The sequence below is a fragment of the Lepidochelys kempii genome, chromosome 4 (genome assembly GCF_965140285.1).
Source record: "Lepidochelys kempii isolate rLepKem1 chromosome 4, rLepKem1.hap1, whole genome shotgun sequence".
Classification (NCBI taxonomy): domain Eukaryota; kingdom Metazoa; phylum Chordata; order Testudines; family Cheloniidae; genus Lepidochelys; species Lepidochelys kempii.
Genome location: NC_136383.1, coordinates 114,422,499 through 114,710,856, shown reverse-complemented (window position 1 = coordinate 114,710,856; position 288,358 = coordinate 114,422,499). Strand labels below are relative to the sequence as shown.

The following is a 288,358-nucleotide window of genomic DNA, read 5'->3' as shown; positions in this document are numbered from 1 at the left end:
CAGCTGAAAAGCAACTCCAAAATCAACTGCGCAAAGCGGTAAGTAGTTTGACTCATAGGTGATTTCATAGTTTATCAAGCAGTCCAGTGCTCAAAAACACATGGTTTCACAACTCTCACTCGCAGGCTCTGGTAGAATGTCATCAATTCCTGCAGCAGCTTTCCTGTATTAACACTTTCCAACTGAAAGATTTGGTTTATCCTCCAGGCTTCCTGAAGGACTGGAGGTAGAAAAATCAGGGAAATTTTGTTCACTGGATCATTGTACATATGATAAAGGACTTTGGCATTGCAGTTTCTTTCTTTGTCTTTGGCTATCTGAAAGCGTAGCTTCAGTTCACCAAACTGATCAAGAATTCTGTTCACACAGAGACTAATGGAAAGCCGGAAAAGCTGCAGTATCTTCAATGGTGCTTTGCTGACATTAATAGTAGCGTAGAGCTCATGGTATGATTTCTGGCTCAGCGTGCTGTGAGAAAACTAATTGTGTTTGTGAAATCATATCATCAATATTTGAGGAAGCAGTGTAATTGCTTTCGATGAACAAAGTTGCAAAGAATGACACACACACTTGGTAAACACAATATTTGCATGAAGATCGCAGAGCCTGGATACCACAGAGGTTTTTGTCGCATGTTGTGTTGCAGCCATCAATAGCTAGACCGATAGAATTACTAATCTGCATATTGTTCTCTTTAAGAAATGTCACTGTGTGATGCATTCAGCATCTCTGCCCAGTAAAGTGATCATGCCACCAAATGCTGACGGAAGTTGCTTCTCTGTCTTACTGTAGTCCCTCAGAACCACACACAACTATTTGTTAGTTGTTGTATCAGTTATTTTGTCAATCAAAAGCAAATGTGATGCATCTTTTATGTCTGTCATACGTTTGTGTGACATCATAGCGCCATGAACATTTTTACCAGTTCTGTGCATTTTGTTCAGTGCAAACTTATGTCCTTCTTAGACAGCTCAGCTACTGTAGGTTCAAGATGGTCTACGGTGAGAATACTTGAGTGACAAGCAATGTAAGCAGCTAGTTTAAGCTTGACAGTTTTCAATGAATTATCAGCATGTACTGACTTGAATCCAGAGTCAAACAGGGTTCATTAATTCAAAAATGGAGCAATATTCCTTATGTGCAAAACAAGATATTTATGATGTGATTGTAATTCACATTTGCAGTATTTACACATGGCTTTCAATTTATTCCCTTGTACATTCTTTATCCATTTTTTAAAGAGATTATCTCATTTCCAATCTTTGTTGTATTTCTTGCCGTACTTCGCTCACTTGCCACGATGCATGACTGACTAGGTGGATAATAATGACAACATTGACTTAGGCCACTACAAATGAAAGAATTTTAATATTTTAATGTAGTTGGTAACTACTTATGCACTTTACTTTCTGCATTTCTCTAAGTGTAGACAATGGAAAAAAATCAGTTCTACTACTTTTAATTCATTTCACGTTCAGTGTCTTAGTTCTCCAGGGGGTGTAGGTGCACAAGAATCTTTGTCTAAGGACTATTTTCAGTCGGATATGTAGCCTTTTTTGAAAAAAAGGGTTTGGAAACTTTTTAGTAGTCTGTGGTTTTATAATTTGGTATTTAAAAAAATAAATCATAGGTATTGGAAGTAGAGGTGCTGGGGGTGTGGCAGCATGGACCTATAATGAACAAATTTTGGCAGCCAAATCTTGCAAACTGTTCAAAGTGGCTTGGGTTTCTGTGTACTGAAGGTTTATACAAATAGTTATGATAAATACAAAGGATTAAGTTGGAAGAAGGTTTCTAGTGTGTTGCTGTAAGGATTTGAGAGCGTAAACATCACCTCAATGAAATTCACAGATGATACTCAAGTTCGTGAGACTCTGGCCTTGTCTATACTGGGGGGGGCGCGAGCTAAGTCGATCTAAGTTATGCGACTTCAGCTACGAAAATAGCTACCTAGAGCTACTTACCATGGTGTCTTCACTGCGGTAGGCTGACTACTGATGCTCCCCCGTTGACTCCGCCTACGCTTCTTGCTCTGGTGGAGTACCGGAGTTGACAGGAGAGCGCTCAGTGGTCCATTTATTGCGTCTTCACTCGACGTGATAAATTGACCCCTGCTGGATCGATCGCTCCAGAGGTAAGTGTAGACATGTCCTCTGCCACCCTCAGAAATATTAAAGAGTAAGAACAACAGGAGCTAAGATTACTTACCAGCTGGAAGAGAAGGCCATATAGCAGAGCAAACACACAGCTGTAAAATGGCTGCTTGAGGGCAGCAGTTACTTGTTTTTGCACATATAAAGGACCAGCAGCTCCTCAAAAGGTGTTCTGGGAACAAGGTTTTAGAAAAGTGCAACCCTTGGGAGATTTGGTAAGATTAAAGCATTCACAGAGGAATTACTATTTCTCTGTAACAGTTTTATGGACCTACCTGGTAACCTGACACAAAACCCATTGTTGGCAAAAGGAAAGACTCTCACAGACAAGCGGGACAAAATGGCAGAATAAATGGGCACACTGGGATACTGCATTCACTACAAAATTAGGGAGTTGAAAAAAAATTGGGAAAGTTTTAAGTGTAATTTAAACAATATTTGTGGTATGGCAGCACATGCTTGTTTCTTCACATTAGGGAAAAATTACAGGTGGTCATTCTGCAGCGCTAATCTTGCATCCTGCAACATCCAGCTGGGCTGGCTGTCAGAATAATTATCCCTGCCCTGAACGTGCTGGGGGCAGTAGCCCCCTCCCCAGCATGGCCAGTGGGTAATGGAGGCTGGGGGAGGCGAAATGTCTCCAAACCTCTGCTAATACTCTCCACTGGAGCCCCCAGGCTGGGCCGCAACAGGGCTCAGAGCTCCTCTGGGCAGCCTTGGTTAAGGGCTCAGCCCCAGTGGGCTGGCTGGGGTTGAGGGCTGCTCTGGGCCCCAGTGGGCTGGCTGGAGTTTGGGGCTGTGCTGGTGGGCTGGCTGGTTAGAGTGCGTGTGTGGGGGGGGAGCGCGGAAGAGGCGGAATGGGGGCAGGGCCTCAGGCAAGAAGGGGGGGGTGAGGCCCTGGGTGGAAGAGGTGGAACAGGAGGCTAGCCTCCCTGAATGGAGGGGAGGTGCACGTGCTGCCCATGCTCCCCAGCTTGAGCAGCCCCAAAGCATTGTCCCGACCTGCACCCCAGACATTCTTAGCAGGGCAGGGGCTGGGGCAAGGGGTGCATTCTGCCCACCTAGGAACATGATGGGTGGGGGCGAGGGAGACCCTGACCTCTATCCCCGCCAGGTTCTGTGCAGATTAGGAAGCTCCCACAGCTGCTCCATGGATTGGGGAAGGGCAGTACAACAGCTGCAGAGCAGATGGCAGCAGAACAGAGTAGGGCAGTGGGAGTGAGAGACTAAAGGGCAGTGCAGCAGCAACATCTTCCATACATGCTGCACACAGTCACTTGGGATGGGGAGGGGGAGGGACGACATCACATGAGACAAGAGGATGGGGTGTCTCAGCAGGGGGCGGGGTGGATCAGGAGGCTCCCTCCTGACTCCCTAGCAATGCGGCCAATGGCAGCAGGGCAGCAAAATAGCCCAAAATACCTCAACCCGCAACTGCTAAAAAACCCCCCGCAACTGTCAGTTAGAAATAGCCCGATTAGGCTAGAAAACCACGACCTAATGCTCAAGCTCTGTCAGTAAACAGACCAACACGAAGCTCCCAACTGAACATTGTTTTCTGTTAAAAAAAAGAATTATTCAAAATTCAATGAATATCTTCTGCTGCTGTGTGTGTGGGCAAACAATGACAATTCACCAAATCTTCAACCACTGAATCATCAAAAATATACCAAATGCATGAAAGAAGATTAGCCACACCATCAACATCTGTTGCTTCATTGAGCTGCAAGGCAATATACACCTCAATTGCAAGTGAGAGACACCAGGTGTTTTTCCACATTATCGCTCAATGTCATGTATTCTGCTAGATACTATGTTGTTCTCAGGCAGAATAATTTCTAATGGCTTTCCTTGCTGCTCTCCTAGTTATGTTTGCCATAAACTTTGTTGCTGGAAGAATCAGTTTTTCAGCCATTGTGTGCAATTTTCCAGCCTGGGCAATTTTGTAACTAACTGTTTTCCAGTCTTCAAGTCACCCAATTTTTGTTTAAAAAAATTCTACACAGCATGTTTTGTAGCTAAATGGTGGTGGAATTTGCCTGGTTTTCTGAACACATTAGAAAGTACATTGTAACATAAACCACACAGTGGCAACTGTATGACACAGGGAAATCCAAATTTAATGTGAAGTTCATCGTACTTCCTGTTGTTCTTTGTGCTTTGTCGTCTTCTGTATATTTATGTTTCACCTCAGTGACAATTATTGATGATGATTCCCTATCACGAATTACACTTTTGTCGTCACTTTGATCCTCATGGATTTCACATTCTGTTTCAATAGTAGATAAATGTGTGTTCTTAATGCTTCCACTTTTTAACCTCTTATCCTTTTTTGTCAGATCACCTTTATTTTTATTTTAACTAATATTATTTTGTGGTGTAGTACTGAATGCTCAAATACTGGTTCTCCTGCCCTCGCCAGCATGGGAATGCCCCACCAGCATGACCTCTCATGCATGGTGCATGTAAGCTCACTCTGTGTGAAGGAGGCAATTTGAGAACAAAATGACATCCTTCATGCAGCAAAAATGCTGGAATGCCATCCCATCACGTTCTGGCCCCACTCCAGTATTCTGGCTCAAAGGATGGACCCCTGCATAACCCACAGTGGACCCCAAGGGTTGTAACCCCACTTTGGGAACCACAGCTCTAGGGCAGTGATTCCCAAACTTTTGTCTGCTGCGGCACACCTTGAGACCTTTAATTATTTTGGGGCAAACCACAATATTTTCTCCAAATGAACTCTCCCTCTTATTGCCTCAGTTTCAGCTGTTTCCACCCTTTCCATTCACTGTCTCTGTGTCACATTATTAACTTTATTGTGCAGACTGTGACAAGTATTTTCAACTCACACATTCACAAGAACAAGACGCCAAATAAAAAAATTAATTGTTTTATATGATGAACAGCAAATAATACAAAAGTTGTACCAATCAAAAAACTTCAACTAACAATATTATTATGTATCAAGACTTGTGGGATTAACTTTTCATCTTTGAGGCACTTCCACTTTTATATGGCTTTGGAAGTGAGCAACATCAAATACCGAACTCCAGGTCAGAGATCCAAACCTAGCACTGTCTGACATGGAATGGAACTCTGGAATGCTGCCCTAACTCGCTGAACAGAGTGGTGCTGCATGCTGTGATTCACAGACTGTGATGAATGACCACAAATTATATTAGAAGATGAAAAATAAATAACAAAAAAACTTTTAATGAGATATCTGAGCTTCTCTTGATGTGCAAAGTAATTTAATCCTGGGAGGAAGTGTTGACAGTGCCACTCTGAGCTCTTACTCCAACGCATATGCTCTCTTAGTTTGTTCTTGATGTAAGTAAGGCTTGGAAAATGTAACCTGCACAGCTATATTGTTGAAAAGGGCAACAGAATGGAGATAGCATGGTCAGAGATTACAGGACATTCGTCTCCCATCTTCAACCAGAAAGAGTCCAACGATGCAGTCCATCCTTAATTCAACAAGCTGACCTAGAGCCATTATTGTAACATTCTTAGTGTTTTGCAATGCAGAGAAACTCCAAGGATCTTGAACCCAGTCAAAATCTTCTATATTAATTGAAGAAAAATATGAACTAAAATTTTCTTCCAGACTTTCCAAACACTCAGACATGACGTTGACCAAAATACAGGATCTGCTGCAGTTGCCAAGGGGAACATCTCTGTTGTTCCTTTTGCTACTTTTTCACAACTGAGGGCTAATTTAGACCTAAACTTGTGCAGTTTATCTGTGTTGCAGAGAAGATGCTCATTTCTACCTTGCATTTTCTAGTTGAGTTCACTGAGGTGACAGAATATATTAGCCAGATAGGCAAGCTTTGTGCACCAAGCTACATCAACGATCGAGTCCATGTACATTGATTTCTCTGAAGTTAGGAACATTTTGATCTCCTCTCTCAGCTCATACAAGCATGAGAGAACTTTTCCATGGAAAAGCCAGCGTACTTCAGTGTGCAAAACTAAACTCTGGTGCTCTGCTCCCATTGCCTTACACAGCAAGGAGAAAAGGTGTGATTTTAAGGTCAACAATTTTGTAAAGTTTAAATTCTATGTGTATGAAAGTCAAAGTTAGAGAAGTAAAGGCTGAACACACAAAAAATTCATTTCTGAAAATTTTATGGAAGGAAGCTAATGTAAGAAAAATAGAAACATGGTTGATCAGAGATACTGAAGTTCTAAGAAGCTGCAAGATTTTCTCTAAAGACTTAAGAAACTAAGTCTGAGATCTAAGATTGGTACATGCCCCACATTAGACTTTTTCCTATTTATTACTGAAGACAAAGATAAATGCATACTGTGGCGAAGTTGAGCCACCTGATTTCAGGCTCAGTTGTTGGGAGAGGTGGGATCAGTTGTTGGGAGAGGTGGGAGCCAGCTGATCCACCACAAGCTGAACCTTAAAGGGCCCAGTCAGCCTGTGACACATGCATTAAGTAAAAGTTAATTTTTGCTCTCACAGAAGGGGTGGAGGGGCTTGATTGATAGTTGAAATCTCTGAAAGAAATAAAGGAGTCCAGCTGCCCAGGAAGCATAATTCAAATAGAATAACCAACAGGGTTTCTGCTGCCATGTTTCTGTTGTTCAATGCGCAAGTAATTAAATTGTATTTGTACACATTTCCTCTTTGCCTTCTCTTTTAAGTTCCTTTCTGGCTGCTCACAAAGAGTCGCTATTGTGCTTTGTTCCTCTCTCTGTTCTCTATACCACAAACCACATGTGCAAAAGTACTGGCTGGCACATACTGCAGAAAGCTACTATTTCATGGGGAAGTGTAACTTGTTTGTGTGCAGTAGGATTTCTGTTGTAACACTGCACCCTTGAAGCCCACAGTGGAAAATTGTCAAATCATCCCAGCATCTGAGAATGAGTGCTGGAGAATAGAGTTGAGAGAGATGATAGTATGTGGATTTTTGCTTGTGGATTTGTGCTTGATCTTTTCTCCCTCTGCATCTTAATCTCCAGGTTGTCTTATCCACTCACATGGTTTTGGGTATTATCTCTATGCCGATGACTCACAAATCCACACCTGCTGGTCTTTGTCCAGTTCGCATTTCAGACCTTCACTGATATGCCTTGGTGGATGACTCACCAGCAGTACAAGCTGAACTCTTTATTTTTCCTCCTTAATCCTCTCCACTGCTGCCTTTTCTCCATGACTGTTCACAGCACTACCATCCTGTCACTCAGGATCACAGTCAGTCAGCCCTCACACCCCATCTAGGCGCTGACTAAATCTTCTTGCATCTTCTCTCCCTGGGGTCAAAATCAGTCTTTCACTCTGTCCCGATGGGTAAAACACTTGCCCTCATGCTTGTCTCCCTCCTCAATTGCTGAAACTTCCTTCTCTGCAGCCAACTGATGTCCTAAAAGAGTTGCATTTTGGATGAATGGGACAGAAATGAGATGGGTATATTTCTCACCACATCACTCTTCTATTGAGTCCGTCCACTGATGCCCCCTTGTCCATGATATGTTTTAAACCCTATGAATGTAACTTCTGGCTTATCTGCCCTGCTATGACCTGGCGTCCGTCCAGACTCTGCATTTAATAATAATTTATAAATAATTAGTATGAATAGTGATAAACATTTTAGATACTTTTTAGAACCAATTTTTCAGTTTTATTCCTTTACATAAACCCACACGCTACACTCATCATGCTATTTATGTGACTATGCTCTTTACACTTTTTTATAGTTTCCATTGCCAATTTGAAAAGTATTTTTGATGATTAGGGCAACACCCATCTTGCTTCACTAATGATGCCAGCCTTGCTGCCCAGTTCATTTTCTTCTTCCATCTTTTTCCATTTTGTCCTTATATATGTAGCATGGCTTTCCCATCTGAGTATGCCAGAACCTCTCCATCTGCTCACTCAAGCCCCTTTTAAAGACTGAGTATTTCTAGGAAGCCCATGGGAACTAATTCACACTGAATGACCTTCCCAGCTCTGCATTTCATAAAAAGATACAAATGTAGCTTGACTTGCTCCTTTGATTCTCCCTGTGTCTGTCATTCAGACTGTAAGATCTTTTCGAAAAGGGTTAATCCTTTTTTAAAAAAATTTTGTATAGAGCCAAACTCATTGTTGATGTTTAACAACTAACAGTGAAAAACCTCATCATATTTTACTATAGATTTTAAGGTTGATACAGTCTTTAGGGTTTTTAAGGGGCTGTGGCCATCCTGGTACACCCTCTGCTGGCCAAGGTTTGGTATGGTCCCTCTGCCCATGTTGGGATTACCTTCTCTGCTAGTTCCTTAATAATTAACTCACAGACACCTTGTAGCATGTTAAACAACTCAGTTGCCGGTATTTTTATTTATTTTATCAATCCCATTCTCCTTCACTAGGCTGTGTAGACCTTTGATTGTCTTTTCTTGGGGTGCAGTCCTCAATTTCCCCTCATCTAGACAACCCAAATTAATGTCCTCCCATTCTGTGATAATCATAGTCTTTTAGAGTTCATATAAATGCCCTTCCTGGCCCACCTTCTCCTGAAAGGTTTTTATGAAGTTCCCATTGTTCTTTGCCTGGCCTCCTCTTGGGGCTTACTGCTATTTAGAGTTCAAGTCTCTATCCTTCCTGGGCCTACCTTCTCCTTGGAGGTTTATGCTACTTCTTACAGCTGATAACTATTTTTGTTATTGCCCTTCCCAGACTTACCTTCTTCCTGTAAGGTTTTCATGCAGCTTTCTACAGCTGGACATAATTCAAGACTTCTGCCCTCCCCATCCTATCTTCTCCTGGAAGGTTTTTCATTCAGCTTCTCAGGACAGAGCCTTTCTTTAGGTTCTCTTCCCAGCCCACTGTAAGCTGTCTTGCTGTAACCTTCTCTTTCCTCTCTGCAAGTCCTTGCTTATTCTCAAAGCCAGGTGGTGTTGCACCCCTCATCAGGCCCCAACTGGGCACAACTGCCTAGTCATCAGGAGGCTGGTCCCTCTTCATTTAAAAGGGCCAGTCACCCTTTGACAGGGTTGTATCAAACATGTTAGCAGCTACCTTCTTAGTACAAGCGGAAAAACTGTGAGGCTGTACTTTGCAAACTATTTGCAGACATCAGGAATAATCTTTAGAATAAGTGTCTTCACCCTCACTCAATTTGCACTCATAATGCTGTTTTGGTCATGCCCTTGTTCCCTCAGGCTTTCTTCTGAATGTTCCATAAAAAGACCCATTATTCAAATGCCTCTAAATTCAGTGAAATCCTTCCATGTTTCCTGACTACTGTTCTCACTCTACTCATATCCAGAAGCTTATATTATCTGGCCTTAGGAGAGAGATAGGGTATGTCTACACTACGGAATAAGGTCGAATTTATAGAAGTCGGTTTTTTAGAAATCGGTTTTATATATTCGAGTGTGTGTGTCCCCACAGAAAATGCTCTAAGTGCATTAAGTGCATTAACTCGGCGGAGCGCTTCCACAGTACCGAGGCTAGAGTCGACTTCCGGAGCGTTGCACTGTGGGTAGTTATCCCACAGTTCCCGCAGTCTCCGCTGCCCATTGGAATTCTGGGTTGAGATCCCAATGCCTGATGGGGCTAAAACATTGTCGCGGGTGGTTCTGGGTACATATCGTCAGGCCCCCGTTCCCTCCCTCCCTCTGTGAAAGCAAGGGCAGACAATCGTTTCGCGCCTTTTTTCCTGAGTTACCTGTGCAGACGCCATACCACGGCAAGCATGGAGCCCACTCAGGTAACCGTCACCCTATGACTCCTGGGTGCTGGCAGACACGGTATGGCTTTGCTACACAGTAGCAGCAACCCATTGCCTTCTGGCAGCAGACAGTGCAATATGACTGGTAGTCGTCCTCGTCGTGTCCGAGGTGCTCCTGGCCACGTCGGCTGGGAGCGCCTGGGCAGACATGGGCGCAGGGACTAAATTTGGAGTGACTTGACCAGGTCATTCTCTTTAGTCCTGCAGTCAGTCCTATTGAACCGTCTTATGGTGAGCAGGCAGGCGATACGGACTACTAGCAGTCGTACTGTACCATCTTCTGCCAGGCAGGCAAGAGATGAGGATTGCTAGTAGTCGTATTGTACCATCTTCTGCCAGGCAGGCAAGAGATGAGGATGGCTAGCAGTCGTACTGTACCATCTTCTGCCGAGCAGCCATGAGATGTGGATGGCATGCAGTCCTTCTGCACCGTCTGCTGCCAGCCAAAGATGTAAAAGATAGATGGAGTGGGTCAAAACAAGAAATAGACCAGATTTGTTTTGTACTCATTTGCCTCCTCCCCTGTCTAGGGGACTCATTCCTCTAGGTCACACTGCAGTCACTCACAGAGAAGGTGCAGCGAGGTAAATCTAGCCATGTATCAATCAGAGGCCAGGCTAACCTCCTTGTTTCAATAAGAACGATAACTTAGGTGCACCATTTCTTATTGGAACCCTCCGTGAAGTCCTGCCTGAAATACTCCTTGATGTAAAGACACCCCCTTTGTTGATTTTAGCTCCCTGAAGCCAACCCTGTAAGCCGTGTCGTCAGTCGCCCCTCCCTCCGTTAGAGCAACGGCAGACAATCGTTCCGCACCTTTTTTCTGTGCGGACGCCATACCAAGGCAAGCATGGAGGCCGCTCAGCTCACTTTAGCAATTAGGAGCACATTAAACACCACACGCATTATCCAGCAGTATATGCAGCACCGGAACCTGGCAAAGCGATACCGGGCGAGGAGGCGACATCAGCGCGGTCACGTGAGTGATCAGGACATGGACACAGATTTCTCTGAAAGCATGGGCCCTGCCAATGCATGCATCATGGTGCTAATGGGGCAGGTTCATGCTGTGGAACGCCGATTCTGGGCTCGGGAAACAAGCACAGACTGGTGGGACCGCATAGTGTTGCAGGTCTGGGATGATTCCCAGTGGCTGCGAAACTTTCGCATGCGTAAGGGCACTTTCATGGAACTTTGTGACTTGCTTTCCCCTGCCCTGAGGCGCATGAATACCAAGATGAGAGCAGCCCTCACAGTTGAGAAGCGAGTGGCGATAGCCCTGTGGAAGCTTGCAACGCCAGACAGCTACCGGTCAGTTGGGAATCAATTTGGAGTGGGCAAATCTACTGTGGGGGCTGCTGTGATGCAAGTAGCCCACACAATCAAAGATCTGCTGATATCAAGAGTAGTGACCCTGGGAAATGTGCAGGTCATAGTGGATGGCTTTGCTGCAATGGGATTCCCTAACTGTGGTGGGGCCATAGACGGAACCCATATCCCTATCTTGGCACCGGAGCAACAAGCCGCTGAGTACATAAACCGCAAGGGGTACTTTTCGATAGTGCTGCAAGCTCTGGTGGATCACAAGGGACGTTTCACCAACATCAACGTGGGATGGCCGGGAAAGGTGCATGATGCTCGCATCTTCAGGAACTCTGGTCTGTTTCAAAAGCTGCAGGAAGGGATTTACTTCCCAGACCAGAAAATAACTGTTGGGGATGTTGAAATGCCTATATGTATCCTTGGGGACCCAGCCTACGGTTAATGGCATGGCTCATGAAGCCGTACACAGGCAGCCTGGACAGTAGTCAGGAGCTGTTCAACTACAGGCTGAGCAAGTGCAGAATGGTGGTAGAAGGTGCATTTGGACGTTTAAAGGCGCGCTGGCGCAGTTTACTGACTCGCTTAGACCTCAGCGAAACCAATATTCCCACTGTTATTACTGCTTGCTGTGTGCTCCACAATATCTGTGAGAGTAAGGGGGAGACGTTTATGGCAGGGTGGGAGGTTGAGGCAAATCGCCTGGCTGCTGGTTACGCGCAGCCAGACACCAGGGCGGTTAGAAGAGCACAGGAGGGCACGGTAGGCATCAGAGAAGCTTTGAAAACCAGTTTCATGACTGGCCAGGCTACGGTGTGAAAGTTCTGTTTGTTTCTCCTTGATGAAACCCCCCGCCCCTTGGTTCACTCTACTTCCCTGTAAGCTAACCACCCGCCCCTCCTCCCTTCAATCACCACTTGCAGAGGCAATAAAGTCATTGTTGCTTCACATTCATGCATTCTTTATTCATTCATCACACAAATAGGGGGATGACTATCAAGGTAGCCCAGGAGGGGTGGTGGAGGAGGGAAGGAAAATGCCACACAACACTTTAAGCACAGCACTTTAAAAGTTTACAACTTTAAAATTTATTGAATGACAGCCTTCTTTTTTTTGGGCAATCCTCTGTGGTGGAGTGGCTGGTTGGCCGGAAGCCCCCCCACCACGTTCTTGGGCGTCTGGGTGTGGAGGCTATGGAACTTGGGGAGGAGGGCAGTTGGTTACAGAGGGGCTGCAGTGGCAGTCTGTGCTCCAGCTGCCTTTGCTGCAGCTCAACCATACACGGGAGCATACTGGTTTGGTCCTGCAGCAGCCTCAGCATTGAATCCTGCCTCCTCTCATCACGCTGCTGCCACATTTGAGCTTCAGCCCTGTCTTCAGCCCGCCACTTACTCTCTTCAGCCCGCCACCTCTCCTCCCGGTCATTTTGTGCTTTCCTGCACTCTGACATTATTTGCCTCCACACATTCGACTGTGCTCTGTCAGTGTGGGAGGACAGCATGAGCTCGGAGAACATTTCATCGCGAGTGCGTTTTTTTATCTTTCTAAGCTTCAGTAGCCTCTGGGAAGGAGAAGATCCTGTGATCATTGAAACACATGCAGCTGGTGGAGAAAAAAAAAGGGACAGCAGTATTTAAAAAGACACATTTTATAAAACAGTGGCTACACTCTTTCAGGGTAAACCTTGCTGTTAACATTACATACATAGCGCATGTGCTTTCGTTCCAAGGTCGCATTTTGCCTCCCCCCACCGCGTGACTACCCCCTCAACCTTCCCCCCTCCCTGTGGCTAACAGCGGGGAACATTTCTGTTTAGCCACAGGCAAACAGCCCAGCAGGAATGGGCTCCTCTGAGTGTCCCCTGAAGAAAAGCACTCTATTTCAACCAGGTGACCATGAATTATATCTCACTCTCCTGAGGATAACACAGAGAGATAAAGAACGGATGTTGTTTGAATGCCAGCAAACATACACTGCAATGCTTTGTTCTACAATGATTCCTGAGTACGTGTTACTGGCCTGGAGTGGTAAAGTGTCCTACCATGAAGGACGCAATAAGGCTGCCCTCCCCAGAAACCTTTTGCAAAGGCTTTAGGACTACATCTAGGAGAACCGCGAATGCCAGGGCAAAGTAATCCTTTCACATGCTTGCTTTTAAACCATGTATAGTATTTTAAAAGGTACACTCACCAGAGGTCCCTTCTCCGCCTGCTGGGTCCAGGAGGCAGCCTTGGGTGGGTTCGGGGGGTACTGGCTCCAGGTCCAGGGTGAGAAACAGTTCCTGGCTGTCGGGAAAACCAGTTTCTCCGCTTGCTTGCTGTGAGCTATCATCTTCTTCGTCCCCAAAACCTGCTTCCGTATTGCCTCCATCTCCATTGAAGGAGTCAAACAACACGGCTGGGGTAGTGGTGGCTGAACCCCCTAAAATGGCATGCAGCTCATCATAGAAGCGGCATGTTTGGGGCTCTGACCCAGAGCGGCTGTTCGCCTCTCTGGTTTTCTGGTAGGCTTACCTCAGCTCCTTCAGTTTCACGCGGCACTGCTTCGGGTCCCTGTTATGGCCTCTGTCCTTCATGCCCTGGGAGATTTTGACAAAGGTTTTGGCATTTCGAAAACTGGAATGGAGTTCTGATAGCACGGATTCCTCTCCCCAAACAGCGATCAGATCCCGTACCTCCCGTTCGGTCCATGCTGGAGCTCTTTTGCGATTCTGGGACTCCATCATGGTCACCTGTGCTGATGAGCTCTGCATGGTCACCTGCAGCTTGCCAAGCTGGTCAAACAGGAAATGAGATTCAAAAGTTCGCGGTTCTTTTCCTGTCTACCTGGCCAGTGCATCTGAGTTGAGAGTGCTGTCCAGAGCGGTCACAATGGAGCACTCTGGGATAGCTCCCAGAGGCCAATACCATCAAATTGTGTCCACAGTACCCCAAATTCGAGCCGGCAACGTCGATTTAAGCACTAATACACTTGTCAGGGGTGGAGTAAGGAAATCGATTTTAAGAGCCCTTTAAGTCGAAATAAAGGGCTTCATTGTGTGGACGGGTGCAGGTTTACATCGATTTAACGTTGCTAAATTCGACCTAAAGTCCTAGTGTAGACCAGGGCATAGTGGTCTCATCTGCAATTAAAGTTACAAAGTGGTTTAACTCAACTTGTAAAATCTTTCTTTTCAACTGCATGTAAATCAATTGAAATACAGTGAGATATATATGTATATACATGGCATATCTTCAAAAAGAAAAGGAGTACTTGTGGCACCTTAGAGACTAACAAATTTATTAAAGCATAAGCTTTCGTGAGCTACAGCTCACTTCATCGGATGCATACAGTGGAAAATATAGTGGGGAGATTTTATATACACAGAGAACATGAAACATTGGGTGTTACCATACACACTGTAACAAGAGTGATCAGGAAAGGTGAGCTATTACCAGCAGGAGAGCTGGGGGGAGGGGGGGGACCTTTTGTAGTGATAATCAGGGTGGGCCATTTCCAGCAGTTGACAAGAACAGTAGGAGGGGAAATAAACAAGGGGAAACAGTTTTACTTTGTGTAATGACACATCAACTCCCAGTCTTTATTCAAGCCTAATGTAATGGTGTCCAGTTTGCAAATTAATTCCAATTCAGCAGTCTCTCGTTGGAGTCTGTTTTTGAAGTTTTTTTGTTGAAGAATTGCCACTTTTAAGTCTATAATTGAGTGACCAGAGAGATTGAAGTGCTCTCCTACTGGTTTTTGAATGTTGTGATTCCTGATGTCAGATTTGTGTCCATTTATTCTTTTGCGTAGAGACTGTCTGGTTTGGCCAATGTACATGGCAGAGGGGCATTGCTGGCACATGATGGCATATATCACATTGGTAGATGTGCAGGTTAATGAGCCTCTGATAGTGTGGCTGATGTGATTAGGCCCTATGATGGTGTCCCCTGAATAGATATGTGGACACAGTTGGCAACGGGCTTTGTTGCAAGGATAGGTTCCTGGGTTAGTGTTTTTGTTTGTGGTGTGCGGTTGCTGGTGAGTATTTGCTTCAGGTTGGGGGGCTGTCTGTAAGCAAGGACTGGCCTGTCTCCCAAGGTCTGTGAGAGTGATGGGTCATCCTTCAGGATAGTTAGTAGATCCTTGATGATGCATTGGAGAGGTTTTAGTTGGGGGCTGAAGGTGATGGCTAGTGGCGTTCTGTTATTTTCTTTGTTGGGCCTGTCCTGTAGTAGGTAACTTCTGAGTACTCTTCTGGCTCTGTCAATCTGTTTCTTCACTTCAGCAGGTGGGTACTGAAGTTGTAAGAACGCTTGATAGAGATCTTGTAGGTGTTTGTCTCTGTCTGAGGGGTTGGAGCAAATGCGGTTGTATTGTAGAGCTTGGCTGTAGACAATGGATCGTGTGGTGTGGTCTGGATGAAAGCTGAAGCCACGTAGGTAAGTACAGCGGTCAGTAGGTTTCCGGTATAGGGTCGTGTTTATGTGACCATCGCTTATTAGCACCGTAGTGTCCAGGAAGTGGATCTCTTGTGTGGACTGGTCCAGGCTGAGGTTGATGGTGGGATGGAAATTGTTGAAATCATGGTGGAATTCCTCAAGGGCTTCTTTTCCATGGGTCAAGATGATGAAGATGTCATCAATGTAGCGCAAGTAGAGTAGGGGCATTAGGGAACGAGAGCTGAGGAAGCGTTGTTCTAAGTCAGCCATAAAAATGTTGGCATACTGTGGGGCCATGCGGGTACCCATAGCAGTGCCGCTGATTTGAAGGTATACATTGTCCCCAAATGTGAAATAGGTATGGGTGAGGACAAAGTCACAAAGTTCAGCCACCAGGTTTTCTGTGACATTATCGGGGATACTATTCCTGATGGCTTGTAGTCCATCTTTGTGTGGAATGTTGGTGTAGAGGGCTCCTACATCCATAGTGGCCAGGATGGTGTTTTCAGGAAGATCACCGATGGATTGTAGTTTCCTCAGGAAGTCAGTGATGTCTTGAAGATAGCTGGGAGGGCTGGTAGCCTAGGGCCTGAGGAGGGAGTCTTCGTAGCCAGACAATCCTGCTGTCAGTGTGCCAATGCCTGAGATGATGGGGCATCCATGATTTCCAGGTTTATGGATCTTGGGTAGCAGATAGAATACCCCTGGTCGGGATTCTAGGGGTGTGTTTGTGCGGATTTGTTCTTGTGCTTTTTCAGTGAGTTTCTTGAGCAGATGCTGTAGTTTCTTTTGGTAACCCGCAGTGGGATCAGAGGGTAACGGCTTGTAGAAAGTGGTGTCGGAGAGCTGCCTAGCAGCCTCTTGTTCATATTCTAACCTATTCATAATGACAACACCACCTCCTTTGCCAGCCTTTTTGATTATGATTTGATTTTGATTATGATGATGACAATTGGAGTACACTATCCAATCGTACTCTGCAATCTAGGAAAGCATTAACATTGCCACCATCTGTTTTCACCCTGATTGCAACATTTTGCCAGTCATGTATTACTAAAATGCTGACAATCTAATACAAGGCATGCACTGAATGTTTGATCCTGTTCTTATCATGCTCACAATAGACTGAGATGCAGTTCTTAGTTTACCATCACAAATTGAAATGAAAGAGTCTGATTTCGCAACATCACTTTCATGTTCCAGTGGATCTCAAGAACTGTTTTCATTGGACCAGTTCCTCACCAGTGTACATACTAATGTAACACTTGGTTTGATGAAAATTAAACAAATTGTACAAAATTATATCCACCTGCTTTGTTTGTCACAAATATGAATTTTAGTAATAGGTGTGTATACAGCCATCCCATGTGGATATGGAGAGGAATTCAAATGCAGTATGTGGAAGCCACTGTATATTAAATATTAGTCATTTTTATGAATCAGAGTGCATATCAATCCATCAATGTGTAGTGCTCTGATTTCTAATATATCAGTATAATATTACTTATTCCTTGACTAGATCTGTGATTGTTTTCTTCACTGGTTACTGTCATAGAAAGCACGACTGTTTCTCAATCTCATTTGTCTCATTTTCAGGACAATACACACTGATGGATATCTAGTTATTAATTAAGTGCTGACAGTAAGATCAGTGGCATGCAAGACAACAAAATGAAGATTGCCTTCATTGAAGAGTGCACAGTTTAAATCAGAACTTTTTTGAGAACTTTGACATATTTCACATTTACCGTTTTCTCCAGTCTTTTAACCTTTTTTAGCCATGTCCTGACTTCATATTTCTACATGTAAGAATAATGCAAAGAACATATGACATTGGGAAATGTATCTTGGTACTGACCAATAAGAAAGATCTAACAATCTGAAAAATTAAATATCTGTGTGTGTTCGTGTGTCCGTGTTTAATGCATTGATCAAGTTTGTGTTTGTATCCCACTAGTGGCTGGACACTTAGAGTTGAACCAGAACTGCAGCCAAGCCACTGCTGATGAAAAAGCCACTACACGGGGTTGTTTTCATACATAAGTGACATTGTGAACACTCTCCCAAAGGTTTAAAGGCTTTTCCCCATGAACCTGGTCAAAACAAAGTTGGTTTCATGTTAGCACTGATTGGTGGATACCAACTGGTCAGTCCATTCAGGAATTTGGACACATCAGATCACCAAAAATGGAGACTTCCTCTTCAACAGGGAGGTGATAAACCAAGTTAAACACAAGTGCTCTGGGTTTTTAAGGTGTAATAAATAATCCAATGTAGATGTGATTAAAGCAAACCCTAGTGACTACTTTTGTTAGCTATATATTTAAAAGTGGTGTCTTTTCTCGAGTGTATGAGGACATTCTGTATCTCAGAAGAGCAGTACAAGATATTCGTGGCGAGAGTCCAAAAACCCAGACAGGCAGACACAAGGATTTTGGGTCAAATTGCAATATCTTCCCTTCCTTCTGCAAGAGGCCATCTTGTAATGCTGGATGGCAAAACAGAAACTGACTAGTCTGCATCAGCAACTCTGTGTACCAGAACTGTCTGGCCCATGGAGCTACCATTAATCACCTAAACTTGTCCTGTCTAATCTTTCTGAGCATGAAAGGAATTAATGAGATAGGAAGAAAGGTATAAAGGAGCCCTGTGCTCCAATTCAGATGGTCTCTGCTCTAGAGCCAATTTAGTTAGTGTTGGTTTTGATGGTGAACAGATCTATTGAGGGGAATGGGCAGATGATCCCATTTGTTGACTCTGAAATCCACTGCACACTGCCTCAGGAACCATTTCTGGGTTGGCTATCTGCTTGTATATTGTCTTCCATGAGATGCAGAGGTACTGGAGAGATGTGGTGCTCTATGCACCCCGTCATCACGGCGGTTGTCCCTCTGTGTAGGGTGTGGAAGTGAGCCCCTCCTTGCTTGCTTATATAGTATATCACTGTGGGGTTGTCAATTAGTACCTGCACTACTTTTCTCTCTACTGGTGGCAAGATGAATTTTAGCTCTGGACAGTGGGTGTTCCCTCCAGTGGTGATGGCTCTCCCGTCTTTGTCTGTGCCTGCCGACCCACTGCAGTTCCAGTCTTACTGCCACGGCTTCGTGGCACAGCCCTCTGGCCATGTCACAATCTGGGTTTCCCCCTTCTGGGGGACTCCTTCTGCAACAGTCTAGCCTCTCCTCTTAGTGGCTTGGCAGTCCATAGCCTGGCCTCCTCTTCAGTGGCGAGTGTGAGTGGGGGAATCTAGGCCTGCCCACTATGCTGGGTCCCAGCCTAGGGACCATGTAAACAACAGCTTCCCACTGCCCCTTTCTTTTTCCACTAGTATGTCTCAATCCCCTGGGCCACTTCCCTGCAGCCCCAGCACCTATGGCTCCTGTCCCTGGCTCCTTCACCCTCTTCCCAAGGCCTCAGGCCTGCAAGTCCTAGCAGCTCTGTTCATGGTGCTAGTTCTGCAGCCCTTTAGGAAGCCAGTCCCCTCCCCTGGGGTTTTTGCAGGAGACTCCCTTGCTCTGACCTGCAGCTTCCTTTTATATGGGCCGTCTGGGCCCTGATTGGCTGGTCCAGCCACGGCCCTAATTGGCTGCAGCCACTGCCCTAATTGGCTATTTCCTGGCAGCCCTCCACGCTGGATTTTAACCCTAACAGGGCCAGTGTGGGGCAGATGCCCTGTCACAGGGCGCCATGTAGGGTTGCCACCTTTTCCACAGACCAAAACGGGACATATTTTTGAATTAGCCTAGGTTAAACACCCATACTACTAGATCTCAGTACAAATCAATAAGATATAATTACAATATGATTATACATATTTTACTTATGTAGATATAGTTTATTTTGTAATTAAAAATACTATAGTTTCTTAAAACATAGTAATAAGATAAAAAAATTAACTTACCCAGTACTTCTTCCCTGTGTATTTTCTATTTGATTTTGTACCTTTCAGGAGTTCTTTGTTTTTCAGTACAAAGTCATAAAATTCCCCACAAGACACAATGAAGTTGAACTTGATGCAAATTTCAGACTTGACCAGGTGTGAAGACATCCGATTTTTTTCATCATTCCAAAGTTTTTGCATAATACTGAACACTCACCCCACAAATTCACTGCTGACTGGAATTGCAAAAGCACATTCTACAATTTTCAAAAGGTTTGGTGCATCACATTTGTCAAAAAATTTCACCTGTTTCTGGTCCACTGAGAGTTCATCACTGGGATCAACCTTTAGAAGTGCTTCTTTCAAGATGCAGTATTCTCTGAAAAGTTGTTCACCACCTATGTGTACATCAAAAATTCTTGGAATCTCACATAGATTCTCAAACATGAATGTGGATTTAGCCTTCAAGCTGAGAATGGCAATTTTCTATAGATATGACTCTGGTCCAAAATTAAACCGCTTCTCCAAATACTCTGCTTCTTTGGTAGAAGTATTTCATTTGAATGCCTTTTGATTGCTTGGTGGCAGATTCTTCAGTGCTTGGTTAACTTTGAAGTCAAAAAACTTTTCTGAAATGTGAGACTTTAGATTGTGTGGCACTTCGTTTAGTACACTGAAGATCTCGATGGACTGTGTGTTGTCACGCTCCATTTTCAGGATTGCAGGTTGAAATACATTCATTTAGCTCTGCTCACACACACACACACACACACACACACACACACAAAGTAACACTCATGGACACTGAGATTTGTGTTGAGATTTAACCCATCTTCTTGAGATTTCACAAAATCCCAGCTAAGTGCTGGACAGCCTTCTTCCCCCTGTTGAATAAAGTACAACTTCACTGAAGGCCAGTTCTTCAGAAGCCTGTCTACAGCTGTGGGGAAGCCACAGGGGCTGTTGGGTTCTGAAAAGGTGCAGCCCAGGTTGGGCCTGCAAACAACGCCCCCCTACTGCTTGTGGCGGGGAAGGCCAGGGGCCACAGTGATGCTGCTACAGCAGCTGGGAGTGTCCCTGCCAGAATTGGGTTTCTTCCCGCAGCCCTCCCCACTCCCCCTACTCAAGGGAAAGGGGGCTGCATATTACATGGTACTGCTGTGGTGGCTGGGAAAGGCCCTGGCTCTCTGCCCAGGCAGTCCTTCTGGAGCCAGACCTGTGGGATCAGGTTCTACCTACCACAGCCACCAGGTGGGGAGCCCAGAGGTCATGTGGTGTATCTCTGATGGTAGGGAGAGATCCTGGGTCCCTGGGTGTCCCTGAGTCTGTTGCTTTGGTCCCCTCCCCTCTCACTATTCACTGGGGAGGGTGACGGGGTCATGTGGTGCCCCTAGGGTGGCTGGGGGAGCCTTGGTCCCTGGGCAGCCCTGATAGAACTGGATCTGCTGCTTCGGCCCCCACCCCACCATGCGCACTGGAGGAGGGGCTGCAGGAGTGTCCTGCTTCTTGTGTCCTGCCATATCCCCCATCACTTCTGGCTTCTGGGATGGGGGGAGGAGAGGTGGAAGGGCTCGTGGGGGTATGGCCAAGGATATGGCCTGCAGGTGCCCACTCCAGGAGCTGCTCAGAGGGAGCCAGACAGAATGCCCAGTCCCTTCCCCCCAACTTGGGGGAAGGCGGCAGGAGTAGGGGTTCCCTTCCTCAGGCACAGGAGGGATCCAGCCCTGCCCTAATGGAGGCACTGAGAGTGGTGGCCTCAGAGGTGGGCGTGGGCTCATTTGGGCAGCTTTCCCAGGGAATTGTGGGGGAGCGCAGTCCTGTAGGAGAGGATGTGCTCAATCTCTGCAGGAATGGAGATGAGGTGAGGACAAATGGCCTGCAGCAGGTGCAGGAGGAGAGTTACAAGTTGAGGGGAGCAGCTGGGTAGGAGTTTGATGTGGACAGTTCATTTTGCAGATGCTGTTGAGTTGGAAAAGTGCCTTCTTCCTGGCTGGGATCCAGAACGCCTCATAGAGGAGGTTCAGGGAATGGATTCAGGGTCTGAGTCTGAGAATAGTGAGGGTCCAAGCTTCATAGAGGTGGATGAAGATGACGAGGAGCGGGTGAGTGGCCCTGAGCTGCACCTCACTCCTATAACCTGCTAAGGGTCCAGCAGGCATCCTCAGGATGCGATGGATTCATCAGAAGGCCGTAGATACTGAAGCAGGGGGATGCAAATCTCAGTGCTCAGGGGCAAGTGTGGCAGGAGGAGGGAGCCCTCTACACCAACATTCCTCACAAAGATGGACTACAAGCCGTAAGGAATAGTATCCCCGATAATGTCACAGAAAACCTGGTGGCTGAACTTTGTGACTTTGTCCTCACCCATAACTATTTCACATTTGGGGACAATGTATACCTTCAAACCAGTGGCACTGCTATGGGTACCCGCATGGCCCCACAGTACGCCAACATTTTTATGGCTGACTTAGAACAACGCTTCCTCAGCTCTCGTCCCCTAATGCCCCTACTCTACTTGCGCTACATTGATGACATCTTCATCATCTTGACCCATGGAAAAGAAGCCCTTGAGGAATTCCACCATGATTTCAACAATTTCCATCCCACCATCAACCTCAGCCTGGACCAGTCCACACAAGAGATTCACTTTCTGGATACTACGGTGCTCATAAGCGATTGTCACATAAACACCACCATATACCAGAAACCTACTGACCGCTATACTTACCTGCATGCCTCCAGCTTTCATCCAGACCACACCACACGATCCAATGTCTACAGCCAAGCTCTACGATACAACCGCATTCGCTCCAACCCCTCAGACTGAGACAAACACCTACAAGATCTCTATCAAGCATTCTTACAACTACAGTACTCACCTGCTGAAGTGAAGAAACAGATTGACAGAGCCAGAAGAGTACCCAGAAGTTACCTACTACAGGACAGGCCCAACAAAAAAAATAACAGAACGCCACTAGCCATCACCTTCAGCCCCCAACTAAAACCTCTCCAATGCATCATCAAGGATCTACAACCTATCCTGAAGGATGACCCATCACTCTCACAGATCTTGGGAGACAGGCCAGTCCTTGCTTACAGACAGCCCCCCAACCTGAAGCAAATACTCACCAGCAACTGCACACCAAAAACACTAACCCAGAAACCTATCTGTCATAAATATAAAGGGAAGGGTAAACAGCTTTAAAATCCCTCCTGGCCAGAGGAAAAACCCTTTCACCTGTAAAGGGTTAAGAAGCTAGGATAACCTCGCTGGCACCTGACCACAATGACCAATGAGGAGACAAGATACTTTCAAAGCTGGCGCCGGGGAGAAACAAAGGGTCTGTGTCTGTCTGTGTGATGCTTTGGCCGGGGACAGAACAGGAATGGAGTCTTAGAACTTAGTAAGTAATCTAGCTAGATATGCGTTATATTATGATTTCTTTAAATGGCTGAGAAAATAAGCTGTACTGAATGGGATGGATATTCCTGTCTTTGTGTCTTTTTGTAACTTAAGGTTTTGGCTAGAGGGATTCTCTATGTTTTGAATCTAATTACCCTGTAAGGTATTTACAATCCTGATTTTACAGAGGTGATTCTTTTTACTTTTTCTTCTATTAAAATTCTTCTTTTAAGAAACTGAATGCTTTTTCATTATTCTTAAGATCCAAGGGTTTGGGTCTGTGGTCACCTATGCAAATTGGTGAGGATTTTTATCTAACCTTCCCCAGGAAAGGGGGTGCAAGATTTTGGTGAGGATTTTGGGGCTCTTTCCTAATAAAAAAAATGGTTAGACGTTTGGTGGTGGCAGCGAAAGTCCAAGGGCAAAAGGTAAAATAGTTTGTACCTTGGGGAAGTTTTAACCTAAGCTGGTAAAAGTAAGCTTAGGAGGTTTTCATGCAGGTCCCCACATCTGTACCCTAGAGTTCAGAGTGGGGAAGGAACCTTGACAATATACTTGCAACAAAGGCCGTTACCAGCTGTGTCCACATATCTATTCAGGGGACACCATCATAGGGCCTAATCACATCAGCCACTCTCTGAGAGGCTTGTTCACCTGCACATTTACCAATGTGATATATGCCATCATGTGCCAGCAATGCCCCTCTGCCATGTACATTGGCCAAACTGGATAGTCTCTACATAAAAGACTAAATGGACACAAATCAGATGTCAAGAATTATAACATTCAAAAACCAGTTGGAGAATACTTCAATCTCTCTCGTCACTCGATTACAGACCTAAAAGTGGCAATTCAACAAAAAGAACTTCAAAATCAGACTCCAATGAGAGACTGCTGAATTGGAATTAATTTGCAAACTGGACACCACTAACTTAGGCTTCAATAAAAACTGGGAGTGGATGTGTCATTACACAAAGTAGAACTATTTCCCCATGTTTATTCCCCCCTCCCCACCCCTATTGTTCCTCACACATTCTTGTCAACTGCTGGAAATGGCCCACCTTGATTATCAGTACAAAAGATTCCCTCAACCCCCGATCTCCTGCTGGTAATAGCTCACCTTACCTGATCACTCTTGTTACAGTGTGTATGGTAACACCCTTTGTTTCATGTTCTCTGTGTATATAAAATCTCCCCACTGTATTTTCCACTACATGCATCCGATGAAGTGAGCTGTAGCTCACGAAAGCTTATACTCAAATAAATTTGTTTGTCTCTTAGGTGTCACAAGTACTCCTTTTCTTTTTGCCAATGGAGTCTCTCAGCCTTCCTCATCCCAGCCAGCAGTTGTTCTGTCCAGCTGCTGAAGCTTCCTCAACCAGCTAGGAACACCATATATTTTCCTTTGGCTTCAGCCAGCATCTGAGCTGTCCAGGCCCTGCAACTCCTTTTATATGAGCCTTCTAGGCTCTGATTGGTTGCTTACCCTGCAGCCTTTCTAGGCAGTTTGGAGGACCCAGCTCTACTTCCCTTTTTTCTGGGGCAGGGTGTAGTAGGACAGTTGGGCCTTCCAGAGGGCCTCAAAAGGCCTGGTACACCCCATCACAATCCCGCTTTTCTTCTTGGATACTACAAAGTATCTGGAGTGGAGCCCTTGCCCTATGTAAGAGGGAACTGCTTCCATAGCACCCAGTTGCAGGAGAGATTCTCCTTCTTGACCTAAGAGATCTTCGTGAAATGGGTCCCTGAAAAGAGAGGGGTGATGGAGAGGGATGGAACTGAAGTGAATGGCGTAGTCTGATGTGATGACTTCTAGCACCCATCTATCTTTAGCAATTATTCCCATGAGTGTTTGAGGAAAGACAGTCCCCAGGTGGTGGGAAGTCGAAAGATGAAACATCATAAGATTCAAGTGGCAGAGTGACTTGTAGCTCTCATCTGACATATTAAAATGGCCAGTTAGTGGAGGTTGATGGCTGGGTAGTCACAGATGTAGAAGCTGATTGTCTATTCCTTTGGAATCTAGGTCTTTTCTTATGTGGTTCTTCAGCCCTGTGATATGTTGGGAACTGGACTGGGTGGGACCTGTGGGCTGTTTATGATCTGCTGTAACTTCTTTTAGATGCAGGAGTACAGATTCCAAAAGATTGAAAAGTCACTCTGGAATCCTTTCAGAAGTGGAGGGATGCATCCATGATGGTGTTGAAGAGCTTATGGCCCTCGAACAGAAGATCCTCCACTGCATTCTGGACTATCTATGAATTCCAGAGGACTGTTACTAGGACTTGTGGTCCATCACTATGGCTGCTGCCATAAATCAGGAGGCCAGGTCTGCTGTGCCCCAGATGCCTATAATGAGGTCTTAGCAACTAGTTGGTCTTTAGGGATGAGTTTCTGGAGCAGGGGTGGCCAACCTATGGCTCCGGAGCCACATGTGGCTCTTCAGAAGTTAATATGTGGCTCCTTGCATAGGCACTGACTCTGGGGCTGGAGCTACAGGCGCCAGCTTTCCAAAGTGCCAGCGGGTGCTCATAGCTTAACACCTGGCTCTGCCACAGGCCCTGACCCCGCTCCACCCCTTCCCGTCCCCTCCCATGAGCCTGCCATGCCCTTGCTCCTCCCCCTCCCCCCGAGCCTCCTGCACACCACGAGGTGCTGGGAGAGGGGGAGCTGATGGGGGGCTGCTGATGTATTACTGTGGCTCTTTGGCAATGTACATTGGCAAATTCTGGCTCCTTCTCAGGCTCAGGTTAGCCACCCCTGTCCTGGAGCATTGATCTCTTTGTTCCGGAGGCAAATATTCAATAAAATGAGTCCACTTGTTGTAGTCTGTGAAGGCTGCTGGAATCAGAATTGCTGAATCAGAGCTGCTTAACCCACAGACTCTCCATGTAGGCTTGTATGCTGGCAGCGAGTGTCCAGACAAGAGAACTACTGCAGCAGAGCCTTTTGAAGCATTTAGGATTACAGAGAATGTAGTGACACAACTCCTCACTGGTCTGGATTGCAGCCCAGAATCTGACAACCTGTACAGGGAAGTTTCAGCACATGAAGACATGGAGGATACAAGCCTCCAAAAGCTACATCAAAGAGAAAAGAGACTTTCCATAAACTTTGAAAAATGTATTATATGTCAAGAAAATATAAAGAATGCAAAACTGTCAAAAGCCACCAGTGCTGGCCAGAATTTGGTGATGCTGGCAGCAGAAGGCAGGAGAGATGAATTGTACTGGCAGCTACTGGATGAGTTTTCTAGTTTTGATGATGTGCAGCCAATATGCTATCACAGGGGTTGCTTTCAGAAATACATAACAAAGTCTAATTTGGCACATGTCAGAGTTGTATTGAACTCACGAAAGAAAACAGATGCTGAATCTCAGAGAGCATCATGTTCACCTGCTTCTATAGCCACCTTCACTGATTGGTCCTGTTGCATTGTTTGCTTGAGAAAAACACACAAAGGCAAGAAACTTAATAAATTAGAAACATTTGAGAGAGCAACCAATCTAAGGGAGAAGTCACTTCACAGAGGAGATGATGACATGTTGTGCATATTATCTGTAAAAGACTTAATTTCTAAGAATGCAGTTTGTCACTCAAAGTACCCTTTTTCCTACTTGAATAAAACAAATCTTAAAACAAAGCCATCTAGTTATACTACAACAATACAGACACCTTATGATATTGCATTTTATTAGCTGATTGAGGAGTTAGATTGTGATCTTATGTACAACACGAAGGATTTTATCCTGTCCAAGCTGCTACAAAGCCATACTTCCCTCAGATATAGATACTGCAAGCTATTCCATGAGCAAATTGCAGGCAAGATTAGAAAAACACTGTCAAGGTTCCTCCCCCACTCTGAACGCTAGGGTACAGATGTGGGGACCTGCATGAAAACCTCCTAAGCTTATCTTTACCAGCTTAGGTCAAAACTTCCCCAAGGTACAAAATATTCCACCCTTTGCCCTTGGATTGGCCGCTACCACCACCAAACAAATACTGGTTACTGGGGAAGAGCTGTTTGGAAACGTCTTTCCCCCCAAATACTTCCCAAAACCTTGCACCCCACTTCCTAGACAAGGTTTGGTAAAAAGCCTCACCAATTTGCCTAGGTGACTACAGACCCAGATCCTTGGATCTTAAGAACAATGAACAATCCTCCCAACACTTGCACCCCCCCTTTCCTGGGAAATGTTGGATAAAAAGCCTCACCAACTTGCATAGGTGACCACAGACCCAAACCCTTAGATCTGAGAACAATGAAAAAGCATTCAGTTTTCTTACAAGAAGACTTTTAATAGAAATAGGAGTAAATAGAAATAAAGAAATCCCCTCTGTAAAATCAGGATAGTAGATACCTTACAGGGTAATTAGATTCAAAACATAGAGAATCCCTCTAGGCAAAAACTTAAGTTACAAAAAAGATACACAGACAGAAATAGTTATTCTATTCAGCACAATTCTTTTCTCAGCCATTTAAAGAAATCATAATCTAACACGTACCTAGCTAGATTACTTACCAAACGTTCTAAGACTCCATTCCTGTGAGACTCCATTCCCGGCAAAGGCAGCATAAAGACGGACCCACAGACCCTTTGTTTCTCTCCCTCCTCCCAGCTTTTGAAAGTATCTTGTCTCCTCATTGGTCATTTTGGTCAGGTGTCAGCGAGGTTACCTTTAGCTTCTTAACCCTTTACAGGTGAGAGGAGTTTTCCTCTGGCCAGGAGGGATTTTAAAGGGGGTTACCCTTCCCTTTATATTTATGACAAACACTATGGTTTTGCAATTTCATTTCATGCACAGCGTGAACAAGGCAAGACTACCATTATTCTATGCAACATAACAACATTAGCTGATGCGATCCAAGCTGCTAGTAATCTGAAGCAGGATTTTAAGTCATCCACGTGTTTTGTGGATGTTCTTCAGGTGACTGTGTGTGGTGAACAGCTTTCAAATAAACAAATGGTCTTTTATAAAGCTGCGTCAATCCTTCAGTCTGAAATAGCCAAAAAAGAAAGCCTCAGAATATGACCCAAAGCCAGGTGATCGTAGAGGTCAGCTACTTTTGTGCCCCAGTTGGTGCTGGAGTTTGTCCTTTGCTTGAAAGAGGCATATAATTCAAGCAGCAATGAGTTACCATCCTTCAGAAGACATTCACAGAAGGTGCCTCTCAGTTGCAGAGTGTATAGTATTTAAAAATTCCAGATTTTTCACACCAGTGCACATGAATCTTTTTTCTGGGGCACGGTGCTGCACAGCTATACCATGGATTTGGGGCTTACAGTTTAATTGGCATACTGCACCTTCACTGATTCTGCATCAATTATGATGAGCTGATGCGGTTCAGCACTACTGCTGCAAACAGTGAAGTAGAAAAAAGACTCCAGGGAGGTGTGTTCATTGCAAATGGAATTATACTCCTTTGTGCTGGCAGAAATCTCATCCATGAAGGAGATGATAATGTAGATGTGATGTTGCACTCCATATTTTTATAAAAATATGTTTATAAGCATGGATATGATGTAACTGGAATATGCTTTATGCAAAAGGTCTCTTGTAAGGTATCATTATAAATTTATAATCTACTGAGTGTGGTCATCCTATTTGTATGAATGTATCATTCCTGTATCTAAAACTAGGACTATGAAATATAACTCTGAAGTCCTATTGTAAAAATGCAAAATGTGGGCCATTAATGGTGATTTGAAATCTTGATGGCTCCCATTTTCCAGGACAAATGGTTGTAAATGGCTCTGTTTACTCATAAGACTTCCTGTATACCTGTGTGCCAGTGAGTGGGTAATGAAGTCTCACAGGACATATGATCATGTCACCTGAACTGGAATCCATCTTTAACCTGGTGCTTTTCCATTTAGAAGGAAGGGTGGGAACCCAGAGAGAGACGAAGGATTCCCGCCTTGTGCCAAAGCTATTAAAGGAGGTGGAACAGAACAAATGGGCTCCCAGTCATGTGGAATCCCCTGCTTTTCACCTAAGATGCCTTCTGGAACTAACAAGGTCTGTACCGGGGAAAGGATTGGGCCCAGATTAGGAAGGAGTCTAGTCTGTAAAAGAAGCTTATTGGAAAATCTCTGAGGATGAGATTTAACTGTATTCAGTTTCTTAAATGTATTAGGCTTAGCCTTGCGTGTTTTTGCTTTATTTTACTTGGTGGCTTACTTTGTTCTGTCTGCTATTACTTGGAACCACTTAAATCCTACTTTTTATTCTTAAAAAAATCACTTTTGTTTATTATTGAACCCAGAGTTAGTGATTAATATCTGGGGGAGCAAACAGCTGTGCATATCTCTCTATCAGTGTAATAGAGAGTGGACAATTTATGAGTTTACCCTGTATAAGCTTTATACAGAGTAAAATGGATTTATTTGGGGTTTGGATCCCATTGGGAGCTGGGTGTCTGGGTGCTGGAGACAGGAGTACCTGCTGAGTAGTTTTCAGTTAAAGCCTGCAGCTTTGGGGACATGGTTCAAACCCTGGGTCTGAGTTGCAGCAGGCTTGTGTGTCTGGCTCAACAAGACAGGGTTCTGGAAGCCCCAAGCTGACAGGAAAAAACGGGCTCAGAGATAGTTTCAGCACATCAGGTGACAGTCCCAAGGGGGTCTCTGTGACTGAACCCATCACAGTAGACATCAACAGAGACAACTGATGGAAAGAAAACCTTCCTGACTAGAGTGGTATTTCAAGAACAGTCTGCAGATAGTCCAGCATCACAGGAAATATCACTGAAGCATCTGAGAGAAAAGTCTCTTACTCATCTCTTATGCAGCGTGCAGCATTTGAAAAACCTAAAACACATCCAGAACCAACTTAATATGAAAACATATTTGAGAAAATAAACACTTGGCACCTACAAATGAACATTGTCTGAGATTTCTCCTGGGGTTGTTTGGGACTACTACCTACCAATATCACATGATGTTGGTATTGTTCACATGCAGATGACTCCATTTTGGACTGGTTTCAATCAGAAGCTTGTGACAAAGAAGAGCACCTACACAGCAGTTGCATATGCACCTACTGCGAATGCCAAACCAGCTGAAATGGCCACAGTCTATACACAGTGTTGAAATGTAAGGAAATGTCAGCAACTCTAGGGCAGAAGCATGCTGTTCAGACCATGGATCAGCAGCTCTATGCTGTTTCTAAGCAAGTGAAATGGACTCTCCCAAATGAACTTAGTAGCAATGTGATTCTCTGGGGTGGTTTCCTCACACTGTGCTGTTTTGTTTCATATATTGGGAAATTTTGGGGAGACGCAGGATTGCTAGACCTTCTTGTTGATTTTGATGGTCATGCAGCTTGTTCTCCAGATCAAATGCTTGTTGGTATGCAATTCACCCATGCTCTGTGAGGCTTCATTTGAGGTTCAGAGTGCTCTGTTATTTATTTGTTAAATGGCCTAAGCAGGGAGGAGGTGCTCTTTTAGTTCCAGCATTTGTCTGGAAAATGTTGACTGACATGCAAAAAGTGTTTGAGTCTGAAGCCATCAAGTTCTTACAACATGTCATTAAAGAGCTTGATGATGCTGTAACTCAGTATATGCCACCACTACTGGAGAAATTTCAGACATCGGGGAATGTATACTAAGGGTATGTCTACACTTGTAGAGCTTTTGCACTGTAAGTTTCATCAGTGATAGGGAACTTGTGACTGTAAAGCACTGGCTTGTGTACTCACCCAATTCCTCAGGCAACAGAGAGTGTTTACACTACCAGCACTTCCATCGCTGATGAGAGCAGCGCTGTAGGGCAGCTATCCCACAGTGCAGCTCTCTGGATAGGTCTTGTGGGAAGGGGGGAGTGAGCGGAGGGCATTCTGGGTCCCTGCTCAGTGCCCCGTGCTGCCCTGCTTCATGTCCCAGCAGCCCTATTACTTCCTTGTTTCTTTCGTGGCATTTTTTTTAAAAAAAACCCTGCTGTCTGCCTGCTTTCCCTGCCATATCTACAAGCAAAGGGAAAGGGAGTTTCAAACTTCCCAGGGCTTACAGTGGGAGGGGCGTCAGAGCAGCCAAGATGCTAGCCAGAGTAGTCACTTTTGGAACTTGGGATAGCCTTCAGAGGCCAAAAGGAGTTTACACTGGTAGAACATGTCTTCACTTTCACAACAGCGCAAAAAGAACAGACATAAGAGCTATATGCCTCTCGTGAAGGTGGTTTTCTTTTTGTGGTGAAACTTCTGAGTTTCACTGAAAAAAGTCATTAACAAGTGTAGACGTGCCTGCGGTTTCAGTGCAAAAAAGGGACTTTTTGCTCTTTAAATGGTAAGTGTAGACACTCCCTAAGTGTGACACTGATAGGCCAGCTCAGGTCAGAGTCTCAGAACAATTCACTTGGGTGTGAATCTCAAAGACGTGTTAAGTGTACCAATTCACTTGTATGTTAGAATAGTTCAAAGGAATGTAGTGGTATTGATTTGCTTATCTGTTTCCTGTGGTTGTTATCCTTGTACTTAGTTAGCCTTAGAGCAGAAGTATGTATTAGTGCTAAGATGAGGATATGTTTGATGTGTAAACTGCATGAAAACTAATTAATTAAGGACTGTTTCTGGCTATCACATTGTTCATGAAACTAATGAAAGATTGGCTGTAACTAAAGGCATTATGTATAATTGCCCATCAAACAGGATTGGAGCTTTGGAACTATAAATGAAGAAGCATGTTAACTTCAAATCATGGATCATTGTATTCAGCAATGGAAAATCCACAAACTTTTTGTCTGTGTTTAGTCAACAAGGGAGAGTTCCAGCTGTGATGGGAGTACTTGGCAGATTGCTTTCCAGGGAAACCAGCTATAAAAATTAACTCTGGGAGTGATTCTGTATCTCTGGGCTGTTTGGATACCTTCAGGAGGTCTTCCAGATGTAAGACAGAGATTCTCCAAAACTATCTGTGGTAACCCTGAGAGACTTACAGAAAACCAGCAGATTACTACACCTCTACTAATCATTTGGATTTACAAATTATGATTCACTTGTAATGTATTTTACCTGCTTTAACCTCTCAATAACTCTCATTTCTTTTTTTTCACTAATAAATCTTTAGCTAGTTTACTAGATAAATTGGCTTCAGTGTTGTCTTTGGTGTGAGAGCAAGAGCATCCATGATCTGGGGTAAGTGACTTGCCCTTTGGGGTCAGGAATGACCTAATGCATCGTGATTTTTGGTTTTACTTTCATCGCTTAGTCCAGCTTTTCTGGATGGCAAGATGTGCTGGAAAACAAAAGGGGACTGTCTGTGGCTCCATGGTAAGACTAATGTAGTAATCCAGGAGTGCATGCTTGTTGTTGGTTTGAAGTCTAGTTATAGAATATAGCACCAGAAGAGGGTGTCCACCCTGTTTTCTGACAGTCTGACCTGAGATAGGCTCTTTCAGTTGTGAACTGTCCCAGACACTGTGTCACTCAGTCTCCTGCATTCAAGTTCTGGGATCATTTGCTCCAGGTTATGCTGCTACTACTTCTAAATGTCCATGCAGAATGAGAGGGTGATTGGAAACTTCACCTACATTCACAGCATGCCGTGGTTCTATGCTTCTTTATTGCAAACAGGCCCTGTTATGCCAGGTGGATGCCAATCAATCTACATTCTATGTTAAATTTCCCTGAAGAAGTACACAGTGCCTTTGAATCTGAGGAATTTGTTGTACATCAGACTCCTGGTTCTTTCAGGAAAATCTGGAGTGACATGGGAACAAGAAAACTGTCATCAAGGACTCAAAGGGCAGCAGCGGGATTGTAGGACTGACAAGAAAGAAGCATGCCCTTGTCAGATGGAGTGTCACAAGACATGTCCTGTGTGAATATGCAAAAGCTATGAAAAAAAGAAGTGGCCTAACAAGTTCAGTAGTGAAGACAAAGTCCACAAATAAGTCTTTGCTTCTTCACTGAAAAGTGATGAAGAGCATGTTACTGTTCTTACCAACCATGGCATTAACAATATGACAAGCCCATTTGACTCTGAATCATATCCAGAGCTGCTTATCATCTTATTTACCGGAATACATGTAACATCATCAGACATACAAGAGCCTCTGCTGAAGGTAGCAGATGTTGGTGAAGAACAAACGGAGAGATTTTTAAGAGGTGCACTTCATTCTAATGAGACATGTCGCTTCTTTAGTCCATTCAAGAAATCTGGCACCAACGCATTTACTGACATGGCCAAGGAGACCAGATTTAAGTTTGGCAAGGAAGGGGCAATAACAGCAGCTATCAGTCCAGAAATTTTTTTCTGTCCTTAGCAAGATGCAGAGATGATATTTCAATGGCAACTGTTTTTAGTCACCTAATAGGACCTGTGCCTGTGTCCCCCCTCTTCTGTGCTGGTGGAACAATGAGAAGAATAGACAACACTGAAGTAGAGCATCAGATGGAAGATCAAGCTGAAGAATCTACGAGCTAAGAGCATGCAACAAAGAAACCACAGTGTACATCAGAGATGCCTTGGCTGTCATGGAAATGATGTCTATAGACAAATTCCACACATTCTTTGAATTGACTGCTGAGTACTTGAGGCAGGTCCTCAAAGAATTTGACCGAGCTAATTCTGTAAGTGATGTCTTTGACAGATATGACAACACTGTAAAACTGCATAAAGACAACACCAGACAGGATATAAGGTTGTGTGCAAGAAATACCCGTTGATTGGTGGTGTCCCTGTGCATCCATGAAAAAAGTTTCTAAATATGGCATCCAACAAGCAGTCACTTGTAAAATTCCTCTGTGGATATATGGTTCAAAATGCATCTCAGTGTGTAGGAGCACACCCAACACAAACACCCCTCATTGGAGGCTTTTCCAATGGTGAAGTAGGAAAGTCCATCACCAGCATGGGAAGCATGTATAAGAAGCTTGGGGAGGCTAAGCCTCCCCAAAATAATTTGTCCAGATTATCAGCAAAAACAAGGCTGACCATGCAGGGAACAAAAGCCAGATGCAGGTCACCTCCCTTTGGAGGATCATCATTTGCATTGTTTTTGGCTGCAGGGAGGTGCCTCTCTTCCTATTCCTGCCTTTGGTAATTGTAACTTTAATAAAACCTGTAAAATGGATGAGAGCTTGTACTTGTGAATGTATGTGTGGTCACTACCCTTGGTCTTTGTGTGTTCTTAAAGACTCTAAATCTGAAGCAAGTAGCAGAGGTGACTTTCACTCCGTTAAGCTTGAAACTGTAGCCACCAGAGCTGAACCCACGGTGATGAAATACAACATTATAAAATTCACTTTAAATAAATAAATGGCTACACCATGAGGAAGAGGACTTGTTAGTGGATGGTATTGCCTCTTTGTCAGTCCTCGCTTCTTGCCCCTTAATAGGTTCCTGATGAGGTGGAGAGGGAGGGAGAGTCCTGAGAAATAGATGGCTACCTCTCCTGATAGTCTCTCCTGTGTGAGGGTGCCCTGTTGCACTGGTCCCCATATGTGGCCCAGGGGTTCCAAAAGGGCAGTTGAGGTGGGGCATAGGAGAAGAGCATTGTGGTTTGAGCATTGGCCTGCTAAACCCAGGGTTGTGAGTTCAATCCCTGAGGGGGCCATTTAGGGATCTGGGGCAAAAACTGGGGATTGGCCCTGCTTTGAGCAGGGGGTTGGACTAGATGACCTCCTGAGGTCCCTTCCAATCCTGATATTCTATGATTCTATGATACATAGAATATGAATCTGCTGAAGGAGTCACGTGTTTGGTTCCTGAAGACCCCCTTTCTGAGTAGATCTCATGGCTGAGGATATGAGGGGATAGGAAGTAGACCTCTGAATGGAGCTGTTCAAGTCTGAAGAGATGTTACCCCTATCTTGAAGAGGGAGTTATCTTTCCAGTACTGGTGAGTGCAATGGCCAGTGAAGAGATTCAGGCTCCTTGGAGACTGGAGGTCCCTTGATAACAGGAACCTGGTGCCATCTGTTCTGATGTGGGATGCTGGAGAACTGATTCAGATATTATAGTCAGTGGCGCCAAGGATAGCAAGCCAGACTCACCAGAATGTCCCCTATCTAAGTTCCCTCTAAGCTGCACAGTGTCATGGCCTATCAAGGGCTGTGCAAGCGCTCAGGGCTGCAGCAGGGAGAGGTGCCTCTTCCCAGCCCCAGCCCTGGATCTGCTGCGGCTGGGGAGAGATGCTCTCCCCCTGCCCTGGAACTGCTGCGGCTGGTGAGAGGCGCCTCTCCCCTGGCCCCAGCCCCAGAGCTGCCACAGCAGGGAGAGGCGCCTCTTCCTCCAACCCAGGTGATGCTGCAGGAGAGAGGGCTGCGGGGAACCCGCTCTCCCCGTGTTGGACCCGGGGCAGCCTGAACCTCAAACTCCTCATCCCTGGCCCCACCCAGAGCCCACACCCCCAGCTGGAGCCCTCATCCCCCTGCACCCCAACCCTCTGCTCCAGCCCAGAGCCCACTCCTGCACCCTGAACCCCTCATTCCCAGACCCACCCCAGAGCCCTCATCCCCAGCTGGAGCCCTGACCCTCTGCTGCACCCCAACCCTTTGCCCCAGCCCTGAGCCCCCCTATACTCCGAACCCCTCATCACCACCTCCACCACACATTACCTCATTATTGGTGCACACAGCAAAATTCATTCTGCATATGCGTGGGAAAAATTAGAGGGAACATTGTCCCCTATGCTTGTGTTCTGCTGGTGGAGTGGGTACCAGGGGATCTGATGCTGGCACTGTCCTCTTTGAGATGGTAGTGACTGGCTGGTTTTAAACAGGGTGCTGCCATTGGTGCTGGATGGGGATGCATGTCAAGAGATTTTGTAGTGCAGGAAGCATAATACGTTTTCTTGGTCAGCACAGGAAACTCAGTACTGGTGGGTCTAAAAGTCTCAACTGTACCCACTCCAAAAAGTGAGGTCTCCTTGGTGGGAGACATCTGAGGTGATTTTCCCCTTCAGTACCTCCTGCGACACTATATGATTGAAACATGACCATTTATATATTAATATTGCCACTGTTAGACAACTGCAATAAATCTTATGCAAAGTATGAAATGTAAGGTGTGAATGGAAACGTTATGATGTGTGAATATGATTATCATATTTGTATGCATGTATCATCTTTGTATCTAAAGTGATGAATATTCACTATGTACCAGTATTTCAAATGTGTTTGCTCCTGGGGTAACACCCACAAGGCAATTTACATCCACTCTGCCCAGCACATTGTGAATGGACCATTCAAGTTGATGGCCCATCAAAGAACACTTAACTGCAACAATAGGCCATAGAAGAAATTTAGCCAAAATATGGGTAATGGCCGCTCCTATGAGTCATCAAAGCATGCGAGGACATGTGACTTACTCATGTGACCCTGGACTCCATCTTGTGCATGTAATTTTCCACAAACTAGGACTGAGAGTAGTCCCTCCACACGGGAAAAGGTATAAAAGACCCTGGAAGCATCTCCATTTTGCTTCTTTCCTGCTCTGATCTCTGGACTAGGGACTTACACTGAAGGGGGCATTCAAACCAACGGAGTGAGGACCTTCCAATCTTTTGGAAGTTACCAGAGACTTTACAAGCCAGCAGTTTATTCCATAACTGCTACAAACCTGATCCAAGAACTTTGAAATGATTGTATGTATATGTGATAGGGTGTATCAACACTGCATTGGCCCCTCAAGGGTTAAGTGTGCACTGCAGGCTGGGGAAGCCATGCCCCTCCATCTCTGCTGGGCATGCTCAGCCTGGAGATAGGGTATAAAGGGAAGCAGACCAGCTCAGGTGGGTGGACCACCGAAGAGGGTGGAAGCGTATTGCGAGCCCCCTCCACAGAGCTGCGGAGCCCCCAGTTCACAGAGGCCAAGCATGCCAAACCCCAGGTGGACACCAGATGGCCAGCAGAGACCTGGGAAGGGACTGAGTCACTGCAGATCTCACCAGCAGACAAACCCAGAGGCCCAGAAGACCCATGGACTACTGTACTGGGAGACCGAGTAGGAAGTGGCCCAGGGGAAATAGGTACTGGTCCAGTTGTAGGACCGGGAGACCCATCAGCCTGTTTTGGTGGGATCCCTGCTGACCCAGTGGTGGGACACCACTGCTAGGGCCCTGGGTAGGTCCCCCTATCCCCTGCTGCCAATCCCCAAACCAGGGTGGCAGCTCCCCCACATAGGCCTAGAAGCTTGTGGTTGTCTACAGTGTACCAGAGTCAGAATGCTAGATTACTCAGACTGTTTGTTTGCTCCTCCACCCTGCCTGAGGCCCTGAGCCTCCCACCATCCGCCCGACTGTTTGTTTGTTGCTCTACCCTGTTTGAGGTCCTGAGACCCCGGGTGATGGCCCAATCTATCCTGACTACCAGGTCACTCTGCCCTGAGAAGAAGGGTAGCCCAAGGACTCTGACCAATAGGTCACATTCTCTCATTTGTGGGTTAGGCCATCACAGACTTGAGCAGGTGGGGCATAAGCTCCCTGCTGACTGTATGTGACCAGACACCCCTTGATGGGGTGTATCTACCTCACATCAGAATATGATTTCTTTGGCCATTTTAACTCTCTCTTTTCCTCTTATAAATAAATCTTTAGATATTATATTCTAAAGGATTGGCAACAGCGTGATTATTGGTTAATACCTGAGTAATATATTGAGCTTGCTATGTGGCTGATCTCTTGGGATTAGAAGGACATTTTCTTTGATTAAACTGGTTTTAAATAACCACTCACCATAAAGTCTAGTGTCTGGGTGGTGAAACAAGGGCTGGGATGCCTAAGGAGACTGCAGTTTGGACTTCTTGTTAACCAGTATGATGAGACAGAAGTTTATTTTTGTTTCTGGCTTGGTATATCTAATAAGAGAATAACCACCAGTTTGGAGCGAGAAACCCTATTTCGCAGGAGTTTGTCCTGAATCTGGTATCCTCAGCTGTGACCCAGAGGCACGGTGACACCTCCCTAACTGGAGGCCTAGGTCTCTTCTTTTTTGAGGTCTTAAGCTAGTCTCTGGAGCTGCCCTGTGGTTTTTACCTGTTGGAGCTAGAGCCACAGTGGAAGTTGAAGATGACTGGCTGACTGACCCTATTGTACAGGACAGGTAGTCAAGCCCTGAGTCAAAGAAAGGACTCATCAAACAAACCATCAGGAGAAACTTACCCTTATCTTCCCTCATTTTCCTCTGCTTCTGAATCTCATGCAGATCTTGTATTTTGACAGGATATGTGTCCCCTCCAGACAGTGGAGACATCTGGAATGACCATCACTGAAACAGATTCTGTGAAGGTATGCCAGGGTTTAAAACTTGGGGGTTTGGGCATACTGTACAAAAAACCTAAAAACCGTAGGGGGTGGTAGTGAGCCCTGACTGCGGAAGGATCGGAGGGTATGGGGAGCGCCCCCAAAATACACAGAATTATGTGCAAAGGTGAGTAAATCAAGAAAGCCTAAAATTAAAAATATGATACAGGACAAGGAAGTAGCTTAGCTAAAACTTGGGAAAGCACTAACTAAGCAAACACCCCAGGTTCTATCTCAGGCTTCAAGTGCTTGAGAAGAAATTGGACTGACAGTGGCTTCACCCTGAATTATTTGCCCTCAAGTTGGACATGAGTGTATTCAGAGCCCAGGTGCAGACCATGTGCACACTGCTACCAAGAATCTCCAATCAGAGGAGCAAGGAGTGTTCACACACCTGGAACATCTATAGGAACAATTACTCAAAGAAGAATATAAATATCATAATAATTTCAGAGGCAGTGATATATTATCATGTTCATTGCACATTTTATTCCATATTAGTAGGAAGACGGCCATTGTGCAAGAGAAACTAAGAGCACTATGACCTTGCATCACTCTATCTCATTAGTGGTCTCTGGTCAGGGAGCAAATTTAAGAGGGAGCTTGTTTTACACACTTTCCAATTACGACTTGTGGAAGAAAACAATGAGCACTTTTCACAGGGTATTTGCACATAAATATGCTACCACATTTACATTATTGTGTGCTCAGCACACCTATATGATTCCTGAGCAGTGATGACTTGCACAAGGGCTGATGGGTTTGGAGAAAAGAAAAAAATGACAACCAAACAAATGCCGGAAGTAACAGATAGTAGGTCATGATTGTCATTTTGGTTGTTTCCTTGGTGGACTCTACAGCCAAAATATGGCAGAGGCTTTTGGCTAGCACTGCATAAGTACTTTTCTGGTTTTTGCTAGAACAGTCCATCTAGCAAGACCCCAAACCAAGGACTGTAAGTTTTATATAGACACCATTACTAGAGCAGATTAGTGAACTGTGATTATTATGTAGCCAGACATACTCAGATTTGTGTGGAATAGGATTTCTATTTTCATTGTTATTCCTGTGATGTTCCTCATAGTAATAATTGACAACAGGTTACTATAATGATTGGCTGTATTTGGGGAAATTACAGGTGCCATAGATGAGTAATTTATTACCTCTTGTGGAGGCATGGTGACTTCTGTACTGTTGTCTGTCTACTTCAACATCAAACTAGTGGGGGGTGTTTGATTTGTGTATAGGAAATAGTGACTTCTCCTTACTGACATCACATAATCCCTTGAAAATACTGCTGTGCATATGATGAAATATGCCACTCTACACAATCAAATGCTTTTTTCTACAGCTATCAAGACTATAATACAAATCTATTTTTATTAGAGATTGTTTAATAGAATCAAATCTCCCAACCTGATCTTTGTTCATTACAGTAGATAATATACTTTTTAATCCTCTGGTCAAACTCACAGTTTTGATTCTGCATTATTAAAAAGTTTGCTGTCACAGGTTCGCTATCACAGAATGTCTCCTCTTGGCCGGTCACAACACTGCAAATGTTCTGGATCTCAATTCCCCCTCTTGTTACCAGTCCATCCTGCCTCCCAACCCAGTAGAACAGACACCACAGCTTATAGTTCTGCTGGATGACTTTTCCTCAGGCTGTCACTTTATTGTCCAATGGTAAAACAAAGCAAGTTCAGCTACATCAGTTAGTCCATTACCTGCTTTTCACCCCAAAGTTCCCTTCTTCATTCAAGGCTTATGCTATAATTAAAGCTACATTTGTGTCACGGAGGTCACGGAAGTCACCGAAGCTGTGACTTCCAGAGACCTCTATGACATTTTCTGCTTCATCCCCTGGGTCTGCGGGATTGGAGCTGGCAGCCAGTGGGGCCCCAGCAGTATTCCAGTGACAGGCGACAGCCTCCTCAGGGTCCCCCTGCAGGTTTTCAGCAACACTTCACAGCCTCCTCAGGGTCCCCTTGAAGGTTTCTAGCGACAGGCAACAGCCTCCTCAGGGGGGTGCTCCTCAGGGTTCCAGCGACTGGGGACAGCCTTGCGGGGGGAGGGGGGAGGAAGAGGATGACCCTACAGCTCCCAGTCACCATGGAGGCAAAGGAACCATGGAGCCGCAGCAGCAAAAGTCACAGACAGGTCATGGCTTCCATGAATTTTGTTTTATTGCCTGTGACCTGTCCGTGACATTTACTAAAAATAACCATGACAAAATCTTAGCCTTAGCTATAATCAATTGGCTAAGACTCTCTTGGTCTACAGGCTGCTTCTCTCATTTATAGTTGGGTCTTCTCCCAATTATATCAAGTTGCTTCCATTCACATTTCATCCTTAGATCCAGGGGCCCGTTCAGGAGTCTACAGTCTTCCTGCCGTCTTCTTCTCCAGCCCATCCTGTACTCCTGTTTGTGCCTCTCTGCTCCCAGAGCAAGGGCCTGCAGAGAGATTTCCCTTCTCCATTCCCCCCACCTAGTAGCTTCTTTTCTTTCCTTTCATTAGCATCAGGTGTCCATCATCAAGCCCAGCTGGGAGGCCCTACTCTGTCAAAGGGGTTCATTTCCTTTAAAGTAGTTAATCTCCCTGTGACAATTGCTACTGATAAAGAACATAATTGTGAATATTTCTTTAGATTTGGTGTACTTATCACTTTACACTCATTTTAAGAAAAGAGGTAATTTAAAAAAAATAACATTTAATAAATGAGTTCCTTTCTTGGAGCTCCTACATAACTTCTTGGTTGGGCCATCTGATCTAGGGGTCTTTCCTCCATTCATTATTTAATAACTTTTCTATTTCATGTTCTATACCTTTCTAATAGAATTTCCTTAAAAAACCTCATTTATTTGTAACTTTAGGTAATTTGGGTGATTGACTAATCAGTTTGTGGGTCACTTTAATCTATTTTCACTAGTAAAAGGTTCTTCATAATATGCTTGGAATTTTTCTTCTATGCCTATATATTTCATAATTAATTGACTGTCATGGATATCTTTAAGCTTTTAATATATGTTGTAGATTTAGATCTCTTTAAATAAATTTAGCCAACATTTTTCCCAGTTTATTTCCCCACTCAAAATATTTTCCTTAATTTTTAAAAAAATAACATTTTCTGTTTCTCCATGTGTACAAAATATCTAAATCGGTTTGTTTTGATCTTTTCTTTTTCTCATGCTAAGCTGAATAGGAAACTACATATTCCCAAAGGACTAGTTTCATTGTCTTCCAAAGCAGTGAGTGGGGGATTGAATTGCTGTATTTCATTTCTAAATATACATTTACTGTTTCCTTTTTAATAGTTACATTCTTTTATGATGGCAAAGCACATTATCAAATATCCATTGGCTAGTTTGAAGATCTGAATTTCTGTCTATATCTCCCAATGGTGTGCCATGATATTTTTTTTTGTAAGTCATGCAAAAACTTTTAAGATGACAGATTAAAAAGATGTTTTTCTAATATACACATAGCAGTTAATAAACTTAATGCATTCATTTTGGCAAATACTAATAGTCAAATATAGTGATAGCTGAGAATATACAAATATGTGATTACCTAATCTTTCTACTGAAATTGAAAATCCATTCATCTATCTTTTTTGAGAAACTCCTTGGTGACCAAGTCATAAAAATCTGATAAGCTAAGCAGATACCTAATCAGTTTCTTTTTGATATTCAGTAAAAAGTCAAGTTGGACAGGTGTTCACCTCCCTGGGTGTTTCATGTGAATATCTTAATGTGCATTAAAGTTGATAAAGACCTTGCCACTGTGGCTGAAGAGTACAGAATAGTCAGAATTAACGCAGCCAACTTGTTGACCTTAGAGAAGCAAGTATGTAAATCCAGCATATAAATAGTTTCATTTATGTTCAAATTAACCTTTCCCTTGCAGCTGTTCTGAGTTGTACAGAGCTCACACAGTTTGGGACACAAACAGCTAATGTAAAAAAATATTCAGATAAGATCCTATCAGAGATTCAAGAACATCAACCTGAAAATATGTCTGGAGCTCCTTGAATCTTTTTAGATTCAGCATATGGACAAATTCAAATTTCTCTCCACTCCCAAATCGTACTGATAGCTATTCACTGATATTGTCAATAACCTCAAAGAAGAGACACATATATGTTGCTTGGCCTTCCCTTGCTCTTTTTCCCAAGATTCATATGTACCTAGCTCTGACACCTCTTCCCAAAACTCATCAAAAGTTTGTCGCTTTTGGTGAATTTTCTCTAATGTCTTACAAATCTGCTGAATACAAAATCCAGTGTCATACATCGTGCTCTGAAGAATGTCAAACACCACTTCTGTCACTTCAAGGATTTTGTTGCAGAGGCAAAGGAGAAACAAAAACTGAAAATCATCAAGGATGGTCAGAAAACTCTTGGCTGAGGAAAAAGACAGCATTCCAGTCTGCTGGGTTTTGTGCAACACTTTTGAAAAGTTTGATCAGAGCTTTTCTGTTCTGCTTAACAATTCAAAACAGAGGACAAGATTTAAAATATGAGCACAGCAATGAACAAAAATTGCACAAGGGAACTTTTCACAAACACATTTCTGAAGCCTACTTACATCACCTGCCATTATTGCTGTACCATCATATGTCTGAGCTACTAATTTATCACCGGATTTAAACTTCTGTCATACCATTTCAGCATGCTGGCAAAGGTCAGCTGTAGTTAAATTGTTACTAACTTCAGTAAAACCAACAAAGCATTCTATAGCATCGCCATTCTTGGTCACTTAATGCAGTACAGTCGAAAGCTAAGATTTATTGGCAATAGCTGAAGTTTTATCAAGTAAAATAGCAACAAATGGTACTTTCTCAATTTATTTGGCAATGGCATTAAGTTGGGCATTACTTACTGCTTCGACGAGGTCATTCTGAATTCTGTTCGATGTTGCAGAAAAAGCATTAGAAATTTACAGATGCTGCTTGAATAAAGCATTGAACTCACTAATTCTAAGGTTTCTCCATAATTGCCCTGATTCAGGGAGTTATGCCCAGCTCTTGTTCTCCAAGATGACATACAACAAGAATTAATCTTTGCAAAGTAGCCCAATTCTGACAAACTTTTTCATTGTGTTGTCTCACAGCAATTATGCCTTGCTCATCTAACTGAAGATCAGTGGGAACTTGTCCAAATGTTCATAACTGTATACAGACTGCTAGGTTTTGCCAGCTAGTTTCAGGATGTCTGCGGACATTGTATAGTTTGTTTAGGTCATTGTATCTTGCCTTATTCTACATCTTCTTTTCATTGAATAAAAAGTAGACAGGGCCAACAGTATAGCTTGTTTGTTTCTGCACACCCACAGTTCCATTCACATTTGTACACCACAGTGCTTCACTGAAATACCATTTCAATTCTTTTTCTGCTTTTCAGTAGGTACTCTCTAATTCCAATTTTGGTTTTGGCCTTTTATTTCTTATTTTTTATTGTTGAATAATCTCTTGCACTAAATGATTTAGTGACCAAATTTGCACTAAATTTTCCATCCTGATGAAGAGGTCCTGCCGTTAGCTCTGTTCTAGCACAGATGATTCAGTTCTTCATTTGTATGCCTTAGCTACTTTTTCCAATGCACAGCCAGTCAGGAAATCAGCTGCCTGCAGAGTCATGTTGCCTAGGCAATGTGATACAACTTGAAGCATTGCATGCCTTGCCAGCAAAACAAGAAGACATCTTATGTGAACAGATTCATTACATGCAGGGCTTTCTTATTCTTGCAGAATAAAATATTTTTTTGTGAATTTTCAGGCATGCAATGCATGTGTTTCATGCACAGAAAGTATGCCACGATACGTCTGTAGGTATTGAATTGTGATCTGAAATCATGGTACTTCCTATCTGTAGCTGAATTACATTTTGAAAAACACCCACAGATGGGTGGAGAGAATTAAATACTTTTCATCAGTATTTGACATGTGGTAGTGAAATGTGTATCTCTTATAATAGATGCAAATGTTTCCAGAGATCTTTCCATTCCAAATCTTTTGCTTTATTTGAATGGGATTCTGTTCATTGCATTGTCTAAATGATAGCTAAATCTCCAGCACATATAATATGGCTCCTACCTATATTTACTATATTTGTGAAGCCTTCATCATGGGAACTGGGGACATGTATTAATGCAGAATGTGATGGGGTAGCTGCCTGTCACTAGCAGAAAAGGGGTTAAAAGCAGCCAATTAGAAAGGGGCTGAGAGGAGTAGCCAATTATGGCCTGGCAGGCTCATATAAGAAGGGCTGCAGGGCAGAGCAGAGTTCAGTAGCTGCCTGGAGCATGAGGAGGGAAGATCAGCCTCCTAGAAGGAGGAAGGAGTGCCAACACCCTGGACAGAGGAGTGCTGCCAGCAGGGACCAGGGAAGCTAGAGAGAGCTCCTGGCTAGCTGCTAAAACAGGCAGGCTGAAGCCCTGAGGTAAGGTCAAAGAAGGTGCCAGGGGCAACGGGGAAGTGGCCTAGGGAAAGGTACAGAGATGTTGGAGGAGACCCAGCACGTGCCTGCCATCTACAGGGTCCCAGGGCTGGGACCCAGAGTAGTGGTTGGGCCCAGGTCCCCCCTCTGGGAAGTACTACTGAGGAAGTAGCCAGACAATTGGCTGTGACTGCCACTGAAGGAATTGGCTGGACAGTTGACTGCAGTTCCCCTGGAAGGGGGAGAACTGAGTGTGACACAGCCGGACTGCTGTGTCCTGAAGAGGACACCACAGTCCTTGGGGTGACACAGGTCCAGGAGCTGAGGTGATGGTGGGTGAGGGATATTCATCCTTTGTAATTTGACCTAGTTTCCACTTTTTGTAGGACTCCTTTTTGATTTTTAGATCATTGAAGATCTCCTGGTTAAGCCAGGGTGGGGAGGAGCCGATGGTTGTGGTATATGTAGGTACCAATGACATAGGGAAGGATAGGAGAGAGGTCTTGGTGGCCAAATTTAGGCTGCTAGGTAAGAGATTGAAGTCCAGGACCTCCATGGTAGCATTCTCTGAAATGCTTCCAGTTCCACACACAGGGCCAGTTAGACAGGCAGAACTGCAGGGTCTCAACGCATGGATGAGATGATAGGGTAGGGAGGAGGGGTTTGGATTTATTAGGAACTGAGGAAACTTTTGGGAAAGGGGGAGCCTATACAGGAAGGATGGGCTCCATCTAAACCAAAATGGAACCAGATTGCTGGCACTTAACATTAAAAAGGTCATAGAGCAGTTTTTAAACTAAGGGCTGGGGGAAAGCCGACAGGTGCAGAGGAGCACGTGTTTCGGACAGACATATCCCTTAGGGGTGGATCTATTAATGGAGATTCTCTATGTCCTAGGAGGAGGAGGATAGAAGATGATAAAATACAGGTAGGATCTGATGAGAAACAGACAAATAAAAAAAGTCCCATTCAATTACATTATGTAATGGCAGAAAGCTAAAAAGAGACAAGTCTTTAAAGTGCGTATATACCAATGCTGGAAGTCTAAATAATAAGATGGGTGAACTAGAGTGCCTTGTATTAAATGAGGATATAGATATAATAGGCATCACAGAAACTTGGTGGACTCAGGATAATTAGTGGGACACAGTAATACCAGGGTACAAAATATATGCAAGGACAGAACAGGTCATGCTGGTGGGAAAGTGGCACTATATGTGAAAGGAAGCATAGAATCAAATGAAGTAAAAATCTTAAATGAACCAAACTGTACCATAGAATCTCTATGGATAGTAATTCCATACTTGAATAATAAGAATACAGCAATAGGGATGTATTACTGACCACCTGACCAGAATGGTTATAGTGACTGTGAAATGCTCAGTGTGGAAGTGGGGAAAAAGGGATAAAGGGAATTTGGATGCAGGCCTCTTAGTTTTCTCTGAAATGAGCAGGAGTCAGGCTAACTCTAACCGTCCTAACGCGAGACTGGGCGAGTGGGAAGTGAGTGGGAAAGAACTGTAAGAGATGTTGTTTGACCTTGTGTAAGATAAGAATGGAATGTAGACTATAGCAGAAATTGCTGAGAAAAATAAGATATCAGGAAGGAATATGTATAAACAAAGTGCAGCTGTCGATCATTACTGTATGTAACAAAAGGTATAAATGCTGGCCCTAATTGTTTACCTTTAGAGAGACCTGCCTAGACAGGGTGAATCCCTGTCAGTGTGCACTCTCTCCTCCTTGCAATTGCTTGAGAATAAAGACTGTCTCTGACTTGCTGCAATCAACCTAAGAGTGAAGATTGCGTTTCTTCCACAGATTAGAATGGCTATTAAAATTTAAAAAATCAATAATAATGGGGGATTTCAACTAGTCACCCCAGGAAGGGAAGAAGAGATACAGTTTTTTGACACCTTAAATGACTGCTTCTTGGAGTAGTTAATCCTAGAACCCACAAGGGGAGAGGCAATTCTTGATTTAGTCCTAAGTGGAGCACAGGATCTGGTCCAAGAGGTGAACATAGCTGGAGCGCTTGGTAACAGTGACCATAATATAATTAAATTTAACATCTCTGTGGCTGGGAAAACACAACAGCAGTCCAACACTGTAGCATTTAATATCAGAAAGGGGGACTACACAAAAATGAGGAAGTTTGTTAAACAGAAATCAAAGTACAGCGCAAAAAGTGAAATTCCTGCAAGTTGCATGGAAACTTTTTAAAGACACCATACTAGAGGCTCAACTTAAATGTATACCCAAAATTAAAAAAACATAATAATAGAACCAAAAAAGTGCCACTGTGGCTAAGCAACAAAGTAAAAAGCAGTGAGAGGCAAAAAGACATCCTTTAAAAAGTGGAAGTTAAATCCTAGTGAGGAAAATAGAAAGGAGCATAAACTCTGGCAAATGAAGTGTAAAACTATAATTAGGAGGGCCAAAAAAAGAATTTGAAGAACCGTTAGCCAAAGATTCAAAAAGTAATAGCAATTTTTTAAAAAGTATAACAGAAGCAGGAAGCCTGCTAAACAACTAGTGGGGCCACTGGATGATCAAGATCGTAAAGGAGCACTCAAGGATGATAAGGCCATTGCGGAGAAACTAAATGAATTCTTTGCATCGGTCTTCAGGGCTGAGGATGTGAGGGAGAGCCCCAAACCTGAGCTATTCTCTTTAGGTGACAAATCTGAGCAACTGTCCCAGATTGAGGTGTTATTAGAGGAGGTTTTGGAACAAATTGATAAATGTCAGACACATAAATGAACATAATTTGTTGGGGAAGAGTCAACATGGTTTCTGTAAAGGGAAATCATGCCTCACCAATCTACTAGAATTCTATGATGGGTCAACAAACATCTGGACAAGGGGGATCCTTTGTATCCTAAGTATAGTGTACAGGCGAATCTCATCTTACGCTGGGGTTACGTTCCGCAGTCAGCGCGTAAAGCGAAAATCGCGTATAGTCAAAATTACATTGAGTGTAATGGTGGGAGGAATCACCCGCACTACAGGTACAGTATTTCAATTGTTATTTTTCTCTGTTTGTTTTTTTTCCAACTGTGCAAAGCTGAATTCACGCATGCTAAATCCGCATAAGATGAGACTCGCCTGTATCCCAAACTGCTTGAGGCTTTGGGTGTGGCCACTCCCAGCCGGCCATGACTGACAGGTTTGATTCTGTTTCCAAAGAACTGCAAGCAGAAGTAAGAGCCATTGCAATAACTCTAGTGGGAAAGTCCACAGAAGAAAGGATATTTCCACATAAGTTAAGACAAATTTTCCTATAGCTATACTGTGAATTTATAGAGTGAATCCATTCATTCAAAGTGCCCCCAAGGTCCACTTCCTCCAAGTTTTATTCCTGAGGAATTGCTAACAGGAAAGTGCTTTTACATCATGAGATGAAAAAAAGTAAAGTGAAGAAGTAACTGTTCAGTGTAAATCCCAGTCTATGTTCACTAAACCTGACATTCTAGCTTTTAAAGGCATTTTTACTCCTGATTAGCAAATTAGCTGTTATAATAGGTGTCAAGGTTCCCTCCCCACTCTGAACTCTAGGGTACAGATGTGGGGACCCACATGCAACCCCCTAAGCTTGTTTCTACCAGCTTAGGTTAAAAACTTCCCCAAGGCACAAATCCTTTGTCCCTGGACGGTATGCTGCCACCACCAAGTGATATAGACAAAGAATCAGGAAAAGAACCACTTGGAATTCCTATTCCCCCAAGCCCTACACCCCCTTCCTGGGAAGGCTTGAGAATAATATACCAACCAAATAGGTAAACCAGATTCTTAAAAAACAGAACTTTATTATAAAGAAAAAAAAAGTAAAAGAAGCACCTCTGTAAAATCAGGACGGAATATAACTTTACAGGGTAATCAGATTCAAAACCCAGAAGATTCCCCTCTAGGCAAACCTTTAAAGTTAAAAAAAACAGGGATAAACCTCCCTCTTAGCACAGGGAAAATTCACAAGTTGAAAGCAAAAGTTTATGTAGCGTGCCCTGCCTTATTTACTTACTCTTTTTGCGATATTGAGACTCACTTTAGGATGGTTTATAGGAGAAGGAGTTTTCTGACCTGGTGCTTCTCTACTTCCCAAGAGAACATGCATAAACAAAGCCTTCCCCGCCCCCTCGCAGATTTGAAAGTATCTTCTTTCCCCATTGGTCAGGTGCCAACCAGGTTATTTGAGCTTCTTAACCCCTTACAGGTAAGGATGAATTCTAGGCTACCCTTAGCTGAATGGTTATGACAATAGGTTTGTCACACTGTTACTGGCCCTTTAAGGGGAATCAGAGCCAAGTCTGCTCATGACTGCACTCTGAAGGTCCACCTGAGGTTAACTGACTGCCTGGGTGGACACTTAATGGTTAATTGGTAAAATAGAATCATAGAATCATAGAATATCAGGGTTGGAAGGGATCTCAGAAAGTCATCTAGTCCAACCCCCTGCTCAAAGCAGGACCAATCCCCAATTAAATCATCCCAGCCAGGGCTTTGTCAAGCCTGACCTTAAAAACTTCTAAGGAAGGAGATTCTACCACCTCCCTAGGTAACGCATTCCAGTGTTTCACCACCCTCCTAGTGAAAAAGTTTTTCCTAATATCCAACCTAAACCTCCCCCACTGCAACTTGAGACCATTACTCCTCGTTCTGTCATCTGCTACCATTGAGAACAGTCTAGAGCCATCCTCTTTGGAACCCCCTTTCAGGTAGTTGAAAGCAGCTATCAAATCCCCCCTCATTCTTCTCTTCTGCAGACTAAACAATCCCAGTTCCCTCAGCCTCTCCTCATAAGTCATGTGTTCTAGACCCCTAATCATTTTTGTTGCCCTTCGCTGGACTCTCTCCAATTTATCCACATCCTTCTTGTAGTGTGGGGCCCAAAACTGGACACAGTACTCCAGATGAGACCTCACCAATGTTGAATAGAGGGGGACGATCACGTCCCTCGATCTGCTCGCTATGTCCCTACTTATACATCCCAAAATGCCATTGGCCTTCTTGGCAACAAGGGCACACTTCTGACTCATATCCAGCTTCTCGTCCACTGTCACCCCTAGGTCCTTTTCCGCAGAACTGCTGCCTAGCCATTCGGTCCCTGGTCTGTAGCTGTGCATTGGGTTCTTCCATCCTAAGTGCAGGACCCCGCACTTATCCTTATTGAACCTCATCAGATTTCTTTTGGCCCAATCCTCCCATTTGTCTAGGTCCCTCTGTATCCTATCCCTGCCCTCCATAGAATCATAGAATATCAGGGTTGGAAGGGACCCCTGAAGGTCATCTAGTCCAACCCCCTGCTCGAAGCAGGACCAATTCCCAGTTAAATCATCCCAGCCAGGGCTTTGTCAATCCTGACCTTAAAAACCTCTAAGGAAGGAGATTCTACCACCTCCCTAGGTAATGCATTCCAGTGTTTCACCACCCTCTTAGTGAAAAAGTTTTTCCTAATATCCAATCTAAACCTCCCCCACTGCAACTTGAGACCATTACTCCTCGTTCTGTCATCTGCTACCATTGAGAACAGTCTAGAGCCATCCTCTTTGGAACCCCCTTTCAGGTAGTTGAAAGCAGCTATCAAATCCCCCCTCATTCTTCTCTTCTGCAGGCTAAACAATCCCAGTTCCCTCAGCCTCTCCTCATAAGTCATGTGTTCTAGACCCCTAATCATTTTTGTTGCCCTTCGCTGGACTCTCTCCAATTTATCCACATCCTTCTTGTAGTGTGGGGCCCAAAACTGGACACAGTACTCCAGATGAGGCCTCACCAATGTCGAATAGAGGGGAACGATCACGTCCCTCGATCTGCTCGCTATGCCCCTACTTATACATCCCAAAATGCCTTTGGCCTTCTTGGCAACAAGGGCACACTGCTGACTCATATCCAGCTTCTCGTCCACTGTCACCCCTAGGTCCTTTTCCGCAGAACTGCTGCCTAGCCATTCGGTCCCTAGTCTGTAGCGGTGCATTGGATTCTTCCGTCCTAAGTGCAGGACCCTGCACTTATCCTTATTGAACCTCATCAGATTTCTTTTGGCCCAATCCTCCAATTTGTCTAGGTCCTTCTGTATCCTATCCCTCCCCTCCAGCGTATCTACCACTCCTCCCAGTTTAGTATCATCCGCAAATTTGCTGAGAGTGCAATCCACACCATCCTCCAGATCATTTATGAAGATATTGAACAAAACCGGCCCCAGGACCGACCCTTGGGGCACTCCACTTGATACTGGCTGCCAACTAGACATGGAGCCATTGATCACTACCGGTTGAGCCCGACAATCTAGCCAGCTTTCTACCCACCATATAGTATCTACCACTCCTCCCAGTTTAGTATCATCCACAAATTTGCTGAGAGTGCAATCCACACCATCCTCTAGATCATTTATGAAGATATTGAACAAAACTGGCCCCAGGACCAACCCCTGGGGCACTCCACTTGACACCGGCTGCCAACTAGCACCTGGCCCTAAAGAAAAGTTAGCTGGGGCTAGTTAAAGGAGGCACTCCCATGGAGACAAGAAGCTTCTGAGGAGAGGAGCTCCCAGCAGGCCTAATCAGGAATGGTCACCAGAGCAGGGAACCTGGATGGGGTAATTCTAGAGCAGGGAGCCTAGATGGTGCACTCCTGGAGACAGGGAACTCATCACAGCAGGGAGCCTACATGGTGCTCTTAGAGATAGGAGGTTCCCTCAGGCATAGCTACAGAAGGCAGGCATTCAGGAAGGGTTGGTTTCAACAAAGGGATCTCCCAAACTGTGGCAGGGAGCCCAGCCTGCCAGGAAACTACTCTCAGGTAGAAGGGGCTGACAGATGAAGGAGCAGTCCCAGTGAAAAAGTTCTCCCAGGGAAGGGATGGGAGCAACCCAGGAGACCAAACTTGGTGCGTGATGTCCCAGGGAGCTACTAGAAACTTATTCAGTAAAGAGCAATGCGCTGTCAGGAGAGGAATTGAAGCTAGCAGGATGCCCCACAGAGGCCCAAGCTCCAGACAAGGAATTCAGCCTGAGTGCACTCTGTGGCTGAAGGGCCAAAATGTCAGACTGACTAACCCCAAGGCAGAAGTTTTCCTAGTGGAATAGCTTACTGAAGGTACACTTATGTTTTGTATTGTCCTTTTCTATCAAACAGAGGAGACCCTCTGAAGAGGGTGCTCTTTAATACCTGAAAGCCTGCTCAGACTTGTTTATACCCTGGGTGAGGGTATTAAGGTGTGAGAGATTTGACTACAAGGTTCCTGCACTTTTTCTGAGAGGTTGACTAGGTCTTCAGTCCCTTGGTTCTTCTACACAAAGGAGCATCTTAACTCATATCTCCTCTCCAAAAAGTGTAATCAGTTGTAATCCCATCCAAGGGGGGGAAAAATACATTAAATGTACCATATGTGACCTGTGGTGCTCAATGAAGGAGTAGGGATATTGAACCAATTACCAGTCTGCAATTCTGCCAGTGATTTAAGAGGGCATATGATCTGTAAGTATCATTCATATTCCATTACTGTACTGTATTAGTTTGTTCATCATACCAAATATGTAAGCACTTTGGAATTGTCACTTGAAATTAAATTTAACATGCTCAGGTTTTTTCCCCCACACCACACCACACCGATTCAGATATATATTCTATTCTTCAGTGTGTACACTGTACTTAGATGGCAACTCCATCTAAAACAATGTGTAACAAGATGTGTTAGGTTTGCTTTTATATTCCTTGTATCATATCAGTTTAAGTTCACTGTGGAAGAACTGTCACTGAAAATTAAGACCAACAAATATTCTGCCTCTATTCCAATTCCATATTCAACTTTATGTTGTAGTGTAATATTGTAATTCTACGAGACCATAATACCAGAACAGGGAGTGCAACCAATATTTTACATTAGTTTGTGTTCGGTTCCTTTCACTGTGTTCAGGTTCAGTTCTGGTTCAAGCCACCACAAAACCCAACAAAAAACAGTTCAGTTACCAGTTAGGACTGATTCAAATCAAATTTCAACCTTGGAAGTAAATTCAAAAAAGATAATTGAAAATTAACATTGAAACTATTTTGATTTTTAACCATTTATTTTTTAACGTTAACCTTGTAAGTTTTCCTAGTGTTGCCAATAAACACATTTTTAATGAACAATTTGCTTGCGTGAATTAAAACATCTTATAATCTTTAGACCTCTATGTGAAAGGATAAATTTGAGACCTGACAATGCTTTTTCAACACTCATTTGTGTTGCTGGAGCTGCCAGTACAACTTTTGCCAGTTAGAACAGGTCAGGCATGAAATTTTTATGAGGTTCCCAGTAGTTTAATATGTTTTTGTTTTTAGTGAGACGTGGCCCAATCCTTTTTTGGACTTTCTTTCATCCAGATAGCTCTTTCTTTTTGAGCATGTCATTAGCTTTAAGAAGTTGTTCTAAATCATCCTCTGATCTTTCAATTTCAGATGTGTCTGACATTGATTCAATCACATCATTATTTTTGACTTCTGACTGAAGCATTTCCATTTTCATCCACATTTTGGTTAAATGAAATTTTGCCTTGACTTTATGCTTCTGACAGTAGGAGTTGATATTTAGAATCAACGTATATACAGGAGAGAATGGTGGTATTTTCAAACAGATTTTTTGTCTTGCTTTTTCACTGAAGACAGAAGGATTCAGTAAAAAGAGATTTTTTATGTTTCCAGTGGGCATTTTAACCAAGCACCACAAACTCATCCGTGGCCAGAATATTTGTTTCACTTTAGCAGGCTTCAGTGCAATTGTGATGCCTTCTTATGACACTCCATTCTGTTTTGTTAGGTGAAGCTTATGGTTTGAGGTGGCCATGTCCTGGCAGAAATCCCTGAGCTCCAAGAACAACGAGGAGTCCGTGTGGCACCTTAGAGACGAACAAATTTATTTGGGCATAAGCTTTCGTGGGCTTGAACCCACTTCATCAGATGCATGGAGTGGAAAATACAGGAGCAGGTATAAATACATGAAAAGATGGGAGTTGCCTTACCAAGTGTGAGGTCAGTCTAACGAGACAATTTATTTAACAGCAGGATCCAAGGGAGGAAAAATAACTTTTGAAGTGGTAATGAGAGTGGCCCATTTCAGACAGTTGACAAGAAGGTGTGAGTAACAGTAGGGGGAAATTAGTATTGGGGAAATTAGGTTTAGGTTTTGCTCAAGCATGTCATAAGTTGAATGCCATCTGGTAAGACGATCTAAGATAAGGTATTTTAATTTTCTAATCACTACCAATATTGTTTGGTTTCTCAATTTTTTACAGACATATCAGCTTCATGTCAGAGATTATACATTCCTTCAAAGAGTCTTCACCTGCAAGCTGCAGTACCTGGGCACAACAGTGAACTCCCTTTAATGTTATACCCATGGCCCCAGCAGATATACTAAATCCAGCTTCTTCAACAATATGCATCAGATCATTTTGATCTTGGTCCACAGTCTTCTTGATCATCTTTCCCAGAGAGTAAATTGTGTTTCCCCTTCATTCTGAATTTTTTGTTCTGCTTCTTCAGTTTTCTGGTTCTCAGCTGTTAACTTCTCTCCTTTCACTATGTTTGCTGCATTATGTGTTGTGATACAATATATATGCCTTGGATTGCTTGTGTGGGTACCAACAACTTCAAGAGCAATTGATTTTAAATATTCAGAAGTGTTTCTTTGCTAGAGTCCAAAGAGCAATTTGTCCTGCAATAATATACTGAATATTAACCCCTAAAAGAAATCAGGGAGGCACAATCCACTTTCAATTAAATTAGTCTTAGTTTCTTTTTTGATCCCTTCCTGAATGGTGGCTGCTACAGCAGCAACTTTGCCTCATATGTTTTTAGCATCCAGTGTAAGTTTCATCCCCAGGCCTTTCAGAACCAGATCAACAGTTTTGTGAAATTCTGAATCCTCCATTAGTTTAAAATTACCTTCCATTTACAGTGACTAATTCTAGGCAAGCATCCAGTAAGGTAGCTTCATCAATTGTTAATGTAATTCGTTATGAACATGGAATCCAAAGTAACTTGTTGTAGGGTGGTCATGGCTGTCCCTCCCCATCCATCTAGGAGGACGGCTGTGCCTCTAGAGGGGCACAGTTCAGGGGGAATAGCACCAGGGTCTCTGACACTCAGCGGGGTAGCACAGTTAGTAGCCTTGGAGCCCAGGCCCGCAGGCTGGGCGGGGCCCCAAAGGGTTAGGGCACTCTGGCCTGTAGTCAGGACAGAGCAACAAATTCTATAAGCCCAGGCCCTCAAGCAGGGTGAGGCAGTAAATAGGAGGTCCTGGCTGTGGCAGACCACTGACAAATGCAGACTTCTTGGCCTAGGGCAGGGAGCCTGCTCCCCTTGAGGGGGGGAATTGACTGGGTGTAGGGGTACCCAGGACCACCCAACTCCACCGGGTCCCAGCCCAGGGCCCTAATTATGGCAGACTGGTCCGCCACTGAGTCAGCGGGGAATCTGTCTGCAACATGCTGGCCGGCTGTCAGTCAGCAATGCAGCCAAACTATATTCGGCTTCCCATGGCTACACTCTCGTTCGGCTACCTCCTACACTCTCGTTCAGGGGGTATCTGGATCCTGGGCTGTACTTTGTCTCGCCAGGGTAAACAGCTAATGGCAGCCCCAACAGCTCTTTGGTGTGTCCAGGGACTGGCAGCTCCGGCAGTCCTCCTGGGTGTCTGGCACTGTAGCAGCCGCCATCAGGTAGGAGCTCCAGCAGCAGGTGGGAGATGTCCTTCTCCTCCAGTGGCTCTTCTCCAGCTGAGCTGGAGGGCCCGCCTTTTATATTTCTGGTTCCTGTCCTGCCCTCTGCTTCCAGTGGGGTGGGCATGGGTGTCCTGGCTCTGCCCATCAGGGGGCAGTCCCAGCTGTCCACCCATCTGTCCCGGCTGTCCACCATGTCCCCTCGCTACACTTGTGTTGTAACAGTCTCCTTGCTTGTGGGTTCATCAGGAGTGCATGCATGGTGTGGTTGTTTATTATTATTATTCTGTAATTTTTTTTCTGAAGAAAGTGCAGCATATTTCTCAGGGTGGTGTATTTGAATGTGCCTTTCCAAGTTGGTGACATAATTTCCTGACATGATTAAATGTCACTCTAATTCTGCAACTTGACAGATATTCTTTTTATACTGTCATATTTGAAGAACTTTGTTATGGAATTGTGTTGGTTTCTCCCCAGGATTAATTCTTAATCGCTGTAATAAATTACAACAGAAATATATATTTTTATAAATAAACCAAGGTAATAGTGCAGCTCTGTTGCATATTTTCAGAATCTAATTAAGTATAAAGAAAAGGAGTACTTGTGGCACCTTAGAGACTAACCAATTTATTTGAGCATGAGCTTTCATGAGCTACAGCTCACTTCATCGGATGCATACCGTGGAAACTGCAGCAGACTTTATATACACACAGAGAATATGAAACAATACCTCCTCCCACCCCACTGTCCTGCTGGTAATAGCTTATCTAAAGTGATCATCAGGTTGGGCCATTTCCAGCACAAATCCAGGTTTTCTCACCCTCCACCCCCCCACACAAATTCACTCTCCTGCTGGTGATAGCCCATCCAAAGTGACAACTCTTTACACAATGTGCATGATAATCAAGTTGGGCCATTTCCTGCACAAATCCAGGTTCTCTCACCCCCCTCCCAAAAAACCACACACACAAACTCACTATCCTGCTGGTAATAGCTCATCCAAAGTGACCACTCTCCCTACAATGTGCATGATAATCAAGGTGGGCCATTTCCAGCACAAATCCAGGTTATAGTCTCTATATTCATAGAATATCAGGGTTGGAAGGGACCTCAGGAGGTCATCTAGTCCAACCCCCTGCTCAAAGCAGGACCAATCCTCAATTTTTGCTGCAGATCCCTAAATGCCCCCCTCAAGGATTGAACTCACAACCCTGGGTTAAGTAGGCCAATGGTCAAACCACTGAGCTATCCCTCCCCCCATTTCTCACACCCCCCCACCCCCATACACACACAAACTCACTCTCCTGCTGGTAATAGCTCATCCAAACTGACCACTCTCCAAGTTTAAATCCGAACTTGGAGAGTGGTCAGTTTGGATGAGCTATTACCAGCAGGAGAGTGAGTGTGTGTGTGTGTGTATGGGGGTGGGGGTGTGTGAAAAAACCTGGATTTGTGCTGGAAATGGCCCACCTTGATTATCATGCACATTGTAGGGAGAGTGGTCACTTTGGATGAGCTATTACCAGCAGGATAGTGAGTTTGTGTGTGTGGTTTTTTGGGAGGGGGGTGAGAGAACCTGGATTTGTGCAGGAAATGGCCCAACTTGATTATCATGCACATTGTGTAAAGAGTTGTCACTTTGGATGGGCTATCACCAGCAGGAGAGTGAATTTGTGTGGGGGGGTGGAGGGTGAGAAAACCTGGATTTGTGCTGGAAATGGCCCAACCTGATGATCACTTTAGATAAGCTATTACCAGCAGGACAGTGGGGTGGGAGGAGATATTGTTTCATATTCTCTGTGTGTATATAAAGTCTGCTGCAGTTTCCACGGTATGCATCCGATGAAGTGAGCTGTAGCTCACAAAAGCTCATGCTCAAATAAATTGGTTAGTCTCTAAGGTGCCACAAGTACTCCTTTTCTTTTTGCGAATACAGACTAACACGGCTGTTACTCTGAAACCTGTAATTAAGTATAGTTGTGTTTTAGCAAAGTAGTGGCAAAAAATATGAGAAGCAGTTCAGAGAGGGGTGATCTTGAGTCATGACCGATCCATGTGAATTCATTTAACTTGCAAACTTTTGCAGAGGTTGTTCTGACTCTGGACTCTGCCTTTCCAAAATGCAAGCTGCTTCTCAGATTCCTTGCCAGTGCCACTCCTTTGCTGATACTCTAGCAGTGTATGACTGTGGAGGAGCTTCAAGTGGGGCAGTTGGAGGGAGGAGCCACTTTTATTATTTTGTTATCTTGTTTTAGAATGAAAATAAAATCATAGTCGTTTTTTAAAATATTGAGCTTAAAAATGCTGAAACTTTAATTTATCTGGTATCCCAATTTTTTTGTTAAGTCCAGGTTCAGTAGGTAGCACAAAATTATGGTTCAGGTAAAAAATATGGGTTTGAAATGGTTCTCTGGTTCCAGATTATTATTTAAAATAAAAACAACAGGTTAGCTAGCCCCAGATGCTTGTGCTCGCTTCTTTTAGAGAAATGTGGAATGAAATGTGACTAGGAGATGGTTTGGATACAAAGCATGGCTGCTCACTGCCCTGCTATTAGATTGTTTAATTCATATAATACATATTAGGGGCTGATTCTCAGTGATTTTTCCCCTTTAGCAACTAAATTGTGCTAAAATATATGAAGAATTGACTATATAATTCATGTTCCTTTACAAAGAATGGTTAGTTACCCCACAGTAACTATGGTTCTTTGAGATGTAGTCACTGTGGATCCTTCTGAAAGTACCTCATGCATGCGAGACTGCCTGCAACCATACCCCAGTTCCTTGCAGTTAAAAGCCTGTGTAGATGAGGACTCTGAAAAAGCAGGAATGGAGGATGAGTTGTGGAATCCACACTGACGACAACAGCTCAAAGATCAACAGTAGGGTAAGTAACCATTCTTTCTTGCTGAAGTATGTGTCAGTGTGTGGATCCCACTGTAGGTGACTGGCAAGCAGTGCCCTTCTCAGGAGGGGATAGTAAGCAGTCTTGGCTTCATCAGTTAATCAGAGATTGAAGCACTGCTGTTCTGAAAATGGCATCTGCTCTGACAGCTATGACGAGTGTATAATGCTTAACAAGGTCAGTGGGCTGATCCCCATGACTGCCTTACAAATCTCAGAGACTGGCACATTTCTGAAGCAGGCTTAAGACCTTTCCTGTGCCCTGGTAGAGTTTGCCTTGATACTCAGGTGAAGAGGCTCGCCAACCAGCTGATAACATGTGTAAATACACTGAGGTATCATGGTGAGATTCTCTGGGAAGAGATAGCTTGGCCCTTCAATGCACCAGAAATATCCATGAAGAGGAAGGGAAAGAGTCTGAAAGTCTTGGTCCTATTGAAGTAATAGAGCAGGGCCCTAGAAATGTCCAGGGTATGAAGCTTCATTTTTCCCAATGAGTGCAGCTTTGGGAAGAGGACTGGTAAGGTAATATACTGGTTCAGGTGGAATTCTGAGACCATTTTAGGGATAAATTTTGGGTGTGGTTTCATCACCACCTCGTGGAAGAATGTGTGGGCCTGCAACTCACTGGCTTTCCATGAGAAATACTATTTTAATGGTGAGGTAGTATAATGAGCACTCTGATAATGGTTTGAAGGGTGTCTTCATGAGCTGTAGAAGGTCAAAGTTGAGATCTCACATGGCAGTCAGGTCTCCTACTGGTGGGCAGGTACAAAGAAGGTTCTTGTGTAATTTCAACATCATAGAACGTGAAAAGACTGGATGTGACTGTATCAGAGCATGGCATGCTGATATTGCTGCCAGGTGGACTTTAAGAGAACTAAATACTAAAAGTCCTGCTTGCTTCAGAAGCAGTCTGTAGTCCAGAATCTTTGGTATTGGGAAATCTTTTGGGTTCACTTTATATTGGGTTATAAGCCCATATGGAAAATCTTTTCCACTTGAAGGAATAAGTCTTTCTGGTGGAAGGTTTCTGGCTTTGTGAAAATAATCTTCTGAACCTGCAGGAAGCAGTCTCAGTTGATCCAGCTCATCCAGCCAACATTTAGGTTGTCAGGTGTAATGACTGTGAGTTTGGGTGCAGTATCTGGGTCTGTGATATCTCCAGACAATCAGAAAGGTGTATGGGAGGCTGTCTGGACATTTGCAGGATGTCAGATAAGCAAAACTGCCTCAGCCAATAATGGGCTATCTTGATCACTGTAGCTCTGTCCGATATGATCTTGGATATTATCCTGGAGATCAGGAGAATAGGTGGGAAGGCATATAGGAGCTTGATACCACTGAAAACAGAAACATAGAAGGGAGCCAGGGCTCACAGCTCTTTTGGAGCAGAAGTCCTTGGCAGTTGATGTCCACCATGGCAAAGAGATCTATGGTGGGTGTCCCTGAGTGGTGAAATATTGGGTCTGGAATGGATTTCCACAGTGACCAGTTGTAGCTAGTTACCACATTCCTGCTCAAAGTCACTTAGGTCATTGCTGTCTCCCAGAAAGCAGAGAGCCAGCTGGGTTAAGCTGTGCTGATGGCACCATCCCCAGAACCTGATTGCTTCCAGACAAATCATAGGACACCTCCTTGTTTGTTTATATAGTGTGTTGCTGCTGTTTTGTCCATCAGGATCACCATTGTAGAGTTCTGAAGGAAAGGTAAGTATCCATCCAGGCTAGCCTGATGGTTCTCAATTCCAAGATGTTTGTGAAACACTTGAGATCATCCCAAGACCATGAGCCTTGCATATAAGATGTTTCAGGTGCTTGCCCTAGCCTGTCCTTGACACATCTGTGAGCAGCATCCTCACTGGGGAGGGAACTGTCTCTTGTTCAGAGGGTTATGCAACCACCGAAGCTCCTGCAGGACTTGGAGCGGGACTGCAACTTGTTTGTTTATATGATGCCTGGATGGGGAGTAGATGGTCCTCAGCCATTACTGCAGAGGGCCACAGGCAAAGTCTGGCCAGCAGCATCGCATATGTATATGCAGGCAGGTAGCCTAGGAGCCCCAGACACATACAGATTGTTGTTGCCTGTCTTATCTGTATGTCACGTACTACCAACTGAGGGGACTAGAATCTGTCCTGTGGCAGAAAAGCCTTTGGCAAATTGGAGTCAAGTAGAGTTCACTAAGGGTCCCAAGTGAGAAAATAGGGAAAGGATATGATCTAAAGTTGTTTTGGTCTCATTGAGACCTGCCTGTGGTCAGCCGGTTGCCTACATATGGGAAGATGAGGATTCCTTGTTTCCTCACATGTACCACTACTACAGCCAGGAATGTGGAGAATACTCTTAGTGCCATGGAGAGTCAGATGGGCAGAACTCTGAATTGATAATGGTCAGGTCCCATTATAAACCTGAGGTACTTCCTGTGAGCCTGGTGGATGGCTATGTGGAAGTATGCATCCTGGAAGTCAAGAGATGCAAACCAGTCTGGATCTTGAAGAGCTGTAATGTTGGAGGCAAGCTTTATCTTCCTGAACTTGAGGTGGTGTATGAATTTGAGTCTTCTCAAGTCTTGAATAGGATGGAGACCCTTCAAAAGAAGGAATTATGGGGAGTAGAATTCTCTTCCTGTTTTCTCAAAGAACCTCCTCTTTCGCTCCTAGATCAAATAATGAGGCCTTTTCTGTTTGCAAAAAGTTCACGTGAGCAGGGTCCCTGAAAAGGGATGGGGAAGGGGGTGTTTAAAGAGTAAAGAGCAGAATTGGATGGAATAGCCATGAGTGGTGATCTGTAATACTCATATGTCTGATGTCACAGGAGTCCATGCCCAAAGGAATGGGGTGAGGCAGCTTCTGAATATCAAGCTCTGCGGACTGGTTTGAGTGAGGCTCTTGACCATCTTGTCAAATCTGCTGATGTGTCAATACAACAGATTGTGGGGCAAAGCTGAGGAAGGTTGCCACCCTTTATTGTACGTTGGGTATTTCTTATTCTGGTATTCAGTCCGTCTACGGTGAGACAGTGTCCGCTGTCTCTGCTGAAGTGATGGTTTGAGTGGTGCACTTCTCAGTAGGATGGAGGAGTGTGGCTCCCCAGGGAACATAAAGTCATTTTTTTCAAGTGCCATTTTGTCTAGAGTTTAAGTCACCTGCCTTCTGGATGGAGCATTGGAGGATGTGAGCTTTACTATAAAAAAGATATTTGAGCTCAGTTCTTCTGGATCCAGTTCCACTTTCATGATTACTCCAGAAGGTGGAGCTTCAGCCTTTTATCTTTGGCTTGTGGGTCCTCGCGATGAAGAAGAGGCAGACTGAGCCTGTGTGAGATATGGGATTCTTCCAAGCAGAACACACATCTTCTGTGCCATCTTTTAAAGAAATCAGTCTATCACAGGAAGGACAAGGTTTCAAGCCTGCAGGTTCAGAGTCCATCATTTCTAAGTCTTTCTGCAGGTGTGTCTTTACGGGGACAAAAGATCTGCTATAGTTGATCCAAAAAGCACTAGAACAGAATAAGGTGACTAAATTAAAAGAATAAGGTTGTTCTGATGATTTTCGAAGGTGTTTAACCTGAGCTAAGATCTAGTGGATTGGACAGCAGCTAAATTCTGACTTGCTGCCACAGGTAGTAAGAGTGAACTGAGGGAGGGTTGTGGCTGCTCTGTCCTTTATGCGCTCATATGGGACCATGAGAAGGCAAAGGGCACACGTGAGGCCCCGATGGACACTGTTAATAAAAAAAATTCCAGTCTTGCAAGCATGAGAGACTTGCACATCAACAGTGGGATCCACACTGACACATACTCAAAGAAGAACAGTATGTTGCACTTTTATAGAATCTTCCATTAACAGAGCACTATATGCCAAGCCAAACTATGAGGAGAGGCTGAGGGAGCTGGGATTGTTTAGCCTGCAGAAGAGAAGAATGAGGGGGGATTTGATAGCTGCTTTCAACTACCTGAAAGGGGGTTCCAAAGAGGATGGCTCTAGACTGTTCTCAATGGTAGCAGATGACAGAACGAGGAGTAATGGTCTCAAGTTGCAGTGGGGGAGGTTTAGATTGGATATTAGGAAAAACTTTTTCACTAAGAGGGTGGTGAAACACTGGAATGCGTTACCTAGGGAGGTGGTAGAATCTCCTTCCTTAGAGGTTTTTAAGATCAGGCTTGACAAAGCCCTGGCTGGGATGATTTAACTGGGAATTGGTCCTGCTTCGAGCAGGGGGTTGGACTAGATGACCTTCTGGGGTCCCTTCCAACCCTGATATTCTATGATTCTATGATTCTATGTTCAGGGCAGGGGCTGTCTATTACTATGTGTATATGCAGTACAATCTCATTTGGGGCATATAGATTCTGCTGTAATACAAAGAAATCATTCTTCCTTCTCATCACCAATGGTGTACCATCTCTATCAATTTAGTAGATGCTGCAGCAGAAGTATTTTCCCAGTTCCTGATGCCTTCTTCAGTGATAATGAAATCCTGTCCCCAACACAGGGGACCCATTGTGAACTGGATGGTGGTGGTCCATACCTGATGTGCCTGCTAAGAGAAGCAGCCTTTCAGCATCCTTTGAAGCCCTAGTGGACAGGGATGGGATGGGGGGAGGAACAGCAAAAAGTAGGAGTGGTACTTCCCTTCCAGGTGGTAGGGTATTAAGGATAAGACAGTGCAGACACTATCAGCCCAGTTCCAGAACGTTTGTCTGAATGCGGGCTAAGGTTCATGTAACAAATGTACTGAACTCTGGGCTTTTGAATTGGCTTTAGTTTCTTTATGAACCATTCACACACCTCCAGTAGCAACAGCTCAGTTCATATCTATAGCAGTTAGACCAATCTAGCATATTTTTCAGTTTAAGTAGTTCATCAATATCTCAGATTAGTATGAATGTAGTCTTATTGTACAGCTGAAGCAGAACTAATTTTGCTTTTTATTAACTCAGGTTTTCCTCTTCCTGTTTTTGCCACAACTCAGAGGAAATGGTTCTGATGTGTGTGTGTCTTGTACAGAAGCTTTGTTCTGCATCAGCAAGCCTAACTAAATTGCATCCATCCAGATATACAGTGGCCAAATCCAGCAATCTAGTTGAATCCCCTTTAACATACTGCTGCAAACCATGTGACAAAACAGCAAAACATGACACTTCAAGTGACATTCTGGGTTTTTCAAAATTTCCATTAAAAAGTCTTGTGCTAAATTTTAAGGGCAAAATTATGTAGTAACAGATGATACAAATGAATGGTTAGGAGTTCCTGTTTTTGTTAACAAATGTGATAGCTGATGTGGCAGAATCCATTTTCTGAGTTAAAAACATTTGGATACTATGGTGCTGGGGGCTACAAAGACAGCATAGACAGAAAATCATTTAGTGAACCTAAAACCAAATATAGCACACAACTTGCTAATGTAAAAGATAACTGTCCGCAGGTGAAATTTACCTGCTTTAGTTTTAGGTTACATTTCAGGCCTGAGGGGCAGATTCTCAACTGTATAAATTGTCATAACTCTAATGACTTTAAGGGACCTCTGACACTTTCAGGAGTAGCTCCTCAGCTGGTCTAAACGCTGTCCAGATTTGTGAACCTGGGCTGAGTTCATTGAAACTTCTGCCTCCATGGCAGGAAATTAAGATTTCAGCTGTGCATACATTGGATAGTTTTACATTTACTTGCAGCCTTTGAGTTCTTTTGTTCAAAAGTAGTGAAACTCAGGGGTGTGGAAACTGTGTAATGTGCAATTGTTTCACTCCTTATGCAGATGAGTCTTCCTGCCTTTGGTAAGGCCTAGAATTATCAGATTCACTTTATTCCCTTGGCATAATAAAAATCTGTGACTCTTTTCTAGGCACATTGCTTAAGGCACTGTGAATAAATCAGTATTTAACAGTTTACCCACTTCCAGGCAGTGACATAGTAACCTCTCTAATCAAAAATGCCCAAATCTACACTAGTTGAAAGCTACTGGCCAGTGAATATAACAGCCTTGTGACTGTATAAAGAATGGAGTAAATCTAATGCTTCCAGTTTGTAGGAGATATTTGCTCATTTCAGAGATTATAGAGATGAAACAATTAAACAAGCTTTGTGCTGCTGGGTATTGTTTCAAATTTGTCTCTTAAAGCTGTCTTTACTGGCTTGCCTTTGCATCAGCAATATATCCAGTATAGTGATGAGATTAAATGAGAGTTATTTGAGCTGCAGCTGCATCTGTCTCACAAGCAGCTTCCATAAATAACTCAGCTTACTGATTAAGATAATTACCTAGGTCAGTTTTAAATGATTGCTTCTCTGGTTGCTAGACCCACAGCAGATATCCCTATGAGATAAGGGAGCAGGGAGATACCGGACACAGTGTTGGTATATAATTCACAAATACTCTTTATTGCTTACAAAATAAACCACTCACTCCACATTCATAACTCAAGCATACTACACCAGAGTCTGAAGATCAGAATTGATGTCCTGATGGCCAGTTGACGTTCAGTCTGATCAGAAGATGCGGGGAGCCAGCATTACCACATCTTAATCCAAACAGGGCTCTGGATCCACAAACGACTCCAAATAGCAAGTGTATCGAACATCATTTATAATCCACTCCGTCACGTCATCAGTTGTCTGGGCAATTTCAAAGAGACAGTTCTGAGCAAACTGCAAAATCCCAAGATGTTTAGAAACAGTCACAGGCCCAAGATGTTCCTCTTTCCCCAGTTCTTGTTTACAACTGCGGCAGATATATTGCAACAGGTACATTGTCATGGCAATGCCCCCAATGTTATTTCCTTATCTGGTATTTCTCCATCTTTCTCATAACAAAGTTATTTTTCACAAACAGCTCTTGACCACTTAAAACCTCAAATTCTTGCTTCGGTTGTCAGCACGCAACTCACGTCAAGCACACTTCATCCACGCTAGGTCTATAACGTATTACATGGATATATGGCTTATATATTTGGGGAATGATCCAAAACCCATTGAGAATCAATGGAAAGACTATGAGCTTCAGTGGGTTTTGAATCAAGTGCTTGGAGCTCTCAATGAAGATTTCATTTGAGGGAAGCTTTCATATATAAGAAGAATTTAGTCACAAATCCAACAGTTTGTTTGATCACCTGACAATTATATTCAAACCCTCTGTGACTTTGTAGATACTGGGCTGAATTTAGTCCTTATGATTTTTCTAATTCAGTATAAGGAAATATCTCAATTATAAATCAAATAAACTGTAATACAAGCTCAATACACCTGGTAGGTTAGCTGTGATCCACCTGATAAGACAAAATGTAGAAATGTATACCATGCAAGTCAGTTATTCTCACCAATTCCCATTGAGCATGAGGCTTACCCCTTCAAGGCTGATTTAAAAAAAATACTTCGAAATTTAGTTGGAGACTACTTGTAAACAGTTTAACAGGCAGTGTTTTTTAACAAATAAGAGTGATATGTACTGAGGGCCAAATTTTTAAAAGTATTTAGGTGCCTAAAGATTCAGATAGGTGCCTAGTGGAATTTTCAAAAGCACAGTTTTCAGATGGGAGTTAGGTGCCTAGATGTTTTTGAAAATCCCACTGGGTGCCTATCTGAATCTCTAAATACCTAAACACCTCTAAAAATCTAGTCCAGAGAGCTTAGTAGACAAAAATGGCAATAGCTTAGACAAACCTGATTGTAGAGTAGATACTGTTCCAGAGCTCTGGCACATAAGTCTTCTTTTTTCAGGGAAGTCTCTCGCTGATTTCAAATGATAAAGACAAGGTTTGTACCTCTGTCTCTGAAGAAGACCAAAATGTGCAAAGCTGCAGGCCTAAAGTTAAGCTACTAAATCCATATTTGTGAACTAAATGAAGATGGCCTGATTTTCAGAGGTAGTTAGCACTGGAAACTGTCATTAGAGTCAATACGTGATTTTAACTGAGGCCAAACTTTTAGCAATAGTGAGACAGAATAGAATGTAGGATTGAAGTGAAGACTGCTTCGAAGGTATTTGCTTTAAAAATGAATCTCTTTTTTGAACTGAGTTTTTAGTTTAATTGAACAGTTAATAAGTTGGAAAATAACCAAGAAAAGATAATACAGGAAAAAAAAATCAAACAATGAGAGAATTGGAGGGTTGTTTCCTTATTAAAATGGGGACAGTACTAAGAAGCCAATAAAGTTTACAAATAGCTGAAGGGAGGGAAAGTAATTATTTAGGCTGGTCCATGAAATTAAGCAGTAGAAGGAAAAGTGAAATGAACCAATTCTAATTGGGAACACTAATGAAAGGGAAGGGGAATTCTCATGGTGAACACTATTCAACAGTGGAATAGTTTCATATGACAGAGTGGAAGCCTCATTGCTAATGTCATTAGGGAATGGGAAATATAGGGAACAATCCTGCACTTGTAGTAGAAGGATTGTTCATTTGACCCAGATGGCCCCTGATCCTGCAAAAAGTGATGCATATGCTTAATTTTATGCACTCTGAGCAGTCCCATTGATTTCAGTGAGAGTACTCAGTGTATAAAGTTAAGCACATACATAAGTATTTGCAAGATCAGGGTCTAGGACTTTCTCTACTCTAATTTCTTTGATTGTTCTTGAATTCTGATTATTGATGCTATCAGATGGATAATTATAGGCTGAAGATGGAAGACTGTTTTTTCCTTGAAAGAAATACCAACTTGCAACTGACAGGAAATGTGTTCTCATCTTGGAATCACATGATTTGACTAGAGATTTCCTTGTTGCTAGCCTCATTATTTTTAAAAATAATTTATTGCAACTAAAAAATCTCTAAATGTGCCTACTGAGACATCAGATTGTCTTCAAAAAGCCAAATAAGATCAATAGGCATAATTCAAAAGATTAACTGAATCCATTATCAGCTAGAAGCCAATTAATTGGTATTTCAGTTAAAACCAAAAATCTTTTCTATAATTGTATGCATTTTCCAGTGATAATTATAAGACTAATAATGCCTAGAAAAACTAAATCACTCACTCTAAAATACATTTTAGACATTCTAAGAGGCAAGCAGTTTTTATCTAGCCACAAAAGAAGCTGTTAATTTAAAATTAAGGTGGCTCAAGCATATTTCCATTCAACATAATCAGTAAGGCCTAGGATCCTCATTTCCACTGAATGCATCCGATGAAGTGAGCTGTAGCTCATGAAAGCTTATGGTCAAATAAATTTGTTAGTCTCTAAGGTGCCACAAGTCCTCCTTTTCTTTTTGCGAATACAGACTAACATGGCTGCTACTCTGAAACTTCCATTGAAGTCACCGAAGATTGGAGCCTAAATACTCTTGTGGATCTGGGTGTAAGGCTCTGATTCTACAACCACTTGAACACATGATTAACTTTGAAGTCAATGGGTTACTCATATGCACAAAGTTAAGCAAATGCGTGTTTGCAAGACTGGGGCCTAAAAGTCTAGGAAGTCATTATTTAAGGTAATGTTAAGAAACTCACCTATCCACATACTGCCAACTTTGCTATTGCACAACACACACACAATCACAACTTTTTCTCTTCCAGTACAAACCTATGTCACTCAGTCCATGCTCCCAGTTTTTCAAAATCAACATAAACTACTTTAATTATCACCATATAATTTTTCGAAGTATATACATTCTGACAATGTATGATTTCTCAGCTTCTGAAGTATCTTCATATGCTTTAAACAGCCATAGAGTTTACTACACTTTTTTTGCATCATTTCACACATTCTCAAGAAACAAACTTCTACTTTTGCTTATAAAAACCCCAAACATATTTGTGGCCTCTTCAAAACACCATTTACATATCTGTATTTATTTTAAACTGACATTTCTCAAAGTCAGAGTTACATGCTTCAAGAGCTGAGTACTTCAGGTCTGAGTTAAGGTTGTGCATTTAATTTTTATGTACTTTTAAAAAAATCACTTCAGAGCTGTGCAGAACATATGCTGGAAAATGGTGATTTTATTAACAAAGCTCTCTTATACTGACTTTCCTTGCATAAAAGTAGAGCTGGGTAAAAAAAATAAATCAGACATATAGTTTATTCCCTGAAAAATGCAATTTTGGTTGACCCAAAACTATTTGTGAATTTGATATAAATTTACCAAATAGTTTTGGCAAAATAAATAAATAAAATTAAAAATACAACCAGGACTTAGGCACAATTTACAAAATGAGAAGGAGGAGCCTGCCTTATACTTTTAACCTACTGGTTAGGGAACTCAGATGAGATGCAGGAGACCCAGACTCAGTTCTGTCTGACGTCGAGCAGGGATTTTAATGGGGGTCTCACATTGCAGGAGAGCGTTGTAGCCACCACAGTATGGGATATTCTGGTGTGCATGTTGAGGGAAGGGAGGAAGAGATCTCAATCTTTTCGCCTGAAGCTGTTTCACCCTGTATACATAAATAGTCATTGACACAGGGATTTGAACTTAGATCACGTACATTGCTAGAGACTACCCTAACCCCTGGGCTAGGTCAGCCTAATCTGGGTCCTTTTTTCTTTTTGTCACTTTCTCTTGTTGAAGCTGTTCCACTTTGTACAAAAATACTTGAATAGTCATTAGGCCAGAGAGTGAGCCTGACCATGATGCAATAGCCTAGTGATTAATGCACTCAGTAGGGAAGGGAGAGCTCCAAGTTCATGTCTTTAAGTCCAATGCTTATTTAGTTATGTATACACACTAGAATTGCTTCAGCAGGAGATATTGAGAGAGAACCACAGCATGCTATCCCAGTGCCCAGCTAGCTCTGTTTAGAGACATAGTTTCAAACTTATGCATGACCTGGCTAATTTTTAAAAGAACGCTGCAGTGAAAAGATTGACTAAAGAAAAATTATATTGATCAGTTAAATAAAAAATAACTGCAGTGTACAGTAACAGTCGCAACTGCAAAGTGCATGGTTTTCACTGACTTAGTTATATAACTGTGTGTGGGTGCTGGCACTGTATCAAATAACATTGCCAGAAAAGAAAGTGTTCTTCTACTGCTGAATTATAGATAAGTTACAAATGAACAGCTCTGATTTGCTTTCTTTGCTTGTTTCTGTTTCTTTGCTTAATAACTTCTGAAAATATCTAACACTCCTAGAATAAGTTTCATGGGACTGCCTTGGGCTGGAACTGTATTTGCACAAATGCACAAGGTACAGATGTGTCCCATAGGCTCACATGTCAAGAGAGAGGAATATGACACAGAGTTTTATACAGAAACCAATGCCTTATACTTTGACTACTGGGGGGCATGGATCAGTGTTCATGTCATGCCCCCATCAGTACCCAGCCTGGACCGGGGAAGCTAATGATCCAATCAGTGGACCTCATTCAGTGATGAATCCTGGTCAAATGCCTCCTGAGGCACATTGCACATATACTAAGAAGACGACTAACTATTCATAATATATCTTAACCCTATTTTCATCCTTTCCCATGTATGGTTTGCAGGCTCCAAGGGAGCACTACAGAAGTAATATATTGGAAGTTTAGTATAGCAATGGATACTGTGTGTCTCAAAGACTCACTTGAAATATTGAGTCATTTGGCTTGTATAAGCACACTGTCAGGGGAACAAGAAATTATTAAATGACCACATAGCAGTGGGCAAAGTATCAAGTAGGGGGAAGGCTAGGGTTAAATTTCATTTTAGTTAAAGGTGACCTGCAAAGTAGGAAAAAATATTTTGTGCACTTTTTTGCCATCACTATAATTAATAAAGGTATGAAAGACTTCTTGAAAGACATCTTTTAACCTTAAAAAATTCAAGTAATCATGGAGCCTTCTCCATATAAGAACCTGAATCAAAGTCTTCTTTTTTGATAAAGATCATTAAATACATTGTTAAAGGCAACATGCAAATATAAGAAAACAAATCAGATTTGTGACCCTTTTTTCTTTAGTATGAATACAGAAGGCTTGAAGGGAAGGTTTTGTATTATTTTCTCAAAACAATAGAAATTCACATTAGGGAAATCTATGTATTATGACATCCCAAATACCAAGGAAGATAAAAGTGATCAAGGGGAAAATTATTTTTATACAGTCTCTTAAAGCTCTGAAGTGTTAGTCTTTTTGTTATTTAATTAATATGTTTGATAAACAGTTGGGAGAAAACATTTGTTAAAGATTCCACACCAATACTCCATTGCTGTGGAACCCTGCCTCTTGAAGGCACTGAACGCACACAGTGGATAGATGGAATGAGCAAAAGCTCCATCAAGCTTTGCCTCATTCCTTACACACCTTTACATTCAATGTGGAATGCGGAAGGGAACCAAAGCCATGCATCATTCCATATATACCTTCACAAATCATATCCAGCAGATTGCTTTGTCATTTCTTACCATCATAAAGGCCTGGATCTTGTCAACATTTATTGAAATGAATGGTCCTATTGGAGTTCCTCAGATGAATAAAGTTACTGACATGTGCAGCATCAATCCCTTTGATTAATAGTAGAGTAGTAGTAGTAGCAGCACTTCATGTTTATTTAGGTGCCCTTTCAGTAACAGGGTGAGGGGGGTAAGTTATATACAACCCATATCACACTCTCCTTTCCTGACCTCAGCTTAGCTCTTTGGTGAAGCACAGGCCAATAATTCTGTTTTCTCAGAAAGCATTACACAGAGTTCCACCCCAAGCTATGGTATTCAAAACCCTAAATGCAGGTATTAGTAATGGCTTCAAAGAGAGAACATCTCATAACTGCTTAGTTTACAAACATCTAATATGAAAAATAAAAATTGTAAACTTTATTTAAATACCTTTGAATAACTTTAAACAAAAGCTATTAAATAGTTCCTTATGTAGACCTCTACCACTTCGCTGCTGTTACATACGTTTCAATGTAACATTTCAACATAACATTTATACTTCTGTAATTTAGCACACACATTCTATCCCTTTAACTTTCAGAGATTATTTCTCAGTCTCTAGAGGTTGGCCTTAAAATGTAGAGTGTGCCACTTACATTTCTTCAGATCTTGAGAAGAACTGGAGCGCCACTTCTTTCTCTTCCAACCACTTCCAGTCTTGTCAGAAAAAAAAAATGTCTAGGCTTCCTTCCAGCTCGCAGCATCCCAGTTCTTGGGTTAATAGCTGATTGGTCTATGGTGAGATAGGATAGCTGTAGCCCATATCCACAGTGGTAAATGTACTGAGCTCAACATATAAAAATATCTATTCCTTAGATCTCTGTGGGGCGCTATTCTTCCCCAGTGATTCCAGATGAATCAAATAATCTACAAACTCTCACCTCACTGAGCTCTGCTTCTATACTGTACTCAAATTTAAAGCATCTAGCTAAAAGCTAAACGTAAATTCTGTAAACTCTGAACCTGAGGGGTGACAAATACTTTCTTCTCAGCTTCCCCTCTAGATCCATAAAATAGACCACAGTGGACCATATGGACCAAAGTCTACTCTAAGGGGTTCCCTAATAAGTAAAGGCTGATTTAACACCCACCTGTATCCAATATAGTACAGGTATTGGGACAAACCTTGACAGCAGACACATCTCTTCGACCTGCATCCATCAGCCACTGAGTCCAATAGGGCTATGTCTACAGTAAAGACCTTATGGTGGCACAGCTGTACCCAGTGCAGCTGCGCTACTGTAAGTTTTCTTGAGTAGCCACTCTATGCCAACAGGAGAGAGCTCTCCCATCAGCATAATTAAATGCCCCAGTGAGCAGCGGTAGTTCTGTCAGCAGGAGAAGCACTCCCACTGACATAACCCAGTGCACACTACCACTTATGCTGGCAAAACTTGTGTCACTTAGGGGTGTATTTTTTCACATCCCTGAGTGACATAAGTTTTGCCGACGTAAGTGATAGTGTACACATGGCCTAAAAATTTAACTCTTATGTTTATAAGCTCCCTCTTGCTCTGATTGGAAGATACAAGACTGCTTGTTTTAACAAAAGCTTATAGAACAATTAGTAAGAATGCCTAGTAAGTGCTATGACACCCTGGCACCTCAATATTCACTGTCATGTAATTAGGATATGTTTTGTACAAAGTATGCCTTGTGAGGTATCATTCTAAAAGTCTTGATCTACCAGACATTAATATGTCATTGGATAGTATGTGCTATCGTCATATGCGAAGTTATGAAATTTGGCTATGTATGTGTTACTGAAACACGTTGTGAGGTTGAAAACACCCACAACCAGCCTTTCAGGTACAACAGTAAAAAGGCCAAACAATGTTAATGGCTTATTGAGGAAATGTACACAAGCACAAAGATTACCCCAGGAACTGTGTACAACAGAAATTTCTCAGAGATAGCACTACACAATAGGAACTGTTTGACCCAGGTCACAGTAAAAGAGCTTCCCAGCAAGTGGGAAGAAGATATTAAAAGGGGACAATGACATCATGATGGAACCTCAGTCTCCCTACAAAACACACCTGGAAACACCTGAGGGGCAAGGAATGAACTGTGGGAAGTGATGGTCCCAGGCTAGAGAAATTTTTAGCCTGTGTATAAAAACTTGGGAAAGCCAAGGCAACTTGTGCCTTAAGAATCTCCCAGCCTGTTTATCACTCAGGGTGAGAATTTCCTAATTTATATCCTACTTACTAGTGTGTTTGTGGTTTTGTTTATTTGCTAGGTAATCTGCTTTTGTCTGTTTGCTATCACTTTTAATCCCTTAAAATCTATCTTTTGTAGTTTTTTGTTTTGTTTTGTCTAAACCAGTGTGTGTGGAAATCCTAACTTGGGGCAGAAAGCTGTGTATATCGCTCTCTCCCCATTGAGGGAGGGGACAAATTTTATGAGCTTATGCTGTACAGTCCCATATACACCACGGGACGGCATAATTTTGGGTTTACGCTCCAGAGTGGGGTGCGTGCCTTAGCAACTGGGAGGTGCCTTAGCTGAACTTTCCCGTGCAGAACTGATCTCAGCATCTGTGTGTGAAGCTGCAGCTGGGTGTATCCCTGTGTGTATGCTGGTGAAAGAGCAAGATTGGCAATTTATCAAAGCACCACAGTGTGAAAAGGAACCCAGGCTGGTGGGTCAGGCAGGCTCAGTGGAACCTCAGTTCCAGGTGGCACAGCAAGGGCAGGGGACCCATCACAAGTGCCACACCCTACTTTTGCATGTTTGAGCCCTTCTAGCTGCGTTGCACTCTTCTACTCTTTGCTAGTGTGCATAAACACAAAAGCGTCAAATAAAAATTTATATATCTTTCCTACTCCTACTCCCCCTGTCTTTGGACTTAAAAATCACAGGCTGCAGTATAAAGCATGTGAATTATATTAGCTGTTTTAGACAGAGACCATGGGTGAAATCCTGGCTCCACTGAAGTAAATGGCAAAACTCCCATTTCCTCCAGTGGTGAGGGTGGGACAGGATGACTGCTTATTTTTTTGGTAGTGTTCCAAGCACAACTAAGATGCTATCTATAAAATAAATGAATAAGATAATGAGAGGGAAAGGGGAAGGGTTTAAAAGAAAAGATAAGCAGTCAAGTTTTTGCCATATTTAGTTTTAGGAACAACAGGACAGCCACTGGAAGATGTCTAAAAAACAGGAAGATAAATCCACCATCATTCAACCCAAAACAAATCAACTCAAATTTCATTTTTTAAACACCATAACAGATGTTAGGGATATAGATGCTAAATTGTTCTATAAAATACACAATAATAAACTATTTGTTTCATCATCAGGAGTTTCACATATTTGTTAAATTAAAAAAGGGAAAATATCTGTCATAACTGAACAGTCTTCAACACTGATAGCAAAAGGGCCATATCAAGCTGTTCTTTTACTCCTATCAGATGAAATAATTTGCACAGAATGATTTAAGCCTCTCTCTCTCTATCTTCTAATAGAAATGCCTCAATCTCAGATCTATGTATTGAGGAGCTTTTACTGTTTTTCCTTCTTATTGTTTAGTATTCATATTACAATAGTACGTAGAGACCCCAGTCAGGAATCAGCTTCCACTGTATTAGGTAGAACAAACACAGCCTCTACTCTAGAGAGCTTACAGTCTAGGATTATGACAAGATGAAGCAGGTATATAAACAGGCAGGGCCAATTAGAGGAGGGGCCAGGAAGGCATTTGGCCTGGGCCTCAAGCTCAAAGGGGGCCTCAAATTTAGACACTTGTTAATTTTCTGGCATTTGATAAGTTTTGCAACTTGTTTTTATGCGCATCCTTATTGGACGAAAATGTGACAAACTCTCTCAGCTTAGAGCTGCAAATTTAAGCAAATAAGAGATGTGATTTGCTAAAAGACATAATCTTTTTGTTAACTGATATAGATTTGTCATATTAAAGAGTTAAAATGTTCATGAATATTAATAAAAATAAAAATTAATAAAAATCGGTTCTGATGGCACAAGATTAGACCATGATGAACGTGTCCTCTCAGATCAGTTGATTATATAAACAAACCACTACTAGTAGGTGGTGCTGGATTAAGTGCGTGTTGAAAGGTAGAGAATTGTTACATTTTAGCGTCTGTATAGTTTTACGTCTAGTTGACTAAGGAATCATTTATGTGTGAGAATTCCTCATTATTATCTTCATATGGTAGCTAAAAGAGATGACTGATTGGTTGGTTGAGTCCTACCTTGGTAGCTTCGCCATCATCATAGGCTTTTGTAGTCTATAGGCCCAGATTCAAGGTGAAAATTTGTGAGGACAATGTTGTACAGTGAGTTTCATGAGGACACACGTTTGAAATTTTTGGACATTATCCCTCTGTCTGTGTCTGTGTTTACTATATATATATATGTTTACTATATATATGTTTACTATATATATATATATATATATATATATATATATATATATATATATATATATATATATGTAAGCAGAGTCAGGATGAGCTCCACCCTGACATCTGGTGGTGAGGTGTGGCAAGTTGTGGAAAAGAACTTCAGGGGCTGATCTCATTTGCATAGGCACACCCACCCTGCCTAGAATGAGGCCATAGCTGCCCAAATGGTCACTTTGGCTGTTGTGGGATCCCCAGTGTCTCTGTTATTGGGGCAGGAAGAATAAATTGTTATTACCCTGATTATGGGAACTGTGCTTGGAACTGTACTTGGCCTTTTGTTATGATGGAGGGACTCACCATCAACTAAGTAGCACTCGCTAGGTAAGGGACATGGGTTCCAAAACTCTGTGAATTGAGAGAGGCTTGAGACAGGTATTAGTACCTGGTGGTGTTGGCCCCTTTGTGAGGGCCTGAAACACCAACTGCACCTCTGTCTCTCTCCACTGTGGAATGTCAGAGCTAATTTTGGGTCTATTAAGAGTCTTGCTACAGGTACTGTGTTGAATTCACTTTGGCCTTATGGTGCACCAGCATTAAGGCTCCCACTACTATGAGCTGAAATCACTGAGCACTGTGTCAAGTAGTGGGGAGCCGGAAGATCTAGAGTGCAGTTTGTGGATAGGCTGGTGGAGTGTTCGTGAGACGGCGAGGTGAGCTGTGCAGAGCAGAGCTGTTCGTGAGACGGCGGAGCGTTCGTGAGACGGCGAGCTGAGCTGTGCAGAGCGGAGCCGTTCGTGAGACGGCGAGCTGAGCTGTGCAGAGCGGAGCTGTTCGTGAGACGGCGGGGGCGGAGCGTTCGTGAGACAGCGAGCTGTGCAGAGCGGAGCCATTCATGAGATGGCGGAGTGGAGCCCTGTGGGGCAGTCAACTTCAGGTCACGTAAGGTGCCTCTTACCTCTTTTCCCTCACACAAAGGCACATTTCTAGCCAGACTGGGGAGTAACACTCTGCAGATGAACTTTTGAACTCTGGGGCTGGACTTTTTGGACTTTGGGTGATTTGTGGATTGCTGGACTCAAGAGATGTTTGGGTTCTGGCACTCAAGAACCTGAGGGAAAGGATGTGGCCCAATTTGCTGGGGTGGGTCTTTGCTCATGGTTTGGTTAATGAACACTAGTTGTGGTGTTTCCCCAATTTAATGCTGATGTCGTTTACCTCATGTTATTAAAGATTCTCTGCTACATCGAGACTCTGTGCTTGCGAGAGGGGAAGTATTACCTCTTTGAGGCGCCCAGGGGGTGTGTAAGATTTTCCCAGGTCACTGGGTGGGGGCTCGAGCTAGTTTTGCATTTGCTTTGATGAGAGGGAACCCCTGTGTAACGAACCCGGCCCTTGCTGCTATCAACTTGGCCTGGCAGAAGGGTTACATATATATATATGTCATCCCTTTGTCTTCAGTTCAGCCTGTTATATTATATCTTGTGTACTTGAGTTTTGATCCAGTGATACGGATAATAACCTGACTGTTTCATTTTGTGTTCTTAATTAGTATTCCTTCAACAGCAACAGGAAGATGTAGATCTTATGCAGCAAGAGCAATTAATGTGTACTACAGGTTTGACTGTGACTGACATTGGAGTTATTGACAAGAGCAATGCTACCCAAATGCAATCTTTTCTTCAAATTAGTTGTTTTGAAATTCCAAGTAATATTCCATGAGATGCTGATAATCATGCTTTCCCTACTCATCTGCTGACAAAAACTCTTCCAAATGGTGAGACCTGCACAAGAGACTGGTTATGCTGGAGTATGGAAAAACAACCTATGTACTGTGCACCCTGCTTCATTTTGAACAAAAGTGCTGCAAATGCATCAGTTCTCTCTGATCAATCAGGATGGAGCATCAACGGAGGTTGGAGGAAGTTGAAAGACCAAATACCATCACATGAGAGTTCAATGTCACACAAAGAAAACTATGTTGCATGGAAATCAGCCAGTAGGGCAGCATCAGCTGAAAGTTCAGTTGAGAATTTACTCTTGACTGAACTCTCTACAGAAACTAATAACTGGAAAAACTTCTTGAGCGCATCCTGAATGCCATCCTTTTTCTTTCTGAGCAAGGATTGGCTTTCTTTGGTTCCAGTCAACGTACTGGTGATCATGCAAATGGAAACTTTCTAGGCACGGTTGAGTACCTCAGCAAATATGACCCACTTTTATCAGAGCATGTTAAACGTGTTTGAGACTTGCAAGAGAGCAAAAGCGCATGCAAGTCCATTATCTCTCCACACTCATACAAAACAAGTACATTGACCTAGTTAGGTCATTCGCACAAACAACAATTCTTGATGAGATTTGAAATGCCAAATATTTTTCAATCATTGTTGATGCCATTCCAGATTGTTCTCACAAGGAACAGACTGCTATGGTTATTTGATATGTTAAGATTATAGACAGCTCAAAATTTTCAATTGAAGAAAATTTTTGTTTGATAATTTCATGAGAAAAACTGGAAAAGAAATTGCTACTCAGGTACTAGGAATTCTAGAAGGTTTTAAGTCAGATTTTCAAGTCTGCATTGGTCAAGCCTATGACAATGGATCTAATATGGCTGGGAAATACAAAGGTGTACAAGCAGTTCTGCCTGAGCATAATTCAAACTGTATTTTCTCCAGCTGTGGAAATCAAACCTTGTAGGTGTTGACAGTGCTGAATCATGCAAGGAGCAATTACTTACTTTGGAACTGTTCAGCAAATGTACAATCTCTTCAGTAGCTGTCCACAAAGGTGGGAAATTCTGAAGCAATATCTTCCTGTTTCACTGCATGAGATATCCAAAACTAGATGGTCTGCATGGATTCATGGTGTTCAACCAGTTGCACAGCATTTGAATTCAGTGAGAAAGGCTTTAAATGAGCTTGAATCTCTCAATCTCACTGCACAGGCTCGAACTGAACTTCAGTCTATTCAGAAGCACATGTCCAAATTTGAATACATTCCGATGTCATCTTTGTGGATGAAGCTACTTACAATGATCCACAAATTAATCTAGTAATTGAAGCATGCAATGCTACACTTGATGTTGAGAGGGATAACACTGAAAATCTTATCAATGACATTTAACAGATTCATGAACAAGGGGATGTGATCCTGACTGAGTCCAAATTAGCAGCACAGACTATTGGCATTTAATCTGAGTTCTCCACCAATCACAACTTACCTATTGAATCCAATGCCGAGCAGCATTATAGGGGCAATGTCTTCCTTGTCATCATTGACTGTATTCATTCAGGTCTTACATGTCGATTTGAGTCACTGCAACTAATTTGTACCCTTTTTAGGTTTCTTTGGCAGTTCAACAGACTGAGTAATGAAAATCTATTTTCTGCAGCTGAACAATTTCAGCAAAGTACAACAAACAAACCTCAAAAGATCTCAGTGATGAGGTCATCTTCCTCAAATGAATATATTCCACAAACTTTAAATTGGATTGTAAGCCAAGGGAATTGCTTCAAGAAATACTCAAACTTGGACTCTCTGGAGTGTTTCCTAATATCACAATTGCATTGTGTATTTTTGTCAGTTTGCCTGCATCAGTGGCTTCAGGTGAACGAACCTTTGCTTGCCGTGCTTAATATCAACTGTGACATGGCATGAAAGCTAGATTTTTCCTCAATAATTAGTGCATTTGCACAGAAAAATGCTAGACAAGCATTTGTTAAACAAAAAAGTATTCAAATTATGTCTCACTCTTTTTTTGGTGCGTTATTTTGTTTTCATGTGTCGTCATTTTTTATTTTTATTATGGCTAGGGGCCTCAAAAACTGGAAGTGGCCCGGGACTCTCTGGACCTCTGAGACAGCCTGTAAACAGGCAAATGGGACTGGAGTGGGTAACAGTAAAGAAAGTTATATTTGCATTAATTAGTAATCTCGATGGTCAAAGTACTCACAAATGACCACTAGCCTAAGCAAAGTGGTTTTACTTCTGAAAACAGTATGCTTAAGCTGCACTGAATTGGGAATACTCCCATATTATTGCCTGTTTGTTACACATTACACAAAATGAAATCAAACTCATTAATGGTATGGAGTGACCAAAGTTTATAAATGAACCAAGTTTACCAAAATGAACTGATTATCTAAACATCAGACTAAGGGGTCACTCAGTGACCTCCTGGCAATGTTAATGTGGTTTTTGTATATTTATTTGTTTAACTCTTATCCAAAATGTTTATGGAACTGCTTATAATTTATTATTATATTATATATAAGGTGTCTAATTTTCTGTAAAATATACATAGAATCAAATAAACTGATGGATGACAAAAATTTCTAACAATGCAGATTAAATGGTTGATAAATTATGTTTGCAGTTAAATACTCATAAAAACTAACAAAAACAGGTTATAATCCCATAATTTAGGCATTTAGTATCCTCAGAGTAGGACACCAGGTTAAAAAGAAACAACATCAGAAGAGAATGAAAGCTCCTCTGGATCTCATCAGTTTTGTTTTTAAATAAACTGGTCAGATCCTGAATAGAGAAAGGAGGAGTATTTAAGCAGAGAGACAGTGGTAGTGAAGACTTGTCAAGGATTAGAGACACAAGAGAAGGGAAATAAGATTGCTCAACCATGACTACAGCACAGCTGAAGGAAGAGGACAAACTTAAATTGGAGGAAGGTAGCAATGTCATCAGACTTCTTCCAGAGGAGCTCAGGAAAGGGTGAGAGAGGAGAGCAGGAGTGGAGACAACAAAGGTGAGGAAAATGCCATCTCTAAAATTTGAAAGGAACAAAATGGCAAAGTGTGGAAAGGGCAGTGCTGATGGTAGAATCAAAAAGAGTGAAGGGGAACCAGGGAAGGAACAAAGAGGTTGACAGCATCACACTGATAGATGGAAGTCATGGAAGGAGCATAGGCAATGATGAAGGAGATAGGTAGAGAGAATGATATATCATGGAAATTACTGCAAATAATATTTTTCTCTCTGATGGTCCAAAGAGGTCCAGAGCTGGAGATCAAAGAAGGAAATGAGAAACAGGAACTGGGAGGCAGCTGAGTGTGATTCCTTCATCTGAAGGTTGAAGTCACACAGAAGAATTAGAGAAATAGGGATAACTAGGCACCACATTCTTACAGGAAGGTGGAAAAGAGCTGGATTGGATGCAGCTGGAAGGTAGCAAGAAAGACACAAAATGACCTCCAAACTAGAGTTGGTTGAATAACTGAATAGCCATTGGAGCAGAGAAAAAAGTGAGATGGATTCTATAGCCTGGAAGTCGGGGGCTGCATTCAGGATGTCATAGAGTTTAAGACCAGAAGGGATCATCAGGTCACCTAATTTGACCTCCTGTCCAAGTCCCTGCTGCAATGACTATTTAATTATTTATATATGGGGTGGAACACCTTCCACAGGAAAGACTGAAACAGCCCCACACCAGAATGTCCAAAAGCTCAGTGACTCTTCTGTAGTGTGGGAAACAAGTTCAAACCCTTTCTCCGCAGCAGATAAAAGGGTGAGACTGAACCCCTGTCTCTTACATCACAGCTGAGTGCCCTAACCATTGGGCACTAAAAGATATAAGAAGGGCTCTTCTTCCAGCCATTTTGTGACCCCATCCCAAAACATCAAAATGTTTCAGCAATGCCAAAATGGACTGTTTTGTTTTGACATTACTGAAACATTTCAGTTACATCAAAACTATTTGGCAAACTTAGCATGAACTTGTGAATAGTTTTGGGTTGACTGAAACTGCATTTTTCAGTGAATAAATTTTGCAGAAAAACCCACCCAGCTCTACTCCAAATTATCCATTACAGTGGCCATTTTGATTCCAACATTCTTGAGTTTAGTTTGATTTTATTTAAATACTTAGTGGACTATACTGCCTTTGATATAGACAGTTGTCTCATTAATTCCACTGTGAGTTAGATATGCATATTCAGGCAAGAATAGACTCCAGGGTAAAGATACACATTTAATCACTGTTTTAATATCAGATAAATGATTCCCTTTCTGTTGTATGAAACATGATTTTTTCATTTTGCATCATCTCAGATTTATCTAGATTAATTTCATATTTTCATCATTCGTATGACTAAGAGGGCTTTAATTATGTGAACTACTGCTAGCTTGTGTGCCAGACTCTCAGATTTTGATTAAAAGAAACGTCTAACCCTTCTGGTTGTGAAGAAAATCTTGAAACTGTCAACCAAGTGTAATCAGTGTAGTGATATTTGCAGAGAAATTGAAACAATACCTCTGTGAGTTGTGAATTGCCCCCTGCCCCCACTGATCTGCCTCTGTGGACACATCTACACTGAAAAAAACAAAAACAAACCATGGCAGCAAATGCCAGAGCCCAGGTTAACTGATTCAGGCTTGGGGGGCTAACGCTATGGAGCTAAAAATAGCAGTGTAGACATTCTTGCTCCAGCTGGAGCCCGGGCTCTGAGATACCTCTCCGCCATGTCTCAAAGCCCAGGCTCCAACCCAAATCCAAGCATCTACACCGTTAGCCCTACAGCACAAGCCCTGCAATCCTGAGCCAGTCTGTGAGGCTCACACTGAAAACAAACAAACAAAAACAACAACAAAACCAAACAAAAAACACAGCAGCATCTGTACCCTATGACATCATCAATGGCAATTCTTGTGATGATTATTTATCAACATTTTTAACTTTTTCACATCAAAATGATACCAGAGAAACTCCATATTAAAGTCCCCAGACTCCATTTTGTATCCCTGGCTTCCATTTTGAATCAGCAGGAGTCATTCATTAGATGGAACTATAGAAGTGACAGGAAAACCAAATTGGTGGGGGAAAAGGTGGTAAACAAGAAGTCAGTGGGTGAAATAATGATCACAAGTCTAAAAATAGAACTGACTGTTAGAAGGAGCAGGTAAACAAGTAGGATGACGTCACGCATCTAAAGTTCTGACCGAAGGGTATGAAAGTCAGCTGGCAGTTGAGAGACAGACAATAGAGACGGTGTGGAGAGAAAGAGACGTCTGAGAGAGGAGATCCAGAGAGAGAAGCTGAGGAGAGAGAGAGAGAGAGAGAGAGAGAGAGAGTGCACAGTCAGTGCAGCATAGTCAACGAAGTAAGTCTGTCAGACAAAGTTATAGTTATAGCTACAGTACCGAATAGTGTTAGTGTACGTGTGTGTGCATGTGTTAATAAAGATATATGTTGTGTTGTGAAAGGAATTTATACATGTAAGACCTAAAGAACATTTAAGAACTGCTGTCAGCGACCTGTGAAGAACTGGCCATTGGAAGTAGGGCACAGCCACTTAGCATCATTTCAAATTATAAGACAGTATGGTTTGGGGTGCTCTTTAACTCTTGTAAGGGATTAGTGTTTTAGATTGTTATTGTGCTAAGGATTTGTGTTAAAGGGGGCCTTGTTTTGGAACACTGCTTGCGTCAATCATAAAAGGAGGGCTGTATATGTGTCCTCTGGGGATAACAGGTCTGAGCTGTTCTGAGGAGTTTCTGAAACAGGGAATCCCTGGCAAGCCCAAGATATTCCTTAACCACCCTGGAGACCCATGCCTTAGGAGAACAGATTGGTGAACAGGTGGGCTGTTTTGAGGGAAGCCTTGGTAAGTCTGGAAGGGGGCAATAGGTAAGATATTCTAAGGGGTATCTAAATTCTGTTTTTGGGGTAACAAAAGTATGTAAGAAAGATCAGGGAGGGTAGCCCCTCATTTTAGTACTGCCAGTAGGTAGCAGGTACAAGGGTAGCAACATTCTCTTCTCTCCTCCCTCTCTCACTTGAAGAGCCAAAAAGCGCAGCAAGCATCTGAGCCAAATCTAAGGGAGCCCAGCAGAGGCAATGTGTATATCTGGATCTTACTGAGGGTTAGCTAAGCCCTTGGTTCCCAAGGAAGTCAATGGGAACTGAAGGACACTTTGCCCCTCACAAAATACAACTCCGTATAAGTCCCAGTCATAGGACCTATTCAACCAAAATAGATATTTGCTAAATTGAATATAACCTTGATCAGGTGTATGTGAGCCAATGGTGCAGGTAAGTCAGTATGGCCAGGTATGCTGGACCATTAAGACAATACGCCGTACTGGAAAGACACATTTTCAAGAATGAATTGTAGAGCCCTGCATGGATACAAATTTATACCTGTGGATGCAGATATCTGGGGATAGAAATCGGTACCCGCAGAACCGCAGGGCTCTCCCAGGAACCGCAGCAGCAAAAGGAGCAGAATGCGAGGCCGCCGCTCTCAGGAGCAAGTGCCCTGCACCAGAAGCTCCATGCCCCCAGCCCTGGCTTCTGGTGGGGCTGTGCAGATCCCAGACAGGAGATGTAGCTGTGTGAAAGAGCTGGCGGCAGTACAGCCGTGCCAGAGGAGTTGCTGGCGCGGGGCATTGGCTCCGGGGAGCAGTGGCCCCACGTTCTGCTCCTGTCACCGCTGCAGTTCCGCAGATACACATTTCTACCCATGAATATCCACATCTGCCAGGTATAAATTTGTAAAATTCAAAAAAGAACTAGATAAATTCATGGAGGATAGGTCCATTGATGGCTACTAGCCAGGACGGGCAAGGATGGTGTTCCTAGTCTGTGTTTGCTAGAAGCTGGGAATGGGCAACAGGGGATGGGTCACTTGATGATTCCCTGTTCTTTGACCACTGTTGGGAAGACAGGATAATGGGCTAGATGAACCTTTGTTCTGGCCATTCTTATGTTCTTATGTATCTGCACAGGGTTCTAGTCACAGAACATTTTTTGTGAGGGAGAGCGGGGTCAGTACCATACTGGTAAGAGTTAAAATCCCCTTGCACCACTGATGTGATCTTATGTAGTGACAGACTCTATTATAAGGTGAAAATTCTCGAAAAGGACCATGTAGCCCAAGTAAAAATTGGCTTCGTCTTGAAATAGAGTAGTGAGATACCCAATTTCACACCTTACCAGAGATGTAATGTTTTGCGGGAGAAAATGTGTTGCAGTTTTGTAAAACCCACATTTTTGTGCCAATTTCCAGTGTCCCTTTAAATGAAATTTAGATTTGGTTGGAAAATGCCTGAGAATAACATGTAAGAAGAGCTGTTTTGACAGTTTCCACTACAAATAAAAAGTTAAAGCATACATCATCCTGTTACTGAACTCTAATTAAAGGGCAAATCCTGCTCATCACCCTACTGCGTAGTCCCATTGAAATACACGTTGATAAGTGTTATGCATGAGTCAATGGCAGTGATGAGATATTTAAAAGAGCAATTGCAATAACATACTACTGTAATACGATCACCTTGGAATAAAAATAAAATAACCTTTCCTCATGCTATTACTGACAGCTTTTTCTGATGTGACCATCTTTGATTTTGGCAGAAACCTTATTTCTGGGAATGCTCATCATCTGAGCCAAAATTGTGGTTAACATTTTAACAAATGAAAATGTAAGACTACATACAAACATATGAATATGCAGGGTAAAATATCTGCATAAACTTTATTCTCATATTTCCATGTATACTGTTCCTTTTGGAAGTATTTTTGTGATATTTATAGAGATACTATAATGCATTTCAAAATTCGCTTTAATTCACTTAACTGCTGATTCAGTTGTACATTTTTGCATGTATTCATGTTGCACACCATTGTGCTTTAATACTGCAGAACATCTCTATATAGTGTGTCATGCTTACTACTTCTTCCCCTCATGAGAAATTATTTTTAAATGTTGTTTTAGATGTAAAGAACAGTAATGTACCTGATTATTTAAAATGACAGTGAAGTGCCCAGTGCTTTGCAAATGTATATTTATAAACAAATGCATCTGTACAAGAATCACAGGAAAAAGAAAGACTAAAACGGGGGCAATACAAAACTAAACGTCCGTTTGTGAGTTTGTAAGAGAAATTTAACATCTCGCTGATTTTACACTTGCTACATGTTCTGAATTCACACTATTTCCCTGACTGACTTTACTTGAACCCACTATTCTGCCACAGTGTTCCTTTGTTTAAATAATTATTTTACTCCCCAGGGAAGCTACAGTGAATCGCCTTTTGCAACAGATTGTTTTCATCCCTATTATGCCCCTCCATGTATCAAGTAGGCGCCGCAACCTCGAAAGCCACCATGTTACAGGCCCATGCGAAGGGAACACTGTAGACTCTTTCGAACACACTGTTACCCAGCCCCAGCGGCGGGGCTGGGCCTCGCCGGGCGCGCAGAGCGCCCCGCGCGCCCGAGCAGAGCTCTGCCAGGCCCAGCGGGCCCGTGGAGCTGACCCTTGCGCAGCCCGTAGGGCAGGAGGCTCAGAAGCTCCGTCAGCCCTGGCCCTGGGCAGCCCCACGTGGCACTGGCAGCCCGCGCGCCCGCCTCTCGGCGCGTTCCAACAAGACCCTCTGCCTCTGCCGCCGCCGCGGCCCGCCCCGCTCCCGGCGGCTCTGTAGAGCTCTACTCTCCCACGGGCGGGGCGGCGGCGCTGGCCAATCGGGCGGCGCGGCGGCTGGGGGGGCGCTGAGGTCAGTTCCGCTGTACGCTCGCTGGCTGCTGCGCTCGGCGCAGGGCGTGGAGCCGCGTCGGCGCGCTCTGAGCGCGCGTGGGGGGCGCAGGCTCACCCACCGAGGGTAAGTACCTGGCAACGGGGCGCTCTTGCTCCCCCGAACCCCCCCGGGAGGCGTAGGCGGGCGGATGGGGGTCGCTGCTGGCAGCTCCGCGGCAGGGAGGCGGGGGGCGTCTGAGCTGCTGGGTGAGCTGTGGGTATTCGGGGTCCGCAGCTCCCCCCTTTGTGACCCGAGGTGGGGGCTGTCCTAGCCCCCCTCTCTCCCTCCCGGGCGGAGGCAGCCCCTCGAGTAGGCCCCAAGGGGGCACCCTCCCTATCCCGCCATAGGGGGAGGGTGCGTCCTCCCTTTCCGTCGTGGGAGGAGTCCCCAGCAGCGGGACCTGCTGCCGCCCCGAGTCCTGCTGTTCCAGCTCCCGCCTCGTCACGGGCGGTGGAATGGGGGTCCCCCTAGCTGCGGTCACGGGCGGTGGAATGGGGGTCCCCCTAGCTGCGGTCCAGGCGGGGCTGCACTCGTCGCTGCGGGGGTGGTAGGACTTGCTGCTGCCGCACTCCGTGCTGGCTGTACTGCCCTCGCTGGGCCGGTCGGAGCATTGCGGGGATTAGTGGGAAAAACCTTCCCCCTCCTATCCCCTTCTTATTTTGTAGTTACAGGCGGCGAGAAATGTCTCCTTTCCCCAAGGAAGGGATCAGGGACCCTGCTTTGAGCCTTGCAAAGTGCAGGGAGGGAGCAGGCTGTCTGCTCTAGTCGGTTCCCAGTAACGTTTCCTTGGGCGCACAGCCCACATGGGTGCAACTTCTGGCTATTCAACAATTTTGTGTGTGGCCATGGGGTTAGGCTTTTTCTGAGCCCTTCCATCGACACTTACTCTGTTTTCCCAAGATTACTATTGAATCTTTTGTCTTGGTACTGAATAGGAACTTTGGTTAGTGGTTCTGCTACTGAGGAAGGTTTAGTACATGGCATTAATACACAAATTAACAATAAAATACTATGGGGAAGAGCTGGAATAGATCATAGAATCATAGAATATCAGGTTTGGAAGGGACCTCAGGAGGTCATCTAGTCCAACCCCCTGCTCAAAGCAGGACCAATCCCCAATTAAATCATCCGAGCCAGGGCTTCGTCAAGCCTGACCTTAAAAACTTCTAAGGAAGGAGATTCCTTTAATGATTAAATGAAATCTGTTCTATCTGTAATTTGTTTCAAAAGAAACTCCCCTAAGACAGTAGTAGAATTAATATATTTCCTCAAAGGATTTAAACACAAATAGTGATTTATAATTAATATGCTGTAGGGAATAATCCTGCATTAACTCAGATTTGGCTAAATGTCTTGCAGTATATTTTCCAATAGCAAATTTCCATGCTGCTACTAAGAAGACTGTGAGTGGGGCTACTCATGGTAGTAAAATGTTTCCAGGGTCTGGGTCTAAGAGATACATACTTTTAAAATTGGATACCCTTCACCATACCCTTGGTTCTCTGTTTTCTTCAATGCCATGCTTCTTTACTGTATTCTTATTAGCCCTTACTTATTAGTAAGTATAGAATAGTATAATATTAAATCCTGGTTAAACAAGCTTAGACTATTGAAGGATTATTTTTATGGGCATAAATGTGTGCAACAGAAAACTCTGATATTTAATTTTAAAGGCTGGCAATTATACATCTAATCATAAACAAGTGTAGGTATCTCAAGTACCTTTTACAAAGGTAACTATAGGTGCAATAAATATTTAGCATGTCAAGGTGCGTGTGTCAGGTTACTGCAATAGGACTACTCTAGTTTTCTGCTTGAGGTTGATAGCAGCATTTTGTAAAAGGTAAATTGAGGGCCCTGTCCTTCACTGAACGATGTGGTAGACCCCTGTAGTTCTCAGTACAGGATTGGGGCTAGAATACTGTGCAGTGCGTTTACAATACATTCTTGTTTTCATGGGACAAAATACATTTAAGCTATGCTTTAAAAATGTCCAGTTTGTTTTTAACTTAATATTTTGTATAATTCACGTTATAGGAGGTCCCAATAAATTGTTCTGCATATAATTCAAATGGAGATTTTTTTTTACATGTTGGCAGGATGTGAAATAATATAAAATAATTGTATATGTTATAATAAAGGCAAGCTTTAAAAACTGGTGTATGGTTTTTGCTTTTTAAAAAATCTGGTGTATTGATATTTCTGTTTATTTTTAAAGAGAGAAGAACTTTGAACTCCACATACATTAAGTATTGTGCTACATGGCTAGAAGTTCATTTGGAAACAAAATATCCTCTACACCATTATTTCTGCCAAAGAAAGTTCCATTGGTATAATTTGCTGGCTCACTTGCTTTTTAGTACAGTATTGTTTCTGAAAATTTATTAATACTTTTCTACATCTTTTGAAGGTAGCAGTTAGAACTGAAAACAGTATTCCAGGAGATTTATATTACAACATTATAACATTTTCAGTATTCTCTTCTCTTCCATTCTTTAAATATTTTCTTTGCTATATGGGCTGCTGCTGGACATGAGCAGAGGTACAAAATGATGCCTTTGGATTTTATAGTCATCCGTACTTTTCTGTGCTCTTTTGGGTTATGCTGCACTTTGAAGAAACTGTTTCCTTTAGTTAACCTTCTGCATTGTATCTCTATGAATACTTTGAAGAGTATAAAGGTAGGCTACAAAGTGTCCAGTTTTTCTACATACTTTGTCATGCTGGTGTGTAGTGAATGGTCAGTATGTTGCCTCCTGAGACTGTGTGGATTTGCACAATTCATAGTCACCATGTTCTGGAATATTCTCACATCTTATTAAAACATCTATATTTCTCTTCTTCTCATTCATTCTATCCCACACAATGACAAAATGGAACCCTTCACACCAAAACCTTCCAGATTGGACTTTCAGCACTCAAGAATAACCAGTGATGGGACTTGGCAAAGAAAACAGGGCATGTCATTAAGACGACAGATGGCTGTTTAATCTTTTTTTTCCCCAGAACACTATTTGAATGATTCTTTTTATTTTCATTCTCTTGATTCTAATACAAATTTAATTTGAACATGGGGTTTGCCACATGCTTAAATACAGGATTTCTTCTAAATATAAGGTCTGTTCGGTTCAGAAAACTCAATAGGGACAATAGACTATCGAAAATATCCCAGTTCAGTTTCTACTGTATCAGACTTTCAGCTTTTCAACTGATAGCGCAGTTGTATGTCTATTAAATCAAAATGATCTTTAAATAGTTTTGTTGCAAAAAAAACTTCAAAATCTCTTGTGTTCTGCTAAGGCCTGCCTCTTTGATATACTTTTGTTCATTTTTTCATATTTTGTGAAAATTGCCTTGCTAGGTTTTTTTAATAGCATAGGAAAACACTTGAGTTTTTAATGCTCTTTTTTGTGATCATGTAATTGGCAGCTGAAGCCAGAAGGTTTTGTTTCCCTATTTGGTTGAGTGCAATTATTTTGTCTATGGATGGTTGCACATAGTTTTTTTTTTTAAAAACGCTTAGGATTGGCAATGAGAACATTTATGTTCATTTCATCCTTGCTATTGAGATAAAGTTTCATTAAGATTTCAGTGCTGCAGACAGCATCAAAACAATTGTGTGGATGCAACAGTTTTGAAGAAAATGTATTTTAAATTTAACACCAATATAAACATCAAGTAAAGTGCTGTATCATCTTCTTGACCTGAAACACAGCAGTACGCCTGTCATATTTATGTCCAAAAGAAATAAAGACTTGGATGCAAAGTGTCTTGCTCATCTTCAACCTCGATGAGACAGACGTGATACTAGTATGAAGAGAGACGAACCTATGTGGGACAAATAGGAATTTTCATCTAGTTCTCTAATGAGGGCACATACCCTCCAATTATCAATATTGTCAAAGCATTGGAGTCATAAAACCTACTCATAGACATCCAGATGGCTGTACAACAGCCAACCTTTGGCTGCGCAGGAGTCTAATATTGCTTCCAGATGTGAATTTAGCTACAGTTATTACCACATGAGACTGGATTGCTACATTTTGGCTTCATCCAAAAGGCTATCAGCAAACTACAGTTTTATTCAGCACATACCGCCTAATCTGCTAAGTGGAGTGAACCAGTAAAAGTACGTAACACAGTACTATTAATTATATTGGCTGCCATTTGATTTTCATAAAAATTGAGGTAATTCCTCAAAGCCCTGGATGGACTTAAAACCAAGATATCTTTGAGAATCAATCCCTTTCCATGGCAGTATTTCCTAAGAAGACTAATGGATGGAACACAGATTCAAGATCAAATGAACTCACAGTGCATTCACAAGGAAGGTCTCTGGAACTCATTCCGACCAAAGTTCAGGCTGACACTAAGACTTACATCATTGTGTAAAAGTGTCCTCTTTCACACGGGCATTGCCTTCATATGATATTACTAAGTAATTCCAACATCATGCTCTTGGGGCAATAGCCCAAACCTTACTTACCTATAAGTAAGCAAGGGGAGGGGAGAGGGTGACTCCTGACGGTTATGTTGCTATGCAACATCATCTAGAAATGTCTCCGTACCTAGATAAGCATTATGCAATGGCATCTTCATATATAGAAATGCTTGTACAGGGAAGATGTGAATGGATTTTACATGTTGCTTCTTGGGTAGGTGCGACACAGAAGGAGAGTCTCAATCATTAATCTTTATTGAGCTTTGTGCATGCTTTGAGGACAAAACTTTTTATTTTTTAACATATAAGCTTTCTCGCAATCTAGGCAACAGCTGAGGATCAGATTCTATTTACATGAAGTTTAAAAACCACAGGAAAAAAACTCCTTTGCTCTTTGTTGTTGTTCAAAGAATTTTGGAACAATCAGGTTGTGACATACATTTTGTTTAGGAGTACTAGTGGCACCTTAGAGACTAACCAATTTATATGAGCATAAGCTTTCGTGACCTATAGCTCACTTCATTGGATGTGAGCTGTAGCTCATGAAAGCTTATGCTCAGATAAATTGGTTAGTCTCTAAGGTGCCACTAGTACTCCTTTTCTTTTTGTGAATACAGACTAACACAGCTGCTACTCTGAAACCTGTCATTTTGTGTAGGCTAATGCTACATGGTTTGCCATTGTCCTCCATCTTCTGTCCCACTGTGTTTGTGTGTTTTTTTTCCTTTTCTTACCTGTTGCATCTTGTGTATTCAAATTAGATTGTAATCTTTTCAGGGCAGGGATCGTATGCCTATGCATAGAGCCCGGCATGGATACAAATTTATACCCACGGATGCGGACAGCCATGGATATAAATCAGTATCTGCAGAACCACAGGGCTCTCCTGGGAACTGTAGTGGCGAAAGGAGCGGAATGTGGGGCTGCTGCTCCCAGGAGCCAGTGCTCTGTGCTGGCAGCTCCTCTGGCGCGGCTGTACCGCCCTCAGCCCCACCCATTGAGGTGGTCATCAGGCTCACCGGCAGCCATCCCTGGTCGCGCTCTTGTGTTCAAGTGGCACGCACACCCCCAGACAGAAGACGCAGACAGCTGCATGGAAGGGATGGGAGCAAGGCTGGGGGTGGTACAGCTGTGCCAGAGGAGCTGCCAGAGCAGGGCACTGGCTCCTGGGAGCGACAGCCCCACGTTGTGCTTCTTTTGCCACTGTGGTTCCCGGGAGAGCTCTGCAGTTTCACGGATACTGATTTATATCCGTGGATATACATTTGTATCCATGAAGAGCTCTACCTATGCAGTAACTAGCACAGTGGGGATTTGGTTTTGACTTGGGTCTTTGTGCAGCACTGCAATACAAATAATAAAAAAATGTACATCAAATAAACTGGTTTGTCCTTATCAGTGGTAGGATTGGCCAACTGTAAGCTACATGCTTTTTTATGATTATCCAAATTTATTTTGATTAAAAACTTTGACACTGACTAAGAGAACCTTGCTTTAGTGAGGTTACATATTTGAAGCATTTCCAAATAGCTTAAAAATCCCCTTGGTGTAGATAAACTCATGGTAATTAGGAATGTGATCTTGATGGATAACAAATACAAAGACTATTGAGGTAGATTTGAATGAGTAAGGGCAGAAAATTTTAGACCTACCTCTTCTCAGTCCTCGGCATAAACAAGACATGGAAATGTATTCTAGTGTCCATTTGATAATTTGGCTTTTGCTCTCAAATGACAGAGAGGTTTCTCTCTGCTTCAGTAACTTTATGTCAAATTTCATTTTTTTTAAAGAATTAAAAAAAATACATAGGAGAAAATACCATAGAACACTGTATTGTGTGAATTTTATATAATACAGATTATAGCTGCAAAATGTAAGCACCTGTGAAAGAATACATTGAGTACACTTTCATGGTTGTATGTACTATATGCCTAATAAAGCAGAGAAACAGATTTGCAAACTGTATTTCAACAGTCAGCTATTTTTATTATATTGCAAATATTTACTTACCAAGTAACAACAATTTTTCAAAGTGTTTTTTCACTAACTGACCCAGTCTTTCGCTTTTATTTTTTTAGTGCTGCAAGTTGAGAGAATCCAGTAGAGAACTGAAAATAGAGTTTTATGGTTTCAGAACTTGAAGCAATACTTATTCATAAAGATAAAAATACACACTCTCCAGAGCAGTTGCCTGAATGATAACTAAGCAACACATTTGAGAGACTGTCACTATAAAAATTGTTTGTGTCCATTGCCATTGTATTTGCCTAAACTGGCAAGAGCCACTTGTTTTGAAATGCAGATAAAGAAAATGAGGGAAATTTTACCAAAACTGTATACAAGCCAAGTTAATGACATAAATAATTCTTTGACTACATCTCCAAAGCAAGCCAATGAGGATGAAGCAAATCAACCAAAAGGGACTGAAGGCCAGAACTGTGTCTATCAAGGGGATGAAGCTGAGGATAAGCTGCCATTGGTCCTTTGTATAAAGTGCAGAAGCGTGCAGAAACTTCCAGTGCCTGACTTACTAAAGCATAACAAACCCAGACAGACTGAAGACAAAAGTTTCATTTGCTGCAGGTGCAGTCTGAATACGCCACCGACTTTCCATTGTGTAGCTGACAGTGCCACTGCCATAGATTTAGAAAATCAAGAAAAAACATCCCGAAGTAAAACTCAGAAAACATTTAAAGTAAAAAACTTTCAACCAGACAAATATTACTGCGATAAATGTCGATTTTCAACAAAGGATCCTTTGCAGTATAAAAAGCATGTCGTTCAGCATGAAGAGATTAAATTTGTGTGCGCCCACTGTAGCTATGTATCCTACACCAAAGGAGAATTCCAACGGCATTTGGTGAAACATACTGGAACTTTTCCATATCAATGTGAATACTGTGAATACGGTGCTGTTAGGCATGATTATATAGTAAAACATACCAGAAGAGTACATGAAACAGTTACTGAGAAGGGGCCAATGAATATGGTTACAAAACAAGAGCAAAAGAGATCTTGCTTACCAAAGAGAAGCACTTTGTTTTCTGAAAAGCAGAAGTGTGATCAAAAAATTCCTCTTCAGAATGAGCCTTCAGATTTATCATCAAGTACAACTTGCAGCAAAATGCAAGATGAAATGAACAAAACAGTTTGTTTGTCTGACGATGTAGAATGTAGCCTAGGTACGACATCAGTCCAAGATAAAACTGTATTGGAACCAGCTGAAGTAAACATATATGAGAACCAAAATGTGGAAGTTGAAGTTTATTCTCCAAAAAAAGAGCCCATACAGCCAGGAATGCCATTAACAGTGATTGCACCTTCAGAACTTGTAGTTCCTTCTAACTGCTTAGCTCAGTTATTAGACATAAAAATAGTGAATGGCACACAGCAGTTGGTTCTTAAACTTATTCCTCTGAAAGAAACAAGTAATAAACCTATAAACTGTAAAGAAGAGGAACTCAGGAATCAAGGTGCAGAACAAACAGAGAAAGGAAAAAGAATAACTTCTGTTGCTCAAAATGAATTAACCACTGAAGCAACTGTAAATTTATCTAGTGTTAGTAACGTGCTTGCTTCGGATAATAAATACAAAAAGAACTCTGAATGTCTTAATTCCTCCAATTCTGACTGTAACTCAAATGTACCTAGGCAGGATAAATCAAAAATAAGTTGTCCTAAATCCTCAAATAAGGAAAAATATGCAAAAAATGATTTATACTGTTCTAAAGAGACCCTGGACATGTCCACACGTGCATATGCTGCTTCCTCTGAAAGTGATAGATCCCAGACTGTTTTGTTGCAGGCGGCTCAGAAGAGCAACAGTTCCTCTTCATCTCCTGCCCTTGGAGAAAAGGACATATTGCCTTTTAACGGTGATGACAAAGAATGCAGGAGCCAGATCATTAGCTCTCTGGAAACACATTTGTTTGATACCTGTTTGGTTAAAGAATCTTTTAAAACTTCTCAAGGATGGGGAGAGTTCTCTTTAAATAAAAGTTCATGTTTAGAGGAATCAAGTGTTGGCTTAAGTAAATTAAACAGAGAGATCTCTGATTGTCAGAATAATCCTTTAGAAGCTTTAGAATTGCAGAATGTAGAAAATAAGGACAGCCCTTCTGAGGGTCCTGTCATTTCATCTGTATTTTCCCTTAGCTCTGGGGCTGAAAACATCCCAGAGGGAATCAAGTGGGATAATACTGCATGCAATAAAAAGTCAACAACAATGTTGTGTAGAAAGATTGCTCAGTTGATGTCCGCTGCGGAGTGTAATGTGAAATCTACATTGGTTGCTTCACCTATGCCTGTTAGATGTTGTGCTTCTAATAAGAAGATGCCTTTGCCTCGGGAAACTTTAGCAAACTCTGAAAAAAAAGTCCCTGCTACTGAATTGGAACAATTTGCATCTTCACTTCAAACACCACAGAATGGTGGGATTGGTAATGAATTGTGTAATAAACAACCATCACAATCACGGTCAGCTACAACAAAAGCTAAAAGTAGAATGACTAAAAACACTCACATTGCTACTCCAGTGTTCATTCCAAAAGGGACAGTGCTGAAGGTCCTGAATGTCACTAGGAGTGAGAACACAAAAGAAGAAGGAGATAAGAATGAAATGTCATCTGCTACGATGTGTTGTAACGAAATGTTTCTACCACGACCAGTTCCTTTCAGCATTTCTGAGAAACTAAGCAGTAACCTACCTTTGCCAAATGAGAGTGAACTTAATGAGCAGTCCAGAAATCAAAATATGTCACTTAGGCACAGACCAAAAAGAGAGGCTAATGCAAAAAGTAATAGCAAACAAAATTTTATACTACTGCATCAAAAAAGTGATGAGCTAAGTAAGCAGAGCAAACTTACTTCAAAGGATCAACTTGGACCCAAAAATAAGGTAAAACAAGCAAAGTCCAGGGATTATTTGTCTAAGAAGAAAACAAGAATTTACTCAGAAACCAGTTGCATTTCTGAGGCGATGCCTCTTTTGACAGCAAGGCGTCTTAGGCTTGTACCACTTAGAGAACATCAGTTGATAAAATGTCCTCGTCGTAACCAGCCTGTAGTTGTATTAAATCATCCTGATGTTGATTCAGCAGAGGTAATTAATATAATGAAAATTGTCAACAAGTATAAAGGCAATATTGTGAAAGTTGTTTTATCAGAAAGAACGAGTAGTTGTCTTGGTGTGAAACAGTATAATAAACGGCTTACATTTCAGAACTTGGAAACAACAAGCCAAATGAAAAAGCAGAACTTTTTAAAAATGAAGCTAAAAAAGACCCATAAAAACAACTACCGGGTAGTGGAAACTTCACCAGCTAAAACACTGCAGTGTATGTTTAAGTGTTGGTTTTGTGGAAGGATATATGTAGACCAGGAAGAATGGATAAGTCATGGACAGAGACATTTGATAGAAGCAACCAAAGGCTGGGATGTTCTTTTTCTTCCTCTAGAAAGCCACAAGTGAGAAACTGTCAGTTTACTGCTCTTATTTTAACATGAGTGCCATTAATTTGTTTGGAAAGGGAGACAGTAAATATTTTACTGGAGGGTTTTTATATTTGGCAGGTGGGATTGTGGTAATAGGAATTATAAACTGTATGAGAAGCCACTCTTGAGCACTAAACACTACATAGCACTTGGATGCCTGAAATAAGTGTTATGGCTATCCCTTGCTTTTTTGAAAGAGACCTGGAAATGATTTGCTCTGAAAACATTCTAGTGCAGTTCTCTTCACTAGGACACTATATGCAGTAACGTTATGTTGTGAGGTCAATAGGGATTTAAAATATCCAACTATATGACCTGTGTGAAATTAATTGAATTCAGTCTGAATTTTACTACTACAGCTTAATGGTTCAGAGGTCAGGCATAAGTCTAATGAAGAGTATCTTTGACTCTTACGAATAAAAAAAGTGTGCATCATAATTTAGTAGCAAATTTAAAAAAAATGCCATAGTGGGGAAAAACTGGTGCTGAATCTGATTAAACTCCAATTTTAAGGAACAGAAGTAACTCCCCACTGACTTCAGTGGAGCTACAACAGTGTAAATGAGGAATTGGTGAGATCAGAATCAGACCCACAATGTGGAGTGGCAAGGAAAGCTTAATTCTGTGTTGTACAGTCAGGGGCCAAGTTGTGTCTTGTGCCACACAAGTGTAAGAGCAGGAAGAGGACACAGGTGACTACTTATTGTGCAAGCAAGCAGAAGCTCAACTTAAAGTGCATGAAATGAGGTCTGGCTTCTTTACTGGCTGGCATGATGTGATTCCGATGGATTGTGCATGCTGTAGGGCATAATGATCAGTGCTATGTGTAATCCGATTAGAAATGTATACTTTCAGGATAGAGCCTTTAACCAGGACCCCAGCCAGCCTAGCAGCTAGTGCATAGATAGGAAGAACTAGCTGGAGAACCAAACTGCTGCCTTGAAAAAGAGAGATTATGTTGCAGAACTCTACATTGCCAGTACCTATCCACATTTTCTGTAGAATCTTTGTTTTGACATCCTAAATTTGAAGATTTTGCATGTTAGAATCTACACATGTAAGCCTCAATTCAGCAAGCTACTTACTAATAATAATAATAAGCACATGGCTAATCAACTCCCATTGATTGCTGTGTGACTACTCAGTGAAGTCAATAGGATGATTCATGTGCTAAGTGCCTTGCTGAATGAAGGTGAGTTTTTAGTGGGGAAGGAGGATGGTTGATAGTGAAGTTTAATAACTGGCCACTGTACATGTATAGAATTTTCTCGGTTATCTTGTCACAAATTGTAAACCATTTTATTTTTTTAAATTTCATGTACAGCAAGTGATGAATTGAGCACATATTTTGCAGTCACATTTCTACAGGTAAAAAAATAATTAATTTGATGCTGGAGATATATTATACATTTGAATTTTGTATAAATGCCTGTAGTTCCTAATTGTTAACAGTGGAAAAACACATTTTGTTAAAAAAACAAACAAACAAAAAAACAAAACAAAAAACCCCACAACCCCTCCAGCCCCCGCAACAACCTACTAATCTGGGAATATTTTTTTGTTTTTTTTATACTCTAGAAAATTAAACATGGTTTTGATAAGGTATGTACTATATCTGTATTGAAATGTAAATATTTTGAAACTATAAAGCACATCTTGAGACTTGGGTCTAATTTACAAAAACAGTTATGTGAAACTTTTCTGTCAGACCATTTTGCAATACAATATTAAAATCTTTAGATATTTGGTGCTTTCAGAAAGGAGATCTTGTATTACTTTGCAACTTTTTGTATCATAGTGAAAGGCTAAACTGTTCAATGGAATACAGTTTGTATTATCTCTGTTTTTTTCAGTAATTAAATGACCGTTCTTATTTTGAAACAGGAATTTATATTTTTTTAGACTGGTACAGTAGAGATTTTCACTTTGTGTTCTTTGAAGCGAAACATCATGTTTCAGTTTTTTAAATTGTGAAAATAGTTTCAAATTCTAAATCTGTCATATCAGATTTTAATAAATATTGAAACTGCTAACATATGAAAAACCACTCGTGGCCAAATTCGTTCTCACTTACATTCATCCACCCAGGCAGATGTTTGAACCTACTTGAGTTTCTGTAGAAGCTGTTAAGGAAATACTTTTGAATCCTCTGTTTGTTTGGCAAAATATGACTGACATCTTTTAATCTTTAATCAATTTTGTATTCTTAAAAATTGTGTTGCGTGCAGGATTATAAACAGATTGTAGATGGTTTAGGGTGTTTTTCTTTGCTTATTTTAGTAAACAAAGACTGTTCTTTGTATCTCATTTGTTAATCTACATGTAACTGTTCTCGTATTAAATTTACAAAATATAAGTGTTTTTGTATTAACATGAACATTTTTAGTAAATTGAATTGTACGGTGGATATAAAAATTTGACAGCAGATCTCATGCCTTTTTCTCTTGCCAAGGACATCCAAATTCTGGCCAGATGGGGGTGTGGTCTAAATTTTTTATTTATTTATTTATTTATTGATGTAGTATTGTATTTGGATAGTTTTCCTTCTGGAATTTTAATAGTTTTGTGACTTGAGATAAAGAGTGTGACCCAGATTCTCTCTGTCCTGAGCTTCATTTGATGGAGTATGTTCCAGGAGAGAGGCTGTCTGGGAGTTGGTTATGGCTTTCAGATTCTCAGAGCAGATCTGCACCTTGATGAGCCCAGTAGAAGTTAGAACAGGGGTTGGAATACCCTATTTGGGTTCTATAACAATTTTCTTCCTGCATCCTGTCAGACAAGATACTCTTTCTTGTTCCTGATTTGTTAAAGGACCCATGACTGATTCTGTTTTCTATTACATTTTAATCATCAGAAACAAGGTTTGCCCTATACATTCAAGCTGAATTTAAACTACAGTATGCATCTGATGAAGTGAGCTGTAGCTCACGAAAGCTTATGCTCAAATAAATTGGTTAGTCTCTAAGGTGCCACAAATACTCCTTTTCTTTTTGCGAATACAGACTAACACGGCTGTTACTCTGAAACCTACAGAAACCTTATAAATCTCAAATGGTGTGTGTAAAATCCTTTTTGTACAAACTTTAGTGTGTGTATTTTTAAAGAGGCCAGAATTATGCTCTAGTCTAGTGCCTCTTGACTATGATTTTCTCTCAAGTTTGCAAAGGATATGAATTCAGTGGAACTAATTGCGTGAATAATCTTACCTCCATAAGGGTTTGAAGAATTGGGAATTAAATGCAAGCCTCTGTTGCTGGAGCTAAAGAATAATTACTGTTAAGTCTTACTACTAGGGATGACTATCTCATGGAGGCCAGCCCTAAAGTCTGATCCAGTGGTTGTTGAAGTCTGTTGAAAGACTGTAATTGATTTCATGGATATTGGATTGGTCCCCTACTGAGCAGGTGATTCCATTGTTTAAAACCCACTTGTAGTCTGCACCAGTAGTGAAAAGGTTAAACAGTATAAGTGCCAAGTTAGATGCAACTTCTCTGAGTTTAAATGCAGGAATATTTTGTAATGAAATTCTAATATATTACATTGTTTTGTTTCATGGATTTATTTTGTATTCCTAGTGACTTTTCAAATAACAGAGAGGTTTTGTTAATATAAGCAATCAAACAATTTATCAATTATCAGCAAGACAGGGAAAATATTGCTCAGAAGTTAGCTGCTGTTCATACCTTTTTGTGCAGTTGTACTATGACATTTGTACATGCCGGAACACCCTTTAAAATTAAGTAATATACAGAAGTGAAACTTCAAATAATCACGCACAGCAGAGTACAATTTGATCTAGTCTCATATATGAGAAATCACATTTCATAGACTTTTCTCAAGAATTAGAACTCTTCATTGTATTCATGTTGAACACAAATCTAATCTAATTTCTACACAGATTTTAAATATTAAAGTGTTCTTATTTTTACATTTATACAAACAGATTGAAATCACTTAGGGTAAGAAGCATCTTCTGTTCAACTTAAAAGGATGTGTTAGGTAACATTGTTCTCTCTGGATTCCAGACTTATCCTTTCCATCAATAAGTGTAATGGGAACACATGTGTAGAAGTCAATGATTTCTTGCACAGAATCAAACTTCTGAAAAACATTAAACAATGAACACAGAAATGCTGAAAATCCTTATCTTCTGATATGAAACAGGTAAGAAGAACCAAAGCAATGACCACATATAAGAAATAACACCCCCCCCCCACCTCTCCCACACATACTCCCACCCCATTTCATCCCCTTTGTACCTCCAGTAGTCTTCCCTGCTTAATATTACACTGGGTACACAGTAGCTTTCTTTTTTAGGGGCAGAGGGTTTTAGACCCTTGGAATGTAACCTAAAATCCAGCAAACAGCAACATGTGTGTGTTTTTAAAGTGTGGCATTGTCCATAAGGGATAAAACAATTGATTTATTTATATATATATAAAATACACACACACACGCACATTCCTAATCTATTATTTACTGAACTATCTAAAAAACTAAAATTGACATTCAGTGCAGGATACTTCAGGCTGTTATGAGGAAAGTAAGATAAAAACATCCTCCTCCTCCTTTTTTTTTTTTTTTAAAAACTAACCAGTTGGGAATATCTTGTGAGGTGCTGAGCATCTCCCACCCTCGTTAACTTTAATGAGATTTGAGAATGCTTAGTAGTAACTCCCAGAAGATGCTTGGCTCGTTGTACGATTGGGCCCTCAGGTGAGCTCAATTTAATATACAAAATATGTATGTAAATGTGTACAGCTGTGGCTTAATTGCCAGCAAAAGGCACCAACAAAGTTATGATTTTAAATTTGGTTTGTTTTCTCTTTTGCTTGTATTCATTGCATTATGGCTTTGTACCAATTTAACTGCATGATGTTTTAGACACATGGTGTTGGTCACCGTGCTGCTAATAGAGAGGTAACAGTTTTCTAGGATAAATCCAAACTCTAGTCAATACAGTTTTTTTTCATAAAGAGACGTAAGGCCTAATGGTATCCTTGGATAGATGCTTAAGTGGAATCGATTCCTTCTCAGAAAACTTCCCAAGGAAGAGTATGAAAAAGAACATATATGATAAAATCTACATTAGTTAACAACTAACAATCTTTATATGAAAGATCAAAACCAGTATTTGGGATGGAAAAGAGTTTAAAAAAATAGGTAAAATAAATTGATCCAAAAGTGAAAGCATGCTGCAGAAAAATTCCATCAGAAGAGAGTTATCCTTTAAAGAAGTGAAGATGCGGAATTGGAGAGAGGATGTCAAAGTACAGATTTTGAATACTAGGGCTGCATCTGTTTTTTTCCTTCTGTCTCCCAGATACAAAAATGGAATTAACCTTATCTTAACAATATATTCATTTGTACCAAATACCTCTGAAAAGCATTTAAGCAGACAGGGAAATTACAGACTGCAATTTTACTCTAATTGTTGAAGCCTTATAAATGTTTTAACCTCTTTGAGACAAACTGAGAAGAGAATAAACAAGGAAGAGCAGCTTTGGAATCCTTCTGCTTACTCCATCTGAAATGCAGAGGCAGCTCTGATGAACAGTACACGGTGCCTCTGATCCTTCACTGTACCTGCATCTCTACCCCAGTTCAGTGCATCAGTTCCCTCCCCCCTTTCCCAAGGCAGGTGCTGGTGTGATAAAAAGAAATGCTTCTCTTGGGCGTCTCTCTTCTCTGGGGCTTCCTAATACTGCAGAGAAATGCTGTTCAATAGGAGACTTTAGTCAATTTCCATGTTGGTTTCTGGGAAAGTTATTTTAGTTAAGTTTAAAAACAAAGCCAAACATATATAGCCAACATTAAAATGGAGGATTTAAGCCTCCTGCCCAGGTCGTCTGCCCCCGGGAACTAGCCAGGCAGAGAATTGGTGGCTTTACACAGAAAGGACGTTTGCCAGGATCCGGCAGGATTTCCATGCTGAAAGTTATAGATTTACTTTGTTAAAACCAACCAGTCTTATACACTATGGTGATAAGAACCAAGAGACTATTCAAATGCTTATTTTTGAAAATGGAACAGCATTGTAATCTGAGTACTTTTGATGCAGATCCACAGTCTAGGGTGGGCATGTGCTCTCTGTGCACAGATTAGAACCTACTTATGAGTTCTGACTTTTGGGTCTTTCCATTAGCTGAGATGACAAGGTTGATATGTCTACCTTCCCACTTCTATCAAATCATTGTAAGATTTTTTTCCTCAAAGTTGTTTGCATTTATGAGATCATATTATAAGTCTTTCTTTTCCAATGTACTAAAATGTTTGAAACTTGGTAGCTCTCTGTACCATTGTGTAATAGTGCTCTGTACTGCCAGTGTCATTCCATTCTCACTGTGGTCCCAGAGCTAGGAGGCTCAGATCTGAAAAGAGTCAGCACTTTAGAGTGCCTCACAACCAAGACAAGTGGGCTCCAGCAACACCTTGGTGATGAACCTTTTGAATCTGAGGGATAGAACATTTACATTCTTGGAGTGGATGGTCCCTTTAAGAGCTGAGTGCTGGCTGGAATCTACACTGTGATTATTAAGGTATTCTAACTGTCTACTTCCAAGTCTAACTCAATGTGCCTGAGCTGGGATCCTTTCCTCATTGCTAAAAATGCATCCGCTGAAGGGAATCTGCCCTTGGAACTCAGGCCTCAAAAGTGCTGTCAGATGCATAAAGTAAAAACTGAAAAAATAGCGAAAATTATTTTAAAAAAAATTGTACATGTCATTTGGAACCACGTGGATGAAACTATATAGGCCAGAACTGTTCTTACTCAGGAAAAATTCCTGATGGTTTAAAATGGGAATTTGAGCATGCAAGATTAGGCCCTAAATTACTCCTGTGACTTATTTGTCAGCATTTCAAGCATTTACTATTTGAAATGAAAAGATTTGAAATGAAACTTTTAAAGAAACACCTAACAAGTTAGTCTTCTTTATGTTAGGTTTTGTATAAGAACATAAGAATGGCCATACTGGGTCAGACCAAAAGTCCATCTAGCCCAGTATCCTGTCTTCTGACAGTGGCCACTCCAGGTGTCCCAGCGGGAATGAACAGAACAGACAATCATCAAGTGATCCATCCCCTGTCACCCATTACCAGCTTCTGGCAAACAGAGGCTAGGGACACAATCCCTGCTGATCCTGGCTAATAGCCACTGATGGACTTATCCTCCATGAACTTATCTAGTTCCTTGAACCCTGTTATAGTCTTGGCCTTCACAACATCCTCTGGCAAGGAGTTCCACAGGTTGATTGTGTGTTGTGTGAAGAAATACTTCCTTTTGTTTGTTTTAAACCTGCTGCCTATTAATTTCATTTGGTGACCCCTAGTTCTTGTGTTAAGAGAAGGAGTAAATAACATTCCCTTATTTACTTTCTCCAGTCATGATTTTGTATACCTCTATCATATCCCCCCCCTTAGTCGTCTCTTTTCCAAGATGAAAAGTCCCAGTCCTATTAATCTCTCCTCATATGGAAGCTGTTCCATACCCCTAATCACCTTTGTTGCCCTTTTCTGAACCTTTTCCAATTCCAATATATCTTTTTTGAGATGGGGCGACCGCATCTGCATGCAGCATTCAAGATGTGGGTGTACCATAGTTCTATATAGAGAGAATAAGATATTTTCTGTCTATTCTCTATCCCTTTCTTAATGATTCCCAATGTTCTGTTTGCTTTTTTGACTGCCACTGCACATTGAGTGGATGTTTTCAGAAAACTATCCACAGTGACTCCAAGATCTTTCTTGAGTGGTAACAGCTGATTTAGACCCCATCATTTTGTATGTATAGTTGGGATTATGTTTTCCAGTGTGTATTACTTTGCATTTATCAACATTGAATTTCATCTGCCATTTTGTTGCCCAGTCACCCAGTTTTGAGAGCTCCTTTTGTAGCTCTTCACAGTCTACCTGGGTCTTAACTATCTTGAGTAGTTTAGTATCATCTGCAAATTTTGCCACCTCACTGTTTATCCCTTTTTCCAGATCATTTATGAATATGTTGAATAGGACTGGTCCCAGTATAGACCCCTGGGGAACAATACTAATTACCTAATTAATCCCCTATAGTATTTAGAGCGGTTAAGTGCAACAGGTAAATAATAAAGTAGAATATCAGATGGTATTTCACTCACATAATCTCCTCTGAGCCCTGTTCCCAATGCATATTGCTGGCTGTCTTCCAGAAAACGTATTTTAATATTGTATACCTTGTTTCCGTAATATATGACCAAAACATATGGTTCAGCACTTGATTTAGTTGAACAATCTCTGACCAAGAATGTCTCATCCTGCATGACAAATTATAACTTTAGTTATACTTGTAAATTCCAATAATGTGTTTACATAAACAGCCCAGAAGTTTGGGGTAAATTCTACAGGATTATTTAATGTGTGAACTATATAATGGAATATTGTAATCAGAATAGATCTTGTAACATACTACATATTTAAACAAGGTGTCTTATGACAATATAACATAGAGAGGATTTTTAATTAGTAAAGTTATTAGATTTAAGTAATGAATTACATATACATAGTATACTTAATCTGTATATACAATAATGAGAATTATAGTGTGATGTATATTGCAGTATTATAGAATTTTTAATGTGGAAGTACCTTTTTCATATTACAATGCTGGAAAAACTGATGCTAAGAAGAAAATGTATGCGAAGAAAGAAGAGTAAGAAGATGATGTAAGGTAGTGGGAGTGTGATACCTAGGGTATTGCATCTAAAAATAAAGTTTTGGTTCATGCACCTCAATTACACCTGGATGTAAAGTAAAGGAATTACAGGGACTATCTGTAATGGAACTTATGACACAACCATAAATTCTATATGTTGCATTGAACCTCTTAATTTATTTTGATTTAATTTTATGGATCTAGACGGAAGTACATTTCAAAATTAGATTTTTCAAATAGTATTGTATTTGCACAATTTAAAGACCTGAAAAAAGCAGTGCTGTCTATCAGACTTAATTTTATTGTAGAATTACACAGTAAGAGAATTGTGTAGGCCCCAATCCTACATACACATACTTAATGTTGCGCTCTTGAGTTGCCCCATTTGTGTCAAAAGGACTTTGTGCATAAATTTAAGTGCTTAAGGATATGTCTTCACTAACAACATTAAAGCTATTAATGTAGCTGTGTCATCGCGGCACCGGTGCTGAGAGAGAGCTCTCCCACTGCTGTAAAAAAACCACCACCATGAGGGGAGCACGGCTGCCAGCGCTGGGAGCACTGTCTGCACTGCCACTTACAGCGCTGAAACTTGCATTGCTCAGGAGGGTGTTTTTTCTGACCCCTGAGCGAGAGAGTTTCAGCACTGTAAAGTGGCAGTGTAGACAAGGCCTTCATGATTGCAGGATTAGGGCCTTTATTCTAGTGAATTCAACAGGGTTGCTCACATGCATAAAGTACCGGTAAGTCATAAGCTTAAGCGCTTGGAAAATAATGGCCTCAGATTCTCAGGTCTTCAGGGCAGACACTTCCTTCTGTGACTGGAATGTGCCTGTCACACTTTGGATGATACCATCATATAAGTAATATTAGCAGTAAAGCTATTAAGATATTCACTCAATTTTGCATTTAATTAGCCCAGTGTCTAATTAGGATCTGAACACGTCTGTAACTACTTTTAGCCACTCTAATTTGGGATTATTCAACCTCACAATAAAAGTAGTCTGGCAGGGAAAACAAAGTATGTGCCCTTTTTGACAACTGCTGTTTCACATATTTTATTTGTTGTACTGAACATTACAGTCCTGGGTGTGGATTATTTGCAGCCTATCTTGTGTGTATTTTATTTTTAACCTTCACAAAGTGTGAGGGCCACACTGAAAGTACAGTAAGAAAGACTAGAAATGTATGTTGCTAAGTAGGTACCTGTAATAAGTGTAGATATCACACAAGTTGTTTTGAGACACTGCTTGATAAATTAAGCAAATAGCTTTTATAAGATACTTCAGGAATAGTTTAGTATCAGGTAAATGACATAATAATTAGATGTACTAGGTATCCTGAACTTCATTTTTCCTGTTCAAGAAAAGTTATTAGTGTCTATGGGACTACTATTGAACCTATTGAAGTCAACAGCAAAACTTTCCAGGTCTTCGATGGTGCAAGATCAAATATTTTTTCACTGGCAGTTAACCCGAGAAAGAAAAAACCTCATAGTGATGGGTTTTTTCCAGAGGGCTGTTTTATTATTGAAGGGGAAATATTTTCAAAATCCATTTCAATGTATCTTTACATTAATGGATGTTTTCCTTAGCCCTTACCATGAGAACATTAAAAGACAAAATAGGACCCTCTTTTTGTGGTGGAGTCATAATGTCTTAGGATGAATATTGGGTGGAATTTTTCACAGGTGGCTAAAGGAGTTAGGTGCCCAACTTCTATTGACTTTAAAATGACAGAAAGGAGGGTGTGCCTTTCCCTCTCAGACTAGCAGGAGAAGTATGCTCTGAATGATGTCCTTTTTATATTGAAGTCTGAAACACATCCACATAAATACAAACCACCAATGCAACAACTCCTTGCTGAAGTTATCCCTCCCTAATACAAAGAGAAGTTTTGCCTGTGATCCAATTTATAGTATTGGAAAGCTATGTTCTGGTGAGATATCTCCCGCAGTCAGGTTGTGACAAATAGCATGCTCTTGTTAGCTGCTTTTCCTTTATACCACTCACCTGTAAGGAAAAAAAAAAAAACCCACTCCCTCTTTTGCTTACCAAACCAACTATTGTGAGGATGGCCAGTACAGTTTAGTGCTGTCAAATACAGCCAATGCAAGGGGCTTTCAGCTCTTGTATGCTGCTTCATGCTGATTTAGAGTTCTTTGGGGAAAAGTTGAGCCCTTGGAGAAACAGAAGGTCTCCCACTTACCTTGGTTTAAAAATATGCATAAAATGGCCTGAAATAATATTGCAGATTCCTTCATTCACCTATTTAACAGGAAACCTGTCTACAATATTTAAATGATAAATAAGGCTGGTTTCAGGAGAGCTCTAATTTTTCCCACAAGTGCAGAATGAATTTTGTTATGTGCACCAATACGAAGGTGATGTGTGACACATCACCTTCGTATTGGTGTACATAACAAAATTCATGTGGTGGGGATGGGGTCAAGTGTGGGAGGGGGCTCAGGAGTGTGGAAGAGGGTTGGGCTGCAGGGATGTGAGGGATCCAACTGGGGGTGTGGGCTCTGAGGTTGGGCTGGGGATGAGGGGCTCAGGGCTGGGGCAGAGGGTTGGGATGTGGGCTCTGGGGTGGGGCTGGGCCAGAGATGAGGAGTTTGAGTTTGGGAGGGTGCTCTGGGCTATGGTAGGGAGAGAGGACTTCCCTCAGCTCTCCCTCCCCACAGCAGCATCTGGGATGGGTTGCGGGGGAGAGGTGCCTCTCCCTGCCACAGCAGCTCTGGGGCTGGAGCCGTGGGATAGGTGCCATGGCCGTGGCAGGTCCGAGCCAGGGCTGGGTTTGGGCCAGGGGAGGGGCGCCCCTCCCTTGGCCGTGGCAGGTCCAGGGCTAAGAAGGGTGCCCCAGCCGCAACAGGTCTGGACTGGCGCTGGGTTTGGGCTACCCCTCCCTGAGCCATGGCAGGTCAGGGGCTGGGTTGGGGCCGGGGGAGGGGCACCCTTCCCCTGGCCGTGGCAGGTCCAGGCCGTGTGAGTTGCCTGAGTGCCTGCACAGCACTAAATAGGCTGCTGCATGACCACATGGTTTAGAGAACTTACTTATTTATTTAACAAGCAATAGCAGTACTGATGCTGCTGTATCTAGCCTTGTTGTTGGAGAAAGAAGGTTGGTGAGGTAACTTTTACTGGTAACTTTCTGTTGGTGAGAGACAAGCTTTCAAGCTTACACAGAGCTCTTCAGGTCTGGGAAACTAACTGAGTCACAGCTAAATACAAAGGGAAACAGATTGTTAAGCATAAGTAGTTAAGACATAATTCAACGGACTGTGCTGGTTGTATTTGGATTTTTCTCTGAGACCTTTTCCATTCTGTTCCCAATAAATGAGCTCGAATCTGGGCTTGTCACTGATGTGTTTTTAAAATTGACATTCAGCAAAATTACCCTTAGGTGATCAAGGTCAAATGCAGTGGCGTGGGTATAGAGATTTACCACAACTCCAAAGCACATAATACATTAATTTTATATAGAGACTAATGTGTCCTCATTACATAAATTCTAAACTGACCACAAGCTACAAAATATGCTAGTAAACAAAGCTGCAGATGCAAACTTATCACACATTCCTTTTTAAAATTATTTCTTTATTTACTAACTACATGTTTACAGGACCATTTGTGAATTCATGCTTTGTCCATTGTTAACCTCTTTTTCCTTACTTTGACTTACTGTTTTCTTTCTTTCAGAGTAGCAGCCATGTTAGTCTGTATTCGCAAAAAGAAAAGGAGTACTTGTGGCACCTTAGAGACTAACAAATTTAACTGAGCATAAGCTTTCATGAGCTACAGCTCACTTAATTGGATGCATTCAGTGGAAAATTACTGAATGCATCTGATGAAGTGAGCTGTAGCTCATGAAAGCTTATGCTCAAATAAATTTGTTAGTCTCTATGGTGCCACAAGTACTCCTTTTCTTTTTGTTTTCTTTCTGGTTCATGCAAGGCCAACAGTTGTATTCTTGGTCTCCAAATCTGTGTCAGCTGGAGAATCTGTGACAGTCAACAGGAAATATGGCAATGCATAGTTTCTTGCAAGACCCTGGCAACTTTAAATTTCCTGCTGCTGGAGATTAACCCTGTAATTCCTTTCAGGAGTGTATTTGTGGGACATTAGATGAAAGATTTTTTTTTTTTTTTGGCAACAGTACCCATTTTTTAAGAGTACTGCTTTTTTTCCTGAAGAAAGACTGTTTTAATTATAGTACATCCATGTGCAGAGATGTATGTCATGTAATATTAGTGCCTTTGTCTTGTAGTTTTACAGCAATGATTTCAATTCCTGCTTTTGGTTCCCGATTATGATTCATTTAGTATGTTTATTTTTTCCCAGTCTGTCATGTTTTGGCTTGGTTAAAGAGAGGTTCTAGCAGTAGGGATCATGTAAGAGAGGACTGAGCTACATTTACGATTTGAGGAACCTTGCATAATGTTGACTTTACCCTGCGTGTTTTAAGATTATGCAGATGCAGCAGTTGGAGGAGGTGAACGATAGGGAACTCAACCCCAATAGTAAAGAATTTCACTAAAGAAATCATTAGTGTTTCCTCTTGGGATTAGGTCCTGTGTAACAGGATGGTCTGTCCTTTTATGGGTCAGGGAGGCTGGGGAGCAGACAGCCCTATTCTAGCAAGGAGCCTGGAAGGCAGGTACTGGGAATCATCCAACCTAGCTAGGCAGCATCAAGCGACTGGGTCTGATGACTTCCAGCTAAGGAATATAAATGAGGGCCTGAGCTCCATGTGGGAGCCTGAAACCAGAAGAGGTCTGAGAGAAGATTCCTGAAATTGCAGCTGGGGACGGCAAGGTGGACTTAGACAGGCCGAGTGGAGTTTCTGACCAAAAAGTTGCTGAAGGCCAGTAGGCTTTGGGGCTGGTTTGAGACTGGATGCTGTTACTTTATGTTATGACTCCTTGTTTCCTTTTGTTGAACAAAGAACAGAGCCCTGAGACTATGACTGTGAACAGATCTGAGCACTGCTGATTGTCTTTCCTATGCTGGTGATTGAGTCCACCACCTTACATACCCTTTCTTAGCTTCTCTCCCCTCCTTTCCACATTGTCACTTCTAATTCTTGGTCCTTAGTCTGTCAAAAAGTGTCACAAGTGCCTCCTCTGAGGAGCAAGCAATAGTCAGGAGCCTCATGAGTGATACAAATTAACTAGGGCTATCCCTCAAAATTGGGGCCCTACCTGACCAGGGCCCATGAGTAGAGCCTTGCAAATCTGCGGATATCCGTGGATGCGTGTTTGCAGACCGCGGATGGATGCAGATCCAAATTTTGTATGTATACAGGGCTCTACCCATAAAGCTTGCCCTGATAGCAGCATACTTCTGGTACTGTTCTATTTAAAGGAAAATGTTGGTTTGCCTAGAAATAAATAATGTTGCTAAAATAAGCATATTTAATCCAGGACAAAATATGGCAGTGTACTATGGTGTGGTATTCTTTCCTTAGTCCTGATCCAGCAAAGCATTTAAGCACATTAATATACGACACAACTGCAAGATGTGTGTGTATTTTTATGAGTATCCGTATATTAAAAATCCCATAAAAATAGGCCCATTGCAGCCCTGAGGAACGGTGTAACTCCCTTTAATATTGTCTGGAATGTAAATCAGCAAAGAATTTGGCCATATATGTTTGTTTGACTGATAGTATGTAAATTACAGCTTCTGAAATAAATATAATTAACAGCTGTACAATGAAAAGTCAGAAGTGATTAAAAAAATGTTGCCAACTCGGTTCAAATACGCTGTACCAAATTAGACTGCTACATAGTAAATCTTGTTTTTCTCCAAGAGATAAACCCATTGCTTTAAAGATTAGTGATACTCACGGTGTTCTCCTGTAACAAAGCCTCTTCTGCTTTCTGACGATCAAATTCTCCAATATACCAGTCATATTTATTTAAATCCTGAAATGTGAGATGTTATGCATAGTATATAGCAATGAAGTACAGTTTGCAGAAGCAAAAGCCAATGAAAATATACTGATTAGATACAGTTTGCTTTTGAAGGAGAACAAGTTGTGGCCAAAATAATTTATCTAGTAGTATAATTACATTAAGGAAAACCTTTTTTTAAAAATCTGTGCTTAAAGTTAGGCATAATAAATCTGTAATTGGCTTGATTTTCGGAGCTACTAATTGTGACACTATCAGACCATGTGCCAAAGTCCCCCGTCTCAGTTAAACACTGACAAATACGTAGCTGGAATCAGTCTGGCTCACCTGTGTGTTAGTGTTGTTAAAATGAGTAGAAGAATTTATAAGACTGTGTTTGGACTGCCTGTTGAATGCTTGTGAGTTGCTGTGTGAATTAATCTCACTTATAACATCTGTATCCCATACTATAAGGGAATATTTGAGTGGTTGTATTGTGAACTTCTGTGACTGTATAAATCACCAGGCAGGAGAGAGACATAGTGCGAAGAGCTGATCTTCAACAAAAGGTGTTATATGCTGCCCAAAAGGGAAGATCCATCGACACTTGGTGGACTATTGTGGAATGTTAAAGAGGACAAAGAACTTTGTTGCTGTGCCTCCCCACCCCAATGAAGATGAGTCATGCAAATAGTTTCCTCCCATCAACTGAGTTTTTCACCTCAGAACATGAGAGAGAAGGGGGATAAAAACCCCTGAGAAGAAGGAACTGTTTCTCTGTGCTACTTGGACTCTGTGGGGGCAAGGTTTTCTAGGCATAAGCAAGAGATTCCCCAGCTGCTTAGCCTGGGTTAACCCAAAAGGACATATAGAGCTGTGGCTCCCAAGTGGGGATCCGCGGCCCCTCAGCCGATTTCAGGGGAGCTGCCAAATGGGTCCGCCTGGAACTGAAGCCCGAGCCTCACTGCCCAGGGCCAAAGTTGAAGCCCAGACCCTGCCAGGTTTACACTGAGTAAGTAAAACAAAAATAATATTCAGGGTTTTTTTATTTTTGTACCTATCTTATGCGTTTGTTTTTTTATATTATATCTCTGTGTATGTTTAACTGTATAACTATCAGTTTAATACAACTTTTAATCTACTGGATATGCAGAAAATCAGTTGTTGTGGCACAGGTGGGCCGTGGAGGTTTTATAGCATGTTGGGGGGGCCTCAGAAAGAAAAAGGTTGAGAACCTCTGAAATAGAGTTTGCGTATTATAGAAGCTTCCATTACCTTTGGAAACTTAGATATAGGAGTTACAGTCTTATGTTTACCTACTTTAACATTGTAAATAACGATTGCTTCCTTCTCCTATTTAATTATTTTTTATACAGTTTATTAAAGGATTGGCTACAAGCATTGTCTTTGTGAGATCTAAGTTGCAACTGGCTTGAAAATTTACCATTTATTCCTACCCTTTGTTCCCTGTCTTTTAACCAGTTCTCTTCTCCCATGACATCTTAATTTACGTAAGAGCCTTTGGTGAGGGACCTTGTCAAAAGCTTTCTGGAAATCTAAGTACACTATGTCCACTGGATCCCCCTTGTCCACATGTTTGTTGACCCCCTCAAAGAACTCTAATAGATTAATAAAACATGATCTCCCTATACAGAAACCATGCTGACTTTTGCGCAACAATTTATGTTTTTCTATGTGTCTGACAATTTTATTCTTTACTATTGTTTCCACTAATTTGCCCGGTACTGACGTTAGGCTTACCAGTCTGTAATTGCCAGGATCACCTCTTGAGCCCTTCTTAAATATTGGTGTTACATTAGCTATCTTCCAGTCATTGGGTACAGTAGCTGATTTAAAGGACAGGTTACAAACCATAGTTAATAGTTCCGCAATTTCACATTTGAGTTCTTTCAGAACTCTTGGGTGAATGCCATCTGGTCCCGGTGACTTGTTACAGTTAAGTTTCTCAATTAATTCCAAAACCACCTCTAGTGACACTTCAATCTGTAACAATTCCTCAGATTTGTCACCTACAAAAGATGGCGCAGGTTTGGGAATCTCCCTAACATCCTCAGCCGTGAAGACTGAAGCAAAGAATTCATTTAGTTTCTCTGCGATAACTTTATCGTCTTTAAGTGCTCCTTTTGTATCTTGATCGTCCAGGGGCCCCACTGGCTGTTTAGCAGGCTTCCTGCTTTTGATATACTTAAAAACATTTTGTTATTACCTCTTGAATTTTTGGCTAGCTGTTCTTCAAACTCCTTTTTGGCTTTTATTACATTTTAATTTGGCAGTGTTTATGCTCCTTTCTATTTACCTCACTAGGATTTGATTTTTTAAAAGATGCCTTTTTATCTCTCACTGCTTCTTTTACATGGTTGTTAAGCCACGGTGGCTCTTTTTTAGTTCTTTTACTGTGTTTTTTAATTTGGGGTACGCATTTAAATTGAGCCTCTGCTATGGTGTCTTTGAAAAGTGTCCACGCAGCTTGCAGGGATTTCACTCTAGTCACTATACCTTCTAATTTCTGTTTAACTAACTTCCTCATTTTTGCATAGTTCCCCTTTCTGAAATTAAATGTCACAGTGTTGGGCTGTTGAGGTGTTCTTCCCACCACAGGAATGTTAAATGTTATTATATTATGGTCACTATTTCCAAGCGGTCCTGTTATAGTTTCCTCTTGGACCAGATCCTGCGCTCCACTCAGGACTAGATCAAGAGTTGCCTCTCCCCTTGTGGGTTCTTGTACCAGCTGCTCCAAGAAGCAGTCATTTGAAGTATCAAGAAATTTTGTGTCTGCATTTTGTCCTGAGGTGATGTACCCAGTCAATATGGGGATAGTTGAAATCCCCCACTATTATTGAGTTCTTTATTTTGATAGCCTGTCTAATCTCCCTTAGCATTTCATTGTCACTATCGCTGTCCTGGCCAGGTGGTCTATAATAGATGCCTACTGTTATATTCTTATTAGAGCATGGAATTACTATCCATAGAGATTTTCCCCACAGTTCGACATTGGTGAGGCCTCATCTGGAGTACTGTGTCCAGTTTTGGGCCCCACACTACAAGAAGGATGTGGAAAAATTGGAAAGCGTCCAGAAGAGGGCAACAAAAATGATTAGGGGACTGGAACACATGACTTATGAGGAGAGGCTGAGGGAACTGGGATTGGTTAGTCTGCGGAAGAGAAGAATGAGGTGGGATTTGATAGCTGCTTTCAACTACCTGAAAGGGGGTTCCAAAGAGGATGGCTCTAGACTGTTCTCGGTGGTAGCAGATGACAGAACAAGGAGTAATGGTCTCAAGTTGCAGTGGGGGAGGTTTAGGTTGGATATTAGGAAAAACTATTTCACTAGGAGGGTGGTGAAACACTAGAATGCGTTACCTAGGGAGGTGGTGGAATCTCCTTCCTTATAAGTTTTTAAGGTCAGGCTTGACAGAGCCCTGGCTGGGATGAGTTAGTTGGGGATTGGTCCTGCTTTGAGCAGGGGGTTGGACTAGATGACCTCCTGGGGTCCCTTCCAACCCTGATATTGTATGATTCTATGGAACATGTGGATTCATTTAAGATTTTTATTTCATTTTTTATTCTACATTTTCTTTCACATATAGTGCCACTCCCCACCCCATACGACCCGTTCTGTCCTTCCAATATATTTTGTACCCCAGAATGATTGTGTCCCATTGATTGTCCTCACTCCACGAGGTTTCTGTGATGCCTATTATATCAATATCCTCCTTTAACATGAGGCACTCTAGTTCACACATCTTATTATTTAGACTTCTAGCATTTGTGTACAAGCACTTTAAAAACTTGTCACTGTTTATTTGTCTGCCCTTTTCTGATGTGTCAGATTCTTTATGTGAATGTTTCTTGTCTGATATGGCCCATACTTTATCCTCTTCCATCCTCTCCTCCTGACTAAAACCTAGAGAATCTCTATCAATAGACTCGCCTGTCAGAGAAGTCTCTGTCCAATCCACATGAGCCTTTGCAGCAATCGGCTTTCCCCCATCTCTTAGTTTAAAAAGGTTGCAGAGCAGTTTTTAATGTTAAGTGCCAGCAGTCTGGATCCACTTTGGTTTAGGTGGAGTCCATCCTTCCTGTATAGGCTCCCCCTATCCCAAAAGTTTCCCCAGTTCCTAATAAATCTAAACCCCTCCTCTCTACACCATTGTCTCATCCATGCATTGAGACTCTGAAGCTCTGCCTGCCTACCTGGCCCTGCAATGGAACTGGAAGCATTTCTGAGAATGCCACCCTAGAGGTCCTGGATTTCAGTCTCTTTCCTAGAGAATGTTCTATTAGAGTATGGCTAATTGCTTCTGCTTTGACTAAGCGAAGCATGCATGGACATGTGACTCTAAATTCCATCTTGTCACCTGTAATTTTCCACAAACTAGAGCAATGGATTTCCCTGCATTTGGCAGAAGCTTTAAAAGGCCCTGGAAACATCTCCATTTTGCCTTTCCTGCTCTGATTTCTGGATTATGAACTATACTAATGGGAACATTATAACCAACGGGCTGAAGACCTTCCAATGATTTGGAAGCAACCAGAGGCTTAACTGAAGCCAGCAGTTTATTCTATCACTGCTACAAGCCTGATCCAAGAACCTTGCATTTATTGTATGTATTTGATTCCTTAAAACAATTTTAACTTTCACCTTTCTTTCTTTTTACAAATAAACCTTTAGATATTAGATACTAAAGGATTGGCAACAGCGTGATTATTGGGTAAGATCTAAGTTCTATATTGACCTGGGTATGTGGTTAGTCCTTTGGGATCAGAAGCACCCTTTGGTTGATGACATTGGTTTTAAATAACCACTCATCATTAAGTCTATTTGTTTTTGGTGGTGATACAAGGACTGGAATACCTAAGGAGACTGCTTTTCTGATGGCTTGTTAACCAGTGTGGTGAAACAGAAGTTTACTTTTGTTGCTGGTCTGGTATATGTTATGGATGAATAACCACCAGTTTTGAGGTGTATCTGCTCCATTTTTCAGCAGTTTGTCCTGAATTTGATATTCTCAGTTGTGACCTATGGAGAGTTGGTAACAGGAGTAACCGGAATATTGCTTGTGGCACCTTAGAGACTAACAAATTTATTTGAGCATAAGCTTTCGTGAGCTACAGCTCACTTCATCGGATGCATTCCGATGAAGTGAACTGTAGATCAAGAAAGTTTATGCTCAAATAAATTGGTTAGTCTCTAACATGCCACAAGTACTCCTTTTCTTTTTGCGAATACAGACTAACACGGCTGCTACTCTGAAACCTGAATATTGCTGTGATTCTTGGTGTAAGCCATCTGTTACAAAGATATGCTCACCTGGGTGGCAAGATAGATTTGAGTACTTGACTGGGGACTCTGTGACTCCATATTTAGGCTATTCTATCACCTGAGAAGTTTATACTTTGATTATTGATTGGTGAAATCGAAGTACAGAATTTACAACCAATTTGCAGTTTGTTCCCTGGTTTTTAACAGTCTTCCCTGAGGTTGGTATTCATGCTCATGACAAGCAGCATTACACTAAGCACCCACAGTTTCCAGGCCACTTAGGTGCCTAGATGGAGTTAGCCTACAACTATTGTGGCTATGTCAGTGTGTACACATACAGAATATACAGTGATAACACCTTTTTGCTGTGTGCTTGTACAGCAACCAGCACAATAGGGCCATGGTCTATAACTGGGGCACCATGGTAATACAAATACTATATATTACTACAACGACATCTCTTTGATAAGAAATTGATTCTTTAATGTATCAGAAGGTTGTTTACCTTTTCAACAGGCTTCGTAAGATGCGGTGTTGGCAGGTTTACATATTTATATTGTGATCTACATTCAGAAGGCTTGAGCTTTCCTGGAGATGGTGACCTCTCAATTGAACAGTTTTGTATGTTTAATCTGGATCCTGTAAACATAAATTATTGGGATAAAACCCATGTTGTTCTGTACATCAACCATCACGTCATTTTGCCGGCATATGTGCCTTATTGAAAATACCTTAAAGCGTAGTGTTTATTATTTGAAAATGCAGTTTTGTGATCACATTTAAAAATAAAGGGGCCTGATTCTGATCTGGCTGATACGGCTATAACTCGACTGATTTCAGAATCAGGCCCAGTGACATTTTCCAAGGATTCCTTTTTTACTTCACTCAAGGTTCATGCACAATGAAAGTCACTTGCAAATATTAACTATATACTACTTATTTACAACATCATTTCTAAGGGCCCCATGGTCAAAACAGTGCTTTAGCAGAAAATATTTATGGCTATCTATGTGCTATAAAGGTAACAACATTTTATTTTACCACATTTTATAGTGCTTGATTTCCATGGATCTACGTTTGTAGCCTTAGCAGTGCTTGGTCTGGGGTACATTAGAGCCATTCACAATCCCACCATTTGGGGATGCCTCTTCTGTCCACCCATCCACAGGAATCTCTAAATGTTCAAAAAAAGAAAAGGAGGACTTGTGGCACCTTAGAGACTAACCAATTTATTAGAGCATAAGGTTAGTCTCTAAGGTGCCACAAGTCCTCCTTTTCTTTTTGCGAATACAGACTAACACGGCTGTTACTCTGAAACCTGTCTAAATGTTCAGGATCTCTGCTGCTCTACTTAATATGGGTCTTCCCAATGAAGTCTATGAGCTTTGGATCAGGCCCTGTAGTCTGAGTTCAGAGAAGTGACATCTGCTACCTGTTGCACAGCTGGAAGGCGTGAAAAGCTGTCATACATTTCTAATTTTCACTAATTAGACAACAGTTAATGTACAGATAATATTGGAATAAAACTGGGTTATTGTAACAATATTTAAAAACATATCACGAGCATGTCTCATGTCACAAATATTTTGTTTGTTTTGAAAAATGCCATGTGGAAAGGGGTACAATAAATGATTACAAGACAGGAAAAGAAAAATGTGATTATCTAGATCTTCCATCTTTTCTTTCTGGGGTCTATCACACGGGCCTTGTCTGTTTACCCAATCTGTATTTCATTGTATTTTATCTGTCTTTCTTGCACTATCAGTTTATTACTGTTCTGACCATATTGCATGCTGGAATAACAAAGACACCCAATCTTGAAAACAATTTATTTGACAGAAAAGTAATAGTTTTCATGTGTTTAAAATTAAGGCATCTTTTGTGCATGTATGTACCACTTTCTGGCTTCTAACAGCATTAAATTTATTTTTAAAGACATGAAACAATGCCCATTGAAGTCACTTGGAAGTCTCCTTTTGTCTACAGTGGGCATTGGATCAGTTCCTAAATGAAGGCTGTGAGCCAAATGTTTAAAAGGTCTGGAACCAGCCTATAATTTTGTGTCTGCAATCAATTGTGTGTGCCAAATTGTGGCTATGTCTACGTATCCAGTTTGCAGCTGGTCACTAGATACCAAAGCTCTGTCATCTGCATCCACAGTTGATTGTAGGTACAGAACTAGTTGCTGCTTTCTGGGGGGGAAGGCAGCCCTATAAGCAAGATTTCATATGCTCTACATTGAATTTATTGCTGTAAAGTCTCCTGCTTTGAATGGAACTGTGGTGCAGCCTGGAAATTCTGATGCAGCGCTGGGTAATTTTTTTTTTAAATGGGATTCTGATTGATTTAAATATAATAATTAGAGCTGCTATTTAAAATTTTTTAAAAAAAAATATTTTTGTTTCATTTTTATTTCCCACAAGAAAAAATTGATTTTTGACCAAAAAATGCCTCCAGAAATCCTTGAAAAAAGTTCACTTTTTTTTATTAACACTCAGAAAATTTCAACCAAAATGACATTTTCCATAGGAGTTTGGTGCCTAACCTACTTAGTTAGGTACTTTTGAAAATCCCACTAAGGTCCAGATTTTTAAAGGTATCCAGGCACCTAGAGAAATCAATGAGAGTTAGTCATTTGGAAGTTTTTGAAAATCCCCCTAGATGCCTGTCTGCATCTTTAGATACGTAAAACCCTTTAAAAACTTGGCCCTTTGGTCTGTTGGAAATGGGACTTAGGAGCCTAAGTAACGAAGCACTTCTGAAAATTTGACCGCAGGTCTAATAAAAATACATGAAAACATTGAATTTTTTCCTGGTGGTGTTTATTTTTATAGTAACTTTATCTTATGCAGCCCCTAAATTCAGTGTGACTCAGATTTTTGTGTTGGCAAGACATCAATGCATTTGCAAAAGTAGTCAAGGAAGAAGATAAAGGTTTTGGTAGCTGGGTAGAGATAAGCTGGAGCATTTACCACCAGGCTCACTTCCTGCAAAACGTAAGAACTGACTGAGCCCTACCCTGCTTAACTTGAGAAATCTGATAACAAAGGCTTGTTTGTCTGCTGCAATATTAATGCAATAAAAAACTCTGTTAATAAAAAGAAAACAAATTAAAGCCACTTCATTCTTATTTATAAGTAATCTATCTTGTGGTTCTTATACGTTAACCCAAAGACTGTTCATACATCAGCCTGTAAATGTAGAGACAATACAAAGAGATATTCCCTTTAGCAGGTATTTGTGCCTGAAAGACATCCTGCCTACATTCAACTAATTACAAACTGATCGTAAAGTCTTCTGCTTAGACAGTAGGGGTCCCATTCTTTTATAACCAACCCTGGAGAGTAGGTGATAACAATAACCCTGCTCACATTCTATCTAGCTACCTAATTAGATAAATATGTGGCTCCGATCCCCATAATAGCTGACTGCTTTTCTAAGGTTGAAAGAAAGAGATATTTTGTTCTTTCTTCCTTGCCTGTTTGGTTAGTAGAGGGTTTTTGGTTTTTTTTAGTGTGTGTGTGGTGTTATGGGAACATTACTGTAAACAACAATCTTACTAACCAGTAAGTAGGGATGAGCCAAATAAAATTTTGGGGTCACATAAAAATTGGTCTTCATTTTACCAACACAGGTTATCCAGGGGTGATAGTGGACAGCGGGTTTGATCTGTTTGCAATGTGATTTGGCAATAAAAAGGCCTATGCTTTTATGAAGAAGCCTCCTTTTCTGATTGGAGAAATGAGTATTTCTCTCTGTGTGACTCTGAGGAGACTGCTCTTGAATGATGCATTCAGTGCTGGTAATCAGAACCAGAAAGATGCAGAGAAAATGAATAGAACTGAACAAAGCTGTCACAGGTTTCAGAGTAACAGTTACTGGGCCAGCCACACCGTAGACCACTCTTTATCCCTCTTGTGTGTACCCCTCAGTGCACCCACTTAGACTGGATCTTTGGGCCTCCCTGTTCCCCAGCCATGTTTGCTGAACAAAGCGCAGTTTGGGCTCCAGTTCCAGCAGCTGACACTCCAGGCCAGGATTCAGTAGCTGCTGAGCAATTTACTCAGCCCCAGCATGAGTTTGCAAGCTTGCCCCCCTCTGGGCAGGGGTGGGTGGATGGGTGTAAACAGTGTGTCTCCCTCCTGGCCAGTGGAGAAGGAATAAAAACAGCATGGCCCCCTCCCAGCGTCTTGCTGTAAGCGGCTGGCCTGCGAGGGTGGGGGCCTGGAGGGCAGGCAGCCCAGATGTGCCTACCTTTAAGATGCAATACAGGCACAGTATAGTACTTGGTTTTTCTTTTATTTTTTTTACTCTGTTGATGCCTGATTGGTTACTTCCGGTTTCACATGGTGTTCGGTTGACTGGTCAGTCCGTGACTCTGGTGTTCGTATCTTTGAGGTTCTTCTGTTTTTCCCCTTGCCTACACCTTAATCTTTCCTTAAAAGAATCTGTAAATTCCCCTCAGCTCAGCTAATCCCCGCCTGTGGTTGGGAGAAGCAGACTTTACTGCTTTCAGCATGCTCTCTCTCTCTTTTGTGTGTCGCCTTGTATGACTGTCCTCTCACTGACGCTCCCTGGGGTTGCCTGAGTTATCTTATCCACACTTTCTCCTTTTTGTAGGCCCAGAGCCATGTAATGGTTAAGTATCTCCTTTGTCCTGAGCTTAGCCTTGGAAAGAGTAAGCTATTTTTAACTTGGATAGAGCCACATAGAGGGCATCCCCAAATAAACAGCTTCCCTAGTGTTTCCCCAAGGACTCATATCTGTGTCACTGTTTTACTTTAACAACCCTTTTTGATCTTAACTCCATAGCAAGTAACTCGTCATAAACAAACACATAGGCACTCATTATATTAATCAAAAATAATACAACTATTTTCTAGTTCATCATAGAAGTATTTGTACATATATTTGTGTGGACTAGGACTTATCCATTCCTGTTTTACAGGGGTTTTTTGTATGGAATCTTAGGATTCTTACCTGAGCCTTGAAAACTTTTACTACTCAGCATACAAGGAGGGCTAGGAGAAAGTAGTAAATAATGTTAAGTAAGTGCAAATGCTCAATTTGTTATGGATTGTGATATTGCATATATGCAAAGATGAAAAATATGGAAAGTCTAAATGCCATTGAGTTCCATCAGGGATGAATTTGTATTAAAATAATCTGTTTAAACATTAAGAATGAAGACAAGGAAAGTGTGAGATGAATGTAGCATGAAAAAATTTCTAAGTTTGAGCTCTAATGACTACAAAGTGAAATTAAAAAGTGTTAAAGGTTGGTGCATAGGAACCACAGTCATAGAATCCTAGAAGTGTAGGACTGGAAGGGACCTCAGTAGGTCATCTAGTCCAGTCCCCTGTATGCAAGACAGAACTATGTAATAACTAGACCATTCTTGACATGTGTTTGTCTAACTTGTTCATAAAAACCTATTATGAGGGAGACTCCCTAGGCAATTTATTCCAGAGCTTAACTACCCTGAGAGTTAGGAATTTTTTTTGAATGACCAACCTAAACCTCCCTTGCTGCAATTTAAGCCCATTGCATCTTGTCCTATCCTCCGAGGTTAACTAGAACAATTTTCACCCTCCTCCTTGCAACAACCTTTGTGTTTGAAAACTGTTATGTCCCCCCTCAATCTTTTCTTCTCCAGACTGAAAAAATTGGTTTTGTTTAATCTTCCCTCATAGGTCATGTTTTCTAGACTTTAATCATTTTTGTTGCTCTCTTCTGATCTTTCTCCAATTTGTCCACATCTTTTCTGAAATGTGGTACCCAAACCTGGTTACAATACTTCAGTTGAGGCCTTATCAGCATGGAGTAGAGTGGAAGAATTACTTCTTGGGTCTTGCTTACAACACTCCTGATACATCCCAGCATTATGTTCACTTTTTTGATAACACTGTTACACTGTGGGCTCATATTTAGCTTGTGATCCACTATAACCCTCAGGCCTCTTTCTGCAGTACTCTTTCCTATGCAGTCATTTCCCATTTTGTGTGTGTGTGTAATTGATTGTTCCTTCCTAAATGGAGTACTTATTGAATTTCATCCTATTTACTTTTTGACCATTTCCCCAGTTTGTCCAGATCATTTTGAATTTTAATCCTATCCTCCAAAGCAACCCCCACCAGCTTGGTATTATCCACAGACTTTCTAAGTGTACTCTTCTCAGCCATGATCTAAATCATTTTTATCTAGATATTGAACAGAGTCAGATCCAGACCAATCCCTGCCAGATGCCATTCTATATGCCCTTACTGCTTAACTGTGAATCACTGATGATTACTCTCTGGGAATGTTTTTCCAACCAGGTACATACCCACCTTATATTAGCTCCATCTACATTATATTTCCCTAAGTTGTTTATGAGAAGGACATGTGAGACAGTATCAAAAGCCTTACTAAAATCAAGATATATCACATCTACTGCTTCCCTCCATCCACATGTCTTGTTACCCTGTCAAAGAAAGCTATTAGGTTGGTTTGATATGATTTGTTCTTGACAATGATTGTATGTTATATAGCTATGTTAGAGACAGAGACTGCTCACAAATAAATACCATGGATTAGAAAAGTGGAAGACTCATCACTTTGGAATTTTTTATTGTGATGCATGGCTAGAAAAGGTTAAACATCCTGCAAAATAAACAACCCTGAAAAGACATGTGGAGAGATAATGTTTTTGTGTATTTACATATATATGAGTTGGGTGGACAATGTAATCAGCGGTCCCTGTCTATGCTGTATTCTGATAATTAAGAGATCAGAAGAACATCCTAGCATTTAAATAAATTGTAAACACAGAATATCTCTGTATTCATCTCTCTTTGAAATGTATAGCAAATAATCTGTGAATGGTGGAGGAACAAGCAAATTGCCTTATGTTAATTCTATAGTTAAGTACCAGTAATGGACCTCCTTCAAAGTCATCCTAATTGCCTTTTGTTCCTGGAGGAACTCCCAACTTGTCAAAGAGGACATGAAATTGTATACAAGATCCTTGGGTCCTGATTCTGTCATCTCAGATCTGCTTTGGCTTCATCAGGTGAAGTTTGAGTCACAAAACTGAGGTCCTAGTTATGCTGGTATGCCCTGAACATATTTGGACATTGGGCTATAACTGATGAACTATTTCTAAAAGAACTCTTTACAACTACAAAGCTCATCATCTCTGTTATGAATCTGAATCTTAAGAATTGAACTCATGTCTGTATGTATATTGATTTTTTTTAAACCATACTCTCTCTCTTGTTTTTAATAAATTTTAGTTTAGTTCATAAGAATTGGTTGTAGAATTTGGGTAAGATTTGAAACATTCATTAACCTGTGAGGTAATGTGTCTGATCCTTTGGGATTCGTAGAACCTTTTCTTTTATATGATGAAATAAGATTTTCAGGAATCTTCATATTTGACTTAGGTGGCTGGATCACTTTAAGGAAACTGTGTTGTTTGGACTTCTGAGTAACCAGTAAGGTAATAAAGAAGCTGTTTTATACTGGCTTGGTAAATCTAAGTATTGGAATATCCACCAGCTTCTAGGGACTGTCTGCCCCATTCTTTGCAGTTCACCCTAATTGAGTGATCATAGCTGGCCCCCATTGGGACTCTGGTCACAGTATGCTGTATATATTAAAGACAGAGACTGCTCACACATATATACCATGGATTAGAAAAGTGGAAGACTCATCGCTTCAGAATTTTTTTATAAAAAACCGATTGGCTAAAGCAATAAAAACTATACTATAGGGAACAACTCTGCACTGTAATTGGTAAATAATAGGGCCTCATTCAAAGCCTGTTTAATGGTAATCTCTCCATTGGCTTTGGATCATGTTCTAAATTTGGTGATAATATAGAATCATAGAAATGCCGGACTGGAAGGGACCTTGATAGGTCATCTAGTCCAATCCCCTGCACTGAGGCAGGACTAAGAATGATCTAGACCAGTGGTTCTCAACCGATTTACCATTATGGGCCGCATATGCAGCTCTCTGTGTTATGTGGGTTGCATCTACACAATATATATATATATATATTACCTGTATGGCCCTGAGAATGTCACTTGGGCCTCAGCTTTGTTCTGATTGGGCCGCAAGTGGCCTATGGATTGAGAACCACTGATCTAGACCATGCCTGACAGGTGTTTATCTAACCCGTTCTTAAAAACCTCCAGTAATAGATATTCCACAACCACCATAGGTAACTTGTTCAGGTGCTTAATTACCCTTACAGTTAGGGAGTTTTTCCCCATGTCTTGCCTAAATCTTCCTTGCTGCAATTTAAGCCCATTACTACTTGTCCTGTCCTCAGCAGATAAGGAGAACAATTTATCACTCTCCTCTTTATAACTTTTTACATACTTGAAGACTGTTATCATATACTCCTTCAGTCTTCTCTAAAGAAACCCATATTTTCAATCTTTCCTCATAGGTCACGTTTTCTAGACCTTTTAGTCATTTTTGTTGCTCTCCTCTCTATATGTGATAGTTGATTATCTCAGTTTGTGGGGGTTCATAAAACTTTTCCATCAGTTTGTGCTTCTTATGGATTCACATTCCCTGACTTTTGCTCTGAGTTTTAGGTTTGAATGATCTCAAATACAAAGTGCAACTCAATCAAGTTTCACTTGGATTCACACAGGTCACAAGGGTGACTCTGTATCAAGCAAAAGAAAGCCACAGCTTGATTTTTCAGAAATCAAGTTAAGCTTGAATTTTTGGCAGTAAAGTCACTGTGCCAAATTCAATCCTAATGTAAACAACCTACGACACATCACTGACGGAGGACTACCTCTGTAATACAGGGGAAAAACATTATGGACTCTCATACCTCTGCATGATTGTATTTTAGGGAACCCTCTGAACAGGAACATTTCCTTAAACCAACATTTGTGCATTGGTCAAAGTTTCCCATGGGATTTTTGGCTTAAACTGGTTTTACTCATTTGTATCTTGAATTTTAACCACAAATCTCAAATAGTGCTATTGAAATCAAATCCTAATGTGTATTCAGCTTGCTGCACATGCATAGGCATTGGAGGACAGGGGAGGTCACGTGTCCCCCTGCCCTCAATCCTCCTGGCAGCCACACTTATCTGCTCAAGTACATATGTGGACTATCCTGGGGTGTGCAGAAGGGAGCTTGGGGAGTCAGTTGGAGTAATGGGGGTGGGGGAGGGAGGAAGCAGGATCCAGGGGAGGCGGGGTGATGATCGTGGGTGGGTGGGAAGTCCAGGGAGGCAGTAGGAGCCAGGGTGATGGTCGTGGGTGGGGAGTCTGGGGAGGCAGTGGGGGGCCAGAGGAAATTGGAGGACGGGGGGGAGGCAGCATGGTCCAGAGGCAATGGGGAGGGGTGAAGGTCCGGAGGAAGGCAGCAGGGGTCAGGGCACCAAAATACAAGTTTGCCCAGGATACCATTTTTCCTAAGACTGGACCTGCCAGGGCTGGCCTTAAGGGTGGGCGACATATCAGCTGCCCAGGGTACCATGGTCAGGGGGGCGACATGGTCAAGAGGGTGTTGCTGGATGGTGCCTTGGCAGTCACCAGGAAGTTGATGGTGGCGAGGGGTGGCTTGTCGTGCCCCCACACTATCAGCAGTTACCAGTCACTTATGTGTATTCACTGCTTGGAAGACTCCTTAGTTGAATAAAGCCTGGTCTTTGCTAGTATCTGTGAAATCTATGGGCTGGTTCCAATGCAATGGGAGTCTATTGACTTCAGTTGGCATTGGATCAGGACCTGTATGTCTTTAACATTCTTTAATTTGAAAGGACCTTGACTGAATAATTGCAAATTACAGGACCACTGGTTCCATAAACCAAGAATCTAGTCACAAACAATTAAGGGCTATGTTCTGCCACACTTACTCATACTGTATAATACCTTTCTCCTCAAGTAGTTGAAAAAAAATAGGACCTGTTTTGTGAACCATTAACAGTCGGTGAGTACAAAATGCTAGTATGGTATCTTTTGAAGGACAAAAGTTAAATCATTATTTACTTCAAATTTCCCTACCCCGTCTTTTTGTGTGTCAAAAATAATTGAGAAAGGGGGTATGAGTGGTATTCAAAGAGAGGTTGAAAAGGCTTATGAGGGTTAGAATGGGGAAAAGACAGAAAAATTATAACAGATCTATACAACAGTGACTTGTCTAGAGAAGGCCAAAAAGATGTTCCTTATTAAGAAGAACAAGGCACCTTCCAATGAAAGGAACAGGGAACAAAATACAAAGAATATACAAGAAAATTTCTTCTTTACATAATATATGAAACTCACTGTCATAAGTTATTATTGAAGCACTGAATTCAGTAAGACTATAAATAGGAAGAGCATCTGTAGTTACAATAGCTTGAATTAAAATTACAATGACCATCAAATGTCGTGTTTCAGGGTGTAATTACATAATGGTATTAGAAAGTACTCATGCCTCTGTGGTATGGTACTGCATAGTTTTCCAGGTGCAGGGGTTTTTATTTCTTCTGAACCATCTAGTACAAGCTCATGCAATTCTTATATTCCTACCTGGATGCAGGATATTTTGTTTTTTGCTGTCGTGTTTGGAAAGATAATTCAACTTCCCTGCTGATATCTGGAATTTCATAAATAAGAACATATTATTCCTTTACGCATGTAAATTGCACAGCACTAAATACAAATAAGAATGCACCTAATCACAGTAATGAAAGAAGGAAATTAATCTATATTCATGTATACTACAAAGTGATTCAGTAAAAAAAGCTAATGGGCCAAATTCATCCCTGATGTAAATGAGCTAAACTATTGACATAAATGGGAATAATTTATTCCAGAGCTGACTGGCATATAGTTTACAAGGTAACATCAGAAGCTTTCCTGATACCAAACAAGGAGTAATGTAAAGGTAAGTAATGCAGAATGCTCCCTAGAAGAATACAAAATATCCTTCTCTCCCTGTAACAGATGGGTGGAATTAATCCTCATGTTAATGGACCAATGCTGTTTTCTGTGTAAGTCAATGAGAATTATGCCATTGACCTCAAAGGGAAAGAAATCAGGCCCCCCAAAAAGTAAGGAACTCTGTCATATGGAGGTATAAATGTCAGGGAATGAACAATGTATCTTCTTGTTACTTTGAAGTATTTATGCTTTTTCAGGTAGGAATTTGAAAGCACCCTAAATGAGAGGGGCACCCAAATCCATTAGAATTCAATACAAGTTGGGTACCTGGGGGCAAACTTTTAAAGGTATATAGGGACCTAGAGAGACAGATAGACCCTTCGTGGCATTATCAAAAACCTAACTCCCACTGAAATCAATGGAAGTTAGCTGCCTAGGTGCTTCTGTAAATCCCACCATGTGCCCATCTACATCTATAGACATCTAAATGTCTTCGAAAATCTGGCCTGTGGCTCCTTGAGAAATCCAAGCCTTAAATTAGATTTGACATGAGAAGTAAGTGTGATACTGTTGTTACACAGAGAGATTTTGTTAGTTCCATTTTAGAGTCCTTCTCCAGATAAGCTTTCCATCACTGTACAGGTATTCTAAACTTCTCTCTTCTCTTCTTCATGTTGTATACATGAAGGCTTTAGTTTAATACTCTACTTTTATGCATCATCCACTATGAAATTTTGGCTGTCACTTTCATTCTAAAAGAAATAATCGGAATATAAGACCAGACCCTCGGCTGCTGTATTCAAAAGATGAATTCAAAAGATGACACCAGTTTACACTATTTGAAGATTTGGCCCAGAATTTGTTGTTCTTACAATAAGAAGGAAAAAACAGGGAATCTGCAATATACTGTTAAGTACTAACCTCTTCCTTTTCCAGGTGCCTATATAGAATGATAAAATAGATAGTGAATATTGGAAGCTTTCAGTGACAATAATATACTATTTTTTATATTTGTTTACTCTACCTGCTTCTTACCACAGGACAGGTGTGATTTAGCATACCTCACTTGGGCCAAATATACTACTTGGTAAGTCAGATGCATGCCTGGTGCAACTACATTAGAGACACACCAATCCCCAACTAAATCATCCCAGCCAGGGCTTTGTCAAGCCTGACCTTAAAAACCTCAAAGGAAGGAGATTCCACCACCTCCCTAGGTAATGCATTCCAGTGCTTCACCATCCTCCTAATGAAAATTTTTCCTAATAGCCAACCTAAACCTTCCCTACTGCAACTTGAGACCATTCCTCCTTGTTCTGTCATCTGGTACCACTGAGAACAGTCTAGATCCATCCTCTTTGGAACCCCCTTTCAGGTAGTTGAAAGCAGCTATCAAATCCCTCCTCATTCTTCTCTTCTGCGGACTAAAAAAAATCCCATTTCCCTCAGCCTCTCCTCATAAGTCATGTGTTCCATCCAGTCCCCTAATCATTTTTGTTGTCCTCTACTGGACACTTTCCAATTTTTCCCCATCCTTCTTGTAGTGTGGGGCCCAAAACTGGACGAGGTACTCCAGATGAGGCCTCACCAATGTCGAATAGAGGGGAAAGATCACGTCCCTCGATCTGCTGGCAATGCCCCTACTTATAGAGCCCAAAATGCCATAGGCCTTCTTAGCAACAGCAGCACACTGTTGACTCATATCCAGCTACTTGTCCACTGTAACCCCTAGGTCCTTTTCTGCAGAACTGCAGCTGAGCCATTCCCTAGTCTGTAGCGGTGCATGGGATTCTTCCGTCCTAAGTGCAGGACTCTGCACTTGTCCTTGTTGAACCTCATCAGATTTCTTTTGGCCCAATCCTCTAATTTGTCTAGGTCCCTCTGTATCCTATCCCTACCTTCCACCATATCTACCACTCCTCCCAGTTTAGTATCATCTGCAAACTTGCTGAGGGCTCAGTCCACGCCATCCTCCAGATCATTAATGAAGATATTGAACAAAACTGGCCCCAGGACCGACCCTTGGGGCTCTCCGCTTGATACTGGCTGCCAACTAGACATGGAGTCATTGATCACTCACTACCTGTTGAGCCTGACAATCTAGCCAGCTTTCTATCCACCTTACAGTCCAGTCATCCAGCCCATACTGCTTTAACTTGCTGGCAAGAATACTGTGGGAGACCGTATCAAAAGCTTTGCTAAAGTCAAGGAACAACACGTCCACTGCTTTCCCCTCATCCACAGAGCCAGTTGTCTCATCATAAAGGCAATTAGATTAGTCAAGCATGACTTGCCCTTGGTGAATCCATGCTGACTGTTCCTGATCACTTTTCTCTCCTCTAAGTGCTTCAGAATGGATTCCTTGAGGACCTGCTCCATGATTTTTCCAGGGACCAAGGTAAGGGTGACTGGCCTGTAGTTTCCTGGATCCTCCTCCTTCCCTTTTTTAAAGATGGGCACTACGTTAGCCTTTTTCCAGTCATCTGGATCTCCCCCGATTGCCATGAGTTTTCAAAGATAATGGCCAATGGCCCTGCAATCACATCTGTCAACTCATTTAGCACTCTCGGATGCAGCGCATCTGGCCCCATGGACTTGTGCTCGTCCAGTTTTTCTAAATAGTCCTGAACCAATTCTTTCTCCACAGAGGGCTGGTCACCTCCTCCCCATACTGTGCTGCTCAGTGCAGTAGTCTGGGAGCTGACCTTGTTCATGAAGACAGAGGCAAAAAAAGCATTGAGTACATTAGCTTTTTCCACATCCTCTGTTACTAGGTTGCCTCTCCCATTAAGTAAGGGGCCCATTCTTTCCTTGACCACCTTCTTGTTGCTAACATACCTGTAGAAACCCTTCTTGTTACTCTTAACATCCCTTGCTAGCTGCAACTCCAAGTGTGATTTGGCCTTGATTTCACTCCTGCATACCTGAGCAATATTTTTATACTCCTCCCTGGTCATTTGTCCAATCTTTCTTTATTCAATGAAGTGGTTGGGGAATTTTGCCATTTCTTGACTGAGAGCAAGATAAGGAGCAATATTTCAAATCATCCTCAGTGGGCAGTGATCCAAAGCCCATTGAAATAACTGGGAGTCTTCCCATTGACTTCAATAGAGCTGGATTAGGCCCTCAGTATTAGTAACTATACAACTTGAATTAACCTTCTATATATGTCTTATGTGATGAACTGCATACTCATAGATTCATTGATTACAAGGTCATAAAGGACAATTGTGATCATCTAGTCTGATCTCTTGCATAAAAAATGCCATAGAACTTCCCTGAATTCCTGTTTCAACTAGAGCAGATCTTAGAAAAATCTTGATTTAAAAATTGGCATGATGGATGTATCCATATATGGATATAAGTGTATATATATAAATGACATGTTTACTTTGATATAATCACAAGCTAAATTCTGATCATAATTCCACCAACATCACTGAACTTTGGATTTATATAGTGGTGTAACTAAAAGCATAGTTTGTCCCGGTAATGGGCTCACTGAAACAGTGGATCAAATTCTGCTCACAGTAACATTACAACCTTTATGAAGTGAGCCATGTTGTGCCTGTGTAACTGAGATTAGCATTTAGCCAGGTGTTTCCATAATTAATCTTCCATTAAATCAAGCACCGAAATAAAATGCTTCTAAGTAAAACTGGATTTTTCTTTTGAGCCTACCTATTGATAGCGCGATTATCTTTCATTCAAAATGTATTGTATGAACAGTATTGACTAGGACATACTATGGTGCAAAAATTGAAACAATAATAATTGCTATAATAAACATAATGGATCAAATTCATCCCTGGAGTAATTCCATTGAAGTCAGTTAAATTGCATCCATGGGAATTTGACCTTTATGTGATTTTGATGTTACTTTCTTCCACTAAACATACAGGAGTATCTTCAGTAACATAAATTAATAGTAAAGAAAAGATAATACCCTCTACAATCAATATACACCTTGCACTTTGAATCTTAATTAAAAATTACTTCCTAACTACATTTTCTCATTGCTCATAAATGGAAAAGGGTTTATAGTCACACTATCTGTGTCATAGGGGTTATATTAATACAGTGTAATTTAATTTGAAATCTCTTTTCATATTGTGTAACACTCATTTGTCCTGAAAATCTGGGCTTGTCTTCATGTACAGCACTACATTGTACACCCGTGAAGATGCATCACTGTAACGGTTAGCGAAGATACTACTTCACCGTTGGTGTAGTTAATCCACTTCTGCAAGATGCGGTAGCTATGTTGATGGGAGAAGCTCTCCTGTTGACATAGCGCTGTCTACACTGGGAGTTAGGTCGGTATAACTAAGCTGCTTAGGGGTATGGATTTTTCACACCATGGAGCGACAGTTATATTGATACAGATCTGCAGTGCAGACCTGGCCTCTGTTTTTTAAACTTAAGTATGAGTATTTTTGCACCAATATTAGTGTGGCTGTCATGGGTACAAGCAGAGTAGGTTAATTACTGGAATGGGTCCCCATTTGTTAAGAATATATTCATTACTTTATTTCTGTAATGAGTCAAAATGTCAAAGAGAAGCCAGAGCAAAAAATACTAACATCTTTTTCTTTCTTGCCAACACGTCAGTTCTGAATGTTAGACATCAGTAAACTGCTGTAATAAGTAACTGTATCATAACCTGGTTTGTAATAATTCAGCAAATAAACGTGGAGTCGATAAAAATATATTAGCTGCTTTTAAAAATTAATCCTATAGATAATTGGGGTTGGATGAACTCCATATGGATAAAATAAAAAATGACCATTTTCCCCCCAAGTTGGTCTTTCTGGAAGATTATTATTATTTATTTATTTCATCTGCTCACCTTCCTGTTGTGTACAGGTAGTAGAGGATGAAATAGCAAAACCCTAGACAGAGAATATTCTCAAGGTATTTTTACCTTGGTTGGAACTAGAAAATTTCAGCTCTCATACTGCAATTTGTATTCTTGATTATTTCTACTTCAAATTATTATAAAAAGTTTATGGTTGCACAATCAAGCCTTCAGATTACATCATTCTTATCTGAGAAGGTTAATAAGGAAGTTTATTTGACGAATGGGATAGTGGGGAAATCCAAGACAAATGTGATTCTGTGGCAGTTAGTACATCAGAGTAGCAGCAAACGTCCAAAGTCTGCAAACATTCCCATGGCAGTATGGACTGCAATTGTCCCTCATTTCCCCATTTTTTTAAAAAAAGACTATTATTAGACAGGTGTCAGGATTGCCAGTCGTAGGAAAATTGAACATTTTGAAGAATCAACACTGTAAAATACATTAAAGAAAAATCCTATAAAATGTAATGTTATAGAAATGTAGTAGTATAATATAAAAATTACTGTAAAACCTATATGATTTAGTAGAGAATAATAACTTTTCTATACGGATTTGAACGATGCATAGAATTGTAGATATTATGTTCTTTTAAAATCCTATAGGATAGTTAAAACCCCCCACAAACCATAGAGAAGGTATTACTTATTATTGATTTTTATAACATTTATTAATGCAAATTCCTATTTTTCAAGCTCTATCCTTGTGTTTTCAGTTTTCTGTCTTTCAGAATATGTGTTGAACAAGGGCACAATTTATATTTTTCTGCAATAAAATTACTAATTTTTATGTGTATGTACCGCTGAACCTTCATAGACCTCTACAGCAGTTTGCGTGAATGAGACACATTCTTATCTAAATGCTCGGGAAGATAACTTTAAACCATGTGTACAAATCTCATTTAAGCAAGTAACTTTACACTGATCTGTCATTGATGGAGCAGTGGCTTTAAGACTACTACATTTTGTCTTTATTAACTTTCTATGCTGATAATGTATACAAAGATTACTACTTACTTCATTTAACTCCAGGTGTCTAGAAAAGAAAGAAATAGATGCAAAACATTTCATTATTGTAAAATAAAAATTCTGAGTACTTAAATATGTTGATGATATTATCAAAGTAAAATGAATCTCCCATGGTAAGGAGTTTTACTGCTATATAAGTTCAGAAGTTGTTTATTTTCTACAAATTCATTGGAGAAAAAAGTTATGGTTTTCCATAAAAACTGTAGCATAAATGGAATTAATTATGCTAAATGAGACATGTCCATTTGAGATGTTTATATTTTGGGAGTATATATATGTGTGTGTGGTGGTGGAGATCTGTATGCTTACAAGATTTCTTCTAAACAGTTTTCCCACCCTGTCAAAAAACATCACTAACTTTTATTTCAACTATAAATATATGTTCCCTGAAGAATGAAGGGCCATGTCTACACTATCAGTAGATCGGAGCTGCTGCAATCGATGCAGTGGGTGTTGATTTAGCGGGTCTAATGAAGACCCGCTAAATCAATGGCAGAGCGCTCTCTGGTCGATTCCAGTACTCAAGCAGAATGAGAAGAGTAAGGTAAGTCGACGGGAGAGCGTCCCCAGTTGACGCAGCACACTGTAGACACCAAAAACTTCTAAGGAGGGAGATTCCACCACTTCCCTAGGTAACCATGGTAAGTCGACCTAAGCTACGTTGACTAACTTAGGTCCATTTACTGCGGTAGTGTAGACAAGGCTGCAGAAGGGGAACCCAAGATACAAACAAGTACAGAGAAGTGGACAACTGTCATCAAGGCCCTGATTCAGCAAAACAATTAACTCCTATTGAAGTCAATGTCCTAGTGAAGTGCTTTGCTGAATAGAAATGGATTTATGCATGAGCTTAAAGTTCAGCCTTTTGGCTCTTTGTTCCAGAGCTACAGCTGATGCACACTGGAATAGCTCTTTTTGATTTCAGTGGATGATGCACCTGCTGAAGAGGTGACCTGTCATGGATAGTTGGGAGGGAGAGTGGCTCTACAAGATTTCTTACATTAACTTTTATTTATTTCATATAATAGTTGGACTAGGTGCAAAAACGGAATTGATTTCCTACTCTTTTGTCACTGGAGAGTTTAAATCTGTTTTTGATTACATATGAATTGTATTTGATGGACAAAGCCTAAGTCCCATTTAAAAACAGATTTATGACCAGAGTTTTTAAGGTATTTATGCACCTAAAGATGCAGATAAGTGCCTTGTAGAATTTTCCAGAGCATCTAGATGCCTAACTCCTATTTAAAATCACCTAGGTACCATTTAGAAAAAGACATAAGCATGTTCTTAAGTCCATTTTTGTGAAGCAAAGCACTTAAGTATGGCCTTAACTTTAGGCATATGATTAAGTTCCATTGATTTTAAGCTTAAGTACTTTGTTGAATAGGGATGGACTGCTGGGTAGTCCTTTGTAAAATGAGTTGGCACTCTGTGTCCCCTTCAAACTAAACATAGTTGGCACTATTATTGGAAGGTTCAGCAGTAGGGTGACCATATTTCTCAGAGAAAACAAGACATCTCCAGCTGCTTGCCTAAGCCCCCACCCCCATGAGACTGTTGCCTGTCGCTGGAACTCTGTGTGCCCCCTTCCCCCACTGCAAGGCTGTTGCCCCCTGCAGGGGCCCCCTCAGGAGACTTTTGCCCCAGTGGCTGGAACCCTGCTGCCCCGGGCATGCTGGAATGCTGCCTCCCCCGAGCTGTGCCTCTTCCCTGCATGGGGATGGCATCTCCGCTTGCCTTCCCCTCTCCCCCAACATGTTCCTCCATACTGCACACCACTTTTTTGACAAAAGTGGACATTTGTCCCATTTGCTCTTGCCAGCTGATCAAGTCAGCAAGAGCAAACAGGACAAATGCCTCCTTTTGAAAAAAAAAATCGGGATGGACGGGACAGGGCTTAAACAAGGGACTGTCCCCGCCAAAACGGGGTGTATGGTCACCCTATTCAGGAGGGCTGCCAAGAACTGACTGGAAATGTGACTGAACTACTATCTACACAGTAGGATCCTTGGGGCAGGGATTGTGTTTTATTCAAAGAATCATAGAATATCAGGGTTGGAAGGGACCTCATTCTCTGTGCTTGCATACCACTGTGTCCACCATCTGTGTTAAACAAAAACAATTATTATACTTAGAGATGGCTGGTCATTTTCAAAATTTCAGTGAAAGAAGTGGGACAAAATTTTCACAAGAATTTTCATGAAAATTCCACCCATTTTTCTAATTGGCTCTGTTTTTCCCAGAATCATAGAATATAAGGGTTGGAAGGGACCTCCGGAGGTCATCTAGTCCCACTCCCTGCTCAAAGCAGGACCAATCCCCACCTAAATCATCCCAGCCAGGGCTTTGTCAAGCCTGACCTTAAAAACTTCTAAGGAAGGAGATTCCACCACTTCCCTAGGTAATGCATTCTAGTATTTCACCACCCTCCTAGTGAAAAAGTTTTTCCTTATATCCAACCTAAACCTCCCCCACTACAACTTGAGACCATTCCTCCTTGTTCTGTCATCTGCTACCACTGAGAACAGCCTAGATCCATCCTCTTTGGAACCCCCTTTCAGGTAGTTGAAAGCAGCTATCAAATCCCCTCTCATTCTTCTCTTCCGCAGACTAAACCATCCCACTTTGCTTTTAGTGTTAATATCAGCTTAAGCTAACATAAGCTACTCTTTATAAAAATAATTCAAGGCTGCTAAAGAAGTGGCATTTTCTTTAATACAGTCAGGGGTCCAGGTTTCATATTTTGGTCTATTTCAAACTTTCAGGTCTTTCTTACACAATGTATCTGAGACTCAAAAATTTGTCCTTGGCAAGGTGAACAGAAAATGAAACAAACATGCTTAGTAACCATTACCTGGTGTTCTTTGCTGACATTGGAAATGTGTGAGCCTGACTACATATTTTCCTTGTTTGAGACAGCTGGTTGCTTCTCTCCGGTTCTGGGGGAAGTGGCTGATATTTCTTTGGAAGTGTCTTAAGAGGCCTAAAAAGTCAAAAATTGAATTTGAAGAGCTATTAGGATGTAAAGAGGACATAAAACAGTCTAGTAATTGCAGGTTGCCCATGTAGAGCACTGGGATTTTATTAGGACTATCTCTTATTATATATTTGAACAATGCTTAGCTGAGTAGGGCCCTGATCTTAGTCAGGACCTCTAGATGCAATCCTACCATTACATGACGAGGACACAGTACCGGGCCTACCACAATGAGGTCCCAGTCCACGATGAAGGATCCTCAACACTACCACAGCACAAACTATAACAAATATACTAATATTTAAACAGTGTTGAACACTGAAATCACTACATTTGTACGACTTTGAGTTTACTAGGATATAAATTTACTGTAGTATTAGTTGTATTCCCTATATTTAATTTAGGGAATATTATGAATACTGCAGCAATACTAACGGTTTGCAAAGCTATTTACACGTTTAATGGCATTCACTGTATGTGTAGTAAAATCAGCTTGGCAGTCCTTTCAAAAGTATATTTTATTTATGATGATTGTTAATCTTAGATGAAAACAAAAGGACCAACAAGGGAAAATTGATTTTGAATAACAAGATAAAAAAATTGCTTTATATTAGCAGAGTAGAGCCCAATCCATTTGTCATGAAAGTAAATGACAAAAATTCCCATCAAAGTTCCACAAGAGCAGGATTTAGGTCTGGAGTATATGAAGCAAATTAATAAAAGGAAAATGTTACCACGCGTTAAAATGCAATATTGTTCTATTGAACAGAACCCTGGGGCTTCATCCAGCAATCACGGAAGTCAACAGGAATCTTTCCATTGACTTCAGTGGGAGCTGGATCAGACCCCAGGTTTCCTGACTAGGGGCCTTATCCTTCTCTCATTCAAGTCAATGGCAAATGTCCCATTATCTTCAATGATGCAGGACTGGGTCCTAGGTACAAAGCTTCTGAACCTAATCCTTTGTTCTGCCTAGCACCCAACTTAGTTTTAGAATGTAGGAATGTCCCAATAATACTAATTAGATGATAATGTGTAAATTCACTTCCAAACATTTTATTGATATGACTAATTGGGGTGGGCTTGTGTACTAGTTTTATTATGACTTTACTTAACCATCCCCCAAAAAGCCATTAAGGAAACACATACATGTTCTATGTTAGAACGCTTACCTTGGAGGGGGCAAAGGGTGCTGAAAGAGAGAGGAAACAAACACGTGTAACTTTTTTTTTCTTTTCTATACGAGAGGAGGTTGGAAACTGAAGAATGTTTAGGCTTCACAAGCACAAAACTCCACATTCAATTCTTTAAGCCTTTATTTCTGCATAACACACAGACATGTCTAGCTATGGCAAAGGGCCTGCCTTTTAAAAAGACTTCCAACTCAGCTTCCATTTTTTGTGAGTGCAAATAAGTGAACCTGCTGTTAATTGCAAGGGCTAATGCTACGGTGTCAGACATAGTTCAAGCACATGACTAGATGTCTGTGGGCAGGATCTGCAGGTGCAGTTGGATCTACAAGGGCATGGTTTACAGGTGCAGAAATCTAAAAATCAACATTTGTGGGTATCATTATTTGGGGTGCACAAAGTGGTGCCTGCAAAAATGGACCCTACTTTTCAATATCAAGCCCCTAATATTGTTAATATTTTTTCAATGGAAAAAAAGACAGCCAATGAAATTGTCATTAATGAGAGAAATTATCCTTACCTGTGATCCAATTACTTTTTCTTTTTCTCCTAAATATAGGGATGATTAAAATAAATGTTAATAGACTGCTGCCCATGTATTTAAGAAACAAGCCTGTAGTTCGTTTGTTCAACACTATGAGCAAGAGATAGGGGCTAGATTGTGTCTTTAGACACAATCCTGAAGCTGTAAAATGCGCTAGTAGAGGAATAGCCCTTGAAGGCACTTAGAACCATCCCTCTAAAGTACAGTTCCCATCCTTGCTCCAAGAGCTTAATAATTTGTTGCTGACCTGCATCAGCAGCAAACTACAATATTCCTACTCCTGTCCCTATATTCCAAGTTTGAGGGAGTAAGTAGGGGGCACAGCACCCCAGACCAAGCTCTAGGTAGTGTAAGGGATGTCTCTTACTCCCTGTGTGGGGATAAAGTCAAATTCACAATCTACACAGAAGGCTGGAACAGCAATTGCTGGGGACTGCCCAGTAGTCTTGCAGTCTGGCCCTGGGATGAGGATGGATTCCACACGCCAGCTGCTCTGCACTTGACATTCACAGACCCCAAATCCCGAGGGTGGGATGGATTTAATTCTTTCTCCTTTGCATTGCACTTTTTGGGCAGCAAAGGATCATAGGTGCACACTTCTGTATGGATTTCAGGTGCACTCTGAACTTCCATTCTCAATCATTTATGCTTATCTCCATATAAGATGAGAATTAGTCTGACCAGCCGTACAGGAGCAAACATAGTCAGGTAATTGCCATGACAACAACAAAAGCTGGGACATTATTCCTCTTTATGTTTGGGTCCAGACCAGTTCTCTCTAACATCACTCACAAACAGCAGTTTATTATGTGTGCTAACTAAAGAACAATTATGGTTAAGAAGAGGAAAAAGCTTTATTTTTGTGATCTCACATTTTCAGTTGCAGAAGAAAGAGCACATATAAAATTGGGTTAATTTTTTTTTTACGAAAGTTGGTGTGACATTGGGACGTGTAGTTAAATCAAATTTCAATCTGTTATATAAAATATTTGGCATTGATATTAATGTTTCTAAAACAGTTCATAGATTATATTTTTGTTATAGTTATCAAGTTGTCTGGCATTCATTTTGTTTTGTTAATTTACATGTTAATTCTGACTTTTCCATAAGATTCTGTTACCCTAGTGAACGTACTTGCTGACTTCTGTAAATAAGACTATCAAGTCAAATCCTGTTTTCATGATTATAGTGTTTCCTGTAATATGCCTGATTACATTTTCTTCATTCTTTAATCAAGTGTTCTGCAAGCATTTAAATCACGGTATTTTACTCTTGCTGTTGTAGTTTATCTGCTTTTTTAAAATAAACACCACCTTTGTCTCCATAAAGTTCCATGAACCAACAACATAACTAAACAAAAATGAAACATAATAGACGTTAACTTATCCTGCAAGCAGTGAACCATAACAAATTATTCTGAACTGAAGTAATTATAGCTTAAATATTTAACAGTTCTATAATGAAACTGACAAAGGAATTTTGCAAGTTTGTTTGTGCAGATAAATCCCTTATGCCATCTTGTGGTCCACTGGTTTAATAGCACCAAGCAGGAATATGAATGTTGAGAAGATAGTTTTTATAACTGTGCAGTTTCTATTGTTAATTAAAGATAATAATGAAGAGTCCGATATAGGTGCCATAAGTGCTTTACAAATATATTTTAAGACACCTGCTCTAACCCCAGTCAGTCCACCCTACCCTTATTTTGTGTCATCATCACATATGTCATGGAAGCATCAGCTAAATACGTAACTTTTTTTTTTTTTTGCGCAAATCTGGGCTAAAATTTTCAAAGTGCTTAGGAGACTTCAGAGCCTAAATAGGATGGAATTTAGGCTAAGGGACATATTTTTAACAGTAAGTTCCTAAAGATGCAGATGGGAACCTGGGGGATATATGCCACCATGTGCCAGCAATGCCCCTCTGCCAAATACATTGGCCAAACCGGACAGTCTCTACGCAAAAGAATAAATGGACACAAATCTGACATCAAGCATCATAACATTCAAAAACCAGTAGGCGAACAGACCTAAAAGTGGCAATTCTTCAACAAAAAACCTTCAAAAACAGACTCCAGTGTGAAGCTGCAAAACTGGAATTAATTTGCAAACTGGATACCATCAGATTAAGCCTGAATAGAGGCTGGGAGTGGTTGGGTCGTTACAATACTAATTTCTCTCTACTGTTACTCACACCTTCTTGTCAACTGTCTGTAGAGGACCACTCTTTTACCACTTCAAAAGTTATTTTTCCTCCCTGGGTATCCTGCTGTTAATTGATTTCTCGTTAGACTGACTTAGTAAAGCAACCCTCATCCTTTCATGTATTTATACCTGCTTCTGTATTTTCACTCCATGCATCTGATGAAGTGGGTTCTAACCCATGAAAGCTTGTTCCCAAATAAATTTATTAGCCTCTAAGGTGCCACAAGGACTCCTTGTTATTTTTGCTGATACAGACTAACGCGGCTACCACTCTGAAACGTGTATCTGTGCTACAGATCTACAACTGGGAACCCCCATCCCGGAGTCAGGTGGGTTAGGTGCTTATCTCACACAAAACAGCCAAGGAGGAGTCCATCAGATAACTTTTAGCCTAGTCCTACCTCCCAGGAGTGTGTGCTAACTATTGAGATATAGGATAATCTGATGTGGGTTACCCTCAGTCTCTGCTGGTGAAGCAGTTCCATTTTGGATAAATACTTACAGTCATTTGAGTAGGGAGACTGGATCTTGGGTCATCTACCTCCCAGGTGAGTTCCTTATCCACCAGGCTACAGAGTCTGTCTCTCTTGCTTGCTCTTTACCTGCCCTCTCCCCCCAGGTCTCTTTCATAGTTCAATCCACAGTGGACCAACTTCAACATGAGAGTCTGCAGGTGATCCACATCAGACTGTCCAGAATGTTCCACGGCTCAGTGGTTAGAACACTCTTCTAAGAGATGGGAGGCTCCGTTCAAATTCCTTCTACTCATCAGACAAAGGGGGAAAATGAAATCTGTCTCTCCCACATCCAAGGGGAGAGTGCACTAACCACCAGGGAAAACTTATAAGGTGGATACCATCAACTCCTTCTCCAGCCAGACTGTGGCTACAGAGTGGCTCTGCAGTCCCTCTACTGTCAGTTGGAGAGAGGATTCCTTTTAGTCACCAGCCTTTGGAGAACTCCCCCCCACACTTGGCCTCTTTAAGGAAACTGGTGGGACCGAATGCACCCCTGTACTCACACCCTACATGCTACTGTAATAATTTTTGTACAAAATACATCGCGTGGCATGTCATTTGAAAACTAATAACTCACTGGTCAATAATATTGTGGTAAAATGTGCTTAACATTATATGTGGAGTTGTGAAGATAAGATGAAATCATCACTGAAGTGTGTTTACCAGACAGGTCTGGGGAGTAGGTAAACCTGTTTCTCAAAGACAAAGGATAAGTTGATGCCCAGTGAGGTGTCAAAGCCTATGGGCCATCACCCATCAAGTTGCTATCTTTGGTAAGGAAAGGGGGCAAGAACAAATAGATCTGCATCTTAGCAAACAACTTATAAAATCACTGAATCATTTTTCCCCTTACCATGGGAAGCAAGTCTACCTTACCTACCAACTCTGAGTTTGCTAAAGTCTGCCTTCTTGAAATCCATGATCTTTATTATGCTGTTTTCTCTCCTACCATTCCTCAGAATCATGAACTCTACCATTTCATGATCACTTTCACCAAATGCCTTCCACTTTCAAATTATCAATCAGTTCCTCCCTATTTGATATTTGTCAAAATCAAGTTTAGAACAGGTACTCCCCTAGTAGCTTTCTCCACCTTCTGAAATAAAAAATTGTCTCCAATACATTCCAAGAACTTGTTGGATAATTTATGCCCTGCTGTGTTATTTTCCCAGCAGATGTCTGGGTAGTTGAAGTCCCCCATCACCACCAAGATCTGTGCTTTGGATTATTTTGTTGTTTAAATTAAAGCCTCACCCACCTCTTCTTCCTGGTTAGGTGGTCTGTAGTAGAGGCCTACCATGACATCACCCTTGTTTTTTACCTTTTTTATCCTTACCCAGAGATTTTCAGCAAGTCTTTCTCCGATTTCCAACTTTGCAAACTTCTCCCTGACCAAACTCCATGTCTTCTTGCTCTCAGCTTGCAGATTTCTTTTGTGCTGTGCAAGTTTGTTCAGTAGCAACAGACTTTTGGTAGGCTTTGTATAATCAACTGAATGTTATTTATGATTCAATAATATTTCTGCATTCAGGGCTCAGTTTAGCATAGCACTTCCACATGTGCTTAGCGTTAAGCATATGCTTAAGTGTTTTTGCTGAATCAGGTCTATAGTTACAAGATAACATGTTTGCCCACCTGATCCAAAGTCCATTGACTACAGTTTTGAGAGGGTCAAGTACCTACACAGCAGTAGAAACTGGAGGAAATAGTGGACCATCCTCCGGTTGGGAATTTTTCCTCACCATTCTAAGAGAAAAGTTTCTTTCACTTCTTAGAGACCAATCCAAGTGTATTGCTCCCCCAGCTAGAAAGGGCTATTTGTAGTTTAAAAGCTTCTAGTACACTTTTGGGTTTCAGTCATGGGGTGACTTGGCCCCTTTAAGGGGGTGGGGCTGGTCCACACCCCAGACAATTGGCTGGGGCTGATCTGGGAAGTTTTTCTGAAAGGGTTTTTTTAATGAACAGCTGATACAATTGGAGGAGGAGTCAGGTGGGAAGGAGAAGAACTTAAAAGAGAAGACAGGAGAGTTAGAAAGGAGGCTGCAGAGAGAAATGGTTTGGTATTTCGTCTTGCTGGGAAAAGAACCACAGAGGAGATGCAGACAGTATCTTACCACGTGGGACTGGCCTGGAAGTGAGAGGGCAGCAGAGGTAAGGGAGACTCCTGAAGTAGGCCTGGGAGAAAGACAACCTCCTCCAGACAAATGGCCTAGGGTAGACCAGGGAAAGTACCTATCCTGGAGAGAATCAGACAAGGGAAAAGACCCCAGAGTGAAAGCCTTGAGTTGTCAGCAGCCTGACAGAAGCTGGGATACAGGAAGAAAGTCCCAGGATGGAGCTCTGCAGAGTCTGGGAGTGGAAGCTCTCTGTGAATGTGGGGGACAGAGGGAGAGTGAGTGGAACTATTGAGACTTGATAGCAGGGGCAGCTGGCTTCAGGCTGGAAAGAGGGGTCCCAGCAGTTCCTACCTGCTCTTCATCCTGATCCTGGGCACCCCTGTGGTCACACTTCCACCACTCCCACACATGCATTAGTTTACATGAGACCTGAGCCCCCACAATATTTCCACTGTGGGGGCACTAGCACTGTCTGCCCCCCACACCTCCCACTTTTATTGCCCCTGGAGAAAGGGGTGGAGTCTGCTGAGGATGGAGCCCTGGCAGCGTGGAAGGGTTTGTTCCTTTGAATTTGGTTTGGACTCTGCATAGTCCATGTGTGTGTGTCTGTGTGTGGGGGGACTTCAGTGTGACCAGAGGGCCAAGTCACCACACCAGACCACAGAAACTCCAAGGGTGTGAGAGAGGCAGAGTGGCTGCAACCCCATAAGGGATGCTCCAAGACAGTAAGCTTATCTACACTGGTGGAGAATGCAGGCATCTTGACTGACCGTTAAAATAAGGGAAGAATGTGAATTTGGAGAATCAGAGGTAGAACCTCAGCTGCACTGCGCTACATGGGGCCACAAGAGGGTACAGTGGAGGTCATGCTGCCACAGTTCCACAGCAATTATAAATGAGAAGAAGAGGAAATTTTTGGCTACAAAATAAGGAAGTTTCACACCAGTACAAAACTTGCAAATATATAAACCAGTAAATCAAAACTCACCTATTTGTTTGCTTTCAACATTTCCTGTAGCGTTTATAGATTTCTTTTGAGCCCCAAGTCAGAGATGAAGGAGGAAGGCACTTGACTGTATGAAATCACTCTACTGTATTGCCATTGCATATTTGTCATTAGATTGCATGGCCCAATGTACAACCAAAGCCTTGCCACAGAGCTATCAAGCATGCTCTCCCTAGGGCCAAAAATGTCTTATTAAGCCAGAGAATTTTTTAATCTTCCTTTGATCCCCAAATCAGGGTTGAAGGATAAGGGCTCTTTAATGTATTGAAATCAGTCTGTGACAGTCCCATTGCATGTTTCTCATTTGACTTCATGGCATGGTTTAAAAGTTTGTACCTTTCACCAACAGAAGTTGGTCCAATAAAAGATATTCCCTCATCTACTTTGAATATCCTAGGAACAACACAGCTAAAACAACCTGCACATACTTAAAGGTAGACATGTATTTAAGTACTTTGAAGAATTAGGTCTTAAATCATTGTGGCAATGTGGGGAAGTGAGGGCTGTTCCAAAGCTGACAGAAGGACTCCCATTGACTTCAATCAACTTCAATTAGTTTTGGATCAGGGCCATAAACAAGTTCTGTGTCATTCCATTCATTTGGTTTTCTCTTGAGCTATATCAGTGTTTGCTTTTAAAGGGTAGTTAACCTTTTTTTCCTTTTCTCTTTTGCAAACTTTATTTAGTATACTGCTGGCTTACTTGTGATTTCAGCAAAAAGTATGTTTGGCTTTATGCTTCATTTTACAGCAGGACCTAAAAGGGGAAGGGGAATACATTTTGTTTCATTTCAGGATTGATGAATTCTTTGCATTGTGTCTTCACAGCTGCTCATACATACTACTGTCTAAAACTTGGCTTTTGCACTAAATATCAAAAATGATAAAGCTAGACTTCATTTTTGTTCCTGGAATGGCAAATTGTAGATAGTCTTTGTGTAATTATCAGCACTAACACTGTTAATAGATTTGTACTTTTTAAAGAAATAAAAAAAGATTTAGCTTGAAAAAGATTTAATCCTTCCAGAGCTGACTTAGTCTCAAAGTCACAATAAATTTGGAAATATTTTTTATTTTAAACAAATTAAATATAATTTTAATATAGTGACAGAGTAAAACTGTAAATTAAAGGATCTAAAAGCTGGCCATTTCCTTTAATTTATGCAAAATGACTCAAGTGTCTGATCCTAATTAAGGCTGCGTGTCTGTCACGGAAGTCTGGGATTCCGTGACTTTCTGTGACCTCCGTGACTTTTGCAGCAGCCAGTGCAGCTGGCTCAGGGACTGTCCGAACACTTGGGCAGCCCCTGGGCCAGCAGCAGTTTGGGTGTGGGAGGGGGTCAGGGCTGGGGGTTGTGGTGCGGTGCTTACCTTGGGGCGGGGGCTCCCTGGAAGCAGCCAGCATGTCCCTGCATCTCATAGGCGGAGGGGCCAGGGAGCTCTGCATTCTGCCCCCCTGCTTGCAAGCACTGCCCCCGCAGCTTGTGGCCAGGGCAGCGCGCGGAGCCACCCTGACCTTCCCTCCTGCTAGGAGCTGCAGGGACATGCTGGTTGCTTCTGGGGAGCTGCGCAGAGCTGGGTAGGGAGCCTGCAAGCCCCTCCACCCACCTCCTGCAGCACCAGTGAAAGTCCAGGCTGTGAACTGCCTCCCCAGCACCAGTGCCAGCAGGGAACCTAGGTGGCATGCCACCACCTCCCCCCCAGCACCAGCGGGGGTCCCAAGCCGCATGCCTCTGGCTGCCCCCCCAGCACCTACAGCACCCCTGGACTGCCCCCCAAGCACCCTCAGCCCCCCTACTCAAGTTTTAGCCAGGGGTATATAGTCATGTCAGTCTGTGACCTGTCCATTACTTTTACTAAAAATACCAGTGATTAAAATGTAGCCTTAATTATCATATACAATTACCCCATAGGTAATAAATCATTGGAGGATGCATTTACAAGTATCTCTAAATTATGGGATTTTGAAATGAGATGCAGATAGAATTAGCATTAAACCAGAAGACACCAGTGTGTGGTAAATACTGATAAAGGCTGAGTTTTTAACAGCCACTCCTGGTGGCATTACAATGAAAAGAAAATTATCAGCGTATGTAGTGGAATGGCTAGGCAAAGAACCAGATTCTGTTTCGATTTGCTCCATCTGAAATCGGGAATGACTCCAGTGCACTCTCTAATTGCTCAGAAGGTGAATGTAGCAGACTTGCCACTTCTCTCTATATATTATATTTCCCCTCTCCTATTTCTTCTATCTATATCTCTGAGTTTTACACAGGGCTGGCCTGTCTCTGAGGAATGGAGAGCTAAACGGCACAACATGTACCCTCTTGAAAGTGATTACTTCAGTGTTGTTACTGAGTTGAAGCTGGATTCTCAATTGTAATATGATTTTTTAAAGTGACTGATATTTTGAAAAATATAGGCCTTTTATTTCTTCCCTGACGTATATGGTTCTTCCCCCTATATACAGCACATAAGAAAATTGCATTTCATAATTTAATTGCAAAACAAGTTTTTTTAATTGTACCTTTAACATTTGGGACTCTGCTCTCCTCTGAAAGATATCTGCATTGCTGTAAATAATATAAAATGTTTAGCTGTGATATTGGTCAGTAGTAATGGAAGTATAGCTAATAAAATTCTGCTGTTCCTGACAGAGCAAGATGACTTGCCAGTTAATGGATTTCTCCACATATATTTCCTCCACCATTACACACACTTGGCCTCTTCATACCATAAAATAGTTAACAATTGAAAGCCACTAATCTAGGCTTTAATCTATTCCATAATTGTTATTATCTCCTAGAAATCTCCTCTTGACATGACATTAATATGGCTGACACATCTGCATTCAGCACAAGTTACAGAAACAAGGAGAGCAATATTGCATGGCAATATGGCAAAGTGAGTGAAAAGCCCAGGCTAAAATATGGGTCTTAACACTGAATCGTACTGATTCAAAAAGCTGTCCAAGGATTTAGCCATGCAACTCCCATGACTTTGCACAGCATTAAGTGATACAGAAAAAGAAGGAATTATATTTGTGTATGATCTTTACTTACACCTAAGTCTCGAGGGGAGTCAGAGGACTTCGGCTGGATGATGATAGAGGATTTAGTGTTTCTAGAAATGTGAGTAGTAGCTGAATTTCCTAAATACCGTTGATCTGTGACAAAGGCAAAAAATAGAGTACATAAGAGCTGCCATACTGGAACAAACCATGGTCCATCTTCTCCAGTATCCTGTGTCTGACAGCGGCCCAGACCAGACTTTCAGGAGCATGTACAAAACATTTATAGAGTGATCCACCTGTCTTCCACTTCTGACTTCTGGTAGTCAGAGGTTTAGGGTTGCCCCGAGGGTGGGGGTTGTGTCCCTGACCATCTTGGCTAATAGCCATTACTAGTCCTATCCTCCATGAATTTATCAAGTTCCTTTTTGAACTTTTGGCCATCACAACATCCCATGGCAATGAGTTCCATATGTTAGTTATGCAATGTGTGAAAAAGTACTTTCTTGTTTGTATTAAATGAACTGCCTATTAATTACATCAGGTGACCCCTGGTTTTTGTATTGTGTGAAAGGGTAATAACATTTCTCTATTCATCTTTTCCACACTAGTCATGATTTTACAGACCTTTATCATATCCCCTCTGAGGCATCTCTTTTCTGAACTGAAAAGCCGTAATCTTTTTAGTCTTTCCTTGCATGGAAGCCATTCCATACCCTTGATCATCTTTGTTGCTCTTCTCTGAATGTTTTCCGGTACTACTATATCCTTTTTGAGATGGGGTTACCAGAAATGGACATAGTGTTCAAGATGTGGCATTATGATATTGTTTTATTTTCTATCCCTTTCCTAATAGTTCCCAAGCTAATTAACCTTTTTGACCATTGCTGCACATTAAGTGGAAGTTTTCATAGAACTCACCATGATTATCCAAAATTTCTTTCTTGGTTGGTAACAGTTTAAAACCCATCATATTTTTTTTGCCTAGTCACCCAGTTTTGTGAGATCCCTCTGTAACTCCTCACAATCTGCTTTGGAGTTAACTACCTTGAATAAATTTTATATCCTCTGCAAACTTTGCCACTTCACTTTTCCCCCCCTTTGTTCCAGATCATTAATGAATATGTAGAATAGCATCGGTCCCAGTACAGATCCTTGGGGGACCCTGTTGTTGCCCTTTTTCCATTGTGAAAACTGACCATTTATTTCTACCCTTTGTTTCCTATTTTTCAACCAGTTACTGATTCATGAGAGGACCTTCCCTCTTATCCCATGACCACTTAATTTGCTTAAGAGCCTTTGGTGGGGCACCGTATGAAGGACTTTGTGAAAATCCACGTACACAATGAGCTTGTCTACACTTAAAACACTACTACGGCCCAGGTGTGCCACTGCAGCCATAGGGCTTCAGTGTAGTCACTACCTGCGCCATGGGCGGGGTTCTCCCACTGACACAGGTCATCCACCTTCCTGAGAGATGATAGGTAAATGGAAGAATTCTTCTGTCGACCTAATGCTGTCTACACAGAGACTTAGGTCAACTTAACTATGCCAGTTGGGTGTTGGGGGGTTAGATTTTTCACAACCCTGAGTGATGCAGTTATGCCAACCTAATTTTCTAATGTAGACCAGGCCGCTATTGACTGGATCACCCTTATCCACACGCTAGGTGACTCCCTCAAATAATCCTAATAATGGAATTATAGAATCGTAGGACTGGAAGGGACCTTGAGAGGTCTTCTAGTCAGGTCCCCTGCACTCAAGGCAGGACTAAGTATTATCTAGACCAATGGTTCTCAAACTTTTGTACTGGTGACCCCTTTCACACAGCAAGCCTCTGAGTGTGACCCCCCCCAAATTAAAAACACTTAATATATTTAATACCATTATAAATGCTGGAGGCAAAGTGGGGTTTAGGGTGGAGCCTGACAGCTCGCGACCCCCCCCCATGTAATAACTTCACGATGCCCTGAGCGGTCCCAACCCACAGTTTGAGAACCACTGATCTAGACCATCCCTGAAAGGTGTTTGTCTAACCTGCTCTTAAAAATCTTCAGTGATGGAGATTCCACAACCTCCCTAGGCAATTTATTCCAGTGCTTAATCACCCTGATTGTTAGGAGGTTTATCCTAATGTCCAACCTAATCTGCCCTTGCAGCAATTTAAGATCACTGCTTCTTGTCCTATCCTCCGAGGTTAAGGAGTACAATTTTTCTCCCTCCTCCTTGTAACAACCTTTTATGTATGTGAAAACTGTTATCATGTCCCCTCTTAGTCTTCTCTTCTTCAGACCAAAAAAAAAAAATTTCAATCTTCCCTCCTAGGTCATATTTTCTAGAGCTTTATGATTTTTGTTGCTCTTCTCTGGACTCTCTCCAATTTGTCTACATATTCCTGAAATGTGGCTCCCAGAACTGGACACAAGTACTCCAATTGAGGCCTAATCAACGTGGAGTAGAGCAGAAGAATTACTACTTATGTCTTGCTTACAACACTCCTGCTAATACCAAAAAAGTGAACATCATTCCAGAATGATAACATTGTTACACTGTTGACTCATATTTAACTTGTTATCCATTATGGCCCCCAGATCCCTTTTCACAGTACTCCTTCCTAGGCAGTCATTTCCCATTTTGTATGTTTGTTCCTTCCTACTTTGCATTTGTCCTTATTGAATTTCATCCCATTTACATCAGACCATTTCTCCAGTTTGTCCAGATCATTTTGAATTTTAATCCTATCCTCCAAAGCACTTACAGCCCTGCCCAACTTCATATCATCCGCAAACTTTATAAGTGTACTCTCTAAGCCATTATTTATAGCATTGATGAAGACATTGAATAGGACTGGACCCAGAACTGATCCTTGTGGGACCCCACTCGCTATGCCATTCCAGCATGACTGTGAACCACTGATAACTACTCTCTGGGAACAGTTTTCCAACCAGTTATGCACCCACCTTGTAGTAGCTCCATCTAGGTTGTATTTCCCTAGTTTATTTATGAGAAGGTCATGCGAGACACTATCAAAAGCTTTACTAAAGTCAAGATATACCATATCTACCACTTCCCCCTATCCACAAGGCTTGTTACCCTGTCAAAGAAAGCTCTCAGGTTAGTTTAACATGATTTGTTCTTGACAAATCCATGCTGACTGTTACTTATCACCTTATTATCTTCTAGATGTTTGCAAATTGATTGCTTATTTATTTGCTGCATTATCTTTCCAGGTACAGAAGTTAAGCTGACTGGTCTGTAATTCCCTGGGTTGTCCTTATTCCCCTTTTTTTAGATTGGCACTATATTTGCTCTTTTCCAGTTTTCTGGAATCTCACCTGTCTTCCATGACTTTTATAAGATAATCGCTATTGGTTCAGATATCTCCTTAGTCAGCTCTTTGAGTATTCTTGGATGTATTTCATTAAGCACTGCTGACTTGCAAACATCTAAGTTGTCTATGTAATTTTTAACTTGTTCTTTCCCTATTTTAGCCTCTAATCCTACCTCATTTTCATTGGCATTCATTAAGTTAGATGTTCAATTGCTACTAAACTTTTTGGTGAAAATTGAAAAAAAAAGTCAATTAGCATTCTGCTATTTCCACATTTTGTGTTATTGTTAATAGAATGGTGAAGCATGATTTCCCTTTACAAAAGCCATGTTGGTTCTTACCTAACAAATCACATTTATCTAGGTGTGTGACAATTCAATTCTTTATTATAGTTTCTACCAATTTTGCTGGTACTGAAGTTAGGGTCACTGGCTTTTAAGTGCTAGGATTGCCTCTGGAGCCCTTTTTAAAAATCAGCATTAGGCGGGATTTGATTGCAGCCTTCAACTACCTGAAGGGGGGTTCCAAAGAGGATGGAGTTAAGTTGTTCTCAGTGGTGGCAGATGACAGAACAAGAAGCAAGTGGGGGATTCAAGTTGCAGTGGGGAAGGTCTAGGTTGGATATTAGGAAAAACTATTTCACTAGGAGGGTGGTGAAGCACTGGAATGGGTTATCTAGGGAGGTGATGGAATCTCCGTCCTTAGAGGTTTTTAAGGCCCGGCTTGACAGAGCCCTGGCTGGGATGATTTAGTTGGTGTTGGTCCTGCTTTGAGCAGGGGGTTGGACTAGATGACCTTCTGAGGTCTCTTCCAACTCTAATCTTCTATGATTCTATGAACAGTACATAAGTAATTTAATGTTAGTGTACTTTGACAAGTTCAATTCAATCTTTGTCAAGTCATTCATTTATAAAGCACTACCACCTAATCATTCCAGAACATCACTTGTAGTGTACCACTTACAGCTGTGGAATAGTGTTTGTTTGTTAGCCACTTCATGGTGGCTGAGTGCCCCCAAGTATATTTGGCAGCACCTTTAAAGCTGCCAAATGTGTAAGCTACGTCTAAGGCATTTCACTGAATTCAGTGGAACAGTCATTTGAAACGTCAGCAAAGGACATGGGAGGATCCAACAACGTAGATATTAGTGGCTGGTTCAGAAACAATAAAGGATGTGCAAACCCTTCAGCTTTCCCTGCTCATCTTACTCATGCAATTAGTCCCAACCATACTCACATGATTTCGGCACATGGAAGTGGCTCCTCCAGGTATGGATCTGACCCCTTATATTGAAGAAGGGTGTCAGCTATCTTCTGTGGCTCTACACCCCATTTTCTAGGGCTCTACAGAGGAATTTCCATTGGGGATATATGTAGGGTGAGAGGGGCAGTATTAAGCAGGGAATAGGCAATCCAAGTTGGGTGTGATCAGGGTTGTGGAGGATGCACATAATTCCCCTGTAGCTCCCCAGAAATTATCTGGGAAAGGTGATAAATCCCCAGACTATATCTTTTCTATTGTGCAAACTCCACATTGGGGAATTCCCCCTGAAAGTGGGGGCTCCCTGGGCTACATAACAGTGGCCAGAGGAGTCCCTGCAAGCCCAACTCCACTGCCATGGAGTTATTGTGTTGCCTCTCTGGCCCAGAGCTGATATTGATTGAAAAAAGCCTCGAGGATAGGATTTGCAGGAGGCCTGGGCTGAGAGAGCTGTGGAGTTTATAAGCCAATTCTTTTGGGAAAAGAGGGCAAGCTCCATCTTCTGCCATTTGGGAGGAATTCTACCAGGATGTCTTTGTCAAGTCCCACTCCGTTACCCCTCAGGAGGGGGCAACTTGGCCTATTTTCTCAAAAACCTCTGCAATAGAGCAACAACAATCATAAAAGATGGTTAGAAACCCTCTCCCGACTAGTCATTTTTTTAGAAATTTCCTGCCTAAACTGCTGTCCAACACTGTTCCCTGCACCCTATATTCTTGTTCGCTATCATTTATTCAGAAGGTATAACAGGAAGTCTTTCCAATACCTATATTTGTTTCTAGTACACATTTATGCTTATCTAAAATGTGCCTACATGTTGATACACATCCATGTACATGAGCATGTTTTTCCAAGTCAGTACATTTTCTGAGTCATTAACTTCAAATGTGTATTTTTATTTCCCATAAAAGATTGCAGAATGGGGCATGAACACAAAAGTCTGTCTTTCTGAAATGTATTTTCAGATTCTTTTCTGGAATGTGGCAGCTACAGGTCATAACTGAACTAAAAATGGCTGTCTATTTGTTTAATGTGCTTTTCTTTGGATCCATCAGTCAAAATTTGCATTGTTTTCCCCAGGCAGTAACTGTACTCTAGGGTGCTCTTAGATAAGCACCAGAGGATGCTTCCAGAGGGTTCCTAACAGAAATGTTCCCATTGGCAAGCAGGGGGGGAGAAAAGATTTAATCAAGCATTTGAGTGCTGCTACTTCAAGTTTCCAAATAAAGCCTGGAAATAAGTTTAGAACTCAGCATAGTCTACCCTGAGTTGAACCCATACTGTGTTCATACACGCTGAGGAATCTAAGGAAAAAATGAGCTCAGTAATTTGATTAGGGTCCAATGTAAATCCCATTGAAAACAATGGAAAAAACTTTGGCTTCAGTGGGAACTGAATCAGGCCCCTACTTTATACAAACCTCTCCCATTTGCTGCTGTAGAATTGATTTTAGTTTTTTTAAATTTAATTTATTTGCTATTGTTGGGTGCATTTTATGTACATATTTGAGATTTCTGCCTATGGCTCTTTTTTTTTTTTTTTGCAGGAGTTTAAAATTTCTAGAAAGTAGTTATTAGGGCTGACTAGCATAGCCTGTAGGGGCCACCTTTCTTTACCCCAAATTTGACAGCGGCTTGTGTCATTATATTATAGGTAAGCACTAAAATAAAATGAGACTTGAATAGGGCCTTCTGTAAAACAAATCACTGGCTTGATTAAAATACAGAATTTTCCTACAAACAATCCTTGGGAAAATTTATTTAAAAACAAAATGCCCATTCCTGAAGGATGTGGTAGGTGCCCTTAAAATAATGTTACATTCATTCATATGCAATTGATTATCATGGCAATCACATTTTTCTTTCTATATCTTTCACCCAGTGGAGCACTTGGTCTAAATATTTTTAAAAATGACCAAACTGAGCACAATCTGGTCCTTGCTTTCCCCATTTAACCCAAGGACCCCGTTCTGTTTTAGCACAGAAGTCAATTACCTGCATACTCAGATTCTTGTATAGGTTTGGCAGGCAAAATTGTCAAAGCATGCATTGCCTCCAAGCTGGAAGTTTTTACAGTATCATAGGGATACTGTTCTTCATCAGGTACATCACGTGAATGTTCTGATTCATCCTCACCCACTTTTGCAAAATGTTTATCCTAAGCAAAAGAAAGGAAATTCAGGTAACACAGGGCTCACTTCAGGCTTGGCCAAAGTCAATGGAGTTGCATTCACTCGAATGGCTCAGGTGCATGGCTTCAGCGACCATTGATGGAGTTGGGCTGACTCCTGCCATTTCATGCCTGCAGACTGTGAACTGGGAGTTTTGTTCAACTGTTGAAGGGATGAAGATGAAAGGTTGCACAGAGTACACTGGTGCAGCAGAGTTTCTGTTTGCAGTTTAGAATTTAACTAAGGCTGCATACAAACTTAAAAGTGACTTTAATTTAAAAGTTAGTGGGACTCAGGCTCCTAAGAGGGAGATTTTCAAATAGCAGTTAGGAGTCTAATTTCCATCAACTTTTGCTGAGTATCATTTGTGCCTTTGAAAAGTCTCCCCTAAGTGCCTAAGTCACTTTGGAAATAGTAATCTGGTTCCTAAGTCACTTACTTTTGAAAATGTTACATAGAGTGTACCTTAACCAGCAAAGCACATTTTAAAAATTGTACATTTCACTGTAATATTTTCAATGTGTCATTTGTGCTATGCTGTTCAGTTACATAAATCAAGCAGCTAGGGAATAGAACTAATATTGTCACGGAGGGTATTTCTGTCCTTGGACTCTGTGAATCTGAACATCAGTGATTTATGTAATTACTCAGTCATCACAAATTGTAAAATAAAAATCTAACATTGAGAAGTCACTTTTGGTTAATAACTATTCAAATATTTGAGTCCTGAGTGCTTGCACTAGCAAATCTTCTGTTTCCAAGCAAACAAGGCAGGGCGGTGAATATTACTATATGGTAGAATTGCAATCAGCTTTCAAATTTGAATGAAAGTTCACTGCAATGTTTTTATTTGCCCAGCTCTTCTGTTGGCACTACTTGGATACTAATTGTCCAATTTATAGCACATGGTCTTGCCATTCTTGTTTACACCAACTTCTATTGATTTCAGAGTGATTTTTGAGATACACAGGTAAAACAGAATCAGGCCATAGATAAGTAATTGGCTGAGTAGTCTGCTCCTGTAACCCAGCTTCAGAAGTTCCAAGCCTATCTGGAAATAACCATTTTCCATGTTTATTTGAATACAAAATTGCACATTGGAGAACAGATGCATCTTATACTTTTGTAGATTTGATACTGAATGATTATTCTAAATACAATGTTACTGAAGTTCAAAATAGAACACAGCTATATACAGAAAATGAACCATATTCTTGGTATTTTCTAAAACAAGCATTGGTCTAATCCTGCTCCCACTGAAGTCAATTTAAAGCTTTCATTGATTCCAATAGGAGCAGAGTTAGGCCAAAACTAAGCACTTTTCAAAATCCCACTCTACATTCCAGATGCTCAGGCAGAAAGGATGGTCTTCCCACAACAGCATTACAGCAGGTGACAATCTTAAATTTCAAGTCTAAGTGAAAGTAAAGTAAAATTTTAGAAAGGAAGGGAAAAAAATACTTACAAAATTAGATGTTTTTCCAGGAATATTTCTGCTCTTGCCTTCTAAATAAAGTGGTCAGAAAGATTACAGCAAATATTATATATTCTATATAGAAGAGTGATATTATTTAGCATTTTATTAAAGGGAACAGAACTTAGTTAACTGTATAATATACTGAAAATATTCACATAGCTCACATAGTGAAAAATGCCAGCTGCCCCTGAGTAGATACATTAGTAAGGAAAGAGTCTTATGGAACCTCAGACCCACCCTTATTTCATCTGCACAGAGGCTATGAAGGCCAAGTTTTTCTCAAATGGGTGCCTAAAGCTAGGTGCCTAAATAATAAATAAATAAAAATATTGTAAGTAGTTTTATGGTTCCCATGACCATAGCATCTGAGCACCTCACAGTTAGAGCTTAGAAGAAAATGGTTTTCCTGTCCCATGGATATTTTTGGGAGCTCAATTTCTTCCTGTCTCAAATCTGGACAAAAAGTTGAAATCTCAACTATTCATGAACTGAAAAGAACCCCAATTTGTTTGGTTCTGGGCAATCAAAATGTTTCATTTTGATTCACAGCAGCCCTTATTTTGGCCATTTCTGCTAGAGGCTCAAACCTGCCATTCACTCAGCTAACCTCATCACTGGCCAGCATAGGGGAAATGGAGAACAATCTCCACAGTCTCTATTGTCCCACCTAGTGTTGCTCACAGACCAGGTCAACTCCTCCTGTGTCCGATCAGGAGTTGGGGGACTGGGGGGAACCTGGGCCCACACTCTACACCGGGTTCCAGCCCAGGGGCCTGTGGATAGCAGCTGTCTATATCTCCTGTATCAGCTGCATGACAGCTACAACTCCCTGGGCTACTTTCCCATGGCCTCCCCCCCAGCACCTTCTTTATCCTCAATGCAGGATCTTCCTCCTGAAGCCTGGTTATTCTTGTACTTCTCAGTCCTCCAGCAGTACACCTTCTCACTCCTTGCACCCCCCCCACTAACTGATGGGTGGTCCTTTCTAAACCAGGTGTCCTGATTAGTCGGCCTGCCATAATTGATTCTAGTATGTTCTTAATTGGCTCCAGGTGTCTTAATTAGCTTGCCTGTCTTAATTGGTTCTAGCAGGTTCCTGGTTGCCCTAGTGCAGCTCCTGTTCTGGTCACTCAGGGAACAGAAAACTATTCATCCAGTGGCCAGTATATTTGCCTTCGACCAGACTCCTGTACGTCCACTTGTCTGGGTCTGTCACAATATGTATTGTGTTATGTAGATCCTTTGGACATTCTAACTGACCCTGACCAAAAAACAAAAGAAACACACCCTTTTATGCATCATTGTTCTTCTGTAAGTTAGATTCAATACATGATTCCAGCAACAAAATATTGCACAATGTTGCATGGCCCAGCAGATGGCATTAAATGTTCATTTGTACTGTACCTGTACTACTGTTATCTATGTTTATACAGTCATCCGTGGGGGAGGAGAAACAGACTCCTGCAAACTATGGGCCTGACTCTCCACTCACTTACACCAGTTTACTACTATAGCTCTATTGACTTCACTGAAGTTACTCCTGATTTACACCAGTGTAAGTGAGAGGAGAATCAGGCCCTACAAACATAATGATGAAAACAAACCAGTGCTCTAAAGTTTCATTCTTTCATTTTCTATTTCAAGTTATAAAAATGACTCTCTATTCCTTGAGTTCCAAGTTAAACACCCTCAACATGACAGGAAAATGAGTCACACAGATCAATATTATTGGCCACATTCTCTAGTATTACCAAATGGAATTTGGAACAGGACAAGGCAGAGGTAGCCTCATTCCCAGCATAAATTAGAGCATCATAAAGACATCAATAACTTAAATTTATACGTGTATGCCCAGAGACCCAAGCCATTCTGATAGTAAAGTGGGTGAGGTTCTGTGACCTCTAATGTGGAGGAGGTCCAACTAGATGATCGTGATGGTCCCTTCTGGCCTTTAATGTCCATGAGTCTATGAGCCTGGGATCACTGGAGCTCAGAGGCATCCCAGTCATGCCTCCTTTCTTCTCGGAACACCTCTTCTGACCATGGGTGGTGAGAATGATCACATAGAGGCACAGCGCTGGTGCTGTTCTATCTAGGGATTCCCTTTACGCAAGGAGAACCCTCAGTTTTCTGGTTAAGTTATCTGTCCAGCTCCTTTCTGCTGACTGAGTAGTGCAAATCAGCCAGTACAGGGCGGAAAATCTTCCTCTTGTATCATGATGGACTTTCAATTCAATACCTTTTCTATAGTGGTGACGAATCTTATATACAGTAATGTAACATAATCAGCACAATGTGTATTGGGGCCTGATCTTCCAAACCACCGAGCACCATCTGGAAGGTGCATGGCAATTGAGGGCACGAACACTTTTCAGGATGGTGTTCATTTATTTATTATTTGTAATGTGCTTATACCCTCAGGTCTCAGTCAGATCAGGGCCCCATTGTGCTGGTGTTGTACAAATGCATGTAGGAGACAGTCTTTGTGCCAAAGAGTCTACAATCTAATTGACCTCTTCTTACCACTGTTATTTTCATTGGAAACTGAAGACCTGGTGTAGACTTGGCATTTCTCAGCATTTTCAGGTTGGTGACCCCTTATTCAAAGTCAAAACATCTTCACAGCTCCCTTACATTTACCAAAGTGCCACGGGTTACCATATTGCACATTAGTACCAAGTATCAAAATTGCCTTTTTATTTTAAATGAGACAACAGGGAAAACTTTGATTCTGTGGTCATACTAATTAAAATAGGAGTTCACAGGGTCTGAATCTGCACCCATGGACTTCAATGCAAGAAGATCTTAGAAAGGTCAGTGATTTCATTATGTTTCTAATACTGACATCAGACAGGAAGTTGTGTTTTAATAAACAGCCCAACCTGCAGATGCTTAGCCAATCTCTCCAAACCCCTTTGATATACAAAATTGGGTTGACAATTTTTCAAGGGTAAGATTCTCTTAGGCAGTTTCTAGTTTGTCTGGAAATATCATGAAAAATGCCCATCTCATGTATTTAGGCATCTCTGTTTTAGGCCTTAGTGAGGACATGCAGGATCCTCAAAAATTATGTGGGTTCAATTCAAGGGATGAGCAGGAGAATAGGCTGGCCTCTCTTCCAAGACTACGGGGAGGAAGCAGGAAGCTGCCAGTAAGTGCCAGCTGTAGGGAGGTTTTGCTGTGATGTGGCCACTTGTTCACTTAGAAGTGAATCGAAAGAGAACACGTCACTGAAACCACCAGACAGGTTGGTTTTATTTTATCTGAGTTGGTTCTTTTCACCACAAAACCTACTTCCTATTGGTGCTGACTGGAAACATCACCTAGTGGTTAGGGGGTCCCTTCCTTCTTAATACGGGGAACCAAGGGGTTAGTTCCTTCTTAATAGGGGAACCCAGGCCCTGTGACAGTTACCAAGGTCTACCTAAAAGCACCTTAAGGCTGCCTGCCGTGGGCCACTTCCTACCCTCTTCCCTATGGTCCAAGCTTTGCAGTCTGTAGCAAAAGATAATGAAAAAAATACACTACCTACACCTTTAGCCTGTCTGAGCCCAGCAGGAAAGCTCCTCTTTTCCCAGAGAAGCTTCTACAGCATCCCTTCCTAGGAACTCCCAGGGTAGACCTTTCTCCCTGCCTTGTCAGCCCCCTTCAGAGCTGTCTGGATTCCTTTTAAGCTCCACCTCCATCTGGAGCATGCTCTGCAGCTGCAGCTGGGCATGGGCAGCTGGGCCCAGAGTTGCTCTTTAACCCCTTCAGACCTAGTGCAGGGTTTATACACCCTGTAACATCCTCTATTAAAAAAGCACTTTGATGCTATTTTAAAGTAAAAAGTAAGGGGGTGGTGGATGTACACATTTTAGCAAACGTCCTTTATGTGTGAATGTGTAACACGTGGCAAGATGCACGTGTTGTACAATAAATGTAGGGTACCGGCTTTACATCCAGCACACGTGTTTGGTTAATAGAGCCCTTGATTTCACAAAGCACTGATGTACATTCTTTTCATTAAGCATGTTCCATTGAAGTCTTGGGGTGAAATCCTGGGCCCATGGATGTCAGTGGGAATTTTCGCCACTGATTACAGTGGGGCCAAAATTTTACCCATGAAGTCAATGCGACTTAAGTACATGCTTAATGTTAAACATGTACTTAAATGCTTTACTGAATGAGGGCTAGAGAGCACCTTATAATTAGGATCAGGGCCTTATAAATAGGAGAAGTTTAATTTTTTTTTCTAAATTAAAATGGATTTTTTTTGCAAAAGGTCAATCACCCGATTGTTTTAAAAGAGATCAAGTGTTTTGATAATTTAAATCAGATCTGATGGTACAGACACCTGTGCCCATGAAACTTGGCCTAAATGGGGCAAGATAGATATAGATAAAAAGGCACTTTAAAAAAAAAGCTTTGTACATTCTTCCCTCCCATGGTTTTTAGAAACAATGAACCATTTCATTAACAATTCAATGTTTGTTGTTTTAAATCTCCATTTTATATGCAGCAGGGTAACTTATTCCGTGTGATGTAGAACTTTTTAATGCATGAGGCCACAAAATCAGTATTCTTCTTGTGTGCTGGTAGTTTTTGGCCTCATTCATTCATTGATACCTGAGTTGTGTATATTTCTTACAATAGATCAACACACCTGGGTTCTGATTCTATATTCTTTGCATATCCCAAACTATCCCAAACTATTGCTGACACCAAGGGTAATAAGAATAGTAAAAAGAAAACAGAATGAAAAATGTTATTGAGAAGAAACATGGTATAAATGGTAACACAGTTTTTTACCTCTGTGGTTTAACTCTAGCTTACTTGCTGCATTCATGTTTGGCCAAGATCTAAAGAAGTAAAAGAGAACAAATGCAGTCACCAAAATATCAAAGTTTATCAAAACCTCATTGAAGGATTAGCATAACAGAATGAGGGAACTGCTAATCATTTAAGTGAGAAAACGTTTTTGGTAACTGTGGGAAAATTGATGATTTTGGGGCCTCTTGGGTCTTGGTTGTATTGCCAGTAATATGTTGCAGTTACATAGGACCCATCTTTCCTATGCAAGAATCTCAAAGCATTTTACAAATATGAATTAATTAAGCATTGTAGGTAAATAGTATAACTCCTGTATTGGTGATTCAGTAGATGGCACTCTGCCTTCTGAATCTGATCTGATCCAGTGTCTAAACATGCGCCCCGATGAACCACCAAGATGTGAGCACAGAGGATTCATATGCACAGATCTCTCCCTTCACTGTTGGAATGATGGCTCTGTCTGTCACCCTCATCCGCCTCACCCCTTTGTATTTCAGATCTTACTGTCCCAGTACTTATATGGATCCATCATTGTAGTATGTGAGCACCTACCAACTATTAAAAAACAGGAAAATAACTATGTTTTTGAATTTAGATGTAACCAGGATTAGGAATAAATTTACACACACCCCATCACCCTACTATCTGAGCAGCTTCTCTAGGAAATGCGGAGGGTTAGCAAAATATCAGCTCTAAACTTTTGGCTCCAAACTCCCCCCTGTACTTAGAGCTGTCCTGTAGCTTCTGCTCTTTTTTGTCTTATCTCTTGTAGCAGCTACTGAACAAAAAATGAAGCTGAGTGGTTTCCTGTTTAGTGAGCTCTCTTCAAACCACACTGGATTCATCTGACCTTTAGCTGGCCAATGTTTGAAGCAGCTATACATCAATAATGAAATTCTTATAATTATTTATCAGGGCTTTAAAAATAATAAATTTACTTACCTATTCATTGGCAAAGTTAGCTTCCTGTTTTTCAGATCTGTTGGTCGTTCTACTATAGTTTTCCTGTTGACTCTGATTCAGTAGAAAATAACTTAATTAGAAAATAGTAATATGTTGGAAACAAGCTTCAATGGGAGCAAAATTAGGCCCATGTATCTTAGAAGTTTTTCAAATCTGGAAAACTATATGTATAGCTGAATGACATTTCTTCCCCCCCCACCCCATGTCTTTCCCTCTAATGGGTGGATTTGACTTTTGCCGGTTCTTGTTTTTAACAATTTAGAACCAAATTGTTCCCTATGCAAAAAGAAAGGGGGAGAAAAACCCACTGGTGACAGGAAACTTTGAATTCCAACTTCCAGTGACATCATTCCGTTAGAGTGGGGATGCATTAACTTCTTGTGGAAGGGAAAGCGAATTAAGCTACCAAAACCTATGACTATCCAGGCATGAACTCCATGCCAGAAACTGTGATTGGGAAATGGGATGGATCACTCAGAATTGACCTGTTTTGTTCATTCCCTCTGAAGCAGCTGGCACTGGCCACTATCAGGACACAGGGCTAGATGGACCATTGGTTTGACGTGGTATGGCTGTTCTTATGGACAGTGGGACACTTGCTGAACAGAAGGGCATACACATGAAGCTCTTGTCCTGATCACTCCCTTCATGGCAACATAGCTCTGCTTCCCTGCCATGCCCTTTCCACTTGCAGTTGCTCCTGAGACCCTTTGGAGTGGGGTTTCTTCTAGAAGGCAGGGAAACCCAGGTAAAATAATACTGATCTATGACTCAATCCTGCAAACTCCTGCCAGCTTAATTTCTAAAGACTACTCCCATGCTTAAAGTTAATCATGCACTCACGTATTTGCAGGAAGAGGGTCTTACAACTAACTCACTTCATGATCTCCATAGATTTCAAGGGTGACAATTCCCCTGTGAGCAGTTTTCCCTAGCTCAATTTCTGGCTTGCTCACTCCAGATCCACAGAGCCAAACAATGCAGCTTTCTTATGTAGGGTTTTGCTGTGGTCTCTGATTCGTGCAACAGAGGCACTGCTCCCTCCTTCTGCATGATAGGGAGTTCTCCATGCCATTTAGCACCCATTCACCTTTGTTGCAGAAGGGAGTATGTGGCCTTTAAGTTAATGGTAGCATTTTCCAGCGTTTGCCATCAATGATATTCATTCTCTAGCTAGAGCATGTTCAGAAATCTTAATTCCATATTTGTGACAGTGCCCTTCATTGACACAAAGTACCATCATGCCCATTTCAATTCATGATTCAAGTCACATTATTTATGGTTCAAAGATATTAAGGAAGAGGAAATGTAGGGTAGCATTAATTTTAAGTGTCCATTGACTAATGTTTAATTGCTGACAAAATGCAATGAAACACCTACAGAAATACATCTGACATTTACACTAATGCCAGCTGAATTCAGCACGATGGATTCTATTATAATAGATTATGATTAATTCATGATGAAATGGATACATAAAAGTTTCTATTCCAAAATCAGAAATTTGCCAAGAATCGTGATACTAAGGGCCATATTTTGGTACACTTACTCAAATTCAGGGGTAACTTACTTCACACAGTTCCATTGACTTCAATGGCACTACATGAGGGGTAAGGTGCAATTTACCCTGAGTGAGAATATCAGAATCTGGTTCTAAGCAATAACAGGATCAATTCCCAGCCTAAAAAGAGTTAAAGAGATTCATTTTCATTTCTTGACCTTTCTCCTAGCTCCTCACTCTCCATAAATTTGTCCCACGTGTGAACAGTGACACACAGAACAACTGGTAGTATCCCATTCAATATTATCACATCCAACTTCAGCACTTTAAATGAGTCCAATACTGGGCATTTGCTTTTTCATTAGATTGCTAATTTCCATGGATAATGCAACAATTATTCCTGTGAGTAATCTTTATTCACAAGAGATGGTACATTTCACAGTCTGGTCCAAAATGTTCACTGGCACGTTTGGGTTGGTTGAACATTATTAATTATTATTATTGTATTTATTATTTATAGTGCAGCAGCAATGAGGGGCCCCATTCATAGACCAGGGCCCCAATGTACTAGGCATAAATACATAAAAAAAGCAATTCCTGTCCCAAGGAGCTTACAATCTAAATAAAGGACAAGAGAAAACAGACAGATACACCTAACAGGTAGCATGAGCACAAGGTAACAATGACACAAAAGTAGGTCAGCAGGAAAGAAGTGGACCAAGGAACACATTTAGGATGTGGAACCAGTGCATTATGTAGTTACACTCCCAAAAAATCAATGAGACTAATCATGGGATGAGAATTACTCATGTGAGTAATGCCTGCATGATCAGGTTCCTTGATAGAAACACTGTCTCAAAAGAAACACTAGGCCATTATTTCTGCAGGGGAAATGTCTGTTTTAAACTTCACAGCTGAACAATAGTGCAAGATGTGACCAAAGGATCCTGTTTCATATCTCAGTGCCGCTTATCCTACTCCATAACTCAAAATTATGTTCAGTATAAGTGTTTACCACGGCAGTTGTTAACTAATTTCATTATTAAGACACTAGTAAAATAACTAGCTTAGGTCCTGAACTGTGGTTAAAAATGTTACACATGGTGCGTGTAGAAGTGTGATTAAAACTTTAGTGGCTTAGAAATCACAAGGTCATTTTGTTATATTGTGGTTTAGCGAGCATTGTGTTGCTCATTTCCTTTTCTGATAAAATCTTTTTTCAAACACTGTAGCTTAGTACAAGCGTTCTGGTCAGCAGAAGCATCGGTCACAGGCATTATGACTCTGATGAAGCAAAACTGAAATCAGTGGAGTTAAAGTCAATGGGACATGCTTAAAGTTAATCATAGGTAAAATTCTCAAATGCACTGAAGTCTCTTTTTCAAAAATGAGGTAGGTATGATGGCTTCCATCTTGGCTAACCCACTAAAGACTGAATCAGGGACCTTCAGAGCTAAAAGCACTGGATGCTATAGCTTGAGCTAAAGAGCCAAGATTCTGTAGCTCGGGGCTCATATCTCATAACTCATATTTTCTCTAATACACACTCACTGATGGGCCACATAGGCCCGTAGGCCCACATCCTCAAATGTATTCAGGTGTCTACCTACATGGGAATTCGGGATCTTAATACTTTTGAGGATGTGGGCATGGAGGACCTAACTGCTAACTGACTATCACTTTTTTTGAAAATGAGACTTAGGTTCCTAAGTCACTTAGGTGCTTTTGAAACGTTTTATCCTACGTGCTTACATGTTTTGCTGAATTGGAGCCTATATTATTTTTAATCCAAAAAGCTCCTTTCCCCCAATACATCAGTAATAGGATGCTCAGTGGAAAAAATATACAGAAGACAACATTTTATTCAATGTTGTGAGTAGTAGATAACATTGAATAAAACTGATGCTCAGGTAAACAAATAAAATACAATTAGAATACTGAGGCCATCAAACTGCCAATGGTTCCACCTTGGCAGACTCCAGCATCCATACAGAGTCGTGTTTTGTTTTTCACTAAGGTGAATGTTGGTATCAAGACTGATAATTTGTTAATATTTATCTCCTTTTTAAAAATCTTTTTTAAAAAACGCAAATAAACATTTGGAACAGCTTCTCTTATTAAAGCCTACTTAGCAGATTTATGTAACTGATCATTGGCAAAAAATTTAAAATGGTGATTGATATGTATGTTTTTATTTACATTGTTAGGACACTACAATGAAAGTGTGTTGGGGGTATGTCTACACGGCAAAATTTTATATATATATATGTATATACACACACACACACACACACACACACAACTCAGCTGACCCCGACTCACACTACAGGACTAAAAATAGCAATGTAGACATTTGGGCTTCGGCTGTAGCCTGGATTCCAAGACTGTCCCCCACACTGTTGTTTCAGAGACCAGACTGCAGATCAAGCCCAAATGTCTACACTGCTCTTTTTAACCCTATAGCACAAACTTGACGCAGTTGATGCAGGTTTGTGCATCTTTTTTTACAGTGTAGCTGTACTATGGATGTCCTTGATAACATTTTAAAAGGACACACACGAATAAACAGACTCACCAGTTATCTCAAGATCAAATCAAATAACCCAGGGGTGAACAAACTTTTTGGCCCAAGGGCCACATCTGGCTATGGAAATTGTATGGCAGGCCATGAATGCTCTCAAAATTGGGGGTTGGGGTGCGGAAGGGGGTGAGGGCTCCGGCTGGGGGTGTGGGCTCTGTGGTGGGTCCAGAAATGAGTTTGGTGTGCGGGAAACGGCTCCGGGCTGGGGCAAGGATTTGGGGTGTGGGGCAGGGGAGGGCTCTGGCTGGGGGTACGGGCTCTGGGGTAGGACTGGGGATCAGGGTTTGCAGTGCAGGAGGGTGCTGTGGGCTGGTACCAAGGGGTTCAGGGGGCAGGAGGAAGATCAAGGTTGGGGCAGGGGGTTGGGGCATAGGTGGGGGTCAGGGGTGCAGGCTCTGGGCAGCGCTTACCTCAAGCAGCTCCCGGAAGCAGCGGCATGTCCCCCTTCTGTCTCCTATACAGAGGCGCAGCCAGGCAGATCTGAACACTGCCCCATCCATAGATGCCACCCCTGCAGCTCCCGCTGGCTGTGGTTCCTGGCCAATGGGAGCTGTGGGGGCAGCACTTCGGGTGGGGGCATTTTGTGCGGAGCCCCTTCACTGCCCCTACGTGTAGGAGCCAGAGTGGGGACATGCCGCTGCTTCCAGGAGCCACGCAGAGCCACAGCACATGCAGAGTGGGGCAAGCCTCTGAGCCCACTCCCCAACTGGAGTGCTGGAGCGGGACAAGCCCTGGATCCTGCTCCCTGGAGGGAGCTCGAGGGCCAGATTAAAATGTCTGAAGGGCCAGATGCGGCCCCCAGGCCGCAGCTTGCCCACCCCTGAAATAATCCCACAGGAACATAAATATAACAAAATTTAACCACCATGTTGGTTAAATGAAAATGTCAGAAGTGCCAACTAGGGACATTTCCTTAGCATTTTTCCAGAGAGTACCCTGGTGCTGAATAGCAGTAACCAGCTGCAAAAATACAAGCACGATTTTTACACTCAGAACACAAAAGGTTAGAAAAAATTAAAGCTGCTTCTATTAGGGAAACAAATCCCCAAGTATATGTGGTATGAATCCTGCTCCTCTAGTCCTCTGACAACACAGGTATTCAAAACTGACAATTAAGATACACACTACGTACTTATATCTATATTATAGCCTAATCTTCTGATTTGGAATTGCTGCAGTGAATCCAAGTCTGGCTATTTGGCACTGGATGAAAGAGATTGAAAAAAAATATCACTGTGGCTGAAGAAAAGCACAGAACTATGATAAGGTATGTTTCAAACAGCAAGTATTTTGTCATCCTGTAAAAGATGGAAATATTTTACTTAGCCTTTCTTCTTATTTCCAAATACTTACTGAAACTAGCCCTTTAAAAAAACCTGCTGCTGCTAAACACAGATTATATTATATTTCATTTTTAAAAAGCGATAGAGTGCTGCACTTTGAAACTTGGAAGGAATTTGGCATTTGGCAGTATAAAGAAGGGTCATTTTCCCTCCCAGAACTCTTCTGTCCGCACAGACCAAACTTGTTCTGCCACCAAGGAAGTGTTTCTGTCCAGGTGAGGTCAGACTCTGTACTATAATCTAGATGCACAGCATTGCAAAGCTTCCTCAGGGAGAGCATTGTACCTCAAGAGGGGAGAATGTGCATTGCATGCTCTATCATGCCTTTCAGTGATACAGTCTGTGCTCTCTCCTGGACCACCACATTGGGTTTGCTTCCTCCTTGTGCAACACCGTTTGTACAGGGATTCATTACACACAGTGAAGGGCAGTGCCAAATTTCTCCATTAATTTTATGCTGTGTATTGCTTTATGCTTAGCAACCTATATCACACCCTCAATCCAAACCATCCTGTGACACCCAATAACTTTCACAGATGTACTCAAATACTTGGCATTGTTATTACCAGCAAAGTTTGAAGCAGTAACTTCCTGACTGAACTCTTTTTGTGAGGAGTAGCATGAACCTTAGGACCTGAAAGGTAACTAGATATGCTTGGAAAAAAAATGCAGGTTAGGGGTTTGTCGAATGTGTAGTTATTACTCCTATAACTGTGTTTGTGCCAAGTGTTTTCTTATCTACAATAGCCGTTCTGTTACAGGCACAGCATAGAGAAAGGAGCTTAGGAGAACAGTGGGGAGAAATATAAATACTTATTAACTGTGATACGAACTGTCTCTGCAGTGGATCTCTGCTAAACTCACCCTCAGTCATGGATTCTGCAGAAGGATCAGGGTACAAGTGGAAGTACAGCTATCACATATACATACTTTGTAGGTTTTCTGCCCAACTAGCTAGAAGCAAAATATTTCTTTGTGAGTAAGAGAAGGAGGATTGGGAAGGGAATGTGAATAGTAGATACAATCGCAATTAAAAGAAAGAGTTGTCCAAATTCAGCCCTGCCCCGCACCACCGAATTCAATGGGAATTGCCCACTTTCTATGCTGAATTTAGCCCAATGTTGTTGTTGGCCTGATTATAATATAGTTAACGCATGTTCTCACCACTAGGTTGCTCCCACCTGCCTGAACACAGCATTGCAGGGGACTGTGCCTCTTGCTCAGCCTCTGGCCAGAGGACTTCCTCGGCCGCAGTGGCCACTTCTAGCCGGTCTCTTCCCCAAACTCCCTCATTAATCTTCTGTGTCTCAGTCCTCTGGCCAAGTCACACAACAGTTCAGTCCCCTTACGGGCTTTAGCTTTACCAAAGGTCCTTCACCTCTCCTGGGCTTGACTCAAAACAAAAGACTTTTTCACCCCTCCAGGGCTTGACTTCAATTCTTCCCCCTTGTTAGGGTATTGACCCCCCGAGACTTTTCCATGCTGGGAGTCTAAGTGCTACTTAAAATAGTCTTCCACCCCTCATGGGCTTCTAATTCACTGGTCCTCACAGACTCTAACTCGAGGCTCCTCTCCACTCTAGGGTCCCCCCACAGGAGTTAACCCTGATCCTGTAACTCTGCTTTCTGGTCACAGTGACTCACAAACTACTGGACCTTCCTATAGACCCTTCCCAGAGAGAGAGAGAACTCTCCCTAGCTCTTCAGAGGTAGGAGCATATGACGGAAGAGTAACTAATATTATACCTATATTTAAAAAAGGAAAAAAAGTGATCCAGGCAATTACAGACCTGTTAGTCTGACCTCAGTAGTATGCAAGGTTTTAGAACAAATTGTGAAGGAAAGAATAACTAAATTCATAGAGGTAAAGGGGATACAATGCAACATGAATATATCAAAGATACATAGTGCCGGACTAACCTGATTCCTTCTTTGAGAAAATACCTGATTTTTTAGATAATGGAATGCAACAGATCTAACATAGTTGGACTTTAGTAAAGCATTTGACATAATGTCACATGGGAATTTATTAGTTAAATTAGAGAAGATGGGGATCAGTACAAGCCTTGTAAGGCAGTAAGGTCAAGGAGAGAAGGTAACAGGTTGTGCTGAAGGGAAACTATTGGTCTGGAGGGAGATTTACTAGTGGAGTTCCTCAAAGATCAGTCTTGGGCCAATCTTATTCAATAGACCTGGGCACAAAAAGTTGGGAAGCATTGACAATACAGAGGAGAATCAGAACATTAAACAGGAAGATCTGGATGACCTTGAAGACTGGAGTCACAAAATGGGATGAAATTCCATAGTACACTTAAGATCTAATACTAAGAATTTCTGCTATAAGCTGGGGGCTCAACAGTTGGAAGTGACATAGCAGGAGAGAGACCTAGGATAGCTATAAACCATCAATGTGATGTGGCTGTGAAAAAGGCAAATGTGATCCTAGATGTATCAGGCAAGGTATTTCCAGCAGAGATAGAGAAATATTAATAAGATTTTACAAGGCACTGGTAAGATCTCACTTGGAATACTGGGTACCATTCTGGTCACCCAAGTTTGAGAGATGAATGTAAACTGGAACAGGTGCAGAGAAGATGGATGATCAGGTGAATGGAGGACTTATGAGAGGAGACTGGAAGAGTTTGGTTTGTTTAGTCTAACAAAAGGAAGACTGAGATGGGATTTGATTGCTTACTAGAAATACACTAGGGGGGTAAATACCAGAGAGGGTGAAGAGCTATTTAAGCTAAAGGAGAATGTTGGCACAAGAACAAATAGGTATAAACTGGCTATGAACAAATTCAAGCTGGAAATTGGAAGAAGGTTTCTAACCATCAAAGGAGTGAGGTTCTGTAACAGCCTCCCAATAGGAGTTGTGGGGGCAAACAACTTAATTACTTTGAAGAGAGAGCTGGACAAATTTTTGAGAGCAGTTGTATAACAGGTTGTTTGTGATGGAAGAGAGCAGGGCTCAACATCCCTGGGACTCACTTCTGGTTTATGTCATATGTTCCTAAACCTTATGCTTCAGGGTTTCAGCCAGCTACTAGCATGGGTCAGGAAGGGATTTCCCTCACCATGTATTCTGGGAGGTTTTTTTTTTTATCTCCTTCCACTGAAGCATAGGGTTGGCCACAGGTGGAGATGGGACATTGTGGGGTAGGTCAGGGCTTTGAGGTGGTACTGAACATTCTCTCAGGTTGGCTGGTTCTTGCTCACGTGCTCATGATCTAACTGATCACCATATGTGGCACCAGGAAGGGATTTCCCCCCTCATCAGATTGTCAGTGACCTCTTTTTTTTCCCACCTTCCTCCAGTGTGTGTGGACACAGCTCATTTGCCTGAATTATACAGGGAACGGGGAAGAGACTCTGGCCCTGGTGCACCTTAGTCCCTCCTATTCTCTGCCTGTGTCACATGATAGTCTAGTTTCCTATGGGATGTAACACTTTGATTTTATTTCAGTTCTGTTGGGTTAGCATGCAGATGTTGGGTGCTGTTGGTGGTCTATACTTTATAGCAGGTTAGCATGAATGATCTATGACTCTCTGTCCCACTCCACTGAGTTCCCAGTTCTATTTAAATAGTATTCACCCTCCTTCACCACCATAGCTGGGGTCAGTTTCTAATTAAGCCCCATTACAGCCAAGTGAGGTCACCATTTAGCTCTTCTGTTGTCATAGAATCTCAGGGTTGGAAGGGACCTCAGGAGGTCATCTAGTCCAACCCCCTGCTCAAAGCAGGACCAATCCCCAATTTATGCCCCATATCCCTAAATGGCCCCTTCAAGGATTGAACTCACAACCCTAGGTTTAGCAGGCCAAAGCTCAAACCACTGAGCTATCCCTCCCCCCGAAGCTGCTATCCCTCAGCCTCACTGAGGGACTAAGTCATAGGCAAGGCTGAGCCCAGGTCACCTCAAAGGGCTAGCCAGCTCATAGCAAATATTAATAGCCCTTCTCTAAGAATCATTGAGAGCTTGAGTCAGTGCTATTGTTCCCACTTCCTAGCCTCTGTCGAGCTTCTCAGACTCCTCCAGAACTGACTGGTAGAGAGCTTGATCTGGAATGAAGAATTCAGGTGAGACTAGGAGCTGGATAGAATTTTGTTCTTTATGACTGTCATAAATATAAAGGGAAGGGTAAACCCCTTTGAAATCCCTCCTGGCCAGGGGAAAGCTCCTCTCACCTGTAAAGGGTTAAGAAGCTAAAGGTAACCTCGCTGGCACCTGACCAAAATGACCAATGAGGAGACAAGATACTTTCAAAAGCTGGGAGGAGGGAGAGAAACAAAGGGTCTGGGTCTGTCTGTAGTCGTTTTGGCCAGGGACAAAACAGGAATGGAGTCTTAGAACTTTTAGTAAGTAATCTAGCTAGGTATGTGTTAGATTATGATTTCTTTAAATGGCTGAGAAAAGAATTGTGCTGAATAGAATAACTATTTCTGTCTGTGTATCTTTTTTGTAACTTAAGGTTTTGCCTAGAGGGATTCTCTATGTTTTTGAATCTAATTACCCTGTAAGATATCTACCATCCTGATTTTACAGGGGGGATTTCTTTATTTCTATTTACTTCTATTTTTTATTAAAAGTCTTCTTGTAAAACACTGAATGCTTTTTCATTGTTCTCAGATCCAAGGGTTTGGGTCTGTGGTCACCTATGCAAATTGGTGAGGCTTTTTATCCAACATTTCCCAGGAAAGGGGGGGTGCAAGTGTTGGGAGGATTGTTCATTGTTCTTAAGATCCAAGGGTCTGGGTCTGTAGTCACCTAGGCAAATTGGTGAGGCTTTTTACCAAACCTTGTCCAGGAAGTGGGGTGCAAGGTTTTGGGAAGTATTTTGGGGGGAAGGACGCGTCCAAACAGCTCTTCCCCAGTAACCAGTATTAGTTTGGTGGTGGTAGCGGCCAGTCCAAGGATAACGGGGGTAATATTTTGTACCTTGGGGAAGTTTTGACCTAAGCTGGTAAAGATAAGCTTAGGAGGTTTTTCATGCAGGTCCCCACATCTGTACCCTAGAGTTCAGAGTGGGGGAGGAACCTTGACATGGTGGCAGAGGTGGGATTAACCTGAAATCATTTTGAGATCCAGTTGAGATTTTTTGAACTAGAAATACAGATTTTAAAAAGGAATTTTTAGGAAGTCCAGAAAGCAGCTTTGAAACTGAAAGCAGCTTGGTTTCTCTCTGCTTTGTGGCCAAGCAGAGACAAAAGGGGATTATCTTGTGAATTGCAGGTTTTCTTTGCCTGGAGGCAGGGTACTTAACTCCTGCAGGGAAATTCACAGTCTTCCAACCCAGAGGTTTTTTTTTCTTTTCTTCCTAAAAGTAAATAGGGGGTGTGTGCTCTAACCATTTGCCTGGAGACAAAAGTGGCAGGGTTTTTTTTAGGATTTTGATTTTTTTTTTGTTTTACAAGGAGCACAGGTTTGAAAAGAAATTTTTTTTTCTTTGGGCTGGGTAAGCAGGTTTCCAAGTAGTTGGAGGTTTTTTGCTTTAATTTGGGCCCAGAGCAGAGACAAGGGAATTGTCTTTTTCTGTAGGCTGACAATCACTATCAGAGAATAGGTATTCTATTCCAGCACAGCAAAATTTTACAGCCAAGTTTTGTTTGTTTATTTCTAAACCTCGGGTGTAAAGTTAGTTAAAAACAGAGAGGTTAGAATGGCCAAATCCTCGGCTCGACTACAGCTGGAATTAGCCAAATTTCAGGCTGAGGAAAAACAAAGGGAACATGAAAGACAGATAGAACTCATGCGGCTGGAGAAGGAGGTACAGGAGGCTGCCCACAAGAGGGAAATGGAGGCAAGGAAGCATGTGGAGGAGATGGAGAGGATAAAGGCCCAGCAGAATATACCAACAAACCCTAGCAATCCTTCTCCAGGTACCACTTCCCATCCCAGAAAGTTCCCCACCTACAAGGCAGGTGATGATACTGAGGCCTTCTTAGAAAACTTCGAAAGGGCCTGCCTTGGGTACAACATCTCTACTGACCAATACATGGTAGAGCTGAGGCCGCAGCTCAGTGGACCCTTAGCTGAGGTGGCAGCTGAAATGCCTAAAGAACATATGAACAAGTATGAACTGTTTAAATCCAAGGCGAGAGTCAGAATGGGGATAACACCCGAGCAGTCTCGTCGGAGGTTCCGAGCCCTAAGGTAGAAACCAGACATGTCATTTACCCGACATGCCTACCACATTGTGAAACATTGGGATGCCTGGATATCAGGAACAAGTGTTGAATCTCCAGTAAATTTGCCCTTCCTAATGCAAATGGAACAATTCTTAGAGGGTGTTCCTGAGGAAATAGAAAGATACATCCTAGATGGGAAACCCAAAACTGTAATCGAGGCAGGAGAGATTGGAGCCAGATGGGTGGAGGTGGCAGAAAAGAAGAAAACTGGTCGCAGTTGGAGCGGAGACCAGAAGGGACCACCCCAGACCACACCCTATTACCGGGGGCCGCCCAAAGCCCCACCTACCTCCCAAAGAACCCTCCAGACCCCTTATCGTCCCACCACCCCGTTCTCCAGCAACCCACCTCGCCCCGGTGACCCGTCAGCTGGACGATGTTTTAAATGTAACGAGCTGGGGCATGTAAAGGCCAACTGCCCCAAGAACCCCAACAGATTACAGTTCATTGCACCGGAATCACACCAGAGGTCCACAGGCCCAGATACCTCCCAGATACCCTTGGAGCGGAGGGAAACTGTGAGTGTGGGCGGGAAGAAGGTCACCGCGTGGAGGGACACCGGAGCACAAGTGTCAGCTATCCATGCTTCCTTAGTGGACCCCAATTTAATCAACCCAGAGATCCAAGTGACGATTCAACCCTTCAAGTCCAACTCTTTCAATTTGCCTACAGCCAAGTTGCCTGTCCAGTACAAGGGCTGGTCAGGAATGTGGACTTTTGCAGTCTATGATGATTATCCCATCCCCATGCTGTTGGGGGAAGACTTGGCCAATCACGTGAAGCAGGCCAAGAGGGTGGGAACGGTCACCCGCAGCCAGGCTAAACAAGCCGTGGGGCCTAGCTCTGTTCCGGAAACTTCTATCAGGGCCCGGTCAGAGGTGATGGACCCGGACCCCAGGCCAATGTCTGCAACAGCAGTAGTGGATCCAGTCCCAGAGACCCAGACGGAACCAGTCCCAGAACCGGAACCAGCCAAACAACCAACACCAGACCCCATGCCAGCACTGAATCCAGTACTTGCAACCTCAACACCAGAGGGCCCCACCGAACCTGAACTGGCAGCAGCCGATAACCCTACACAAGAGGCTCAGCCGGAGCCTGAATCCCAACATAGTGCACCAGCGGAGAGCGGTTCACAGTCAACAGAAACAGCTCCATCCCCTATATCGCTTCCAGAGGGACCAAGCCTATGTCCCCAATCCAATGAGGAACTGATGTCTCCAGCATCAAGGGAACAGTTCCAGACCAAACAGGAAGCAGATGAAAGCCTCCAGAGAGCGTGGACGGCGGCACGGAGCAACCCACCGCCTCTCAGCTCTTCTAATCGATCCAGGTTTGTTGTAGAAAGAGGACTTTTATACAAGGAAACTCTTTCTGGGGGACACCAGGAAGACTGGCATCCTCAGAGACAGTTGGTAGTTCCAACTAAATACCGGGCCAAGCTCTTGAGCTTAGCCCATGATCACCCTAGTGGCCATGCTGGGGTGAACAGGACCAAAGACCGTTTGGGGGGGTCATTCCACTGGGAGGGAATGGGCAAGGATGTTTCTACCTATGTCCAGTCTTGTGAGGTGTGCCAAAGAGTGGGAAAACCCCAAGACCAGGTCAAAGCTCCTCTCCAGCCACTCCCCATCATTGAAGTTCCATTTCAGCGAGTAGCTGTGGATATTCTGGGTCCTTTTCCGAAAAAGACACCCAGAGGAAAGCAGTACATACTGACTTTCATGGATTTTGCCACCCGATGGCCGGAAGCAGTAGCTCTAAGCAACACCAGGGCTAAAAGTGTGTGCCAGGCACTAGCAGACATTTTTGCCAGGGTAGGTTGGCCCTCCGACATCCTCACAGATGCAGGGACTAATTTCCTGGCAGGAACTATGAAAAACCTTTGGGAAGCTCATGGGGTAAATCACTTGGTTGCCACTCCTTACCATCATCAAACAAATGGCATGGTGGAGAAGTTTAATGGAACTTTGGGGGCCATGATACGTAAATTCGTAAATGAGCACTCCAATGATTGGGACCTAGTATTGCAGCAGTTGCTCTTTGCCTACAGAGCTGTACCACATCCCAGTTTAGGGTTTTCCCCATTTGAACTTGTATATGGCCGTGAGGTTAAGGGGCCATTGCAGTTGGTGAAGCAGCAATGGGAGGGATTTACACCTTCTCCAGGAACTAACATTCTGGACTTTGTAACCAACCTACAAAACACCCTCCGAACCTCTTTAGCCCTTGCTAGAGAAAACTTACAGGATGCTCAAAAAGAGCAAAAAGCCTGGTATGATAAACATGCCAGAGAGCGTTCCTTCCAAGTAGGAGACCAGGTCATGGTCTTAAAGGCGCTCCAGGCCCATAAAATGGAAGCATCGTGGGAAGGGCCATTCGTGGTCCAGGAGCGCCTGGGAGCTGTTAATTATCTCATAGCATTCCCCACCTCCAACCGAAAGCCTAAGGTGTATCATATTAATTCTTTAAAGCCCTTTTATTCCAGAGAATTAAAGGTTTGTCAGTTTACAGCCCAGGGAGGAGATGACGCTGAGTGGCCTGAAGGTGTCTATTACGAAGGGAAATGTGCTGGTGGTGTGGAAGAGGTGAACCTCTCCATGACCCTTGGGCGTATGCAGCGACAGCAGATCCAGGAGCTGTGCACTAGCTACGCGCCAACGTTCTCAGCCACCCCAGGACTGACTGAACGGGCATACCACTCCATTGACACAGGTAATGCTCACCCAATTAGGGTCCACCCTTACCGGGTGTCTCCTCAAGCTAAAACTGCTATAGAACGGGAGATCCAGGATATGTTACAGATGGGTGTAATCCGCCCCTCTGAAAGTGCATGGGCATCTCCAGTGGTTCTGGTTGGGGAAATACGTTTTTGCGTGGACTACCGTAAGCTAAATGCTGTAACTCGCCCAGACAACTATCCAATGCCACGCACTGATGAACTATTAGAGAAACTGGGACGGGCCCAGTTCATCTCTACCTTGGACTTAACCAAGGGGTACTGGCAGGTACCGCTAGATGAATCTGCCAAGGAAAGGTCAGCCTTCATCACACATCTCGGGCTGTATGAATTTAATGTACTCCCTTTCGGGCTGCGAAATGCACCCGCCACTTTCCAAAGACTTGTAGATGGTCTCCTAGCGGGATTAGGAGAATATGCAGTCGCCTACCTTGACGATGTGGCCATATTTTCGGATTCCTGGGCAGACCACCTGGAACATCTACAAAAAGTCCTTGAGCGCATAAGGGAGGCAGGACTGTTAAGGCTAAGAAGTGTCAAATAGGCCTAAACAGAGTGACTTACCTTGGACACCAGGTGGGTCAAGGAACTATCAGCCCCCTACAGGCCAAAGTGGATGCTATCCAAAAGTGGCCTGTCCCAAAGTCAAAGAAACAGGTTCAATCCTTCTTAGGCTTGGCCGGTTATTACAGACGATTTGTACCGCACTACAGCCAAATCGCTGCCCCACTGACAGACCTAACCAAAAAGAAACAGCCAAATGCTGGTCAGTGGACCGGAAAGTGTCAGAAGGCCTTTAACAAGCTTAAAGCGACACTCATGTCTGACCCTGTACTAAGGGCCCCAGACTTTGACAAACTGTTCCTAGTAACCACAGATGCATCCGAGCGTGGCGTGGGAGCAGTTTTAATGCAGAAAGGACCTGATCAAGAATTCCACCCTGTAGTGTTTCTCAGCAAAAAACTGTCTGAGAGGGAAAGCAACTGGTCAGTCACTGAAAAAGAATGTTATGCCATTGTCTACGCTCTGGAAAAGCTACGCCCATATGTTTGGGGACGGCGTTTCCACCTGCAAACCGACCATGCTGCACTAAAGTGGCTTCACACCGTCAAGGAAACTAACAAAAAACTTCTTCGGTGGAGTTTAGCTCTCCAAGATTTTGATTTCGACATCCAACACATCTCAGGAGCTTCTAACAAAGTGGCTGATGCACTCTCCCGTGAAAGTTTCCCAGAATCAACTGGTTAAAATCGTCCTTGAGATGTGGAAAATATTGTTAGTCTTTATGTACTTGGTAGTATAGTTAGAGATGCATGTGTCTTATTAACTCTGTTTCCTAGAGCTCCAGGAAGAAATCCCAGCCAGTGTTTCACCCTAGCTGAGATTTGGGGGGCGTGTCATAAATATAAAGGGAAGGGTAAACCCCTTTGAAATCCCTCCTGGCCAGGGGAAAGCTCCTCTCACCTGTAAAGGGTTAAGAAGCTAAAGGTAACCTCACTGGCACCTGACCAAAATGACCAATGAGGAGACAAGATACTTTCAAAAGCTGGGAGGAGGGAGAGAAACAAAGGGTCTGTGTCTGTCTGTAGTCGTTTTGGCCAGGGACAGAACAGGAATGGAGTCTTAGAACTTTTAGTAAGTAATCTAGCTAGGTATGTGTTAGATTATGATTTCTTTAAATGGCTGAGAAAAGAATTGTGCTGAATAGAATAACTATTTCTGTCTGTGTATCTTTTTTGTAACTTAAGGTTTTGCCTAGAGGGGTTCTCTATGTTTTTGAATCTAATTACCCTGTAAGATATCTACCATCCTGATTTTACAGGGGGGATTTCTTTATTTCTATTTACTTCTATTTTTTTATTAAAAGTCTTCTTGTAAAACACTGAATGCTTTTTCATTGTTCTCAGATCCAAGGGTTTGGGTCTGTGGTCACCTATGCAAATTGGTGAGGCTTTTTATCCAACATTTCCCAGGAAAGGGGGGGTGCAAGTGTTGGGAGGATTGTTCATTGTTCTTAAGATCCAAGGGTCTGGGTCTGTAGTCACCTAGGCAAATTGGTGAGGCTTTTTACCAAACCTTGTCCAGGAAGTGGGGTGCAAGGTTTTGGGAAGTATTTTGGGGGGAAGGACGCGTCCAAACAGCTCTTCCCCAGTAACCAGTATTAGTTTGGTGGTGGTAGCGGCCAGTCCAAGGATAACGGGGGTAATATTTTGTACCTTGGGGAAGTTTTGACCTAAGCTGGTAAAGATAAGCTTAGGAGGTTTTTCATGCAGGTCCCCACATCTGTACCCTAGAGTTCAGAGTGGGGGAGGAACCTTGACAATGACATTGCAGCAGCTTTCATATCACATTCACTATTAGCCCCTGGGAAAACTTGGAAAAACATTCCTTCTAAAAGCAATTCTGCCTCATCATATATTTTCTCCTTGTGTTGTAATGTTCAAAATCATATTTTAATTTATTTTCTATTTTGCTTTTATCTCACAAATGTTATGGCTTCCAAACTTGTGTTGAGTAGCTCCTGAACAAGCTGCTTTTAGTGACTTTTTGTCAGCATTTTAAGCTGACTTGCTTAGCATTGTGCCTACTCTAGTTTGTCATCTTGGACCCAAACCCCCAAGTCCTTATTCATATGAAGGAGCTGGAGGGCTACTCACATGTGGAAGAGTTTGTGGGTTTCTTAGCCCTGGAATTCCAGAGTCAGATTTTACTAGGCCCTGATGGATTTGCTCAGTTTGTGGGAAGGATGGCAAAGCCTCAGCCTCTGTCTATTTGTATGTCCTGCAAAAAGGCTAGGTAGTACTCCAGTCTCTGTTCTCACAGGAGCACAAGGGCTACTTTTTCGCTATTCCCCCAGACATGTGTAGTCTCTAGTGACTAGTTCACGGGGGAGGGATAGCTCAGGGGTTTGAGCATTGGCCTGCTAAACACAGGGTTGTAAGTTCAATCCTCAAGGGGGCCATTTAGGGATCTGGGGCAAAAATTGGGGATTGGTTCGGCTTTGAGCAGGGGCTTGGAGTAGATGACCTCTTATGGTCCCTTCCAACCCTGAATATTCTATGAAGGTGGGCAAGAGGCAAGGCAGGTGATATGCTTCACTCTGTAAATGGTTCTGCCCAAAACAAAACAGATCAAATGAAAATCTAGAGGGGGAAAAACAGACCCTAGAGCACTCAACTTCTATTCACTCTATATACAGTGTCATAGGGCTTCTTATGCCTTTATGCTTAATATCTGCAACTCAGAAAAATAATACTGTACTGTGGGGAAAGGTATACAGTGACTTAATTTTTTTATCCTGTATCTGTGTTCATAGGTGCAAATGCCTGAGCCAAGTATGATGACTTCACTTCATTATATCACAATACTTGTGAAGAAGTCTTTTCACACCGAATTGGAGATAAGAATAGTAGTCATTTTTAAAAAAACCTTGAAAAACATTCTTTCTAAAAAATAATTATGTCTCTGTCATGTATTTTCCCCTTGTGTTACAATGTTCAAAAATATATTTCAATTTCTTTTCTATTTTGAGTACTTCCATTTTTATATAATGACTGGAGTCTCTGAAAAATTTCCCCAAAAACCAACACTCACCATTACCCTGAGATGAAAAGACTATTTATTGATTCAGGTGGATGTATTTTGGTAAAACTAGAATACATAAGCACAAATTCTTACACAGAGAATGTCATACACAGATAGGTGAGTAATAAAACAGCAGTTACTACAGATGCAGGGCTGGAATATAACAACCTGCTAATGACTTGCAAGTTTCACATGTGGCTTTGGCATTGCAATATAATATCCATAAATCTCATCTTGAAATGTAAGAATATAAGAAAATTCCCATTTTTGAGAGCGGGAGAGACTTCACTATAAGTTGAAATCTCTATGCATTTTATTTATACATACATTCATGTGTAAAGATCTTGTCACTTAGGCTAGAATCTTGAAACATAGGTACCTTTAGTTTGGTGCTTGAATCAACTTTAGGGGCCTAGAGGCTTCCAAGTTTGAAAATGCTGGCATTTGCCTAGGTATGAATTTGACCACCATCATAGTAGCTGAGTGCCCCCCCCCAAGTGTTAAAATAGTACTAACAATACCAAGCTCTTTCACTCTCCATCCCATTGCTTGTAGAAGCAAATTTGAAAAGTTAGCAGACTTCATATATGTCTGTTGTGTGGCTACTTTAATTGAGCTAACTCGAGTACCAGATCAGTGAAGCTTTGGCAGTACAAGCTAGTCTCCGAGAAATTACCCAGGGTCCTGGGAGGGCTGGTATGTCCTGCCCTCAAGCCCGTGTTGTCATGGCTTCACTGCTCCAGGTATATTAAAGCTAGCTTCGGGATGCCTACATGAGCTGCAATCAGACCCCATGATTGCAGTGTAGTTAGACTTTATGTGAAGAGCTTATTGAGGGAAAGTTAAATCAGAGTTTTGCATTTTGGCATGCAAGTGGTGAAGTTGCTCCCATCTCTTGAGGGAATGAATTCCACAGGCTAGATCTACCCTTGATGACCCGCTCGATCCCAGAACCACAGGCAAAAAATGAACAGTTCTGAGGGTAATTGAACACTCTGCAAACGTTCACAGTGAATCAGCACAACTTATTTAGCTCAGGTACATCAGTGATTAGTATGTGTGGGATGTTCGTGGTGCTAGATGGTTTTCCAAATCACACTTTTTTCTCTGCAATGTTGTGATCTAGTATTAGTACACTTTGCTAGCTGTAGCTCACGAAAGCTTATGCTCAAATAAATTGGTTAGTCTCTAAGGTGCCACAAGTACTCCTTTTCTTTTTGCGAAAACTGATAGGGAGGCTGGCTGGCTCCACACCAGCAAATTACTTTCTTGTGGCCTGTGTTGCTTCATTGATCTCTGTGTATTTCTTTGTTTCTGCATTTACATCTAGCATATGGCAACATCCAGACTGCTAGCCAAACAATTCTTAGGTGGGCATAGGAAGCATATACTGCAGTGTTTAGTAAGCACATAGGGGACAGACTGGTTGGAGAGATGGCCTAGTACTTTAACTGCACAAGCCTGCAGCTCAGTCTGCGTCCCTTCAGCCTCCTGGAAACATCTCGTTCACATCTGATATGCTCAGAATCTTAACAAGATTTAGCAGAGTCACTCTAATACTATAATTGCATCATCTCTCTGCCATGGTCATTCCTAATCTAGGGGATGATCTGAAGCCCACTGAGGTCCGTGGAAAGACTCCCATTGGCTTCAGTGGGCTTTGGATCAGGCTCCTAGTGAAGTAATACTGCAGTATTCTACAATAATGGTTTCAAACATTGTCGCTTACAATAATGGTTCTGGTGTTAAGAACTATTACTTATACAATAATGTATAAGTACAATACGTACAATAATGTAGTATATTTGTATAAGGATATGATATCTGCAGTTATGCGCTATAAGCCACAGTAAGGACAAAAACAAAGCATTAAGAACAAAGACAAAACGCTCCAAATAGCAACATATTTTTTTTATCCAAGTGTAGCAGAAGGCACAGCACTACATACACTTGACTAAACCCGACCTCTCAGACAGGAGTAAGCGATGGGGAAAATCGATATCTAACTAGGTTTGAAATATGCCAAAAGGGAAACACATAACCTGGGCAGACAGTCCAATGAATAGAAGTAGAATCAAATGCAGAAAAATAAACACAATGGTCAGATCTTCAGCCCGTGCAAATAAATTTAATTCTGTCAGATTTACAAGTGGAACTTCATTGATTTTACACCAGCTGAGGATCTCACCCAATAAGGTGCAGAGATCTAAAAGAAGTCCTTTTGACCTCCTTATCTTCTTCAATAGAACAGGGGGAGAGAGAGAGAGAGAGAGAGAGAGAATGGGGATATAATGGGCAGACATATTTTTCCTTCTTGATCATATGTCTATTCAGAGAAGCTATCCAATGAGCGCCGTATCCTCTACATCCTGATTTATGCTTCTCTTGCAACTTGTGCATTATCTTTTTTTCAAATGAGATGTTTTCTGTTAACAAAACCACTCAGGCTCATGCTGCTGGCTTCACATTTGTATTCGTGTGCATCAGTAAAACAATTTTTGCTGTCAGGATGCCAATGATAACCCAAGAGATTTTTTCCTTCTGACGGCGATGGAAGCCTAGAAATATCATATTAGAGGCACAGGGCTGCAGAGAGTCGCATACATTTTTCTGATGATGATGTCACTGAATGTAGATTTAGACAGTCATATTTTTGATTCAGCACTTCAGCATGGAGCCTGCACTTCCTTGCTGATTTCTGGCTTGTAATAAAGTGCAAGGACGGGATTATTTTTGGAAGGCAGATCCTGCTCCTAGTGTGTGGTAGTACAGCACAGGAGAAAGGCAAGGGTTGGCAATTGAAACATGCTGGGATGAGGGAGGGGAGAAGAGGAGGTTGTATAACTTTAAAAAAATTATTTAGATTAAATCCAAATAAGGCACCAAGAGAAAATGGCAGATCCTCAGCTGGTGTGAACTAAAAAAGATTCACTGACTTTTTAATGGAGCTGTACCAATTTACACCAGCTGACAGTCTGGCCCATTTTTGCATTTACATCTAGCATATGGCAACATCCAGACTGCTAGCCAAACAATCCTTAGGTGGGCATAGGAAGCATATACTGCAGTGTTTAGTAAGCACTTAGGGGACAGACTGACTTAGAATAATAATTTTCTTAAAAACATGCACTATAGCTATCTTAGGTACTTCTATGCCCCCCCCCCTTACTGTAGTATTTGAGCACCTCACAATTGTTCATGTATTTGTCCTCACAACACCACTAGGAGGTATTATTATCCCCATTTTACAAATGGGGACCTGAGGCACAAAGACTCAGGGCACGTCTACACTTTGTTTTAAAAGCAACGAGTTTCAGAGTCCAGGTCTACTGACTCTGGCTCATGCAGCCTGGGTTACAGTGCTCAGAACAGCAGTATAGACATTCGGGGTCAGGCTGGAGCTCTACTCTGAAGCCCAGGGACAACGGAGGGCTTGAAAGCCCAAGCCAAAACGTCTACACAGCTGTTTTCAGAACCCCACGAGCCAGGGCAGTGTGGACGTACCCTTAATGACTTACTGGAGGTCACATGGGAAATCTGCACAGAGCAGGGAATTAAATCTGGGTCTCCTGAGTCCCAGGCTAGTGCCCTAATCATTGGATCAACCTTTCCCCTAAATGAGAGAATCTGAGTGAGAACAAAGATGCATGGGAGTGAAAGAAGCAACATTTGCTTTTATTAGGAGTTTTTGGATGATCACTTCTTTGCAGTCAATTCAAGATTACTTGTGGGTTGAAAAAGGATGCTTTAAAAGGCGCTTTACTGTCTCTATGGGATACAGAAGGTCTCTACTTATACGCAGCAAAACTCTAGCAGAGGCAGCACTGCTCGTGCAGACTTGACTCCATGCCCCTGCCAGTGAGCCTCAAAAGGATTCCACCGGAGCTACCTCTACAGGTGAAATGGGCAATGCTGGCTCCAAACCCTCTTTGCTGAGGTTGGAAACAGTGGTACCAAGTATGTGAACTTCTGCACAATCTGAGACCAGCATCTCTTTTCCTGTTAGCCAGGGTGGCCAGCTCTCCAGCTAGGTCCATAAAATACTGGGCATCACAAAGGCTGGGTTTTAAAGATTCTTTTAGTATTTTCTGCGTCAAACACAACACTTGGAAAACCCAACAGTTCCACAAACAACATGATTCATATTAAGAAGCTCGCTCCGTGATTCTTGGTGGGTCTCCTCTCCATATCTGTCCAAGCTCAGCAGGAGCCTGGCTCCCCAAAACATCTCTCCTCCTGAGGGGGCTTGAGCCAAAGCCTACTGAAGACAATGAAATGGCTCCTACTGATTTGATCCAAAGCCTGTTTGGGTCTACAAAGCCTTCATTTATAACCTTCATTAACTCCTTAGTGTGACTTATTTATATTTTATCACATTTTGCACTTATAGATTGCTAGTTTCATTGCATGGACAATAAGGTAATGCTAAGATGGTTAGATAAAGCATCACAAAAATTAGGAAATGCAGATTTAAAATTAAAAGGTCAAGAGCTGATGCCTGCTGCGGCTCTCTTATCCAGGAATAGAGATCCAGCCCTGCTCTCACTGAAGTCAATGGTGGTTGCTGAGTGCTCAGCACCCTTGAAAATCAGGCCATTTATTTACGTGTTTAAATATGGAGGGCCCAGAGTCCAAAGGGAATTAGGGGCCTAAAATCCCAGCTTCAGGTGCCACTGAGATCAACAAAATCCTTGCTCAGCTACTGGCTACACCTGTAGCTGCCTCAACTCACTCAGTGCCCACATTTTTGCTGTAAAAGTCCCCTAGGTGCTGAAATTTCTGCCTCTGGGCAAGTGCACTACTGCCTCAGGGCAGGTGTCTTGGTGCAGTCCTCAAACCAGGTAGAGATAGATGTTCTCTCACCTATCTTCTCTAGGGGTCCTGATCCAGTAGTTGTGCTCTGAGCATATCTGACAGCACACTAAACTGGAGTGGGGGGCGGGGGTCAGGAGAAGGTGATCTCCTTTAGCCCAGAGCACTCATCTAGGATGTAGGAGATGCTGGTTCAATGCCCAACTCTGCGTGTTGAGGAGAAGGGATCTGAACAGCTGTGCTCAAGTGAGTTCCCTAACCACTGAGCTTTAGATTCTTTCTGGTGAGCTCTTTTTCCCAATGCATGTTTAATTATTTATAAAAATGGCATGCCTTCAACAAGAGAGATTGAGTATTCTGATGTGCGTTTCCCTCAACCTCTCCTGTTCAAGCTATTCCATTTTGTATAAATACTTTAAATATGCATTGGACCGAAGAGAGTGAATAACTAGATAACACACTGATCACTAGACTAAGAGGTAGGAAACCCCAGTTCAAATCCCTTCTCCTTAGCAGGCAAATTGAACCAGGGTCTCCCACATCCTGGATGAATTCCTTAACAACTGGGCTAAAGGTTATAAGGGAGGTGTCTTCCTTGGCATCTACTAGTTTAGGCAGCTCCTAAGCGATCAGGGTGGCTTTTTTGGATCCCCTTTTTAGCCACCTATCTCTCCTCGAGCATTGTTTAGGGAGCCTAGGTGCCTAACTAGGGTTTGTGAATTCCATGAGATGGTAGGGTGCCTACATGTTAGGTGTTGCAGCACCTAAGTCCCTTTGTGGATCTGGGTTCAGGAGCCTAACTTTTTGCACTCTCTTTTTTTTTTTTTAAATTTTAGTAAGACTGTTTAGGGGCCAGGGGTGCAGCCATGAAAGGTGTGTGGGTGTGTGTGCGTGCATATCAGACATACCAGCTGAGAATCTGCCCCTCTAAATTGGTGTAGATCCATTGACCTTAATGGAGCTCTGACAGCTTACAGCAGCAGAAGTTCTGCCACCCAGACTGTAGAGAAGAATGTTATCATGGAACTATATTTTCACCATTCCTCCCGAGTGGCTGCTAATGTCACACTAGTTGTATATCAGTTACACCAGTTAGCTCAAAATGGATGTCAGATGGGGAAAACAGCCTGTCAGTCAGCATTGTAAGCACATCTTTGCCATGTCAAAGTTAAATAAAACCTAACGCTTTAGTGTCAGAACATCATCATTTCCCCCCCTACTCTCCCATTCATCCACTTCCAGAAGACCACTGGCAAATGACTCATGGTGATAGTTTATATTAAAACTTTCAAAATTAACCAGAAATTTGACATGCTTTAAATAATAACAGATAGCAGTGGAGTGGCTGTATTTCACTCTTGGGGCACTGCTGCTGTTCATAAGCCACTTGAGCTACCCTTGCATTGTTAATAATATCAGTGCAGCCACTCAAGTTAATTACAGTAGTATATTTACCCCATAGTTCTCTATTATGGCATAAGACACAGTAAGAAAGAGGGCAAGCAGATAATGCCCCCAAAGAGATTTCTTTGTCCTTGTTAAAAGGACTGGCAGAGCTTCACAGCTATAGATGAAATGTTTTACTCCATCATGAAATCAGAGATACTCTTGAATGTCTGTTGAATGGAGCAGCTGAACTGACAGCAATTCCAGCTGGCCAGGCAACAAAACATAATGCTGGAAACCACAGACAACTACTAAGAAGGGCTATTGCTTCTCCACGGGAGAAGGGGAGGAAATAGGAAGTGAAGGCTAAGTATGAAAGAACAGATTCATAGTGAGTTTGAAACTGTCCTCAATGCTCCCTTGACAGTGTGAGTAATAAAATAAAAACAGTCTGCATTTTTTACAGAGAACGGGGGGATGGGAGGAGATGCTGTTGAAAGGGGAGAATGGGGGGAGGGGGAACCTGACAATATTTAATCAAAATAAGAGAATTTAAAAAATATTCACAAATTTCATTTGTAAGAGACTAAGGCCACTTTTGATACGAGCTTTTTTAAAATAAAAAAATGTTGACCAAGTACATTCATAAATAAGAAGGGACTCTTAAGTGTGGCACTAGATAATTGGAGAAGAAAAAGCCATCACTAAAAAGTCCAACATGCAAGAAAAATAAAAAAATACTTCTTTGTTTTAAAGGTAAGTCTTGTGTCTCATTCTGTGAGCTCAGGGACCGCTGAAAATAACAGATCCAGAGCAAGTCTTTCCCCTACTCCTTGTGCCTTGCATACTGCATCCTGGAAAAATCTATAGCAAAGGCCACTCAAGTCATGCTTGCCCATCGCTTCTCTGTTTTCACAACGTTGCTGATCACTAGGTCATCCTGAGTCTGCCTTAAGTGCAGTGTCTCTGGGAGCAGCTGCTGGTGAAGAACTCCTTCACACACTTCCCCAGGTTGCAGCAGTGGCTTAAAGACACAATCTTGGCCCAACATTCCCCTCCAGTTACCATACTGTAATATATGAGGTATCATGGGTTATTTCCTGTCCAAAGTTAGGGAAATACTGCTATATCTCAGATAGCACTGTACGCTAAGTGTTGGTAAGAGCTGACTTTTTCAGTAACCACTGTACTGGATACATAGTGGTAGATGAAATCCCTAAGTATTACAGTGGTTCTAACTGTGCTAGGCAGTCTACAAACACACATTAAGGCGATGTCTATGCTGTGCCAATGTACGTTCTTTCATGTAGCCGCTCTATGCTGACAGGAGAGAGCTCTCCTGTTGGCTTAATTAAACCACCCCAATGAGGGGCAGTAGCTATGTTGGTGGGAGAAGCTTCCCACCAAGGTAGTGCTGTGCACTCTACCACTTATGTTGCTCAGGAGGCTGGAATATTCATAATCTGAATTTGAGCAACATACATTTTGCTGACAACCTGTATAAATGTAAATGTTTTTAAAAACATACTGGATTAATTCCCTTCAAATAATTAAAATGTAGCTGTATTCCCCACCCAAAACTTGTTTGTAAAACTGCGTATGAAAGTTGGAAATGGTTTCTAATTGGTTAAAATTCTATAACTGAGGTAAAATGGAAGTCTCTGCCTGAAACCTCCAGTGTGTGTGTAAGCCTGTATTTCCAATTCCATCTCTAGTCCCAATGGTGGCATCTCTGCCTTTGAAGTACTCACAGCTGGGGTTGAAACTCCTCTCTGCAGACAGAGAAGCCTGCCGTTTTAAAACACAGGCTCTAAATCTACTAGTAGTTTAGTTGAAAGTCGACTTAACGTCCATTTTCTCATTCCTGAGAATTACCCCTGTATGTACTTCAAAGACAGGTAATGATGCAGCATCTTCTGCCTTTGACATACCCGAGGATCAGCTCTCACAACAATGGGAAACCAGGGGCTTTAAAACGCAGGTTTTAAAACTGTTTGTAGCCGGGTGACAATTAGAATTGAAGATTATGGCCTCGTTCTCAGCTCCTTTCTCAATCAAAGCTACCTTTAATCTAATCTGTTTTAAGTATTTTATCCATCACCCTAGTGTGCAAGTGCTGACTAGCATTCATTGTGAGCTTTGCCTGAGCAAGGAGTAAATGTGCACTCCAGAATCAGGGCCTGCATTTTAAAACATCAGGGCTCTCTCTTCTCAGAGAGGTCCCACCTATGAGTACTTCAAAATGAGAAGCCACAGCTGGGGTTGTAGCTGAAACGGAAAGTGCTGGTTTTGTCTGACACTGGCAGTTTTAGGTATCTGCTATTTCAAGGGCTTTTTGTTCATTTGAAATGCATTTTTACAAGAAATATTATATTTGTTGGGTGTTATAGGGACACTGGCAAGCTATTGGCTACAGTTCTGATCAATGTCCCTGTTTTCCCATGGTGAACTTTATTACAAAATGCAACAGAAAAAAAAAGCAAAATGTACTATTGTGGGAACTGTGTATTGACCCCATTTCTACGCTACACCCAGCGAGTGTCATAATACTGAAAGGTAAATTGCAATGGCTAGATGGTCTCTTTGATCTCTTTTATGATGTAAAAAAGAAGCCTATAATATTTTTGATGTTTTGTTTTTCAATTTTATGTTAGAAATGTCAAGAATAGCAGGTTCTGCCTCCAATCTTTGTGCTGGAGGACTATTCTGGCAATGTTTACAGGGACATTGACAATATTTTTGGTAGAGAGTGGGAGGGAACATTGAATTTTATGCTATTTAGGCCCCAATTTTAAAAAGTAATTTAGGCATGGCTCCATTCAGCATTGCAAGGCCTAAGTGATTTAAGAGTTTAATTCTCATTTTCAAAGCTGACTTATGCACTTAAGTCTGATTGAAAATCAATCAGACTTAGGCCTGGTCTACACTTAAGAACCTAAGGACGGTCAGACCAATAGTGCATCTAACTCAGTATCTTATCTCTGACAGTGGCCACGGCCAGATGCTTCAGGGGGAATGAACTTACAAGTAAGATTGACATAGCTATGGTACTCAGGGCGATGGAGCTATGCCAACATGGTGAACATAATTGACCTCTGGAACAATTTACCAAGGGGTGTGGTGGATTCTCCATCATTAACAATTTTTATACCAAGATTGGATGTTTTTCTAAAAGATATACCCTAGGAATTTATGTTTAGGAAGTTCTATTGCCTGTATTAAAGAGGAAGTCAGACTAGATTATCACAACAGTCCCTTCTGGCTTTGGAATCTATGAATCTATATCTCCGTGTAGACACAGTTAGGTCAATGGAAGAATTCTTCCATTGATCCAGCTACTGCCGCTTAGAGAGATGGCTTGCCTACAATGATTGAAAGATCTCCTCCTGTCTCTGTAGGAAGCATCTGCATTACGGTGGTGTAGCTGCAGTGCCACACCTGTGCCATTGTAGCCACCATAGTGCAGACGTGGCCTTAGACTCCTGAGTCACGTAGGGGCTGATTTGTAAAGGTTTAGGTGCCTAGTGGGATTTTAAAAAATCAATGAGTATTAGGCACTTGGTGCTTTTGAAAATCCCACTAGGTGCCTACATACCTTATTTCCCAGTTCTACAACTGACTGCTTGGCCCGCATGGAGTCCCACTGACTTGACTGGAGTTCTGCACCACTTTGCCTAAACCCTATTAATTTCAGGATCAGAGTCATAGAATCAACACTCCCACCCCACACAAATGAGAATTAGGAAAGATGCAACTTGGGTTTCAGTCTTGTGTGATGACCAATATCTGAAAGACTGGAATGGGCCAAGTCCTCCAACCTACAGAGAGCAGCCAGAACCTGACAGTTCTAAAATCAAACACAAATAGGAAAAGAAAAAATCTGTACACTTGTTTTTTAAAAAGTGGAGTCCATATTTATACCTAATAATAGATCAGTAAAATAGATCAGGATTTTATTATTTGTTATTACTATTTTTGCATTGATTTACCCCTTTAAGGGAGACAAGTGGGTGAGGTAATATCTTTTATTGGACCAACTTCTGTTGGTGCGAGCGACAAGCTTTTGAACTACACAGAGCTGTTCCTAAGGTCTGGGAAAGGTACTCAAAAGTGTCACAGGCAAATACAAGATCAAACAGATAGCTTATCATAAGTAGCTAGCACATATTCCAATGGACCACTCAAGGTGAAGTGCCCTGTTAATACCCCGGTAGTCATAGGACAAAAAGGGGGGGGTAGTGGTTTATAGATTGTTGTAATAAGCCATAAATCTAGTGTCTTTATTAAGACCATGATTTTTAGTGTCTAGCAAAATAAAGAATTTAACTTCCCAGTCCCAGGTTTGTCTTTTGAAAGGGTTGTCGTGCAGGATGAGGACTGATAGGTCAGATATAGAGTGAACACTTTGTGAAAGGTGTTCACCCCTAGGTGATGTTGTGTATTGTCATTTATCATTTTTCTGTGTGAATTCATTTGAGAGCATAGTAGTTGTCTGGTTTCACTCACATAGTTTTTATTGGGGCATTTAGGGCACTGGATGAGGTATGCCATATGTTGTGATAGGCATATGTAAGACCCATAGATCTTGAAAGGTGTGTTGTGGGGGAGGTCTGCAGGTTTCGCATGTGTTGTTCTGGAAGGGTCTGGTACCATTTTGGGTTGGTATGTCCTGCTCTGTGGGGAGCTTGCTGCTGATTGAGTTTGTGGGGGTTGTTTGAAGGCCAGAAGGTGGGAGCGGGAAGATTTTCAAAGGCAAAACCGTCAGTCACGCACTCAGCACCCATAGAAAGCCAATTTAAATTTGGTGCCTAACTCCCATTTGTGTTTTTCAAGATCCTTCCCTTCAATAGTAACACAACAATGAAGAGGACGATTTTTGATTTCCATACTCTGTCATGTAAGCAAAACCAAATAGGAAAACTATTGCTAGACCAAACAAGCTAATTCTCAATGGATTGCGGTCAGATACACTTTAGACAGAATAGTTCAAAGGGTTTTGTTACTCTAATTGCAAATGGGGGCGACGAGAGAGACACTTATATCAGTTTTACATTATTTCACTGACTATGGCCCTGCTCCTGCATACACTGAATAACTTTAAGCACATGAGCAATTTTCAAGGGACTACTCAGTTGAGTAAAGTTACATGCATAGTTAAGTGCTTGCAGGGCTGAAATCTATAGTAGCACATGTAATAATCACTGAATTTCTATAGTTATAAAAACTGGCATGTGTATGCATAATGGTGCAGAAATATTCAGAAATGGGAATTTTTACTGAAATGCAAAATTAGAAAAATACGAAGTGTAGGATCAGACAGAGAACTGTCAACCTCAGACATTGCTAGTTAATCAGAACTGAGATTTTATCAGATACACACAGACCAATAGCTGCTTATACACCCCATAACTAGTCTTGGAAGGATTGGATTTAAATCAATAAATGTTGGTAAATGTTGATTTCACAGTACAAGCAGAAACAGTCAAAAAAATCTTTCCATCAATGATAATCGAAATAATCGATAGGCAAAGTAAGAAAAATGCTTCTTGAGAACTTATTAGAGTTTGATTTAAAGATATTTACTTTGTACATTTTGATATGTGATGTTGACAATTTGTCTTTAATGGTTCCAAAGCTTTAACTTTTTGAATCTCAATGTCTGCTGTCACTAAATAATTGTCTGACATCCCTATAATTTCATCCAACTATGAAAATTTAAAATCAATAAAGATAGAAAAATGCTTAAACCCCACAATTTTGCACAACTGTGAAAATTTAAATTGATAGAAACAAACAAAAATCTTAAAATTAAACTTCAATATTATTCACAGAGACTATTTAAAGAAAGAAAAAAAGAATTCTGCCAAGTCTACCTATACCTTGACAGCTCTTCATAACTTCCTGACATCACATTTTCCTCTCCCTGTGCCCTTAGGTACAGTAATCTGAGCAGATCTTATTGTCTAGAGTAAGTATTTTATTTTTGAGACAGCTCAGAAAATAAATATTGTGTATCCTTTTGATTAAGCTAGGATTATACCATGAGAACTGGCAACATCTCTTTTCCCCACAAAAAATATCAACAGTAAAGAGGATCACTCTTCAGACAGAGTTGACCAGTAAATGCCTGTTATTAATAATTTTTTCTCATATACTACAGAATTCAATGAAAATTCAGAGATACCTCCTGGCATACATGTTTCTTAGTTTATTACCTTAGTGTTTGTATGCATGCACACACATACACACAAAATCTATGTGGGGCATCTGATGTGAATTTTGCTGTATCTCCTTGGTGCATTTTAGTTTTAAAGTGCCAAAACAAAAAATAAAATAAAAGCTTGTAAGTTTACACTATTAAATAAAAATTACACAATGCAAATGTTGTAGCAATGGTAATTCACCCAAGTTAAATTGAAGCTAACTTGAGAGATCTACAAAATATTTGCACTGAACATCAAATCTATTTCCATGGAATCTTTGGTCAAGAAATTCAGTGGTTTTGTGAACTTTAGCCCCGGCTTACAAAAGTTTGGTGAAATACAAGCTGAGCTTTTCCACAGAAAACCTTCTTTCTTCTGGCAGTTATTATTTGTACTGTGGTGGCATTCAGAGGCACCAGTCCCATTGTGCGAGGAACCAATGGAATGAGTGGCATACTGTGATTTGGATCAGAGAATCCCAGAGCAGAGTTGGGTGACTTTTGTATTATTTTTACAATTTTTTTCCTGAAAAATGCTTTTTTTTTCAGGGTCCAACGTATTTGCCAAATTCGGGTCATATCTGACAAATTGTTTCAGTTGGGTAAAAGAAATTTCAAAAGGCTTCATTTTGACTGTTTCATTTAGAAACACTTTGTTTCAACTTTTCAATTCTAAATGGTATTTTGATATTAAATTTGGCCTTTATTCTGTTTAAACACACAATGGCCAAAACCCTGCAAAACAACTGAATTAAAATGAAAAACCTGTGAGGAAAAAATTCACTTCAGGCTAACCTGAAACATTTTGGTTAATTTATAACAATCTTTTTTTCCATTTTTGAATTTGACAAAAATATGCAAAAAATAAATGTGTTTCGGTTTCAATCGAACAGGACTATTTTTAATTTTATATTTCTGTGTGGCCCCTGAACAGAAAGCGCCACTATTTTCTCAGTTCTGCTCTAGAGCGACAAGCATCAGGTGCTATAGCTTGAACTAAAACCAGGGCTCCCTAACTGGGGCTGTAACAGACTCACTGCCTCTGTGTGAATCACAGTAACACACCCACCAATGGGCTGCACAAACAATTAACAGAGACAACCCAGCCCTGAATTATTTGGCTTCCTTCACGTCCCCAATTAATACCAGGACAATCAGGAAGCCATTAATTCAGTAAGTGCGAGTTTGGTGTTTCCTGGCAGGAGGAGCTGGCTATGGGGTGCTTCCCTTGAAGTTTAACTCAAATCTTCAAGCAAACTAGCTGATGCTTGATTGCTGCTACCAAAGTCTATGAACCAAGTTCAGTGTGTGAATCTCTGTCCACCTTCCCCTTCCCCCTCCCTCCTCCCACTCCCCACACAGCCCACTCTGGTAGTGTAAAAGTGCCTTATAGTGAATGTATGTTACATTTGCACCCCTTCAAGACCTCTTTACACTGCCAGAGTGGTCTGAAGCAGCCTCCGTGTCAAAGAGTTAGGCCCTACACACAAACAATATACCCATAGAATATACAGGAAAACATTCAAAAGCTTTAAAATAACATTTATGGGCTTGTAGTAGCAGCAACTTTCCTTTCTAGAACAGCAACAGTGTGTAGGCATGTCTAGGTGTCTGTAATGCTCCCAACACATGGATGCATGAGGGGAGAAGGGAAGTCCCTGGCCTTAGGGGCAGTATGAACAGAGGGATGATGGGAAAAGTGGGAGAAGGAAGCAAAGTGAGGGGAAAAGATACATTGGGAGAGTGTTTGATTTTATGAAAAGTGGGAAGCCAGTTATTTTCTGTCTTGGGGGACTTCTTCAGTTCAGTATTCAGGAATTAATGAGCGCCATTTCCTAATGGCTGGTATATCCATAACCCCCATCATACTGAGGTAAAAACAAATGCATTCCTTTTAGCATTTGGGGCATTCTGTTATATTTTACCAAACTGACAAGTGAATATTTAAAACTACAGTGCTGGGTACTTTCTCCTTGCGTGCTGCTGAATCCTGATGCAGCATGAGGTATCTTTAACCTGCAAATAAAGTAAATTGAGCTAACAGTGAGCACAGAAAACAGGTAAGGGATCATTAAGGGCACTGAATGGTCAGTGACTTCGTGGCACTTGGTAGCAAGTGAAACCATCATAAACTGGAGGCTTAAAGATGCAATGTCGATATGAGTGAGGCAGCGTGAGGGGAAGCTTGGATGCCGCAGTCCATAGCCACTAATCATTGCGACTGAATCAGAGGATAGATGGCTCTCTCTACAGTAGAAATAATGATGGGTCAGCTTGTTAGGGAACTGGCTGGTCTTTGGGAAGATGCAAGAAGAACAAACACAAAATAAAACCACCCTTGTGCCACTGAAAATAATGAACTTCCAAAAAGTAGCATGAAAACCAAAAGGATGGCAATGAAATCATGGCCCTATTGCAGTCATTGGCAAAACTCCCATCGATTTCAGTGGGGCCAGGATTTCTCCAGACATCTTTTGACAGGGCTAGAGAATACTATAATGGATTTCTTGCATCTTTGTCCTCTCTACTTGAATAAATGGACAACAAGGACAAGTGCAGAGCTCTGCATTTAGGACAGAAGACTTTCATGCACTGCTACAGGCTGGGGACCGACTGGCTAAGCAGCAGTTCTGCAGAAAAGGACCCAGGGATTACAGTGGTTGAGAAGCTGGATATGAGTCAGCAGTGTGCCCTTGTTGCCAAGAAGGCTAACGGCATATTGGACTGTATTAGTAGGAGTATTGCCAGCAGATCAAGGGAAGTGATTATTCCTCTCTATTCGACACTGGTGAGGCCTCATCTGGGCTATTGTGTCCAGTTTTGGGTCCCCCCCTCACTTCAGAAAGCATCTGGAAAAACTGGAAAGAGTCCAGCGGAGGGCAATGAAAATGATTAGGGGGCTGAGGCACATGACTTATGAGGAGAGGCTGAAGGAACTGGGCTTATTTAGTCTACAGAAGAGAAGAGTGAGGGGGGATTTGATAGCAGCCTTCAACTATCTGAAGGGGAGTTCCGAAGAGGATGGAGCTAGGCTGTTCTCAGTGGTGGCAGATGACAGAACAAGGAGCAATGGTCTCAAGTTGTAGCATGGGAGTCTACGTTGGATATTAGGTGGTGAAGCACAGGAATGGGTTACCTAGGGAAGTGGTGGAATCTCCATCCTTAGAGGTTTTTAAAGCCTGGCTTGACAAAGCCTTGGCTGGGATGATTTAATTGGTGTTGGTTCTGCTTTGAGCAGGGGGTTGGACTAGATGACTTCCTGAGGTCTCTTCCAACCCTAATCTTCTATGATTCTATGAAATGAATAAACAAAAATAGCAGAGGCAAGAGAGTTGGCTCCCAGCTGCATTACTGTCTGTGGTTGCAAGTGAAGAGATCTACACTTGGGTATTAGAGAGACAATGTGGGTGTGGTAATATCTTTTATTGGACCAACTTCTGTTGGCCAGAGAGACAAGCTTTTGAGTCACACTTAGCTCTTCTTCACATCTGGGTAAGGAACTAGAAGTGTCACAGCAAAATGCAAGATAGAACAGATTGTTTAGCATAAGTTGTTAGCACATATTGTAAGGGATCATTCAAGGTAGAGTGGTCAGTTAACACCTCTGCAGACATAAGACAAAAAAAGGGGGTTAGTTGGTTACAGATTGTTATAATAAGCCATAAATCCAGTGTCTCTGTTCAGTCCATGATTGGGTATGGCAGAAAAGAGGCTAAATACCTTTTAAAAGGCGAAAAGTTAGTCCTTGCCTTTGAATCTTTTAGGCTTAGACATTCTCTTCAAGGGACACTGTTAAATTAGGAGTAACTCCTAATATACCCTTCTGCCAGATATTGATAATGAAAAGCTATTTGTACTCACACATCATAACTTATATTTCCAGATTCTCTGCTAATTTGGGTGTGCTAATTGCGCCACCTCCATTAATGAGAAAAGTGTACTCAGGACTGCTGAAAACCAGGGCCCAGGGATCTCAGCTGAGAAGGAGAGACATGTGATCAAGATTTTTTTTAAGTTAGTTGGTGCTAAATTGAGGTTACAGCTGGCTTCAGTTTGTTATATTTTTAGAGCTGTGCACCAGTGTATTGATGCCCCTAATGCAGAGTGAAAACAATTCTCTAAGCATATTTAACCTTCACCTTTCCCAAATGAAAAATGAACACAAGAGGCAGTGCAGATCAGTGGATTAGCACTCAGGAGACTTGGTTTCTACTTCTGGCTCTGCCACTGATTTGCTCTATGGCCTTGGGCAAATCACTTATGTCCCTGTTTTCCCTCCTACTCTTTGTCTATCTTGTCTATTTAGATTGTAAGCTTTTCAGGAGAGACTGTATCCTGCTATGTATGTGCACAGTGCCTAGCACAATGGCACCCTGACCTCGGTTAGGGCCTTTACATGCTATCATAATACAAATAAATACGTCTACTAACAAAGATTCAGACCAAAACCTGTTTTTCCCTAAACAAAAACATCCCCTAATTATAAACTTCAAATTTCAATTGCTTTTATCTAACATATTACTTGTTTCAAGTGTTCAGATTATAGCTGTCTTCCTCTTTGTATCATGCTCATCACCATGGTACCTGAGTGCCTGACAAGAATTACATAAAGTCAACAATGCAACATCACAGAATGGCACAATGAGACCAGGAAGTCTGCTGGATAAAAAGAAGGAACTATACAACAACCCCTTTTTCTGAGGCAGTGGAAGTTTTGTCATCAGTATCAATTGAAACTAGATCACGTCATAAATTTACAATGAGAAAAATATTGTGTTCTGTATACTTTAGTACAATTATCATTTCATGCATTTTGTGTAATGTTTTAGAAAGCAAATGGCAAAATTTATTTTGGACTTTAGAGCCCAATAGAAGCCCACACAGTAAATAAAACCTGGGGTGATTGTAAAGAGAAGTATTCCTATAGGGATAAATCCAGCATTTCTTGTTTACAAAGTGCCTCCCGCTGAAGTGAATGACAGTTTGGGAAAAACTGGGAATGTAGGACTATCCCGGATGCTACTCAATTACAGGAGATTTTACTATTTAAAAAGTTCTTTGTTGGTGGGGGGAATAAACCTCACAGCAAAAATAAAACTATTAATTATCTCACAAGCTTTGGCTACAGGGTAGTGATGCTGATGTACAATCACCTTATTATCACTACACAGATGGAATAAAGACAACACAAACATTGGGATGAGAGATTGCGGGGGCAGGAAGAATGGATTGGAGAATATATACTTCTGTTTTCCTCCAGATCCCCCAGGAGGCAGAGAGAAAGTAGCAGTGACTGCAAGAGCAGTCCAGGCTGGGTCCTCCCCAACCGTTTCCCACTTAACTGGCTCTAGGTCCACAGTGGCCTCCATCTCCAGAATCATGTGAGGGTGGCGCTTCTCCCTCCACATGTCCAAGCGGTAGGGTGAGAACAGCCGTGGGCAGGAAAGCAAGCTCCTCTCTTAAGGGCTGGTCCTGCAAATACTTAAGCTTTTTTCCACTTCATCCCTTGGGCGTGGAACACTCTTCCTCAGCTAGTCCACGGAGCCATTGCCTTCTATTACGATTCCCACAAAAAGTGAGTCAAAGATATTTATTTATGTAAAAAATATCCTTGCTTCACCACGATGCACATGTGTCTCTGCTGAATAACTATATAATCTTACTGGTGTAGGCCCAGCCTCTCTCTTCGCTCAACTGTACCCTTCTGTTTTGTTGTGTCATTAGGGTCTAGGCCTGTAAACCATGTTCTACTGAGGAGACTGAGGGCTTGTCTACACTGGCAAGTTTCTGTGCACTAAAGCAGCTTTTTGCGCTCAAACTGCAGACATATACAAACTGCCAACCCACTTTGTGCACAGAAACTCTTCATTTACAATGCTGCAGAAAAAACCACCTCGACGAGAGTCGTAAGGCTATTTGCACAGAGGCTCCAGTGCTCTATTGCCAGTGTAGACACTTGATTGCTTTCTGCCCTTAATTGGCCTCTGAAGCTGTCCCATAATGCCTCAAGTGACCACTCTGCTCATTGTTTTGAACTTGACTTCCCTGGAGACATGCACCCCTTTCAAAGCACCGTTTCTGACAGCTGTTGTGTGCTGTGCTGATCTGCTCCGGGACACAAAGCAAACCATTAATGTGGAAGTTCGTGCTGTTGAACACAGAATGTTAGGGAAAAGTTAGCATATGTGCATATGTGACTACATTTTGGTTTGGGGCCCACCATTGTCTAAAAGCAAACAATCATGCACCAGGAGTGTTCCTTAGATACTGCATTCCTGTGAATCCCCCTCCCCCTTGTTTCCAGCCTGTCTCGACTCCTGGTTTCTGTTCTTTGTCTCTTCCTTACTTCCTGCCTCCTGACCTTGATGTGAGCCTTCCATCCTGATAAGAAAGGCTACTGGTGCATTGCTTTAGGACCATGTTGTGTAGTTGAAGTAATGGTTTAGCACAGGGGATGCACTTAGCAGGGATAGGTGGTGGTTAAGGGAAGGGTTTGTCTGTTGGCTAAGGTTTCCGATGCACGAGGGCAACATGCTTTGCTAAAAGGTATATAATCTCTGTATAACCTGCATTCGGGGTCCCCTCCTGATTAGCAGGGGGGCACCACACTCGAGCGTAATAAACTTAGTATCTTTGGGAACTCTGCAGTTGTGGACTTTGTTCGTGTGCCTCAGCCTAGACTCGAACTGTGCGTGACCTATTGGGTATAATTTGTATCAATTCCTGTGTGTGACCTGTGAGGTATAATTCGCAGTGGTTTATGTGCGTGACCAATTAGGTATAATTCCTAACAAGAGGCAGGTGTCCGTGAGAGAGAGAGAGGTATTTGAGAGAGAGAGCCGAGGCGGGGACTGATGGCCGGGTTTCCCCCGCCTCCTGCCTCAGGACTGGTTGCTTCCTGCCGCTGTCTGAACTTACAAGACAGCATGCTGACCCACTCTCCATCCCCCAAAGCACACTGTCTCTCTCCCCCCTCCATACACACACACTCTCCCTGTCACACACGCTGCCCCATCCCATCACTTCAGTTGAAAAGCAGCTGGCAATGTAGTAGGATGCCCATGGAACAATGGGATTAGAAAACCTGCATCATGTGACGCTTTGCCTGCCCCATGAGGCATTGCAAACCCTTCCCAAAGCACCCAGTAGCACAGTGGGATAGCTACCACAATGCACGGCTGTCTTTGCCGTTGCAAGAGCTCCTAATGTAGATGCCCTCCAGCGTCACAAGGAGCACAGTGTGGACACGCAACAGCAGTTTAATTCCAGTGCTTTTATAAAAGTGGTGTAACTTGTGGCGCAGAAACTTGCCGGTGTAGACGTACCCTTACTCACATGCTTAAGGGCTTGCAGGAAGGGGACATTTAATTGTAAACTCTTGTAGGGAGATCCCATGTCTCCTTACCTCTACTGTGACGCAGTCAGTACCATGAAATTACTAATGAATGCAATGACAATGACAGGATGATAAATGTCACATTACAGTACTTACTCTCTATTCATGATTCTAGGCACCCGTTTAATACAAAATCTTCTGGTCAGTCTGTGAAGAGAAAGTCCGGTGTGAACATGAGGAAATTATTTATCTAGGTCTTTAAAAATAACAAGCTAGCTGACATATTACCATTGAATGTTGTTTTAACTTGATCAAGGGACCAATCCTACAGCTCTCTTGTAAGCAGAACTCCCCTTGAAATCAGTGGGAGTTTAGTGTAAGCAAGGGCTGCAGCAATGGGCCCTACATAATGTTAGAATAAAGCTTTTCATTTAACTAGACAGGTTCTTAATTCAAAATGTCATCTATTTTTAAAGCAGAAGGGATTGTTTTGTTTTTCAGGGAGCATCTGTTTCTGGGATGCTTTGATCATTACTGCAGGGAGCAGCAGGTGGACATTAAGGGCCATGTTTTCAAAGGCCTTAATAAGTTCTCCATCTGTACTTTTGCAGTTTAGCACCCATGCACACACACTGCTAGCATTATCATCTGTGTGCACAGGTGATGGGGATCACATGTACAATTCCACATGGATTTTTGGTAAGTGGGGGAAGAAGTGTAAATCTTATCAACTGTGTTTGAACTTCATGAGTATCTTTCAAAACTGTACAGAGGTAAGTGCTGCCAAACAACATGTGCAGGTGTATGTGTCTGTGAAGTTGCTCATTCATACAGGGGAGGCTCTTTTTGGGTTTTTTTGTTTTCATTTGGCTCCAAATACTTGCTGATTTGGCTCTTAAACTTGCTGATGCTAAAAACCAGTTGGAAGTTATCAGTCAGCTTTTAAATTGCAATCTCCTTTATGCTGATGACTATCAGTTTAGCTTTGCATCCCACTAATCTCTTCCTGGCTCACTGGTATTTCTCATGGATGCCTCACCATCCCTTAATCTAAACACAGCCAAACAATGAACTTCTAAACTTTCCATCTCACCCTCTCTCAGATTCACAACCTGGTCTTATCCACAACCTCTCCATTTTCTTCTCTCTTCAGGGCTCTTGTCAAATTGTTGCTTCTCCTCCATAACATTCTAAAACTCATTCTACTGCTCTGTTCCCACTGCCAAAAATCTGGGTCACACCACAGTTATCTCTCACACACCTGAATTAAATTAAACTCCTCTTCAATCAAGTGAACTCTGAGCATGTCAACAGGCTCCTCTAGCTCACTGTCTCTTTCCATAGAATATCTTTAAAGCTCTGAGGAGCCCTACCCCTGCCAGTTCTCATCTCTAATCATTCCATGTCTGCACTGCACTCAGTCTTTCCTCCTCTCCTTGTCTCCTTCATGTTTTTTTTTCCACTCTTTTCTCTGTGGTGTATTGAAGACACTGTTGAAATTGCAAGCGATCACTGTAAGAGTGGGTGGTTTCCTAATCCTGCTGGCATGCTGGGTGCCTTTGGAAGGAAGTATACAACCAGAGTCATTCTGGGAAAAAGTCAGTCTATGGGAAGGTGAGGTGAGTTGTGCCTTTCTGCGTTAGGGAGCAGCCTGCTGTGTGTGTCTCTGTTTTGGGGGTTCTTGGGTGTTATCATTCTGAATTCTAAGCAATAGTGTTATGCTGCAACCTTCCATCAAGAGTATTCGTTTTTATCTTACTTCTCTGTGTTTATGCTATGAACATAACTTTCTCCTAATGCCTGGAATGACATTCCTCTTCCTGTTACAAAGCATCCCCATTCTCCTCCCTTTCCCTCCTCAAAGCACTCTTGTTTTCTATCATGGACTTCCACACACTATATAAAATGGGCCAAAGTTTAATTTTTGGATTAGGATTATCAGGAATGAGGATTTACAGCTGTGCTTGCACAACCTTCAGCCAGCTGAGGAGCACACCTAGGAAATTAGCAAGCCTTCTCTTAACCCAACTGATGTCTGGCTGCTCAATATACATGCCCACAGGTGCATTTTTCCCAGTGCCTGCCTTGTTCTCAGCCTTGCTCCTGTCCTGCCCTGTCTACTCCAGCCCTGCTTTCCTACTGGCTTCCTGGCTCCTGCACCAATCACTAGACCTGATAACCTACATCCCAGGTTGTGACAACGATAAGGCCACAGAAGTACCTGAATGAATAGCGGTATTGGCTACTGCTATTCTTTGGCTATATAACCCCTTTAAGTTTCCACAAGAAACATGCCTCACTTCTCCATACAGTTAGAGACCCATTGCACATGCATGGTACTGCATTGTTTTTGCTATGGAGTCAATGGGCAAAGTCAGGAATGAGTAGGAGGAGGAATTTGTCAGTCATGTACATATTTATGTGCTATCTCTGAGTTGTCTGCCTTTATTGTACAATTTCTTGACCTTTTCATTTTAAATTTACATTGAAGACATTCTGGTACCTCCCCATAAAAATGACTAAGCTTTCTATTCAAAGAGAAATTGTTCATATACTTTTCTTTTCCTAATTTTAATTGTAGCCCACTGATATTTGTATGGAAACAAGAGTTTTGATCTGTAAAATCCACCCACTCCTGCTGTTTGCTGTGTGCAGATTAATTTAGTTAATGTTTGTACAGTTCTTGATAGATTTAAGCATTATTATTATTCCTCACCTGAAGTCACAGTCATCTGTTTGTGACAGCACAACTGGTTGGCTGTGGCTTGTGATTCATTGGAGGTGCACCAGGAGCAAATGAACCTTTAATTACGAAAGATCATGGTTTCCTATACATCTTTTATAATGAAGACGGAATGAAGAATAAAATAACCCAGGAAATATATAGTATACCAACATATTTGTGTATGAATGAAATGTTTTTCAAAATTTCCTCATGAGGTGTCAGTTTCTCTCTAATAATAATTCAGCAAGACCGACATTTAATAAAAAAATGTTTTTTGGGTGTCTCAGTTTGAACACCTTAAATGGGCCTGATTTTGAGAGGGCAGATACTCAGCATTTTCTGAAAATCAGGCCCCATCAAGTCACATACGAGGGGCCCAAAATCATTAGTCACTTATAAAAATTTAGGCCTTTAGTTCTTCTGTGAAAGATTTGTTTTCACTGTTAATCTGATGCTGAGACTATTAAAGGGATAACAGCAAGGATGGAGCAACTCATACTGTATAGACAACATATAGACATGCAGTTTTGCAAACTCTGACTTATCACGTCTCATGGTATTAGGTGCTCTTAAAGCGGCAGCTTCTGGAGCCATGTATTACATGAGACTCTATTTCCTTTCTTTTCTGTTTCTAGACCTCATGAAAATGTGAAAACTTGAAAATGTGAACTGTAAAAGCTCAAAAGGCAGAGGAGAAATCAGAGGACCCCCAAATCTCATGATTTTTGGGGAGGGAGCATCCTGAATTTGAATGCTTGGTGTTTGGCAGTATGGGATATGATAGATGAGATAGGGACAAAGATATGGAAACACCAGTAGAACTCCAATGAGAGCGAGAGCTGAGATAGGATTTGGCTGCATACTCAACTTATTTGTAGAAATGGTGCCACTGCAGTCAAAAGATTTAGTCATGAGAATAAACCAAGCAGGAATTGGCCCATAGTGGAGAACTGGCATGATGCAAACTTCCCCAGTACTCTAATAAACCACACTTATAGCATTCCAGGCCCACTGAGCTCAGACTCCTACCTTTTGCAGTATCGTATCAGGTGCTTAGAAACTATGTTGATGTCTTTTGAAACTAGATAGAAGAAATAATTTGACTTGTAATTTGGAGACGCATCTGTTAGGAACTAGGTAGAGACCACTGGATTATTTTTACGAGTGACTTGATCTAAATTTACAATTTTGGTTCTCAGTCTAGTGGAATAACCCACTGCACCAACTAGCCCTGCCCACCTTTGCTTGCTAGAGAGAAAGAGAAGGAAGAGGACAGGTTACAAGTAAGATAAATCTCTAGATAGCTGTTTAGCTTGCTTATGTTAATAAAAATGGAAAGACCCAGAGTCTGAAAAATGCTTTGTCAGGGAAAAAAACTTTTTCAAGAGGAAAAAAGAATTATTACAACTTTTGCCCTTGTCCTTGCACACCTTCTTGTTTTCTGAGTACTAGATAAATCCAGACGGTTTTATTGTACTGTTGTGATTCAAGCCTGGAATCTAATTTCTAGTTGGTTTCTTCTCTCTTATTGTTTTAGGAATGAGTCACCCAGCTGAAATTTCATTCCCTAAGATGTTGATCCTATGGGAATGAATGGGTGTCACATCACTAGAGCACCACATTCAACTGGAGCTGAAAAGTAGGATAAGTCTTCAGTAAGATAGAGAAAAACCTTCTTTAATAAAAAACCCTGCAATAATCATTGTTCTTATTATTACTATTGCAGTAGCATTAGGACCCTCAACCAAGAGAAGTGTCCCATTGTGCTAGATACTGTATAAACACATAGTAAGAAAGAGATACCCTGCACAGTCTTAATAATCAGCAAAATCTTATTGCTCCTTGAGTGACTTATGGCTCTTTAAATTAAACTGTGTAAACAGTTTTGAAAACGTGTACTGAAGTGTCACTAGTGTTAAGGAAAAGTTAGCACATGTGACTCACAAGGTATAATTCGCAACAGTTGTGTGCGTGTCCTACCAGGTGTAATTCGTAACACTAGGGAATGGTCAGGAATTGGGCCACAGCTAACTTTTATGTGAGGCTAAGCTGTTCTCAGTGGTGGCAGATGACAGAACAAGAAGCAACGGTCTCAAGTTGCAGTGGGGGAGGTCTAGGTTGGATTTTAGGAAAAACTATTTCACTAGGAGGGTGGTGAAGCCCTGAAACGGGTTACCTCGGGATGTGGTAGCATCTCCATCCTTAGAGGTTTTTAAGGCCCGGCTTGACAAAGCCCTGGCTGGGATGATTTAGTTGGTGTTGGCCCTGCTTTGAGCAGGGAGTTGGACTAGATGACCTCCTGAGGTCTCTTCCAACCGTAATATTCTACGATTCTATGATTCTGTGTATTGGTGGAGAAACACCTATAGCCAATCTCTAAAGCATTGTCCAGACATACCAGCCAAGTTGCAATTAGCAATTTGCCAGGAACTCAAAGCAGAATGAATCAATTTTTTTTTCAAAGCTAGACACTTTGAAATGTCAAATTAAAAAAAATTGGGGGGGGGGGAGTTGCAAAAATGTTCACAATTATTTTCCCTTTCCTTTGACCAGCCCACCCAATTACATTAAATGTAGCAGCTAGTATCATAGACTATCAGGGTTGGAAGGGACCTCAGGAGGTCATCTAGTCCAAACCCCTGCTCAAAGCAGGACCAATCTCCAAATGGCCCCCTCAAGAATTGAACTCACAACGCTGGGTTTAGCAGGCCAATGCTCAAACCACCAAGTTATCCTTCCTTGTTAATATGGAGTGGCAACTCAAGAAATTTTCAAACCAGAAGCATAATGTGCTTCACCTCGAATTTTCCTTCAGTTGTCTGGCTGCCTGGATCAAGATGGAGCACTGCACTTGGACCTGCAGTCTCCATGGACTGAACCGCTCTGTTAAAGCACAGACACAGGTGTTTCATTGTACAACTTGGTGAGCACATTTTCCGCCCATGTGCATGTTAGTGTTTAATCTTTGTTTTAATGCTCTTGAAATTTGATTGGATGGATAATCTCAAATATCCTTACTCTTTGCCAAATAAACCACTCTCTTGCAATTCCAGTACACACACAAATCCTCAAGGAGTCCTTATTCAGACACACTCCCAGTGAATTTAATGAGAAGTCTGGCCAAGGACAGACTAAATAATCTGTCCCTCGGTTGCCTTCAAATAACTATCTTCAACCCTGTTTTTAACATCAGAGCCCACAGTAACAACTAAAATAACATGCCTAAATGTAGCCTGACTATTAATTAGAGATGACAACAGCGTAGAGGCAGTGGGTAAAATTTTATATGGACTCATTCAGCTCCATTGCCTTGCTTATATATTTTTTTATTGTAGAGTTTTAATGGAAAGAATTGGAAGTTGTATTAAGCAATACTATATGCCTGACACAGAAAATCTATCACAGGCCTTGACTCCAATCAAGGTGCATGGAATGTAAGTCAGCATAGTATTTGACCCTGCCACTGTCGCCCTTTCATATCTCGTATAGAAAAGTTCTACCGTATCAAGTCACAGATGGTAGAATGTAGTAGGAGAAGGATCACTTTTAGATAGTGGAAAAAACATATATATTCTATCAATTGCCACATGGTGTAGAAATTTCTTCCCATAACAATGGAAAAAAGTCATATGCAGAAGAGACAAGCTGTAGAACTTGTTTCTCTGACTGAAAGGAACCCGGTCTGTTTCTAATTTGTTTCTGGCATAATTAGCACACTGCTCAATTTATTTTAGTAACGTGTTAATTTGATTCTTCCACTTGCTAGCAATGCAGCCAGAAGCAACATATTACCAAGATGAATATATTAGTATATAACTGATAGGAGCTCCCACCAACATTTTTAAGTAAAGTTGTTTGTTGATTTAATAAAATCCTGATGTGGGGTAACTCAATTTAACTTTACAATACAGTCCTCTTTAACACATCACTTTGCAAAGAAATATAAATTAGCAATGAAATCGACACATGCAGAGAACTTAACAAAAAAGGTCTAATATTTCAGTTGATTGGAAGTGGTTACATTGATTGTCCAGTTGAAGAAGGGACTGAAAATGATTTAAAAATGCTGAAGCCTGGAGGTTTTTGACTGCAGCTGTCTTGCATATGGCAGACTACGCAGTTAGCATTTACATACCGTACAATCTTTTTTGCCTCAAGTAGCATGAGAAGTTTGTCAGGGAAGGAACAGGCCGGGTACCATAAATCATTCCCATGTTTAAAACACCTGTTTGGAGTAGAAGCTTGTTCAAAAGCAAAAGAGTTTAGGCAGAAGCAAGAGTTATTCATGTAGGTTTACCTGAAGATATGCGTGATCTGAGGCAGCAAAGCTCTGAGATGCTGTTTCCTATGAAGCAAATTCTGTGCACCATTGCTAGATGCTTTACAGAGCTGAATGGGTTTCAGTGTTATTTCTTCAGTATCAGCAATACTGAGAAATCTCCTTTGGAGAATGTTGTCTGATTTCCTGTAAAGGGCTGCCACAGGCCCAGCCACCAATCAGTAGTATGAGCTTTGACCAGTGAATACCTATTATTTCTCTTGAACAGAGAGAAAAGTAAGCACACAGCTCTTACCTCCTTTGTGCTGCATTTAACAATTCTACCCCAATGTCTGCTTTTCAAAGAGCAGCAAGTCTTAGCATGAAAGAGATGAACTTCTTTTGCCAGATATCTTTTTCAGTTTAAGAAAAAAAATGATTATCTGCTGAATTTAAACTTTCTCCTACCTTCTCAGCCTGATCAAACAGTTTATAGAATTGTTTTAAGATGTGTCTAAATATTTTAATCACTTTGTTCTCAAAAGAAATGAATACACTGGAGGGAAAATAAATTAATTCTGCTCTCAAGTGACATGGGATCTCAATAGATTTCTCTAGCAATGTGTGAGAGGAGAACTTGTCTGCATGTACTTAACTAGGAAATATTTTGCCTTATCTTCACAGCTGTTTTAAAACCAATACAGGGGAAAAAACAGATATTGTTTGCATCCAGAGCAGGTTGGACAAAAAAAATTTCCACAGAAAATTTGGGCTCTTTGGGGAGGAAAGGCAGTTCATCATGAGAGTCCATGGCCACAGTACCGCACAGAACAGGGGTGGGCAAACTTTTTGGCCCAAAGGCCACATGTGGGTATGGAAATTGTATAGTGGGCATTCATGAATTTGGCAAAAATTTGGCAGGAGGGCTCCAACTGGGGTGCAGGATCTGGGGTGGGGCCAGAAATGAGGAGTTCAGGGTGCAGGAGGGGGCTCTGGGCTGGGGCAGTGGGTTGGGGTGTGGGGAGGGTGGGCGCTACAGCTGGGGGTGCGGGCTCTGGGGTGAGGCTGGGGATGAGGGGTTGGGGGTGCAGGAGGGTGCTCTGGAATGGGACTGAGGGGTTCAGAGCGTGGGAGGGGGATCAGGGCTGGGGGTTGGAGTGCAGGAAGGGGTCGGGGCGCAGGCTCCAGGCGGCACTTACCTCAAGCAGCTCCTAGATGCAGTGGCATGTCCCCCCCTCTGGCTCCTACACAGAGGCATGGCCAGGCAGCTCTGCATGCTGCCCCGTCCACAGGCACTGGTTCCAGGCTGATGGGAGCTGTGGGGGCGGCACTTGGAGCGGGGGAAAGGTGTGGCGCCCCCTGGCTGCCCCTACACATAGGAGCCAGAACGGGGATATGCCTCTTCTTCCAGGAGCCGTTAAGAGCAACGTCTGAAGGGCCGGATGTGGCCCCCGGGCCTTAGTTTGCCCACCCCTGTCATAGAAGATATGTAGTTCAGCTGGGTTATACTACTGCATTGCCTTCTCTAATATAAACAACAGAAACAGGTATCGATATAAAAAAACAAAACCAAACAAAACCCTACCAAAACAAGACTCTCCATTGCACATGCTTCTTGTGGATGAGGACGAGAGAACAAACCACATGTGACAGATTGTGTACTCATGCTGGTTAATGCACTATGGGAAGGCACTCAAATATTATGCCGATGAACGCTGTAAAATCTATATAGATTAGAATGGAGGAGAGTGGGGGCATATGGCACCATGAGTGCATTTCTAAATTGAAATATTAATGCGTTTGGCAAAAAAACCCTGAAGTTTTTGGTTTTGGGGTATTCATTTTTTTAACGAAAAATCAATATTGTCCATGGCTAGCAAATACTTTGCAAAAAATTAATTTAAGCAAAACCATAATTGTCAGCCAGCCCTATTTATGGCTCTCAAACAGGTGCTTTATTGTAGTTAGTTGGAAGTCGTATTACACATAGTGCAATGTGTGTGACATAGAAAATCATGCCCATCACTGTGGTGTCTGGACAGAATTGTAATTGCAAAATAAATAAATAGATAAATTGAGGCCTGAACCAAAGTTCATTGAAGTCGGTGGGAATTTTGCCATTGACTTCAATGGGCTTTAGCTAGGGGCCCTAAGTATGAAGACTGTATTTTCTTCCTTTCCCAAGTAAACAGATACTGATTTTCTTCTTCCTTTTCTCTATCCTCTTCCTGCCCCTCCTTGTTACCCCACTCCTGGGAAGTTGTGGGAATGTTAACATGAAGAGATGGGTCTCACAATTTGTTTCAAAAGTGGACAGATGTGAGGGTGTTCAAACATTTTGCAGAAGAGGGTTCCATAACTGTTAGGTAGCTGCTGAGAAGTCCCTTGTACTTGTGACACACCCTCAGCATGATGAGCTCTGGTGCTCCTGTGGAAGGGAACTGTTGTGCTAGCTCAAGTTCCTGGATAAAGGGATGGTTTCTGAAATAGTCAAGCCCAGTAAATTCAGAACTGAGCTGTGTCACTATTATTCATGTTGTTTGGCTTTTCCTCAATGGCTTGTGTAAAGTTTGCACAGCTGGGCCCACGTGGTTTGAAGATCAAGATTAGGGCCTTAAATTGGATCTTGCATTGGACTAGGGGGGCACTGAAGTGAGGAACACTGGGTGGTGACTTCTCATTGCCCTGTGTTAGCTAAATGACAGGGTCCTGCATCTTGTACCATCGGATTCCATAATCGCATTCTCAGACAGGTATAGAGCATTCCAATCATTGATTCTTGAGGCGATGCACATATGGCCATATCTGCATTGGAGTGGAAGGGGTGAAGCCTCCTGCCCTACCAAAGATGGTTGTATTTTTGGCTACTAGAACTATTTGACTATCCAAAAGCAATGAAGAGCCCAGAGGGGTCCCAAGACTGTGATCAGAGAGTAGATGCCTTTGAATGAAAGTGATGTGGTATAGGTCAGTTCTTCAAAGCATATCGCCTGCTTTCCAACATTCGCTCCAACTTGCCTCAGTGTAGTTTCAGCCAGCTGCTGATTCCAGTGGGGCACTGAGTAAGCTGTGAAGAAGATGATGTTCAGTGTGAAGAAGATGTAACACGGGGCATCCCTTGAGTATTTATAGCATACAAGACTAGTAGAACCAGAAGTCTCATATACATGTTGACAAGGAGGGGAATCCTTGGAGAGCTCCACAAAAGAGTGGTCATGAGGCAGAAAAGCATTCATTCCTCTGTGAATCTTTCTGAAAGTAAGTATTAGAATCACCTAAGTGTCAGTCTGTCCATTCCTGTTAGGGCTCAGCTGAATCAGTAACCCCCCATGTTCACCTGTGTCAGAAACTGCTGACAAATCTAACGGTATGAGCATGGATGTTTATCTCCTGTCTAAAGCCAAAGAGAACTTTCCATTCAAAGAAACAGTTTCCTTTGTTGATATGAGAATACGCACAGAATGCCAAACAAGTAACCATTGCCAAGACTCTTTATTTTGTATTTCTGGTATGTGAGAATACTATGCACTATCTTTAATGATTACAGAAATTAAGGGATGTATTTCATGGTTATTATGAACACACAAAGTATTGCACACATAGTACATGCATATTTTAAAATTACCTAATGGCATTAGAGCTGGAAGACTCCTCAAAAGTGTTCAAAACTATGTGAGATACGTCTTTTGTGTTTGAGTAGATTTTTGTAATTTTAACTGGCAGCTTACCAAGATACAACTGATTTCAAGCCAATTAACTCAACAATGGGATTCTCAGAGAGGCTGCACTTGCGATCAGCACAGTTTGCTGCCAGGAAATCTGACTTGAATCTAATGAAAGTTTCTAATACTGATTAAGAAAGGAAACCTTAGAGCTGAGTGAACAGCAATAATAATAATAATGATGATATTTTATTTTAATTCAGCTAGGTCTGGAAGATGTTTGAAAATATGACCCATATGTTTGTGAACCGAGAATAATAGAAACAGAATATACCTTCATGAGTGAAACATGCCTTTCTGATTGTTAGGTTTGATATACTACAGCACAAGTCATTTATGGGTTAACCCCTTATATGTTATATGATCATCCCTACCTAATTCATGCTATTAAATGGCATAGACACTGTCCACAGGTGGAATATGTGTTTGTGTGCTGACAGTTTCGGACTTGGGCAAGCCCATTGAACTCAGTGGAAACTCCCATTCACATGAAGGGAGTTTGGATGAGTTCTGTAGATCAGAGTTCTCAAACTTCATTGCACTGTGACCCACTACTGACAACAAAAATTACTGCACGATCCCAGTGTCCTGTATTACTCTGAATTCTAGAGTCTAGAATCAGGGCCGACGTTAGGGGATAGTAAGCAGGGCAATTGCTCTTGGCCACATTCCACAGAGGGGCCAAGTTGCTCATGTGTTGGCATCTGCTCCGGGCTGTGGGGCGCGGGCTTCAGCTTCCGCCCCTGGCAGCAGGGATTCTAACAAAAGCCCTGGTGACCCCATTAAAAGAAACTCCCAACCCACGTTGGGGTCGTGACCCGCAGTTTAAGAACTGCTGCCATAGATTGTAATACTGATACCTCTAACTTACCTGCTGCTGGAGCCTTTCCCTGTAGCAAGGCTGAGCCTTTCCGGCTGCCAGAGTCTCTCCCTACAGCAGGGGAGTGGCTCTATGAGCAAGGGGGCGGTTCTGCCAACCTTTCCCTGCTGCTGGGAACTTTCCCTGAAGCAGGGAAATGACAAAGCCTTTCCCCGATGTCAGAGACTTTTCCAGCTAAAAATAGCAGCATAGTCAGGGAGACCCCCTACATGGCTCTCCATTCACCCAAACTGCATGTGCTTGAGTACTTACCCACACCCTTCAGGCATGTCTTTACTCAACGCGCCTAAACAGTGTCTCACTATCTCCATTGCTATTTATATCTATGCCGGGGGGGCTACACTGGTACATACGCTACTTGCCACTGAAAGAAGCATGCAGCGTAGACGCACCCCTGCTTCCATTGCAGACTCTGGAGTGGGCTGTACTCTAATAGGTACAGTCATTTCTGCTTATTCATGCCCCCTCCCCTCAGATTGACCCCTTCTGTCCTATTTGCCCAATCTGTCCCTGGTCCTGTCCCTGACCTGTCTCTCTTCCCCACCTGTAACCTGGTTGTGGTGAATGCTATGGGGCCTCACATTGTAACTTCGGTTTCCACAAACAGGGGGTATAGGGATCCATCAGATCTTGATCATAGAAGGTGATCTGCTTCTATAGCATCATTCTCCTTTTCTACCAATCTCACTGATACCCTTCTGTGGGGTTTAGGATTCATATGTGAGAAGGAATCAGGTTGGGGGTATGCTGGCATCTCTTTCCACTTGCTGCATGGAACTTCAGGGGAGAAAGATAATACTAACTTGTTCAGCATTAGCATACTCACTTTCTCCTCCAGGCTGTTGAATCTTCCATGCTGTTGAATCTATCTCCTTAAAGGGGTCTCTGGATGCTGTGACTGGTGGAGGGGTGAGTGGGATTACGAGATGCTAAAGATGGCCCTGGCTTCCAGTGATATCTGCCTGGATCCTGGAGCTCTCCTGTTTTGTGAGATACAGGTCCCCTATTTAAGTATATAAGCGCCTGTATGTGGATACGAGCAAATCTCAACTCCTAATTCAAAGTCATATCCAAAATACATTAAATCTTGACTTGTACAAAGCTGTTCATTATTTTCAGGTAATTATTGATGTAGGTGCTAGGAAACAAGCTTATCAAAATGTTGCATTCAGAAATAGCATCTCTTACAGGATCCAAAACTCCCATAGATTTCAGTGAGCCTAGAAGTTGGCCCACAGCAAATAATTCAGATAAAAGATGTTTTGGAAACCTGTAAAGAACTGAACAAAGTTAACATTGCCTCCCATTAAAACCGTAAGGAGACATCTCAGCAGCTAGCCTTTAGTTTTATTTTTTCAGCTAATTAAATCCCATACTGCAGAGTAATCGCATGGTGCCAGTTTCTGCTCACTGTGACACCCTAGCCTTCACCCTGCTGAGGACAGAATAATGGAATCTGACCAATATTATTTTCTTGTGCTCCTCCATCTGTCTGTCTGTATCCACAGGTTGTTTCTTGTTTTATATTTAGATTTTAAGCTTTTAGAATACAATAGAAATAAATAAATAATAATACAATAGAAATAAATAAATAAATAAGAATACAATAGAAATAAATAAATAATAAATAATAAAGAAAGCACAAAAGCCCAGCAATGGCATGTGCAAAAACCTGGTTACATTTTGTACCATTAGAAATAAAAAATTTCAAAAGGCTCAGATAATTTTATTTAGATTCCTTAGCATATTTACTAATTTACTTCGGTTAAAAAAAATCACATTAGCCGTTAGGCAAATTCCTTCCGTCTTCACTCAGACAAGTGTCCCATTGAGATAGGTGGGAATTTTGCCTGATGGACATCATCCTGTGAGGTGCTAAGCATCCTTAACTCCTATAGACTTTCTGGGTCCTGAGTAAAGTCTGCAATATTTTTAAATAATACCTCCTCTAAATGTAGTTATTGTCACGTCTCCTCCTGCTGATTCAGCATATTGTAACCCTGTATTAGCTGTGCACATGGTGATTTCAGTTTTACAGACAACTACAAGATCAAAATTCAAACTAACAGGTGATGATGGTCTGAGTATACATTGCTAGGCTGTGCTAAAGGTGAGGTCAAATTTTTGAAGATTTACTAGTATGAAGAGCTGTAAATGGCTGCCTTAACAAAAGCACTCAACAAAACAGCTGAAGCCAAGCTCTTTAGCAGTAAAACCCAACATGGTAATTTAGGTCAGCATCTTGTGTGTGGGACACAGTAGTGGTTTGAACTTTATATTTGGTTGTTTAGTTTTTTTGTGTGTTTTTTTTTTTTAAAGGTAGGGTGATTTTTCTCTTTAAAATGTTGTGAGCAAACATAGAGGTTATGAAATCAAGGGACTTTTCACTAGCTAGACCAAATTCTACCTTGATGCACCTGCTGTCTTATTATCATAACCTTTGATTCTCAGTGCACACAAAGCTCTGGTGAGACATTTGAATTCAGCAGCACCATTACAAGGTGTCTCTAAAGTGGGAGTTGTGTCCACTTTCAAGTCTTGCAACTCTCCCTCTGCTGTACTTTCTCATGGGGAACCTGCATGTGGATTTACATGAGGTAATGATGTGAGAACACCCCTTCCTAAGAGAGATGCTGCCAGAGGAGAGAGGAAGGTGAGACAACATCGTGTAGGGGCAGCACACTATGAGGAGGGAACTTTCTTCCTCCATGGATTGGTCTGCAGAGCATGGAAGCTGTACCTGGTGACCCCTCCTTTGTCTCCAAAGACCTCCCCTTTCATGGAAACATTTGTTTTTCTCCAATGGGTTTTACCATGGAGAGTAGGATATAACACATGGTGCTAATTAGGGTGTGATGGCTGCCACCTTGGTTGACATACCAGAGATTGAACTAGGGGATTCCACAGCTAAAAGCACGAGCTGCTCAAGCTTGAACTAAAGCTCCCTTGCAGGTGTAAAAACAAACTCGTATCCTCTGTGGATCAGGCACCAAGCGGGGGACCTGTAACACATACTATCCATTGGGTTGCAACAGCATAAGAAGTATGTGTAATGCAACCCATTATGTCAAACAGTGGTTTTCAGAGTAGAGTCCCTGGAACCACTCCTGGTGGCCCATAAAATGAAGTTGTTTGAGAGCTAAACAATGGAAGGATTGGGGTGTTTGAAAGGAAGATGACTCTGTGAGAGGACGTCTCTTTCAAGAAGTAGCCTGCTGAAGGAGAACCTCTGATTTGATACAATGAACAATGTTACTGGAGAGAGGGTGATCATAGCCCAAATTCAAGTAAATAATTCATTTCACCAGTTACATATGTGCAAAGACCTAATGTGGATAATACCCATGTAAGCAGTGTCAGGATGAGCTCCACCCTGACATCTGGTGGTGAGGTGTGGCAAGTTGTGGAAAAGAACTTCAGGGGCCAATCTCATTTGCATAGGCACACCCACCCCGCCTAGAATGAGGCCATAGCTGCCCAAATGGTCACTTTGGCTGCTGTGGGATCCCCAGTGTCTCTGTTATTGGGGCAGGAAGAATAAATTGTTATTACGCTGATTATGGGAACTGTGCTTGGAACTGTGCTTGGCCTTTTGTTATGATGGAGGGACTCACCATCAACTAAGTAGCACTCACTAGGCAAGGGTCATGGGTTTTAAAACTCTGTGAATGGAGAGAGGCTGAGGACAGGTATTAATACTTGGTGGCATAGGCCCCTTGGTGAGGGCCTTACATGCTAATTGCACTTCCTCCTCTCTCCACTGTGGAATATCAGAGCTAATTTTGATTCCATTAGGAGTCTAGTTACAGGCTGCTGAGCTCACTTTGGGCTAATAGTGCACCAGTACTGAGGCTCCCCTACTACAAGCTGAATTCACCAAAGAGCTGAACTGACTAAGAGCTGAAATCACTGAGCGTTGTGTTAAGTAGTGGGGGAGCCTGAAGATATATTGTGGAGCAGTTTGCGGGACGGCTGGAGTGCCTTGTGGACAGGCTGGTGGAGCAGTGCATAGGACAGCGGGAGCTGCTGGTGGGACGCGGAGCAGTTTGTGGACCGGCTGGTGGAGCAGTTCGTGGGACGGCGGGAGCTGCTGGTGGGCCGCGGAGCAGAGCTGAGCAAAGGAGTTGGTGGGGCGGCTGGCGGAGTGGAGTGGAGTGGAGTGGAGGCCTATGGAGCTGTGGGGCGGTCAGCTTCAGATCATGTAAGGTGCCTCTTACCCCCATCCCATCCCCACCCAGGTTGGGAGGTAAAGCTCCACAGATAAACTTTCGAACTCTGGGGCTGCCCTGACCAGGGACAGAGACTTTTGGGTCATTGGACTTTTGGGACTTTGGGTGATTTGGGGTTGCCGGACTCAAGAACCAAAGGGAAAGGGGCATGCCCCAATTTGCTTGGGGTGGGTTTTTTGCTCATGGGTTGTGTTATGAATCCTGTTGGTGGTATTTCCCCAACATAATGCCACATTGTTTCTCTCTGTTATTAAAAGGCTTTTTGCTACACTCAGACTATGTGCTTGCGAGAGGGGAAGTATTGCCTCTTGGAGGCGCCCAGTGGGGGTGGTATATATTTGTCCCAGGTCACTGGGTGGGGGCTCGAGCCGGTTTGCATTGCGTTATTGGAATGGATCCCCTAGATATTGAACCCGGCCCTTGTTGCTGCCAACTCTGATGGGCAGAAGGGTTACACCCATTTCTTTAATTTATATTTCAAACAATTATTAGAGCTTCTTGGCACACTTAGGTATTGTAACTTTGTTCCTTTCTTGGGTAGTTAGAACTTCTAAAAGAACATGCACAAATGGTTTCAAACATCACAAGACATTGTTCTGAAATCCTGATTTAGGACCTGACCCAAAGCCCATTGAAGTCACTGGAAAGACTCATTGACTTATATGGGTTTTGATCAGACTCCACATGGATGGCTGCTATATACTATATCCCAGAATAATTGCAGTTAAACACTTTCCATCACTCTTCCTTGGAAGAATGGAGAGAAACTACTTTGCATTATGGGATTTTATTCTTCTTAATTTTGTGTAATCGAGGTACCATGTTGTTAGGTACTAAAATAAAGTAATAAGCTGACAGACCTATATGTAGGTCGAGTATATCTATCTCCCAGTGTCTCAGAAGTTCCTTAGGCCTATATTACAAATGATAAAACAGTATTGTTTAAAACTGTGATCATGTAACAGCTTGTGAATATGACAAGAAGCGTGTGTTTGAATCCACATTCTTTTATTTATTAATATTTCACAAGTTAATGTTTTTCTTTTAAAATAATCCCCCACAGCTTCTAAAATGTTCCCTGTCTGGGAACAGGCCAAGGAAGACGCTGGTCTCAATTGCTCTGTGTACTGGGCTAGAGAGGAAAAACACTCTGTGCAGAGAGGAATGTGCCTTCAGGTGGCAAGACATAGTGTGTATATATATATATATTTTTCTCCTCCTAGTTTTTTGTTTTGCCCGTTACCTGTGTGTGCAGCCAGGTCACAGTCATAAAAAAACAAACAAACAAACCCAAACCTGTTTTTAAAATGATTTCAAAATGTAAATAAATAAACCTGCTACTCCTGGAATGTTTGGAGTTTGGTGGTAGGAGCTGGAGAATTGGATAATTTGCATTTACAGCTGGCTCTGTATTTTTAAATGCAACCTACTTCACTGTGTTTTCTAAACAACCGTAGCTAAGGAATTTTAGAAAAATAATGAGGCATTGTTGAGCCAACCATGGAAGTGAGCTCAGTGTTCCTGGGGCTAAAAGTTCTGTTTGTAATTCTGCCTGGAATCATTTCTTGGTGGGAAGCTGAATTGAGGAGAATATCTAATAGAAGAGAAAAATAAAGAAAGGAAGTGCATGGAATTGTAAAAGTGAAATAGCAGAAGTTTTAAATACTGTGGTACAGAGAATTTATTGGTCCTGAAATGTTACGTAAGTGCATATGAAGTGAATAACAGTGGTGGAAATTATCTGTTCCCTGAAAAAATGAGAGACAGAGAAATTTAAGGGGGTGAGAGAGATCAGGAAATAAGAATGATGTGGTATAAAAGTTTTTAATATTTTTATTATCTGCATTTGTGTAGGGCCCAAAATGCATTCACAGTCCCTGTCGTGAAGGGTTTGTGATCTAAGATCCCAATCCTGAAATCAGCTCTGCTTGAGCAGACCCTTCTGATGTCGATGGGTCTCCATGCAGTGGCTTAAGTGCCCACTGTTTGGGAAATGAAACGGTTGGCATTGTACAAGCCAGTTCATAATTTATTGTCTAATCCGATAGGCCCCAATTCAGCTAGGCAGTAAGGATAAACTTAAGTGAATAAGCTCTACATATGTTCTTAAGGTCAAGCAGGTACTGAAATGCTTTGCTGGTTAGGGACACAGAGCTGAATCAAGGCCCTAGAAAGGTAGAGTCTTTTGGTGAGAGACGAGCATGTGCCTCAATTATTCGGAAGCATTTTTAGAAGGTTCCTTTACAACAATTTTTAAATGTATGGTCTGCAAAGCTACTCAAATCTTCATTTTCTTCTGGGAAACTGAGATAATTATTTCATTGTTCCAGAAAACGTCCTGTTTGGCTAGATACAATAAAGCATATTTTATGCCGCAGCTTGCCAGGGACTTAACTTTGCCAAACTTCTGTCTCCTCTTTGCTAGTTTGTTCCTAAAATCTTGGAAGAAGTAAATCTAGTAGTGTTTGTACTGTGCTTGATGTCTGTGTGGCCTTTGGGCAGCCTCAAGTCTGTTTCCTTTCCTCTGAAATTAAAACAAAATTATACAATAATAGCCAATGATTTCCCTCATGACGTGGTTTGTCAGCAGGGTTTTTGTGTGCACATACAGTTGTGGGTTGTCTGGGGAAACAAGTGCCACTTGTTTTCCTCATCAAATTTTGAACAAAGGTAATATTATTTTTAAGGCTGATTGAAAAACAGGAAAATAAATTAGCAAAAAAATCCCCCTACCTTTTTATTTTTGTCAACATCCAGAAAATTTCAGTGCTGCCCCTCCCCCCCCGCCATTTTCAACCTCATGATGGGCTCCAAATGTTTTCTAGTAGTTGAGCATTGATTTTTACCAGAAAAAAAAATAGACAACACTGACAAAAGAAAAATCAATTTTCTTTTGTGATTCATTTTCGAATACCAAGTTTCCTACATTATCCGCTGCAGAGCAGATGCTAAATTCAGCAGCTGAGGACCACTGGGTAGGACCAGTCTTTCTACAAGGCTTCTGTTCATTGAGACAACTTTTATTGGCTATTCTAATTTCCCATGCACTTTCTCTTCACCAGCCATTTTCTTTCAAATTTCACTTGATGGATAACCCCATTGCAATTCTACGAATGGCAGCAATGGTGTGACCTCTTGTGCACACACGGCACTATCAGAAGCCAGTACTTTAAGCCTCTTGGGGCAGGGACCATCTGTTTGTTCTGTGTTTGTACAGCATTTAGCACAATGTGGTCCTGATCTATTATTATGCCCCCTAGGTGCTACAGCAATACAAATATATAATAATAGTAATTAATAATAAGTAATAATAGACTTGCTGTGAACTCTGTAGGAGTGATCTTTAAAGTGAAACCCTTTCAAGGTTTGCACCTGCTTATTATTCTGAGAGCTGATAAGATCACAACCAAAGGGGATGTGACTTCAGACTATCAACAGGCATATTCAGTATAGATTTAGTGTCAAAGATAATTTGGAACTAGTGTTACAAGATGAACTCAGTGACAGCCTTTCTGTCAATATTTTTACCAACTTTAAGGCCAGATTCTCTGATCCAAGATGTTGAAAAGCTAACTGCTACTAAAGTATTTGCTGCTTCTAAAATTTCCAAAACTTTTTTAAAGTCCCATATTTTGCCAACTCTGGTTGAAGCATGTTTAGCATTGTATAATTTAAGCTATTACTAAACCAAAAAACCTTTAGGGTGAGGTTAAGATTGCAGTAGCATATCAATGTTTTGAATATTTCAAGAACTAATTATTTTGCATTATATTTGTAAGCAGTGTCAGGATGAGCTCCACCCTGACATCTGGTGGTGAGGTGTGGCAAGTTGTGGAAAAGAACTTCAGGGGCCGATCTCATTTGCATAGGCACACCCACCACGCCTAGAATGAGACCATAGCTGCCCAAATGGTCACTTTGGCTGCTGTGGGATCCCCAGTGTCTCTGTTATTGGGGCAGGAAGAATAAATTCTCCCTGATTATGGGAACTGTGCTTGGAACTGTACGTGGCCTTTTGTTACGATGGAGGGATTCACCATCATCTAAGTAGCACTCGCTAGGCAAGGGTCATGGGTTCCAAAACTGTGTGAATGGAGAGAGGCTGGGGACAAGTTTTAATACTTGGTGGCATGGGCCCCTTGGTGAGGGCCTTACATGCTGATTGCACTTCCTCCTCTCTCCACTGTGGAATATCAGAGCTAATTTTGATTTCATTAGAAGTCTAGTTATAGGCTGCTGAGCTCACTTTGGGCTGACAGTGCACCAGCACTGGGGCTCCCCTACTACAAGCTGAATTCACCTAAGAGCTGAAATCACTGAGTGTTGTGTTAAGTAGTGGGGGAGCCTGAAGATATATTGTGGAGCAGTTTGCGGGACGGCTGGTGAAGCAGTTCGACACGGCGCAGTGTGTGGATGGCAGGAGCTGCTTGTGGGCCGTGGAGCTGAGTGAAGGAGTTCGTGGGGCGGCTGGCGGAGCGGAGCGCCGCTATGGAGCTATGGGGCGGTCAGCTTCAGATCACGTAAGGTGCCTCTTACCCCCGTCCCATTTCCACCCAGGTTGGGAGGTAAAGCTCCGCCGATAAGCTTTCGAACTCTGGGGCTGCCCTGACCAGGGACAGAGACTTTTGGGGCATTGGACTTTTGGGGTTGCTGGACTCAAGAACCAAAGGGAAAAGGGCATGCCCCAATTTGCCTGGGGTGGGGTTGTTTTTGCTCATGGGTTGTGTTATGAATCCGGTTGGTGGGGTTTCCCCAACGTAATGCCACATTGTTTCTCTCTGTTATTAAAAGACTTTTGCTACACTCAGACTCTGTGCTTGCGAGAGGGGAAGTATTGCCTCTTGGAGGCGCCCAGCAGGGGTGGTATATATTTGTCCCAGGTCACTGGGTGGGGGCTCGAGCCGGTTTGCATTGTGTTATTGGAATGGAACCCCTAGATATTGAACCCAGCCCTTGTTGCTGCCAACTTTGACGGGCAGAAGGGTTACATTTTTGGGGGCTCGTCCGGGATCGCCTGGGTCAGTACCCCTCGCAAGCACCTGTTGAGTGATCCACTACATTGGGAAACAATTTATATTTTTTTTTTGTTTGTGCTTATATTTTGAGGAAATTACTGTTTGTATAATGGCTAATATGTCAGGTTTGTTGGGCCCTGGCTCAGCAGCTTCTAGCTCGGAGGCTGCAGCCTCGGCTGATGATTGGACAAAAGCTCTGGGGCAAACATTGGAAAAGGTTGTGCTGCCCCATGCTGAGTCAGACTCTTGTCGTAAGTTAAGATTATTTGCTGGGGAGGAGGAGTTTGAACCCTGGTTAGAGCATACCACTGAAATGCTGCAAGAGTGGGCCGTACCAGATACAGAAAAGCGAAGATGCCTTATAGAGAGCCTTGGCGGCCCAGCATTAGATGTGATTCGCACCCTGAAGCTCATTGACCCTGGGGTCAGTGTGAAGGACTGCCTAGAGGCCCTTGAACACAACTTTGGGAGCGTAGAGGGCCCTGAAGACAGCTACTGTAAGTTCCTTAATTCCCGACAACAAAAGGGCGAGAAGGTTTCAGCCTACATACAGAGACTGGAGAGACTGCTTCAGAGAGCTGTCATGAGGGGAGCAGTGACTGCTGAGCAGATGGATCAGACCAGACTGGCTCAAATTGTAAGAGGAACTCAGTATCAGAACCCGATTCTACTTCATCTCCAGCTAAGAGAACGACGGGAACATCCCCCAAGTTACTCCCAGCTGATAAAAGAGGTCCGAGAGGAGGAAGAAAGGCAGGCTGCCAGTGAGTTTTGGGAAGCCCAAACATCGGAGCCAGCCAGCACAACACCACTGCAAATGGCCAGTGTACTGATGGTGAGCACCAGAGAGGAACTTGCCCAACAAATGCAGGTCCTGACGGAACGGATAGCTGAGCTGCAAAGTACCGTTGACCGAGTTAAGACTTCTAGGAATAAGAAGCCTCAAACTGTGGCGATTGAGAAGCCCGCACTTAGAGCCACCATCCCCCCCAGGCGAAGGGGGAAAGGTCAATTCTTCTGCTACCGATGTGGTCAGGATGGACACAGTGCTGCCAAGTGCCGTAATGAAGAAAACCCCTCCTTAGTGTATGGAAAGCTGAGGATCAGTTGGGAGAGATCCAGTAGCTGCCAGAGGGTCTGGGGACGGGGACCCCCCAGGTCTGCAGGATTTGAAGATTCCCCCAGAAAAGACTGTCCAGCTGGGATCCCTGCAGGACTGATAGGGCCTCGAGCAGAGGTCATGGTGAGGATCGAAGGGGTGGAGTGTAAAGCAGTGCTTGACACTGGATCTCAAGTGACTATTATATTTCAGTCATTCTACCAACAGATGCTTAGGCACCTGCCTATACAGCCACTGACTGGCCTTGGCCTATGTGGCCTCAGCATGGATGAATACCCCTATCAAGGGTATGTCATAGTGCACCTGGAATTCCCAGAGGAGGTTGCTGGGGTAAGAGAAGAGGTAGACACAGCTGCCTTAATATGCCCTGACCCTAAAGGGACTTCCGATGTGTCTGTGCTGATAGGGACCAACTCCAGTCTCTTCAAGGTACTCGCGGATTACTGCAGAAGGCGGGCTGGGGACCAGTACCTGAATACCCTGATGATCCATACGCTTTGTGCTGAAGCCTATAGGAAAATTGAGAGCGCTAAAAGGGACACATCTGAGCTACCGCTTGGGGCACTGAAGTACGCGGGCACAACCCCCTTAGTAGTGCCTGCAAGGACGGAGCAAGAAGTGCTTGTCATGAGTACCTGTCTGAAAGGCAGTAAAGGGACGTTAGCAATGATAGAGCAGCCGATGGGAGGAGAGCTCCCTGAAGGAGTGCTGGTCCCCAGTGGAGTCATAACCCTACCTGCTGAAGTAAAGTGCTTCTTTACTTCTTAAAGTGCTTGATAGGTTGGAGGATTATGGTCTGAAGCTTTCAATTGACAAATGCCAGTTCTGCAGAACCTCAGTGAAGTATGTGGGTCACATTGTGTCCCAAGAAGGTGTGAGTACTGATCCTGATAAAATAGAAGCACTCACTACATGGCCACGTCCAAGTAACTACAGAGAACTCAAGACCTTCCTTGGATTTAGTGGCTACTACCGCAGATTTGTGAAAAACTATGCTACGATTGTAAAGCCTCTGAATGATCTTACCAGGGGACATCAGTCCAGCAAGAACAAATCTAAGTCCAAGAATAAGGGGAGGTCCCCAAAGCCTCCTGTGCAGAGACACAATGGCCCCTTTGCACCATTTGGGCCACGGTGGGATGAGAGATGTGAAAGGGCTTTTCAAGAAATCATTACTTGCCTAACTCATGCTCCAGTCCTAGTTTTTGCTGACCCAAGCAAACCATTTATCCTGCATACTGATGCCAGTTTGGAGGGTCTGGGAGCAGTCCTGTACCAGGAAGTGGAAGGCAAATGTAAACCTGTAGCCTTTGCCAGCCGAGGATTATCTGATAGTGAAACTCGCTATCCCACCCACAAGCTGGAGTTTTTGGCCTTGAAATGGGCCATCACTGAGAAATTTCGAGACTACTTGTATGGTGCTCAGTTCCAGGTGTGGACAGACAACAATCCACTGACTTATGTGTTAACAAGTGCTAAGCTGGATGCTACAGGGCAGAGATGGGTGGCCGCCTTGGCTAGCTATGAGTTCAGCATTCAGTACCGATCAGGGAGAAGCAATGTAGATGCAGATGCATTGTCCAGGCGTCCGCAGGCTCCAGAAGTTGCTGTGATACCCACAGATGGAGTGAGAGCTATTTGCAGTGTGAGTCGCCGAGAGCCAGAGGCCCGTGAAGACTTTCAGGGATGTGTTGCAGAAGCTTTGGGCCTGCCCCCTGAATGCATGCCTTCTGCTTCGGTGAACTATATTGCATTAGACCAATCTCCTTTGCCCATGCTCAATGCGGCTGACTGGCAAGAAGCCCAGCGGCAAGATATTGACATTCGTGATACACTACTTGCCAAAAGGGAGGGGCAAAGCCCAACTGCGGTTGTCCCACCTAACCCGGAGGGTAAACTACTATTGAGAGAATGGACCAAACTAAAACTGATTCAGGGAGTGCTACACCGAATGACCACTGACCCTTTACAAAAACAACGAGCACAACTAGTACTGCCAAAAAAGTACAGAGCCCTGGCCATGAGGGCCCTGCATGATGACTTTGGGCATTTAGGGATGGAGAGGACCCTGGAACTTATTCGTAGTAGGTTCTATTGGCCCCGAATGGCTGAAGATGTTCGCAGGAAATGTGAGACTTGCGCTCGATGTGTTCAAAGGAAAACTCTGCCCACGAGGGCTGCATATCTCAAGAACATCACCAGCAACAAACCTTTGGAGTTGGTATGCATTGATTTCTTGTCTGTAGAGGTAGACAAGAGGAATGTTGGAAACATTCTAGTAGTGACTGACCATTTTACACGGTATGCACAAGCATATCCCACACGTGATCAGAGGGCCACCACCGTTGCTCGAGTATTGTGGGACAAATATTTCTCAGTCTATGGATTCCCGGCTCGGATACACTCTGATCAGGGGCGGGATTTTGAGAGTCACCTTCTGAAGGAGGTGCTGAAGATAGCAGGAATTAAAAAGTCTAGGACAACGCCTTATCACCCCCAAGGTGATCCTCAGCCAGAGAGGTTCAATCGAACCCTATTAGATATGTTGGGAACTTTGCGACCAGAGCAGAAGGCAACCTGGAGCCAGCATGTCGCATTTCTGGTGCATGCCTACAATGCCACAAAGAACGATGCTACGGGAGTCACCCCATATCTCTTGATGTTTGGGCGAGAACCAAGATTACCCATAGACTTGTGCTTTGGTGTATCAGAGGATGGAGATAGCTATGAAACTCATCAGCAATATGTATCCCGACTAAGAGAAAAGCTGCGGGATGCTTATCGCTTAGCTACCGCTGCGGCTCGGAAGAACGCAGACCGCAACAAACATCGATATGATGCTAGAGTGCGTTCGCAGGAGCTCCAGCCGGGGGACAGAGTCCTGCTGCGAAATTTGGGTATTGCTGGCAAACACAAGATAGCTGACAGATGGAAGGCAATACCTTACCTGGTGATGGAAAAGCTGGGAGATCTGCCGGTCTACAAGATCAAACCTGAAGACGGTCCAGGGCAAATAAGGACGGTGCATAGAAACCTTTTGCTCCCTGTGGGGGAATTGGTAAGCACCCCTTGTGAGATGGGCCACGGCAGGGCCGCCGGGCAGAACAGAGGTGCTAGACCAAAGCCGCCATCCAACACAGACAGTGGGCCCCCTGCAGCTAACTTACCCCTATTCTGCACATCTGAGAGTGAGTCTGAGGAGGAAGACACAACCCTGGTGTATCCTGGGATGGAGACAAGATTTCAGTCTCGATCAGCTGAACCAAACGAGAGTTTTCCCTCTTCCGCCCTAAACCCAATGGCGGAACTATTTAGGCCCCTTTCTGATACCCCGGTGCTGCTGATGAGACCCCCCTGTGATGACACACACAGGTTATTGGACAATGGGGACAGACAGGTAGAGGATGTCCTGGGCACCTTGGACCCTCCAGCGTTAGAACTAGGAGTGCAGGGGCCTACGCCAGTAGCCGAGGGACCCTCCAGGGAAGCCTCTCCATCCGTCACTCAAGAGGATGTTCCCCTTACTTCGGCAACAGAGATTCTCAATAGACGAGACAGGGTGATAAGACCAGTGAAACGGTTAACTTATGATGCACCTGGGGTGACTAGTGAGGAGCCAATACATTTAGCACACAGGCTTGTGGAAGCTAAAGTGGGCTTCCTGAGGCCCTTTGGAGGAAACCAATGAGTTGGTATAAAGGGAGTGTGATTTGTCGGGACGACAAAGTCTCGGCTGGGGGGAGGATGTAAGCAGTGTCAGGATGAGCTCCACCCTGACATCTGGTGGTGAGGTGTGGCAAGTTGTGGAAAAGAACTTCAGGGGCCGATCTCATTTGCATAGGCACACCCACCACGCCTAGAATGAGACCATAGCTGCCCAAATGGTCACTTTGGCTGCTGTGGGATCCCCAGTGTCTCTGTTATTGGGGCAGGAAGAATAAATTGTTATTACCCTGATTATGGGAACTGTGCTTGGAACTGTACGTGGCCTTGCGAGTGCTACTTAGATGATGGTGAATCCCTCCAAAAATGTAACCCTTCTGCCCGTCAGAGTTGGCAGCAACAAGGGCTGGGTTCAATATCTAGGGGTTCCATTCCAATAACACAATGCAAACCGGCTCGAGCCCCCACCCAGTGACCTGGGACAAATATATACCACCCCTGCTGGGCGCCTCCAAGAGGCAATACTTCCCCTCTCGCAAGCACAGAGTCTGAGTGTAGCAAAAGTCTTTTAATAACAGAGAGAAACAATGTGGCATTACGTTGGGGAAACCCCACCAACCGGATTCATAACACAACCCATGAGCAAAAACAACCCCACCCCAGGCAAATTGGGGCATGCCCTTTTCCCTTTGGTTCTTGAGTCCAGCAACCCCAAAAGTCCAATGCCCCAAAAGTCTCTGTCCCTGGTCAGGGCAGCCCCAGAGTTCGAAAGCTTATCGGCGGAGCTTTACCTCCCAACCTGGGTGGAAATGGGACGGGGGTAAGAGGCACCTTACGTGATCTGAAGCTGACCGCCCCATAGCTCCATAGCGGCGCTCCGCTCCGCCAGCCGCCCCACGAACTCCTTCACTCAGCTCCACGGCCCACAAGCAGCTCCTGCCATCCACACACTGCGCCGTGTCGAACTGCTTCACCAGCCGTCCCGCAAACTGCTCCACAATATATCTTCAGGCTCCCCCACTACTTAACACAACACTCAGTGATTTCAGCTCTTAGGTGAATTCAGCTTGTAGTAGGGGAGCCCCAGTGCTGGTGCACTGTCAGCCCAAAGTGAGCTCAGCAGCCTATAACTAGACTTCTAATGAAATCAAAATTAGCTCTGATATTCCACAGTGGAGAGAGGAGGAAGTGCAATCAGCATGTAAGGCCCTCACCAAGGGGCCCATGCCACCAAGTATTAAAACTTGTCCCCAGCCTCTCTCCATTCACACAGTTTTGGAACCCATGACCCTTGCCTAGCGAGTGCTACTTAGATGATGGTGAATCCCTCCATCGTAACAAAAGGCCACGTACAGTTCCAAGCACAGTTCCCATAATCAGGGAGAATTTATTCTTCCTGCCCCAATAACAGAGACACTGGGGATCCCACAGCAGCCAAAGTGACCATTTGGGCAGCTATGGTCTCATTCTAGGCGTGGTGGGTGTGCCTATGCAAATGAGATCGGCCCCTGAAGTTCTTTTCCACAACTTGCCACACCTCACCACCAGATGTCAGGGTGGAGCTCATCCTGACACTGCTTACATATTTATTACAGTAGCAAGATTGGGATCCCATTGTACAAATGCATATGAAGAGTCACTTTCTGCTCCAAAGGTCTTAAAATCTAAAGAGGAAAGACAAAGAAATAGTGGGAGCAGAAACAGAGGTGAAATGACTTGCCCAGTCAGGTATCCTATCCATGGACCACGCTGCTTCCTCTCTAAAGTGTTATCTCTAGGAAACGGATAGTTAAAATAAAATATTAGAACAGGAAATTCCAAATTAATGTTAAACCTAAAAGAACACCAAGGCTTATCTCCTTGAAGTTTTAGCCAGTTTATCAGGACTTCCCCAAAAGCCTTAGGATGCTCATTAAGGCCCCTGTGCACCACCAAACGTGGTTCGTTGACTTCCACTGCAAAGCTCATAGTCCCCTCTGTGAGCCTTGGAGGCACATGGCTCAAAAGCCCAGTTAGGCTTATTTGGAAGCGTACACACAGCATTGCTAGATTCTTTGGGCTTCTCCCTGACATACTAAATTAATTTTATTTACAATTAAAAAAAACTCTGGTGGCTCAGACCCCAAACCATCTAAAAGTTCATAGGTGGGAGAGGGATCCCCAACGAGCTAGCTAAGGTCAGTTGTGGGATTCTTGTATCCCACAGCTCTCAGAAAGCCCTCAAGAAGTTACTTCCTGATCCCGGTTCCCCAGTCCTAACCGCTGCAGCCTCTCTCCAACGCTACAGCTTCCTTAAGGCCTGTTGAAACAGGGCTCCTTTTCTATGGACCTAGGGATGACTATAGGAGGGGAACTAGATGAAAACAGGGAAGAGCAGTAGTGGGTCCTTAGAGATTTGAAATGCAAAGAGAGTTTCATTTTTTTTTAATTTTTTTTTTTAATGAAATCACACTGTTACTTAGAGCCAGTCAAAAAATTTCCGACAGAACAGTTTTCCATCGGAATATGCAGTTTTCCAAGAATGTTTTGATTTTGATGTCACACAGAATGGAAATTCTGATTGCTAAGCAGCTCTACCATGACTTATTTTTTTCTTTCTATTTGTTTACGCTGTAGTAACAAAGTAGGCAGTTTGCAGGACGAGGGAAGTATGTTCTAGAGACAAGCGTCCGCAATCTTATCTCAATTAAATCTGCATATATCCAGGGTAATACCATTGACATCAGGGCTGACACTGGATGCTCACTGCTGAAAGTTAGAACAGAATCTCCCCTGGTCAGTAAGGTTCTTTCTATATTAATCTCTTTATTAATGTTATGATTAAGAGAACGTACTTAGAGAAAATGGACACATTTTTCAAAAGGCCTACCTCCCATTTTTCAAAAAGTAACTTGGGCACACAGAAACCTAAGTTCCATTGACTTTCAGTTATCATTAGGAGCATAAGTAGAGCTGGGCAAAATTTTTTGACTCTAACTTTTTTTGATGAAAAATGCAGATTTGGTGACACTAAAACATTTCATGAATATATGTTGATTTTGGCGAATTGTTTCAGTTGGAAAAAAACTTTAAATTCCAAAAATTTGAAATGTTTAATTTCAACATTTTTTGAAAGAAATGTTTCAATTTTTTTATTTGAAATTACTTCTCATTTTGAAATTTCCTTTAATTTAATTTAATTTAAAAATAAAAAATTAAAACATGCTCAAAATCTAAATGAAGCATTTTATTTTGGGTTGATCAGAATGTTTCATTCAACCCCAAACTAATTGCTTTTGACTTTTTGATTTGCCAAATTTTTAAAAAAACTTGTTGTTGGTTAACCCCCCGATTTTTTGGAATAGCCAGCAAACTGAAAAATATATTACTTGCATAGCTCTACCCCTAGGTCACTTAGATACTTCTGAAATTTTACCCAATGCCTATAGACCAAATATTTCTGTGTGATATGGGATATGACCTATGGAATGATTAAAATAAATGAAAATATCATATGTTAACAATAATTACTAATGGTAACTGAAATGCACAATAACAGAACCAATTTACCTTTATTTTGTTGAAATATAAAGCTCAGGGTGCAGATTTTACTCCTCTTTCTGGTATGATACACTACAGTGTTTCAAAGCTGGTGACAGAAGATTCCTTTGTTCTCCATTTAATTATACTGTTCCCTAAAATTATGATCCACAGACAAGCTGTGGGAAAGTGAAACCGGTGTATTAACCATTTCCTAGGAGGCATGGTTGACTGCAACTCTTAGCCTGTTTTTTTCTCTCTGAGCTTTATAGCGTAGCTTTAACTCATCTTCAACAACTGCCTTTTGTTTTGGTGTGACATAGGGTAATCTTGATATATGCAGGTTTAACTAAGAGAGGAAAGACATTGGGGTAAAAAGGATTTTAAAAATTCCTGTATCTTTTAAAGAAATCTGACAATAACAAATAACTTATTTTAAGGTTTCAGAGTAACAGCCGTGTTAGTCTGTATTTGCAAAGAGAAAAGGAGTACTTGTGGCACCTTAGAGACTAACCAATTTATTTGAGCATAAGCTTTCGTGAGCTACAGCTCACTTCATCCGATGTAGCTCATGAAAGCTTATGCTAAAAAAAAATTGGTTAGTCTCTAAGGTGCCACAAGTACTCCTTAACTTATTTTAAGGGAAAGTAAATACTTTAAAAAGGTCAGTTATGTATACTGTATAATCCAGAAAGAGTGGGTGAGTAACATATAGATTATTAAAGATACCTTATTTTCTTGTTCACTGTAAGTTTGAGTTTTCTGGGGGGTTTTTGGCTATAGGACAAGTAAGGTACACATGGGGTTTTGGCTGGAAAGTCTAACTCATGAGTCATACAAATGGGTAAACTGAGACACAGAGAAACCAAATAATTTGCTCAAGGTCATACAGTGAATCAATGGGAAAGTGTGGGAATAGAACCAGAGAGTCCTGACTTCCACTCTGACTGCTAGACAGTGCTGCCACCAGGAGAGTATTTAGACTTGTCATGATGTCAGCCTGATATCTTTTTATAATCAGCAAATTCCCCTTTAAAACAAAATCTCCTGGAAATCTTTCCAGTGCACACTTTTCCGTATTCAGTCCAGTTCTCACGTTGAAACATGGTGTTTTTTTGGTGGCAAATCAGACTGTTGGCTAGTGTCGATGGGTGTACAGCTATGGGCACAAAACATCTGGAAGTTGTAAATCCAGAGGGGGGAAAAAAGCTCTCCTCTTGTCCTATGTAATTAAAAGCTCTTAAAATTTTATAAGATACTTTGTTCTCCAGTTGGGCATTCATTCCTTGGAAACAAAAGCTTTTTTTTTTTAATGCTTTTTTATATCCCAGTGAGGTTGCATCTAAGTGACAATAATCCTTTTCCATTCATTCCTCTCCTTTGAATGTCCTTTCCACCAAATACCTTAAACTGTATATTTTTCTCACCATTGTAGTTACCGGGGTTTATCGTAAATTCCATTTGTTGTTTAATCTCTGCCTCTAATCTTGTAAGGCTGAGTTCTGAAAGCCCCTAGGACATCTTGATCCTTGCCACACCATTTTCAGTGAAATACATAATAGTTTATGGATGGGACTTGTAAAGCAAGAAAGACAACCACAAATTTGGATGCAAACATAACATTATATGGGTGGAAATACTGTGCCAGTGTTGGCTATTTTCTTTTTTAAAAGCTGGTTTTTTAAGAAAACTTGGGTGATTGATAGTCCTTTAATGCTCTAAACACTGACCAGCAAAAAGCATAAGGCTTACATTATTTCCATTAGCAAGATGGCATTAGTAAAAAGTAAAAACCAAGGTACAGTAGTAAACAAGGTTGTCAAAATATTGGAATATTTTTAAAGGCCAGATCTACAGCTGGTATATCAGTACATGGCAGGGCACCTGGGACCTATGCATAGGTGACTCCGGAATCCCACAGATCTCTTGGGATCCACATGGTATGGGAGTGAGCCTCATGGACTATTCTGTAAGGACATGTGCCCTGCCCCAACCCCATTCCAAAGGATGCTGCTGCTGTTTTGTCCTGTGATAATCATATCAGGCCATACAGTTCGAGAGTGAATTCAGCAACCTGTACAGGCCCTTTTGTAAGGGCATGATATAAAGGGTCCAATCTGAAAAACGTGACTTTCCTTACAATGCAACATTCAAAAACATGAGAGGTGACTGCTCCAGACACATCTTGCTCAGTGGATATATCTGAGTCCATCTCTATTGATTTTCATTTCTGCAGCGTGTCCCATCCACGGTCTTTTGATAGTGGATGTTGTTTTCTGAGAAGCTTTGATATAAGAAGATCTTTAACCTTTTGACCATTTCTTTCAGCTAATATTTCCCTTGATAGGATGTTAATACCAACCATTGTCATTCCAACCTGAGCTTCCGATCTTCCAGTTTGGGCAAGATCATCTGCTACCTTGCTCCTGTATGCACCAAGTGTGATGGAATTCACTGAAAAATCAGTTTATTGCCTTGTTTTAGAACCCTCTATTTATTTCTGCTCTGCTTATTTCTTGCAGTGCAGTGAAAACAGCTTTCAGTCTTGTTGGCTGGCTGGATCAGGGAGGAACTCTTCAGAAGATCCTTGTGTAGGTTTCCTCCCCAAAAACTCCCTTGGACAGGTGTTTCCACATGAGGATGATCCAGCCATGGGCTTGCATCCTTGACCGCATGCTGATCAGATATTCTATCGAGTCTATCAGAACTAACTCAAATGCTGCATCTGTATATGAGTATGGTTCATATTTAGATGCAGTAGTCAAGTGCTACAGGGCCAATTTGACTGAAAAGAGATACCCCAAGGAATCTGAGCAGCATCAACACAGAGGTCCACCTCTGAAGCTGCTCAAGGTTTGGGATGGGAGAGAGTAAAGGAGAAGGGCTTAGTAACACCATTCTTTGAGTTTGAAGAACAGAAGCAGGAAAAGGGGGTTCTACTGGTGTAAGTGGGGATTCTGGAGGCTCTGTAGCCCGGTGGGGAGCTCTGCAGGGATCTGCTGCCTAGAAGGGTGCTACTGTTTCTCATGATCATCATCATCATGTTCCCAATAAACCTCTGGCGTTAGGAAACCAATGAAGATCCTGCACTCCTGTCTGTTTCTGGCAAGTCTTTCAATGGTTCCCCAGTTGTGTCTCAGGTTTTTCAGCAGTGCCCCACAAAAATCTCAATGTTTAACAAATTCTGTACCCCTTTTTCCTTTGTCAGCCCCTGCACTTTTCCTATGAGAAACCCATAATCCAAGGCTGCTTATGGAGACCGCATAGCCTGAAAAGTTGAGCCAGAGCATCTAGCTTCCTTTGGTGCAGCTGCTCTGCAATACAAAGGCCATGTCGACACGAGGGCACTACAGTGGTATAACTTCAGCGTTGTAGCTATACCGCTACAAGTTGGTAATGCAGACTCAGACTCCCGCAGCAGTAGGAACTCCACCTCCCCGAGCGATGGCACTAGATCGACTGAATCATTCTTCCCTTGATCTATGCCAGGGCTTAGGTTGGCATAGCTATGGCGCTCAGCATTGTGGATTTTTCACACACTGTGTCAACCTACATTTTCACTGTAGGTCAGGCCAAAGGAACATTTACTAGCCCACACAAATGAGGAGGCTTTAAACCACACACTACCTCTAAATGACTCTCTGGGTGTGAATACTTCATGGCTTCTTTAACCCCCTCTGTGCGCTATTTCAGTGGTGCTTATGCATCAGTGACGGCTCATATGCAAACCATTGGCACCTTTCACCATTACACTGTAATAATTGTGTCATTGCATGAATGGTTTACAAAAGTAGTTCTCCAGTCATCCCCCATCCTGAATTTCTTGGCACTGGGATGTCTTTGCTACTGCGTTAACGCGGGTGCTTGGCACCACAGCCTGACTGGCTTTGTTTGCCTAGCCCAGGTGGAGAAGCCACACTGCAAAGCCAGACACAAGTTACACAAGAGCTGGTGCTGCTCTTACCCATGTGTGATGCTAAAACTTCTCGGGGCATAGTCCATTGTTTGTGCTGTGGTAAGCTGAGCTGCTCTGATTCTTTCCCAGTGAATTGTGGGAGAACTTATCTGTCCCGGGCACATAGGCGGAGTTGTGGGAAGACATTGGAGGACTCCGAGCATAAAAGTGGGATGTATTAGCCACCTGAGTGAAAGCAGTATCCGAGCTTTAGCCTGCAGCCCCATACAAGTTGGATTAGTCTGGGTTGAAAGCACCACTGAACTCAGATGAGAGGTTTTTGTATGCGACCAGAAGGGACATTAGGAGCAACACCCGAGTAAGAGCTTGAGTTAACTCTCCAGTGAAGGTGTGACACAAGAGGCTACTGGAACAGCTGGCTGTGTAAGACTTGTGACGAGTATGTTTATCCAGAATATATCATCACTTTCTAAAACGTGTATTCATTTTGTTCTATTTTTAATTGTGTTAATTTTAATTAGGAGCAGGATTTCATTGTGTTGAGTCATTCTTCAAAAAATGTGAACTTCAGCTTTATATGCAGGATTAAAGATATCTGTATTCAGAGATTTAAGAACAATCAGAGTGAATTAATATTTGTGTAGGGAATAAGAAATAGCATTGGCAAAGCTTTTAAAAATTAATTAAAAATGTTTAAGCGTTTTTTATAGGTCATTTTAGTTGAATCACACTGAAGTAATGAACTATGATGAGCCAGGTTTTTAATATAAATCTGGAGCATTTGGGTATTTAAATTTTGTCCCACCTGAATATTCATTCATTCATTCCCCCGATTTTTGAAATACTTAATACTGCCTTTTATCCATACTGGGATATTCCTATTCTTGATTTTCATTGGTAGGGGATTTGATGATATTCAGAAGACTGACTCAACTGCTATTTCAGACTGTGCATTAAATAATTACTGAATTTTTAAGACCGTGTGATTTTTGCCTCTTTCCCTTGGGTGTGCCTGATGCTACAATATTTTCCAAAATTTAAAAATGGAAAAAAAAATTCCTAGTTTGCCACAAATCTGTCATGAATACAACTGGTACTAACTGAAATTGTTGCCATTTCTGGAGACACCAAGGACAATTAAAACTCTCTTATTTGGTGGTCAGGGTTGACAGGAAGCAAGTGCACAGTTTGGATTGCTGCTGCTTATGACAAACCTATTATGTCAACAAATGGAAGGCTTCAGCCTTCAAGACTGCTAGTGCTGCATCTTTCTTGAGCCCTACACTCAGTTTAAACATTTATTTATACAAGAAGTATTAAAAAAAAAACCAAACCCCATACATGATTTTTTTTGACAGCTGAGAAATTGAAGTACATGAATAAGCCAGATGCTCAGCTGCTGTAAAATTGTGAGCATAATAAGCATAATTTGGTCAGGTCACCATCCTTACTTTTGCAACAACAAAAAAATCCTTGGGATCTGTTGTATTTGTGTGTACTCGCAATCACCCACAGTCGGCAGCAACAATGAACTCTTTTATTTTGTTTTGTCCAAAACAGAAAAAGTACAGATGAACTGCCTGCTAGCAAGGAGGAAGCTGAAGTGAACCCTGAGCAAATCCCTTCCTCTGTAGACAACAGCTCATGGGTACTAACAATAGCACTCCTGGTGCTCATGTTCACCGAGATAAAACTATAGCACCCCTAATGCATACATAACAGGATGTTTAATGACCACAAAAGTAGCTTATGATGATGTATTTTCCAAAATTCAGCAGCACATCCAACAGTACAGTGACCCTTAGTGCCATGTTGCCTTATTACTATTGCAGAGGGAAGAGTCTGACTGAATCAACAAGAGCATTTTATGCAGCACCGTGAGTTTTCCTTGACTGCCTCCTTCCCAAGGAAAGTGCAGCACCTCAGCTTGTGAGATCGAAGGAGTGCACAACCCAAGTGACTGCAAGTGACCAACCATAAAAAAAATCAAGTTACCAGGAATATCGCCTCAGCCATGAAGAAGATAACTGTTTGTAGGCCTAAGTATACTGAAAGTGTGCTTTCAGGTTAGGGGAGATACTGAGAACATGATATTAAGCAAAATAAAAGCGCTGCCTGTGAGCAGTGCTGTTTTCTTTTAAGAAATTGGCCTGCAATACTGAATGCTGAGACTTGCAGGTGAGAAGAGACAATGCAGTTGGGTCCAGATTCCTGAGCTTTTATTCTTTTAAATAAATAATTCCATATATTTAGACAGTAGCTACCTCTGCACTAAATACCATGCCCAGGCCCATTCCATCAGATGGATGGCTCACAGGAATCGTTATTCATCTACTGCGGTTTTTATCTGGAATGATATTCACATGCGCAAATTAAGCATGTACTAATAAGCAAAACACACAAACATATTACTAATAAAAAATGTTGTAGATATGGCTGCAATTTGGTTGTGTAAGAGAAAGGTGGAATTATGTGGGCCATGAGAAGTGAGGTGATTTGAGGAGAGGTACAGGTGAGTGTAGATGGGGTACTGAATGACTCATTTGTTTGTTTCCTTGGTTTTCACAGTTTACCTTGATTGGACAGCAGTCTAGCAATCCAAAGCTGACAAAGTCTTTCCATCTGGATATTTAGGACTTGATGCTGTTCCTCTTGAAGTAAATGACACAGTTCAGTTTACTTCTAGGAGTGCAGGATTGGCCTTTAGTAGTGTGTATTGTACTGTGTACTTAGTCATTGGAATTTACAGATTTTCAGATGAAGAGCAATCACTTAAAAAAAAGTGTAGCCTTGCTTTACATAGTTTTGATGTTCTGAAAATGGCGCCAATACCTATGCAAAGATTTCCTCTTGATTTCTGCTTCATGCAAACTGTAATTCTATCAGGTCTTTCTGAAGTAAAAGAATGCAATGTGCACCCAAGATCAGAGTTGCTTGTATGATCTACCCAAATTCTAAAATACTGCATTTTCTCTCTCTAGCTCAGAATGCAGATTTTGCAGGTGGGTGCCACAACCAGAGATCCAAACCTATTACTCATGTGCTCTTCTTTAAAATGATTCTATATCACTAGTCTCACCATTCAAAAAAATGTTCATTTTATTAACAGAGTAAGTTATGTAACTAGCAGTGCAGGAAAGCAATACAGAACGTCTGCTAAGCATACTGAAATTACAATTATATTTGTCAGTGCAATGAGTTAATGACCTCTTTTACACTGACTTATTGACCTACCACACACTGCCACTGAGGGATTGTTAAAGCAGCCGTTATCATATATGATACTCGATGGATGAATTGCACTTTGACATGTTTATATTAAGCACGTGATTTTTTTTCAAAACTGATGATGTTTCTCTGCTGTCCTGAAGATATTTTATGCACAGTGTTATACCTTGTAAGTATAGAGAGACAGATTCATGGGGTACATTCCAGCTGCTTTGTGCCTCTCCACTATTGACCACGTTAGGATTTTGTTGAACTCTACCTTCTGAGCCACACGACTCTTTGGCCCAAATTAAGTAGTGACATAAATGGGGTAAGAACATAAGATTGTCTGTCTGTTTTACCCCTCCCCCCCGCCCACAGGGGCAGAACGATGTGATTGTGGCAGGTTTGTAAGAGAATGTCAGCTTCTGAGTAAGGGCTTGTCAACACGTGGAATTGGGAATAGCTGTTCCAGAAAAACTCCATATGTGGGCACTCTTATTCCAGAATTGGAGTGCCTCTTTCTGAATTTATTTAATTTGTGGAAGTGGATTAAGTGAAATCAGCAAAGGCAGTCTTATTTCAGAATAAGGTGTTCACACTTGGAATTATTCAGGAATACCTATTCCACTTTCAGTTCATACCGTACCTTTGTTCCAGAATAACTTTTATGTGTAGACACTCTAGAGTGGCCAGGTGCCCAGTTTTCGACCGCAAAATCCAGTCAAAAGCCCTTTTCAACTGGACACCCGAAGTCCAGTTCCTGCAGGTGGGGGAGGCACTGAGTCATCACCCACTCCAGCCCCTATTCAGCTGGGGCTGCCTTCTACCTTCATCAGGTGGCTGCAGCTTCCAGCCCTGGCTCTGCAGGCAAGTCCCTCCTGACCCATGCAGGGATGGGGAGGACAGGGGAAGAGCAATGAGCGATGCGGGGAGGGGTAAAGAGGAGCTAATGGGGGGTGGAGCCTCCAGAGGAAGGGGCAGGAGTGGGGCCTCGGAAAAGAGTTAGGGCGGGAATGAGGCCTAGGGACAGGGGTGGGGCCTGCAGGGCACAAGGTGGAGCACGGCCTCATGGAGAAGAGGAGGGGCGGGGAGGTTCCGGCACTCCTGCTGGAGTGTCCAGTTTTTATATATTACAAAATTGGCAACCCTAAGACAATCCCTTACATCAATTTGCACCGACATACAGTTGTTTACTCTGATTTGAAGTACTGATATGCAATAGGCACCATCAAGTATCACCTCTGAATTTATAAATCCAATTTTTATGTGGCTAACTGTAAATATTTGGCAAATGCTGTGTAAGACAACTGCAGAAAAGAATATTATGGGCAGGCTTTCCAAGCAATGTATTGTTGTGTTTTATTATTTGTGCTGCAGTAGTGCCATAAGGCACCAGCCATAGTGTGTTAGGCAGTATGTGTATATCACAAAAGATGTTCCCTGCCCCCAAATTGATTACAATCTAAGAATAAGATGAGAGACAGGATGTGTATTCAATAAACTGATGTTGGGAGCATGAGGTAAGTGACATGAGTACAATCAACATGACAAACAGCAGTTGAAGCATATTGTCTGGATAAACATTTTAGGCACAGAACGATATGCTCACAGTGTGTCCATTTGGTAAAGACAAATGCCACAGTGGTAAGAACAAGTCCAGTAATGGTGTATTCAGTAATGGTATGCATGTAGGCATATGAGCCTTTGTTTTTTGAAATTCTGGTCGTAAAATCACATCACTGAAATAGGTTAACAAATGTAGATATTTTTTCTCTCCCTTTAAAAGATGGGAAGTAGGGACCAGCTAGTTCAGAAGCCATGTCACCTGTGAATTAAACAAGATGCAGAGCCATTAGGAATTCAACCTGAGGTTCAAATCCTTTGACGTTGAGGATCCAGGCCAATATATATTGCTTTTTCCAATGCACAATACACTCTCTTTAATTAATCACCTGTTGCTGTCATGTCATTTATGCAGTATTATAAAGCAATGTTTGTGGGTTGAAAAGCTGAGGCCTTACTTAGTCCTTAGGTCTCTCACTAAATTCCTTCCTCAGGCAAAAATGGAGTGAAGACCTCAGTAATTTTTTCCTGTCTGTAATACTCTGCAAGGAGATTGAAAATAATTTTCCATTTGACAAACTTTGTTTTTTTTTCCTCCGCAGTGAAATTGGAATGAACATCATGGATTTTGTTTCAGGACCACAACTTCAGCTGAAATAATACTTTATCTTGCCAAAGCACATTTGCTTGTGCAGTGCACCTGCTTCATCAGTGATGTCAGCACAGCTCTGAAATCGTGATTTCCAGATAAATGCTGCTGCAGAACCAGTAGTGGGACCAGAAAATATAGGGCCAAGTGCGCCTCTCATGTTAAAAAACCATAGAAACCACAGTAAGCACTAACTGGGTGAGATAACTGGGGTAATATCTAACAGAATGTCCCCTTATGGAGGTGGTATGAGCAGTGTTACATATGGGCCCGAGGGTGTTGCCAGCAAGTTGCAGAGGCACCAAGAAGCTGTTAGAAATCTCTTTCCCAATCCTGCAGACCTCCTGGTATCTGTGTATTTCAGCGCCCAGTGAGAATTTCTGGGGTCTGACCTACTTGTTCATTGAATGGTTGAATCACAGTCTGATGTGTGAGCACACACATATGTGCAATAAATATATATCTGCTCCATCCAAAAAACTACATTAAAAGTAATGTTTAGGTCCCAAAGTAAAGCACTCAAAAATTAGGAAATGCCAGAATTATGACAGTCTTTAGTTGCATGTTCACATACTAATTTTTTTCTAGGACTCCTGCCTCAATATTTCTTTTTATCCTCTTTTATCTAAGGTATGGGCCTTGAGTGCTGTTTACTGCACACCATTCAAAACCTGTACCAAACACAAAATTAATAATTTCCTCGTGGGCATTTCTATGGTGTTTCTCCATAGTATTTGACTGCTTCACAGACATTTATCTTCACTATACCCTGGTGAATTGAAGCCTGAAATCATCAAAAGTGTCCACTAACTTTGGATGCCTAACTTAAGAGACCTAGGGAACCTGATTTTCCTGAGTACCTAGCATTTTTATACATTTGAAACACAACTCCAGTTGATTCAGTTGCAGTTGTAAGCACTCAGCCCTTCTGTAAATCTGTCCCCACACGTCTCCTGTTGGGCACCCAGAAAACGAGGAACACTTAATTAATGGTCACTTGTGAATAGTTTGGTTTAAGTGGATTGCCCAGCTTCTTACAGAAACTCTGTGACAAAAGTAGGGATTTAATTCTGGCATTTCTTAACTTTTGAGTGTTTGACAATGTAACCTTAATGTTAAGTTATTGGAAGTTTTTTGTATGTAATTCCTAATTCAGACAACAAAACAAAACAGAAATTCTATTCTGTGGAACCATATTGTTGACCCTCAACTTGGGTCATCAGCATGGTTTGAACCTTTAGTAATGGAGTAACTAACAGTTGTAGTAGTTTGGTTATGTGGAGCAGGAAAGATTTGGAAGTGTGAATTATCTAGCAAAAGGGTCTTCTTTTTTCTTTATTTTCAACATCTTCCACAATTGCACCTGACTTGAAGCTTGGCAGAATTGCTACATTTCAGGTGACACAAAAATCTTTCAAAACCAAATTGTTTGTGGAACAAATTCGGAGACATGTTTCTCCAAAATATTTGATTGCTGTGACATAGCTCTCCTTTCTCTCTGTAACTTACATGTGCTTATTCTTTCCTATTGTTAGATTTTTCAGCTCCATGACCGTGGAAGAAGTATGGGTGGATCCCTGGGCCTCCAGTGTGCTCCATGAAGGCACAGGATTCTGTACAGAATTTCTTGCACGATAAGTGCCTAAGTCTTGATATTCAAACTTCACATCAGTGCTTTGTACCTAGCATGTTGTTTCCAATGGTAATTTATTTCAGCTGCTGAATTTTTATGTAGTGTCAAAGTGTCATTTATTACAAAGTGATATTTATCTTTACTAGGAAATAGGACACTTTTTAAATGTATCTTCCCTTATCAGGGAATTTGTTTCTATAATAATTTAACTGCAAAGTAGTCATTGATTCGTTCCATGAATATTCCTTAGCGGACATAAATGAAATACTAAGAAATGATCATCCGGTATGAGCTGTGCTGCAAAATACTTGCAATTTTTGGGAAGCATTTTCCAGCTGCTTTGACTCAACAGCATTGATTAGAGATCACAAAGTGCATGCCTGGCTGGCTAGAAATAATATTTAACATATCATTTGTTTCAGAAACCATCTCTGCAGTAAGAATAATGAGGTGTGATGCCTCTAGAAATGGATGTACCAGCTATATTGTGCCTATCATGTCTTATTTCATCATGTGGAAGTGTCATGAAATAATAGTAATAAGCTGAGGAAAGAGGAACTTTTTACCAAGCTTCTGTCTCTTCTTTCAGGAGGGGCAGTTCTGTACAGTGATGAATTTCTGGCCAGCTCTTCAAATCCTTTCTGTTAGTACATGGTGATACAAGGTAGAAAGATTTGTCCTGCTGTTTATTTCACCTGCTCATGTATTAAAGACATTTCCTATCTTAAGCTGACATGAGCAAGTTCTGCCCCTATACAAATATTGACACATTTTAACACAACAGTGGAGATTAGTCTGGGACTCTGGAAATTGCTTAAGGCTGAGGTTTCTTTTCAGGAGGTCTGTTGTCTCTTTCCATTTAAAAAAAAAAGGAGGGAAGTTGATAAATGTTTGTAATTTTAGCTGTTACTCTGCACCTTGAGAGCTTCGATGGGTCAAAAAGGGAAAAAAATGGAAATAATGGCTTGATGCCCTCGAGGGTAAGGAGCTCTCTGCTCCCATCTGTTGGTAAATAGGCAGAAGAACAGCCACAGAGCTGCTTCACCTGCATAAACTAGTTCCCCAGAATTCTAGATGAATGGAAGTTCCTAAGGGGAAGGAACTCTCTTCCCTCCTCTGTTGGTGAACCAGGTGAAATACGGCTACAGAGAGGGCTTTGTTTGCATAAGCTTTCTACCCTGAATTCCTCTAGTGACACTTTGGGAGCCACCATAACTGTACACAAACTCAGAATTGGTTGCATGGTGGAACTGAACTGAGGGGAAATGAAGTGTGCATCCCTGGTTGCAAGAAGTCTGTTCAAGGGTCCTATACACGATTGTCCCATTTGCTGGGGCTCCTGTGCTGTTGAGAGAGTCTCACAATGAGAGACGATGCAAAGAGAGGACTTTGTGATGGTTGGTGATGCAGTGGTAGGGTGGCTCCTTGATAGGGTACAATGCAGAGAGGGCTCTTCACTGAAGCCACAGAAGGCCACAATAGAGCTTTGAGTGAACTCTGGTGAGGCCTCTCCTATGCAGCCACTAAATAAAGCTGAAATCACTAGAGCTGGGCTAGATGGTGGAGTCTCAGGACCAGACCAAACAGCACTTCCCAGAGGTCTGGAGACAAGCGTTCCTGGATGCACATCAGGACCCTGACTATGCTACTCACTGACACCAAACTGTGAATGGAGTTTAGTGGATGGGGAAGGAGAAAGTGACATCGTAAAAGGACATTTGCCTATTGGATGTACGCACTGGTGGGTGGGGAACAGAGCTAACAGACTCCTTCTAGAGTTACCTTGGGGGAGTGATTTACTTACATTCATTGAAATATGTGTAATGATCTGTACCTTGGGGGAACACCCAGCACCCCCATGTTCATCCTTTTAATACGATTGTGTGGTATCTAATGCAAAGTTTGTCACGTTGGGTGTCTTCGGAAGGCTCATGATGCACTGAGCATTGTTGTTATAGTAATGTTATAGGTTGTAATGTCATGTATATAGTTATGAGCAATGTTCCCTCTAATTTTTGACAGGCCATGTGTGCAAAACATTTCTTCTGTGCAAATTTTTGACAGGTCATGTGTGCAAATTTTTGTGCTTCTGTACAAATTTTTGTGCATGCAGTGTTTCGCCATGTGCACGGGGTTTAGGATCTGTGTGCGAACACACATGCGCACAGCTTAGAGGGAACAATGGTTATGAGGCTGAGAATGTGTCCTCATGGCTTAAAGCAAGCCCAGGCAAAAACTCTCCGGACGCAGAGGGGCAGTTCACACCTTATCAGGACATGTATGGGACAAACCCAGCCCAGACTCTGACAGGAACAAAGAACACTGGCCTATGCAACAACAAAGGATCTGTGGACTCTTGAGTGAGTCACCCCCTTCCTTTGGTCAGTTTGGGACTGCGATGAGGTAATGCTCACCAGACTCTGAAGGCGGGGGGGCAGGCAAAGCCAAGAGGGAAGAAAGGACATGATAAAAAGGAAAGATGTTTGCCATGCTCTTTCTCTCTTTTCCACCTACATCTACAGACGCAGCACCAAGCGACTGAAGCACTGATCAAAGGGGAGAGCCTGGCTGAAGCACAATCAGCCACCCTGTGATGAGAAGCATCTAAGTTTGTAAGGGCACTGAAAGTGTTAAGATCAGCTTAGAATGTGTTTTGCTTTTATTTCATTTGACCAAATCTGACTTGTTATGCTTTGACTTACGATCATTTAAAATCTACTTTTGTAGCTAATAAATCTTTTTGTTTGTTCTACCTGAAGCAGAGTGTTTGGTTTGAAGAGACTCCCTCCCCTTGGGATAACAAGGCTGGTACATATATGAGTTCTTCAATTTAACAAAGAAATTGATAAGTTTGCAGCGTCCAGCAGGCATAACTGGACGCTGCAAGACAGAGGTTCCTAAGGTTGTGTCTGGGACTGGAGATATTGGCTAGTGTCATTTGGTTGCACAGTCCAAGCAGCAGCTGGCCAAAAGTGCTCACTCACATAGCCGGGAGCAGCTTACATGATAGATGCTGTGCATGAACAGCCCGGGAGTGGGGGTTCTCACAGCACAGCAGGGTAAAGCTGGCACCCAGAGTCAAGGAGTGGAGTGACCTAGCAGATCACCAGTCCAGATAACACCAGAGGGGAATGTCACAAAATGTTGTTGCTGTTTTCCCAAGTTGATGTTGTGTTTCCTTTCCCTACTAATTTAGTTCCCCTTGTTTCATACACGGACTCAGTGCTTATGAGTTGGAAAGTGTTGTCTTATAAGTATACTTGGTAAGGTATTTAGTGATCCCAAAAATTCTGGGTTGTAGTTTGAGCCAGTGGTGTTTCTTTGTTCTTTATTTGAACTGGTCCTGTTACTGCTGACAACACCCAGAAGAAGGGCTACATATATGATTCAAGAAAAAGATGCTATATTGGCTTTGAACTAGTTATTTTTTCATTTTGTTGCTTGTTAGTTGATCTTTTAGACTTGTGGCAAATCTGTCATAGGTCTGATCCAGCATGGCAATTCCTATGCTCCTAATGTCCATTTAGTCCATTATTCTGTATCGATAGGTCTCATCCTGATCTGTAATAGTTAGCGATTGGCTTAAGTCCTGAACCATAAGGTTTAATAGCCCTTCAAAAATGTATGTTATAGTAAATTGTGATAACTCTGGATATTTTTAATCGATAAAGATGTCCAGTCCCTTTTTGTTTTCTTACTAAATTCTTGGCCTCAATGGGTATGTCTACACTGCATAGCAAACCCAGGCTCAGACTCGAGAGTAAGCCCCATCCCCAACCATGCATGCACAAAGCCGTCTGACTCATGCCAGAAAACTCAAGACTTGGGCCTGTGTCTTCACCGAGGGATATAGATTTGAGCCCAAGTCCCAGTGTGGCGCAGGTCCAATCGCATTTGCAGCATGAACACAGCTGAAGCCTGGATCGTCAGGCTTGTGTGTGGAGAGCCTGCCAACACTATCGCATGATCCCCTAGGTCTGTGTTTCCTGACCCTTCTACCCCAAACTTCCCAGCCAATGCCCAGGAACTGGAAACAACCTCCTGGTTCAAATTTAGCAGCTCAGAATTTCCATGCAGACTACTCAACTGTAAGCACAGTTAACCCAATGTGTTAGCTATGGCCAGAATAATGAAGAAGCTATACATCGAGCATGCCACTAGCTAGCTGGCAAGAAGAACAGCCTGATTCTGGTAAATATGTGGTGTAAGGAGGGCAACACATTTGGCCACCAGACTGCAGGCTCTAGATCTAGCACCAGCACCATGCGCTGAATCATCCTAATGTTTTCTAACTATGTTAAAACACTCATATAAATATATATCCTGGTAAGGTAAAAGTAAAACACTTCTTAAAAATATCTGGAAACATTTGGGTATTACAGGGGTGATTAGAGGTCAGATATTTGAACTATGGACCTTCCTCTGAATTTTCGACATCTGGCATTTTACATTAATTCCTTAAACAGCCTGCTTCCTAAAAAGTATTACTGCAGAAAACATACCATCAGCTAACTAGCAGTGACAGATAAAGTGTTGTTCCCAGAAGTGAAACCCAGTATAGAAAGGTAAAAGAAATGATCAGGAATGTAAATAAATGCCAATGATTAGCATCACTAATATTGTTTGTTATGTAGGAAGACTGTGGAGGAAGGTTGTGTGAAATGTTCACAAACAGATTTCACCCAAGCACAGAGGGCTCGTGCAAAGCTCTCTACCTATGCTGGGGAGGAAAGGGGCTATGTGGGAGGCAGCAGATGGAGCAACCACATGGCTTTGTCTCCTCCTGCACGCCACACTGGAGTTTTCCATGTCAGCCCCACATAGCCAATATAGAGGGCAATGCTGGTGCAGGGGACAGGAGGGGTCAATGCTATCTGGGATTAACCTGTGCAACTAGCAGGGAGAGGGGATTTGGCTGTTGACCACACTGGCTGGAATAGCAATTACAAGAGGAGGTCTGTGTTGCAGCCCTGTAACTTGATTAGGGATGTTGGATTGGCCTTTTCCCCCACAAAACCTTTGCACGCTTCAGCCATGTAAATCTGTACAGTGTAAACAGAAACATTAGGAATTCACCTAGTTCTATTTGCTACAAACTTGAAACTCCAAGCTTTAGGGCTCTCGAGCAGGGCCCATGATTGTGTTATGGTTTCAGTGTGAAGCCAGGAGAAATTAATCTACTTCAAACAAGTTTGGGGTTAATTTGAACCTAGAACTCAAAGCAAAAGTTGAGAAGTGCAATAGTACAAATATTGAATTAAATGAAACCTTGTGAAGTGAAATGGCTGAGTTTTGTACAGCTATGCTTGATGTTACTGGACCCCTCCAGAGTATTAGGTACTAACAATCATGAAATCCAGCTGGATTTGTCTCAGAGATCTAGTAGAGGTGAAAGTCACTATGCTGTGGTGGGCCTAAACCTCCCTAACAAGGCAGACTTAGAGGTAATGATGTCAGTCATGAGATAAGAGGGAAAGCCCTCTCCCGGATCAGTAACTGGTTAAACGACCGGAAACAAAGGGTAGAAATAAGTGGTCAGTTTTCAGAATGGAGAGAGGTAAATAGTGAGGTCTCCCAGGGATCTGTAGTGGGACCAATGCTGTTACAACCTAGAGTAGAACTTCAGAGTTATGAAAACCAGAGTTACAAACTAACCAGTCAACCATACACCTCATTTGCAAGAAAACATACCATCCAGTATGAACGCAATCAGGCAGCCGCAGAGATGACAACGACAAAAAGCAAATACAGTTAAACATAAACTACTAAAAAATAAAAGGAAAGTTTAATAAAAATGATTTGACAAGGTAAGGAAACTGTTTCTGTGCTTGTTTCATTAAAATAAGATGGTTAAAAGCAGCATTTTTCTTCTGCGTAGTATAGTTTCAAAACTGTATAAGTCAATGTTAAGTTGTAAACTTGTTCTTTGAAAGAACAACCATAACTTTTTGTTCAGAGTTATGAACATTTCATAGTTACGAACCACCTTTCATTCCTGAGGTGTTTGTAACTGTGAGGTTCTATTGTAAAAAGCAGACTGTGAAGAGTTACAAAGGGATCTCACAAAACTGGGTGACTGGGCAACAAAATGGCAGATGAAATTCAGTGCTGATAAATGCAAAGTAATGCACCCTGGAAAACATAATCTCAACTATACATATAAAATGATGGGGGTCTAAAATTATCTATTACCAATCAAGAAAGAGACCTTGGAGTCATTGTGGATAGTTCTCTGAAAACATCTACGCAGTGTGCAGCAGCAATCAAAAAAGCTAACAAAGTTATGAACCGTTAGGAAAGGGATGGATAATAAAACAGAAAATATGATAATACCACTATATAAATTGATGGTATTCCTACACCTTGAATATTGCATGCAGTTCCAGTCCCCTCATCTCAATAAAAATATATCAGAATTGGAAAAGATACAGAGAAAGGCAACAAAAATGATTAGGAGCATGGAACAGCTTCCATATGAAGAGAGATTAAAAAACTGGGACTTTTCAGCTTGGAAGAGAGATAGCTAAGGGGGGGGGGTATGTTAGATGTCTATAAAATCATGAATGGTGTGGACAAAAATGAATAAGAAAGTGTTGTCAAGGTTCCTCCCCCACTCTGAACTCTAGGGTACAGATGTGGGGACCTGCATGAAAAACCTCCTAAGCTTATCTTTACCAGTTTAGGTCAAAACTTCCCCAAGGTACAAAATATTCCACCCGTTGTCCTTGGACTGGCCGCTACCACCACCAAACTAATACTGGTTACTGGGGAAGAGCTGTTTGGACGCGTCCTTCCCCCCAAAATACTTCCCAAAACCTTGCACCCCACTTCCTGGACAAGGTTTGGTAAAAAGCCTCACCAATTTGCCTAGGTGACTACAGACCCAGACCCTTGGATCTTAAGAACAATGAACAATCCTCCCAACACTTGCACCCCCCCTTTCCTGGGAAATGTTGGATAAAAAGCCTCACCAATTTGCATAGGTGACCACAGACCCAAACCCTTGGATCTGAGAACAATGAAAAAGCATTCAGTTTCTTACAAGAAGACTTTTAATAAAAATAGAAGTAAATAGAAATGAAGAAATCCCCCCTGTAAAATCAGGATGGTAGATATCTTACAGGGTAATGAGATTCAAAAACATAGAGAACCCCTCTAGGCAAAACCTTAAGTTACAAAAAAGATACAAAGACAGAAATAGTTATTCTATTCAGCACAATTCTTTTCTCAGCCATTTAAAGAAATCATAATCTAACACATACCTAGCTAGATTACTTACTAAAAGTTCTAAGACTCCATTCCTGGTCTATCCCCGGCCAAGACGACTACAGACAGACACAGACCCTTTGTTTCTCTCCCTCCTCCCAGCTTTTGAAAGTATCTTGTCTCCTCATTGGTCATTTTGGTCAGGTGCCAGCGAGGTTACCTTTAGCTTCTTAACCCTTTACAGGTGAGAGGAGCTTTCCCCTGGCCAGGAGGGATTTCAAAGGGGTTTACCCTTCCCTTTATATTTATGACAAGTGTAATTTACTCTTTCACGTAGCACAAGACCCAGGGATCACACAATGAAATTAATAGGCAGCAGGTTTAAAAAAAGGAAGTACTTCTTCACACAACACACAGGCAACCTGTGGAACTCATTGCCAGGGGATGTTGTGAAGGGCAACACTATAACTGGATTCAAAAAAGAATTAGGTAAATTGATGGAAGATAGGTCCATCAATGGCTATGAGCCAAGATGGTCAGTGATGCAACCCTATTCTGAGTGTTCCTAGCCTCTGACTACCAGAAGCTGGGAGTGGATGGCAGGGGATGGATCACTTGATTGCCTGTTCTGTTCATTCCTTCTGAAGCATCTGGTATTGGTCACTGATTGGGGACAGGATACTGGGCTAGATGCACCATTGATCTGACCTGGTATGACTATTCTTATGTTCAGATTGCAGCTCCAGTTTCAGAGCTCTCAACTGTGGCTCCATTTCCTTCTCCATCACAGTAAATATATAGGATAATCCGCTGGGGGGCAGTTTGTAAGACATCATGGTCTTGGGTGCCAGCAGTGCAGAGACAGTACTACACTTCACATCTTCTTCACGTCCAATACAAATAGAACCATTTCCCAGCTATGCTAGTGTCTGAATGGAATCAGCACATCAGAAGAACAACTGTCTGAAACTAAAGCCAGCCATAATAGTGGTGATTCTGGTGGGAACAGAGGAAAATGTGAAGAGCTAACAAACACTATATAATCACCCTCTCTCTAAAATAGTACATAGCCTTGTCCTTTTAGACTCCTCACAGGTACTGGATACTAAATAGCAATGTCTACAAAAAATGCCTTCTTCAATGTATTCTCTCTGGAAGGCTCTGTCCCAACCTGACTAACACAGACTTGGCGATAAGGCATTCCAATCTGAGAATGAAACTACAGTCAAGAAATATCGCCAGATGGTGTAATACAGAGCAGTCCACTGGAACAATACAGGTTGTTGTAAGTATATGTTGTAGGTGTTCCGATAATTTCAATGACTCCCTATCAAGTTCCAAGGTCTTGATCTTCATTGCCCATTGATCCCATCGGTTTTAATGGGTTAAGCCTGGGCAATATCAAGAATCAGCTGGCCCCGGTGTGACCATGACATTTGTACTGGTCAGGAAAAATCAAAACTCTCTCCAACGAGTGAATCTAGTGGAAATGGGAGAAAGAGCCTTTTTGATGACGGCATGTGTTTGTGGAACTTCCTTCTATGAGGAGTAGACTGCCTTTGGTCAAAGCAAGGCCTTCCTCTTTGCCAATTTCTCCAACAACAAAATAAATAATTATGGGATGAAAAACATCTTTCTGTGTGCAGGAAAAAGGGGAGAGAAGCAAACAACTTATGGATGCCCTGGTGATGCATGTAGTATAGATAAAAGGATGTTGTAGGCTGTAGTCTAGAAACCAAGTAATTCCCATTTCATCTTGGGTTACATACTATTCCTGGCCTGGAATTACTGGGAACATAACAGATGAGTGCAGCTTTTGTGTTCATTAAATTTTAATTTGATAAAATGTCTTATGTCGCCCAGAATAAATTTCTTCAAAAATGCCATATTCTGTTCCTCTGATAAATGTCTGGTGAACCTTTTAACTGTGGTTAATTTTTTAAATAGATTCTTCTAACCCTTCAGCATAAATTGTGCAGTATTGTAGTTACCTAAAAAGTCTGAAAAGAGGTGTCTGAGACATGATGCTTCTGTTCATTAGTTCTATGGTACTTCTATATCTTAACTTTTACTATTAGTGTGCTAGATGGCTATTTACACTCATTTAAGTGATAAAGCAAATCTGTAGAGTGATCATGCTGAAAATGAACAGGAAATAATTTACAAAACTGTATAGAATATCATAGATATAATTTTATTCCAAGAGAGAGACTAAATTCCTTTTGCCTGACTGATTTTGGCTTTTATAGATAGATCCTGACTTGGACTATATGCCTGGCCAATGTGTATGGAGAGGTGAGGATTCCCTTTATAATCCTGCACAGGCTACCAGATGCTGGTCTAGGCATACAAAAATAAGTGCGCATTGTATGGCCTCTGATTCCTCTCCACTCATTCTTGCCTTCCTGGGCACAGGTGCTGAGGGATGGGCTAGCAGTGAGTGGAATCTTGCCTCTGATCCTCAGACTGCTCTGGGCAGCTGGGTTGCTGCAGGGAATATTTTAATTTGCTGCTGGCCTACGTCAGCCACAAATTACATGCCATGGAGCTAGACAAAAAACAGGGAAGGAAGTGGACCTCAAAGGGGTGTCCCGGGGCTATTGTGGGGGTGGTGCCATTTATACTGTGTTCAGGTTTGTACCTCAATGCACAGTCTGGCCCTTAATTGTTAGCCGTTAGTTAAAAATAAAGGGCCAGCCTCTGCCACCCTTAATTGCACTGAGTAATATCTTACTGAAATCAATGGGATTACTTGGGAAGTAAGGACCAGATCCTCAAATGTGCCTAATCCCCATTGGCACTACTAAGCACTATTCAGCATGAGAGAGACTACTTGGTATTAGTAAAGGCAGAAGAATCTGGCCCAAAGTAATTACATTGTTTTTTTGAAACATATTCAAATGCAGATCTGACTGAATAATTAAATTATTTGATACTATCATCTTAAAATAAGAGTTCTGAGTGGATAATGGGGTACCACTCCATTATTATTCATGAATATATGGAAGACTGTTGGGCAGTTGTGAAAATATTTCAATCCACACATTTTAATTTTAGCACAAATGATTATTCTTCCAAAAATTGTATCAGAAAGTGAATTGTTGTTCTATTAAAATGTTTGTCATCCAATCAGGGATTAGAAACAGCATCATGCAATTGAGCCTACCATGTCACAATACTAATACATAGTAAAGAATGTGGCTGAAGCAAACTGTTTAACCCATACTCTGAGAATTATTCATCCAAACTACTCTGCATATACTTACTAACAACACATCGCAGACCATACAACTATCACAGACCATACAAGTGATGTTGGGTCCAGTCAGTGTTTGAATGGGAAACTTCCAAAGAAAATCCAGGGCTACAGGAAATGGTGTCAATGATTCAGTAATTGGTGCTCTGTCCTCTAAGCCAGTACAGAGCCAGAGCAGTATAGTGAAAGAAGGAATTTTGTTGTGTGAAAGTCCAGTGTTCCAGAGACGTTAACCTCTTAAGGATTCCATGGCTTCCTTTCAAAGGGTGTGTTTAAAAGCAGTGTGAATGCCTGGCTGTGTCCTAGTTTGTGTAATTACATTCTGCCTACCTAAATTTTCCTTGCAGTTAAATCTTTTTTATTCTGCTTCATTTCCTGCCTGAGACTGGTTAGCTGCTTAATGGCACAGTAACTGGTCGTGCTGTTGTTTGTTAGTAAAGCAGAATGGGTGGCATTTAAATGGCAGCTGATGTGACCCTAGTATAGCCATATATAATGTACTTTGGGCTGAATGATATTCTGTAGAACAAATGCAGTGGTGATGCATAAAGAGATGCAAGTTATACATTTGTAAGTGGATCTGAGTCTAAAGGAACCTAACTAGGTGTAACTTGCATATTAAGAGGGCTGGAAGAAGATGTAAATTACATCTACTTAGATTTGGGGCCAGGCTTGCTAGAGTAATCAGGAGGGCATTAAACTAAAAGTGAAAGGGGGAGAGGGGAAAGAGGACAGGTATGAGCACTCAGCACAAAACTGAGATGTTGAGAATAAAATTAATCAAGGAACCAAAGGACATGAACAGAAGAAATTCTTTAGTTAATAGACTAATGCTAGCAGCCAGGGTAACAAACAGGAGGAATTGGAATTGCTCATTTATGAGAATAAATTTGATCTAGTTGGTATTACTGAAATCTGGTGGGCTGATTCTCATGACTGGAATGTTAAAATCAATAGTTAAATTTATTTAGGAAGGATCGAGTAGGCAGCGGGGAAGTGTCACTGTCAAAAATGGCATTACCTATTTCTGAGTCACTGACAATTTGGAAGAAAATGATCTTCAATGCTTATGGATCAGTGTCCTAACAGACAGCACACAATATGGGGTATTGCTTGCGGTCTGCTACAGACCACCAAATCACACTAGGGAACAGGATGACTGACTCCGAACACCCTATATATAGAGTGTAGGGGGAAAGAATAAGTTTGTGATCATGGGGGACTTCAATGTGAATGGCATATGCTGCAAGCATCAAGCGGCCAGTATTAAAAGATCTCTGGAATTTCTAAATATTATAGATGACAATTTTCTACCTCAGAAAGTGTTGCAGCCAACACAGGGGAATTCTATATTACATCTTGTCTTGACAGATAAAGAGCAACTGATCGCTGAAGTAAAATTTAATGGTAACTTAAACACAAGTAATCATGACTTGATTGCACCAGCCATGCAGGGGTCTATAGGGATGTCAATTCCTAGTGAAACTGAGAGGAGCGGGGGTTGGGACAGGTGTTGCTACCTGATGGGATGGATGCTGTCTAAAGAGTTCTAGGCACCATTTGATCCTCCCTTCTCCAGTGTTTATAGACAGAGCTGACTGGACTCAACTGAGAGTCCTCGTTTCTGCTCAGCGATTACTAGCGCTGACATCACGGAAGAGTAGGTGTGGGGATAGCGTTGCATTAGAAGACAACAAAGAGGCAACAGCTGAGAGGTCCCTACTAACCAGTGAAATCATTAAGAGCTGAAAACAGTTAGAGCTTGGCCAAGTGGTGGATGCTCTGCATGTAACATCACTGAAGTGCCAGTGAGTGGCAAGCAGCAGACGTAATACAGCGACAGAGGTGGCAGAGATAGCAGCAGCAATGAGTCAGTTTCAGCAGCACCGGGGAGAGAGGTGAACCCCCATGAATGCACCTCTCCGAACTCAGAGTCCTCACTGACCAAGGACAACCAACAGTGAGTGGGGTGCAGCAGAGGGGGACAGGGAGTGGCGTGTTGAAGGAACAGTGGTTCATTAGACATTCACACCTCAAAGCAGGAAACCGAGGCAAAGGACACTGCCTGACATAATGTGGGGTGAGTGTAATGTTTTCAAATTGTGGCTGTGGTGTTTTCCCCCAATTAATGCTGGGTTCTCTTTTCCTTTTTATTAACTTTTCTTTTGCTATACACAGACTCAGCACTTGCAAGTGGGGAAGTATTGCCTCTTAGAGGTGCTCAGGGTGGTGTTTAGTTTTCCCAAATTACTGGGAAGGGGCTTGAGCCAGTTCTATTTTGTATTATTAAGAGGAACCCCTAGATATTGAACCTGGCCCTTGTTGCTGACTCCATCTGGCAGAAAGAATACACAATGATTAGACTTGAACTCCATCTATTTTGCTTAACGAAAAGAAGGTTAAGGGGTGACTTGATCACAGTCTGTAAGTCCCTACATGGGGAATAAATATTTAACAATGGGCTCTTCAGTCTAACAGAGGAAGGTATAACACAGTCTAATGGCTGGAAGATAAAGGTGGACAAATTCAGACTGGAAATAGGATGTAAATTTTTAATGATGAGAGTAATTAATCACTGGAACAATTTACCAAGGATCGTGGTGGATTCTTCATCACTGACAATTTTTAACTGATGATTGGATGCTTTTCTAAAAAATATGCTCTAGGAATGATTTGGTCCGTGCTATATTGGAAGTCAGACTAGATCACAATGGTCCCTGCTGACCTGGAATCTATGAATCTGTGAATGTGGCCCTATAAATGTAATGGTCCAAATTCATCCAGTGAATTCATAGGAAGGATGAATTTGGACCACAGTCTATTTGTCTTTCAATGTATTCTTACTTTGATATTTTAGTGCCAAATAATACTGGTACAGTGCTAGTGAAATAAACAATGGAAATGGAAATGAAAGCAGAGTGAATGGGACATATAACTTTAATTGTAAAAAGATTGTGAAAGTATTTGATATTTTTTAAACTTTATACTTTGTATTAAGTTTTGATTAATGTTATACTCAGGCACATCCCTAATTATTAATAATTAGATAATCAGTGAAACTTTTATGAAGTAATGATGGTTCATTACTTCAGTAATTAGGTTTGAAAGACAAATTTTATGGAGGTTGGATGACTGTATTTTTTCTTTAGTTGTTATTTCCTCCTTCATCTTTGAATAATACCCGATCTTAGTGTACAAGTGTACTTACTGCGACTCCCATTTTATGGGATGAACATGTCCACTGCTAGATCTGTTCAGGGGGTGTACTATGCACCATTACATTGCTGAACAGTTCTGGTGCATACATGGCATGGGGCCATGGCTGTGCCACCTTTCTGCCCCCTTCGAGTGTCTAGTGCTCAAGGACTGCTATGACTAAATGAATTCTCTGCTCTGGGGAGCACAAAGATTTCAACTTCCCTTAGCCTTCTTGTGTGTCCGTGGATACAACATTGACGGCTGCAGCCGTCAATGACTCTCTTGTATTAGCAATATTGCTCGTGTAGCTTGTATAGTTGTACTCTGTTAGGGCTTCAGAGTAACAGCCATGTTAGTCTGTATTCGCAAAAAGAAAAGGAGTACTTGTGGCACCTTAGAGACTAACCAAGTTATTTGAGCATGAGCTTTCGTGAGCTACAGCTCACTTCATCGGATGCAACCGATGAAAAAGCAAAAAAAGCATTGAGTACATTAGCTTTTTCCACATCCTCTGTCACTAGGTTGCCTCCCTCATTCAGTAAGGGGCCCACACATTCCTTGGCTTTCTTCTTGTTGCCAACATACCTGAAGAAACCCTTCTTGTTACTCTTGACATCTCTGGCTAGCTGCAGCTCCAGGTGCGATTTGGCCCTCCTGATAACATTCCTACATGCCCGAGCAATATTTTTATACTCTTCCCTGGTCATATGTCCAACCTTCCACTTCTTGTAAGCTTCTTTTTTATGTTTAAGATCTGCTAGGATTTCACCATTAAGCCAAGTTGGTCGCCTGCCATATTTACTATTCTTTCGACTCATCGGGATGGTTTGTCCCTGTAACCTCAACAGGGATTCCTTGAAATACAGCCAGCTCTCCTGGACTCCTTTCCCCTTCAAGTTAGTCCCCCAGGGGATCCTGGCCATCCGTTCCCTGAGGGAGTCGAAGTCTGCTTTCCTGAAGTCCAGGGTCCGTATCCTGCTGCTTACCTTTGTTCCCTGCGTCAGGATCCTGAACTCAACCAACTCATGGTCACTGCCTCCCAGATTCCCATCCACTTTTGCTTCCCCCACTAATTCTACCCGGTTTGTGAGCAGCAGGTCAAGAAAAGCACCCCCCCTAGTTGGCTCCTCTAGCACTTGCGCCAGGAAATTGTCCCCTACGCTTTCCAAAAACTTCCTGGATTGTCTATGCACCGCTGTATTGCTCTCCCAGCAGATATCAGGAAAATTAAAGTCACCCATGAGAATCAGGGCATGCGATCTAGTAGCTTCCGTGAGCTGCCGGAAGAAAGCCTCATCCACCTCATCCCCCTGGTCCGGTGGTCTATAGCAGACTCCCACCACTACATCACTCTTGTTGCACACACTTCTAAACTTAATCCAGAGACACTCAGGTTTTTCTGCAGTTTCGTACCGGAGCTCTGAGCAGTCATACTGCTCCCTTACATACAGTGCTACTCCCCCACCTTTTCTGCCCTGCCTGTCCTTCCTGAACAGTTTATAACCATCCATGACAGTACTCCAGTCATATGAGTTATCCCACCAAGTCTCTGTTATTCCGATCACGTCATAGTTCCTTGACATCACCAGGACCTCCAGTTCTCCCTGCTTGTTTCCAAGGCTTTGTGCATTTGTATATAAGCACTTGAGATAACCTGTTGATCGCCCCTCATTGCCAGTATGAGGCAGGAGCCCTCCCCTCACAGACATTCCTGCCTGTGCTTCCTCCCGGTATCCCGCTTTCCCACTTACCTCAGGGCTTTGGTCTCCTTCCCCCGGTGAACCTAGTTTAAAGCCCTCCTCACTAGGTTAGCCAGCCTGCTGGCAAAGATGCTCTTCCCTCTCTTCGTAAGATGGAGCCCGTCTCTACCCAGCACTCCTCCTTCATGGAACACCATCCCATGGTCAAAGAAACCAAAGCCTTCTCTCCGACACCATCTGCGTAGCCATTCGTTGACTTCCACGATTCGACGCTCCCTACCTAGGCCTTTTCCTTCCGCGGGGAGGATGGACGAGAACACCACTTGCGCCTCCAACTCCTTTATTCTTCTTCCTAGAGCCACATAGTCCACAGTGATCCGCTCAAGTACTTCTGCCTTGTCAGCAAACAGAACAGATGAGTGAGCGAATCCAAACAGCACTCAGTCACATGATAACAGTTGATTCTGCGACCTAATCAGATAGGAAATCTTACTGCTACCTAAAGGATAGCAGAGGATAAAATAGTTCCTGGATTTCCACAGAGCTCCTATTGGAAGAGAGCAAGGAAAAATACTCTAGGATTCTATGTTGGTTTTCATATTGACAGATTTTAGAACAAGTTATTTAGAACTCTTCTACAGTACATAAAAAAGAAATTTTATATCCAAACACACACAAGTAGAGCTGGGAGGTCTTAATGACAGTGCTGAAAGTGATCAGAATATGGGATTTAAAAGCAATTTATGTTTAGAATCAACTACAAATGGCAGAAAAACAGTCTGTGTCTAGAACATAAGTCATATATTCCCTCTTACGTCTGTCCCTTAAAAATAATGGAATATTTTTTTTTACTGGAAAAATATATGTAAACAGATACTGTTACCATGTCATTAACTACCGCCATCAAAAACAACTGGAAACCTACGGGAGAAATGTATTAATACTTCCAGCAATAATCTATACGACAAATAAATAGCCCTGATGTCTTTTACAAAGATATATGAAAATACTATGCATCATTCTGAGGAATAAATTCAGTTACAGAGGTCACCCATAGAAGCTATATAAATATCTAAATGATTTAAGGTCTTTTCTGGCCACGATAGTTGTACCGCTTTAACTGGTGTAATTAAAATGGTACAACACCCCTAATGTGGACATAGTTATATCAATATAAAAATGTCCTGTATTAGTACAGCCTAGTCCCCTTCCCATATTGAAAAGGTGCTCTATATGTAAAGGTGTCTTATATAACTGTGTCCACACCAGCAGCTGTAGTGGTATTTACATTAAATCTCAGGAAAAGCTTCCTAACTGTAAGCATAGTAGGATAATGGACCAGGCTGCCTAAAGAAGTCATGGAAGCTCCTTTGTTGGAGGTTTCCAAAAAGAGGCTGGATAGCCATCTGTCTTGGATGGTTTAGACACAAAATATCCTGCACCCTAGCAGGGGGTTAGACTAGACGACCCTGGCAGTCCCTTCTAACCCCATGGTTCTATGATTCTAACCATATGATTTAAAAAAAAAATCACAGCCCTAACCCAAAATGGTGTTCTGGTAAATCAGGCCAAAGTATATGCAGTATCCCCTAGACATTCCCTGTACTAGGGAAGATTGGAAATATTTTAAAGGCAGCTGTTGCATGTTGATGGCGTGAGGGTTGATTGAATGAGGGGGGAGAATCATATAGTTTTACAGTTAATGGTGTTTCCAAATTCAAGTGGTGCTTGATGATTGGAGTCACCCTGTGGTTATTAGCTAGGGCAGGGAGCCTTGGAGACATTCAGATCTGAGCAGTGTGTTGAGTTCCTAAAGACCGGTGGCAAACAGTGGCAATCTGGATAGAACTGGAGGGAGTATGGGAGGAAGGCAGAGAGATTATATTAACTGAAGGAATGAGCAGGTAAAGCAAAGGGGAGTGTAACGAATGCAAGGAGAGATGGGGAAGAGAAAACAAACAAATAAAAGCATAAATCAGAAGCTGCTCCAGTTTGGAGGAAAGTTTTTCCCAGGAAAGATGGGCAGAGGCTTAGTGAAGAGAAGAAAAAAAATAAATAGGAAAACAAAAAGGGAGGGAAATGATAGAAACAGAGGAAAGAAGGGGAGGGAGAAAGAACTAAAAATGGCAGCAGAATCAGACTTCTGCTTTTTAAATATTAATATTTGAAGGTATTTCTCTGTAGCCTCTCTCTGATTTATCCCATTTGTGAGGTGCTGCACCAGCCATGTCCAGGAAGTCAGTACAATGACGATTGAATAGAAATGCTGATTTTTATAACTGAATGTCCACCCCTTCCCTAGCCACATCCTTCCCTGCAAAAATAAAATTAGTTTGCTGTGCTCCTCAGTCTAAGCCTTGAACTACTGGTAGCTGAGGAAGATTCCCCTTTAGCAGAAGTAGTGGACTAGGCATATATATTTAGAGAAGAAGAACCTGGGTTTTATCTCTAATGCCAAATATAATGTATGTGGTTTAGCTGACAACCAGCCTGTCTTCAGGCAATCATTAATTGTGACATATGAAAGGCAGGGGCCAAGATGAGACTAACCACTGAGTGAAATGAAAAAAAGATGCCCTTGGGTTAATCTTATAACAAGTCCTATTATATCCAGCTACTTAATTTTAAACTTAAAATTTTACAAAAGGTATGGCACCTACTACTCTTAAAAACCCATTTGTAGGCTTTAAAAAGTTGTCATTTCTTTTACTGAGCTCTCTTCCTGCCATGCTATTCAGGTCATATCTTTTCATAATTTCATTCTTCACTCTCTTCAGGAACATTTCTGACTTCAACCATCGCTTCTCGGCTCCTTGGAACTAAAATCAAAGTGTAGTGTCTGTTCTTATCAGTTTAATCTCTTTTGATGAACACTTACAACACCTGCTCTGAAGATGGATTCTCCTGCTGCCATTTTTGAAAAAAATCGATGCTGCTTTGAAGATGTATTCCGCTGCATCTTCTTTGGAAGAAAATCCTCTCTCTGCTCCTGAGACATCCCCAGCTGCATCGTGTACCGCTATGGCTGCTGCTCCACGGAAGGTCTCTTGGACAATGACTATGAAGAAGATCCTAGGTGCCTCCAGGACATTGCAGACCAGCAGCACGAAGGGGAAGAACGGTGCCTCCTCGAAGGACCCTCTCTGAGATGCTGCTCCAGAAAGATCCTGCATCCTGAGGCTGGCCTGTCGGGACATCACAACCAGAAGGAACATCCTGCCCCCGACACCGCAGCAGCACCAGCTGCTGAGGGATAGCCCCCGCACTTTCCAGGAGCTGCCAACAGAGAGCCCCCCGGCTCTCGAGCAGCACCAGCCGCCAATGGAGAGCTCCCCTGCTCTCCAGCTGCAAGATGCTCTGAGGTGACCACCTCCCACCCCTGCAGCTGCCCAGGTCCCTGACACTGGTGGTGCTCTCGCTGCTCTACACACCATCAAGGTAGGAATCCCCACAGACGGGACCAGCATCTCTCCAGAGACCATCCAGAGGGTCACCAGCACCTTGCCGGATGCCTGCCCAGCCTCAGGAACCATCCAGAGGGACCCCAGGACCTTGCCAGATGCCCACCCAGCCGGACCTCTCGACCCCACCCACCCACACCAGGAAGAACCAGCCAGCGATACCACCAATGCTGCTGGAACCCCCCCGCTGCAAGGTAATGAGGACAGCATCTACCTGCAGTACCCCCTCCCTGCGGATGTGCTCATCTGCCCCATCTGCTCTCCACCCCAAAGCTTCCACCTCCTCGGTGGCGTCACCAGGCACCTGAAGAAATGCCACAACAAGCGGGTCGCCTTCAGCTGTGCCCTCTGCAGTCTGCCCTTCGAGACACAGAAGCAACGCAAGAAGCACCAAGTCGCCTGCAGGAAACGCCTCAAGGGAACAACACAGTCTCCTGCCCCGGCTCCCAGCCCTCCTGCTGCATGCCGGCCCGCTGCTCCTGAGCCTCAACAAAGAAAACCTACCTTGCAAGCTGTCGTCAAGAAGCCTGCCCCTGTCGCCAGGCCAGTGGAACAGGATGCTGCAATCGAGAAGGTACCTGCTGCCTCAGGGAACATTACCCAGGTCCTCGCCAGCAGGAGGCCCGTCTCACCCTCCCATGTCGCCAAGCAGATCTCCATGCAGAGACAACTCAGTGCTACCTTGCCACCTGTCCAGCACGTCCCCGTCCCCAGAAGGATCAGTGCCCCACCGCGCATAGCTGCTCGAGATCCTATCACTGGAAGAGCCAGCGCCGCCCCTCGGACTGCCCTGCAAACTCCAACTGCTGAAGGAGCCAGAGCCATGTCTCAGACCACCCTACGAGCTCCAGCAGCCAGAGGAGCCAGTGCCAAACCTCAGACCGCCCTGCCAGCTCCAACCATCGGAGGAGCCAGTGCCACACCCCAGACCACCCTGCGACCTCCAGTCACCAGAGGAGCCAGCACCCGCCCCAGATCGCCCTACAAGCTCCAGATGTCACTGGAGGAACCAGCCCCGCAGCCACACCAAAGCACCAGGCCTTCATCGCCAGACGGACCAGCACGGCCCCCAAGTCCATTCTGTGGGACACTGCTTACGGGAGATCTCACAGTCCAGCGGCAACCGCCCAGGCAGCAGCCACTCATAGAAGGACCAGCGGTGTCCCAGCAACCCCCGAGCCAGACCGTGTCTCTCCGACCACTAGCAACGCCAGCATCCCGCCAGAGATCCCGCCCCAGCACCCAACCGAAGGGAATCCTGACCCACTAGATAGACAGCAGGCCAACCACGCAACAGGCTCAAAGCCTGCAACAGATGAGGTTGAGGACTCTGAGGACCAGCAGCCAATGGTTGAGGGCTGCCACTCTGTGGCAGACCGCCTGGACTGAGGAGCTACAAGCGGCAGCTTCCTTTGACGACTTCGACCGCCTCATAGACAGGCTAACCTGAGAACTGTCTGTGGAAATCACTCCCAGGAGGAGTTCGAACCAGGAGAACGCCTCGCCTGCCCACAGAACACCTGCTCCGAACCACACCACCACCACCAGGGGAGCCAGAAGTAGAGATGCCAGTTGCCGCTACGATCCAGCAGCGGCTTCAAGGATTCAAAAGCTGTACCGGGCAAACCGCTCCAAGGCCATGAGGGAGATCCTAGATGGGCCCTCATCCTACTGCATGATCCCATCTGAGCGTCTCTACAGCTACTTCAAGGATGTATTTGACCGCATAGCCCAGGACGACGTGCAGCGCACAGAGTGCCTCGACCCCCTGCCCCGTGTTGACGAAGCCGGTGTCCTGGAGACTGACTATACACCCAAGGAAGTGATGGCCAGACTCTCAAAAACAAAAAACACAGCTCCTGGGAAAGACAGCATCCCTACAGCCTCTTGAAAAAGCAAGATCCCAGCTGCCTGGTCCTCGCCACGCTCTTCAACCAGTGCAAGTGATTCTGCCAGACTCCCAGCTCCTGGAAGAAGGCCATGACAGTGCTGGTGTACAAGAAGGGTGAGTGGGATGACCCCAGCAATTGGAGACCCATCTCCCTCTGCTCCATGATGTACAAGCTATATGCCAGTTGTCTGGTGTCGCGGATCACGGCGCGGTCGGTGAGCTGGGGAGCCATTAGCTCCATCCAGAAAGGCTTCATGTCCTGCAAGGGCTGCTGTGAACACAACTTTGTCCTCCAAACCATCATTGAAATGGCCAGAAGGGCTCGGAGGCAGTGCGCAGTAGCGTGGCTCGACCTGGCTAATTCCTTTGGGTCCATGCCCCACCACCACATCTTGCGATCTCCAATGGCACAGATGGCTTCAACCTCCATGGTGAGAGGGTGAGCATTCTGGCTTACGCGGACGACCTGGTACTGACCACGGATGACCCAGAGAGCCTCCAAGGTATGCTAGACGCCACCAGTTGAGCTGCCGACTGGATGGGGTTCCGCTTCCATGCAAAGAAGTGCGCAACTTTCCACGTCGATGGCAGCCAAAGGGACTCGGTGCAGATGATGGGGTTCCAGATCCAGGGCAAGCCCGTCATCCCCCTGGCAGAGAGGCAAGCATACCAGCACCGCGGCATGCCGACGGGTTTCCATGTCCGGCAGACACCCAAGGACACCATCCAGGAGATCTTGTAGGATGCCGCCAAGATCGACGCCTCCCTGCTAGCACCATGGCAGAAGATAAATGGCCTGAACACCTTCCTGATCCCCTGCATCTCATTCGTCCTAAGGAGATCTGCTGTGGCAAAGGTACCCCTCAACAAGGCAGACAAGATCGTCCGGCAGCTGGTGAAGAAGTGGCTGTTTCTTCCCCAGAGAGCCAGCAACGAGCTGGTCTAAATTATGGCATGGCGGTGCCAACGTCCACCACATGGGTGACCTGTGTGACATTGTGGTGATCACCCACGCCTTCCGCCTGCTGATGTGTCCCGATGTCATGGTACGGAACATCGCGGCGAATGCCCTCCATGACACGACAAAGAAGTGGATCAGCAGAGCCCCCTCCAACCAAGACATAGCCACCTTCCTGAGCGGTTCCCTGGATAGCGAATTCAGACGGGATGGGCGCGACATCGCTTAACTGTTGTCCCGTGCTCGCAACACCACGTGTTGCCTGTGGAAGTGCATCGGCTGCCGCTGGAAGTGGTGAGAGGAGCGCCAGGAGCTGGGAGTCCGGGTGCTGCAGATCAGGTCCAACGACAACACCATCGTCACCCGAGCACCAGGGGCATGCTGGAGAGGACCCTGAAGGCAGCCATCCACTGGTACATGGAAACCCTGAAGCATAAACCGGACTGGGTAAAGCCTTCGAACTGACCAGCAAGTGGGACGCAAGCAACCACTTCCTTGCTGGGGGCTGCTTCACCCGTTTCGCCGACTGGAGGTTCATCCACCATGCCCGGCTCAACTGCGTCCCGCTCAACAGAGCCATCCACCATGGGAACTTAAACAAGAGTTGCAGGAAGTGCGGCTACTCCAACGAGACCCTGCCCCACATTCTGTGCGGCTGCAAGCCCCACGCCAGAGCCTGGCAGCTGCGCCACAATGCCATCCAGAACCGCCTGGTGAAAGCCATCGCACCGTGCCTGGGGGAGGTTGCCGTGAACTGCACCATCCCTGGTACTGACAGCCAGCTGCGCCCTGACGTGGTTGTCACCGATGAGGCCCTGAGAGCAAAGGGCTACGAGGTGCAGATGGATGCCCTGATCGTTGGAGTCCTGGGCGCTTGGGACCTCTGCAATGAGCGTGTGCTGCGGACCTGTGGGATCGGTCGATGCTACGCACTGCTCATGCAGTGCCTCATGGTCTCAGACACCATCCGATGGTCCAGGGACATCTACATCAAACACATCACCAGCCACCGACAGTACCAGGAGGTGTGAGCCGGAACGACATCGTGCATCAACTACAAGAAAGGGACCGAGAGACTTTTTCCATTGGACCATATGAACTGGAACCATAATTTCACTGAACATTATATTGCACCAAATGAGGGTAAATCCATCCTCATCATGGTATCCACTCATTATACTCCACACCTGAACATGGCCATTATATGAACAACATACCCTCATATCTCAAAGTCTGTACTTTGACCTGTTAACCTTTTACCCCCAATTGGGGATATTGCAGATTATGTATTCCTTATGCCACCCGATCCTAAACCGAACTTCACACCCTTTGATAATCTGTACGTTATTCCCTGATAACCAGACACTTCTATGCTTAAACTCTGTACCGTTTTCTTTTTATTTTAACATCCTCTTAACAAAATTATTAAATCTATTCTTATTAGTTTAATATCTGCTATGTCCTTTATTTGAGGACTGTATATTGAATTGATTTTTGAAACAGGGGGATAGAAGAGGAGCTTGCTCTGTCCACCCCATGCATTGACCTGGTATTGCAGGGTCTCCTGGAATGGTGCATTTTTAATTTTTTTTAGAGGGGAGGGATAGCTCAGTGGTTTGAGTATTAGCCTGCTAAATCCAGGGTTGTGAGTGCAATCCTTGAGGGGGCCATTTAGGGATCTGGGGCAAAAATTGGGGTTTGGTCCTGCTTTGAACAGGGGGTTGGACTAGATGACCTCCTGAGGTCCTTTCCAGCCCTGATATTCTATGATCTTTCTTTTGCTTTTTCTTTAATCCCTGCACATTGCAGCACCATTCTCAGAACACTTTCAAAGTCTTCTATCAAAAAGATTTGAAAACTACTTTTTTTTTAAACCACCTTATTCAGACCTGAGCAAAAACTTCAAATCCAGACTCCAGTGAGAGACTGCTGAATTGGAATTCATTTGAAAATTGGATACAATTAACTTAGGCTTGAATAGAGACTGGGAGTGGCTAAGTCATTATGCAAGGTAACCTATTTCCCCTTGTTTTTTCCTACCACCGCCCCCGATGTTCTTGTTAAACCCCGGATTTGTGCTGGAAATGGCCCACCTTGATTATCATACACATTGTAAGGAGAGTGATCACTTTAGATAAGCTATTACCAGCAGGAGAGTGGGGTGGGGGGAGGTATTTTTTCATGCTTTGTGTGTATAAAAAGATCTACACTTTCCACAGTATGCAGCCGATGAAGTGAGCTGTAGCTCACGAAAGCTTATGATCAAATAAATTGGTTAGTCTCTAAGGTGCCACGAGTACTCCTTTTCTTTTTATAATTTACAGGAATTACTTCATGCATGACTTAAATGCAGTGAAATGCAAGCTGTTTAAAAATGCCATATGATGTATTCCAGAACGCCATTGTACCCACAAAGTTGCTTGACGTCTTGTTGAAGGTCTTTGGCTGAGACGCCATCATACACCAATCTAGGGCCATCAACTCTGATGTCCTCAACTGCTGGCACAGTTTCAGGAAACATTCAATTTTCTACATAGTGATGCCAGTGTGACTGGTAGAACTGCAGCTTCTCAGCCTGGGTGCATGGCAAAAGGAGGGAGACTATATTTTAAGGGAGGAATTGCTTCTGTGAAGGGGTTCAGACTATTGCCACGTGTAAAGTGGGACATGCAGAAGAGAGGGGACACGAGAGACTCCATCTAGCCTGAAATGCTGACAAAACTTGGACTCACAGCAGGGTTAAGAATAGACTAGGGACAGGTGCATCTCACAGCTTTTATTATTTTTTGAAGATCTGTAGAACTTTTAAAAAGTAGATAGACCATGGTTAAGAAATTCCTTTGCTAAGCCTATGCACCTTCTTTCCTGACATTTAGTTCCTGAACAGGTTAAACGAGAGACCACAACCTAAGCAGAACTCTGAGGGACTGTGTGTAAGCAACAGAGGAACTGGTTCTAGGATTTAGGGAGGCAGGACTGCAGAGTCCCACCTCCCAAGGAGAGGCTCAGATGAAAGGTCTTAGATCAGCAATGTGCCTTGCAGACCCCAGAGCTAGGAACAATGACTAGACTCTGCCCAGACACAGCTGGCTTGAAAGCACATGGAATCCTGTGGTTAGGTGCATTTGCAATAGACTGCTGACCATTTTGGGGAGGACTGGGGTAGCTTGTGACAGCATGCATGGAGCATGGCTTTTTAAGGAAGTTATTGGGTTAAATAACATGTCATGTGCAGAACTGTTTGCACATGGGATTGATGTATCTAGCGCTAATTAATTCCAATCCAGAACACTTTTTCAACTGGATAATAAAATGACATGGAGAATGATCTGGATCTGAAGTAGTCTATGAAAGTTGGTAATGTCAAGGATATTCATCCATCTTTTATAAGCTCACAGGAAACAAAAATGAAATCCTCTTTTTCATATTGGCAAGTGAACTTTTTATAACTTTATAGCCATTGCTTCATAGTGAAGTGCTGTTGCAAATGGTACTCTGCCCATGAAGGATTTTTTTACTCCATTAATCTAGAGGTAACAGAAGTTTTCAGGCACAGACATACAGTTGTTTCTGTGGGCTTTGGTACATTCATGCGTTTGATTTGGACACAGTAGGAAAAGGTTCCTGTTCAGAAATGAAAAGGATTTTTCAAACTAGGTTAGCTTCTAGAGACATGAATGTGCTGTCTGGGCACAAGTCAATGACCAGATTCATTCCTGGTGTACTTCATTCACTTAAACAGAATTACAGTATAGATGAACTTGGCCCAGCGTCTTGTACTATAACTTGGTTATTTGATCTAACATAAAATATACCACCACTTTGAAGAGGAAAAAAGTGTGTTATTAATGATTCTTTGGGAGAATTAAAATTCTCATTACACATCTGTTTACATTTTCAGACACTTAAAAGCATTCATCTGTGGCTTCCCAAATCTGTGCACATTAGTGTGAACTGCATGGGCAAAGAAAGTAACCACAACCTTAAACCAATAAACAGCCCAGTAGTAACTGGTTCAGTGCAATCCTGTAAGGGCTTCTGTAAAGTCCTCATACTAAGCGGGTAGGCTGACCATAGCCTTGCCCCAAATATTGTTAAAAGGATTTGGCCACATAACTGAGGTACCATCTCAGCTAGATCATAAGTCAAAGGACACATCTTTGACTTCATCCATCCTTGTCCTTGGGTTTTGGCCATCCAAACCATTTGGATAAACATCAGACACAAGATCACGATATTTGAGCTAAGACTTCCAATAAACACAGGGCTATGTGAAGTGAAGCAGCTGATGCCCTGCACGCAGCCCTCTGCCCCACCCCCAAGATGATTTGTGGATGAGTGGATTGCTGTCAGGTATAGACATACTGCCCATGCGCACACCATCCATGGTGAATTATGGTAACCCACCCAAGGGATTTTACACCCCTGCTACAAAGTGCAGTCAAACCAGGAAATCTCTGTAGTGTGCAGTGAGGTACAGAGTGCCCTTGGGGAATGTTTTCCTTGCTTTGACTGCCCTTTGCAGTTGACCTGTAACTTTAAAACTGATTTGACCCTCCAGGGTCTGACATGTAAGCGTAAGATGGAATCTCAAGCACTTTCATCAAAGATGTGTGAATTGCCATGCCATGGGAACTGGAAAAATTAGAGGCCCTGATCCTGCAGACAATTAAGAATTTAGGGCTTGTCTACAGCAAGTTAATCTAGTTTGAAAACAGTTGCATACACATGCTGCAATCCATCATTGAGCACTAACTCTGCATTTGCTGTGAACTCTGGAGTGCCCTTGTCAAGTGGACTATGCTTGCTGCGAATGGAATTAATGTGGTCTATGGTTCGTGTGGATGTAAGTGTTGTGCACTGCTTTTTGCCATGTGTCCAATGGCTATCTCACAGTGCTCTGCAGGTCAGCCATTACTGACGCATCCGTTCACCTGTCTGCCTTCCCCTGCTCTGGTGTCAAGTTCCCAGGATGTCCCCCAACTCTCTTTAAATGCTGGCACAAAGCCAGAAGTTGCCCATTTGCTTCTGGATCCAGATGTGTCAGCAATCCTGTGATATAAAGAGAGTAGCGCTCCAGAAGGCCCACAATGTGACTCGTGCAGCTGCTTAGAGAGGTGCTGAGACCCTGGATCTCATTGCCATCTGGGGAGAAGTATCAGTGCAGGAAGCACTTGTGGCCAGCCACTGGAATAAAGATCTTTTTGGGGATATTGCCAAGCAGCTGTGTGAGCTAATCTACGACTGGGATACCAACCAGTGCTGGATAAAGAGCAAGCCGCTCAGGAGTAAGTACACTGAAATGAGGGACAAAAGCAGACAGACAATCTATTTTATGAAGTTCTCAAGGAACTCAAATATGAAATTGCAGAAATACTTAGTGTGGTATGTAAACTATCATTTAGATCAGCCTCTGTACTAGATGACTGGAAGGTAGCTAATATAATGCCATTTTTTAAAAGGGCTCCAGAGGAGACCCTGGCAATTACAGGCCATTGAGCCCTAACTTCAATACTGGACAAATTGGTAGAAACTATGGTAAGGAACAAAATTATCAGACATACAAATATGATTTATTGGGGAAGAATCTAAATGGCTTTTGTAAAGAGAAGTCATGCTTCATCATTCAATTAGAATTCTTGGAGGGAGTCAACAGGCATGTGGATAAGGGTGATCCAGTTGATATAGTGTACTTGGACTTTCAGAAAACTTTTGACAAGGTCCCTCACCAAAGACTCTGAATGAAACTAAGTAGCCAAGGGATCTCACTCAATTGGGTGATATACCTGAGACACATTGATGATATTTTCATCCTCTAGAAGATCGCACTGGCTGAGAGATGGAAGCAGTACATGGTGACCCAGAGGGAAAAAGAATTGCAACTCTCCCAGGCGATCATGGCAGTGGCCAAGGAAAGCAAAACCATGACAAAGGAGATCTTGGAAAAAGATAGGGAGCTGCAAAGGCAATTCATGGTGCTATCCTGAGCCAGAAGACTCTTACAAAACATCCTCCTGCTCAGCCAGGAGGCCTTGCAATCCTGTTAGCTAGAAGCCAGCCCTGTCCTTTAGCCCCTGGGCAAAACTGGCTACAGGGTCCAGCAGTAACTCCTCCCCATCATACCCATGCAGCACTTTTCCCAGAGGCCATTCCCCATTAAGGGACCAACATCTGCCCACTGAAAACACTGGCTCCTAGTAGCCCAGCACTCCTGATCCCTACAAAACACCAGAAAACTTCAAGCTGAGCCATTCAACTCCAGAATCCCCATGTATAAGAAGAGGCAGAGGGAAGACCTACACGTGCTTCTAATTTTAAGTGCCTCCCCTCTCCCATGTTATTTTTTACACAGTCTGCATTGTTACACTTTCCGTTTGGTTTGCACTGTTATTTTATTGAAAGCTTTGCTCTTTGTTGGGCAGTAAGTAGGTAAACAAAAAGGTATTCTTATTTCTCCATGGGTTCAATCAAAATTTTACTTTTGGCTTTGTTACTGTTTTATAACAAAAAGCATTTAAAATCCAGTTTGGTCTATTATGACTTATCACTACATGTAACACAAAAGGCTTTAAATAAAGCTAAAACGATTCATATGGTTTTGCAAAATTATATACGCAACATCTGACTTCCACCACTCAAACAATGCTGCACTGCTCACAGTCTATCCCAACCTCTCCCCTCCACAGATTAGCAGCTGGACGTACAGCTACACATATTCATGCATGAAACTCAAAATATGAACAATAGACATCCCTGAAAATATTCCCCTAGATGTTAGGCTGCTTGTACTGCTGAGTGAGTCTCTGCGTCTCAGCCTCTCACCCATCATTAGGGCTTTCCTCCTGGGTCTTATTAATATTATGCTGAATACAGCATGAAGCTATAATAGTCCCATCTTATTTTCCCCTGTTACTGCTGACAAAGAAAACCAATAGCAGTGCTGTTGGCTTTCAAAGGGCCAAATGCACACACGACCATCATTCTTCAACTGATCAGGCAATAGTTAAAATGTTCCTTCCTTCTGTCCAAGTAGACTGTTTATGTGTAAGGGGACTGTTGCCCCCTAACTAACATTCAATGGGGGTGTTTTAGTGGCTAGCTCCCAGTACTAAAAGGGGGAAGGGTCAATGGGGAATCAGGACCCTGAGACTGCCAGTCCCTAGGAGCAATGGGGAGAGGCCAGTGCTCCAGGTCAGCCTGAATGACAGGGCAGGAAGGCTAATCAGGGAGTCAGGAGGCCAGGGAAATCCTATCCTCCGTGTGAGCTGGATTTGCCTGGGTCAGACAGAGTGGGGCCAAGCTAAGGAGAAAGCAGGAGCCCAACTGAGCTGGGGAGCAGAGCTGTACCAGAGCCACAGGGACCGCAGCCCAGAGAGAGCAGACCCTGTGCTGGGAGCAGAGGTGCAGCCCCAAAGCCAGAGGCACAGCCCAGAGAGAGCTGACTTGCCCTGGGAGGAGAGTTGCAGCAACCAGGGCCAGAGGGGCCAGAGAAGCAGCCCAGGGAGCTGGAGGTAGAGCAGCAGCCGTGCTGAGACAGAGTGGTGGAGCTGGAGCAGTCCGGGGCCAGGTGTCGTGAGCCGCTGGGGAGAGCGAGGGGGGACCCTGGGCAGTGGGCCCAGCACAGGGAGACGCTTCAGCCAGGAGGTTCTGCAGGCCAGATTCGGAGGGGGATTGGTAACCCTGACAGGGCGAGGGCAACGCTGGGAAGAAGGGCCCTGCCACCTAGAGCCTGAGAGCGTGTGGCCACCACCAGAGCAAGTGTCCGACCCACAGCATCCCTGCAGCACAGCCAGGGCCTGAGAAGAAGGCCTGGGTCTTACAAGGAACAGACTGAACTGCCTGGACATTCCAGAGACACTGTTTGTGATGTTTCCTTTAACCTTTCCCATTATTCCTTATTCTTTTTAAAATTAATTGTTGATTAAATAACTTGCATTTGCTTTAAATTGTATGTAATGATCAGTGGGTCAGAGAAGTGCCCAGTGCAGAGAGAGTACCCTGCAGTGGGGACACCCTAGCCCCTGTCCTAGGTGACCACAACAGGGTGGGGGGGTCGAGTCCCCCAGGAATCCTGGGCCCAGCCTTGTTGGGATTACGAGGACTTTGCCAGACAGGAGAGTGGAAGGGGAGTCCTCAAGGGCAGGGAGGCCTCTGATCCTTTCGCTAGCCTGCTTCACCGGGGTAGCGCAGAAGCCAGGAAAGTTCCCCACAATAGCGGGACTATTCTCCTGCTTACATATGGCTTCATTAACCAGGGCATCCCAGAATAACTAGATCAATCTCCGCACCATTAATATCCATAGTGGTCCTTGGGGGAAAACCATCCTTTCTCCATGAATTTAAATAAAATGAGTTCTGAAACATGCTTGCATCATGGACCCTTCCAGACCATGCAGCATTTGTGTTTGTAAACCTGCAACAGCAGTCAACCACTCCTTGGAGCATCATGGAGAAATACCTCCTTCTATTTATAAATTCTGCAGCCTGGTGGAGGGCTGAGGGAAAATGATAAGCATATGGGTTCCATCAACTGCCTCAATACAGTTTGGGACCCCCATGCATGCAAAGCTGTCAATAATTTCCTGAGCATTATCTAACTTTATAACCCAGCTATACAGAACCTTATAATGGCATAGCCGACCTGCATGACAGTGGCTCCCACAGCTGAACTCCCAATGCCAAACAGGTTGGCTACAGACCAGTAACACTCTGAGGTGGCCAGCTTCCCCACAGGCATGGGGAGCTACACGTTTGTATGCTGCCGCTGCAGCTCCAGAGTCAGTTCTGCACAGAGCTCAAAAAAGGTAGCAGTCCCCATCCTGAAATTCTCTTGCCATTGCTGGTTATCTTGGGTCTGCAGAATGGTCGTGTCTCATCATTCCACGCTGGACCCAGAAACAGTGCTGCATGGTATGTAGTGGATCCTGGAGCCAATCCTCTAGATCCAGCAGCTCAGGGTCCTTGTCCTGCTGCAACAGCTTCATAGGGATCTGCTGCTGTTGGAGGAGCCACTGATGCTCCCATTGAATATTCTCCTGCACCAGCACCAGCTACTCAGTGGTGCAGCAAGCAAAGTCTAATGTTGAATGCGTCCAGGTTTGATGCTGTAATAGAGCCCAAGCAGCCTCTGTGTATTCACATTTGCCACTATAGCAGCGTGGTGCAATTCTGGGTCCATGCTGGCAGACAGCGATTCAAAATTGGCGCTAGCCCACCCAGAAAGGAAGGGTGGGGCGGCAACAGCAGAAACATCTTTTTAAAAAAACGTTAGAGTCCACCTGGCTTCCACTTTGCATCCCACAATTCACAGCAAAAAACAAACAGTCTCATGATGCATGTTGCTCAGCTGCAAAGCAAAGGACTCTGGGATATACCCCAAGAATGCTATTCACTCCGTTCACAAAAAATTGCTGCCAGGATGAGAATTTACAAATGGGATGCCTGTTCCGTTTTACACTATTGGTGCAATTTGCATACTGCAAGTCAAAAAGCTGTGCATTAACCTCTTGTTTAGACATATTCTTTCCTACTTTTATGCATGTGAGTAATCCCATCGATTTCAATGGAGTTACTTGTGTGTGTAAAGCTAAGCACATATCTAAATGTTTGCAGGATTGGAACCTTAGCAACAAACTGACAATTTGACCAGTCAGTGTAGAACAGTTTTTCTGAGATTCATGCATATTTGCCACAAAAATAATAAACTAGCAGACCAATGAACCACATTCAGATCTATGCAGAACTTCAGGACTCAGTCAAGAAGTCTGCTAAGCATAAGTTTTAGAAGCATACATTTTAATATGTGCTTGCCAAATATGGGGAGTTTCTGTTTTGTATACCAATTGCCATATTATTCTCCCAAAGCCCTTCCTTCTTAGGTTAAATAAAGTATGCCCTCAATAATTTTTTCATCTTGCTTGTTTCTGAAATGTAATTTCTCTTAAGGAAAAGACTTCAATAGCTCCTCACTTCTAAAGTTGCAGAATAATTAGTACATTCCACTATCAGGTGAGTATAAATCTATATTTCATGTAAATACCATATTCTATTTGAGAGCTTTCAAACTTCTCAAACAAGACATATTGTAATATAAAAATTGTATGTGGGATGCTTTAACAAAGGAAAATTATTTATTCATACTTAAATTACGCTGCTAAATCTTCATGCCAGTATCTTTAGATCAAAACAAAGTAAACTGCTCATTACCAATACTATCCAAATAAAAAAAAACAAGGTAAACATGTCAGAGGGACACAAACATTTACAATATAAAGTGACAGCTTCATGTTGTTTTATTCCATCCACATTCTATTAAGGGCTGATTTTATTTTGTATATTTCAACTAAGTCTCAGATGTTCAATGTGCAGAAGCTATTTGTCTAGTTCTGCTTTATTTATTTTCATACTTTTTTCAAGACCAGTTTAATATATTTATACTGTATAGTGTTCTGTCGTGGGCTGTTATATCAGACTAATCAATATGATATCAGAGCGCCTTGTTGAGCAATAATTTGAATTCATTTAATACTGGCAATATTTCTTAAAAACTAGAAAAATTGAGTATATTTCAATGGACCATGTAATTTATTTCTGCTTTTTAGGGTACACTCACAAAAGCCTCTCAAATGAATTGATCAATTTGAGCAAAGAGCATATTTGTTGTTTAATTTGGGGGGAAATAAGTGGGAAAATATGTTGATGCCACAGTATGAACTTGCATAGCTATGACAAATTTTATGAAATCATCCTCTCACACAGAGGAAAAAGCATGGGAGACAAGAATTGACTTCTGCAATTTGTGACACTGACTCCTAGTTGGTGCATTTCAATCAACTCCTCTTTCTCAGTTAACCCATCTGTTAAATGGAGATAATTGCCAGAACTAGAGGTCAATACAGAGGATTATATTTAGCATGGCTGTGATAATGCTGTTATAGTGAAGGCTCCATAAGAGTTTTCACTATGACCTCTTATACTCACCCACTGATAACTTTCTGAAACTTCTCCCCAAACAGTGTGTGTGTGTGGGAACCACGCTTCTACTTCCACTTCTGCTTGAAATTTAGCAGCATGGAATTTTATACAAAAAGGACTTTTCAAATGGGTGCATAATTTAATGAGAAAAAGTAATGATTGGCCAATACATTTGTGGAAAAGAAACTGTGGGGTCATGAAGTTATCCCAATGGAAGGATAATACAAAAAAAAAACAAAAAACCACACACCCACATGAAATCCCACAAAAGAAATCATGCACTTTTCCATAGCCAGGTTTGTTGCTTAATAACTAATAAGTTGCTAATACTTGTTAAGTCACTAGGTGGCAAGTGATTATATGTTTTGGAGAAAACTAAGTTGGGGTTGCTCAGTTTACTATCTCGTGACTGCATTGTAGAACAGTCTGCAATGGTTGTATTTGCATAATGTGTTAATGTTGTTCTATTGCCATTTCATCTTCATTTCACTAATGCACCACACTTTAAATGACAAACACTGCTTGTTTGTCTTCTCCCTATATGTATTAATCTAAGTACTGATTTAAGGAATTTAAGGATTTAAAAGGAATTCAACACCACACACTGATAAAGCTAAACAATTGTAATCCTGGCTTGACCAGTCAGTTACACTGGTTGTGTGAAAAGAACAGGAGTACTTGTGACTAACATGGCTGCTACTCTGAAACTGGTTTTGTGGTTGCTTTGCATCACCAGCGTGCTACAAAGCACTCGTCACACACTAATGAATTTAGCCCTAACCATTTTAACAATGGGAACCAAAACCCCCTCCATATCCCTCAGTTCAGGTCCTTATTCTACATATATATTATTGTTTGTTTAAAGATGGTCCAATATGGAAACTATGTCTATACCCCTACCTTTAACTTTAGCAGAGTCAAACATAAATATAAAAAAGGGAACATGCATACAATAAGCAAAAAGCCTCCCATAGTTGCTCGTATTCTCTACAAGGGGCTTTATCTCATTTCTCTGCTCTTCATGGTTCCTGAATGACACACAGACTTATCTTTTACCTCTGGAGACTTCTTTTTCCTGTATTTTATGATTAGTGTGTGTTTGAAAAGACAAATTAAGGTCACATCATTATTCTGCATTTATCTGTTAATGAACTGTCTTTCTCACTTATTAGTCTTGAAATACTAAAAGTCTTTTTTCTGTCTTGGTTACATTCTTCATTATTTACTGTTCCTCAATAATCCATTTCAGATGGATTCCATGTAATCTTTGCAAATTTGTCTTTTATTTTGGGAATGAATATTAACAACATTCATAATCCACTAGATATGCGAATCAAATGTGACAAAGTCAAATGCTTTATTTGTTTATTTATCTATTTTTAGTGAAACTATTTCAACCTCTACCATAAATTTGCTGTTCTGGTATTGTCTAAAAGTAATTAACTGTCACTAGCAGTTTGTGATACCCCATATGTAAGGGAAGAAATTAGTCCGTTTTATTCCCCTCTTGGGATTATCCTGCAGTAGGATTCTTACAGCTTCTTGGAGTCCCATTTACTTCCCTAGCTAGGATCAATGTTGTGATTACTTGGAGTTTCTCCCTCATTTCCTGTCCACCTGCACTGACTATTGCTATGATATAGGATCCATATAATCACTATTGGAGAGAATAGAAACTGCCAGTCATTGCAACTGTACCTCTAGGTACTTCTCTGTTCAGAACTGGCAGCAAGAAGTTCTCTCTCCACAGAGACACACACAGTCAGGTTGTTGGCTATCACTCTTGCCTTTCTGAAAAGTGTACAGGGTTTATTTGTTAATGCTTTTCTGTTGCATCCATCACCACAGTATTTGAACACCTCACATTAATGAATTAATGCATATCACTCTCCTGTGAGGTCTGGAAGTATTATCGCCTGTTACAGAAAAGAAACTGAGATAAAAATCTCTCCAAAGAGACCAGATAACGACCATGTTTCCAACAATGACAAGGTAGGAGGATGAACGGGTCTGCTCATAGAGGAATGACACAGGTCAATGGCTGATGGATAGAAGAGCACTGGAAATGATGCCCTGAATCTAAGTATTTATATGTCCTCCCATAACAGTAATATCTGAGCACCTCACTGTCCGTAAAGTATTTATCCTCTCAACATCCCTCTGGGCTAGAGAAGTACTATTACCCACACTATACAGATAAGGACTGGAGGCACAGATAGAGTAGGGCCCAAAGCCTCAAAGGTAGTTAGACTTCAAAGTTAATTTCAATGGAAATCAGGAGCCTAAATAGTTTTGAGGATCTTAGCAGAAGCAATTTTCTGGGAATTGTAGGGTAGGGGATTGAACCTGGGTCTTCAAAGTTCTAGGCTAGCACCCTGACCCCACTGTACAGGTTAATACAATCCTGGGTATTAAGGAACAATCAAGTATAAGATACAAGAAATAGAGGTACTTGGGAGCCTATTCTTAGTTGTTATGTTATCTGGGATGGTAAATAGGGACTCAGGAGTTGGGAAGAAAGCATTTTTATCACCCATTTCAGTTTGAGACTGCTCAGGCTTCTGGAAAAATGAATTTCACAGTGGGACTGGTCAGAGACCTAACAAGAATTGCCACAGTCACTCCCTTACTAGGAACTGAATACCTGTCCTTACCAAAAACCTCAAGAAGAGTGGAGCCGGTCCACCCTGGCTCTAATATTCCTAAATCAGACACCAGACCTCCAGTACAGATCCCAATTCCTTAGATCTGTAATGACTGGAATATTCTAGGATGATTGTTTTCCGTTGTTCCGGATAGATGCTTTTTTTTTTTTCCTTCAAATGTCAATTTTTTCTAGTCTGAGGAAATTGTGAAGGTTCACCCCTTTCCCAAACCATTTCCTCTACAGATCTCCCCTAGCTTTTCAAAAAGCACCAGGATCCCAACAGCAACAATGCATTGTGACATCTCCAAAGCCCATCTGCTTATGACTTTGGAGAACATTTGAATTGAATTCTAGTTCTTTAGTGACTGCCAGGAGAGTGACACGACAAGCAGCATTGTACCTGGGACCACATTTATTTGTGCTCAAACAGAAAAAAGTTATATCTACCTTTCACAAGAATTTCAATCTGCAGCATGATGATGAAAAATTACCAAAACAGCTTGAAATGCCAAGTAACTCTTCTTTGATGTGTTATCATTAGAAACATTTAAAGACTGATTACCATGTTATGGTCTTAAATATAGTATTAGAATGGGTGAAAGGCCATTTGGCATCATTTTTTGTTCATCCTATATTTTCGTCAATAGAAAAATTGGAGTTAACACTATGGTTCAGATTTTGCCATTTCTGTTCACTTTTACTCAAATGAGTGGCCTACTGATAATATTGGGACTGGTCACAGAGCAAGGAACTATTCAGTATGAGGAGAGATGGCTGAACTGGTCCCAGTATGTGATAATCCAGAACCCAGAAAGGTAGAAGTTGTGACCATAGGTAAGGCAAAGCATACATCCTCAGTCACCAGAAGGAATGGCAATCATGACTGATAAAAGTCAAATGTTCAAGAGAGGAGAGATCAGTATAAGGAGGATAATTGGCATCAGCAAGAAAAAGCAGCATAAATTTCATAGAGATGGTGTGCAAGACAGCTGTATTGCATTACAATCCTTTCATTACTTCTTCCAGAATAAGTACGTCAGACAATTCACCAGCTATATCAAATATAAACAAGCAAAATTAGTGAAACCAAGCCAAAGTATTTTAATTTTTGGAAACTACTAAAAAGGTTTTGGACTCTCAGGATGAGAATCACAATCCAAAATAGTTTGCCTCTTAATACAAACCAATTCAAAATCAGACTTCACTTTCACAGAGCTGTATTATATACACTTCAGCAGGAGCTCAGTTTTAGTATTCTAAAGCTCAAAACACAGGTCCTATATGTTTGCTGAATGAGGGTTATTATTTGGCAAGTTGCAGAAAACTACGTGTTCCAAGGCTTGCAACTATGGAAATGAAACTTCTGAATACATCCCAGAAAGAGGCTATATTGTAACAGACAGTCTGACATTTTCAAATTTGAGTGCCTAGAGTTAGGAACCTAAATCCCTATTTAGATATCTAAATATAAGTGACATGATTTTCAGAAACAAAGACTTCAACATTTGGAAATGAAGGCCTTGATCTTTGCTCAAAAGAACAGATGTCATAATATATTGGATGCACTGTTGTTGTAGCCAGTATATTAGAATCATAAAGTGGGTGAGATAATATCTTTTGTTGGCCCAACTTCTGTTGGTGAGAGAAATGAGATTGAGTTTACATAGAGCTCTTCTTCAGGTCTGGGAATTGTACTTAAAGTATCTCAGCTAAATGCACAGTCTGAACAAATTGTTTATCTTAAGTAGTTAATACATATTTCAAAGCACCATTCAAGGGGAAGTTCCTAGTTAACAACTCTCCAGTCTTAAGGGGAAAAGGAAAAAAAAAGGGGGGCTGTAGGGGGAGAGGTGGGAATTTAGTGGGTTATAGATTGTATTTGTGGCTTATTACAACCATCTCTATTCAGTCCATGATTTTTGGTGTCTAGCAAAATCTGGCTTGTCTTCTGAAGGTGTTGTTCAGGTTTCCTTTGAAAGGATGAGGATGAGGACTGAGAGGTTAATATAGAGTGATCGCTTTGTAAAATATGTTCATCCACAGTGGATATGGTGTTTTGTCTTTTATTCTATACTCTACCAGTTGGAGATGAAGATGAAAATTACTAGCAATTAGCCACAAACCATACTGACAAAAATACAAGGATCATGTATGGATGATGCATATCCTTACAATGTTCAGTTATACACAATTTAATATAAAGAGCGTGCAAGGATAACATCTAATTAGAGTACCCTGTATGGCCTATGCATGATCTTTACATCATGTATAAAGTTATCTTAGCACTTTTGCCATTATAGGGATGCCATCCTTTATCCATCTGAATTTGTTTCAGACTGTAGCATTCATTTTTTATCTTGTTTTGTTATCACATTTGCTGCCTGTCTCTTTTGCATACTACTGGCCTGAATGTTATGTTGTGTATAGTGTCTATTGTAGCATCCTTTGATGTCCTTGTGAATAAAGTTAAGAAACCTTGGGTACTATTTAGAACCTTCATGAATGGGTATAGACTATTTTTCTTGTTTCCAGAATGTTCTAAATTTGTCCATGTCTATAACTAAGGCTGTGAGTCTTTCATGAAGGTCACTGATTCTGTGACTTTCCGGGACCTCCATGACTTCTGCAGCAGCCGGTGCAACTGGCCCCAGGGCCACCTGAGTAGCTCAGGTGGCCCTGGGGCCAGCTGCACGGACCACTGCTTGGGTGGCTCCAGGGTGCTGGTCCCGGAGCAGCGGTCCAGGAGCAGCAGCAGCGGGGCCCCAGGCCGCCCCCTTCACCTGAAGAAGCAGCGGCCACAGGGGCTCCAGGGCACCCCCCGCCAGAGCAGCAGCCACAGGGCACTCCCTGCCAGAGCAGCAGCTGCACCCCCGTGCCTTCAGAGCATCTAAATTTTAGTCAGGGGTATTTATATAGTAAAAGTCATGGAGGTCATTGGCCATGACTTTTTGTTTATTGCTGTGACCTGTCCATGACTTTTACTAAAAATACTAAAAATTATAGCCTTATCTATAACTGATGTCAAAAATTTATGGCAAAAAAGAGGAAATATGTTCATCAACATAATTTCACAGATAAATCTTACTGATATTTTAAAAATCTATTGTCCTAATGACTTTTTCTCTCATATTAGTTTTGATTAAAGTTGGTTGGGAATTTTTCTGACTGAATGTTCTTCTGTCTGAAAATGCCAACTTGTTATAAGCAACTCCTTTTGTGGAGTCATTTTGGGGAAAAACCTGTCAAGGATCATCTCAATGCTGAGATATTCTATTTCAGCATTTTCAGAATGCAACTGTGACCACCCTCACTCAAGGTTGCTTGGTAGGGGATCTCGTCTTAATGGTTAGGGCTTAGGCCGGTGATGTGCAGGGGGGTTATTGATATGGGAGCTCAGGCCCTTCCACTCCATCAGGCATTAACCCAGGCCCTTGAGGGCTATCGGTGCTCTGACAGCTGGGGAAACTTCAGGTAGCCCCCTCTGGCTTAAGGTAACCCTCACTTCCTACTACCTCCCTGCAGTTTGTCCCATGGTTGCCATCTGGGATAAGGCAGCATAGGGTCAACTGCCTCCTCCTGGCCCAGCGATAGAGCGATATCATTGCTCCAACCATGTTTTGGGGTTTTTTTTGCTGTCATTCTTTAGCTAATTGCTGGGAAGTTTACAGCTGGTGTTGAAATCACTGACAGAATGGATGGAAAGCTTTTCAGGCTTAGCAGGCTGAAAGCCAAGGAGTAAGATTTCCACAACATCTATTGTGGAACTTCAGTATGCTGATGACAATGCAATCTTTGCCCACTCTGAGAAAGCTCTTCAAACTATCTTGAATGTGTTTGCCAATGCTTACACATGTCTTGGTCTCTCTCTTAAGAGGACTGAAGTGCTCTATAAGCCCTCTCCAAATGAGATATTACATGCCCCATCTACCAAAAATCAATGGAGTGGCACTGGAGAATGTTGATCATTTCCTCTACCTTGAAAGTCCTCTTTCATCCAAGGCAGATATTGATGCAGAAATTCAACATCGCCTGAGCTGTGCCAGAGTAGCTTTTTCTCATTTACGGCACAGGGTCTTTGAAAATCACAACATTAGAACAGACACCAAGCTTCTTGTTTATCAAGTGGTTATTCTCCCAACACTGTTGTATGGGTCTGAAACTTGGACAACCTATAGACACCACTTGAAAGTCCTTGAGAGGCACCTTCAACGCTGCCTTCGTAAGATTCTGAAGATCAAATGGGAAGACAGGCACACCAATATTAGTGTTCTGGAAGAGGCAAAGACCACCAGTACTGAGGCAATGATCATCTGTCAGCAATTCCCCTGGATTGGTCACGTGGTCCGGATGCCAGACCATTGTCTCCCAAAACAGATTCTATTCTCTCAGCTGAAAGAAGGGTACCGTAATGTGGGTGGACAACAGAAGTGTTATAAGGACTTGCTGAAGGACAACCTAAAAATAATGCAATATTGACATTGATACTTGGGAGACACTTGCCCAGGATCAGTTAAAATGGAATGAAGTCCTATGTGATGGTCCCCTGCATTTTGAACCTGCTTGCCGACAAGCCAAAGAGGACAAGAGGCGCAGGAGGAAGAAGAGACTGGTCTCCAGTCATGGTCAACAGCCTCCTGCTGAGCCTGAAAACATCTGCCCTCATTGTAATAGAGCTTATTAGACACCTGAGGACCCATAACTCCAACGGAAGATGATCATACTCGGTAACAAGTGATCGCCCATCATCCTGGCCCAGCTCAGGACAAGGCTTTGCCCTGCTGGTGTAGTTCATAGCAGAGGGCAATGTTTCTGTGACAGGATCCCCGGAGTGCAACCTGGAACTGTGGGAGCGCTGTGTTCCCTTAACTCTCTAGCCTGGGTCGCCTCTCACAAAGCGTGACAATCAGCAAAAACACCTCCAGGAGTTGTGATCACTCAGCATATGGCACCCCACCCCCAGTAATAATGCACAAATGCTCCCTAAGTCACTCATAAATCATACAGAGAGGCCCCAGCCAATCACCCCCACATTGCACCCCAGAAACATACCATCTTACTCAAGACTCTCTTGGACAGTGCAAGTTCATTAATAAGTTTCTCACTTCTTCAAAGGAAAGTGGATGTGCACCAGCCTTTGTAATTTGAGCTGAGATTCCTCAAATACTTTACCTAAAACAGTGTGGGTTTGGTCAAAATATAAAACAGATTATTAACCAGAGAAAGAAAGAGATTTAGCAGGGATAGAGATCAAAATTGGTTACCTAAGAAATAAAAATAGAAATGTGGTCTAAATTGTAACTTTAACAGATTAAGCAAGATTTGAATCAAGCTGTCTCACATCCTAACAGACTTTACGAGCAGCTCACAGTTCCTCAATACACAGATTGGACTCCATTTCAGCCTGGGACCAATCTTCCTAGTTCTAAGTCTTTTTTTCCAGACAGTCTTTCAGGTGTTGGGATGGGGAGGGGAGTGGGAAGAGAGAGGCCAATTGATGATGTCACTGTCCCTCTCTTACGCTGTCTTACAGCAACGATTTTTTTAGCAGCTGGAACATAGAATCATAGAACTGGAAAGTACCTCGAGAGGTAAGCTAGTCCAGCCCCCTGAACTCAAGTCAGGACTAAGTATTATCTACACCATCCCTGACAGGTGTTTGTCCAACCTGCTCTTAAAAATCCCCAATGATGGAGATTCCACAACTCCCCTAGGCAATTTATTCCAGTGCTTAACCACTCTGACAGTTAGGAAGTTTATCCTAATGGCCAACCTAAACTGCCCGTGCTGCAATTTAAGGCCATTGCTTCTTGTCGTATCCTCAGAGATTAAGAAGAACATTTTTTCTCCATCCTCCTTTTAACAACTTTTTATGTACTTGAAAACTGTTATGTCCCCTCTCAGTCGCCTCTTCTCCAGAAGAAACAATTTTTTCAATCTTCCCTCATAGATCACGTTTTCTAGACCTTTAATCATTTTAGTTGCTCTTCTCTGGACTTTCTCCAATTTGTCCACTCTTTCCTGAAATGTGGCACCCAGAACTGGACACAATACTCCAGTTGAGGCCTAATCAGCGTGGAGTAGAGCGGAAGAATTACTTCTTGTGTCTTGCTTATGATACTCCTGCTAATACATCTGTCATACAGCTGGACTCACCCAGAGGCGCCTCCTGCTGGCTGTCCTTGGGAATTAGCTCATCAGCCTCTGGAGCGCCCTTTGCCATCTGGTGATCCGCCTTACCGCTGGCCCCAGTCCCTCCCAGGACCCGGTGCCTCCTCCCACTGGGGTGCTGCCCCCTGGCAGTGAACTCCAACAATCCCTGGGGGGTCTCCCCTCCCCATGGATCCCCTACCCACTATTCCCACCTCACCTCAGTCTTGGCTACTACCAGTCATTGCTTAGCCCCATTCCCTGGAACAGACTGCAGTGTACCAGCCACTCATCTCAGGCGAGGGGGTTTGGACCTGCTGCCTCTGTCTACCCGTGGGCTGCCCCCTTGCAATCCCAGTACCTAATAGGCCCTAACCTAGGCCTCACAGCCTAGGGCTTTCCAGGCTAGAGCTCCCTGGCTTTTCCCACTCAGGCCTGCTCTAGTCTAGTATTTCTTCAGTCCCTACAGCCAGGCCCTTCCCTCTCTGAACACAGAGAGAAACTCTGGCTAAGCTTCAGCCTAGCAGCCCCTTTATAGGTCCAGCTGCAGCCTGATTGGGGTGTGGCCCAACTGCAGCCATTTCCCCAATCAGCCTAGCTTTTCTTGCCCTCAGCCCTAGCTCTCTCCCAGGGCTGGCTTTTAAGCCTCACGGGGCAGGAACGGGTAACCCTGCTCCAACATCCCAGAATGATGTTTGCTTTTTTGGCAACAGCATTACACTGTTGACACGTATTTAGCTTGTAATCCATTATGGCCCCCAGATCCCTTTCCACAGTACTCCTTCCTATGCGGTCATTTCCCATTTTGTATGTGTACAATTGATTGTTCCTTCCTAAGTAGAGTACTTTGCATTTGTCCTTATTGAATTTCATCCTATTTACTTCAGACCGTTTCTCCAGATCATTTTGAATTTTAATCCTATCCTCCAAAGCTCTTGCAGCCTCTCCCAGCTTGGTATCATCCGCAAACTTTATAAGTGTACTCTCTATGCCATTATCTAAATTATTGATGAAGATATTGAACAGAACTGGACCCAGAACCACTCCCTGCAGGACCCCACTCGTTATGCCCTTCTAGCATGACTGTGAACCACTGAAAACTACTCTGGGAATGATTTTCCAACCAGTTATATACCCACCTTGTAGTAGCTCCATCTAGGTTGTATTTCCCTAGTTTGTTTATGGGATCAGGTAGTCCTGACTGAGAAATCTCTAGGATAATTGATTTTTCTTGACAGGCCACTAATGCCTGTCTGGCTATTGATAGTTGTTACTTTGTCCCTATTGAAACGTCACTTGGGGGCATCTCACAACATATTTCAGTAACACATATAGCAAGACTTCATAATTACACATACAATAACATAATTCAATAGGATATTAATGTTCAATGAATCAAGACTTCTTAAATGATACCTCACAAGGCATACTTTGTACAAAATTCATCATCATCACATCTCAGTGGTGCTATCAGCATTCCAGGGTGCTATTCTGAGGTATAGAGCGTCACAGCTTCCCTCTCAGGATGCCTCGGGAGCAGGATCTCAGGGGCCTTTGGGCAGTTGTTTTGGGAAAGACTCTGCCTTCCCTCACCTTGTCTCCCTGGAGCTACCAAGAACAGATGTGCCCCCAAATGAGTTGCTCTCTTGCCTTTTAGCTCCTTCACCAGTGGGTGCATTTGCTACAGGTGTGGCAGGGTGGAGCTGGCTAAACCCAGAGTAATTCCTTAACTGCTTGTTGCTCAGTGTAAGGTTGCTCAGTGTAGGGTCCACCCATCATAGGAATATTTTGATTTTTCATTTCAAAAGTACTTTTCATTTAGAAATTTCATATATATATATATATAAAGTTCAAAATCAGAACAAAATATTTCAGCTTAATTGAAAAGAAAGGTTTTGTTTAACCCCAATTCTTTTTCTTCAAAATTTCATGTAGTGGGAACTTATGAAGTTTTTGTTTTCATTCCATTGCAGAGTGGGGGGAAAAATTTGCAGAACTTCCCACTAAATTGAAAACCTGGTCCCTACCCAGTTCTAGTTTTGATGCATCCACCTCTTGCTGTAATGACACAGATAAAAAATCCTAAATACACTTTTAAATGGGCGTGCTTTGACAATGTCTGCTTTTAATAACTCTCTTTAGTTTAGGATCTTTCTTTGATACTCTGAGTCTGCCTCTTTAGTGAAGTCTATGAGCAGAGCAGATGCTTTGTAGACACTTTGATTTTCTAAACCTGTTTCATTTTTCACCTCCCAACATTTACTGCTTCTGCTTTCAAATGTTTTTTTCTCCCTGCCTTATATATCTGAGATTTTGTATAAGAGGAAGTCAAGGCAGGGCACAGAACAAGAACCACATTCATACCTTTATACTGAATACCGTTCAATGCAAGGCATCCACCCACACTTCTCTAGTCCTAAGGTTCTGTTGCTTTACTTCATACTATTGGCTGTCTGGGAGGAGCAGGGGAAAAGTACACTGTCTTTTCTTTAAAGTAATTTTGCATTGAAAACAGCTTTTGTAGGTACAGCACTGCACCCAACTTCCCCTGACTGCTTCCTGATGGTAGTTTCCAGTTTCACTCTGTCTCTATTAATATGGATTCTCGGCAGTAATTTTGTCATTGTTAAGTAAATAACTCCTCCTCCCATTCTATTATACATAGATTTTGTCATGTACCAGCCCTACAGCTATCTTATATCAGCTGTTTTGGTTCTCTTAGGAATCCTGTAAAAAATGGTGGTTACCAGTTCTAAATAGTTTCACATTTAAAACAGAGGGGAAGCTTAATGGCATAATCAGTTTATTGCACTTTCCTTCCACTTATGAGCATCAGGATTCAAGTTTAGCTGGACACACAAGTGAAATGAGTTTCCTGGTCTGAATCTACTTGAGCATTTGTCCATAATATAAAATCACCTGGTAATTCACTGGGATTGGCAGGCTTTGGCTCCAATCTTTGGCAGCACAGTAGTTACTTTAAGCTACACCACAGGTGAAAAGAAGGTCTAAACCCAGAATGGGAGTCATAAATAGAATCCTCCAATGGCATAGAGGTTCCCATAGCACCTCTTTTGTTGTGGCTGGCATAAGACACATAGCCAGGAAAGCTGCCACTGTAGACATGATCCTTAACTACTCTAAGGTACACCTGGGGACCGGCACAGTGCACAGCCAGGCCAGGATCTGTGAAACACAAAGGTGATTTAAAGAAGGCTCCTTCTTCTCTCCTCCAATCTGGGCTGGGCTGAGGATAAGAACCTAGGCGTAGGTGAAGCGTATGGCTCAGAATTGTGGAAATACTTCTGAACTTTATTTTTACTGTTATTTGTAATTACATAAGAGTTTTGAAAGAATCATTACTTCAGGTTTTCATCGCACTTATGTTGATTTTACACCGGGGTCGGCAACCTGCGGCACACGTGCCAAAGGCGGCAAGCGAGCTGATTTTTAGTGGCTCTCTGCTGCCAGCTGGGGTCCCAGCCACCAGCTCCGCTCAGCCTGCTGCCAGCTTGGATGGAAGGAACCCTGGGCCGGCAACGGGCTGAGTGAGGCCGGTGCCCGGGACCCCAGCTGGCAGGGGCCGGTGGACGGAACCCCAGACTGGCAGCAGTCTGGGAGTTAAATGAACTTGCAGTCCATGAAAGGAAACAACTAGTTAATCGGTTAAATGAGATATAGTTAATCTTAACAGCATCAGGAAGTATTAACCCAAATTTAAAACTTTGTGAAACAAAAGATGTATCTGACTTCCGTTCAGGAATGAGATGTGTTTACAAAGCTTGGAGGATCTGCACACATTATGACTGGCTCTAGCTGGTGTTATCACTCTTTTGCTTTCGTGAGTCCAAAAATTCTTTTTAAAAAGAACAATGCATTTGAAGTGTTCTATTTCAGGTTTTTCTTAGGCACGGAGGAGTGCCCACCTTGCTGTGACCCTAGCTATATTTCTGGCTGCTGAATCCGATCTATATCTGCTGTAGCTGTTACAGCTGCTGCCCTAGTTGCATGTAGACTCACTTCATGGTATTTCACACTGAAGTCAGTTGTACAGTTAAGTAAGTAAATGGGATCCCAGAAACTGCCATGGCTAATGAGGAGGAAATAAATTTAAACTTTTTACTTCAGGCCCTTCCACATCCATCTGGCCTCCAACCAAAAGCATTTAAGTAACAAAAATGAAGCTAATATACTTCTCAGACATGCAGGGTAAAATTGGATCAGAGCAAACATACAAGCCCTGACCTTACAGACACTTAGGCATGTAAGTGACTTTAGGCACATGAGTAGTAATGTTGATGTAATGATTTGCCTGATTAAAGTTAACCTGGTATTTGTAGCATCAAGGCCATCATGGCATAACTCAGGAATATGGAGGAAATATACAACCTACAGTGAAATCCTGAGCCCATTCAAGTCAATTGACTTTAGTGGGTTCAGGATTTCACCCAGGGTGTTTATAGATTGAGGGATACTATATTATACATCCATGTGTAAAGAAATTCCAAATCTGTCAATGCACTGAATTAGTATTTAAGAGGGTCTTTAATATGTTTGTAGCTCTACTAAATTTGTAGCTCTACTAAAACAATAATTGTAGTAATTTCTAACAGGCAATTTGGTCAGCCATTGAGATACAGTATCAAATGTTCAACCAGCCTGTTTTGTTCACATGCACACACTGGTTTGTCCACGCAAGTTTGGTAGTATAGCTATTATAACCTATTTGTTATGTAAACACCTGTTTTTCTAAACAATGATGGGTTCTGCTTAGTTGAAGGACACAAAAAGAGGGTGAGATTCTGTGGCCTGCGTTGTGCAGGAGGTCGGACTAGATGATCATAATGGTCCCTTCTGACCTTAATATCTATGAGGCCTGCTGAAAATTTGATTCAGGGTAAAACAAAACAAAAAGCTGCAGTGGATAAACTATCAAGGGGCAGTAACAGTGAGGAAGAAGTATGACACTAGTGGTTCCTTGTGAACATATGTGTGAGATGCTATGTTCTGTCTTCTAAATGTATAATCTTTTCAGTATGTTTACATATAGATGTGGAAATGGAAATTCTATTTCTCTCTCTTGCATGTTGTTCTTATTTATTGTTATCCTAGTCCCTGGTGGAGATCCATAGGCAGAAAGAACACTCTCCCATCTCTGTCTGTGGAAAAATCAGTGAGTCAGAACTCTCTCAGAGATGACTATGCTAGCTGAAGAAGAGGTACTAATTCAATACATCTTTCTCAGCAGCCTCTGCTGGTGAGTCTCCTAACTGCAAATTAAAGCATCCTCTCTATGACCAAAAAGCATAAGGGAAGGTACTAGCACAATGAATACCTGTCTATTCTGGAGGTTGTGAGATATGTGTAATGTTTCTTTAACACTGTAGCAGGAAACCAGGCCTGGGAGGGTTCTAAGCAGAAGCTCTACATTGGAGCAGAGTGATAGAGTGTAGCTTTAGGGACAATTCTGTTTTCCTTACCTAACAATGTTCCTCCTTCAGTGTTATAAGAAAGAAAAGGAGGACTTGTGGCACCTTAGAGACTAACCAATTTATTAGAGCATAAGCTTTCGTGAGCTACAGCTCACTTCTTCAGATAGTGAGCTGTAGCTCACGAAAGCTTATGCTCTAATAAATTGGTTAGTCTCTAAGGTGCCACAAGTCCTCCTTTTCTTTTTGCGAATACAGACTAACACGGCTGTTACTCTGAAACCTGTTATAAGAAAGTTACTCTTTCTCTGATATGTGATTGTTTCTTATTGTTACATAATGGGCTCTCTCTCTCTCTCCTATTATGGGTTCAAACTAGAAGACTTAAGTGAAACCAACGCCTTACTACCATGACCTGATTGATTCTGGCTCAGTAAGTGAAACCAGGGAACTCCTTTCCCCTTTTGGGGCAGTTTTGCAAAAGTGCAGCAAGAACAAAATCAGCCCTGTTTCCCTGAAGCTGTTACAATCCATCACTGGTCAACAGCAGCTTTGTCAAATGCTTTTTGCAAAGCAGTATCACTAGAAGTAGCATGTTGCAAGAAAGGAGAAAAAGGTCAAAGCTATAAATTCAACATGCTTCATCACTTGCTCTCTCTCTGAATGTTGCAAAGGTGAGCACCAGCCGTGCTTAGTTATACAACAGGGGATTTGGATGAGGAAGGAAGTAGCAGCTGTACCAGAGAGAGAATCAGAAGCAATTAGTCTGATCCAGCCAATATGAGCCAAAATCATTGTTCTGTGATGTTCTCTTTAATATGTAGCAATTATGAAAACTAATTAACTGTAGGTGGATTTGCACCGTGTATGGGCCTGATGCTCCCATCACACCATGTTTACCTGCATATCAGCTAATTTATTATGGAAAACTTTGGAAATATTGTTATTTAGAAATAATTCCGCATATATACCTTAGAACCTCACTGCTCTTTGCTTCGGGTAAACACCAAGCCCACCCAGTTGGACTGTCAGGTTTGCAATTTCACTGAACTGCTGAACAGAAAGGTTTTCATTGCTGGCCTGGAGGAGGATCCAGTGCATGTGCCCTTGAGCTTCCCAAGGGCCAGTGTCAGAGCATCACATCACCAGCTGCCTCTCCCTCAAAGATTCAGTGATGCCCTGAAACAGTCAAGGGACATGACAGCTGCCTCTGTCATCTTCTTCAGGTTAAACTCCCATTGTTCCTGCAGAAGCTACAGGAGTGAAGAGGAACATGGCAATTGGTTTCCAGTTGGGTGCAGAGAGCTATAGAAAGGAAACCACCCTAACCTTCTCCAGTTTAGGAATAGTTCTTTGGAGAATGGAGCCATTGTTCCTGTTCTCTTGCAGAATTATGCCCAGCCACAGGTGTATAAAAAGATGGGTGCCTTGTTACTATGCAGGAGAAAATGTCACTCATCAACTCAGTCTCGCCGCTTCTACTCATAAGATGGTGGACTGGGAGATGTCCTTTTCCTCACAGCAAATGTAGTGGTCTCCACCTCAGTTAACTCTCAAGGATTGCTGTATTGTTCCTGCTTGTGTCCAGAACTGTGGGAGGTAGGGTGACTAGCTGTTCAGTAGCTGACGGGGTTTCCTTTATTTGGTGCTGAACATCCACTGACCTACACCCAACAAGGAGCTAATAAAAAACATTTGATCAGATTAAAAAATACGTTTTCAAGCAACGACCCCAAAAAGGATCATGTCCTCCGCTACAAATGTCTTGGGGTGGGGGTACCCACTAAAAATAAACTTTGACCTGTATCTTTCTTACATTTGTCCTTGAAGAGGGTAGCTATTCATCTTAGGGGGATCACGCAGTCAGTGGCTTGTTTCATACATGAGCAGTGAGTCATGTGCTGAGATCTTTTTAAAAGGCCTCCTTACCCCACTTAAGACTACATGCTAGTTTCCTCTTCATTCAAACTGCAGCGGAAGGGGTTCCTTTCCATTTAGAGCTGCAGGGAGCTATGAGAGCCTGACCCCAAGGACTTGTCTACACACGCAAGTTGTACTGCTTTCATTAAACCACATCCTTAATGTGGTGCAACCCACATCCCGCCCCCATCATGCATACAGTTATACCAGTGTGAAAGTGCTTATAGTCGTATAGCTTATTTCTGCCCAGGAAGGGGAATAAGTTATGCCACTATAAGGCACATTTAGATCAGTATAACTGGGTCCACGGTAGTGGGTTGTACCAGTACAGCTACATGGGTGAAAAGTCATACCCCTAACTGCAATAGTTATATTGGTACAAAATGTGTGTGTAGACCAGACCTAAGCGGCAGGAGCAGATGAGAGGATAACCAGCTGCAACAAAATAGTCTATTTCAAGCCACCAGTAAACTTCAGAAATGGGACGAGCGAGGTGAATTAGCACTCTCCTATCATCCTGCAAAAGCATAACATCACCTGCAATGATCCCACCCCATCAAACCTTGATAGTCTGCACACCAAACTGCTTCTGTTCTAATGTAATGCTATGTTTTCTGCATTTCTCTTCCCCTATTGTTTGAGCCTACTTCCCTCCCTTACCTGAGCAGTCCCAGTAGGTATAATGGGATTATTCATGCAAGTTAGATAAACAAGATTTGACCCTACAAGGGACATTTGCATGATAAAAGGATCTTTGTTTCTTAAAAATTAATCTCTTGCTGACACGTTTCTGCATGTTCTCGGTGCAACTGATAAATTAAATGCAGAGTACCAGTTTATTTTATATGTATAAATGCAGCAATGAAAGGATTACATTCCTTCTCTAAATATATTTATGCTGTATAGCTTCAGTTGTTGATTTCACAAGATAAAACATGTTTAGAAACTAATGACCAATTATTCTGTGCTTTGTGTAATCCCTCCAAATATTTGCATGGCTATGGATCAGGAAATGTTCCTTTTAATTGTGTTCTGTGTAACAAAATTGGTTCTTAAATAGAACTGCTGGATTTCTCTGAATTTTTTAGTTTTCTGCAATGTAATAAGAATTCTTTCATGCTCATTGGCACAGAGATACCATGCAGGGGGAATACTTATAAATATATGTATTAATAATACATTAATGATACATTAATGAATGCATTTTGTTACTTGGGAACACCATGGTAGAGGAATAAAAATGTAAGACCAAATGTGGCAATCTGACCAGAATCTGGAGTTCATTCAGCTTTATTTCCATTTTGTTTTAAGAATGTCTCTGGTTGGTTGATGTTGAATCAGAGAGCCCTTGCTTTAGAGTGAAAGCTTACTTGCCCTTTTGCAGTTGTGGGCACATAGTTCAAGAGACAGAACAGGTTTGGACACATTTCTCCAGCCAATGGCTCCCACTGCTCAGAGAAACACAATAATCACACTTAACTCTTATATAGAGTTTTTCCTCATCAGTAGATCTCAAAGCTCTTCTCAAAAGGAAGTCAGTATCATTATTTTCATTTTACAGAGGCAGAAACGGAGGCACAGAAAGGCGAAGTGACTTTCCAAAGTCACCCATTAGACCCATGGAACAGCTAGGAACACATTCCATGTCTCCTGAGCGCCCCCTAGTGCCCTCTTCACTATCCCCCACTGCTTCCTGGTGCTACTTACCTTACACTAGGACAGGGGTGGGTAAACTACGGCCCGTGGGCCGGATCTGGCATGCCAGCCATTTTAATCTGACCCTTGAACTCCCGATGGAGAGCGGGGTCTGGAGCTTGCCCTGCTCCAGCACTCCAGCCAGGAAGCAGGGTCGGGGGCTGCTCCACGCAGCTCCTGGAAGCAGCGGCATGGCCCCGCTCCAGCTCCTACAAGTAGGGGCAGCCAGGGGGCTTCACTGTGCATGCTGCCCCCTTCCCAAGCACCACCTCCGCAGCTCCCATTGGCAGGGAACTGCAGCCAATGGGAGCTGCAGGGGTGGTGCCTGCAGACGGGGCAGCATGCAGAGCCGCCTGGCTGTGCCTCCACGTAGGAGCCGGAGAAGGGACATGCCACTGCTTCCAGGAGCCGCTTGAGGTAAGTGCCACCCAGAGCCTGTAACTCTGAGCCTCTCCCCACGCCCCAACCCCCTGCCCCAGCCATGATCCCCCT

The 288,358-nt window shown here is 42.3% G+C and overlaps 1 protein-coding gene and 2 pseudogenes across 7 annotated transcripts; all 3 read left to right on the top strand.

Moving 5' to 3' along the window:
- Positions 1-85,446: 85,446 nt before the first annotated feature.
- On the top strand, positions 85,447-240,142 carry ZNF518B (zinc finger protein 518B). 7 transcript variants are annotated; one of them, XR_012158720.1, is made up of 6 exons: positions 85,447-85,536; positions 164,868-164,956; positions 235,705-235,934; positions 237,287-237,453; positions 237,974-238,048; positions 239,907-240,142. XR_012158720.1 is itself a non-coding variant. In XM_073342498.2 (2 exons), the coding sequence occupies exon 2, from the start codon at positions 92,190-92,192 to the stop codon at positions 95,361-95,363; it is 3,174 nt and encodes a 1,057-aa protein (XP_073198599.1). In that variant the 5' UTR covers positions 85,447-85,536; positions 91,972-92,189; the 3' UTR covers positions 95,364-97,972. The 7 variants fall into 7 exon arrangements, 1 of the variants encoding a protein (XP_073198599.1); XR_012158716.1 differs by having other exon boundaries at positions 237,807-238,048; XR_012158721.1 differs by having other exon boundaries at positions 235,705-235,949; positions 237,807-238,048.
- A 15,399-nt stretch (positions 240,143-255,541) lies between these two features.
- Positions 255,542-255,745, top strand: LOC140911007 (U2 spliceosomal RNA; annotated as a pseudogene).
- A 4,717-nt stretch (positions 255,746-260,462) lies between these two features.
- LOC140911006 (U2 spliceosomal RNA) lies at positions 260,463-260,637 on the top strand (annotated as a pseudogene).
- The last annotated feature ends 27,721 nt before the right edge of the window (positions 260,638-288,358 follow it).

Coding starts and splice junctions, on each gene's coding strand:
- ZNF518B (XM_073342498.2), top strand. CDS start 92,190: ATGCAGATAAAGAAAATGAGGGAAATTTTACCAAAACTGTATACAAGC.